We start from the raw sequence: 276,877 nt of genomic DNA on the forward strand, positions 1-276,877 counted from the left end.
TATCAAAGGAACATTTCATGCAAGGATGGGCACAATAAAGGACAGAAATGGTAAGAAGTAGCAAAAGAGATTAAGAAGAGGTGGCAAGAATACACAGAAGAACTATACAAAAAAGGTTTGATGACCAGGGTAACCATGATGGTGTGGTCACCCACCTAGAGCCAGACATCCTGGTGTGTGGAGTCAAGTGGGCCTTAGGAAGCATTACTATGAACAAAATTAGATACGATTCCAGTTGAGCTATTTAAAATACTAAAAAGATGATGCTCTTAAAGTGCTACACTCAGTATGCCAGCAAATTTGGAAAACTCAGCAGTGGCCACAGAACTGGAAAAGGTCAGTTTTGATTCCAATCCCAAAGAAGGACAATGCCAAAGAATGTTCAAACTATGGCACAAATGTACTCATTTCATATGCTACCAGGTTATACTCAAAATCCTTCAAGCTAGGCTTCAGCAGGACATGACCGAGCACTTCCACACATAGAAGTGGAGTTTAGAAAATGCTGAGGAACCAGAGATCAAATTGCCAACATCCACGGGATCACATAAAAAGAGAATTCCAGAAAAGCATCTGCTTCATTGACTACACTAAAGCCTTTGATTCTGTGGATTACAACAAACTGTGGAAAATTCTTAAAGAGATGGGAATACCAGACCACCTCACCTGTTTCCTGAGAAATCCGTACACGGGTCAAGAAGCAACAGTTAAAACTGAACATGGGAAAAAATGACTGGTTCAAAACTAGGAGAGAAGTAAGACAAGGTTGTATATTGTCATTCTGCATATGCAGAACACATCATGCGAAATGCCAGGCTGGTTGAATCACAAGCTGGAATCAAGATTACTGGGAGAAACATCAACAACTTCAGGTATGCTGATACTGCCATTCTAATGGCAGAAAGTGAAGAGGAACTAAAGAGCCTCTTGATGAAGATAAAAGAGGAGCTTGAAAAAGCTGGCTTGAAACTCAATGTTCAAAAAACTAAGATCATGCCATTTGGTCCCATCACTTCATGGCAAACAGAAAGGGAAGAAGTGAAAGCAGTGACAGATTTTATCTTCTTGGGTGCCAAAATCACTGCAGATGGTGACTGCAGCCATGAAATTAAAAGCCACTTGTTCCTTGGAAGGAAAGCTATGACAAACCTAGACAGCATATTAAAAAGCAGAGATAGCATTTTTCCAACAAAGGTCTGTGTAGTCAAAGCTATGGTTTTTCCAGTAGTCATGTATGGATGTTGAGAGTTGGACCATAAAGAAGGCTGAGCACCAAAGAATTGATGCTTTCAAATTGTGCTGCTGGAGAACACTCTTGAGTGTCCCTTGGACTGCAAGGAGATCAAACTAGTCCATCCTAAAGGAAATCAACACTGAATATCCATTGGAAGGACTGATGCTGAAGCTCCAATACTTTGGCCATATGATGCAAAGAGCCGACTCACTGGAAAACACTCTGATGCTGGGAAAGATTAAAGGCAACAGGAGAGAGGCAGCAGAGGATGAGATGGTTGGATGGCATCACCAGCTCAATGGACATAAATCTGAGCAAACTCTGGGAGATACTGGAGGACAGAGGAGCCTGACATATGCAGTCAATGGGGTCACAAAGAATAAGGCACAACTTAGCAACTGAACAACAGAAAAAACAAAATTAGGACACTCTTTAACACCATACACAAAAACAAACTCAAAATGGATTAAAGACCTAACTGTAAGATCAGATATTATAAAACTCTTAGAGGAAAACACAGGCAGAACACTCTCTTGACATAAATTGCAGCAATATCTTTTTTGACCTGTCTCACAGAATAATGAAAATAAAAACAAACAAATAAGACTTACTCAAACTCAAAAGTTTTTGGACAGCAAAGATAACCATAAACAAACAAAAAGACAACCCACAGAATGGTAAGGAAATATTTGCAAACTGCACAACTCACAAGGGATTACTATTCAAATTTTACAAACAGCTCAAGTGGATTAAATTAAAAAAAGCACACACAATCTAAAAATAGGCAGAAGACCTAAACAGACATTTCTCCAAAGACATACAGACTGCCAAGAGGCACATGAGAAGATGTTTAACATCACTAATTATTAAAGAAACGCAAATCACAGCTACCATATCACCTCACACCAGTCAGAATGACCATCATCCAAAAATCTACAAACAATAAATGCCAGAGAGAGTGTGGAAAGAAGGGAACCCTTCTACATTGCTGGTAGGAATGTAAACTGGTACAGTCACTGTGGAGAACAGTATGAAGATTCCTTAAAAAACTTAACATAGAGCTATCATATGTTCTTCCTACAATCCAACTTTCGCACATATATCCAATGAAAAACATGGCCCAAAACAGTACATGCACCCACCCCAGTGTTCACTGAAGCACTGTTTACAATAGCCAAGACATGGAAGCAACCTAAGTGTCCACTGGCAGGGGAATGAATAAAGAAGATGTGGCACATATACACAATGGAATATTAATCATTAAAAAGAATGAAATAATGCTCTTTGCAACAACAGGATGGACCTAGAGAGTGTCATACTGAGTGAAGTCAGACAGAGAAGGAAAAATATCATATGACATCCCTTTTATGTGGAACCTGGAATATGTGGAAATGCTACAAATGAGCTTACGACACAGACAGACACTCACAGACTTAGAGAACAACTTATGTTTGTAGGGCGGGGCAGGAGGGACAGTTAGGGAGTCTGAGATGGACATGTACACACTGCTATATTTAAAATGGATAACCAACAAGGCCCTGCTGCATAGCACATGGAACTTGCTCAATGTTATATGGCAGCCTAGATGGGAGGGGATTTGAGGGAGAGTGGATACATGCACATGTATGGCTAGGTCCCTTTACTGTTCATCTGAAATCATCACAACACTGTTAATCTACTATATCCCAACACAAAATAAAAAGTTTAAAAAAAGGAAAAATATGTGGTACATACATAAACGGAACATTACTCAATTATGGAAAAGAATGAAATAATGCCATGTGCAGCAAAATGGATGCACCTAGAGACTATCATACTGAGTGAAGTTAGTTAAAGACAATCATATGATATCACTTACATGCAGAATCTTTAAAAAACAGTGATACAAATCAACTTATTGACAAAATGGAAATGGACTCACAGACTTAAAGAATGAATTTATAGTTACCAGGGGTGAAAAATGAGGGGGAGCAATAGTTAGGGAGTTTGGGATTGACATGTACACACTGCTATATTTAAAGTGGATATTCAACAAGGACCTACTATATAGCACAGGGAACTCTGCACAAAATTATGTAACAACACAAATGGGAAAAAAATTTTTAAAGAATAGATATATGTATAACTGAATCACTTTGCTATACATCTAAACTAATACATATACATTAGAACTACTGTGTCTCTAAACATTCATAACCAAGTATTAGAAAGTGAAATTAAGAAAGCAGTCCTATATACAATTTACAATTGCATCAAAATGAATAAATATAAACTTAACCAAGGAGGTAAAAGCCCTGTACACAGAAAAGTGCTAGACACTAATAAAAGAAATTGAAAACATAAATAAATGGAAAGATATTCATGCTCAAGGATTGAAAGAATATTTCTTTTTAGAATAAATATTTTTAAATGTCCATACTACTCATACAAATCTACAGATTCAATGCAGTCCAGATCAAAATTCCAATGATACTTTTCACAAAAATAGAACAATTTTGAAATTAGTATAGAAGCACAAAAATCCCAGGTAGCCAAAACTATCTTAAGAAAGAAGAAAAAGCTGGAGGCATCATGCACCCTAGTTTCAAACTATATTACAGAGTTAGAATAATCAAAACAGTATGGCTGGGAGAGGGAATATACATAGACCAACGAAACCTACCCCTATAGAGTGCCCAGAAATAAATCCATACATATATGGCCAGTTAACACACAACAAAGGAGCCAAGAGCATACAATGACGGAAGGATAGTCTCTCTAATAAATGGTACTGGGAAAACTGGACAGCTACATGCAAAAGAAACTGGACCACTGTTTTATTCTATACACAAAAATTAACTCAAAATGGATTAAATTGAATGTAAAAGCTTAAACCATAAAAATTCTAGAAGAAAACAGGTTGTAAGTATCCTGACATCAGTCTTGGCTATGATTTTCTAGATTTGACACCAAAATCAAAGGCAATAAAAACAATTATAAACAAATGGAACTATATCAAATTAAACAGTTTCTGCACAGCAAAGGAAACCATCAACAAAATGGCAACCTAACAAATGGGAGAAAATATTTGCAAACTTATTTATATAAACAAACAGCAAAAAAAAAAAAAAAGCAATATGACCTAAAAATGGGCAGGGGAGCTGAAAAGACATTTTTCCAGAGAAGACATACATATAGCCAACAGTTATTGAAAAAGTGTTCAGCAACATTAATCATCAGGGAAATGCAAATTAAAATTAAAGAGAGATCACCTCACATCTGTTAAAATGGCTATCATCAAAATTTAAAAGGTATGAAATAACAAGCGTTAGCAAAGATGTAGAGAAAAAGAAAAACCCTTGTGCACTGTTGATGGAATTGTAATTTGGTCCAGCCACTATGGTAAACAGTATGGAGTTTCTTCAAATAGAATAGAACTATCATACGACCCACCAATTTTCCTTCTAGATATTTATTCAAAGGAAATGAAATCACTTTCTTGAAATGTGCATACGCCCATGTTCACTGCAGCATTATTTACAATAACCAAAAATGGAAATAACCTAATTGCCTACTGATGAATAAAGGAAATATGATATGTGTGGACATACATGTATGCATGTACATATGGTAGAATGTTAATCATAAAAAAGAAAATCCTGCCATTTGCACCTACATGAATGGACCTTAGAGTTATTATGCTAAGTGAAGTAAATCAAAGAAAGACAAATACTGTACAATATCACTTATATGTGGAAACTTAAAAACCGAATTCATAGATACATAGAACACATTGGTGATGGTAAGAGTTGGGGGATGGGGAGTAGACAAAATGGGTGAAGAGGGTCAAAAGGTAAAAACTTCCAGTTATAAAATAAGTAAGTCCTGGGGATATAAAGGAAAGCAATGGTGACTGTAGTTAACTGTAGTATACTGAGCACAATAAAGGAAGCAATAAACGAGAAGAAAAGACAGTCCACAGAATGGGAGAAAGTATTTGCAAACAAAGCAACCAACAAGGGATTAATCTCCAAAATAAACAAATAGCTCATGCAGCTCGATGTAAAAAAAAAAAACAAAAAATCTAAAAATGGGTAGATCTAAATAAGACATTTCTTCAAAGAAGACATACAGATGCCCAAAAAGCCCATGAAAAGATGCTCAAAATCACTAATTAGGAGAGAAATGCAAATCAAAACTACAATGAGGTATCACCTCACACCAATCAGAATGTCCATCATCCAAAAGTCTACAAACAGTAAATGCTGGAGAGAATATGGAGAAAAGAGAACCCTCCTACACTGTTGGTGGGAAGGTAAATTAATACAACCATTATGGAGAACAGAAGAGATGTTCCTTAAAAAAACTAAAAATAGAACTACCATATGATCCAGCTATCCCACTCCTGGGCATACATCTGGAGAAAACTCTTAATTCAAAAAGATACAAGTCACTCCCATGTTCATTGCAATGCTATTTACAATGGCCAAGACATGGAAGCAATCTAAATGTCCATCAACAGATAAATGGATAAGGAAAACGTGGTTCTCTCATCTAGAATGACTCTGGCCTGACTCCAGGAAAAAAAAAAAAAAAGGATGTGATACCTATATTCAATGGAACATTACTTAGTCATTTAAGAAAAGAATGAAATAATGCCACTACGTGTAACATGGGTGGATCTAGAGATTATCATACTAAGTGAAGTTAAGTCAGACGAAGACAAGTGGAATCACTTATATCCGGAATCTAAAAAAATGACACAAGTGAACTTATTTATAACACAGAATCACGAAGGTAGAAACAAATGTATGGTCAACCACGGCGGGGGTGGAGGGATCCGTTGGGAGGCCGAGGTTGGCACAGACACATTACTGTAAAATAGATAATAAGGACTGACTGTATAGCACAGAGAACTCTACTGAAGACTCAGTAATGACATGGGAAAGGAATCTAAAAACGAGTGGATATATGTATAACTGATTCACTTTGCTGCATAGCAGAAACTAACACAACAGTGTAGATCAACTACACTCCCCCCAAAATTAAAAAGAAAACAAGCGTACTGAATACTTGAAAGCCGCTAAGAGAATAAATCCTAAAAGTCCTCATCACAAGAAGAAAATTATGTAACTGTGTGGAGATAGATGTTAACTAGGCCTATTGTGATCATTTCACAGTATATACACATACCAAATCACTTCGTTGTACATCAAAAATTAATACAATGTTAAATGCCAGTGACGTCTCAACATCAATTAGTCAGAGTGCATTTATTTATGTTCATTTATAGGTATATATAAGATCCCCTGGAAAAGGGAACGGCTACCCACAACAGTATTCTGGCCTGCAGAATTCCATGGACAGAGGAGCCTGGCGGGCTACAGTCCACGGGATTGCAGAGTCAGACACGACTGAGCGACTTTCACACACACACACACACGTGTACAGAGGGCTTCCTGGTGGCTCAAACAGTGAAGAATCTGCCTGCATGCAGGAGACACTAGAGCCTTGGGTTCAATCCCCGGGTCGGGAAGATCCCCTGGAGGAGGAAATGGCAACCCACTCTAGTATTCTTGCCTGGAGAATTCCATGGACAGAGGAGCCTCACAGGCTACAGCCCGTGGGGTCGCAAAGAGTCGGACACAATTGAAGCGACTGAGCATACATACACAGGTATACACATAAACACATTTTTATGTTTGCACAGGTAAAATCTCTAGCAGGTGCACAAATAGAATAAGAATGGTTGTTTTAACAGGTCAAGGGTAAATAACATTTTACAGTTTACCTTTGTACTGTTTGATTTTATTACTATGCACACATATGGTCCATTAAAACAGCTCTTGCTGTTTCTCACTCTTTTGCTGCCGGTGGTCTCGTCATCTCAGCTGCTTGGTCAGGTCCAAGGAAGTCCGTCCCTTGTCTGGTGTCTGAGCAGTGGGCTCACCAGGCCTGCTGTGGCTCCCAGTCACATGTATTCTTACTGACTTACCAGGACAGCTAAGCATCCTGTGACCCATAACAACATTAGCTTAGTTAGGGTGTCCCACCTGGCCTTCCCAGCCACAACAGTTATGGAAAAAAAAAACAAACCTCATCATTTCCCTTTTGTTGCTTTTACTAATGAACATTATTTTCTTATTAAAATTCCCCACTGTGGTTGCTTTATTTTTTCTTTGGCTGTGTGGTTTGAGAATAATAATAGTAGTAGCAAATATTCATTGTATGCTTAACTGTGTTGGTTTGCTAGGGCTGCCATAAACACATACCATAAATGAGGTGGTTTAAACAACAGGAATCTTTCCCATTATTCTGGAGGCTCTGAGACCAAGGCATTGGGAGGGCTGGTTTCCTAGGTGGCCTCTCCTTGGCTTGTAGGTGGCTATCTTCTGTGTCTTCATCTGATCTTCCCTCTGTCTCTTCCCCTGATAAAGACACCTGTCATATTCGATTACTGTACACCCTAATAAACTCATTTCAGTTTGGTTGCCTCTCTAAAAGCCCTGTCTCCAGTCACAGTCTAGGATATTGTTGGGGGGTCAGACTTCAACATCTGCTTGCCTATGAATGCAACCCAAGGCACAAGAATAAGCAATGCATCCCAGGTTATAGGCAGCAGAATCAGAATTTGAATCCAGGCTCCAGATCATAAGACTCTTCAGCACTATACTGCACATGAATTTTTGTTTCATGTATTCTTCTGGATCCATTAAAGTTTCCCAAAGGAGAGAGAATTAAATGGCTGCGATAGTAAAACAACAGAAAAATTCTGCTCCTCCACCAAAAAAAAAAAAAAATTCCACTCCCCAATTATCATTTTCAGTGGAAGGTAGCAGAGGGGCCCTGCCAGTCCTCAAGTCAGTCCTTGTGAACCACAGTCTTTTACCCCATCTTTCCAGCCCAGGGAACCCTTAGGAGTGGGTGGTGTGGTCATTCGGTCCACTCTCATGCCTAGCCAAGCTCATGGAAGATGAAATGGGTGTGCAACGATCAACCAAGCCCCTGCTTCCTCATGAAAGCATTAGGGACCATGTGATGACTGGTGCTGGACCGTCACAGTCAGCTATGCTTAAAATCCTATCTGGCCCAATACTGAGGCTTCTAGAGGTTTTAATTTATCATGAGCCAGAAAAGGCCAAGCTTTGCCCACAGTCCCTGGCACGAGGCAAAGGTACAAGAGGATCCCCATGCAGAGTGAAGGGCATAGCTGTAAACTAGGCCACTGAAAGCAGAGACAGTAATGGTCATATAAGGACACCCAGAATGTCACCTACAACTGCTCCCACAAGACAAGGGAGAACGTGGTCACTGAGTTCCTTTCAGCTTAAATGTCCCACTTTAAAAAAATGTCCTTTTCTAAGACCCCCATAGTGTATGAAGGGGATAAGGAAGTTGCTGTATACCTGAGTCGCAATCCAAGTTAGAAGTATTTAGCCAAACAATCACCGCAGTTGTTTTAAACAAGTTAAGAAATAGGCAGTCTTTCCGCTGCTGGGCCCTGTACAAAAGGAAGCAAGGAGATGTGGCCCAGCTGCTGCCTGATGTGCAGTTTGAAAATCTCCTTTCCATTCTGAAACAAAGACACACCTGTCATCCTCTTAATTAGGGAAGCATTAATATCATTCAAGTAAAACATTAACTAAAATTTGCAGCTAGTAATAGCTTCTTTGGTGGACTTGTTAAGGTTAGCAATTAGGTCATAAACTTCTTAAGAGGAGCTGAAGGGCCAAAAATGTTAGCTGTCATCAGAGATTTCTAGATGTCATTTCTAAAATATCCATGTGAAGTGAAAATAAAATACTATTTCCATTTTATGAACCAATACACTATCGCACACATTTTGGAGCACTCATAAATCTAAAACCTGGAAATATTCTTGACTAATCTCTGGAGAGATACAAAACTCACTTTTAAAAATCCATGAAATGAGACACAAATCTTATCTTTAACCAGTACCAGTGTTTATTTACATCAATATTTTACTAAAGCAAGCTTTTACATTGTACAAAGCCATGTAAACAGTGAGCAGGCTTAAATCCAAATGTAATAAATCTACAAGTTTACCACTCTTCCTCCATTAAACCCCCCAAATCAAAAGTGACTAGCAAAAACCTGTCTAGAAAGGCAACTTCCAAAAGATCTGGGTTTGGTTTTGGGGGGGTACAGAATTTCAACCAGTATTGATTACTCCCTTTAACTGACCAAGCAGCAGTGGCAATAACACAAAGCATGAGAGTTCTTCCTCTCCATTTCTCCTTCAGAGAAAGTACACAGGATTTCAAGCATCCATAAAAGAAACATGATGTAACCAAGCTGTAAATCACCCTTTAAAAACCACTGCAACGAGTTTAGAAGTTTCAGTTCTCTGCATCGATAAAAGCAGCAGTTCTCAACCTCTACTGCACATTACTTTAGGGGGTACTTTAAAAAATATCAACATTCAGGCCCCACTTCACACCAATTAAATTCTTATTTAAGTGAAAAGGCTTGTATCAGTAGATTTTGAACACTGTTAGGTGATTCTAACAGCAGTTAGGGTTAAAAACCACTGGAGCAAAATGGCTGATCACTTGGCCAGGGGATAAGAATACATGCTGCAATCACGTTTTCCCTTCAGGCTGTTTTTCCTCCTGGAGTTTATGGGGTTTGGAGGGTGTAAAAGCAAAATGTCACTCTGCCCTGCTTCTGTATGACTAAGCTCTTTTCCTTATCACAGTCTGCAGACACTCCCCCTGCCCCTCACCAAGATAAAACCAAAAGTAACAGGGTCACCTAACTGGCTCTGATCTCAGAAACAATAAAACCACGAACATTTCCCATAAGCCTGGACTCCCTAACAAAGCAATTCTATCCCTGGCTTTTGCTGTACTGGTATCTGAAGACTTGTCACGATCTCTACAAATATGAATATGTCACGACCTCTTATGAATATGTGCGGGCTTCCCTGATAGCTCAGTTGCTAAAGAATCTGCCTGCAATGCAGGAGACCCCGGTTCAATTCCTGGGTCGAAAAGATCCCCTGGAGAAGGGAAAGGTGACCTACTCCAGTATCCTGGCCTGGAGAATTCCACGGACTGTATAGTCCATAGGGTCACAAAGAGTCGGACACAGATGAGTGACTTTCACTTTACTTTCTATGAATATGATAAACACGTAGGAGAGTTACTGCTTTTCCATATGAACAGACTAATGCAAACTTGTATTGCTTTTTTCCTTAAATGTGTTTCTACTTAGCAAGCCAGTCCTGATCTTGGAGGTAAACTTTTCCTTTCCGAAATGCTTCTGTCTCTGAGTTTATCTTCGCTAAGGGTAAAGGCCCAAAGAGCATGCGGACCCAGAACTCGGTAAACCCCACAAGGAAAGAAAATTCTCAGGTGAGTGAGAACCGGCTCAGCTAACCCATAGGTGTTTGAAGGTGCGACCCAAGATTCCAGTCCAACCAGAAACGTGTCCTTTGGCGCCTCTGAACAATCCCTGAGGTCTCAGACTACCTTGCTGCAGCTTTCCTCAGCAGGTTTCCACTGTATTAACCTCGACTGCACTGTGCTAAATCATTTCTTATAAAGCTCTAAATCAAGAATCACTTCAGAGATTACATGTAAAAATATTGGAAATGAACAGACACAAACCTACACCAAGGAAACAAGAGCCTGGCTCTTGTCAATACTTTACTGACTTTTCCGAACTGATAAAACCCTTTACAATAGGCTTTATTGATGCTTCAGCTAACAAAGACTGTCACAGCAAATCCTACTTGAAACAGTAAAGCATAAGCTTGATGCCAGCAAGCATCTCACCGGACTTGTCCTCCGCTATATTCCCGCGGCAGATTACTAAGCACAGTAAACGCTCAGTCGCTTCAGCCGTGTCCGACTCTTTGCGACCCTAAGGACCACAGCCCACCAGGCTCCTCTCTCCAAGGGATTCTCCAGGCAAGAATACTAGAGTGGGTTACTGTGCCCTCCTCCAGGGGATCTTCCCAACCCAGGGATCTAACCTGCATCTCTTACATCTCCTGCATTGGCAGGCAGGTTTATCATCACTAGTGCCACCTGGGAAGCCCAAATGCTCAGTAGATACCTGCTAAATAACTAAAATGTTTAGACTTGGAAATTTTTCTGGTTCACAGAGATTAGAGCTTTAATAAGATCTCTTGCAAACTGGAAATCCTCTTTTATCTCTCTTAAGTACACAGGCTACCCTATTAAGAGAGAGCTTTTGTCCTTGACAGAAATCATACAATTCACTACCAACCTTGTCTAATAAGCTCCTCAAAAAAGATCTACCATCGGATGTAACCGTTTTTCCAATTTTGATTCAAAACATGAACCAGACCATCTCCCTAGAGCCTGACAATTTGTATCACATTCGGGCATCTGCTAGCAAATATCCATTAAACCCAGCGCCACCCCAGGTACAGAGTAGACAGGGGTTGTAACAGCCCCTGTATCAGAGCAGTAGGGAGAGACGTGTTGAGATGGCCACTCTGGGTGGCAGCAACAGGCGCTGATCCGAGAGAGGTCAATTAATGGGCTGGTCACTAACTCCTGAGGCCAGGCTCTGCCCAGCAAGGAAAAGGGCAGCTACTCAAGTCAGGCAGACAGGTTTCCTCTGGAATTTGGACTAGAGGTATAGAGAGGATGGGCCTAAGGGAGGAGGAACAGGGAGAAGGTCCACAAACAGGCAGACAGCAGCCTGGCCCCAGCACCGGGCCCACTCCAGCCCGTGGTTCCCTGACCACACGCTATCTGTTCCAAGGTGGCCAGGGGAGTCTCGGTGTCTCCAGACAAAGGAGAACATGACATGAGACCAGCCATTTAGCAGAAAATGGGGATCAAAATTCCAAAATACATGATAATGATACTTGGTACTCCAAGGACAGGAGAGGAAGTTTCGTTAATACTTAGTCTATAGGGCCTAGCATAAAGTAAGCTCTCAGCATAAGCTTAGTGAACGAACAAAGATTGGGAGCAGAAATAACAAAACTGTGAGGCAAACACCTGACATTCAGGTTCATTTACTCAGGGTGTGAGTGATACTAAGCTAATTATAATGCACCAAAAGCCTGCCAAGAGTTTGAAGCGATACTGTTTCCCTCTTCCTAGTGGATTAGAATAATATCTAAGCAGAATAATAAAAATAAAGCACCCCTCAAAATTAAAACTAGAATCATCATATGATTCATCAATTTCACTTACGGGCTATACCTACAAGAATTAAAAGCAGAGACTCGAGGACGTACTGTATAGCACAGAGAACTATACTCAATATTTCATAATCATCTATAAGGGAAAAAGTCTAAAAAGAACACAGACACACGTATATGTTTATATATATCATATTTATATAATATACATACAACTGAATCACTATGCTGTACACTTGAAACACAACATTGCAAAATCAACTATACTTCAATATTTAAAAATTTAAAAAGCAGGTATTTGTACATCAATATTCATAGCAGCATTATTCACAACTGCCCCAGGTGGAAGCAAAGCATGTATCCATCAACATATAAATGGGGAAACAAAATAAGCACACAATAGAGTATTGTTTATTTTCACAAAGGAAATTCTGACACTTGTTGCAACAAGATGGACCTTGAGGATGCTACATTAAATAAAATAACCTGGTCATAAAAGGACAAATACTGTTTGCATCCACTTATATGAGGTACTTAAGAGCGGTCAAACACTCAGAGACAGAAAGTAGAATGATGGTTGTCAGGGGCTGAAAGGAGGGTGGAATTGGCGAGTTACTCAGTTTTGCAAGATAAAAAATGTTCTGCAGATGATGGCAATGACTATAGCACAATAAAGAGAATGCCCTTAATGCCACTGAACTGTACACTTAAAAATGGTTAAAATGATAAATTTTGTTATGCATATTTTATCACAACTAAAAAGGATTAAAAAAAAAAAAAGAAAGCATCTTATTAATCTCAACAAATTGTTCAGAAGCTAGAAAGCCCAACCCCTTAAGCTACTCATGTCATCTTACAACTTCAAAACATTTCTCCAGGCCATCCATTAACTAACATTACCAAATACATCAAAGGCAAGCTTCAATAACTTAGAGAAACTGAGGCATTCTGCAATTAAAAATGTAAGTCAAAAGGAAGACAGGAGACAATAATAAGAATCAATAGTCACAGTGCAAAAACCTAAGGGATCCTCCTCCTTGTTGTTGAAGAATTAAAAGAAATAAAAAGGGCAAAAATACAGGACAAGAAAAGACATAATTACAATCACCCCAAGAAAACGTTGGTAAATAAAGAACAATTCTGTTTCATTGTAAAAATTCAGTGCTACACAGTTTTAAATCATTAAATATGAAACTACTTAAATCTAAATAAAAATCCAACTCACGTTCAACCTAGCTCAAATGCCAACTGGCCAAAGTGCATTAAAGGAAAGAGCTTAAATATTCCTTCTAACAACCAAGTCACTAGCTTTGGTTTGCTTCTTTTATACCCAAGGAAACCAAAACCTTCTCTTTTAGATCACCAGGTCTTTCTTAAATGCCATAATTTATATTACGCCATTTGACAAGGTATCTATCACAACCTTCTGACCCCAGATAGTAGTTAATTAATCTCCAGAACAACAGGAAATAAGCCTTCCCGGAAATACCCTGTGTGATGACTTGTTTGACGCCTGGTTTCTCCCACTGGACCTGTGCTGTCTAAATATGGCAGCCACCGGCCAATGCAGATCCTGGAAAGTACTGCATTAGAGAAGTTCCATGAAGGCAGGAAATTTCGGATCTTTTCACCAGTGTACATCTCCCCTAGAAACTATCAAACAGGAGGCATTCGGTAACATGTGAAATAAATATTCAACAGCTAATGCAGCAGATGGAGAGGACTGAAGAGAACTCAGTCTTAGAATAGTGTATATAAATGGAGGGGGTTCCTTGGGACTGTAGACTCCCAGAGATTTAGGGTCAGATTTAGAAGAGCTAAAAGAAAACAAATGAAATTCCCAAAAGAAGTAGCAAAGAATTTAACATTCCCAAAAAGTGGACCTTGCTACCCAAAGTGTGGTCGACCCATGGGCCAACAGCACCTAGGAGCTTGTTAGAAATGAAGAATCTCAGTCCCTAACCCAGTCCAACTAATTTAGAATCTGCATTTTAAGAAGCAATTCTAATGTAAAGTATGAGAAGCACCAGTCTATTTCTCTATCTTTCCAGATTGAGCAAGTATTCTTCACTCAGCAAGTTTGGAAAAAAACACTGCACACAACTACATGTAAATCGACAATAACCTTCATAAAAATTTCAATTAAAAGAACAATTGTAACAAACTTTGAAATCACACAGTAAGCTTTTCTGTATCCCTTCCCTATCACCTCTACCACATCCCCATAAGAAAATATCAGACACACACAGCATCTGTGGGCTCCACATACAAACACACACACTCACAACAAAACATTACGGACACATAGTATGAACAAGGGCACTTAACAAACACAAGGGACCCCAGAAGAATATATCTACTTTCACTAAGAATTTTAAGCTCTATTTCAGTAATAATTTTTAAGTGGCAGGATTGAAAGCTACATTGCTATAACAAAACAAAAGTTCTGGTTATGAGAAAATTATCCTGATTATTCAATAAATCTACTTGAAACAAAATTACTTTACATGGAGTCTGGGTCTCACATTTTTCAGGAATGTGTTGATACTCTATTTTTGTTCTTAATAAATTACAACTATTCAAACTAAAAATGTGTACCAAATGTAGTATCAATATAACCTAGACATAAAATTCAAGTTGTTTCTGATACTTTATCTGGAAGAAGGAAATTTTTTTTACCCCTTTACCCTTGGTCTTGGGAAACTAAGCTGATTAGAAATGTAAGAACTTTCTAGGTATTTAGGATTATGATTACTTACATTTGTCCCTTAAAAATTTTAGGTACTTCCCTAATCTTCTACCATGACCTTTTTTAATACCTTCATATATAATAAAAAATGATTATTTTAAAAGATTTTTCTTTAAAAAATAATAGGGATTGAAAAATGCTCTCAAAGTCTTCTTGAACTTTACTATAAAAATACAATTAGACTGAAACTTACTAATTTCCCTCATATTAAGCTGCATTTGAACAGGTTAAAAAGCACAGTGGAAAAGGGCACAAAATAAAATCTCAAGGAAAAAAGCCGAATTCTGAGTTAGGTTTATTGGCCTGGTCTATTGGGGAGTTTTCCATTCCTGCGCTAGAACATACAACGGGTTGTATCTATTATCACTTTTGGTGACTGCAGAAGGATTTTTCCCCAGCTAAAGCTTTCTGGCTCCCCTGAGTTTTGCAGACACTTGAGTATAGCAGACACACCCTAAGGTGACCCCCAATAATCAGATACATCCATATACTAGCCTCTTCCCTTGAGTTTGGACAGACTCAGACTTCCTTCTAGTCTACAAAATCTGGCAAAGGGGACAGGCTGTCACTCCCATGATTACACGGTATCATTAAAAACCCCAGCTTAGTCGGCTCCAGTGAGATTCTCCTGCTGGCTTTGGAGAAATAAGCTGCCAGCTTCGGAAAGATCTATGAGAGGGCCACATGGGATGATCTAACAATCGAGACAGGTGCCTGCTAACAGCCAGGAAAAAAAAAAAAACACGGAGATCTCAGTCTACTACAAGGAACTGAATCACTGTCAGAAACCACGCGGCGCAGAAGGGAAGCCGAAGCTCCACAAAGCACAGCTCTTCCGACAGCCCGACTGCAGCCCATGAGATCCTGAGCAGGGAACCAACCCGGCGAAATCAGACCCAAACTCCTGACTCAAGAGAACCGTGCGGTTACAGAAATAGAACATCTGTTGTTCTAAGCTGTTAAATTTGTGATACAATAATTTGTTACTCAGAAATAGAAAACTTCAGTATTGGTTACTTGAGTACCGGCAGACACTTACTTAACTAAGAACTGATTATTAGGATGAAGGCTAATTCCTGGAATTGTACTGTCTTATCTTTCCAATATGGAAATACATTATCAAACTTTAACAATCCCTATAATCTCACATGGCCATTCACATTTTGGTTTGTGGGATTCCAATGCATTTTTTGTGGATTTCCAAGTTTTCTACCATGTTCTTATTACCTTCTTTCCCTGAGATGCACTTTTACCCTTTAAATGTAGATACCACAGGTTGAATCCCTATTCTGGCAAGCCACTCAGATGCCAAACAGTTGCTACTGTCTACATTCCAATAACCTGAGAAAGGGCAGCGAGTGGAGCAGAGCTAATCTCCAAGTTCTAGCTAAGAGAAAAGGACAGAATAAAGACAGCAAGAATAGGCTTTTCACTGTTAATTTCTCCACCAGCCCTCTCCAAAACTGTCAGATTGTTAAAATGAACCAATAATGGACAATGGTCAAGAAAGGTACTATTTTCCACTTACGAAAAAAACAAAGGCAAATTTACAGAAATTAGTTCAAAAGTAGACATACTGCAACCAAGTAGAAATTTGGTATTATTCAGCACAAAATGTGCTAAGAAGAAGTGAACAAAATCTGTCATCAATGCCAGTCATTTATCAAAGGATACCCCACACCAGATCTGCCATGCTCATGATCCCTCTTAGGCACCCAAGCCACTTTCAAATCCTTCCTTTGATTTCCCAGATATTTCAAACTCAGGAAAGAGGAGGTCCAGAGGGCTGACACAGGTATTCCAATCACTGGAAAAGACTGTGTCTCACGGTAAATTAAATTAGCAGCCTAATTTACAGTGCTTACAACGTGACTACCAACTAGTCTCTGTAAGGAGCAACTCCCAACAGCAGACTCATTCCCAGACTGTCATTGAGGTAAGCAAAAGGCCACAAGAGACCCCGTCCACAGCCCTACTAACACAGTAACTCTGAAACAGCTTTAAAAACTGCAACAAGGCATCTCCAAATCCTGTGTGAACACAGAGAAAATGAGCATATAAAAATAACTTCTCTTCTTAAAATGTCTGTAAAAACAGTACAGTCTCCATCATTAAATGAATCACTGTATTCACTGAAACTAAGACACTGTTTGTAAAATGCAACATTACTTTATAGAAGTATATGGGGAAAAACTCAATTTTGTCACATTAAATGATCACTGATTTTAACACATACTTTGATTTCAGAGATGTTAAAAAATGTGGAAAAAAAGGTGCACCTCAGAATCAATGACATACAATACTAAAAATGTATTCCTCAGAATTATTCAAATTAAGTATTAAATACTGAGTCTCTTAAATTGACATTATTCATAGTCAGTAGCACATTCTTAAAGCTATTCATTTTTCTTCACTTCTCATTTGAAATGACGAATGGAATGGCACTTATATTCATCTCTGACAGACATCTTGCACAAACTGTAAAAATGAGGGATTCCCAGTTGAAAGTCATCTCACTTTCATTAGAGACCCAGACCAGGAGATGAGATAAACAAGGCCTACCTAAGTCAGATGACTGAGTGCAGGGCCAGACAAGGAAGCAGAGTGGAGGTTTGAAGCCAGGTCTCTAGGACCTGTTCTGTGCTCTCTTCATAAAAATCTGAAAACATCAGTAATTACCATTTTTTGATCCAACACTACAGAGTAAAACAATTAATAGAAAACTCTGTCCATTTTCAAAGATGTCTTTTTATGAAACGATTCTCAACTTCCCTGGCAGAATACTGATGATGGATAATTTGTTTGGCTAACCGATTCACGTTACTAAACAGTTTTGCTTTATCCGAATGGCACACCCAACTTCTCAAAAACAAATGCCCTCTCTGCATGCTCTGAGGAGGGGTGAAGGCCATAAAATATTACCTAATCAGCCACATGCCACCAAACACTAGCCTCACAACAGGATCCTGCTGTATGAGATCACTGGTTCTCTACGGAAGGCTCTGGGGATTATAGAACATCTCAAAACTTTTTAGCATTTGCTATACTCGGACCTAGAAATTTTGATCCTCAAAGCTTGTTGCAAATATGTTATGCTTTGCTCTGACTGGCCTCTTTAGAACTGGTGATTATTTGAGGAGTCAGTAAATAATCCATCCTCTCAAAGCATTAGTCCCTTTTGTCCTGGTTTCTTGCAAGGTAATTCACAGAGGAGTTGCCAGTATTAACTGGAGAGGATTCAAACATTAACACATTTGAGTAGGAATGGTTGGGGACTTCAGCTGTAGGCTCCATCAAAATATCTCTAGATGTCTCTATTACAGAATTCCTCATTGTATCATTCATTTCAATCACTTCAAAGTCCATTTCATTCCATTTTTCTGCATCATCTTCTTCATTCTCTTCCTCATAGTCATTGAGCCCAGAGCTAGAAAGCAGAGCTTTCTGGTCCTCACTTTTCCTGTGTTCTCTTCGCTGACGATCAAGCGGCAAGGTGGCTAATTTGTACAGCACAGGAAATAAAATAGCAGTGGCTATTGATGACCCCAAAGAGGTGTACAAAACTACAGGCAAATCAGGGTATTTGCCTTGAATAATTCCAATTACTGCAGGAATAGCCATTTCTCCCAGGGCGGCACCGACTACAAAAAATGCTGCAGCTTTCCCATGGATGGTCGTGTACTGCTCAATCCAAGACACTCCACTGGGGAATGTGGTCGCCATTGAGGCCCCATACACTGAAGTTGCTATCCACAGACAAACTGGGCTCTTGTTGAAAAGCACCAGAAATAAAGATGAAGTCAGGCTGCCAATGTTGCTCAACACAATCATGGTTCCAGGTTGTAAACATGTAGCAAAAAAGATCGCCATGCCCCTGCAGGCTGCAAAGGTCCCCCAGAAGATGGAGTTCAACCCGGCCGCTTCGCTTTCCTTCATGCCGGCATGGGTGGTTGCGAATGAGAAAACGTAAGAGCCGTATGTTACCTCAGCTCCCACATAAAAGAAGAAGAACAGGAAAAGGAGGCAGAGAAGGGCGTTGTGATATTCGGCTCTTCGAAACCTCTGAGCAGATGCTCTTGCTTTTTCCTGCTTTGAGCTTTTCTTTAAAAACAGAGCAAAGAAAAAGACAGCAACTACGAAAATATAAGCACCGATGACAGCGTAAGCCCACAGTAAATTCATATCGTCAGGTATTCCAAATAGAGATTCTGAGTCAGCTTCATATGACTGGTTGAAGGCAGATTGGTTAAAGTCAGCCTCTGTGTGGTTTTCAGCAGACACCGTCGTGCCCAATGCCAATTTAGCCAGCAATGGAGCCAAAAAGGCACCGAGGGCAAAACTGAAGTGTAAGGCCTGCATGTGTGGGGCTCCTCTGTCCCCCCAAAGAGCCAAGATTAGGACGTTACCACCTATTAATGAGAGATGGAGAATGATTTCATTATAATAACTTGGCAAAAAAGAAAAAAGTTCATTACTATCAGAAAGAAATATTTTACATGGCACAAGAATTATAATATTCTAAGTTATAAACTGCGGCAACTAAGTCAATTCTATGATTAAGGAGCTCTAACTCACCAACACTACCAGGAAACTCAGCACTGGAACCTCGCACACTCACAAACGGAATTCTACAATTTAGTAAAGCACTAACACCTAGAGCCAAGTACATTAGCCCAAGGCTTTTTACAATACAGTTCCAATACCAGGCCTGAGTACTTTGGCCACCTGATGCGAAGAGCCGACTCATCAGAAGAGACTCTGATGCTGGGAAAGACTGAAGGCAAAAAGGAGAAAAGTGCGGCAGAGGACGAGGTGGTCAGAAAGCATCACCAACTCAACAGACATGAATTTGACAAACTCCAGGAGATACCGGAGGTCAGAGGAGCCTGGTGTGCTGCAGTCCACAGGGTCACAAAGAGGTGGACACAAGTCAGAAACTGAACAACAATAACACCGGGCATAGGAGGGGTGGGGGTAGGGAAGGATATTTGTATTTACTTACTCCTGAATATTTTAAACATATATTACATAGTAATACATATTATTATATGTTATTATAATGTATATATTACATATATTAATATATATGGTGTGTATTAATATATATATATTATATAGTCATATACTATCATCATATAGTAACATACTATCATCAGATAGTAGCCAAATGACCAAATTTTTCTATACTGGAAATCAGTAGCCACTTAAGAAAAATTATTTATGTATACAGCAGATGCAAAACATATATTCAGAAACCTGAACATGACAGGATTCTGCCCATTACAAGAAACAAGTAACAAGGATACCTTCTAACATCTGCAGTTATACTGTCTATGTATCTACAGGGTGAAGACGAGAAGCATCAAGTATTTTTTTTCTTTCTTTTTAATATATTTGCACATAAACATACAATGCTATCCTGTAATTTCACAACCAAATTAAGCCCAAAGTAAAAAATATTTCTCCAACCTATCAAATACCATGGAAGAGGCAGAGAAAGTTGGCTTTAGGGGTGAACGAATGTTACAAACGTTATTTAGTACATTTTAAAAGATAGACATGAGGGCAGAAACTTTTGAGAGAAAAGGAAAAGGGAAATAATACACAACACAGGTTTCTCTTAGTTCGAAAGGCAGAGTGCATTTTAAATTGGAGGACTGCTTCTATGTTTCCTCAGCCATGTAATGGTTCCAAACTTGGTCTCATCTATTAATTCATCAACTCCTGCCACATTACAATGACAAAGACCTATGGGGACTGAAAGCCTGCTGTCTGCACTGTAATCACCCACACCGGGGCCCCTCTCCTCTTTGGATACTGGAAATCAACAAACTCTCAAAGAACAAAACCCTCTGAATTCACTCTGTGGCTGGCTGCCCAAAAACAGGCACTCTACTTGGCAAGAAGGGTGGTACCGACTGGGAGCCCCCAAGAAAAACACAGTAGGTCAATGTCACTTTAGGGACACTGCAAGTGACAATCTAATATCATCTGCTCTTTTTCTAGTAGAAAGATGCTACTCCCAGAGATGATAATCAAGGGCTCACTGACCTGTATCCAGAATGCCAATGGAAACACCAAAGGTGGACATCATGACGATAAGTAACACTGCGGTCTTACAAAATGGAACAAGATAAAGACCAACTGTGGTAGCGAACATTGACACCCCTGAGAAGAAAGGTCAAAGACAGCTATGAAAAACACTATTTATTGCAAAGGGTCATGGATCAAGTCAATATCATAAAAACTCTCAAAATGCAAAATATGCAAAACAGGTCAAATTAAAATTGAGTAATAAGGAGTAGAGGAGAGGTTCTGCTTCTGTAAAGTTATTGCATTTAAAAGTTTTTATCATCTTTATGAACTATAAAGTATAAGCTATTCTAATATAAATACACTTCTAGTACTGCTAATAATCAAACCATACATTATACCAGAAGGCAAAATTTTATAGTGAAACAGCTCAAAAATTATTTATTTTTAACAACATAAAGAGATTTTTAGATAAAGGTAAAATATTAAATGCAATTACGATAGTAGTTCGTAGTAGAAATGTATTAAACAGTGGCACGAGTGGTAAAGAATCTGCCTGCCAATGCAGGAGACACAAGAGAAATGGGTTCAATCTGTGGATCAGGAAGATCACCTGGAGTAGGAAATGGCACCCCACTCCAGTATTCTTGCCAAGAAAACTCCATGGAGAGAGGAGCCTGGCGGACTATAGTCCATGGTAGCACACAGAGTCAGACACAACTGATCAACTGAGCACGCAGCACAAACAAATTCGTTTGAAGACTAGGGAAGGAAATGTAAGAAATACATTCAACCCACTATGGAAATCAGAGGGATTATTTACTCATTCATCAACAAGAGTAATTATCTCCTTACTTCCAAAGCAGTTTTGTCACAGTAATCCCAATTTTCTTTAATTATGTCAACTTATCCAAAAAAGAGTAAGTTAAAAGCTTTGCTATCTATTTTAAGAGTAGAAGTGGAGAGGCCTGGATTGATCAATCACAAGGAGCAGCTGGGACAAAAATTGAGCATTCATCATTTCACCCACCATCCCCTCCCACCTTTGTTCTCAGCCCAGGGTCTAGTCTGGGCAGGTCTGAGGAGTTTATTCTGATCTATGGCCCAGAAGATCTGCCCTAAACACTGACAGAGCTCTTTAAACGTGATCCAGCAGTGGTATCGAGACCACAGTGAAGGTCAGGATGGCTAAGGATCGCTAACACACTAGGACTAATCTAAATTTTCAGAGGCATCCAGCCCAGATTCCAAGCAACTGCCAAGATGAAAGCAGGCAGCAGAGAAATCTGGCTTCCAGTGAGGATGCCTAAACACTGCTTTTAAGCTGTCAACCATTCTGCAAGCCAGTATGTTTCATATTTAAAAACAAGCTGTAAATTCCTTGAAAGCCTCAAAGAAGCTGAAATTGTCTTTTACTTACCCAAAAGGAGAAAATGATTCATGCTGTCGAAAAGAACTCCACCAATCACAGAGCCACCCAGGTATCCAAAGGCACGGCCCACAAAAATCAGAGAAAGACTGCTGATGTTGCGGTTCACATTCGTTGCCAAGTCTTGAAACGTGGGTCCCAGTATAGCAACACTCATTCCCTAAAATTCAAACAGACAGAAGTTTTTATTTACAATCATTAAAATAATGTTTATGTATGTGGTAGCTTTTTTCAGTATTAAAAAGGGAGGAAGGGACTTCAGTGGAAGGTAGGAGATTAAGTCCCATAGTTAAGATAAATTCATAATGCACCTACTAATAGCACTACTACAGCTAAAGACTATTTCTGGTGTGCCAAATCCTACGGTTTTTCTCATCTTGACAACTCTCAAATTACAATTTTAAAAAATTAATTCTTTTAGCTTTTTGCTGCAATTGTTTCCTTTTTGAACAATACCAGAAAAGACTACAGTATTTCTATTAACAGTAAAATGTAACATTTAAAACGTTTTTGAAAGTTTTTAGTAGTCTGAGACACATTGCATGCACAAATAACACAAAAATTGTGATGCTAAAAATTTAAGTTTTCAAGCCATCAAAATATTATCCCATTTTTGATGCTGTTAAAACAGCAGAATTTCTGGATGTACATGGGGTCCTTCTTTTAAATTACATGTATAAAACAAGCAAGAGAGAAACAATTTGAACGTTTCTCAATCTACATTTTTCTTCAAAGAAAACCAAACCCTCAGAGTAGTCTGTAAGGCTTTCTTAGACAATATTACATACACCTGTATGCAACGGATTTAAAAATAAAATTTTATTGAAAGACATGTAATTTTAGCAAAAATTAGGGGCTGCAACGGGCTTTCACAGGAAATTCGTTGGACACTTAAAAAGATGTTTCCAATCGGTCTCCATCTCAAGAATAAGTGGTTCTAATTGCATAACTCTGCCCTAAACGCTTGGATGTAGCCCCTCCCCAGACGGAGGCACAGACGAGAGCGAGCGCCTAATACAGGAGAGAAGGCAGCGTCCCAGCTGTAACCAACTTAGTCCCACCTGCAACGCATCGTTTAACAGGACGAGGCACGGCGCTTGCATTAACTTTTCTTCAAATACAAATACTCTAAGAATCAACTCGGCCTCACAGAAAGACACCAAGTGGCCAGAAGTGACTGCTCAGAGAACTCACCCTCCCAACTCCCCAAGACCCCAATATTTAAGACAAGCGACTAAGGGAAGTTTTCTGGATTAAGGCAACCGCCAGACGGCCAAGACGTTTGGCAAAAGGCTAAACTAGCCTTGCAGTTGTTCGAGGAAAAACATTCAAGGATCAGAAAATTTGTTTTACATAAGATTGTAGTTAGACTACGAAACATTATTCCTGGCTCAACCACTTAACCAGCTGTGTGGTCCGAAAAAGTCACTCTCCCTGTCTGGGTCTATTTCCCCATTTGCAAAAATAAGGGGTCAATTCAGTCAAACGAGTAAGAGAACCCAATAGAGCAGCTTTGTGCAGTAATTTGGCGGTTGGGTGAGCGCAGGAGATGAGAGGTTGCGCGGCTATTGACCTGGCGACCCCTCTTGCATTCCCCCAACCCCACAGAGAGGTAGACAGGTTTGCTGTAACTGGATAACATTAAATATTACGAAAATCTATTTTACGCTTGACAATATTTCTCGAAAATCGTAATTGTGCCCATTTTACAGACTGCAAAACTGAGGCTCGGGCAGGTGGATGAGCCCAAGGTCACAGAGTCTGCAAGCGGCGGAGACAAGAGCTCTGGAGGCGCGTTCTCTGCAAGAACGTCTGCCCTCGTCTCGGTTTGGGAGGATTTCAGCCCCGGCTCTCACCAGCCCCAGGAAGGCGGCACACAGGAGGACGGTGATGAACCAGCGCAGCATACTGCCTGCCCGGCCGCTCCGCCGGGAGCCCACCACTGCCTCCGGTTCATTCTCCGCCGGGGCCTCGGCCTGGAGAAGCCGCTGCCCGGCAGCCGGGGCCCCGGCCCCACAGGGTTCCAGTTCCAGCTCCATCGTGGCGGCTCCCAAGCAGCGGTCTCGCTACCGCTCGGCTTCTCAGCGGAGCCTCGGAAACTCGGCACCCTGCCCCGGCCTCGTGCCTCCAGAGCCTGCGGTACCGGCTGGCGCCACCTCCCCAGGGGCGGCCCTAGTCCGGGCGGAGGAGTCGAACTTTGGGACGCGCCGGCCGTCGCAGGCTGCGGCCGCGCGCCCGCCCCCACGCAGGGCGCCCGCCCCCACGCAGGGCGCCCGCCCCCACGCAGGGCGCCCGCCCCCACGCAGGGCGCCCGCCCCCACGCAGGGCGCCCGCCCCCACGCAGGGCGCCCGCCCCCACGCAGGGCGCCTGCGCGCATCACGTGGCGGAAATGTGGCCTCTCGCCAACCGCGGCCTCTCCCCAAACCGGAAGTTGATGTGGTTGCCCCGGAGACCGGACGTCTCTCTCAGGCCTCAGCATCACACTTAGCTGAGCCCACAGAGGCCGTGCAGGCGGGCGCCCCGCGGCGGAGCGAGCTGAAGCTGCAGCTTGGGACGAGTCAGGAGGTAAGATGCCGCCGAGCCGTCACGAGGAATTGTTGGCCGAGAAACGCCAGGTATGGCTTCGCACCCGCTCCCCGGGTCTCCTTGTGGGGCGGGTGGGGCAAAGGAAACCTCAAGAACTCTCTCTTATACAAATTTACAACAGTTCTGCCCTAGTTCCTTTGAGTTCTGTCGACTATTGATCTGTCGTTCACCTGTCACTCCACATTTGTTGCGCCACTATGTAAACTTTCATGTATGATCTTAAGTGATCCCTTTAACAACACTCTAAATTCCATACTATCTTGGTTTTACAGATAGGAGGATGGAGTCATAGAAAGTAACAACTTGCCCAAGGTCAGTCATAGAATCAGTGGCTGTTCATAAACAGTGTAACAGTAGCTCAAAAAAGAAATCTGGAGCCAAAGCTGCGGTTTCCAGCACACACTCGCCCCAATCTCCACAAATATTTCCATTGTTGTAAGGAAGTGGAACAGGGCATGGATTTGTAGAATCCCCGAATTAACAGTAACTTCCCAGGTGGTGCTAATGGTAAAGAATCCACCTGCCAATGCAGGAGACGTAGAAGACGCAGTTTCCATCCCTGGGTTCAGTAGATCCCTTGGAGTAGGAATTGGCAACCCACTCCAGTATTCTTGCCTGGAAAGTTCCATGGACAGAGAAGTTCCTGGCCGGCTGCACCCCATGGGGTCGCAGGGAGTCGGAGACGACTGAGCATGAAGCACTGAACTGGATAATACTATACCAGTGGAAAAGGAAAAACCTTATATTCTGTATCCTACTTTAGCTTTTTGTCTCCTTTTGCTCCTTGACCAAACAGGCCAAATGTGTATTTCTCTTTGTCGTCTATCTGGAATATTCTTTTCCACCTAATTAATCCTTAGCTCATCCAGGTAAACTCCCAGATTATACACACCTGCTTGTCATCATTTCCCTTGCAGCCCAGCCCCATCAATTTGGTCATTAAGTACTTTCCCCATGTACATCAGAAAGTACAGGTGCTATGACTTTAAGAGAACCTGTTTTAGATTTCCGAGTCAGGGAATATGTCTCTAAGTTTAATGGGGTTGAAACAAAAGGCGTATACATATATTAAAGAGAATAAAATATGATATGGGAGAGGTAGGTTAGGTCCAAATTGCTAAGGACAAATCCAGATCGCCTCCATTTCTTTCTCTTCTCCTGAGACTCTGAATGACTTGTACATTAGATCTTTTGATATAGTCACAAAGGTCCTTGATGCTCATGTTCCTTTTTTTTTTCCTAGCCATTTTTTTCCACCTCTGCTCTTGAGTTTAGATAAGCACTGTTGATTTCTCTATCTTCAAGTATACTGCACCCATCCAGTGAATTTGTTTATTTCAGATATTGTACTTTTCAGTTCAAAATTTCCACCTGGTTCTTTTTCATAGTTTCTTTTTCCCTGCTAAAGATGCCTATCTTTACATTCATCTTTACCTCCTGGAGCATATAATAGCTGCTTTAGAGTCTTAGAAAATTCCAGCAACTGTGTTATCTCAGAGTTTGTGTCTGTTGCTTGTCATTTTCCCCTTGGAATTTGGTCACATTTTCCTAGTTTTTTTGTATGACAGGTAATTTTCTATTCTATCCTGGACATTGTGTCAGTTATACTGTGCAGACTCTGGGTCCTGTTAAAATCCTCTGGAGAATGTTTATTTAAGCAGGCCGTCAACCTGGTTATTAAGTTCAGGCTGCAAGTTTCCTATGGCCTTGTGTGGGTGAAGGTGCCAATGTCAGTTCAGTTGTCAAAGCCGGTACTGTGCTGCTCTGGGCCAGTCCCGAACATGCAGCGCTCCCGGGTTCATCTGAGACTTGGGCAGTGGTTTACCTCTCAGACCAGTCGTCTGAGCTGTTTCTGTGCTGCTTCGGGTCCCTCACATGCACAGGGGCAAACGCAAGGGGTTTAGATGGTTCATACGCAAGATTTTAGGGGTCACCTTTTCTAGCTCTCCCTTCTCCCCTCCCCACTCACTTTCCAGTCCACAGAGTCTCCATTTCTCAGTTCCTTGGACCAGAAAGATGGGGTTTCCATCAGTTTCAGTTACTCAGAACACAGCTACAAGAAAAAAAAGGCGGGGAAAGCCAGGCAGTTCATTGCCTTGCAGGTTTCTTTTCTCTAAGTCTTGATCCCCGCCCCCGCCCCTTTGTTGACTTTTAGCGGTCCTTGGGTGCTTTCTCTTTGTATTTCATCATGAGTGGAGATGGGCCGGAGTAGGCTTACGATGCCAGCGCTGAACCAGAACTCTCCCTCCCTGTCTTTGAAGAGTCAGCTGAGGTGTTACTTCCTCTAGGAAGTCTCTTCTGATGCTCCTCTTGGTCTCTGGTCTGTTTTAGTTTCCCTCTGACACATAAATAGGAAAATCCTGTGTGAAGTAGCCAGTGGCCTACTAGAATTATGCATAAATTCATAAATACAGAATTTTCCTATTTATGTGTCAACTTCCCTTTTATACTAGGAATGCCCAAAAGAAGGCTACTCTGTGTTATTTAGTCTTTAGCATAGTGCCTGGGACATAATGTGTCTTCAGTTAATGCTTGTTGAATGTAGTAGACTTTCTGAACAAGCTAACCAAAAATCTGAATTCCTGTGTAGCCATGCTACTCCTAAATGTTCTGAACATTCTAGCTTGTGTTACGGTTATTTCAACACTTATTTTTAGTTCCCTAGGAGATCGTAAGCTCAGTGAGATGGAAACTATGGACCTTAGGTCTCTCTCCCCACTGTGGCATTAAACATTGTATTATATACTTTATAAATGTTATATAATTGAGGTTTTTTGTTGTTCAGTCACTAAGTTGTGTCTGACTCTTGATGACCCCATGGACTGCATCACTCCAGGCTTTCCTGCATTGAGATTCAGTAAACTAATTTTAAAGTTAAATGTTTTAATTTCACCCTGATTAAACATCAAAATAATTTTTTTTCTCCAAGGAAGAGATCTGTTTTCTCATTCTACCCACTTCACTCCAGAAAGCAGCCAGATACTTTTCCCACTTGCCTCCAGAGGTCACTCACCACCTTTTTTTAAAAAGAGGTGATTAAAATAGGACATTGCTTCATGCGAGCTTCTCTTTAAACCATTACTGAGGATAATTTTTTTCTCATAAGACAATTCAAGAAAAATAAAAACACTGATGGGCCTTTCTTTATAAAAATAGTTTTGATTCCCTTGGGAAAAAATGGATATTTTACAACATCTATGACAATTTATGAAGAAAGTAAATATCTGGGTCTTAGTGGCTAGTAGGATCCTACCTTGGCATATTTGTGAAATAGCAACAGGGAGGCAGATTTTTCATCTTTCAACTTCAAGTTTTACTTTGGACAAGAATGAGAGGTTGGGATTATGTTTAGGGACTACATATGACTATTGCTGCTAAGTCACTTCAGCTATGTCCAACTCTGTGCGACCCCATGGACTGCAGCCCACCAGGCTCTCCCGTCTCTGGGATTCTCCAGGCAAGAACACTGGACTTTTAGGACCTATTTAATCTTTATTCTCTGGAAGGACCATCCTTTTTACTTATCAGATAAGTTTCATCAGTTCTTAAAGTGCATCATGAAAAACTAGGTGTCATCATAACTATTTCTATCAGTATACTAAATGATCTTTCTTTAAAAAGCCCAGCCTGTTAAAACCGACTCAAAGATTTAATTTCAGTAAGATAACTTTCATGTTTGTGCTATGTATTTTAAAAAGTTTGAAATAGCATTGAAAGGACCTAACATTGGTGTCTGTCTGATGGAATTAATTTATTAAAAATCAAAACTTACTGATTCTTAATTTCTCTTTAAAAATACAAACTTAAAATTTTCTTTAGCTGGATGCATTGTGACAGTTAGGGCTGCAGGATTCTCTGAATCTACTGTCTTAATGGTCTCCTAGACTGTACTGATAAAAATCTTTGCTGTATGTATTATTATTAGCCAAAATCAATATATCAGGAAAATAAAGCAACCAAAAGTGAGAGTGTGGCTACTGTGGACTCTGCAGAGGAAAACAGGCTAACATATGCACCACAACTGCTGAGCCCACAGTCTGGAGAGAGCCGCATCTCCTACGCCCCCGTGACACAACCACCGAAGCCCATGCTCCAGAGCAAGAGAAACTGGGGCAGCACAGCTGGAGCGTAGCCCCACTCACCACGATTAGAGAAAGCCCGCACACAGCAAGAGACCCAACACAACTAAATTTAACACTTAGTGAAAGAAAAAGAAAACTTAATTGGCAGTAAAACCTGACCCAAGCTGATATGAATGAGGCTGTTAATGATTTTTTATTTACTTGGTGAGAATGTGATATTAATGTTTTATTATGTATCCATTGAGAGTATTATAAAATCGACAATATATTGCTATAGTACCTTCCCATTAAAAAAAAAAAAAAAACTGGATTCTGAAACATGTGCAACCAAGGCTGCCAGAGAAGGGATTATAGACCTGTATATTCTTTTTAAAGGTGATTTTACTATTAAACATTTAGGAAAAAGCACATACACGCATACACATGCACACATACCAATTAAGCTACTACTTCTTGGAGAGTATAAAACCTTGAAGCACTTTCTATATAATTCTCAGCTGAAAAGTAGTTATTACTGGTCCCAGTTTACAAAATAAGGAAACTAAAACCAGTTAAAATGCTTAACTATTTCATCCAACCACTAAAACAGAATATCAAACAGTATTGTCATTTGTAAGGCTTTTTTAAATTTCAGGTTCTATCTGTAGATGATTGCAGATTCGTATAGAGTTGCTTTATTCCTCCTTTTAACAAATGTTTAAATGCACAGTACATTACTGTTAATGGCAGGTACCATAGGAGTTGTAGTTCTCATGTATTTTTGGAGATTGACCTTTTATCACATATATGGTTTGCAAATATTTTCTTCCATTCTGTAGGTTACCTTTTCACCTTGATTGTCTTCTTTGCTGTGCAGAAGTTTTTTACTTTAATGTAGTTGCACTTGTTTATTTTTGTTCTTCTTGCCTGTGCTTTTGGTGTCATATTCGTGGAATCACTGAATTCATGGAATTCAGTGACATTACCAAGACCAATGTCTTGAAGCTTGCATTTTGCAATCATTTGTGTTATTCTTAAAGAAATAATGAAACTGTCTTTCTGATTAGGAAAAATTTGTTATACCTTCCAGTAAATAGTAAGACAGTTTTCAAACTTCAGAGTGCCTTATGTCAGAAGAATGCTGTTATCTTTGCCAGCTTTTCACCATGCTTCCTTGTAAAGTGGTCACTTAATTTTGATGGTTTCATTGCTTCATTAAAGAAAAACATGTTAACAAAATGAGCATACAATAACTGTTCATTTGTGGGCAAAGATATAAAAGCCAACTTGAAATATTCAATTGAATATTGATACTTCTCTATAATTAATGAAATAAAGACTAAATAAGTATATTCTTATAGACAAATTGCTGTGAATGCCACATTATAGATGCAGACTTAAGTTGTTTTAGATAACTTGAGTACTGACTACTCAAATATCATGAGTGCTATTCCTTTGATGGTTTTCCAAAATGAAGACCCACTGTTGGGTTCTAACTAAAGCAAAACGTAGTGATCCCTTGAGTTACGTAATAGTTTATGCTCTTGGCAAATTTGGTGTTTTATTGAAACTATGCAAAAAATTTTGTTTTCATGTATAAGAGAGTTAGAATCTAAGCTCAGATACTTACAAAAAACCAGCTTTTTTCACGCAATATTTAGCAGGACATTCAAAAGTTGACAGTCTGTGGGACTACCCAACATTGTATCCAACCATATACATTGTAGGATGTCCAGCATCTCTGACAGCTGACCACTAAATGACACCCTCACAGATTTCCAGAGTACCCTCTGGGTACAATAAGACTTTAATTGAAAACTGCTCATGTCAGATGTCAGCCTCAAAGCTTGGCAAATAGTGTTCCTTCACTGGGGCAACAGAAGACAGTGACATTTCTATTGTATGCTATTAGGATTCCAGATAAGGTATTCTTTTACAAGATGCTTCATATTAAAAGTTCATACATGGTAAGAAATTCATGTATGAACTACCTTTGTTCTTAAGCTTCAAAACATTTATAGACATACTGTGATAAAGGATGGTCATTGTTAGGTGGCAGAACTTCCCTTACCAATAAAAGTTGCTTGCTGTCTAGTATCTAAAAGAGGTCAGTCTGTTTAATAGATGTGATAATGTCACCTGGGACAGGTGCCTTGAAAAAAACTTCCTTCTCCTTAAAACCCATGGCAGCCATTCTCTATTGTCACTAGGTCTATAACAAAGATCAAACCTCAACGTGATTCACAGGAACAGGTGTACACTGTGATCCAGGAGGACCTAGCTTGCACATCAAAATAATTGCAATGGGTGGGTTGCCATTCCCTCATACTTCAAAAAAAATCAGAGTTTAGAGATTTAATGTAAAAATGAAGCCATAAAGCTATTAAAAGGGATTTTTAAAATATAGTTACATAATAAGGGTAGGCCTTACTAAACATATAAACAATGATAGAGTCTCTAAAAGTGAAAACTTTAATTTGAAAAAAATGTAAAAAGACAAACTGGGGAAACTTTTACCAATGCTTATTAGAGTCTCACATAATATATGAAGAGCACTCACAAACCAATAGGCTTCCCTGATAGTTCAGTTGCTAAAGAATCCGCCTGCAATGCAGGAGATCTGGGTTTGACCCCTGGGTTGGTAAGATCCCCTGGAGAAGGGAAAGGCTATCCACTCCAGTATTCTGGCCTGGACAGTTCCATAGACTGTACAGTCTGTGGGGTTGCAAAGAGTCAGACATGACTGAGCGACTTTCACTTTCACTCACCAACCAATAAGAAAAAGAGAAACCCCTCAATAGAAAAATAGACAGCGGATTATAACATAACATGCCAAAGAAGAAATGCCGTGACTGAGAAGCTTATGAAAAAAGATTTACACTAATTAGTCACAAAAATGCAAATGTGGACAGATACCATGTATGTCCACTATATGAAGCACCTAGCATGATCAACAGTAAAGAATCTGCCTGCAGTGTGGGAGACCTGGGTTTGATCCCCGGGTTGGGAAGATCCACTGGAGGGGAGGGCATGGCAACCCACGCCAGTATTCTTGCCTGGAGATTCCCCTGGACAGAGGAGCCTGGCAGGCTACAGTCCATGAGGCCACAAAGAGTCAGACACAACTAAGCAACTCAACACAGCACAACACAACACAGCATGATGAAATTCATAGAGACAGAAATAGAATGGTGGTTGACAGGGATGGAGGGAGGGAGGGTTGGGGAATGGGTACAAAGTTTCCGTTTAGGATGATTGAAGCATTCAGGAGATGCCTGGTGACCATTACCCAACTGTGAATGTACTTAATGCCACAACACACTTTAAAGTGGTTCAAATGGTAAATTTTATGATAAGTAGATTTTATCATAGTTGGAAAATAAACAAAAATGCAAATTTACAATGAGTGGGTTTTTTTAACCTATAAATTTTTCGTGTTTTAGGATTTTTAAAAATAATCCTAAACATAATAATCATACCTAGTGTTATAAAGGTACAGAGAAAACATGTGGTAATGCAATTTGGTAAAACAGCAAAAATCACAAGTTCTTGTCCTTCCACCTAGAAATCCCACTACTAGGAATCCAGCCTAAAGGAAATAAAGATGAGCATAAAAATTTAACTATTAGTTTGTTCATAGCGGCAGTGTTTATTATTGTGGAACTGAAGCTACTCTAGGTAGCCAATAATAGCGTTACATCAAATTAATTGTTCATCTGTCTCATGAGATAATTGTGCATCTATCAAAAAAAAAAGATGTAGAATTTTATTAATTGATATATGTGGTAAACTTCTGTTGTTATGCCTTCCCAGAGCCCATTCATCCCTTTTTCAGACAACAGAACCCCAGTTTTCCTAGAAGGGAGCCTACTTCTCCTCTTGTTCCATGGAGTGGGTTGAGCACTAGCCAGCTTCAAGTAGCCCGAGGCTGAGGCCTGGCTGAATCAGCATATTCTGTCTTCCAGCCTCAGTGATGGGTTTAGAGCTGGGCTCCTGACCTGTGTTGGACCAGTATGTCTCAGTCCCAGGAATCTGTCCAAAATATTGGGTAAGAGAAGCCCTTTTTTTTCTCTGCTGGAGTTGATGAAAAGGATGGCTTAGAGTCATTGGGAAGAATTAAGTTTTTACCTGAATTAAGCCTACAGAAAAATAAGTAGTCGGGAGATGGCAAGGGTATAGCTCCCATGACGTCATTTGACCGTAGATCCTAGCTGTCTGATTTCACACTGCACCTGAATTTTTCACCCTTTGACTTAAGCCAGTTTGATTTTGTTTTTTTTTCACCTGACAACATCAGTAAAAAGTCAGGAAGTTAGGAAAGTGTGTTGGAAAATAGTATGTATATTTCCTCACTTTCACAAAATATTTTTACAGATAGAGTCTTAAGGGACACATTCTGTAATGATAAAGGCAATTATCTGTGGATCAGGGGATTGTCTGTGGTTTTTATTCTTGTTTAATGTCTGAAGACAAGCTTTTCTTCTATAAAATTAGAAGGCTTTCCATGAGTGTCATCTTTGACTCCATCATGCTAGCATTATAATTTAGATTTAAAATATATACAGGGGCCTATCTTTATTCAAATATCTATCATCTGAGTCTCTGCTGTTACAAGATTGAATATAGGGACACAGTCATTGCTTCTGGGGTGTCACTGTCCCTCCTCAGTGGGTGGAGGTGGGAAGCATAACTATGAACACAACATCTACACACACCTATGTATATGTGTTATGTATATACACTAGAATTTGCCAGTCCTAGTCCATCAGCACAGTGTTTATTCCAGCCTTCCACCTCTCCAGATATGTACCTCCCTTCTCCTGTGGTAGAAACCTGGTTCTTTTTATTTGCAATCTATTTACTTACCTGTTCAAGCCCCGTTGTTATTGTTTAATCACTAAGTTATGTCTGACTCTTTTGCGACCCCATGGACCAGCTCCTTTGTCCACAGGATTTCCCAGGCAAGAATACTGGAGTGAGGTTGCCGTTTCCTTCTCCAAAAGCCCCACATAGAGAATCAAAGTTCCCAACTCTGTGGGCCGCCTCCTCTATTTGGGGCCAGCCAGCCTATCCCCAGTCCTGATCGTGGTGTTGCCTCACTCCAGCTGCACTGGCTGAGTCCTCTAGTGAAATATTCCTAGGCAGAGGAAGTCGATATGCTAATGCTAACATGTTTGGAAACCATTCATTTATTCAACAATTGTTGAGTACTTATTCTATGCCAGGCTTTTTTTCTTTTCTTTTTTTTTTTCTTTTTTCAGTAGGTGGGGATAGTGAGAAGCGGGGAAAAAATTCTGGATATAGTTTGGAAGTAGAACCAGTAGGGTTTGATAGTAGGCTGGAAGTGGGTGAGAGACAAGGAGTTAAGGATAACTCCAAAGTTTTTTCTCTGAACAACTAGCAAAATGAAGTTGTCATTAACGGGAATGAAGAGAGCTGCAAAAAATGCAAGTACAGGAGAGCAAGCACATCAGGAGCTCAGTTTTGGATGCATTAAGTTGGGAGGTTCTTTGTAGTCATCCTTCTAGAGGTGTTAGGTTGGGTCTGTAGTCTTAAGAGAGAGGTATGTGCTCCATCTGCATTTAGATAGTAATTCAAGTCTTGAGAAAGGATGAGACCACCCAGGGAGTGAGCGGAGATAGAGTAGAGACAAGGTTCAGAAACTAAACTGTGATGGATTCCCAGCATTAGAGGTTAGAGGAGCAGGGCCCAGCAAACCCACCTGAGGAGTAGCTAGAAATGAGAGACAAACCAGGTAGGTGTGTTATACTGGAATGCTGATTCAGAGATCAGGAACTGATTCCCTGTAACACATGCTACTGATCATTCAAATAAAATCAGGGCTGAAAAATGACTATTTGATTTTGGGGTTTGGATGTCAGTGGTAACTTTGAGAAGGGCAGTTTCAGTGGAATGGTAGGGGCAAAATCCTGATGGAGCAGATTCAAAAGAAAATAGAGATAAAATTGGAGAGAGAGGGAATTATTTCAAGAATTTTTTGGTTTTTTTTTTTTTTTTTCTATTGTAAATGGAAAGAAATGAGGCAATAGCTGCAAGGGGCGTGTGAATTTAAAAGAAATCTTTCCTGCTCCACAACCCCCACCCCCACCCCGCACCACCACCACCAAAATGCAAGAAAGAATAGCATATATATGCATATGACCATGGAAATGATCCTGTAGAGGGGAAAAACTGATGATAGAAAAGAGGGAAGAGATAATTTGAGGAGGGAAGCTGGAAGTGTTTAATTTGGGGTTGGGAGAGAGACAGGGCAGCTAATGAACTGAATATTCAGGGAGATTATTGGAGCTTTGCCAGACCCAGGGTTAAGGGTTAGAAAAATGAAGTATAAGACTGAAGAGATCTGACTGGTCGAGAGAGGATGGGGGTTGGGAGGGGGGGAGTTAATGAGAAGAAGATCTCAAAGTTAAGGAGCAGGCCGGAGGGAAGTTAGCAAGCGGGAATGACGTGATCAGCTGTGATAAGAGACCAGGATATTGGTACTGAAGGTTCCAAAGATGAAGCAACTTCCCGAGAAGACAAGGTTTCAAGTGTCCCTGTTAAGTCTGAGTGAAATAAAGTTGCTCCATATGAATATTGAACATTGAACCAAAAGCCACGTGCTCGCGTGATGGGTGTGCAGGAGTGACCAGGGAGGCTGCAGGTGACTGAGACAAGGACAGGTGGTGGGGCTGGACCGTGAGCACGGAAGGCAAGACCTCTTAGAGTAGACCATCCTCTAGGGCAGTGAGTTTCCTGCTTCTGTAAGTTTCAAGAAAACACTGGTGACTCTTGAGGGTTTTAAAAAAGAACTTTTGAGTTTAGGTTCATTTGTAGACTACCCCATGGGGAAAGGAGCTGACAGGCTGCAGTCCACGGGGGTCACAAAAGAGTTGGACATGACTTAGCAACTAAACAACAAGAGAATTTTAAACCCTAGAAGTATGATACTATGATAATTCTTTGAGTTATATATACCTCTAGAAAATTTGTTTTCTATATACATTAGAATTCTGTTTTTTTCCTATAAAAATTATTTTCTCAAGAGGGTGACGTTTACCCTGCTTAGGATTGCCTGCACATCTGGTGCTTATTTGCAGGCATATAAATAATTAATAGATTCAATGACATACTGCAAATTTCACATTGATGTATAAAATATATTTAGCACCATTAAACATCAGTAGAGTGACTTGCTTTGTAGTTAGGTCTTATCAAATAATAAACATCCTCTGACTGCAATCAGTTTTTCTCCAAGTGGTAATCCATAATAGTAGGAAATTAAAAAAAAAAAAAAAAACTCCAGCCTGGTCTTGATCACCCCCTGAAATTGTCAGTGAAAATAGATCACTTAGTACCAGCTGAATTTAATAAGTTTATTCAGTGTAAGTAAAAGAAGCAGTAATTTAAGTCAACTGTAAAAAAATAAATAAAAGAATGTCAAATAGAAATAGTTTTTGGACTATCCAGTGCTTGTGGTTTATGTCTACCTACCCTAGAGAAATAACAATACCCAAAAACACTTGCAATACATATATGAAGCTTTAAAAGCATACAGCTTATTTCTTTTATTCAGTACACACTATTTCCTTCCCTTTAGTCATTTTTTTCTTGCCCCCCCCCCACCTCCCCAGGGAATTTGATAAATACAATCACAAAGCCTTATAGAAATTTGCTAAAAAATTTTTATTAACTGAGAATATTACATTGTTTCACAGTAAAATGATCTTAGCCTCCAAATGATTACAAAGCTTTTTTTTTTTCATTAAAAAGATTTTGGCTATCTATATTAAATTGAACATTATAAAAAATCAATTATAAATTATACTCTTTAAAAAGAAACATAAAATTTTTTAAAAGGCAAGTACTAAAATACTGCACACTGATCAAACCCAACATAATCATTTCACATAAGTGACCTATATTTAAATAACTACTGTGCCAAAAATGGCATCCTGTGTAGATACATAGAGCAGAGTCACTCTGCAGCATGCGCTCAGAATAATTTGGTTTTGATGTCTAAGGTCAAACATATTTTTCCTAACTCTGAAAATATGCAAAATAATTTAAAAATTAGTTTTCAGTTAAACATTAAAACAAGTTGACACAAAAAGTGTCTATTAGGAGATACTTAAAATATCCAAGCTCTCTCTCAGTAATACTGCAGGGTTCAGTCTGTGCTAGCTGTAACTTTCAAGCTAAAATAAACATGTAGGAGAACAGAATGACAAAATGCAAATTTATCAAGCATTGGGCAATGCCTTAATAATGTTACAGTCCTCAAACCACAATATTATTAACAATTACATGAGACGTCATTACTAAGGGGATATTTCATCTCACGCAACTGTAACCTTTTTTTTTGAGTGTAGTTGGTTTACAATGTTGTGTTGGTTTCCACTCTACAGCACAGTGAACCAGTTATACATAAATACACTCTTTTTTAGACCTTTCCCATACAGGTCGTTACAGTATTGAGTAGGGTCCCCTGTGCTATACAGTAGGTCCTTACTAGTTACCTGTGTTACAGATAGTAGTACGTATGGGTTAACCCAATCTCCTCCCTCTGGAACTTCTGATTAACAGGCCCCCATTCTCTTACATAAAATCATGTTAACAGTAGAATGGAATTATCATTCGTTAACAGTGAATCCAGTATATTCTAGTAGATTCTAAAGGTTTGGTTTTCCTAGTTAGAAATACGATAGTATTTTTCTAACTTATATTTTTAATATCTTCACAAAAATAGAGTTAAGGCAACATCTATAAAGACAACAAGGTTAAATACAAATCTGTGGCCCCCACTTCCTCTCAATCCTACTCCCAGGTACGTTAGGGACCCAGAGACCTGCATGGACTGGGGTAGAGTTTTAGGTGCATGTCACACAGTCAGCCATGACCATAATGCTCAGAGCCAGTTATAGGTCTGAGATTTGCCGACTCTGGCCCAGACACAATTGTCTCTAATCTAATTTCTTTATGTTAAATCTGAAAGATGGACAATGATACTTTATGTCAGGTTTGGTTTTTTTTTTTAAGTAACTCATTGTCCAGGTTTTAAGATTGATGGCTCCCAAAACTCTAATCTTAGCCTGAAAAATAGCTTAAATTATTTCCTTAAGCCCAACAGAAAGCTATTTTGTGTGTATGTGTGTATATAATACATACACACACACACACATATATAACTATATATATAATAAAATATGACATTTTTTCACATAAGAGTTACAGAATACTTTGAATAGCTAACTTCATGCTAGCAACATTGACCAGGGACTTTTTCTTTAGTCATTGCCTTTGGGGGCTGTGTTCATCATTAAGTTTTCATTTGGTGATCATTTTTTTGAGTTTTGTACCCTAACACCTTCTGTATTAACAAAAATTACATATCTTTTAGTAGATTTGAACTCAATAATTCCTTTATAGGGGGGGTTTTCCCTCAGATATATATACAGAATGTAACATGCATAATACTGCCAGACATATATATTTCCTATTGAATTATATATGTTTAAAAAGAAAAAAATAATTTTGCAAAGAACATGAAATTTAGCACCAATCCTGATCTAATCTTTCTCTGGTAGGAAAAAAAAGGCACCAAATACAGTCAGTTCATAGGCTGGGGTGAAAATACAGCACTTGATAACAAACCCTGGGTCCCTGACATAATATTCCAGTATAGGCTAAATTACGACAGATATGTTGACCTATCACTGTCTTGCTTTGTAGAACCTACTATGGAAGATCACATTTGGTGAAGATAACAGTAGAAAAGGTTTATGTGTTTACACACATATTTAACAGGTTCACTCTTAATGACCAACGGACACTGAAAATATTATCTGATATTGATTTCTAAATGTTGCTTTGTGTAGATGGTGATATCACATGCATGCTTAGTGACACTGAACTCCAAAATACTCTTCTTAGAGGCCACCATATCGAATGGCAAGAAGCCTCTTCCATTAGATTGGGAACTTGTGGATTAAGCCCTACACTATCGCCACACTCAGTGGTAGCATTTTCAAAAGCTCCCGTAAGACGAAAACTCATTGCCACAGTCCCTGATCCACTTGGAAAGGAGTGCTTCTTACAGGAGTTTAACATGGAAGCTGTAAGGCTAAGGCACAAGCATACAGTCTATTGTCAGTGATCATCCATCTTCCTGCCAAAGAAAACATGAAAACAAGACCTCATCGTCAAGCTGCTGGTGTAATTTGTACAACCACTCATGATGCATTTTAGTAACTGTTCATTATTGTTTATAGGTTATAAGGTTTGTCTCTCTCTCTTTTTTTCCTTTTTCAGATTATCCACAGGCCATATTAGTTAATATTCCATTTTTTTTCCTTTTAAATACTGTCTATCAGAACAAAACACATTTTATTTTACTGGTATTTCGACCCCTTTTAACAGCCTACACTCCCTTGCCTTTTGGTCTCCAGAATCACCATTCACTCACTGATTATGCAGGAATTAATTACGCTGGGTTTTTAGGTAGACCCCGAAAGCTGAGGTAGGTGGACTGCCATGACCAATCTGAGTGTCATGATCAAGCACTTGAAAAGGTTTTATTTCATTCTCACAGTCTTTCCAGCATACTAATAAAAAACAGAAACCTTGTTTCATAAATGAGGTAGCCTCCTGTTTTATATCTGTCAAAAAAAAAAAGTACCATGGGAAATTTCCTTGAATGTATAGAGGCCAAGGTAATTAATGTTTACTTTTAAAAATTATTAATTTTTAAAGCTAAAGCTAAAGTAGGCTACTATATCCCAAATATCAAGGTTTGAGTGATTCAAAGATGTGGCAATGAATTGTTTCATGGGTCCTAAGCAGTCATCTGATAAAAATCCCTATTTATGGTAGTTTGGTAATAATGAGTCTATGTTATATGCAGGCTTCACATTTAGCTATGGGGATTTGGCCCTTTATTCTTGAAAATTGTAACCTATCACTTGCAGTGTATTTTTAAAACGAAGCATGAGTCTCTGTCAACGAGTAAAGTGATAGAACATGGCTGTGACTATCAGACACTCAGTGAGCCTGGAAGCTGTGTGTTGCTGTTGTCTGCCTTATTATTTGCTCCCTCCTTGCAGCAACAGTGAAGTTTTCAGTTCGAAAACGTGTGAATAGTTTTAATAAATTATTCACATATTTTTAAATTTTGGAGCTAATTTGCTCATACTTTCCACCCATATCTCTAGACGCTGGGAACTTACTCTTAATACAATTCACCATAAATTGTAACCCAGGCCTAAAGCAGATGCATGAGAGACTGCATCCCAGAGGCCTACTAGATTCCCAGGCATCCTCCAGGGTGTGTTCTCGGGACTACAATTTAGCAAAACTTTAATGGAATATGAAAATTAAAGTAAAAAAAGTATGTTCTGAAAATATCTTAAGAACTTGACACACTTTCCTCTCAAAGCATTTACCTTAAATATTTAAAGTTTTATATGTTAACACAAAAGTTGACAATTACATGAAACTTATTACCCCCCCATTATAATTTTTTTCCCAGTGTACCATTAGTACTCTAAGTTGAAAGCTGAGAGCAAGCCATTCTCTAGGTTACACAAAATTGGATGGGGTTCCATCCTCTGAAATCACCAGGACTAGTAAGTACTGCAACTAAGCAACCAGTGGAACTAAGCAAGGATATTCATTGACTCTTCAGCAGGTTTTTGAAGGATGTAGGGCAGAAAAGGGAAAAGAATGATAAAGATAATACAAAAAGAGGTATGAAAGGGTGTGAAAGTTTGCCACCAGGAAGTCTTCAGGGCCACCCACGCTATAGGGTGCCTGCCTGTGATCTCATAGCACATTTTCTGTTCAGCCTTATTTGATTTATCATCAAGTTATCTGAACATGGGACAGCTTACAAATAACAGTGGCACATATTTAAATGTTAAGTGCAGTTAAAGGAGTATAATTACCAGAAGTAAACATATGTTTACTTTACAACCAAGTGTACATTTACTTTAAAAGTGTGGAAAGGTGAAGCTAATGGCAGCAATTTTTTTTCCCCATACTTGGGCAGAGTCCATGGGATCATCTGCAAACATTTATAAACAGATAATGTATGATCATGAAATGCAAATGAAGTCCTATTTCTATTTATGAATAGAATTGGAAGCTCAGTGCAAGTACTGTGCAGTTTTCAGGAGAAATTACAGGTCTGGTGGTAGGCTATAGACTAAGCATTGCAACTGTGATTAAAGAGATGAATTTTGAAAATAGTATCAGTAATCTGGGTGGTTTATTATTACTGAAATGGATGCATCCCAGCAACAGCCACTGCAGTAAACCTTAGCCAGAATGTTTCTGGAAGACCCTTGGGCATCCTGTTACAGTAACATCCCATCCAGACTGTGTGTGAAGAGGAATGATTGCTCCCCTTCCTTTATATTGCTGGCCTCAAATGCCAGAACCTTTTAAATTTGAGAATTTGCTGAGTTCTTTAAAGATTTTATCTATTCTTTAAAAAAAAGTGTCTTGGATTAAACAACAACAACAACAAAATGTGTGTCCATCAGGTCACTTTACCGCAATTAAGTAACAGTCTTTAGAAATTAGGCCTTAGTTTGAAAGATTAAAGTAACATTCCTTGGTCTAAAACAAATCTTTGTGAATACTGGTATTTTTTCTTAGGTTGTATATTTTAGACTTTTAGAGCTTTTTGTACCAAACAACGTATTACTAAATATGGATTTTATGTAATTCAGCATCTTATCTTCTATACTTTTAACTTTATATCACTACAGCACAGCACTCTCCGAAAGAGTCTATTTTAGTGGAGCCTTCTCCGTGTTATAGATCCTGTTTGATACATTCCATTGGAGTGAAAACTACATATATGTAATATTATACACAAACACAGTAGTCTGAGATCTAAGTTATGTTCTACTTGTCACGTTGCTTTTTTATTATGGAAAATAAACAAGATCAAGCCTGAGTTTCAGATAATTACTTTTTTCCCCTAGTATCAGCCAAATAATGAAAGGAAAAACATTCTGAAGGTCTTTACAGAATAAGCTTTTCAGATCTGTTCTTTCTGTAAAATCACGGGGTAGTCAGGAATTTGTGCTGAAACTATAGAAAAAAATAAGTATTTTATAGTGGCAGGTTTGATGATTGTCCCTGGCTGTTTGTATATGAAATACGGAAGTATTGGAAGTAGTAGGCTGCAGCTGTGTGTATCACGTAGTAAGCTGAATGAATCTGAATGTCTCTCAGATCAAAATTGTTTAGAGCTCTATTATAAATAAATTCCATATTTAGTGTTTATACTGAACCTTCAAGGTTGCAGGTTGAGAAAGCTGATACTGAAAAAGTTAGTGGGTTTCCTAGTTGTTTACTTACAGCCTCACTTTGCTCTTCCTCCTGAGTGCCCTCCTCCCCCAACAACAACTGCAAATCCATATGTTTTACTGGCATCTCCAGCCTCAGCTTGAGACAGGAATGGAAGGACTTTGCCCTTCACAAACGATCCAAGCTGAAAAGAAAAGTAGGGAGACTGCATTTCTCTCAGCACAAAGGATTTAAGAACAGGTGGGTCCTGAAGGAGTTTTATAAAAACATGGCACCTTCCCAGGTGAACGAGCCACATTTGAGGAGGATCTAATACACATACGTATTGGGGGTTTAAATATGAGTTTGCGTATTATTAACTTTTAAAGACCTAAATAAGAAACAAACATACTAAAATATAATTTCAGGATGAGGGACCCATTCCTGTTTCTTTCTTTTAGTTGAGTATAGGTCATGTCATGACTTTGGTTTTAACTTTAAATCTTTAAAACTTTAATTGCTTTCTTATATTTATATATAAATAGAAAAATACGGGCAGTGTTAAAGGGGAACACACTAGGGTAAATATATATGAATGCAAATTTTTGCCAGAAAGTTTTACCAACTTAAGCAATTCTTCCTATCAGAAATAGTTTCTTCACAAAGACCTTTTTTCCCCATTTATGCCTAAAACTGCAACTTGATAATATGCTTGTTTAAATATCAGGTCCTAGTGCAACAAATTCAGAAGTCAGAAAAAAATCTAAGCTAAAAATGCTAGAATATCTTTCAGTCATTCTATTTTACTGTTACAACTTAAACATTCAGAAATCCGGGGTGTTTCTCGCAACTTGAGTAAAACACACTGCAAATCCAAAGGGAGAAAATGTAAATGGAAGAAATGTCTGATTTCTGAACTGTTTTGCCCGTATGAACAGTATCCTGTTCATTTCACATATTGATTCTGAATACCTTGTCAGCCCCTGCTCCAAGACGGTCCCTTGACACGGGAGCAAGTCAGAATAACTTACTTTCATAGCTTATTTAACAGCAGGCAAACAATTTTTACATTGGCTTGAAATCTTAAGTCGATCTGATATTAGAATCCAGGCTTAAATTTTGTAAGAAGTTTCCAAATAGCAGAAGAAATTAAAACAGAGATACCAAAACTAAAAACACCAATGTGAGACAAATAATATTTCCAGTCCTAATCAAACCACAACCCTTTCAGTATAGCTTGAGGTATTTTTAAGTATTTGTACAAGCTAAATAGCATTCACAGTTTCCGAAGCTGCTTTTTTACTGAGATAGCCTCACATTCTCATGATAGTTGACTTTCAGACAGGTTTTCTCGTACATGAAAACTGAGTCTGAGTCTCCGCCCTCAGACTCACGGAAATATCAGACAGCTAGCTGTTCAGTGGCAGCGAATGGTTCTCGTAGTAATGAGGGTTCTACTTCCCAATTATTGTGCTACTCCTAGGATGTGATTAAAAAAATAAGAAATTTGCAATTCATATATAAAAGGAAAACTTGCTTCAGTTTCTGAAAGCAAGTCCAGTCTGGTGGAGGTATATAAGACATTAAATAACAGAGTCAGATTCCTTCTTAAAGATTGCAGCCGAGCTTGACACCGAGTTCTGGTTCTCCAGCATTTTCTCCATCTTTTCTCCTCCAGTGGCTTGAGTGACCTCCTTTTGCTTCTTACTGTGGACCCATGGGATAAAACAAAGGACAGCACCTCCAATAAGGGGCGGGATTCCAGCGAGGTAGAATGCCACGTCATAGGAGCCCAGCTTGTCATGGAGTAACCCTGGGAAGGGAAGAAACTGTCACCAAGAGAGAACAAGTATGACTGGAGGGCTGATTAGTCCCCCTAGTGGCCTACTGCCAACCTAGGATCTTCATCCCGCAGGCTAGTGCAGACACCTCAGATGCAGACACTTCTAAGGAAATGGGTTTGAAAGATAAACCTTTTCTGATAGGAGGAAAGAAAAGATGTCATTTCTTTAATCTTGTTGCAAATCTGTGACAGGCTTCTGAGTTTTCCTACCAAGACATTGCATGGACAGAACACTTGCAGTCGAGCTTTGGCTTTCTCAAAACCCTTCAGAGGCCATTCGGGTATTCTGACACATGGTGTTAAGGTCCTGTTTCGGCTCAAAGTGGACGGTCCACCAAGCTGAAACCTCTGTCATACACACAGGCTTCAAAATGTTTACATTTTCAGACCTTTCTTGGGCCTGTTTATGAAATAACATGAAACTACTTAAAATGATAATCCAATATCATGAAAACTTATAAATATAAGGGGATGAAAAAGTTACATTGTTAAATACATTTTGGAAAGATACTAAGGTTTCTCAGCACCTGAGGGGAAAATGTAATAATATAGGTGTGGTATTCTAATTAGATCCTAGGGCTGTGCTTCTGAAAACTGTCAGAGTTCTCTTTATTTCTATTTCTCTAACAAAATCCAGATTTTAAAAGTTATCTTAGTGTTTCAGACTTTTACTGTACAACCTATTACCAGAAATGTTCCAGGAACACATCACACTGAGTATCTGACTCTGCTAAATAAACAGCTGAGGATTTGTTCAGCTGTTAAATACCAACACATTGAAAAAAAAAAAAGTGTACAGTCATTCCAAATAGAAACCTAAAACATACAGTATATCTAAATATATGTTTTTCCTATCTGAATCAGAATATTCCATATATAACTGAACCTTGCATCTTTATGAACACAGATTATGTTTGGCTGTAATACTGTAATCCCTAGAACCTCCTGGTGTTTTTCTGCCCACTTTGGGAATTTCCTGTTTCCCCCTTCATTCTTGACCTGTTATAGTCACTTCCAGTGGCAAATAGAAACACCACTTCTACTAAAGTGCTTCCTATAACTTGCTGTGGACTTGGAACCATAACAAAGCATGTAAGATGTAAAAACAGGTTGTTACCTGGGGGAGAGGGGAAGGACTGGAGGATTCTCCCACAAGGATACTGTGATTTTTAGAATTTATATTTTACTTGGTCTGCTCAGTAGTGGTTCTGCTTGCTTGATTCATGACTAGGTTCCCAAGTGGCAAATTTGCTGATATGTGTGGTTCTGAATATGAGAATGAATTGAACTGAACTTTCACTGAGCCACTCACATACAAGACAGATGCCAGTACCTACATTTAAATTTCATAATATTTATATCAAATCTTATAATTTACAGTAGTACCCAGTTTATACTGAACATGAGACAACTTTATACTATTCATTCAGAAGATTTCTAAAGGTAAAATTCACATAACATAAAATTAACCATTTTAGTGGCATCTGGTATGTCTACAATGTTGTACAACCACCACTGTCTCTCTAGTTCCAAAATATTTTCATCACACCAAAAGAAAAGTCTGCACCCAATATGCAGTTACTCCCTAATCCCCCTTCCCTCCATCCCCTCACATCTGTTCTGTCTCTGAATTTATTATGGCTATTTCACATAAATGGAATAATATGTGACCTTTTGTATTTGGCTTCTTTCACACTTAGCATAATGTTTGAGGTTCATCTACCTGGTAGTGTGTACCAGTATGATACTTCATTCCTTTCTATGGCCAAAGAACTCCATTGTATGGATATAGCACATTTTGTTTACCGGTTCATCTACTGACGGACATTTGGGTTTTCCTGTTAAGTGTTACTTTTCATTTAACTATTTCTCAGGGAGGACTGTGATCTCTTACACAGTTCATACATATTTAGAAATCTTTCAGAATCTTCACCTCTTGATAGAAAGAAATCACATTTCCTATTCCTCCAAAACACTTACTAACATAGGAACTCTGAAGTCCTCAAGTCCAGAAGCTAACTGCTATACATTCAGTGGGTGTTTAAGATATCAATGAGAGTAAGAGGACTCATCGGCAAATTTTTCCAGCATGCCATCTGCTGGTCCTGGTAAAAACGTATAGATAAGACAACAGCAAGACACCAGAAACCAATAAATCATAATATATTTAACATGTGAGACTCAGGACCTACAGTAGACAATGCTAGGACAATATTATTTACCTGCGATGGGTGGGCCCACAGTCATGGGTATAGACATGAATCCAAGCAGAAATCCAATTGCTTGGGAGACATCCTGGGCACCAACCAACTCAAAGGCAATGGGGGCCATAATGGAAATGAAGCATCCATCGAAGAGACCCATGATGAGGCAGACAGCAATGAGGGCCGCAAAGACGCTGCACAGGGGAATCATCATGGACATCAGACCAATGAAGAGAAAGGACAGGACCTAGGACAGACACCACAGTGTCAGCTCCGCTCTCGGAACAAGGGAACATCACAATTACCAAGCAGCATGCTTAGGACTTTTAAGTGGTTACTGGTTAGTCACCTCCCCAGCCCACTTGGCCTTGATTTTATATACATAATCAACTCCCACAATCATATTCCCTGAATTCCCCTCCCACTTTCTCAGTATTTCCATTAAGGGACAAGAAAAAAGTAAGGGTTTTCATATACTTACTTTCCTTTCCCAGCTGTAAGCTCTTTGAGATCAGAATCTGTACAAAAGTCATCTTTGGCCCTACATATAATAAGGTTTAAGGATCTTGTACCTGGTCAGTGCTCATTACATATTTGTCCTTTGAATATCAGCCCAAATTCACTCATCCAACGTATGATTTAAAAATTTTACCTTTGAAATTATATGCACTTGACTGGTGTCAGTCCTGTGCATAATGAAGATACGCCAGCCAGATCCATCCTTCACCTCACAGAGCTTCCAGTTTGTTAGAATAACTAGTAAAATCAAACACTGGACTCTCCCTGTCGTTGGGCAGCTACTGTGCTCTATTCTATGTGAATAAAACCTGGTTCGTACCCTTGGGTTATGAAGAGTTGACTATGTAAATAAGTACACGTGAAATATCCTAGATGTTCTAGTTGTATATTCAAAGTACAGTGGGTACAAAAAAGGAAGGAGCGGATAATTCAATTTTTTAGGCAAATAACTAATTAAAATTGTGTCATTCACTCACTAGGTGGAATAGATGTTTTAAAAAGAATCAGCTTTTTTAAAAGTATGCATATAACAGAAACTATCATTTATTTAATGCTTATGAAATGCAGTCAATGTTCTAAGGACTTTAGATGGTGATTTTATGAGGTGAGCCCTAATATTTTCCCCATTTTACAGATGAAGTGAATGATGCTGGGAGGTTTAGTAAGCCCAGATGGAGCCAGCCTGGAACCCATGGTCTGCGGGGGGCAGTAAGTAGCAGGGGGCAATGGAACAGCTCCTAGAGGGTTCCCTCTGATGACAGTGGGGCAGGGACGGAAGGGAGCGGCCACAGACTGCAGTGCTGTGGATCACCACCTTCACCCGCTCTCTTTTCCCAGGGCTCACTGGCGGACACCAGGCTTGGCAGGGCCTCGGGGCAGCCCCACCACCTCAGTGCAGAGCAGGATCGCCTGAGGACAGGGACCGGCTCCCCAGGTGACTCTGACCCCACAATCAGAAACATTCTTTTAAACTCCAAGTTCGGGACTTCCCTGGCGGTCTAGTGGTTAAGGCTCTGCACTCCCAATGCAGGAGGCACAGGTTTGATTCCTGATCAGAGGATTAAGATCCTACATGTCGCTCAGGCCAGAAAAAAAAAATCCAGGTTGGTCTCTTTTCTGACACCATTGTATTATATAGCTGAGTAAATATGGCTTTACGGTAGAATTAGTTTAAGACTCAGAGTTGGTTATTTGAAAAAGAAGTCTGGCGCGTCACATTTTTTCCTAAAGAACATGATCTCCACATTCTGATCGTTTATGCTCTATTTAAACACCTTTTCCTCCAGCCCAATTTCCATTAAAATGGAAGCGGAATTCCTCAGTGCTCCTTAGTGCTTTGGGCTTCCTGGTGGCCCAGGTGATGAAGAATCCGCCTGCAATTCAGGAGACCTGGGTTCGATCCCTGGCTTGGAAAGACCCCCTGGAGGAGGAAATGGCAACTCACTCTAGTATTCTTGCCTGGAGAATCCCATGGATAGAGGAGCCTGGCAGGCTACATTCCATGGGCTTGCAAAGAGTCGGACACGACTGGGTGACTGACAGACAGACTGGCTAACTACTGGGTTTACAGCCTTAAGGCTGGAAAGAACTAAGGCCCAGAAGGACAGGCCAGGTTCCAGATCTCTGTGACCCTGATAGAAAGACTTCCTGATGCTTCCCATCTACCATCTGTATTTAAGGAGACCAATCCTAGCATTATTTACTAGATACCTTTTTACTCTATCTATAAACACAAAAGAGAGAAAACTCCAGCAAACCTGGAATAAAACGTTAGGCCATCACGGGGCCAGATTCAATGGGTTTAACGCCCGACCACACCACTGTACTACTACTAGGCCCGCTTAGAATGCGCCTCCTGTTCTTTTCATATTTTGTTCAGTACAAATCTCCTGCAAGATAAGACAACCAGAGTGAATGTTGACAGCTTATAGCACAAAGTCAGTTTTGCTGAATAAACAAATGTTTTCTTGGACCCAATTCATTTAACATGAGACCCAGACACATATAGTGCTCATCTTGACTTTTCTATTCATTTTGGTCCCTTCAAGTTTTTATTCTTTGTTCAGTTTTCTAAGAAATCATTCATATAAGAGTTTCAGGTTTATTAATATATATATTTTGAGCACATTATTACTTCTTAATACTTTACCTGACTGCAAGCTCTCCTTTAATTTATATTCTCTTTTTCAACTATTTGACAATTAGTATTTAAAACTGTTAAATTTTAACAATAATTGTTAAATAAAAATTATGAGTTGTTATTTAAAGTAAAATTTCTTGGTTTTTCTTTAAGAATTGAATTGATAGAAATTTACACACTTATTCTTCAGTATCTCTCAGAAAATACCTGGCTACTTCTGCCTCATTTGCAGCTAAATAGTAGTGAGAAATGCTGCTGTTTCTCAGCAGGTTTAACTACCCTAAATGTAGCTTAAGTTCAGAGGTAGCAGGCCAAGCTGACAAGGACATACTTGTTCCCCACACTCAGGAACACTCCACCCACAAGTAGCACAGACCAAGGTTTAGCACACTGTGCGTGTAGGAAGTTCATCACTTCCCCAAATATCTACTGATCTGTAAATACAAGCCCCCAGGGTGAAAGGTGAGTAATTTAGTATTACAATCTTTCTTTCCACCCCAAACACAGTAGCTCTGGTTAGATTTAAGAAAGAGATTTAAAGGTTCCTAACCCTTTTCTAGGCTCTGGCACTGCCATTTAATGAGACATTGACTGTTGAGATGTCTTTCTTGCTTCTGCTTCTTAAAACTATACAGGAAATATTTTCTGTCATAATATTACAGTCTCTAGAAGAATAACCCCTGCTTCAGTTAGTTTATGTACCTAAGAACAACAGCAAAAAAATTCCTTGCTATTACAGTCCCCATTTCTGTCACCAAGAACATTTTTGGAGGAAATGTCAGTGGAAGTTTTCTTCAGAAATTAAGCATAATGACGGAAGAGGAAAAAATGACGTGCACCTGAATAAAAGCAGAAGACACTTTCGAGGCAGATGCAAATTATATTAGTTTATATTCTCTTGGCCACAGTTAGAAACAAGGGTTGCTCCTATGAATTTGGCAGATGCAAATTATATTAGTTTATATTCTCTTGGCCACAGTTAGAAGTGTTGCTCCTATGAATTTATCCAGTATAAAGTTTGCAGACTTTCAGAGCCTCTGGCTAGGAACCCTCTACTTGGCAGCAGGGGTCTGGGGTCCATCACACCAAAGGGAAGTGTTCAGGGCACAGCTGAGCATCCGGCTTCTTCTAAAGCACGCAGTCCTGTGGAAGTGCTTCACCCGGAAAGTCTGTTCAGCTTTCCTGCTGCACATAAATACCACCATTTCTGCCTGGAGGAGCAACCAGCCCCAATGCCGCGTCCCAGGTGAGAAGAGGGAATCGTAGTCTGATTCCTCGTTCAGGCAGGGGAGCTGCTAAATACCTGGATACCATTGTAGAAGCAGCTCATGTTTGGTAAAGCATATACCTTTTATCCCAAGGTATCTTTCAGAAAACATAAAACACCAAAAGGGAACAAAAAACAGCAGCAGCAACAACAAACTGGGCAACGCAGCTCAGTTCGTTCTACTGCAAGCAGAAGTGACTTCCAGAGGAAGATGGATCTAAAAGTGATTCGTTTTCCTAAGTTACAAAAAACAATTCTGCATTTCAAAAGTAACTCATGCATTCCTGACAAAATTCAAACTGCAGAAAAATGTATTCAGTAATAAATGAAAGTCTTCCTTCAACCCCCTCCCACCCTCAACCCACACTCTCCTGGTCAGGAATAACCGCTCAATAATTTGATGGTCCTCCCAGACCTTTCCTGTGTGCACTCATCGGGGTTTGTCTGCTTACATACATGGATATGATGTCCACACTTTGGTATGTCCATGGGCACAGAGCAATCTGACACAGTGGGAAAGTGATCTTATCCAAAGCTTTCGATTCTTTCCTTAGAGTTACAACTTCCAAACTTTTGAAACACCCTCACACTGTTGAAAGAGGCACACAGTAAAGAGAAATCTGCAATAATGTACTGGTGACTAGAAACACAGGCCTGTGAAGTTAAGAAAGATGGCTCGGAATGTGCCAGGATATAGTCTTCCCTCTCCTAATGAAGTACTCCCGGAACTTCTGCAGAGATTCTCTTTACCCATATAATACATTTCAATCACCTCTTCGGTCAGTATTCAGAATTGTTAGGCTGAAAATACTCGGTTACCCAAAACCTTGCTGGAAGTTTAAATTCAGAACTCTTTAGTAAAAGTGTAAGATATATTCCTAAACTCTGTTACCTATAAGCAAAGATCCCCACATCAGAAAAACCAAGGTCTCCTTTTTCTTGAGACCTGTTCCAAATCAGGATCTGCCTCAGTATTTCACAGAATATTAAAATCTCACAAAAGCAAGGACTCATTAATGATCCCCTGGGCCAGCAGTTTACATAAGCTGTCACCATGAGTCCTCACACGGCCCTCGGCAGCCTCCCCAAACCCGAGAGGACTGTGCCCCCAAAGCAGACAACATGGAATGCTGCGAACTGTGTTCCGGGCCTGGAAGCTACTCAGAGCTGGTGTCACGGGCAGGGAGGGAGGAGAGCGGCGGTGCCCCCACAAGGCTGAGCTGTGACAGAAGCAAGGAGCAGATGTGCCTGAGAAAACCCAGCACCCACGAAAGGAAGGAGAGAAAGGTAAGCTGCGGCAACATCGCAGCACCTAACGGCTGGGCCAGAGGGCAAACAGCCAGGCGGGGAGACAGGGAGAGGAGGAGGACTAAGCCGACAGACAGAGCTGGGCTTGATCACAGCAGAGAAGAGCCAAGGATCAAAAACCACAGGAGATTCGGGAGTTGGGGCAGGGGAGAGACGGAGCGGGGAGGGGTGTCGGGGGCTCCCAGCCGCCGGGACACTGAAGGCCAGCCTTCTGCTGCACGGGCCCTCCTGGACTGCAGTCACCTCGCCTGTGACTCAGCACGTACAGGCGTGATACACACTGTACCACGTTTGGATGAGAGAAAAAACGATGCGACTTAAAAGAAGCCAGGCTGCGGCTAACCTTTCATCCAAAACGAAATTACTCATTCTTCACTCACTTCCGTGTGACTGTAGGCCACACGTGGGCCAAGTCAGAAAAGGCTGTTTTCTTTCCTCAGTTACATGAACTACTAACGCATCTGCCCCCTGTTACGTTGTAAAGGACCCGACTGCCCCACTGGTGGGGGGATCCTTTCTAAAGTCAAAGTTGTTTTGGGGTAAAGCGTTGATGTATAAAACACGCCATGCCTTCATCCATCGCGTCACTGCAGTCTGGCCTCCATCCTCTCTAACCTGGACGCTGTGTTATCTCCTCCCTGGTCTCCCTCTTGCGCTCCCGCCTCCCTCGCAGTCTTCAATCCTGCACACACCACAGCAGCCACGCAGACTTCAAAATGCAAGATCACGTCATTCTCCAACAAGGACCTACTAAGCTTAAAGTAAAATGTCTCCACGGTGTATGCCAAGGCCCTGGTTAGTCGGGCCCCTCCTGTCCCCATGTCCTGCTCTTTCCAGCCTCTTCCCAGGCCACTCTCCCTGTCTTCTCGACTTCCCAATCATGCCCAGCTTTTCCCTGCCTCAGGTCTCACTCAAGAAACTCAGGGACCATGTCTGTATCATGTTTTTATCACCCACCAGGGTCGGGGCTGGTGCTTGGGGCATAGTAGACACTCAATCTTCTTTTAATAAATGAAAGGAAGTCGAAAGTCTGTAAGGCAACAAATGTCCACTAGAGGGCTCCCTTGACGCTTGAGAACAAGGCTGTTCTGTTAAACGTTGGACAAGGATACCCGCAGTGAAGGTGTTAATAAAAGGGGAAATGATCGTAACACAGGAATACTTCTAAAGGTAGTACTCTCCCAGCCTTCCAGCTAGGTGACCAGACTCCTTACTGCGCTGACTGCCTAGATCCATAGAGACCCACAGTGAGGCAGCCCCTCTGCCCCTCCGTGTTCGCATCTGTAAGCGCAGCAGCACACACCTGGAAGGAAAGGCGCACTCGGTTCACTGACCATCACTGCTGTGTAGTTTTAGAATATTTACATCACCCAAAGGAAGCCCCACAGCCAGTAGCAGTCACTCCCCAGACCCTCCTTCGCTCAGCCACCAGCAACCACTGATCTACACTTCTGTCCCTGGACCCGCCACAATTCTGGACACTGCGTATAAAGGGAACCACACAACATGTAGCCTTTTGTGACTGTATGAACCCTGGCCCCTCCTCCTCTGTATTCACCCTTCACAGCTGTTAGGTTAAGCTTTATAAAATACGACTCTTGTCACTCCCTTGTATAAAAAAAAACCTTAATGTCTCCTGGTAGATTTCAGGATCGAGCTCAGCCTCTTCTGTGCTCACAAAGGTCCTTCCCAACCTGACTCCTGCCTATTCCCCAGCCAAACAACCTACTATTCTCTCTTAAAGTTCAGTTGCTCAGTCGTGTCCGACTCCCTGCGACCCCATGAACCGCAGCACACCAGGCCTCCCTGTCCATCACCAGCTCCCAGAGTCCATCCAAACACTGCTTCCCAGACACAGCACACAATGTCACGTCTCCGTCTCTTTGCCCACGCGGCTTCCTCTGCTTGTAACACTCTTCTCCATTTTCCTTATCTATCTAACTGTTACCTCTCAGCAGTCCGCCAGCCAAGGGAGCCTGCTCAGACCTCCTCTAGTGATTGAGCTCCTTCATGCCTGTGTTTCTGTGGCTCCACCTGGCCCGTTAGTCCACTGGTCAGTGCTGCAGCATGGCTTTATCTGTCTCGCCCAGAGACCATTCGTCCCAGAGCACACGGTGGTGTTTCATCTGTAGCATTTAGCACGGTAGCCAGCATGGAGGAGTCACTTCAATACTTGTGAAGTGAACATCAGTATGGTCTCGGGACAGCACAGCCCACAACACCCAGAAGGCAATCTGCAGCAAAGAAACTCAAAAGACACGCACATCCCTGAATTTCACAGGGTACTGCAAAAGGCACATGACCATGAGAACTACGTCAAAAATAAAGCATTCTTAGAAAAAAGCAAAAGACAGAAAACCATTCTGGTTTGGTGCAGTTCCATGACAGAATAAAGAATACTCTTTGTTCACCAATTTTTCATGTTGAAAACCCCAAACTCTGGACTACCCTGGCAGTCCAATGGTCAAGACTCTGAGCTCCCTCTGCAAACCAGAGCACCGGTTCAATCCCTGGTCAGGGAACTAAGATCCCACATGCCATGCAGCACAGCCAAAGAGAAAACCCAGACCTCATAACGGATTTTGCCCTTTAAAAGCTGTGTGTAAAAGGGTCTAGAAAATAGTTCTCATGTTTACGGAAGAATTTAAGTAAATAAGTACATATATGAGCCATTAGGTGACAAGGATAAATTTGCTGGAGGAATAAAGGCTTATTAAGGAATGAAGGCTTATTAAGGGCTTTCCTGGTGGCTCAGTGGTAGAGAATCCACTTGCCAATGCAGAGGGGACAGGAAGACCCCACATGCCGCAGAGCGACTTCTACTGAGCCCGCGCCTGGGAGCCTGGAAGCTCCACTGAGCCCACATTCTTCAACCACTGAGGCCCCACAGCCTAGAGCCTGTGCTCCGCGACGAGACATCGCCGCAAAGAGAAGCCTGCACACCTCAACAAAGAGCGGATCCCACACAACCAAGAAGACCCAGCACAGCAAAAATAGGAAAAAAAAAAGAATCAAAGCACCACCACAAGCCCATCTCCACTCACAGAGGCTGACCTGAAAGCATCTCCCTATACTTCTGAGTTCCCGTGGAAATACATGCCATAATGGTTGACACTCTGGGATGGGTACATGGGAGGTTCATCAATGAGGTTTAAAACTTTACATAGTAAAAGACATTTAAAAAAAAAAAAAGAAAGTACCTGGAGATAAATTTTCTTCACACCAGGCACGTAATCCACGATCCGGCCGAAAAGCAGCCGTCCGACTCCTGAAGTGATGCCGATGCACATGAGAACCACCTCTTTATTTTTCTCATCTTTAAACCTTTCATTCACATGTTTCATCTGTAGACCAAAGAGAAAGAAGCCACACTAAATGTGGTAGGAAAACTTGACAAGTTTTGAGGCTTTGTACAAATGCCTTTTTTTGTATATGTAACAGATTCTCCTTCCATAGTCAAATTTTTATAAAAATGTATTCTATGATAATTTTTCATGAGAACACATGAAGAAAAGCCAACATGGTTTAGCTTGTATAAATAACAATTTTTATAAGAGGGTTTTTAAAATATTTTTAATAAAAGGTAACCAGCACACCCTTTATCAGTTATCATTGGGCCACAAGCTAAAGCGAGAGAAGAGACCTTTGAACACACCACGCCACAAGGTCACCCAAGGACCCAGCCCATCATCTGCTCCCCTGAAAGGCAGTCTGAAGGCTCAATTCTGGAGTCTCATCTCTTCTAGGAGGACCTAAACCAAACTGAAATAAGTTACACTGGAGCTTCCGGGATAAAAGCATAAGGCTCTCTACCTGAGGATCTGCCTATTTGTGTGGCATTAGAACAGATAAAAATACAGAAGCGGTTTAACACAGTGGTTAAAGGAAAGGTAGTGGTTAAAGGAAAGGCGCAAGAGATTGTGTCTGCATTTAAGTCCTGCTTCCATCCCTTGTTAGCGCTATGACCTTAGTTAAATCCTTAACCTCTAGGGCCTCAGTTTCCTTGTCTGTAAAATGGAGACAGCACTAGTACTTCAAGAAGGTGCTTGTAAGGATTAAATATCTATGTAAAGAACTTAGGGCCTGACAAGAAGTTAAGAGTGATATTAATTTTAGCCTTCTTGCTAAAGGACCTTTTCCCTCCATGTATAGTCTACTTAGAACAGTGACTGCAGATCTACAACCCAACTGTTTCAAAGGGAGTGTGACCAGCAGGTGCTATACCGGGTGACAGAACCCGTGGCTCAGCACTCACGGTCTAATATAAGCTTTGCCTCCACAGCCCTGAAGTCCCGCGCTTTCCACTCCTTGCTCAGCACTACCACTTTCTCAGAGATCACCCGTCTGTGCTCGCAGCAAGAAGAAAAGGTGTGTCTGTGCTTCCACTGCTTTCTCTGCAATCACAGAGCTATTATACCAAGCAGTTGTTTCAAACAATCAGACTAACTGTCCCCTACACCAAACACTGGCCTGAATTCTGAAAGCCTGCAAAGCCAGTTTCCCAGAAAGCACGCTGGCCCAGACGATCGCTCGTGGCACTTGCAGCCTTTCTGGATGACATCGCCTTAGAAGACCTCCAGTTTGCAGTTTTAGGCCTACTTGGGTAACCAACACCATCACATCTCTCCTTTCCCTTTCAAAACTGGTTAACTGTTCTCCCTCACTTTTGTATTTTCACAGTGGTCCAGGATCTGTCTCCAAGGAGATGGTCCAGTGGCTAAGATGCTGTGGGGGCCCAGGTTCGATCCCTGGTCAGGGAATTAGATCCCACATGCTACACAGGAATCTATCCCACATGAAGATACTGCATGCCACAATTAAGACCTGGCGCAGCCAAATAAATAAATATCCAACAACCAGAACAGAATAACTCTCCTAAACATGGCTTTAATCTCATCAGTCCCTTATACATCAGCTGACTACATTTATACCCCTTACTTTGGTATTAAAAGCCCTCTATAATCTGTCACTGATCTACCTCTGTAACTTTATTACCTACCAGTCCTTGACTAAGAAAACTCAAATGTCTACAGGATTCAGGTAAACAGTGGGAAGGAGTAAAAGAGACTTGCAGGAGAGCGGCCGTGTACACTCAGTCCCATCATTACCGTACAGGACCACCTGCGCTGCCAAATCAACCTCATGGCTGCCTTTTATTTTAAAGAAAAGTCAGAAATCTGGCCTTTTGTGTGGAAATATTGGCATCTATCTTAAATTTAGAACACTGCATGATCCAACCCCACGTGTGCCAAACACACAGCTTTGATCTCAGCCCTAATCCCATCTGGCCCAGCAGGAAGGTTTAATCACAGTGTCACTTAGACATGTCCAACACCTTCTCATCTGTCTACATTTCTGCTGCCCCTTCTCCTGGTTCTCTAAGACTCTGCCCAAGTCCCACCTTTTCCATAAAGCTGTCCTTGATATCCTGACCCTCACATCCCCTTCGAGTTTCTGCCTAGCCTTTATGGGTACTTTAAGTACTAAGTGCCCTCCCCAGCCCTTCTGGCATCATAGGCGGCGCCAGTGGTTAAAGAACCTGTCTGCTAATGCTAAGAGACGTGGGTTCGACCCCTGGGTCAGAAAGATCCCCTGGAGGAGGGCACGGCAACCCACCCCAGTATTCTTGCCTGGAGAATCCCATGGACAGAGGAGCCTGGCGGGCTCACAACCTTCCTCCTTCCATTTCAGTCACCACCACTGCTGTGGACTCAACCACCCAGGTAAAAATGGGACAACCATCCTAGACTACCCCCCGCCCTTCAAATCCAGCAGCCACCATCCAATTCCAATGATCTTTCCTCCCAAACCTCTCAACACCCTCCCGTGGTCCACGCTCCCCACACTGTTTTCACTTTGGGCGATCACTCCTCCCCTGGATGCCCACACCCGCTTGAACGTGCTACGGGTTAGAGCCCTCACTCCTGAATCTCTAACCTGCGTTCCCTGAGACCACTAGATGAAGTTCAAAACTGTAAATAACACTGCTCCACCACTGTGGCCTTGCAGGCTTCAGGGTAAAGCTCAGACTCCTGGTTTGTCAGGTGAAGCTGACAGATGCTGCCGCCTCTTGCACACCACGTTGGTGCCGTGTGGTCCAGTACAGCGGGTGCTGGCCACGGTGGGCTGGGCTGTCCAGCACTTGAAATATAGCTAATTTGAGATGTGCTTTAAGTGTAAAACACACAGAAAATTTAGAAACCTTCGTGGAATAAAAAACCATGTAAAATATCTCAATAATTTCAAAATACCGATTCTTTGCTGGAATAATACTTTGGCTATATTGGCTAAATATATTATGAAAACATTTCATTTCTGAGGTCTTTTTTCTGTTTTTTTTAACTTTTAAAAATATGACAAGAAAATTTTAAATGACATGTGTCTTGCATTATATTTCTATTAAAGAGTGCTGGGTCTAAAAAATTCCCTTGTGGACACAAAGATAAAACAGCTGTTGATAAAAGTGACTTCAAACTGGCTCATTTCCTCCAGGTCCTTATGAGAGATGGATTCCAGCTCAATTCTGAAGAAAATGAATAACTTGATCTGAGGCAGGTGAGATATAATTACGTGAATTCATCAGCTTTATTTGGAATTTGAATTCAGGCTCTCATGTATTAATCCACTTTAGAAATCACTCGAAGGATCTAGTATAACTTTTTAAGAGACATTCTTTAGAATTCAAACCAGATTGAATATGCTAGTCATTGTTTTGATGAAACTAAGAACACATGCCTGCCGAACTATTATCCTTTATTAGTGGTTTATTTTTCTTCCCCCCACTCTACACTTTGTAATCCTTAAAAGGAATAATGAGGATAAATGTTTGGGGGTCTCTTGAAATAATGGTAAATTTGGTAAATTCAAAGTATGCTTAAGTGGAAACTTACTTCTTCAGCTATAACGGCCCTTATTTCATTGAATTTTGTTGTTGTTGAAATAAAGCAAGAACTTCAGCTTCTGATACCTCCTTTCCTACCCTCAGCCAAAATTTGCAAAGTTAAGTTGTGGTTTATTTTGTTTCTGTCTTTTGGTTTTGTTTGGGCAGGAAATAGGGAACTGGAAAACAGCATCTGGGGAGGCGGCATCTTTTGGTCCAAGAGACCCTTCCTCATTGAGGAAGCAGCCTGTGGGGGAGCTAGTGTATTCTCCCCGCAGCCTGGGCCCCCACTCCTGCTGCAGCTGTTCCCCAAACCCCACCCAGTCTTCACTCTCTGGAGACTGGCACATAGTTTAGTTTAGCAAAAGACACGAGTACTGGCAAAACTGGTATTTCCAATAAAAGTCACATGGGCAGGGACATGAAAATGTTGACCAGATGTTCCCATATTTAACCTCACTTATTTAAACCAATATAAAACTCTTATTAAAACCATTACCTACACGGGGATAGGTTTTGCCAGTGGCTTAGTCGGTAAAGAGTCTGCCTGCAATGCAAGAGACCTGAGTTTGATCCCTGAGTCGGGAAGATCCCCTGGAGGAGGGCATGGCAACCCACTCCAGTATTCTTGCCTGGAGAATTTCATGGACAGAGAAGCCTGGTGGGCTATAGTCCATGGGGTCGCAAAGAGTCGGACACGACCGAGTGACTAACACTTCACTTCAATAGGGGATAACATCATTTTTAGAACGGTGGTTTTAAAACAGACTTTATCCACATGTGGAAATGCCTTTACGGCAGGAACTAGTCTTTTGTTTCTATTCTAAACATGTGTTTACTCCAGGGCTGCACACCTCTCAGGGATGACCAGCGCCTGGGTGCTGCCTGCTCTGGAAACATTTTCCATCATTCCAACAACAACTTAACTTCATCAGTCACAGAAGCCGTTTTTGAACGGGGTGAAATCCTCTTTTGGTTGTGTTATCCAAAGATAACCAAGAACTTAAATCCCATCATAGCTTCTCACTCCTTATCCATGGGCGACAGAAGGAAGCAAGACGCGTGCTCACAGTTTACGCCCTTCCCTCCAGACCATCCCCACTTCAAGTCAATGGCGAGTCAGCCTCTCTCCATGGATGACAGGATTCTGACCAGCCAAGTGAAGGCAGAAGTTCCTTCCCACTCGCCAGAGCCCGGGCCTGAGAAAGGGAGCCTCTCACTGCGCGGCCTCAGCCCGGCTTCTCCCCCTCACCTCTCGCCTACAGGGGGAGCCGCAGGCGCAGAGGGGGAGCCGCAGGCGCAGAGGGGGAGCCGCAGGCGCAGAGGGGGAGCCGCAGGCGCAGAGGGGGAGCCGCAGGCGCAGAGGGGGAGCCGCCAGGCAGTGTTCTTCCGCGGAGAAGCCGGGCTGAGTCTTCAGACTCAGTCAGTCAACTGTGAAGGAAGCCCAGCAGCAGCCGTCGTGTGAAACCAGCTCCAACACAGCTTACGCAGTGCACTAGCAACCCAAGCTTCTCCCTGACGAATGGTCTCACCACAGACGACGGCCCACCAGAAGGGAACCTCAACTCACTTTATCTACGGAAGCCCCTGAAATCCCGTGACGCTACGCAGCAGCAAAACAAGGTGCCCGCTGGTCCAAAAGATGCAGTAACTATGGAACTCCCTGGCAGTCCAGTGATTAGGGCTGGGTGCTGAGCGCCTGGGTTCGATATATGGTTGGGGAACTGTTAATAAGATCCCACAAGGCTGGCAGTGTGGGGGGAAAAACAAAAAAGTCCAGTAATTACCTACAGTACGGCTTTCTAAGATTGCGTGTTATCTGGCCATGCCATAAATAGTCATTAGCCTCACCGTCCTCCCCTCCATCAGCACCATTTTAAGGGGGTGGGTGGTCTTCATTTAATATCTTTTACATAATTTATTACAAAAAAATATGATAAAACTCTGGTACATACAAGTTAAATTATGTATTAGGGGATAGCAGTTAAAGGAGGAAAACTACTGAAGATGTAAAACAAAAACAAGTTTGTTTCTGATAGCAGACTTGTAGTAACAGCTGACTGACTCAAGTAGCAAGTGCTAACAAAGGCAGTGTTTCAGGAAGGCCAGGAAAGCAGGGTAAAAACAGGCCCAGCAGGGCACTGCAGGCTATGGGACCAATGGAACAACTGCCTCTGCAGAACTGAGGAGAAAAAACAAAACCCTATTTATCATCCACTGTTGTTGCAGTTACTATGCCCTTTGGGAGCAAACAGATTCCAGGCAGCAGTCATTACCTGTCCTTACCTGTGAGCATCCCATTCCCCGATCCCCTGCCCTCCTCACCAGATCCACACCATCAAGCTGAGAAGGAGGTGGACAACAGATAGTCCTGTTGCACTGCTTTCAGTGGGGACAGGGGATCTGTATCATTTACATTTACACAGTACTTTCAAAAATGGGATGATAAATGCTGCACCATATTTTCAGGGGTTGTGGAATTCAGAATTTCTCCAGCTTCCTACTTCCCCACAGGGATGCTGAGTTCCGAGCACTTCTGTTCTCTTGCTCTTCATCCTGAGATTAGCAGGTTCAGCTTGTTGCCTCTTCCTTGCATGCAATTTAATTTCTAAGAACACATCCTTTCAACACCCGAAAAGCTACTCCATAACTCTTTTAAGATGGAGTATTTACATGTATTCTACTTAAATATACTTTTTTTAAAAAGGTAAACACAAAGAAAAGAGCCTGGTCCCTTTAAAAATTACATGTACATTTGAAAGGCAGTAGAAGGCTGCTAGAGTAGTTAATGGATAATCTCAGATTTTGTTGCAAATCAAAACTTTATACTACCCTTTGACTTCAAAGAAACGTGAACAGAAATCTGAATGGATTGAGGGTTTGGTTTGTTTTTTTCTTTCTTTTTTTTTTTTTTAACAATAATTGTGTTTTTTCCATCTTTGTTTTTGCTAAGAAAGTAAGTTAGCACTGCAGGGCATTCCCTGAGAAAGTTTTACATGAGCACTGTACATCAGCAAGTCCAGTGAAGTGACTAAAGCTAGCAGAAAACTAAGCCCACAGATTTGGGTACATAAAATTAACCCCTTTACATCATTTAATATTGAAATAGGACTTTACGGCCATTAAGACAGGTACTGATTAGATCAGCCTCAAAATATCATTTTAACATGTTAAATTTGATCAACTGTGCTTTGAAGTAAAACAGCTCTAAGATGTACTTGAAGTGAAAACACAGAATCTCCTTGCCTGCCAACATTTTTAAGGACTACTATCTTAGGCAGCCCACTGTCTCTTTACTACTAAGGTACCTGTTGTGATTAAAGCCGTGGTATGCGTACTGCCTGCCTCCCCAGCAGCTAACCCAGCGGAGGGCAGACCTTTGGCCTGGCAGGACTCTAGGAGGCATGGGCAGCTGGCTCTGTTTGTTTTTTTAAACGGCCAGTCTTTCCATTTCATTGAGATGGGTTTCCATGGTGCCGGCACTCACACACGGCACTATTAAGAGTGGGACTAGAAAAGAGACTGGGAAAGTCAAGACTGAGAAAAAAGAGGGAAGAGTTTCCAGGAACTTATTTAACAGCCACCAAGGGGTAGAAAAAAAAGAGTTCTAAAGGAAGGAAGGTAGCTGATGGTTTGGAAATCCCTGGTTTGATTTGGAAAACATTTTCTAACTCTCAAAATTCTTAAGACCTGATTATTTTTCTCTTTTTGTTTTTTCCAAAAATAATTTTCCTTTGATTAAAGCAAAGTTCATCCTTGACACAGAATTGTTTAGATGAGATTTGGCAAAATGTTTCAGAGGAATTATCTGTCAAAACCAATCTGGATTTAGATGCCAGTTCAAATAATCCTAAATTATAGAAGCTATGATGAACTTAATCTTAAAAAATAAATCACTAGGGTTTTTAGATAACTTGATGTCATTAGTGACCCTGACAATAATATCTGTACCAGGTAGTTCTCAAATTATCAAAAATTATTCTGGTCCTTCCTGAACTATGAAAGATGTTTAATCTGTTGGTTGATTTAATTTTTATTCATTCCACCCAAATCCAAATATGATTTGGAACAGCTTTCTTGGAGGCTCATTCTTGGCACAGCAGGGTCACCACTCCCTCAGACCTCTGGTTCCTGGCTAGGCTGGATGAACACAGTGGACTGTGAACTGCTAAGACAGGGCCCATCTGTGAAGGACATAGACTGCCTCTACTCTGGTCGGGATGGCTCGGGAAGGCTCCGATGTGGTCCCGAGCATGCCTGCATGACTGCCTAACGCTTCAGGACAGCACTTGGAAGGTACAAAGCGGTAGCAAGGTCTCCACAGATGCAGACCCCTGGTTGTGGTTAATGCTCTTCTGAGGCATCATTGAGTTTCCATGTTTTCATTTATTTTTTTTTAAAGGGAGGAGGTGATGTATGCTCTTCTAAATTACTCCTGGATTCACCTGGTGATAAAATCACCCATCAGCTAAATGTACATGCAGATAGACAGGTGTGGGTTATGGAGTTTCTAGTCAACAGCTGAATTGCATGAATTTAGAAAAATAGTCCAAAATGAACAAATGCACCCAGCAAAAGGCTAGTTTAATTAAGGCTGAATTTTTGAAGTTTAAGATAGACTTCGTCTTAAAATAGGAAGGGATAACTTCAGAAAGTATTATTTAAATCACTAGGACTCTGGGTAATTTGATAATGACCCTGGAGCATTATTAGTTCTTACTTAGCTTCTTAATTTTGTCCTTAATTTTAAAGTGATAAAAGACTGATCCTTCCATGAAAATTCTACCTTCTTCTAACTTCTCCTCACTAAGATTCTTTCAGGCTAGTGATGCTGGCTAGAGAACCCTTTTACCAAAAGCCTTCTGGCCTCCTTTCTCCTTCAGTCTTTCTAAGGCACACCATAGAGCTTGTCTTTTTTACTAATTCTAAGAGTTAGCTCTTAAATTCTCTCCCTAGGATCACATCACATTTTTAAAAAATTATCTGAATAAAGATTAAAAATCATTAGGATCACGGAATTCTTTGGCAGCCCAATGGGTAGGACTCCATACTTCCACTGCAGTGTGCATAAGTTTGATTCCTGGTCAGGGAACTAAGACCCTATATGCCTCATGGGATGGCCAAAAAAGAAAAAAGAAAAAAAAAAAAGGATTAAGCTCAGATCAGTCTCCCTTCCACTGTCGTCACTTTCACACACTTCTGAAATTGTCTATCCCAATTTTTTACCCGCTCTTTAAAAAATAAGACTACTTCAGATTCGGGGTGAGGTGGTGGTGACTAACATTATTTTAGACATGTTCAGTCCTGTCTTGTGATTTTAAAGCGTTTGGGAAGAAAAGGACCACACCTCTGTAGGATAGATAAGAAAGTAGAAAGCCTGAGTGGTCTGGATTAAGGCAGCTGGCATAGCACAGAGAAAAACTTTCATAGACTGAGAGTTGGAAGGCCTTGGCAGAGCAGGTAAAAAAAAGTCTTTGGAGTCAAATTGTGGGCTCTATTCCTTACAGAGTCTAAGATCATGGACATCAGTTCCTTGGTTTCAAGTTGACACTGCACACTGCTTCACTCCCTTGGAGGGATGTTCTGGAAATCTATGGAGGCTATTTTTATCTGATATAGTTGTGCCCAAACATTGCCTTTTTTCCAATTAATTTTTTATTTTAATAAATTTTTTAAATCACATAACATTTACCATTTAAGCCATTTTAAAGTGTATACAGTCAGTGTAATTAAGTACATTCACGTTCTTATGTAACTATCACCACCATCCATCTCCAGAACTTCTTCACTTTCTCAAACTGAAACTCCAAACCCATTAAATAATATCTCCCCCCTTCCCCACTTCTCAAAGTCCCTGGGAGACCTCATTGTACTTCCATCTCTGAATTTGACTCCCCTAGGTACCTCATCTAAGTGACATCATACACTTTGTATCTGGTTTATTTCATTTAGCATAATGTCTTCAAGGTTCCTCTATGTTGTCACATGTGTCCCAAACATTACCTTTTAAAATACATATTATTTTATCCAAAAATTACTTTTTATTTCTTTTTATGTTACAAGTGGGGCATTACTGATTTTTTTTTTTTTTTAATTATGTATACAGGTAGGTTTTATGACCTAGGGATTTGGTTCCGGGAGAGAAAAGGAGGCACCAGGTCTGACACACTATTCCAGATGTGTGACAGCGTAGCTGTGAAGGTGAATGTGACACTGAACTTAGAAAGCACCTCACAAGGAAGATGTGGGATGGGGACCCCAGGACAGGGCATCCCCAAAAGCTGGAGACCAGGAGCCAGGAGACACCGGCAGGTAACTGTGAGAAGTCCCTAGGACAGCTCCTGAGGAGTCAGAAACGTAAAAGGAAGCTGTGTGCTCACAGGAGCAGACCCAGGGATATCCGATTTATGTTGAGGTTTGTACAATGCCTCATAAATTAATCAACACACGGGAGCACTTTACATTCTACAGATGTGTGCGGGGGTCACGAGACCGGGGCAGAATCTGCTAGTCTATGTGGTGGTGGTCCACTCAGACACCCCATTCCTGGAAGCACATGGTACAAGGTATGAGAGAGGGTATTCCACCTTAGCAGGGCCGACTATATACTGACTGTGTACCACTAGCCACCCATTTCCGTGTTTTTAAATTACTCCACATGGACACTAGTCTAGATAAACATACTTTACTTCTATCATTTAAGCTTTAAATGACACCTTGTCATTAATTACACATGTGTGATCAGAGAAGGTCTCAAAACCAATTAACTCCTCTCCATGAGAGTTGAAGAACATAAAGCACAATTAGAATGGAAAAGTTGTCATGAGTAGGGAAATTACTAGACATCATACTCCAGCAACTCATCCAACCTATAAGCTCAGCCTCAAACTGGTCAAAAATATTTGCGTGCTGGGGGCTGGGATGCATCAGTGAAGAGGAGGCTGTGTCCCTACCCTTGTCCCATCTGCCTTACCTGGTTCTTCTTTATCATTTCGTGAGGTGTTAGGACCCTCCCCACACAAAACGCCCCAGTATATGTTGTAGATAAATCCATAGTCTTCACCAGCCTTTCCCATACTTACACTGAACACATCATACAGTACAAGTGCCTAACCAAAACACACTACTGCTGCATTCCAACTTAACGTAAAATCAGATACTCTTTAATGTTTGAGAATTTCTTTCTCCACCACAAATCTTAAATCTTTCAGCAGCATGGGGCCCACATTCTAGGGATAATTTTCATGCCTGAATAAACCACCTATCACTTCTAAAAACTAGCACTGAATTATCTTTAAATACATATTATTGCTTATAAATACATATTATTTTTGGCTAAATAAATATAATTTGGAAGACATGACAAGCTTACTCTACCTTACTAAAAGCAGCAGCTCTGTTTTCATTTATCTGTAAATGATTCATTTTCTAGATTTCTCATGTATTAATTATGTATTGTCTTCCTATCATGTTCCTATACATAGCTGCTGCTAAGTCGCTTCAGTCGTGTCCGACTCTGTGTGACCCCACAGACGGCAGCCCATGAGGCTCCCCCGTCCCTGGGATTCTCCAGGCAAGAACACTGGAGTGGGTTGCCATTTCCTTCTCCAATGCGTGAAAGTGAAAAGTGAAAGTGAAGTCGCTCAGTCGTATCCAACTCTTTGCAACCCCATGGATTATTGCAGCCCACCAGACTCCTCTGTCCATGGGATTTTCCAGGCAAGAGTACTGGAGTGGGGTGCCATTGCCTTCTCCGGCTCCTATACTAGTGTACTACAATTCAGAAGAAAAAAATACTTAAAAAACCAGCTAGCTTTTCTTGGATGAAACTGTTCTATAGATATGGAACTTCACCATTAATGAGTCACAAGTGGCCAGAGAAGTAAAGATCCTTATTCATCTCAAGTAGGAGAATGCTGGTGAATACTGCCTAAGGCACAAAACTGGTAAATGGGCAAGTTTTCACTAACCTGAGTAGTCAAATTGCAGCAGATGGTGAGATCTGCAGGGAAATAAATGCAAGGTTAGAAAAGCAAGAAAAGCACAGACACGACTGAAAAAAATCTGGAAAAAGTGGGGATAAAGTGATGGTGAGAGGACATCTACTCACTCATGTAACAACCACAGGAGAACTGAGGGACTGCAGTTAGAAGATGTAAGTAGTGAATGAAGTATCGAAGAAAAAGCAGATGCTTGGGTCCTGTACAAGAATTTTTCATTTCTACCATGCAGATTTTAATATAATGCATTGGATAAAAATAAGTTGAATAAAAAAATTCATTGGCTGGCCTTAAAGACAGAAACTAGAGAATTTCCAAGCCATAGGATTCCTGCAGGCAACAGGAAGCCATCTCATTTTTCTGTCTTCTAAATACCTACTGCTGCCCTTCACCCAGAGAATGCATCTACTAGCACCTCCTCAAAGAGGTTATCGCTGACTTTACAAACTGAGGTTACGTCCCACCATCACCTTCCATCTCATTTTACTGCCTTCAAAGAAAATATCACTATTTGAAAACTACCTTGTTTATTCACGTGGTTACTGTTTACTGAGCTCCCTGAGAGTAGAGACTACCCCCCTTCTCAGGACTGCAATCCCACATCTAAAGGCGCCGGCAGGGGCCCGGTGAGTATCTATCAGGTATGGACTTGAATCTGCACAACTGAGTCATAATTCCTGAGAGGAAGGTCACATACATGCAAGAAAATACAGCAGTGACAGGAAGGAATAACTCACCCTAATTCTATCCTGGTAACATCCCTGCCACTTACTGTGAAACTCTGAGCAAAAGAAAACCTCTCTTTTGGTCCAGGTTCTTATCTATTAGTAGGAGAGACCAGTATCGATGCTGCTTTCCTCATAGAAGGCTGCTGTGAGAGTTGAATCAGAAAATCTATCTGTGAAGTGAATTCCTTCATATTCCTTAGGGAAGTCCACTGGGATGGGAATGAATGAATGAAAATGAAATGGAAATAAATGAACATTTCCAGACCACGTAATAGGGAAAAAATGTAGCGGGTGTTTGTGTGTGTGTGTATGATCAGCACACAGTGAATCTTAATGGTTAATTCTGATATTTAAATCAATGCACTATACAAAGAAATATTCTTGTTGTCAAGGAAATTTTATAAGCACGCTTTTGAATGAAAAAACAAAATTACTTAAGTTAGAAAATCTTCGTGAAAAATCTTGATTAGATTACTTTTTATTCTGCAAAGTACCAAAACATTCTGCATAACTAGTAAAAGTCAAAGTAACAATAAAGATAATCAGAATAATAAACCAAAATCAAGAACAAAAAGGAGGGAGGGAGGGAAGGAAAAAATGAAATTTAACCCCTAGTATTTAGACTTTATTGTTTAGCATCCAGTCTAAAAACAAAATTAAAATGTCAACTCTGCCTCTCTTATCTGGTTATAGTGCCAGAGGACTGAGATAGGGCAACTCTTCAGATTATACAATCCCATTGGAAATCATTTTTAAAATGTTTCCAAAACTCTGCAATCACCATCCCAGGGCTGAGGACATGTATTGGGCCTCCAGGCCTTTCTCCTGTCAGAACCTTACAAGAAACAGATAAAGCAGGTGAGGTCAGCTCAGCTGCCCAGACCTGGCCCCATACACAGTAACCTTTGGTTTAGATGAATTCTGCTACGAACCCTGCGTTCTCGGGGCTCAGCCACACAATAACTATAACTTTGAGCTCTAAATATATACATGAAAGCAAGATGACAAAACCAGTACAATCGCTACTGGCAACTTGGAAGACCTGGACTGTGTCAAAATGGTGAAGCGACCTCCAGGTTGGGAAACGAACCCCATAATCTGACGAGGGTTATGTTAGATAAGCCAACTTCACTCCTCTAATGACTCAGTTTCCACTACATGCACATTTACATTTCAGGCTAGGATAAGCGTCCATTCATTTTCCATGGATATTCTTGCACCATATGGGTGCCAGGTTCTACCATTTTTACAACTATGTGACTTTTGGCAAGCAACTTAACCTTTTTGTGTCTTAATTACTTTACCAGTTGTTTTTCTAAAGTACAATTAGATGACCTGTACACTCTATTCAACTCCTAAATTACTATCATACTTTTTTTTAAAGGCATTTAAATATTTATATTTTACTTCAAAGCCACACATTTAAGAAGACCAGGCTCAAGCCTCAGCTGCACCAGGCACCAGCCTTACAACCCTGAGCAAGTTGTCTTAATAACCCCAAGTCCAGTTCCTCTCCTGCTAAATGGAATCTGATCCTGCCCATCTCATAGGGTGGCGGCTCTGAGGCTCCAGTGAGAGAGAATACTTGTGGGAGAGTCTTAGAAAGTAAATGTTAATGAAACTGTGGGAAACAAAAATACGTTTAAAAGAAACTTATAGTTTAAAATAAACCCTCGTGTGGCTATGATGAGTGGGCATACAGGATGCTAAATCATGCTCTGAAGATTGAATGCTGCAGTTGTTCTGGCCCTGTTACTTTGAGAATAAATCAGTTCAACTTGACATGGATGCAGACACAGCTGGATTACGTAACTGCACATCAGTTGTCGATGTTTGCAATTTTGCCTCCAAACTAGCTACCATTAAATGAGTTTTTCTCCAATTTGTTATGAGGGAATATAAACTTTCTGATGATAAGTGAGCTGCCAAAAGATACAGGAGTGAAAAAACTGATGTAGATAATGGGGCTGGAAAGCAGGGAAAGCAAAGGGGGAAAGGCACGGTGGCATCTGGGGGGGATACATAAGAGACATGCACCCCTCAAACTTTCTTTGGATCTAGAGACACTTCCCTACACCATGAACACGTAAGTGGCGGATCTAGAGACACTTCCCTACATCATGAATACCTAAGTGACCTTCTCCCCCGATACTCTGTAATCACTGGAGTTAGTCTCTGTGAGGGCTTTTCCAAAGAGATGTCCCAGAACCTAGAGAGAAGGTTAAACTAGCAGAAGGTACTCTCAATTGATCAGACAATTCTCTCCACCCACCAGAGCCACCTGGTAAATGCAGGGTGAGAGGCAATGTCCAGGTATACCCTCATACCTTTAAGAGTCTTCAAATTAAGATTTCTATTTGTGTTAATTCTCTATCATAACAATTTATTTTCTAGTTGACAGAAAAATCAGGATAGGACCCCTTATCAGCTAAATTTAGGTTCCTCAAACTTGAACAAATTTTTATATTAATCCGACGAGTTGAGGGATAAAGCAAATATCCCTACTACAGTTAAATTTTGAGATTATTCTAGAGAATATTATATTTTAACAAATAAAACATGAGACAATTAAATACAAAAGACCTGGTGAAATTTACATATTAACAAGACAGAAAAACAGATACAGAGGATAAACTAGTGGTTATCACTGGGGAGTGGGGAGGGGCAAAACAGGGCATAGTGTATGAAGAGGTACAAACTATTACACTTAAGTAAGCTACAAGGATATATTGTGCAATACGGGGGCTAAAGCCAGTATCTTAGAATAACCTTAAATATCTTATAATAAGTTTTATTATAGATTTATAAATTTATATATATTTATAATATATATAGATTTTTAAATCTATAAAAATATTGAATCACTATGTTGTATACCTGAAACTAATATAATATTGTAAATCAACTATACTTCAATTTTTAAAAAAAGAAAAAACATTATAGATATGGGGAGGGGACAACAGAAGGAACAATTTCTCCAATGCTTTTTGGGCCGCCTTAGGAAACTTTACAGGGCTTCCCAAGTGGCACTAGTAGAGAAAAAAAACCTGACTGCCAATGCAGGAGACATAAGAGACGCAGGTTTGATCCCTGGGTCACTTAAAGATCTATCAGGGTCTTCAGAGTTTATATGTAACTCTAAAATTCAAGCAATTTGTTTCTTCACATTTTCCTATAATAGTACTCTGTTTGTACATTTTACTATAAATTTGTAATTTGTCCATTTTTTCTTCTGCTATGCTTAATGTTTATTGTAGAAAACCAAACCGATCAAAAAACTATGCATATTTCATGTTCCGCTTGTCACAGAAAAGCAATTCGATTTTCTCATATTCACAACGTCCTGGAGACCAAAAGAGGAGACACAGGGGCTAGAGAACAGTTACACGTCACCCTGTCATTCACGTCAGCCCGTCTGCTCGGAGTCCTCTCCACGGCTGTGCGGCGTCCTCTGAGTGCCTGACGGTCCAGCCCTGCTTCTGTGCTTAGTTCTGAGAAAACAGAGGGGAAACATGCAAGCCAAAGGAAATCCTGGTCCCGGCCCAGTGTGGCTGATGGGAGGCAGCACTCCCCCTCTCAGGTGATCCAAAGAAGGAAAACTCTTTACGGAAAGAACACGAGGCTCAGAGTCTGAGGCCCATGGTTTAAATCCCAGCTCTGGGATTGACTAAGCATAGCTTATTGAGCAAAGTCGCTTCCTTGGCTCCAAGTATATAATTATTTCTGACATTTATTACCCTCACCCTTGTGATGGTTATGTGAGATTTGGTGGAAATGCTTGGCACATGGCAGATTCTTGACAAATGCCACCTGACTCTCCGTTTGAGGAAGCCACAGAGAGACAAGAGCATGTCTGCTGATCCTATTTACACGGCTCAGCACCCTGAGCTCTACCTTGGGGCGATATTCCTGCTGTGACTACAACGTGGCCAGTGGTAACCTGGCCGGTGAATTAGGTGAATTAGGCCGGTAACCTAACAGGTGCATTCCAGTACTGAGCCACAGAGCACCTGGCATTAATCAAAGCCATAAAATATCTCCTGAGGTTTTACATGCCCCATTGACTGGCTTGTTTGCCTACAGATTTCATTTCTAATTTAAAAACACAACTTGTTTGTTCCCAATTACAATTGGACTTGGTGTCCACTGAATTGCCCTGTCAGCAGGCAAATAATGGTGTCTTTAATCATAGTCTCAGATGAGTGGGATATTCATACCAGATCAGAGTTTCTTTTGAGGACAATTACTATCTGCCACAAAACTGACACATCTTACGGAGTTTTTTGAAAATGAGCTAATAAACACAAATTTCAACACATGAGTCAGTCATCTCTCTGATACAGAACTATGTGGGTCAAAGCCTAAAACCTAAAACTTCACTGCCGTATGTTCTGGAGTCAAAGAACACAAGTGCTGCTTTTCAAGGAGAGCAGTGGTGGAGAGATGTAAAAGCAATAAAAACTAAGTCATCATTCTCGTACTGAGGATGGGATGTTCTTGTACTGAGGATGCCACTGAGAAGAGTTGCATCACTGTTGTCATTTGCAGGCACTTATCAGGCATCTGACTGATGTGGCCCTGTGGTCAGTACTCTGGGCCTGTATCCCCATTCTGTTCTCACTCACACCACCCAAGGCTCTGCAACATTTTCAGCTGCTATGCAGGAGAGCAGACATCAACTGTCTAGCTTTCCTTGTTAATGGGGATGGCCATTCCATCCTTCCACACACTTAAAACCGTGACAGAGACACACAAATTTCTTCCATTTATAAATTTTCAATTTCAACATGTATATATAGCTATAGGTCAAAAGCAAAACACATCAACTCTTTTCTCCATCAATAGATGACATTAGTGGTACTTAAGTCTGAGGTCTGCTGAGCTTGAGCTTACTGATTAACTGTGGAGTGGATATGAATACCATCATTTCCTATAGGTATAACATGTGAAACATCATTTTAGTATCATAGTAGAGAATTTTAAAGATCAAAATGAAAAGAAGATGAACAATGCTTATACAGTGTCACTTTTGATGAATCCATAAGATACTTAGTCATTCAACAAATATTTGAGCACCCACTGCTATGTCAGGCACTGTGCTAGGTGCTCACTGAACAAGACAGAGAAGGACCCTTGGCTGGCCTCAACATTTACATTCTAGCAGAGGTATACATACAGAGAACAAACAATCACCATCACAATTAAGTTACGTAACACATCAGAAGGTACGACAAAGAAATAGCAGTGTGAGAGGGTTTGGGAGTGTGTGGAGGGGAAATGGATCAAGGGAGTTTTAACCAGGTGGTCAGGGCAAGCCTCATAAAAGGTCAACTGGAAAGAGAGCAGAGTGGGGACAGCTGTGTGTGAGGGGGATGGGCCAGATGAGATCGGAGGCAGGAGGGGCGACCGTGGAGGACTCCCAGGAAGGAAAGTTAGCGCTCAAAATAGCCTGGAGTTAAAACTCCCTGCTGGGTCCTCCCCACCATTCTATACAAAACAAAGAACTCTCCCACCCGAAGGAAAAAAATGGACATTCGGATTGATTACGCCCAGCTCCCAGTCGGTCCCAGCCTCTGGCAGACCTCCAGAATTCCTTGCCCCAGCCGTTTAAGAGATAACTAATCCAAACAACCTTGGAGAAGAACTAGAGCCCCTTAAGACAGTAGATTTCCACATATATGCCTGTATGTACTTACTCTTTTTCTTGAGTGAGTGCCACTGCTAAGTCACTTCAGTCGTGTCCAACTCTGTGCGACCCCAAGACGGCAGCCCACCAGGCTCCCCCGTCCCTGGTTAGTCAGCAGCTCACTAATCTGACTGCTGCCCCTTCTGGCCTTTGGAGCCACCAGAAGGACATTAGTTTTTACTCTCAGAGCAATGGGGAGCCACTAAAAGATTTTGAGAGACTTGTGTTGAAAGAACACCTGTGGTTTCTGCATACAGACTGCAGCAGGGCAAAGAAGGAAGTGGAGAGACCAGATAGGAGTCTGTTACAGTGACCCAGGCTAGGGATGATGCTGGCCCAGTCAGAGGTATAGTAATGATAATGTTGAGAAGGGGACAGATTCTAAATATATCTTGAAAGGAGAACCACCGAGATTTCTGGTCTGGATCAGGAGTATGGTGTGAAAGAAAGAGGCGCCAAGGATGCCTCCAAGGTTTGCGGCCTGATGGAATTGCCATCTCCTGAGATAAGGAAGGCTAAGGACAGAACAGGTTTGGAGGACATGGGATAACCTTCAGGGCTGGACATGTTAAATCTGAAACATCTAGCAGTCCTCCAAGTGGAGGTATTAAGTAAGCAGCTGGCTATAAAAGTTTGGTGAAGAATTTAGTAAAGGGGTTTGGACTAAATACAAATTTTGAGCCACTGGCATATACATGATATCTGAACTCAGGAAATTAGATGAAATCATCATTTGGGATTAATATAGGAAAAGATCAAGAGGCAAGTCCCTTGATATTCAGAGTTGGGGTGAAAAAGAAGGAACCAGAAGGAACTATTAATAAGAGGACTAATGGACAGGTAGGAGGAAAACTAAAAGCATGTTATGTTTCTGAAAGGTAGTGAAGAAAAACTGAAGAAGAAGCCATAAAAACTTAATCCAAGTGACCTACAAGGGATTAATCTCCAAAATACAAATAGCACATGCAACTCAAATGAAAAAAACAACAAATAACCCAAACTAAAAATGGGCAGAATATCCAAACAGACATTTCTCCAAAGAAATATTTAATATACAAATGGCCAAAAGGCACACAAACAATGCTGAACATCACTAATTATTAGAGAAATGCAAACCAAGACTACAATGACGCGTCACGTCACATCAATCAGAAAGGCCATTATCAAAAAGCTACAAACAATAAATGCTGGAGAGGGTGTGTGGAAAAGGGAACCCTCTGGCACTGTTTGCGGGAACATAAATTGGTACAGTCACTATGGAGAACAGTACGGAGGCTCCTTAAGAAACTAAAATAGAACTACCATATGATCCAGCAATCCCACTCCTGGGCATGTAACCAGAGAAAAACATCCTCCGAAAGGATACACGCACGCCAGTGTTCTTAGCAGCACTGTTTACAATAGCCAGGACACGGAAGCAACCCAAAAGTCCATCGACAGAGGAGTGAATAAAGGAGACGTGGGACATACATACAATGGAATGTTACTCAGTCAGTAAAAAGAATGAAATAATGCCATTGGCAGCAACAGGGATGGACCTAGAGTGTCATAATGAGTGAAGTGAGTCAGACAGAGAAAGACAAATATGATGTCACCAATCTAAAAAAATCACACAAACTTATTTACAAAACAAAAGCAGACTCACAGACTCACAGGAGTTGGGGATGGACAAGTACACACTGCTACAATTAAAATGGATAACCAACAAGGACCTACTAAATAGCAACATGGAATTCTGCTCAGTGTTAATGTGGCAGGCTGGATGGGAAAGGAGTTTGGGGGAGAATGGATACATGTATATGTATGGCCGAGTCCCTTTGCTGTCCACCTGAAACTACTGTAACATTGTTAAGCGGTTATGCTCCAAGACAAAATAAAAAGTTTTAAAAAAATAAGACAAAATGGATAACCAACAAGAACACAGGGAACTCTGCTCAATATTATGTAACAATCTAAATGGGAAAAGAATTTGAAAAAGAATAGATACATGTATAACTGAACCACTTGGCTGTACACCTAAAAAACCAACACAACACTGATAATCAACTATACTCCAATATAAAATAAAAAGTTTAAAAAAAAAACCTTAACCTAGAAAACAAAACAACTCTCAGGAAAAAAAGGGCAATTCAGAAAAACTAAAGCAGCTGCTAACGGGAATGGTTATTTGGAAAGTTATGTCTCATCAAAATTAATCTATAATATTTGTATCCTTACTCTATTTCTTTAATTTTCTATCTATGAGATATGGGATGTTTACTAAACTTGTTACGATATTCATTTCATGATGTATACAATTCAAATGATTATGCTGTATACCTTAAACTTAGAATGTGCTGTACAACAATCATATCTCAATAAAACTAGAAGAAAAAAGATTCATAACCTCACAATAGAGATTACAACTGGAAGGCTTAAAAGAGATCATTTGACCCCTTCTAGGAAGCAACAGGATTCTTCATTTTTAAAAGTCAACTACTAAAAGAAAACTTTCAACCTTGCTCTGAGAGTAAGAATGCCACAAAGCATACATATTTTCTCTCAAATCATCACACACAGTCCAATAAGCAAGTAACCTTAGAATTTTTAACATAACCATGAAAGCACTTCACTGTATTTCTGAATCCTTCAAAGGAGACCTAGATAGAGAAATTATTTCCCTAATTAAAGATGCAGTTTTAACAGCAAAGCTCATGATTAAGGACCAATTCCAATCCTATGAAGCTTTTACTAACCACTTTCCCAAAGAGATACCATCTTTCTCCTTTGACTCATCCACTAAAACCAGACAATTCACCATCACATCATCTTAAATTTGAGTAACTCTCATTTTTATACCAGAACTGGAGAGATGCTTTACATACATTTATTTTGTCATCCTTACAACAATTCTGCGAAATTGGATTTATCCCTATTTTATAGATGTTGAAACTGATGGTTAGAGTCTGTTACCTAAGGTTACACAAGTATAAAGGGACAAAACCAGCATCTGCTTTACTCACTATGCAATACTGCCTCTTGCATGAAAGTATTACACTAGTAACTACCAGTCGCTGTGTCCTGGAACCCTGGACGAGTTTTTACACCTGTCAGTGCCTCATTCATGAAATAAGGATGGTACACTACAGGTACTGCCCTGTGGTGAAGATGAAATAAGGTAATGTATGTAAAACTCCTTTATAAACTGTAATTGTCGATGTTACTACTCAGAGTAGATTTTATGCTCCTTCAGCACAGGTTCTCATGCCTTACAGGCGTTTTCCCTTCAACATTCAATGTGAATTGAACACCATCTTACCAGTCCTTGGAAAGATTTCAGACACCTTTTCCCCCAGGGGAGGGAGGTGTTGTCCCACTGCATGAAGTCTGGATTGAGTATCGAACATCCCTAATCCAAACCTTAAACTACAACACAGTGACAAATTCAGTGTGCTCATCAAACATGAGATTTAAAACCACCTGCCCGGCATTTAACTGGTGTTTCCTCTCCACCACGCCTTTAGTGCCATAAGAGTTCGAAAGGGAGAAAAATCCCAAATGAAAAAAATGTCACATTTTGTAAGAAAACATGCCTGGAAGGAGGGAGAACAGGATAAGGCCTGGTTTGTTATCCGAGTTAACAGAGACCTTGTTGTTCTGTGTACAATCTGATTTACAGCCTCCTGATGACAGCAGTAACTATAACACTGTCTAACTCATCACTCATTACGAAATTTCATTTACTTTAAGAAAAAGACCAATAACATATTTATGAAATTTCTGAGGTAACACTCACTCCCCCTTCAATACAATGGACGTATCCAGTGGTATATCTGGGGATGGGAGCTGGTATGCCCCAGAGGAAGACCCTGCCAGGCATGTTCTCCGGGACACAGCAGGAGGAAACCAGCCCCTGCTATGCCATGGTTCTGGGGAAGCTGCTCAAAATCTTTGTTAATGATGGATCTGTTTTCCAGCCTGTAAATCATGAGCTAATATATTTATTCTGCCTACCTCACAAGTTTACTGTGAAGGTCAAATGAAATAATATATGTAAGTTAATTTACAAATTACATTACTAGAAATTACCAGAAATAACCAGATAATCACCTACCACTTGTTCTTTAGTACATGTCAGGTACTAGCGACTTAGCAGCAGCAGCAAAGTTAAGATAATGATTTCGCTAAGTGTTTTCACATTATAGTAACAAAGAGAATTTTTTTTAAAAAATCTACTCATCTCTGAAAAGGACACAACAAATGTTTTCTTATCTACGGAAGCGATGGAAGAAGTAACTGGTAAGGTTGATCTTCCTACAATGGATCTATGTACATATATGTATATATTCTAAATTATTTTCAGATGGTTTAACTATGTCTTCCTAAAAGAGTGAAAATGGACTCTCAGATCAAGATGTAGCCACAGACTTCATATGTGATAGCTGTCACATACCAGGTCATTTTACCTAGGAACTTGGTCTCTGCAAAATGCCTCATGGTTCAGAGTCCTAAAAACTAGTCCCTCTCCTTGTCTCCCCATTGATCATTCAAGCTACCTCCTTAAAACCTCTGGCAAAAAGAGAATAGGAGAATTAAGGATTCAAATGATCTTAGATCCAAGATCATGTCATTTACTAGCTGACCCCTTGACCCCAGTAATTCTCTGAACTACACTGCCAAATTGCGCCAGAATTTTAACTAGAGAAAAATTGCACAAGCGTCCAAAAGTAGACTGAAAGCTAGAAAAACTCCAAATCACAAACACAGTATACACATAAAAGAAAAACTTATCCTAGTACCATTTTTGTTTATCATTTATCAACTATGTTGAACTATAAATACATTTTCAGTCATAACAATAAGGATAAAGGAAGAAACATAATAATAATCACTTTTGAGCAAATTTTGCCAGGGGCAAATACTTTAGACACTGCTTACTCTTATTATAAGAGGTTGAAATTTGCCTTTGCAATATAAATAAGCAATATAAAGTGCCCAAGCACTTGAAATCCTAATTTCCTATGAAACCCTTGCTCTCTCTTGTTATTTGGAACTTGCTAACATTTCTCAAATAATCTTCCAAATGGAATTCCCATTTTTTCAGAAGTATCTCACAAGTAGACAAAGTGCTTCTTTGTGTCAAAGCCACTGGCTTTTACTATTTACCTAATTTTTGCACCCTTTTGTTGAAAAATAATTTATTGGTGTTGCCAAAATCATTGCACCATCTTTGTCCCTGATTATGATTAATAAGCCATTTGAACAAAAAGTGACCTGTCAACCTTTTTGTATAGATGACATTTGTTCCAACATTTTAGTGTTCTTTTAAAAAAAAACAAAGTTGGTTTTGTTTGTGTAGGTTTGGCAATCTTTTAAATACCAAAGCATACCATGAAACATATTCTCTATTTAATGATTGGATGACTGTGCTGACCTTGTCTTAGGAGACCTTGACTTTCAAGAGTCCCTGAACTACAACCAGGATAACATTTAAGGCCAATGTCAATCTGAGCTCTCTTGCTCTTCTGAGAAGCTTCTCTGTATGAAATAATGATATCTGTTACCAGCAAAGCCAGAGAGGCGTACTCACCAAGTGAACATAAGGTACAAAGTAGCCGAAAAGTGCAAGAGGTATTCCAATGGCCCACACTGCATATGCTGTCACCTTGAAGATGGCAAAATTGAACATTTTTTTTGGAGGACTGAACTTTCTCCTGGAAAAGAGGGAGAGTCTGTGGCCTCCTTTGGCTGTACCATCTTTCTCTTTGGCACTGGAAGCAAGAGGTCGGTAAGTGAAGCCAGCCAGAAAGAGAACAAACATGAAGATGCACAGGACCCTGAGGGTGTGGAAGAGGCCCACGCTGTCGGTCAGAAACCGCAAAAGGAAAGGCAGCAAAATTGTGAAGATGCTGCTGCCAGCAGTGACGATGCCGTTCACCAGTCCAAGGCGCTTCTTGAAATAGTGTCCCAAAATGACCAAGGAAGGTTGGTAGGCGAAGGAGCAGCCACAGGCAAATATGATTCCGTAGGTCAGGTACAGAGGCTCAATGGAGCTGTGCGAGGATGAAAAAGATGCAGAGCGGCTTTCATTATTTTTATCATGTGCTTGGAAGAATAAAGCCTTATGGTCAAAGTGGGTTTCAGTTAATCAACATATTTTCTACAAATAAAAATTAACCAAAAAGAGGTTAAAATCGTAATAAGAATACAACACTACAATATTTTAATTTCATCTGAACAGATAATAAAAAATGCCTTAATATGTGAAAAATGATCAGTAAGGTCCTCAGCGATTTGATCCCTCCCCTTTCTATCGACTTTCAGGAGAATCATGCAGCACTGGGTAAAAACTGTGATGCTCTCCAACTCAGAAATAAAGAGTGGTGCCAGGAAGGGCCTCAGTGACATTGACAATGATTAAACTACCAAAAAAAGAAAAAAACTAGTCTCAATAAAAGCTTCTAAAAAGTAGAATTTAACTATGAAAACTCTTTTCCTTAATGGAATTTTCCCAGGGGCTTATTAATCAGCAATCTACTCAAAGAGAAGGCTGTGTTTGATATTTTCTCCCCCGGCTTATGCAAGGAACGGTTGCACGGACAAGCAGTTGTGCGTCTGTGCGTTTTGCTGGCCTGAGGGCTGCAGACCAACCTTCGCCCTGTGCTGCACTGTTCTCAGTGTTGGGCAAGATAATGAGAAGTCATATTCTGATTGCAGGACTACCAAATGAAGTGCATTCACTACCGATCCCAGTCTGTAAGCTTTAGGGCCAGGCAAGTCTCAACAAAAATAATCAAAGGTTAAGAATTCTGTATTTAACCAAATAACTTAATTACACACTTCCGATGAAAGTAAAGGAACAGAGGGAATTCCCTGGCAGTCCACTGGTTAGGACTCAGCACTCTCACTGCCAAGGGCCTGGGTTCAATCCCCGGTCAGGAAACTAAGATCCCACAAGCTGCACAGTGCAACAAAAAAAAAAAGAAAAAAGAAAATGAACAAAAGAAAAGAGAAGGCTGAAGCAAGAGGAGGCTGCAGAGTGGAGGAAATTTTTAAAAAAAGAAAGTAAACACAGCATTACATTCTTTGAAACAATTAAGGAGTAAAAGAATGCTGAAGTTTTTTTTCTTTTGAAAATTCAGAAGGCTGTGTATCAGTAGTAAAGGCAAGCTCTTTATTAGAAACTAAGATAGATAAAGTTGGTTAATAATTAAATTTTGAACAATAATTGTAGCCTAGCAATATGCTGAGGTAATCACAAGGAACTCTAGAATCTGATAAAATTAAGGCAGGCTGGCAGTCCTCTCACTCTGAGATGCCCTTTCCCCATCTATTAATCTACGTAAAAACCATCTTCAAATCAGGCTCAAGAGCCAGTCCCTAATTCTCCCAAATTAATCTTACCTAACTCTGATCACTCTTTACCAAAACCCCACTTTTATTCAATAAACATATTTAATAGCTACTATGTTCCAGATACTTGATGAAAAAAATAATTTAAGTGTGGTTATGCCCTATTTCTTCTAGTCTGCTCAGTGACACCTACCTGAAATAACAAGAATGTAAAACAAAACATAAATAATATTTCACTCATTCTGCATCAGTTTTTTTCACATAAGTATTTTTCCAGATAACTGCAACAAGTTTCTTAAGGTGCCAATTTACTTTTATTTAACAATTTTAAAGGAAAAATCTAAATACATTTTTCTCTGCCTTCTTCAAAGTGTATGTTAAAAATAGTATTGACAGCACCATATTTTCATAAACAATGACAATATGTACAGTTACACTACATTATTGTAAAGCTGTCAGTTGGAAAACCAGAGAGCCAAGGACATAAATCAAGACATTCTTTTGCACACCATTTAAATACGGAGTGCTGGGTAAGATTAGCTTTGTATCTCTCCTACAGAGTAAAATACATCAGCTTTGTGATGGCATTTTCACTGCTGCTGGAACCTTCTTCACTTCTAATTTTCACTTCAGTAGCAGATAGTTCAAATAGTTGAAGTTTGACAACTGAGTAAGTGCAGTGTAAATCAGTAAGATATCAAGTATGCGTGAGAAAAGTATTCAAAGAAGAGACACTGATGCAGCAACCTGTAATCGCTAGAGAAGGCTTTCTTCAGAAGGCAGGATTTGAACTAGAGGAAAAAAAGGTCAGTCCACTGTTCAACACTTGGAATCTATCCCACATCTCCCCTTGTTCCTCTGTATGCTCTGAAAGTTCAGCAGCTTCTGATCAGTGGGTTAAATAATGAAACTGAACAGAAGATATGAGAGCATTATATGTAGTAAGGTAAAGATCCCTTCAAGACAGTTTGTTTTAGGCAGCGGTGGGGATGGGGGACCAAGAGAGAGAAAAAGAACTAGGTCACCACGTAAAATACATTTTATAATTTTTATTTCTCACTGGTCAAAAAAGTTTGAGCAACATTGCTTGCTGTAAGTAGGTGTGTGTATATGAATTTTGTCTACCAAACTAGGTAATAAGTTACATGAGTTTTTTTTTATCTCTTAGTCTCTCTCTCCACCAAAGCCTGAGTGTTAATACTTCAGCAAACGCTAAGGTCACTGACTGCCAATGGGTACCTGGAGGCTTCTGGACCATGCAGGGATCTGATGAGGCAGTGAGAACACAATACCGTATCAGAGATAAAGGAACTAAAAGTAAATGATCTCACAGAATCACCTAAGTAGAATATTATCCCAAACAAAACTGGTTTTTTATTTCTTTAAAAAACAACTTTAGAAGACAAGAACAAAGACAACTTTAAAAGTGGAATATTTATTTTCAAATGAGAAATAAAAACAATTGTGTAGAATCCAAATGAAATGTCTAAGGTGAAAGAAAGAGACTCACTTTAGAGCTGAGGAAGGGGTATGTGTGGGGAGAGTGGGGGTAAAACCAAGGATTCTGTTGATTCTGAATATTTAAAAATAAACAGGGTGGGACTTCCTTGGTGGTCCAGTGACTAAGGACTCCGAGTTTTCACACAGGGGCCTGGGTTTAATCCCTGGTTGGGAAGCTAAGCTTCCTCATGCTGTGTGGTGTGGCCAAAATAAAGATTAAAGAAACAAAAAATAAATAAGTAAACAGGGCAATGGCCAATGAACACATGAAAAGATGCTCAAGATCATTAATTAACAGAGAAATGCAAATTAAAACTACTATGAGGTATCTCCTCACAGCAGTCAGGATGGCCAGCATCAGAAAATCTACCAATAATAAATGCTGGAGAGGATGTGGAGAAAAGGGAACCCTCCTATACTGTTGGTGGGAATGTGAACTTACACAGCCATTAGCGAGAATAATATGAAAAAACTAGGAATTAATCTACCATATGACCCAGCAACTCCACTACTGGGCATATACCCTGAGAAAATCATAATCAAAAATGACACATGGACCCCAATGTTCACAGCAGCACTGTTTATGATAGCCAGGACATGGGAACAACCTAGATGTCCACTGACAGATGAATGAATAAGGAAGATGTGGTATATATACACAGTGGAATATTACTCGGCCATAAAAAGAACAAATTCAAGTCAGTTCTAGTGAGGTAGATGAGCCTAGAGTTATACAGAGTGAATAAGTCAGAAAGAGAAAAACAAATAAAGTATATTAGCCATATATATGAATCTAGAAAAATGGTATCGATGAACCTATTTTCAGGGAAGGAATGGAGACACAAATGTAGAGAATGGACTTGTGGACACAGTGGGGGAGGGAGAGAGTGGGATGGATGGAGAAAGTAGCATCAGCGTACATAAACTGTTAGGTGTAAGATGGACAGCTGCTGAGAAGGGAGCTGCGTGCTACAGGGAGCCCAGTCTTGCGCTCTGTGATGACCTGGAGGGATGGGATGGGTTGGGGGTAGGGAGGCTAGAGAGGAAGGGGATCTAAGTATAATCATGGCTATTCTGCATTGTTGTGTAGCAGAAACCAATGCAACATTGCAAAAAAAAGCCCTTTTTTTAAATTAAAAAAAAAAAAGAACAAATAAACAGGGCAAGCAATGTAAGTTTGTTTTTTTTTCCCTAGTAACTACAATAATGCTTTTCAACTAGAGCTTGAAGATAGCTAGGGAAGAGAAAGGGACAGGAAATGAAGATAAACCACAAAAGTAGACAGAGGATGGAAATCATCTAAGGGTTTTCCTGTTACGTGCTGCCGGTTAGCCAGAGCTACCCATTTAACCAGTGTTTCTCTATCCGGGGATTAGCCTGACAATGAAAGAGGATTTACAGGTTAAATAGGAGCTGGAGGGAGAGGTGCTTCCAAGGTAACTGTGCCCATCAGCTCTCTGCAGTTAGCTCCTCTGCAGTGCTTCTAATAGACACACGGAACAATGTATTGATAGGAATTTTTATTTTAAGCTGCATTTGATCACTTCATTTTGTCATGATCTTTTTAAATTTCAGCACTGTTCTTTCCCCCTCCCCCACCCCCCAAAAAAGGGCAGGCAGGAATTCTCTACCTGGGTTGAAATAAACAGCAAAGTCTAGATCTCATTAGTAAAAATATTTCACATCAAGCATATGAACAACCATTTCAAAATATCATCTCTTGTATGCTTTGGAACTCAGAATGAGTTGAACTGAAATTAAGGCCATTGCTTTAGACAACTTCACTGCTAGAATTTGAGATCTTCGGGATTTTTTTGTGAATGGAAAAAAACAAAAGGAGAAATATTTTTTCTTGGCTCCAGGGAACACATGTACCCTGACTGGCATCTCACTCTGAGGCACTGCAAGCAAAAGCATTCAAATTTACAAGCTCTGATTTACAAGCTGTGGACAGTGCATAAGTCACATGGCTTCAAGTTTTAAGCACTGAAAAGGAGGACTTTTTTTCCTTGCAAACAGCAAACTTTCTGAAAGGAAATCTGGAAGAGAGCTCACAGATTTTGAAAAGCAACATGAAGAAACCAAGTCCTTACCTTACAAAAGAACTTGATAAGAGTCCAGCAAATCCAACAGCAGCGCCCATGACAGCTGTTTTCGAACAACCAAATATGTCTGTGAAGACGCTGACAATCGGGCAGCAGAAGAAAATCATCCCCATGGAGAGAGAACCAACCCATGCTGCAAGAGAGGGGGAGATGGGCGACATTATGACACGGGGAATTCTGGTTGTTCTTATCTCATAGAATGTAAGATATAGTGAGAAAAGTACCAGTGCAGGAAAGATACTACTCAGATGGACGAATGGGGGAAGTTAGAATAACTAACAAAGCTGAATCATAGATCAAAGTGTTGGCAAGTACTCATTATAATTAGCAAAGCAATTATTTGTGTTTAGTGGAACTTCTGAAAAAAGTTTGTATCCTTAAATAAATCAAACATTATCCTGGGACCTAATCTCTATTCTGATAACTATGGTTTTAAGCAACTTCTAATCTGTGGGAAGAAATCTGTCTTCAAAAATTGAAACATATTTAGGAACCAATGCCTAAGTGATAAAACTGCAAAGAAATGATGACCACCGACCTCAACAGTGGTGAAACTTGAAGAAAAGGAGTTATAATCATATGGACACAGTAGTTAAGAATCAAACATCTGCGTAGAATCTGGGCTCTGTGCTTTTGTTAAAAGGAATCAAATCCACACAGGCAATTTATTGACCTAGATAGAGGTTACTGTATATTCACTTTATTCATAAAACACACACGTTTATCTTCTTTTTTGAAAGTATGTCAAAATTCACAATAGAAAAGATTAAAGAATCAGGTCATAATTTCCTGTTCTGATACTGTAAAGACAAAAACAAAAGGAAAGCAAAAGAGAGACATACCGAGTACAAATGATCATAAATTTGTGCCAAAGAAATGAGTGATCTTGTAAGACACTGAGTCTGTAAATTCTTAAAAAGTATAATGAACTAGTGAGCCCTAAGTGAACATGAGCTATAAAACAAGGAAATCCCTCAAGTCCCCAGCTCTGGAACTATCCAACAAATTCTTGGGCAAATCATTTCCTCTGAGTCTGTTTTCTCACCTTGAGAGGGGATTGAACACAGATCTTTCCAGAATTATTAAAGATTAGAGAAAATGTGTCTAAACCTCCACATCTAGCAGAGTGCTTAATAATGCAGAGTTTTAACAACAACAACAAATTCGTCTTATAAAATGAAATGATCTCCAGCATTCCACCCAGCTCTGACAGTCTACTAGTAAACCACTCTATTTCCTTAGCAAAGGAAGTGAAGTCCAGACAGACCCTGTACAAATGACTATTTGCTAATAATGGTATCCAAATAGAGCTTCACCAGACTAACAATTCTTTGCCTTCTTACATTTTAAGTTATTTTTTAATTATGTATATTTTATCAGCCATAATTTCTTTCCTTTCTTTCCTTACCAGAAAGGAGACAAAACACAATGAAGAGACTGTACAAACAATGCAGGCTTAGCTTAGGTGTTGGTGGGAGGGATTCAGAAGGGAACAGGAGAGAGGTGATGGGCGAGATAGCACAACCACAGCCCCGGCTGCACCCACTCAAGAAGTATGACTTTTTCAGTCCATGTTATATAAAAATGTTACTGATTTTTAACCATTTAATCTCATTCCAAAAAGATTTACTCATCTATCATGTTGCTGAAACAATCTAAACCAGTCTAGTCAGACTAGAAGAACAGCATCCTAACCTTTATTTTTGGATGAAGGTACTTGACAAGTGAAACGCCAACACTAAACAGGAAATCACCTTAAGAAATTCAAGAGAAAATATTCATATTGCAATAATGTTCAAAGAAGTCAAGGTATGTTTCAAGAAGAAAAACAAGTCTTTATGTGTTATCTAGGTATTGGTCTACCGTAACACCAAATGTGAAAATTTTTACAGAATCTTATGTCCACTGAACAAACACTAAGTGCAGGAAATAATCAAATACAACTTTGCTTTTGTCTCAACTGTTGTCTTAAAATGCACGCGTGGAGAAAATGTTCCGATGCCACTCACTGCATGAGCGCTTCAGCAAGCCCGCCTGATCCTTGTAGCCAGGGCCGAGTAACAGAAAGGCCTCAGTTGCTTTAGGTTACAAGCTAACCTTCACTAGGAAATCAAATCTTTTTTCCTCCGGAGGAGAGGAAGATCAGCTTGGTCTCTTTTCCCTGGCCCTTCTTCCCCTCCCTAGCTACTGCTCTCTCCAAAGTGGGCGGGCGTGAGACAGAGGGCTGCTCGGAGACAAGGCAAGGAGACTCCTACTTAACAGGTCCTGCCAAAAGGCCCGAATGGTGATGCCCGAAGCGGACGCTTTCCCTCAGAGGCACTTCCATGGGTTCCTGCAAGTCTCACCTCAGAGTTCCTTCTGGCTATGGCTCCACAGACAAGGACAGTTCACTCTCCTCCTGGCTTTCTGGCTGGTACTTAAAAGACTCACTGTTGGAGCCTCGTTGCCCTTCTAGACAGTTTATTTGGGCAGGGATCAAAACAGCTCCTCTCTCCTCCACTCAGCCTGCCGCTGCTCTGCAGGAAATATTCATGTTTCCTCTGCCCTGACAAACACTGGAGTGTGGGCAAATTCCACACGGCCCCCCTCCTGCCGTGGGAGCAGTCGGCCAGCTGCAGTTCTCTCCTTGTTGGATTTCTCACGGGATTCAGACCGCAGTCCTCTGTATCCCCTAACTGAAGAGAATTCTTTAAACCTCTAAGTGGTCCCTCTAAAGCTCCTCTCACTAGGTTATCAAGTGCAAGAGTGTGTACCCCAACTTCTCCCATGAGGGGTGGGTGGAAGGAAGCCACAGCATAATTTCATAAAAGAATCTTCACAAAATGCTCTTCCTTGACCCATAAATATCCTTCTTCTGGGTTTTAGAGCCTCTAACTGGTCCTTGAACTATCCCACTCTTGAATTTCACACTTCTGTACCTTAATGCCTCAGCTAAATTCCCAACATCTTTTTTTTTTTTTTTTTTTTGGCCACACTGCACAGCTTGAGGGATCTTAGTTCCCCTGCAACGGAATCAGGGGAATCCTAACCACTGGACTAGCAGGGAACTCAAGAAATCCTCCTTTTAGAAAATTTTTATTGGAGTATAGTTGATTTATAATGTTGTGTTAGTTTTGGACATATAGCAAAGTGAATCAGTTATACATATACATATATTCACTTTTTTTTTAAGATTCTTTTCCCATATAGGCCATCAGAGAATATTGAGTAGAGGTCTCTGTGCTATGCAGATTCTTATTAGTTATCTATTTATATACAGCAGTGCATAAATGCCAATCCCAATCTTCCGATTTATCCCCCCCCTCGTAATAATGTTTGTTTTCTACATCCATGACTCTATTTCTGCTTCATACATAAGTTCATTTATACCCTTCTTTTATATTCCACATATAAGTGATATCATATGGTATTTGTCTCTCTGTGTATAACTTACTTCACTCAGGATAATAATCTCTAGGCAAATCCATGTCACTGCAAATGACATTATTTCATTCTTTTCATGGCTGAGTAACATTGCATTGTATATATGTACCATGTCTTCTTTAACCATTTCTCTGTTGATGGACATTTACGGTGCTTCCATGCCCTGGCTATTGTAAATAGTGCTGCAATGAATACTGTGGTGCATGTATCTTTTCTAATTATGGTTTTCTCTGGGTATATGCCCAGGAGTGCGATTGTTGGGTCATATGGTAGTTCTATTTTTAGCTTTTTAAGGAACCCCCTTACAACATACTGTTCTCCATAGTGAGTGTACCAATTTACCTTCCCACCAACAGTGTAGGAGAGCTCCCTTTTCTACACATGCTCTCCAGCATTTACTGTTTGTAGATTTTTGATGATGGCCATTCTGACTGGTGTGAGGTGATACCTCACTGTAGTTCTGATTTGCATTTCTCTAATAGTGATGTTGAGCATCTTTTCATGTACTTTCTGGTTATCCATATGTCTCTTTTGGAGAAATGTCTATTTAGATAGTCTGCCCATTTTTTAATTGGGTTGTTTTTTTGATACTCAGCTACATGAGCTGTTTGCATATTTTGGAGATGAATCCCTTGTCAGTTGCTTTGTTTGAAATATTTTCTCCCATTCTGAGGGCTGTCTTACTGTTTTGTTTATGGTTTCCTTTGCTATGTAAAAGCTTTTAAGTTTAATTAGATCCCACTTTGTTTATTTTTACTTTTATTTTCATTATTCTGGGAGGTAGATCAAAAAAGATCCTGTCAAAGAGTGTTCAATGTTCTTCTCTAAGAGTTCTATCGTGTCCGGGCTTACATGTAGGTCTTTAATCCATTTTGAGCTTATTTTTGTGTGTGGTATTAGGAAGTGTTTTAATTTCATTCTTTTACATGTAGCTGTCCTGTTTTCCCAGCACCACGTTCTGAAGAGACTGTCTTTTTTCCATTGTATATTCCTGCCTCTGTCATAGATTACGTGACCAAATATATGAATTCTTGAATTAATCTATTACTTGACACTGTTTCTGTAAAATTTTAACATGGCATAACGAAGAATCCAAGGTTTTACAGATTATGCTATACACCATAAAAATAAAAGAGCCTGTTGTTCTCTTCTGACCCTTCCAAGTCTGACTATGATCACTATTAATGATAGAAGCTGAGAAACTGAAAGACACAGTCACTCTATCCAGCATGGTAAATTTTGTTTAAAAAATGCAAACTAGCCCTAACCCCTCCATGTAATTTGATCAAACATCCACACAGGGCTTCCTAATACTGTTGAAGAACAAATATTTTCCAGTGGAAGAAATACTATTTAAAATGTGGAATAACAACATTCCAAGTAAAAGTGCCTATTATGTACACTCTCAGCACTATCATAGGCTCCTGAGAATATTAAAACAACTAAAATATTTTTCTACCTTCCAATAATTTCCATCTAGTAATATACATATGGAAATAGAGGTCCAACCAGAACACCATATAGAATGTGCTAAATGTCTTAGGAGATATAGATTTCAAAAAATGTATAATAAAGAAGGGATTAAAAATCTCCTGAAAATTTACCAGCGTAGAATCCCTAATCAGCAAAGCTTGTTACATACTACTGTATCTTCTTCTCATTTGCAATACTGTTTTTAAAATGTATGTAGATTATGTTAGTAATAAAATTCAGATATTTTAAAATGCTAATGACTTCATAGTAGACCTCTTTGGCATTAATAGTATTTCTCAATGAATTGTACTTTTATATATTTACTGTTGTTGTAGAGTGGCATACCTATGTATGTAATGAATTGATTTTGAGGTTGTTGGCACTTCTATAGGATTCAAGTTAGCTATTACATAAAGTCCATTTTCCCTTAAAAAAAATAAAATAAATAAAGAAAGACTTTAGAATGTGTTTGTATACTCTTATTTGAATATGTGTGTTTGATTTTAACAGAGAGAAACATCCAAAAAAGAGACCAGGTAGCAAAATCTTTTTTATAAAGTAACAATCAATGTGGTTAGCATAAATACATATTCAATTCAAATTCTGTGGAACTGTTAACAGTTATAGTAAGGCAACCATAAAAGTACAAATTAAATACAAATTTAAAAAAACAATAAATTATAAACTATATATATATATATATAACTATATATATAAAATATATAGTTATGCTGCTGCTGCTGCTAAGTCGCTTCAGTTGTGTCCGACTCTGTGCAACTCCATAGGCGACAGCCCACAGGCTCCCCCCATCCTTAGGATTCTCCAGGCAAGAACACTGGAGTGGGTTGCCATTTCCTTCTCCAATGCAGGAAAGTGAAAAGTGAAAGTGAAGTCGCTCTGTCATATCCAACTCTTCACAACCCCATGGACTGTAGCCTACCAGGCTCCTCCGTCCATGGGATTTTCCAAGCAAGAGTAATGGAGTGGGGTGCCATTGCCTTCTCCAATATATAATTATATTATATATTAAATATAATATATATTATAGTATATATTATAACTATTATATATATAACTTAATATTATATATATATATATATATATAAAAGTGACAATCAGCTTTCCAGTTTCCCCATCCAGACTCTCTTTGTTTACTATTCCATACTAAGAACAAATCCTCATCTCTCAGCATGGCCAAAGGAAAATACAAGTCACTCCAAAGAAGTGGTTAGGTTTAATATTTAAAAAGAGTTTCCTGCATATTAAGTAAAACAAAAATGTTATAATTATGTGGATGTAAATGACTACAAGGACAAAATGTTTACAATTGAAAACACCCAAAGGGAAGACTTACTGTAGTTAGTTGAAGGCTGATAAATACTCTTTCACCCTGTTTTGAGAGCTCCAACCCCCATTTCCACTTGATCTTTGCCTTTTTCATGACAGCTTTGCTCTATAATAGAACATTGGTCTAATAGCCTCAAATAAACATCTAAATACTATTTAACAAAGTTCCAATGACTTTTGGAGCGTGGTATTGTCTGGCAACTACACGAAACTCCAGAAACGAGTAAACTGTACTTGATTTGACCATTTTATTGCCAATCAAAAGGTTATTTGGGAGCTATATTTCACTTAGGAGTGGTTTTGAAGTTATTTGCTATCAACTTCTGTTAATGGCAGCAGAGTGAAATGGTCAAGTAAGTCCTCTTACAGATAATAACTGTGTTGAGGAAAAAACTTATTTAAACACGCTGGGAAATATTTTAAAACAGACAAAGTTGGAGAAGAGTTTTCTTCCCTGGTGGCTCAGACCGAAAAGAACTTGCTGCGATGTTGGGAGATCAGGTTCAATCCTTGGGTTGGGAAGATTCCCTAGAGAAGGAAATGAAAACCCACTCCGGTATTCTTGCCTGGAAAATCCCATGGACAGAGAAGTCTAGTGGGCTACAGTCCATGGCGTCTCAAAGAGTTGGACACGACTGAGTGACTAACACCTCCTTTTCCCTTTTACACTTGGAGAAGCTGAATCTGGAAGAAGTAAAAATTACCAGTTTGTGGGCCTTCTTGAAGATCAACAAACTATGCAGATGCTGGGTGGACTAGTAAGGGGCCAGACTAAAGAAAAGCAACAGCTGGAGGGGAAAGAAAAAAAAGCAACAGTTGGAAACTGTATGAACTGAACAGAGATATCAGCTGCTACATACCACAGATAGACAGACTTTGCAGTTTGAGTGCAGGCAAAGTAACTGCCTCCTAGGAATAAAAACTCAATAATACCTGGACAAACACAATGGAATGGAATTCATATATTATCTACAATGTTCAAGTATTCAACCTAAAATTACCAGACATGCAAAGAAACAGGTAATAAATATAAACTGACACTGAATGGACTCAGATGTTGAATTCAGAAAACAAAAACTATAAAATGTCTGTTATAATTATGTTAGAAGTATTGATATTAATGGATAATAATTTAAAAGTAAAATACAGAATTACTAAGTGAAGAGATAAGGAATCTCAACAGTGAAATGTAAACTACAAGAAAACAGAGATTTTAGGGGTGAAAAGTACAATAGCTGGAAAAAATGCATTATGATAGGCTCATACATAAGAACGAATCTGGGACTTTGAAGACAAAGATTACCTAATACAAGAAAAGAGAAAAATAATACTGAAGGAGAATGAACAAAGTCTCAGAGATCTTAGAATGGACATCTAGGAGATTTCCACTACAAGAAATCTTAGAGAAAGTTCCAGACTGAAGGGAAAAGACATCAGTTGACAACTTAGGTCCAAAGGAAGGACCGGAACATACAAACACATACAACACACTGCTTTCTCATATTTCTTTATAAGATACACTACTATTTAAAGCAAAAATTGTGACAATGTATGTGCAGCAGTGCTTAGCTGCTTCAGTTGTGTCCGACTCTGTGACCCCATAGACTGCAGCCCGCCAGGCTCCTCCGTCCACAGAATTTTCCAGACAAGAATACTGTGGGTTGCCATTTCCTCCTCCAGGGGAATCATCCTGACCCAGGGATCGAACCCACATCTCCAGTAGCTTCTGCATTGGCAGGCAGATTCTTTACCACTGAGCCACCTGGGATAGATGTATTATAATAGATCTATAATACATATATTATATCTGATAATATCACTAAAGATGGAAGTAAATGAAATTACACTACCACAAGATTCCTACATTTTATCTGAAGCAATTCCATATCAACTTAAAATACATTGAGATATATGTTGCAATCCCTAAAGAGAGCACTTTTTAAAAAATGCTGAAATACAGCTTGAAAGCAAATAGAGAAATTAAAACTGATTACTAAGAACTACTTGATTAATGTAAAGGAAGGCAGAAGAGAAAGAACAGAAGAACAAGAGCAGATGAGACAAATAAAACCAAATAGCAAAACGTCAGACCTAAATATGACTATATCAGTAATGATAGTAAAGAAAAATAAAGACTCCAAGCAAATGGCAAAGACTGTCTAACTGGATTAAAAAAAAATCAAGAATCACTTATATCCTGTTTAAAGAGATGCACTTTAAATACAAATACACAAATAACTTAGAAATAAAAAAGATGGGAAGAGATATGCCATGAATTAATAACCCTAAGAAGACTGGAATGGCTGTACTAATACCAGACAAAACAGACTTCAAGGCAAGTAGTTTTACTAGAAATAAAGAGGGATTCTAATGATAAAAGTCTCAACACAACAGGAAGATATAATAATGACAAACCTATATACACCTAATATAACAGAGCTTCAGAAACACAAGAAGGAAATTTGATCTCTATTTTACAACATATTTTTACTTACCTCAAAATGAATCATAAAAATGAAATTTGAAACTGAAAAGTATAAAACTTCTAGGAAAAAACATTGGAGAAAACCATTGTGACCTTGGGTTAGGCAAAAGTTTCTTAGACACAACATCAAAAACATAATCCATAGAGAAAACTTCACTTCAGCAAAATTAAGAATTACTATTTGAAAGGCACTTTTAAGAGAATGAAAAGGCAAGCCATAAACTGGGAGGAAAGACTGGCAAGTTATATATCTTACAAAAAAAAAAAACCTGCACCCAGATTATAACAAGAATTCTCAAAACTCAATAAAAACCAAGCAACCCAATTTAAAAATAGGTAAAAAAGATCTGAACAATCTCTTCATGAAAGATATACAAATGGAAAATATTCATTTTGGAAAAGATGCTCAACATCATTAGCCATGAGGAAAATATAAATTAGAACAATGAAAAAACCACACACACCTATTCAAATGGCTAAAATGGCTAATCATACCAAGCGTTGGTAAGGATGTTAGGATGTACGGATGTCATACACTGCTACTGGGAATTTAAAGTTGGACAACCATTTTGGAAAACTGAGTAGGAATTTTTTTTCAGCTGAATACATCCCTATTATATGATCCAGCCATTCCACTCCCAGGTATTTAACCTAAGAGAAACAAGAGCATATGTCCACACAAAACTTATGTACAGATGGTTATAGTTGTCTTATTTCTAATAGTGAAAAACTGCAGAGAGTCCAACTCTTCAGAAATAAAGTGACTGGATAAACAAATTATGGTATGTTCATATAATGGAACATGCATGCATGTGAGCTTAGTCACTGCAGTCACCCATGGACTGGAGCCCACCAGGCTCCTCTGTCCATGGAGATTCTCCAGGCAAGAATACTGGAGCAGGTTGCCACGCCCTCCTCCAGGGGATCTTCCCCACCCAGGGATCGAACCCTCATCTCTTATGTCTCCTGCATTGGCAGGCAGGTTCTTTACCACTAGTATCAGCTGAGAAGCCCACATAATGGAATACTACCCAGCAAAATACCAGGAGTGAACTACTGATAAATACAACAGGGATGAATACCAAAATACTCATACACAGTGGAAAAAAAAAGACAAAAAAGGAATATATAAAGCATGATTCCATTTATTAAAAATTTCCTAAAAATATAAGCCAATATACAGGACAAGAAGCATATCAGTGTTCACCTCGTTGTGGAGAGGGATACGGAGGGAGGGATTGTCAAAGACACAAAGAAAGCTGAGTGTGATGGACATGTTCATTATCTGGGCTGTGGTGGTTGTGTCTCACTGGTGTATACATATGACAAAACTCATCAAATTACCTACTTTATTTCATGTAATACAGCTTACTTCATGTCAATTATACGATAATGTTGCTTTTAAAAAAGTAAGAGAAACCCTGTATTTATATGAGATGGTAGACGTTCACTAAACTTAACTGTGATCATCAGTTCATGACTGTATGTAAGTCAAATCATTATTCTGTATAATCTTATAACTGACACACAACACTACATCTCAATAAAACTGGAAGGAAAAAATACAAACCTATATGGAGGTTTTCAACAACAATAACAAAAATAGATGTCATAAAAAGCAAACACACAAAACTGACAGAACTAAAGGGAGAACTAGACAAATCCATAGTCACAGTTGTATATTTAAGCACATCACTCTCAGTAATTAATAGAACAGGAAGACCAAAATATAAACGTCTGGATGACACCATCAAGCAGCTTAACTGACATTTACAGAACACTATATCCAACACCAACTGCAGAAAGCTGTTTGCTCTGCCAGCAAAATTTTTAATCACTGATGAGGGTAGAGTGGGGTGGGGAAAGATGGAAGGAGAACACACACACACAAAATGCCACTTAATCCATGGGTAGTGCCTGCGTAAAACTGTCATCAGATTCTCAGGCAACACTGTGAGGTATTATGTTCATTTTAAAGACAGGGAAAAAACAGATTAGAGGTATTCAGCAACTTGCCAAGGTTATTTATGCAACTCTGGTGAGATTCCAGGTGGAAAAGGGAATAAGAAAACATGCCCAAAGTTCTTCATTAAAAAACATCCACCAGACTTCCCTGGTGTGCAGTGCGTAAGAATCTGCCTGCCAATGCAGGGGACACAGGTTCGATCCCTGGTCTGGGAAGATTCCACATGCCGTGGAACAGCTAAGCTCACGCACAACTTCTGAGCCCACGCTGTAGAGCCCATAAGCTGCAACTACTGAAGCCTGCATGCTCTAGGGCCCAGGAGCCACAACTAATGAGCCCCTAGGCCGCAACTACAGAAGGCCACTTGCCGTGGAGCCAGCAAAGCCAACTACTGCACCTGCGTGCTGCAGCTACTGGAGCCTGTGGGCCTGGAGCCTGTGCTCCACGAGAGAAGCCACCACAGTGAGAAGCCCACCCGCCATAACAAAGAGCAGCCCCCCCAGCTAGAGCAAGCCCATGGTGCACAGTAACAAAGACCCAGTGCACCCAAAATAAATGTTAAAAAAAAATCCACCAGAGAAAAAGGAACCCTTCTACACTGTTGGTGGGCATGTAAATTCTTCCAGCCACGGTGGAGAACAGTATTGTTGCTGTTCAGTCGCTAAGTCGTCTCCGACTCTTTGCAACCCCATGGACTGCAGCACACCAGGCTTCCCTGTCCTTCAGTATCTCCCAGAGTTTGCTCCAACTCATGTCCATTGAGGTGGTGAGGCCATCCAACCATCTCATCCTGTCGCCCCGTTCTCCTCCTGCCCTCAACCAGAACAGTATGGAGGTTCCTTAACAAATGAGAAACAGAGTTGCCATATAACCCAGCAATCTCACTCCTGGCATACATCTGGAAAAACAAAAACTCTAATTGGAAAATGCACCCCAATGTCCACTACAGCACTGTTTACAATAGCCAAGACATGGACGCAATCTAAGTGTCCACTGACAGATGGGTAATTAGAAAGATGTGTTGTCTATACACACAATGGAATACTACTTGGCCATATAAAATGAAATAATGCCATTTGCAGCAACACGGATAGACCTAGAGATTATCATACTAAGTGAAGTAAGTCAGAAAGAAAAAGACAAATGTTAAATACCATAAGATATCACTTATGTGTGGAGTCTAAAATATGATACAAACAAATTTATTTACAAAACAGAAATACTCACAGACATAGAAAACAAACATGCCTATAAAACAGGAAATGGGGTAGGGGAGGGATAAATTAGGAATTTGGGATTATCAGGTAAAAACTACTATATATAAAATAAACCATAAGGTCCTACTATACAACCCAGAGAACTTTATTCAATATATCCTATAATAAACCATAATGAAAAACAATATGAGCTATATATACTTGAATATATATATATATATATCTGAATCACTTCACTGTACACCAGAAACTAACACCTTGTACACTTTGATTTTTAAAACTATTAATTAAATAGCAGAGAAATGAAATAATATGAAAGCAATATAAAAGATTAACAAAACTAAAAGCTGGTTCTTTGGAAAGATAAACATAATTGACAAAACTTTAGCTAGACTAACCAAAAAAAAAAGACAGGATTCAAATGAGTAATATTGTAAATATACATGTACAGCATGGTAAATATCAGTTAACAGTACTATATTATATACTTGGAAGTTGCTATGAGCATAAATCCTAAAATGTTTACCACAAAAATAAAGTTGCAACCATGTGAGGTGATAGATGTGTTAACCTATTTGTGGTAATCATTTCACACTATGTAGGTATATAAAATAAACACACTGTACACCTCAAAAAAAAAAAAACCCACCAGGTACCATACTTGATGCTGATAAAAACCTATCCCACTCTGGAGAAGCTCACAATCTAACTTAATTACATTATGGTTTTCTCCAGATACATGACCAGGAGTAGGACTGCAGGATCATATGGTAGCTCTATTTTTAGTTTTTTAAGGAACTGCCACACTGTTCTCCCTAGTTGCTGTGCTAATTTACATTCCCAGCAACAGTGTAGGAGCGTTCCCTTTTCTCCACACCCTCCCCAGCAATTATTCTTTGCAGACTTTTTGATGATGGCCATTCTGACTGGTGTGAAGTGATACCTCATTGTAGTTTGGATAAAAATCCTTCTCTCTTGCTCACAGCACTAAAGGAAAGAAAGAACTGTCTTAGCCAAATCAAAATTATCTCTGCCATTCTGTTTAATTTCAAAATCAGATGGCTACTGAAAGGACAACAGTGAAAAAAGTAGACAGGTAACCAAGTAAAGCCTAAAATGGGTGCGATGAGATGAGCTAGAGCCCCATAACAGGGACCCCTGCCCTGGTCCCCCCATCAAACAGCACTGATACAGTGAGACGCATAACCCTGAACAGTCTTCCTTGTTCAGGCTTCAGGGAAGCACATCTCCACGCCTGTTGTCCTAAGTCCAGGAAGCGAAAGGAGATTTCACCTAAACGTCATGAAGTAAGCTGTGGCTGTGCCAGTGCCAAACTCAGACTGGCACCAGAGAGGCCTTGGATGCGGGCAGAGTAGGGCCAGGGGAAGCACTCAGCTAAGAGGTAAGAGAAAAGCAAAATCCTTCCTCCTAGAGAACCCCAACACAATCGTTCTTTCATACTGAAGCTGTACTTCAAAGCAGTGTTGAGTGTTCATTTCCTGTGCCATTCATGGTTCTGGTGTACTAAGCATGGTTGTCATAACTATTGGTGAACACATACACACATCGGGGAATCTGTAATATGAATGACACATGACACTGCGTACGCTGGGAATTAACAGACACTGAACGCTAGAACATTTCTGATTTTATTAAACTATTTCATAAGATTTTAACAAATTTCAAAAATAAATCAAATTCAGCTATAAAGTTTGTATTTCAAAATTAAAATTCTTGATATTCTGTATTTTGCCTTTTTTTTTCTCTCGTGTAACAATTTTAAAGAGATATAATTCACACACCATAAAATTAGATCTCTTACAAAAGTCAGTGGTGTTCAGTATATTCACAACATTATGAAACCATTATCATCCAATTACAGACCATTTTCCTCACCCCAAACAGAAACCCTGTATCCACTAGTAGTCACTCTCATTCCTTCTTCCCCAGAGCCCCTGGTGACCATTAATCTGCTTTCCATCTTTATAGAATTGCCTATGCCATTATTCTTGCCTGCAGAATTCCACAGACAGAGGAGCCTTTTAAAGGGCCACAGTCCGTGGGGTTGCAAAGAGTCAGACACGACTGAGAAATTTTTCACCATTCTGGACATAAGGGATTACCAGGTGGCGCTAGTGGTAAAGGATCTGCCTGTCAATGCAGAGACTTAAGAGATGCAGGCTGGATCCCTGGGTCAAGAAGATTCCCTGGAGGAGGGCATGGCAATCCACTCCCGTGTTCTTGCCTGGAGAATTCCAGGGACAGAGGAGCCTGGCAGGCTATGGTCCATAGAGTCGCAGAGTCAGACACGATTCAAGCAACTTAGCACGCACACATTCTGGATGTAAAACATGTTTCCTTTTTATTTTATTTTTTAATTGAAGGATAATTGCTTTACAGAATTTTGTTGTTTTCTGTCAAACCTCAACCTGAACCAGTCATAAGTATACATATATCCCCTCCCTTTTGAACCTCCCTCCCATCTCCCTCCCCATCCCACCCCTCTAGGTTGATACATAGCCCTGTTTGAGTTTCCTGAGACATACACCAAATTCCCATTGGCTATCTATTTTACATATGGTAATGTAAGTTTCCATGTTACTCTCAACATACATCTCACCCTCTCCTCCCCTCTCCCCACGTCCATAAGCCTATTCTCTATGTCTCTTTCTCCATTCATGCTTTCATTTTTGTCTAGCTTCTTTCATTTAGTATGTTTTCAAAGTTCATCCAATTTGTAGAGTATGTTAGTACTTTGCTCCTTTTTGTGACGGAGTAATACTTCATTTACGAATATACCACATCATTTATCCATTCATTCACTGATGGACACTTAGATTGTTTCCTCTTTTCAGTTATAATGAACAGCACTACTGTGAATATTTGTGCACAAAGTTCTACAGGCACATATACTTTCTTTTATTTTTTCCTTTGATGCCTGTTCGTCTGATGTCATAGCTAAGAAATCACTGCCTTATCCAAGGTCATGAAGATTTATGCCTATGTGTTCTTCTGATAGTTTTACAGTTTCAGCTTCTTAAGTCCTTAATCCTTTTTTAACTAATTTGTGTACATGGTATGAGATAAAGAGTCCATATTCATTCCTAATGTGGCTGTCCAGTTGTTCCAACACCATTAGTTAAGAAGACTATCCAATCCCCCACTGAATTGTTTTGCCTTGCTTTGTCTTAATAATTTTTAATATTTAGGACAAAAATCATACCATTTTAAAAACAAAATTTTATTTGTTAGTTTTATATACATAACTGTTACACAATAAATTGCACATACAAAGTGTTCAGTGAGAAGCTCTGGCATGTGTATATGCTCATGCACCCACTTCTACCATCAAGACAATGAAAATTTCTATCACTCAAAAAGTTTCTTCATGCCCCTCTGTAATTCTTCCCTCCCGTCACTTCCCATGCAACACTGATTCATTTTCCGTCACTGTAGACTAGTTTTTAGGCTTTTACCTAACTGGAATCCTACAATATCTACTTTGGTTTATGCTTTTACATTTATTATTTATTTTTTTGGCCACGCCGTAAGGTATGTGGGATCTTAGTTCCGCAACCAGGGATCGAACCCGTGTTCCCTGCAGTCAAAGTGCTGAGTCCTAACCACTGGACAACCAGAGAATTCCTACATTTACTTTTCTTTTTGGTCGCACTTCGGTCTTTGTTGCTGCCCAAGGGCTTTCTCTAGTTGCGGTGAGCGGGGGCTACTCTTCACTGCTGTGTGTGGGCTGCTCACTGCAGCGGCCCCTCCTGTGGTACCGCACAGGTTCTAGGCACTCGGGCTTCAATAGTTGCGGCACTTGATTTCAGCAGTTGCGGCACATGGGCTTAGCTGCTCCTCAGCAATGTGGAATCTTCCCGAACCAGGGATGGAAGCCACGTCCCCTGCATCAGCAGGCGGACTCCCCACCACTCCACCACCCCTACATTTACTTTAATTTACATCTTTGTAGAAAATTATTCAAAGATGACAGTTTGAATACATTATTTTTTAATCCTTAAATCATCATAAGACTAGGTCTTGTTACTAGTACACCAAAATATCTTGATAACAGTGGTTTTGCTGAAATAAGGTAAATAATTTCATAGAATAATTACATAGTAAGTTTTGAATATGTCTTTATTTTACTTTATTACTCCTCTAAACATTAAAGGTCTATCAAAAGAAAACATTTTAAATAATAACTGAATTAATAACTAAATTGATTGAATTCAATTATCTTTGATATTTTGCTTTCAGTTATTTAAAGCCACAACTTCACATATTTCCTAGCTTTGTTGCTATGAAGGTTGTCAAGGTACAGAGCATATCTTAACCATTTTCAGACATATGGTATGTAGGACTCCATTTGTACTTTAGAAGCAGGCTGGGCTGGCAACATTCTGTTTCTTCATAAGAGTGTTTATAATTATCTTTCAAAATATACAGGCAAGCTTTTGCTCTTTTCTATACACAGGTTCCTTTGTGGCTCAGCTGGTAAAGAATCTGCCTGCAATGCAGGAGATCTGGGTACGATCCCTGGGTTGGGAAGATCCCCTGGAGAAGGGGAAAGGCTACCCACCCCAAGATTCTGGCTGGGAAAATTCCATGGACTGTATAGTGAAAGGGGTCGCAAAGAGTCGGACACGACTGAGCGACTTTCACTTATATATAGGTTATATTTCACAGTAAAAGAAAAGAGGAAAGGAAAAGGAAAAAGCATCGCAGAAGGTCACAACACTGATGAACACTATACATCCTCCAACTAAACTTAGTATAAAGAATGGTGAACTTCCCTGGATGGTTCAGTGGTTAAGATTCGGTGCTTCCACTGCAGGGCGCGAGGGTTCAAGCCTTGATCAGGGAACTGTGCAGCATAGCCAAAGGGGAAAAAAAAGAATGGGTGGAGTCACTGTGTTCACTTTGTTTACATACGAATTCAGCTTTTGGAGGATTTGAACCAAACCTACAGCTCTCCAGATGTCACTCGCTGAGGCAATCAGGGAGGGGAGGGACCTTCTATAGACCAACTCGAATTCTATCAGAAGGGCTGGGAGGGAAACCAAGCGAAAGAACATCCACGCGGCACCGCGACAGGCCAGGCACAGAGCCAAGAGCTTTCCACATACATATGTCATTTAAGCCTTGCAACAGCTCTGGCAGACGAGGATTACGGGCTCCATTTCACTGGGAGGAAAGCTAAAGCTCACAAAGATTACTTCTCCAAAAAGCCACAGAGCTGGTTAGTAGAGTGCTGGCTCAGGGCCAGCTTGCTGAGGATTCATTCACCAAATACACCAAATTGATTGACTCATCAATGAAGGGAGAAAGATCTAGGAATCGGAAAAACAAGCAAACCATCAAGATGAATATGATGACCAACCAAGGGGTTCAAAGACCAGATTCTAGTCTCAGCTCCTTGACATCACACACCTCCCTGCCTGAAATACACTCCTGCCATCCTGTACCCCATTTATTCATTCATTCCAACTCTTACTAGGTCATAATTATTTTTTAAAAATGCATCTGTTTCACTTTATGCTTGTATAATGTGTACTCAGCTGGTAAAGAATCCACCTGCAATGCAGGAGATCCCACTTCGATTCCTGGGTTGGAACGATCCCCTGGAGGAGGGCATGGCAACCCACCCCAGTATCCTTGCCTGGAGAATCCCATGGACAGAGGAGCCCAGCAGGCTACAGTCCACAGGGCTCGCAAAGAGTTAGACACGCCTGAACGACTAAGCACACAGTGTGTGCTATATGCCAGGTAGTTCTAGGTTTTTTTTTTAACTACTAATCCATTTAATCCTCATAACAACCCTATGAGGAAGGCACCATTAGGATCCCCCTTTTACCTAAGGAAACCAAGGAACAGAGAAATTAATTTGCCTCAGATTGTGTGTATCTGAAAGTCGCTCAGTCAAGTCCAACTCTTTGTGACCGCATGGACTATAACAGTCCATGGAATTCTCTAGGCCAGAACACTGGAGTGGGTAGTCGTTCCCTTCTCCAGGGGATCTTCCCAACCCAGGGATCGAATCCAGGTCTCCTGCATTGCAGGCAGATTCTTTACCATCTGACCCACCAGGGAAGCCCAAGAATACTGGAATGGGTAGCCTATCCCTTCTCCAGAGGATCTTCCCGACTCAGGAATGGAACTGGGGTCTCCTGCATTGCAGGTGGATTCTTTACCAGCTGAGCTACTAGGGAAGCCCTAAGATTACATAGCTAGTAAGTAACCTAGTCAGGATTCAAACACAAGCAGTTGGAACATGCTCTTAACCACTATACATTGCTACCGATTAAAAAACAGATTATCCTGAAAAACAAAACAAAAACAAGATTTTTGCACCAGATTATCCTGGCGGGAAAAAGCTACTCTATTATCCTAGAGGACTCAAAACAGAGATGGGCAGGTGGCAGCATGGATGATGGCTAAATGGAACTCAAGTCTGGAGTCGGTGGATAAGGGTGCACTGGCAGAAAGAGAGGTCAACAATAGCAGCAAACAAGAGCAGCCTCTCTGCCCAGTAAGGCTGCAGCCTCCCCGAGGGCAGATGTAACGCCTGTGTGTGTGTGTGTGTGCGTGCTGAGTCACGTCAGTCATGTCTGACTCTTTACAATCCCGTGGACTGTAGTCCACCAGGCTCCTCTGTCCATGGGATTCTCTAGGCAAGAGGAGAGGAGTGGGCTGCCCTACCAGACCACAAGGCAGCTCAACACACACAACAGGATGCCTGGTGCTGAGAGTCAATCAGCTGCGGCACCCGAAGAAAGGCAGACGCTTGGGGAAAAGTGCCTCTTTCCAGGCACTGTTCCTACGTAAACACAAAGGAAATGGCCACATCTCAGTGACAGGTTCACTGAAGACTTTCACACAAGCTTCCATACTATATTAGAAAACCTCTACGTGAATTTAACAGGAAGTTCTGCTCCCCCAGAAATCTCAGTGTGCTGACTCCACTGCACTGCAATTCATCTAGAACACATTCTCCCTGACCTACACACACACACACACACACACACACACACACACACACACACACACACACTCCAGTACCAACGTGCACCTCACGTTTTTGTTGTGACAAAATTAGAGCAGTTTCGTACACTCTATACAAAGAGGTGCTTTAAAGCAAACTAGATATTCTGATACTGTGATGTGTCTCATAATTAAATATTCCAGTTCATAACTCAAATGGAAGCTTCCATAATTTAAAGTGTGATGGTCTGAAATTAACATCAAACCTGATTTTGAAATTTTTCGTTAAGTAAATTATTTTCCCTCAAGCAGATGGAATCCAACGTGCCAAGGTCCCTCTCTCTACCTTCCTCCCCTCCAAAAAAGCAAAATTTCAAAGGAATGACGGAGAAATTAAGAAATAATCTATCAATTGTCTCAGACCTTCTCCAAACAGGTTTAACAGGATTTCTACTGATTACTTTGTCCCATTGCCTTTCACTTACCTCTTGCTACAGCCAAAAACCCAAGAGGAAAAGGCTAATTTGGATGGAGGAACTATCAGCAAACATCCTGAATATGGGATTCCATCCTCAGGGTGCTTGGCTTTACCTCATGGAAGACTTGAGTCCCAAGTGGCTAGTCTGTAGTCATTCAAATTTGAAACTGAAAAACCACTTTGAATTAAATTGAATTTAAATACAGAGTAACAGCTTTATCACTAAAATAGTATTTGTCAAGTATGTACTTTGTTCTTCCACTCTGATAAAACTGGTTTTATAAACAATAAGTAACTATTAAAGCCACTGAAAAAAGCAAAACATTGAGAATTCTGACGAACCCTGATACACTGTCTGCCCACTAAAGCTTTACCCTCAGTTAAAGTACCATATCAGGTAGGGATTATTTTTCCTCTTCTCCAACACTGAACTTAACCAGATTGTTAGTTTCACATGGCTCCAATCACTGTATTTTTCCATTTCCCCTTGGCTCTCTTGGAAGCCTGACAGACTGCATGGAAAGATGAAGACTTTCCAAGGTCCAAACACACAGCTGCTCCTTCCAAGGCCAGCTCTAAAACTGACGTGGCTGCCTGGTAGGCATCACCCCAATCAATTATTAATGCCCTGTAGCCTTTTCACATTCCACTCTTCTCACTGGAGAGGCTTATTACTTAACTTAAAAACCCTGATAACATAATGTTAAATGAAAAATAAATATGCTATAACTATGTACAAATTATACACAAATAAAGAACTGGAAATGAATGTGGAAAAAAATAAAAACAGCTAATTTACTAGGATAAAGATTTTTCTTGATTTATAAATTACTATTATTATATATATTGTTTCTGCAATAAAAACCACTAAAGAGGTAGTAATCACAATCTGTCATTAGTTAAGCCCCCTTCTGTAAGGGACAACATATACTCTTTTGAAGAAACAGAGGTACTGATTTTCTCCTCAATAAACGGCCTTTTATTTTTATTTTTTTATTTTTTTTAATTTTTTTTTTTTAATAAACGGCCTTTTAAAGATTTTTCTTTATTTTCGGCTATGCTGGGTCCTTGCTGCGGCACATGGCCTTTCTCGAGCTGCAGCGGCCGGGGGTTACTCTTTGTTGCAGTGTGTGAGCTTCTCTTGTTGCAGAGCACAGGCTCCAGGCGCTCAGCTTGCAAGCCTAGTTGCTCCACGGTATGTGGGATCTTCCCTGACCAGGGATCGAACTCATGTCCCCTGCACTGGCAGGTGATTTCCTAACCAGTAGACCACCAGGGAAGTGCCAGTAAACAGCCTTTCTTAATGGATTGCACTTCATATGCATACAGGCAGAACTCCTCAGAATAGAGAGGTTTATTATATGGTCCATGGAATGAACTTCTATATTCCTTCTTAAAACTAACTGGTATTCTCTTGATCAGCTAGTGCCACTCCCCCCACTTCTTATTAGACCACTAAATAACCAACTAATAACCGATAAATATATAAAAGTGTGAAGAAACGATTAAGAGCATAGTCTCTACTCCATAGAGTTAAGCATGGGTTTGAGCCCTGGCTTCACTGACCTGCTCCAGTAGAATAATGTAGGTACAGAAGTGTGTAACTAGCTTTCCGTAAGCACTCAGTAAATGTTAGCTACTGTAATAATTATATATGATTGCAACATTTACTGATAATCATCATAGCTAAACAGATGGAATAATTCAAAGGAACAAACTTCTCAGGGACTAGAACCCTGTTCTGAAAAGAAAACACAGGAGTACACCTGTTTCTGGCCTCGGCGGAGATGAGAAAATATACTGACGGAGCTTCAGACCACAGAGCCGAGGCGGCCGCGTCGGGGTTGTGCTGCCTGAATTCACAGGGAACCTGGGAGAGAAGAGGTCCATGCAGGCTCCCGCAGGTCACCTCAAGAGGCCACAGTTTAAACAGCATCCCTCATCTCTGTGCACAGAAGAATCTTGCTTTTCCTTCACTCCTGCACTTTTGAATCTCTATTTTATACCCAGTGTTCGGAAACAGCTTCTTTACCCTTTCCCTCCACTCTCTCTCCACCTGGAAGGAATGTCTTCCATTTTCTTTAGACAGCTTGTTAGAGAAACAGGTAACAGGAAACCGTGGCACTGGAGAGCTGACTCTGTGAGAATATGTGATAAACAGCACTCATTTTATCAGATGAAGTGTCGACCAGCCAAACACTGAAGTGCTCTAACTGCTTATCTGCTACATACTGGTCTTACAACACAGAAGATTGCCAGTTATAGGAAGAAAGAAATGTTTTATCCATACCTTTGTCTCTTTCACAGCACCTGGTTTTGGGCTTGCCCCCACGTGTACACATCCCTTCCCTGCTCAAGACCCCACACTTCAAAAAACACTCAAGCTCTTTACCCTGGCCTCTCCACCTCTCCACACTGGACAACGTCTTTCTACTCTGTGCCACTCCCGCCCTGCCTCTCAGCCTTGACACCTGTCTTCCTTCTCCTAGAAGAGGGCTTCCCTGGTCGCTCAGATGGTAAAGAATTTGCCTGCGATGCAAGAGACCTGGGTTCGAGCCACAGCTATTCCCACAGATTTTCACATGACCATGGCCACTCGGGACTCAGATCAAACGGCACTTTCTCCCACAGGACTTTCCAACTAAGAATGCCCCTTTCAAGCACTGTCCCTCCTGTTACTTTCCTCAAAGTCCCTGCCACTCGATCAACTTCATATTGACTCATTTGCCACTCCTACTTCTGTTAGAGTAAGGACCCTGTCTGTCTGGTTCATCGTCGTGTCCCTGATCCCTAGCCCAGCGACCAGCACAAAGAAAGGGCTCTTGATTTTTGTGGAGTTAACAAATAAATGAGTGACAACCTCTGAAGATGATAATGCTACCTAATAGTTACTGACTGTCTACTGCTTGCCTCCACCATTCTAAACACTTTGTACTCATTATCTCATTTAAACATTCCAACAATCTTATAAGGTCCCCCATTTTACATATAAGAATACCAAAGCTCAGAGAGATTAATTTATTAATCTCTGAGTGACTGTAAAATCACTCAGACAGTGACTGGCAGAGCCAGGATTCTGGTCTGATTCATAAAATAATATATAAAAACATATTCTTAGCCATAGTGCTGTACTATCTCCAAGTCAGAGTTCTTTGTCTGTAATATGATAATAATCATGTAATCTAACATGACTTAACACGTTTATTATGAGGAACAAATATATAAAAACAGATTGGAAAACCTTATAAAGTGGCTATGCAGATATATTACCATATCTTAAAATAGTCACAAACTGCATAGGATACATCTAACTAGGTCAAAAAAGAAACTCAATAAGCAATAAAATTCTTTAATCTCACACTTCATCTCTGGCACAGCTGTCAGCAGCGGCATGAATCTGACACTCCAAGATATATTTTAGCATAAGTCAATGCATGTTGTCTCCACCTACCCTTCAGCTGCAACTGCATAACTATGAAATACGAGGAAGAAAAAAAAAAGAAAAGAAATACGGGGAAGAAGCCAACCAAAGCATTAGTGTCCAAAAGAAGACCTATAAGTACCAAGAAAATACTCCTGGCGAAGTCAGCTTCACCTTTATAACCATAACCAAATACCAGCACACTGGTTCCTCATTCATCATGTGGAGTAAACGGGATAATTGGAGCAGTCTTCAAAATCTTAGTATCTCTGGTTCTAGGACTCTAAGATAATTTTCACTAAAACAGTAAGTGGTTCTCATCTGTAAATCTAAAACTAAGGCACTACTGATTATATCTCTTTAACATTTACAACAAACAGTATATACATATAAACATATGCCATAAAATGTGCATGTAACTGTGTTGGATTCAAGTCATAATTGCCATGCGTGTCTTCACTAAGAATGTGTGATATAAGTCAATCAATATGAAGCCAAAAAAGGAACAAGGAATTTGGAGTCCAAAAATACAGGTTTATGCCCTAGGTTCTCCAGGTACCTCCTTTTTGAGCTAATCAATCTGAGCCTCGGTTTCCTCAACTGTACAATGAGGATGAGGATACTGATGATAACAATAGTAACAATACCACCACCAGCCTACGTGTTGGTCAAGTTAGGACTGAGTGCGTTATTTATGCAAAAATACACCAGAAAACCTAAAGCAGTGAACACACTTTACACTTTTTGTATAGTAGCTGGCAATTCTAACAGCAAATATCCAGTAAAGATAAAAACTTTTATTGATACTCAGGAATGAAGAGAATTGTAGGAAATACTTATTTAGCCATAGAAATATCCAAAGAATTACACTCCCTAATTCAGACTGTCAAGAAAAACATAACAGAGGCAAAAAGATCTCAAGTACAATTTGATGAGACATGGAGTAGTTTTTTAGCGAACTCAAGTCAGTTTTTCAATGAGTCTTAATCCTAATATCTTCTTGTAAATGTATCCTGGTTATCCAGAACATACCTTTTTAGCAACTTCAAGGAAGGTAAGAGAGAACCACTCCATGCTCATACACATTTATCAAAACATACTTCAGTGTTCTCGCCTGGAGAATCCCCGTGGACAGAGGTGTCTGGCGGGCTACAGTCCGTGGGGTCGCAAAGAGTCGGACACAACCGAGTGACTAAGCAGAGCGCAGCACAGCACTACCACTTCTACAAAGGCTTGCCCCAAAGTACTTCCACTAGCCCTGGAGATGAACTAATACGCTGGAATCTAATAACACTGTTTAAGGTTGATAATGTGAGCTTTAATGTGGTTAGTTATAGAAACAGAAAGATCTTTGGATTAAAATATGTCTCTTCAGATTTCATGATCTATTTAGATCTAGTTGAGGAATTCAGATACAAAAGTAAAGACTCATTCAGGGTTAAAATTAACTTCATTAATAAAATCTAAGATACTGTAATAAGATACTTTTCGAGGGACTTGCCTGGTCATCCAGTGGCTAAGACTCCATGCTCCCAACGCAGGGAGCCTGAATCCTATCCCTGGTCAGGGAACCAGATCCCCCATGCCACAGCTGAAAGATCCTGCATGCTGCAACTAAAAACTGGTGTGGCCAAATAAAAAAAGAAAAAAAATGTTTTTTAAGATACTTTTCTAACTGTATTTCATCTTCCCCATATAGCAGTTCTAAGGTTAAAGAAGTACGACTATCTTTAATGAATTACACTATTTAGCCATTAGCACTTATGAAGCAAAGCACCCCTAAAACTGAGTTGCCTTACCAAATTTATGATTGATCTCTCTATTTCCAGCTGGCTCAGACCAGTAAAGAAGTTGCTTGCAATGCACAAGACCCAGATTTGATCCCTGGGTCAAGAAGATCCCCTTGAGAAGGGAATGGCAACCCACTCCAGTATTCTTGCCTGGAAAATTCCATGGACAGAGGAGCCTGGTGGGCTACAGTCTACGGGGTCACAAAGAGTCGGAAATGACTGAATGAGCAACACTTTCACTGTTCAAAACTTTATTCCCTTTGGTGCCCTGTCTGACCTCAGTCCTGTGCTAACTGAACATTAATCAACCAGAGTTTGATGACTAAGACTGCTGTCGTTGATAACATCGTTAATGTACTAAAATTGCTGTTGTAGATACTATCGTTAAAGTACAAACTCAGATTATCTCTCCAGGTCCAGATGAGCTCAAAATCTCCAGAGCCATGGACCACCTGGGCAGAGGATTGTAAACTGAGACATCCTGTCTCCTGAAATCACAATTAAGAAATGTCACAGAAATGTCAGAAGACGATGACTAACCCCAGATGCTTTGTTCCCCCCTTTTAAAACATCTCCAACTCAAAGACCTGCTGGAGCGGATCTGAGGCTTGTCTCCCACCACCACGCTTGGGGCCCTGCACTAAGCCCTTTTGTTGTTTGCTGTTGCAGTTGCTAAACTGTGTCCGACTCTTTCGCGACACCACGGACTGTAGCCCACCAGGCTCCTCTGTCCATGGGATTTCTCCAGCAAGAATACTGGAGTGGGTTGCCATTTTCTTCTCCAGGGGATTGTCCCAACCCAGGGATGGAATCTGCCTCTCTTGCATTGCAGGTGGATTCTTTACCGCTGAGCCACCGGGGAAGCCCCTGACTTTGCTGCAAATGCCTTCTGTGGAGTGTGGCTTTCAGTGCCATGGGCACACAGGCACACTTTTGATTCAAAATCTTACTAAATCAACAGAGGGGAAATTTTCCAGATAGTGCACAATGAACTGAATTCTGACAGTTATTAATGGATGAAATTGCAGAGGTAGGAAAAACAAACAACTGCTAAGCAGAGTTCATAAACATTTATTTTTCCTATAGATAGTTGGTAAAGAACATTTTCTACTATATGTCTTCAGAGACTTATTTTTACATCTTACTAAAGATCAAACTAAAAACTACCACCCTCTGCTACTCCCACTCAATAATTTAAGCCAGAATAAAGTTTTAGGGATTCAACAAAGGAAAAGCACCTATTGGGGAGAACGAAAATCTTTTTTTCAAGCAATGAGTACAAAAGTCAGTTTCTCAGCCATCAACCACTCCTGAATAATTAGGTTCAGAAAAAGCAGATAAAAGGCCCAAACTTAAGAGTTGAAAGCATAGGATCCTATTTATTTCTATGACCAATCCCAAGTCACCCAAAGTTTACTTGGGCTGCCCTTGTGGCTCAGCTGGTAAAGAATCCACCTGCAATGCGGGAGACCTGGGTTCTATCCCTGGGTTAGGTAAATCCTCTGGAGAGGGAAAGGTTATCCACTCCAGTATTCTGGCCTAAAGAATTCCATGGACTATATATAGTCCATGTGGTTGCAAAGAATCAGACACAACTGAGTGACTTTCATCTTCAAAGTTTACTTACTTCGTGGCAACTAGGAAGCCCACTGCTAATCAAGAATCCCTCCACCTATACCTGGGGCTGAGATAACCCTGACATAGAGCTCTAATTTTCTCTTAGGACTTCAGAGTGTGTGGTTTGCCCTAATGCTTCCTCTCACTGTGTCCTGGAGGAGAGCCCTGGAGCCCATGGGCTCCAGACTCAAAGTTGTCCTTTGAGCCCAAGTTATCCTCCAGCCCAAAGTTATCCTTTCCCACCTCCGACTGGATAACTTTCCTGCTTCTTCTCATCCAGCCCTGACCCCCAGCTCTGGGCCGTTTTGGAGATTTCAAAAGGAAAAGGGAAGAGGGGAGGTGGTATTTAAGCCAGAATCTCCCTGTCGATAACACAATGGAAATTGTATTGCTCTTTTTCTGATGAGTGAATACCGCAGCCTCCTTCAGGAGGGCATCGAGGTGAGAAAGTACCCTTTGAACTGAGGGTCACAGAAGTCTGTATGAAGTAGGACAAAGACAAATCCAGCACCCCAGGGAAACCACCTCTGATAAGGGGCTCCGATCCAGATTCCTGTTTGCCTCTTAGGCCTAACAGAACATTTAGGAATTTCTTCTAGTTGTTGGTCTACTGGAATACGGTAGAATCAGATGAGGTTACTAGCAGTTGCTAATTCTGGGGCTCAAACAGTGAACCAAGTAACTGATGGGGCAATAAGTCTCCCCAATTTAGTCCTCACTAGACATGGAGGGAGGAGGCTAAGGTCAGACACAGACCCTTCTTCAGCGGGAGCCACACCTGAGCACGCACATGAATTACACAAGTGAATAAATAATTGATCCACAGGCCGAAAGAGAAAGGATTGTTTTATGCTGTAGTAATCTGAAGAGACTTCTTTGACGAGAAGAAATAAAAATCCAAAAGCGAAGTCACTGTGGAAACCAGGCAGAGATCTGGCTGTTAGGATGACAGGTGGGAAGAACAGGCTAGAGTCTGAACAAATGCCTGATGATAAACACACACACAGTGGGAGTAATAAGATCCAGCTTGAACTGGCTCCAAGATCATGCTGATCTTTTCAGAAGGAAAGTTAATATGCAACATGTGAGTAAAAGGCAAATGTGAAAAATACTATGCTACGAACAGGTGAGGCAATGTTTATTTTCCGAATGAAATGGTTCTCAGCAATGATGAACCGGTAGTAAATAAAATACCAGCAGCAGCATCTAGTCATTATGCTCAGCATCCCTCTCCCAGGAGATGGGCAACAGTCGGCAACTGAGGGTGAACTCCAACCCAGCCAACAGCCTGTAAAGAGCCCTCCAGTTCTCTCCGGGAAACAGGAAGCAGAAGCAATGCTGAGTGTGCTAAGGACGTGATAAGAACCGGGCAACGAGAGCGCTCACCTAAACCAAATGTTAAGTCTGCGTAGAAGAGCTGCACCTGAAGGATGGCAATCGTTTCCTGGAAGCTTTCAAGAGCACAGTGAGATAAAAGGGCCAGATTTCCTCCCTAGCGAGCCGCTGTGGGTAAGAGTTCTCCCTGGTGTGCAGTCCAACGAGCACTGAAGTTTCTCTTGCTTGGAAAAGCAGTGACTGAGTCCAGCCAGAACTGGAACTCCTTCTGACAGCATATTGGGTTCCATCTTTAAAATCCCAAATCATCTCCTTTTTCTATGCAACTGAGGTGGGTTTCTAGGGAATGCCAAGAAGCAGACTAAAGGGGCAGAGTCAAGCCCAGGTTCAGGACATACAAGAACAAGACACAGGAGGCTGTCAGTGAGGGGAGTGCATGAACAAAGGGCCAAATCTATCGAGACCAAGAGACTCAAAAGCAACAGTAAGGGCAAGACGTGGTCGAAAAGTTCAGGGGCTCCGAAAGTCAGAAACTATGACACTGACAGGCACAGGGACAAGAAAGAAACTCATCTTGGAGCAGAATTCATTCCTGGCATTATGTGCTCATGGTATAGCCACTTGCTTAGTATAGTGAATATGTGTGCCTACAGAATTCACTGTGTATGGTAGGAATATAGTAAATTCAGGAGAATTCTTCTTCGGACCAAAGAGCTTCACAGGTCTGTTCTATTGTACATCAGATTTCATGCATATCTGTTTGATCCAGCTTGAAGACAGAGCTTCCCTAGTGGCTTCCCTGGAGGCCATCTGAAACACACCAGCAGAGGCCCCTGAAACCGTGCAGTTACAAGAAAAGAAAAATAAAAAATTTTTAATTAGTAGCATGAATTTTATCACTATCTTTGTGCTGTGCGATGCCAGTCTTAAATGCAAGTCTAAGGATGTTTAACTCATACACAGAATCACAAAGTTTCACAATTCACATTTCACAGCCCATCCCCAGAAAGAACCCGGAGCTAGCTAGAAGAGACAAATTCAAGCCAGATTCAGAAAGGCTGGTTGGTAGGAGGAAGAGAGGATGCCTTGGGCATGTAGCCAAACCACCAGAAGCAGTCCTCTGGGCACAAGGATACTCACGGAAAAGTGGGGACTCCTAAGGGGCGGGTGGGGAAGGGGGTGGTGCTCTAAGTATATGCTCAGGTCTGATGGCTGCTGGGTTTTCCCTTCTGATCACCGACCAGACCAAGGCTCTGGGGAAGCAGAGCCAGGCAACTCCCCTGCCCACTGCCCAGCCCCTGCAAACCGTGCTAAGCGATGCTCAAGCGTTGTTTAAACCTCCATACCTGGGCACAGTGGACACCTGGAGTGGGGATGAGCTAGAGGTTCACCCACCAAATGCGCCAGTGTGCTTCCAGCCTGGGGCAGGGTTAGCTCCCACCACTCCCCATGACACTGCAAGATGTAGGCACCCGACCCCCACCCTCCCTGAAACAGTACGCAGGCCTCAGCAGGAGGCGGAGGGTGATAGCAGAACGTGGGCCTCCTCCTCCCCAACTTGACCCAGTCACCAGCCCCAGGGGAAGGGTGGCAGCGGACATGGCTGGTGGCTGGGAAGGGGAAGCAGGGCAGGGCCTGCACATCAGCCAAGGCCCCAGGCCCCCAGCGCAGGTTCCACTGTCCCACTGGACCTCATTTACCAAACAAGATCAAATATAAAACTATCAAGAATTCGACACGCTGGCAGCAAAGCATTAAACGCAGCATGGAGCCCTTCTGAGCACAGAGCCCTGAGTAACTGCACAGGTCACAGGCCCGGGAGGCCAGCCCTGCCTGATTCTCTGCTGTAACATGAAGGAAAAAACTCGGAGAGGCCACTGGTCTGTAGCTTTTCACGAAGTTCCCTTAAAACTATGCTTTAAATGGAAATGGAAGAATAACGTAGAATTTCTCTAAAGACTATGTTCTTCCGAATACAATGAAATCTTGACAATGCTGCCAAAGAATTAAACTAATAAAGGCCTGGAGGGTAACTAGACTGCTTCAAGTCCTCCAACCGAGTGAGGGAAGCATGTCTGTAATTATACCTTCTTGTTTCTGTTCAATCGCTCAGTCGTATCTGACTCTTTTTAACTCCATGGTCTGCAGCACTCCAGGCTTCCCTGGCCTTCACTGTCTCCCAGAGTTTGCTCAGATTCATGTCCACTGAGTCGGTGACGCTATCCAACCATCTCATTCTCTGTTGTCCCATTCTCCTTTGGTCTTCAGTGTCTTTTCCAATGAGTTGGCTCTTTGCGCCAGGTGCCCAAAGTACTAGAGCTTTAGCTTCAGCATCAGTCCTTCCAGTGAATATTCAGGGTTGGTTTCCTTTTGGATTGACTGGTTTGATCTCCTTGCTGTCCAAGGGACTCTCAAGAGTCTTCTCTGGCACCACAATTCGAAAGCATCAGTTCTTTGGCACTCAGCCTTCTTTATGGTCCAACTCACATCTGTAAATGACTACTGGAAAAACCATAGCTTTGACTATACGGACCTTTGTCGGCAAAGCGATGGCTCAGCTTTTTAATACGCTGTCTAGGTTTGTCATGGCTTTCCTTCCAAGGAGCAAGTGTCTTTTAATTTCATGGCTGCAGTCACTGTCTCGATGATCCAATGAATGCTGGCAATTTGATCTCTGTCATCATATCTCACAGGTCATTATTTGACACATGACTCATTTAAACAGGAGGTTTAAGAAGATAGTTGTAACGCATACACAAAATCACTTGGCAATAAACATTTCAAATATATTTTGAATAAATAAATGAACAGAAATATTTGACAAAACACTTTATATTTTTTTCCATTAGGGAAATAAAATTTCTACTTGCTTCATATCCACACACACACTCACACACACATAATTCAAAAATTACTCCCCACAAAATAAGCTTTATTTCAGACAGGGTCAGATTATATCAGAAGTTCTGATGAGTAAAAATAACCCTGACACCTTAAGATAGATTTTTATCACATCAATTCTTCTTTTTTTGGGGCCACATTACACAACATGTTAGATCCCCTGACCAGGGATCTAACCCATGCCCCCTGCATTGGAAGCATGGAGTCTTAACCACTGGACTGCCAAGGAAGCCCCATCAAATCAAATTTTTACTAAAAAAAAAAAAAAAAACTAACCATTCTGCAGGGATTGCAATAACTCTAGTATCCTGTTCAAATAAATACTAATAATCATCACTATGACATGATGGTCATCCTCTTTTCAAAAGGATGTCAAGTAACCTACAGCCCCTGTTGGCACATAGCATAAGTTAAATTCACCACAACCAGTGCTTAAAATGGTCTATGGGTAAGTACTGGTCCATCAACTATTTATTAGAAACTCATAACAAGACAACCAAGGAAACAAAAGTATTTATAAGTGTTTATAACAGTTTTAACAGGGGATTTTATGTCCGATAGATTTATAAGATAAGATACAAATCCAACATTGTATGTCTGCTTTTCCTTTTTTTAGTAATTTTGGACTGGAGATACACACACAGTAACAGATTCCTGTTGGCATTTTACTCTACTTCCATTTAAGGTATGAAATTTACACTGTGTAGAAATTCAGCTGTAGAAAAACATATGGAAAATGCAAAGACTGCCAGAGTTATCTGGCCCTAAGTAAGTCCATAGTCTAAGTTAAATCTCTACAATAGTGACATGTTGGGAAACTGACATTTATCAACTTTAACCTCTGGTGTAGGGGTCCATTTTTGTGTACTTATGTATATTTTAAAACAATGTTAATGACCATTTTTCATGCTGGTGTTATGCCAATGATTATAAGTAGACCCAGAGGAAAACGTCTTGATTATTTTTCCAAGAATGTGAGAAAGTATTACACAGAGGAAAAAGAGAAATGGAAAAAATGCTTCATGAAACCCAAACTAGAGCCATTGGAAGAATAATGTCAGGGTGTTTCTCTGAATATCAGTGTGATTCTGCAATATGAAGACATGTACTGATCGCCTTTCACAGAAACAGATGCAAACAATACCGTTATGACCACGTTTTTAATATTTCTAAATATTTTGTTAGTTTTTATGACGGATGTTTCCATTAATACTACTTAATGGTTTAAACCAACTACATATTTAAAAACTGCCCCAATCAACTTTAAAGGAAATTCCTTCATTATGGAAACTATGAATGTGGATGCATAAAATATTTGAAGGAAGACATGCAAAATGATAAAAATAGAGACCAGAAGTCCAACCAGTGCCAGGGTTTCCAAACAAGTAAGGTTACAGCGTTCTTTTGCAGTGTTTTTTAATTTCTGAAATTCCAAGTCCTAGATAAGCCCTGGATATAATTAAGTTTCACACAACATTACATATATTCACCATAACTGTTTTTTTTTTTCCTGAGAGCCAGAGTTGTCAGTAACAGCCCATGGCACACTGTGGTTAACGCAAATTATTTCAATACAAAATAAATGCATCTTATTTTATTTAGTTTACTCAATTACACTAAGAGGTGAAACTCTGCCTCTTTTTTTCTTATATTAGGGTATATACCAATAGCCTAAGCACATTTGTATATTTGATTACAAAATGCTACACAAAATATTCAAAATTTGTCCTGCCAGTACATCATGGTTTCAAAATGTCCCAAATACAAACAGTAACAACAATTTTAAAAATACCATAAAGACAAAAACCAAATGACAAACTGGGAGAAATAGTTTGCAACTCACATCACTGACAAATGGCTGAGCTTTCCAATAAAGTAGAAATTCTTAAAAAATTGGCTTCCCTCGTGGCTCAGGTGGTAAAGAATCTGCCTGCAATGCAGGAGACCCAGGGTTCGATCCCTGGGTTAGGAAGATCCCCTGGAGAAGGAAATGGCAACCCACTCCATTATTCTTGCCTGGAGAATCCCATGGACAGAGGAGCCTGGCAGGCTACAGTCCATGGGGTCGCAAAGAGTTGGACACAACTAAACGATTAACACTTTCACTTCCTAAAAAAAATAAAAATAAAAAAACAAAAAAGCCAACACCCCAGTAGAAAAATAGACAAAGGATATAACAGGCAGCTCACAAAACGGAAATATAAATAAGTGACTCTCCATATACAGGAAAAGATCCTCAACCTTACCTATAATTATTATTAAAATTACCCACATAAGATACCATAATGATTACCTACAAGTGTCCATGATATAATTTTATCCAGAATAAGGAAAACATGTTATAATGAAATACCATTATTTCACTAACTTACTGTTAACTAACAGTGCTAGTGCAGTTAAGGATAAATTGTACATGCATTCTCATGGACTACTTTTGGGAATGTAAAGTGACACCACCTCTATGAAAACAATATGGTAATTTTTATTAAAATTAGAAATATATGCCAGAAGGCCTATTATTGGGTCAATGATGAAAATCAATTTGGAAATTAGAGAAATGTATCCATGTTCAATTTATTGAAGTTGGTAACTTATGGTTATGTAAGAGGATATCCTTATTTTGAGAAAACACACATTTAAGTATTTAAAGGAAAGGGGCAATAATATATTCAACTTATACTTAAACAGTTCAGAAAAATGTACTTATATCTATATGCACATGCATGCAAACACAGAGCAAGAGAGAGAAGAGAACAAATGATAAAGCAAATGGAATAAAATGTTAGGAAATGATAAAGGGTTTACAACTCTTCTTTATATTATTCTTATTCTTACAACTTTATTGCTAAATACAAAATTTTTAAATGTGTGAAAAAATGAAAAAACCTTTGACCCAGAACTTTCCCTTTTAGGATGTATCTACAAATTTACCAACATATGTTAATAATTTACATACACAAAAATATTTATTATAACATTGTTTGGAAAAAAAAAAGATTGGAAACCACCTATGGTCCATTAGAGGGGCCCAGTTAATTACGGGACATCCATACAATGGACTGCTGCTAAGAGGAATTGTATAAGAGTGGCCACTAGCCACATGTGGCTACTGAACACTGGAAAATTAAACTTACACCTGATATGCAGTTCACTTACTGGAAAACTTTTAGGTATGTCTGAAAATTTTTATTTATGTGAGTCTACTTTTTCCAACTATACATTTTAAGAACTCTAATTACAAGACCAGCACCAAGCATTCAAACTGAAATGTGCTATGAAATGTTCAACACGCAAATTTCAAAGACTTCATAAAGGAAAAAAAAGAATGCAAAATGGTCATCTTTTTACATTGATTACATAATTGAAATAAAGTATTAGGACCTTTCCTGGCGGTCGAGTGGCTGAGACTCCGCACTCCCAATGCAAAGATGTAGGTTCAATCCCTGGTTGGGGAACTAAGATGCCGCATGCCACACAGTGCGGCTTAAAAAAAAAGAAAAAGAAAGGCATTAAAATTAGTTTTACCTCTTTCTGTCTACTATGTAAAATACAGCTAGTAGAAGTTCTTGATTTACATACATGGCTGTGTTATATTTTTATTGGCAGTGCTGCTACAGAGCAGCCATCAACAAGCTATTGCCTGAAGGCCAAATCTGCCCACTGTTCTTGTACAGTCCACAAGCTATGGCCTTTTACATTTTTAAATGGCTAAAAAAAAAAAAAAATCAAAAGAAGAGTTGTTGTTATTCAGTCAAGTATGTCATAACAGATGAAAATTATATGAAACTCAAATGTCAGTGGCCAATAAAGTTTTACTGAAACACAGTGATACCCATCACTTACATGTTGTGTATGGCTGCTTTGCACAACAGCAGAGCTGAGTAGTTGTGAAAAACTCATTTGCCAACTCTTGCTACAAACGATGAAAGAGACCAAAGCATCTCTATGTTGTCAAAAGCAACACTTTTACCCTGTTTACTTTCAATTAGAATCTAAAGGGACCTATTGGCGGGTCCATAGAATTAAGTTCAATCCTCTTATCAGAACTCCTGGGCCCAGACAAGGTCTGTGCAGGTGTGGCCCTTGGTCACCAAGGACAGATAGCCCACTCATGCCCCTTAATCTTGGCTTCACTGAACCAAACTCGCCTTCAGAGTCACAGCAAAGTCCTGCCCCCATCTTCGTCAGCAGGACACCCTCCAGTTACTGTGCTTGCCTTCGGTCCCACTCCTGTTTTGACGACTTTTATTCCCTGGTTTCATCTTCCTGGGGCCCTGTAGTAACTTCTGGATGGGCACAAGGACGTTTCCTTAGTCAGATCTGAAGCAGCTTCTCTAACTGTGTGGGGCAGGGGAGGAACATGAAATTAGGTGCGGATACCTATTCTCAGGGGCTTCCCAGGTGGCACTAGTGGTTAAGAACCCATCTACAGGAGAGGTAAGAGATGTAGGTTCGATCCCTGGATCAGGAAGATCCCCCTGGAGAAGGGCAGTGCAATCCACTCCAGTATTCTTGCCTGGAGAATCCCAGGGACAGAGAAGCCTAGCAGGCTATAGTCTGTAGTGTCACAAAGAGTCAGATGCGACTTGGCGCACACACACACACACCCCTATTCTCAACTGCTTTGAGCGCTTCACAGCTTTCTCCCTAGTGGTCCACAGTCAGGCAACACCACCCGAGATAAATCAGCCATAGGGGCCAGGTAAGACTAAATGAATGAATAAAAAGAGGCATAAAGCTACCGGAACTTTCATGAAATTCACATTCCAGGTTGTATTTTGCCTTTGACTATTAGCATCAGTTCTTTCGATTATAATTACATTTCCTAAAAACAGAGCAGACTGTTAGCAAGAAGCCCTACAACGTCAATGGTCTGAATAATAAAGTTCATCTGTAAATGTTTCAGCCTGAGGCAACAAGATGCATTTATTATTTACATTTCTTCAACAAGGCTGCATTTCTTTTCACGTGATTGTATTTTTTCTTTGGTAAATTGTCTGCTGATGTCTTTTTACTGATGTCTGCTGATATCTGTTTTGAGGTGGCAGCCTTTGTAAAAACTAACTTAAGATGAGAATGACGTCATACCCAATGTTCTGTCCATCCTGAAAAAGTGGCCCCTAAAATGTCAATCATTCGGCTCTGCTCTCTCTCCCTTTTCCTCCGTCTCTCCTTGTGGAACAGCATAAAAGACACTAGATTTGGAGCCCTAAGACGTAGGTTCATCGCTAAGTCCTTGGGTCTTATCTACTGACATATAGAGGAACTGGATTAACTGGTCAGTAGGCCTTAGATGTCTAAAATTCTTTCAGTCTATTTCTAATCCTTCTCCGGTTATCACCAGCCTCAATCTACCTATGATGGCAAGATGATTTAACTGTGAGTTAATTATAGGACTCTTTTTTTGGTAGCCACAAATCAATCAGTGGTGATGTAAAAATCAAAACCAAGAAGTATAGAGAAAAAAGAAATGGTCTTTCATGCCCTCAGAAGTTTCAGTGTCTGTGTAAATGATAAAATTAGTTAAGATTCTACCATCTCAGGGTGAGACTTTGGTTCTGTTCAGGATGTTAATGGCATTATTGCAAACAAATAGCTTCAAAGCAAATAACCAAATACTGACCAACCAGAACACAGTCCAAAACTTTGGTTTATTTGGTAGTGCAGAGGAATAAGCTAGTAACATTAGCTCTGATCCTCCCACTTCTTGTACCAATCCTCAATAATCTGATTTCCACACAATTGCCCTCAGCCAACTTAATTCTAAAAGACAAAATCTAAATAATCAATTTGTGCTTTGCTAAAGCACTCTTGGTTTAGGTTTTAGTTTTATCATCAAAAGGGCCTCTACCTGCATTTTCTAATATCCCCTATCCTAACATCTGCCATTTTCTTAGAAATTCAAATTTTTCTTTAAAAGATCTGGCTCCCCAACCAAAACAAAACAGTACTTTTTTTTTTAAACAAATAGTGAGGGGAGAAATCCACTCAAAATTCTACTATTCTAATTTTTTTTCTTTTTTTTTCATTTATTTTTATTAGTTGAAGGCTAATTACTTTACAATATTGTAGTGGTATTTGTCATACATTGACATGAATCAGCCATAGATTTACATGTATTCCCCATCCCAATCCCCGCTCCCACCTCCCTCTCCACCCGATCCCTCTGGGTCTTCCCAGTGCACCAGGCCCGAGCACTTGTCTCATGCATCCAACCTGGGCTGGTGATCTGTTTCACCCTAGATAATACACATGTTTCAATGCTGTTCTGTTGAAACATCCCACCCTTGCCTTCTCCCACAGAGTCCAAAAGTCTGTTCTGTACATCTGTGTCTCTTTTTCTGTTTTGCATATAGGGTTATCGTTACCATCTTTCTAAATTCCATATTCTAATTTTTTTTGGGGGGGGGTCATCCTGTGCAGCATGCCAGATCCTAGTTCCCTGACTAGGGAACGAACACGCACCTGTTACGAACAAAGGAAGCAGTCTTAACCACTGCACCAAGAGGGAAGTCCCTACCATTCTAATACAACTACTGCTTGTTTTTCCCATATTTCCTACATCTTCATTCACATTCATGCAACTTTTTAGAGTCACATCATGTGATACATCCTGTTCTTCTCACCAAAAATTTTCCATGTTGCTACACAGAAGTCACTATCATTATCAGTTAGCCGCAACGTAACTCGTCAAGTAGATCAACATCACTTATTTAACCACTTCTATATTTGAGGGCATTTGATTCCAAAGTTTTACTTTTTTAACAGTAATGGTATGATGAAGATTTTCATACACAATGCTTTTTTCTTTCTTAGGAGACATTATGCCAAGATTCAAAGGAATGTGATTCTGGATCAAGTGATGTGACTATATTTGGCATTTTTTAATAGACCCTGCCAAATTGTTTTTCAGTCAAACAGTAAGGATTATTAAACATATAAGTATGATGCTAAAAATAATATGAGGACTTCCCTGGTGGTTCAGTGGTTAAGACTCCACGCTTCCACGGCATGGGGGGACAGGTTTTGATCCCTGGTTGGGAAACTAAGATCCCACATGTAGTGTGGTACAGCCAAAAAAATAAATAAAGCAAAAATGTTACGGGATATTAAAAATATTACCTTTTCATGTGTGTGGGAAGCAATGATCACTAAAGGTAGTATGATAAAACACATTACACTCCTTCAGCTCTTGATTCCTCAATGCTTAGGGCATAATAAACAAACATCCTACTACATCTGGTGGTAGAAGGGCAAAACACTCCTTTTGGGATAAAAGGACTTCCCTAGTGGTTCCGCAGTAAAGAATCCACCTGCCAGTGCAGGAGAAATAGATTTGAGCCCTGTGTTGGGAAGACCCCTTGGAGAAGGAAATGGCAACCCACTTCAGTATTCCTGCCTGGAAAATTCCATGGACAGAGAAGCCTGGTGGGGTACAGCCCATGGGGTCACAAAGAGTCAAACACAACCGAGCAACTGAACAATGATAAAAAAGCTTCATGATCTTATTTTAAAAGTACCTCTTTGTAAGATTTAAATGTGGTAGTACTTATTTTTGTTCAACTTGTATAATAATTTTTTCTTAAGACCTGACTCTTCACTAGACACCATGACTAAGAAAGAATAAGGGAAAATATTTTCAAACCAGAAAAATGTTTTCAAAGAAACAAATAATGGGAACACTTTCTTACTACTTATAAACAGTAAGAAACAATGCCAGCCAACTCTATTCATCCTATAACATCTTAATCATTTACAACTATCTCCTTTTTATCATTACTTAGACAACACATGATACACCTTTTAATTCATAAACAAAAATGGAGATGTAGAAAGCCCTTGGCTTTCCAACAGCAAAAAAAAAAAAACAAAAAACCCACTGCTGTGATACAACAGAAAGAACACAGACCCCACTGCTGTGATACAACAGAAAGAACACAGACCCCACTGCTGTGATACAACAGAAAGAACACAGAATCAAACACAGTCGTCCCTCAGCATCTTCACAGGACCGATTCCAGGATGCCTCCTGGATACCAAACTCAGGGATGCTTAAGTCCCTTGTAGAAAATGATGTAGTATTCACATATAACCTATGCTCACCCTCCCATTTACTTTAAATCATCTCTAGATTACTAATGTCTAATATAGGAATAGTTTCAGCTCAGTCACTCAGTCATGTCCGACTCTTTGTGACCCCCTGGACTGCAGCACACCAGGCCTCCCCGTCCATCACCAACTCCCAGAATTTACCCAAACTCATGTCCATTGAGTCGGTGATGCCATCCACCCATCTCATCCTCTGTCATCCCCATCTCCTCCTGCCCCCAATCCCTCCCAGCATCAGGGTCTTTTCCAATGAGTCAGCTCTTCAAAGCAGGTGGCCAAAGTATTGGAGTTTCAGCTTCAGCATCAGTCCTTCCAATGAACACCCAGGACTGATCTCCTTTAGGATGGACTGGTTGGATCTCCTTGCAGTCCAAGGGACTCTCAGGAGTCTTCTCCAACACCACAGTTCAAAAGCATTAATTCTATGGCACTCAGCTTTCTTTTGAGTCCAACTCTCACATCCATACATGACTTCTGGAAACACTATAGCCTTGACTAGACGGACCTTTGTTGGCAAAGTAATGTCTCTGCTTTTTAATATGCTATCTAGGTTGGTCATAACTTTCCTTCCAAGGAGTTAAGTGTCTTTCTATTTCATGGCTGCAGTTACCATCTGCAATGATTTTGGAGCCCGAAAAAATTAAGTTTGCCACTGTTTCTCCATCTATTTGCCTTCAAGTGATGGACCAGATGCCATGATCTTTGTTTTCTGAATGTTGAACTTTGAGCCAACTTTTTCACTCTCCTTTTTCACTTTCATCAAGAGGCTCTTTGGTTCTTCCTCACTTTCTGTCATAAGGGTGGTGTCATCTGCATATCTGAGGTTATTCATATTTCTCCCGGCAGTCTTGATTCCAGCTTGTGCTTCTTCCAGCCCAGCGTTTTTCATGATGTACTCTGCATAGAAGTTAAATAAGCAGGGTGACAATATACAGCCTTGACATACTCCTTTCCCAATTTGGAACTGGTCTGTTGTTTCACGTCCAGTTCTAACTGTTGCTTCCTGACCTGCATACAGGTTTCTCAAGAGGCAGGTCAGGTGGTCTGGTATTCCTATCTCATTCAGAATCTTCCACAGTTTATTGTGATCCACACAGTCAAAGGCTTTGGCATACTCAATAAAGCAGAAACAGATGTCGTTCTGGAACTCTCTTGCTTTTTCAATGATTCAGTGGATGTTGGCAATTTGATCTCTGGTTCTCTGCCTTTTCTAAAACCAGCTTGAACATCTGGAAGTTCATGGTTCATGTATTGCTGAAGCCTGGCTTGGAGAATTTTGAGCATTACTTTACTAGCATGTGAGATGAGTGCAACTGTGCAATAGTTTGAGCGTTCTTTGGCATTGCCTTTCTTTGGGATTGAAATGAAAACTGACCTTTTCTAGTCCTGTGGCCACTGCTGAGTTTTCCAAATTTGTTGGCATATTGAGTGCAGCACTTTCATAGCATCATCTTTTAGGATTGAAATAGCTCAACTGGAATTCCATCACCTCCACTAGCTTTGTTCATAGTGATGCTTGCTAAGGCCCACTTGACTTCACATTCCAGAATGTCTGGCTCTAGGTGAGTGATCATACCATCGTCATCATCTGGGTCATGAAGATCTTTTTTGTATGGTTCTTCTGTGTATTCTTGCCATCTCTTCTTAATATCTTCTGCTTCTGTTAGGTCCATACCATTTCTGTCCTTTATTGAGCCCATCTTTGCATGAAATGTTCCCTTGGTATCTCTAATTTTCTTGAAGAGGTCTCTAGTCTTTCCCAGTCTATTGTTTTCCTCTATTTCTTTGCACTGATCACTGAGGAAGGCTTTCTTATCTCTCCTTGTTATTCTTTGGAACTCTGCATTCAAATGGGTATATCGTTCCTTTTTTCCTTTGCTTTTTGCTTCTCTTCTTTTCACAGCTATTTGTAAGGCCTCCTCAGACAGCCATTTTGCTTTTTTGCATTTCTTTTTCTTAGGGATGGTCTTGCTCCCTGTCTCCTGTATAACAATGTCATGAACCTCCGTCCATAGTTCATCAGGTGCTCTATCAGATCTAGTCCCTTAAATCTATTTCTCACTTCCACTGTATAATCGTTAGAGATTTGATTTAGGTCATACCTGAATGGTCTAGTGGTTTTCCCTATTTTCTTCAATTTAAGACTGAATTTGGCAATAAGGAGTTCATGATCTGAGTCACAGTCAGCTCCCGGTCTTGTTTTTTGTACACAGCTTCTCCACCTTTGGCTGCAAAGAATATAATCAGTCTGATTTCTGTGTTGGCCATCTGGTGATGTCTATGTGTAGGGTTGTTGGAAGAGGGTGTTTGCTATGACCAATGCATTCTTTTAGCCTTTGCCCTGTTTCATTCCATACTCCAAGGCCAAATTTGCCTGTTATTCCAGGTGTTTCTTGACTTCCTACTTTTGCATTCCAGTCTCCTATAATGAAAAGGACATCTTTTTTGGGTGTTAATTCTAGAAGGTCTTGTAGGTCTTCAAAGAACCGTTCAACTTCAGCTTCTTCAGCCTTACTGGTCGGGGCATAGACTTGGATTACCGTAACATTGAATGGTTTGCCTTGGAAATGAACAGAGATCATTCTGTCGTTTTTGAGATTGCATCCAAGTACTGCATTTCAGACTCTGCTGACTATGAGGGCTACTCCGTTTCTTCTAGGGGATTCTTCCCCACAGTAGTAGATATAATGGTCATCTGAGTTAAATTCACCCATTCCAGTCCATTTTAGTTTGCCTATTCCTAAAATGTCGATGTTCTCTCTTGCCATGTCCTGTTTGATCACTTCATGGACCTAACATTCCAGGTTCCTATGCAATATTGCTCTTTACAGCATCAGACCTTACTTCCATCACCAGTCACATCCACAACTGGGTGTTGTTTTTCCTTTGGATCCTTCTCTTCATTCCTTCTGGAGTTATTTCTCCACTGATCTCCAGTAGCATACTGGGCACCTACCAATTTGGGGAGTTCATCTTTCAGTATCATATCTTTTTGCTTTTCATACTGCTCATGGGATTCTCAAGGCAAGAATATTGAAGTGGTTTGCCTTTCCCTTCTCCAGTGGACCACATTTTGTCAGAACTCTTCACCATGACCCATCCTTATCATAAGTCTCTTATCCTTCTCCATCAGAGGGCAGCCAGACTGAAAATCACAATCACAGTAATAGTTTAATACATGTAAATAACTTTTTACATGATTAATATGTAAATAGTTGTAAATACTATGTAAGGAGTTTCAGGAATGTGGTAGACTCAAGTTTTGCTTTTTAGAAATTATGGAGTTTTTTTTCTGAGTATTTTCAATCCACAGTTGGTTGAATTGGAGAATGCAGAACTGTCGACATGGAGGGCCAACTACACTATACTAGAAAGTAGAACAGAATCCACGATACATAGGCTTTTGCAACTTACTTTTTATGTAGCTTCTAAATATATACTTTTCATGATGAAATATACACAGCATACAGAAAATTATAGGAACTCACCAACCAGCTTTATCTAATCTTAATGTTTTGCAATATTTGCTTTAGATTTTAAAAAACAGAATTGAAGCCCCCTGTGTAGCCTTCTATTCTCCTCCCTCCCTTCATAGAGACAAACTGCATCCTAAATTGGCTATATATATTATTTCTATGTGTTTTTACATTTTTATTAGAAGTATGTTTCAGTAAAATACATTTACCTTACTTAATTCCAAAATGAAAGCCCTTTCATACTATAACATCTCTAAAATTGGAATGCATCCTACAATCCATACCAAAGCATTACATCACAATTTAATCTGCATATTTTCCTCTTTGTCAGTATACCTAAAATAGGGGTGTATCTCAGCATCAATAGTGTTTTAGACTCTATGAAACATGGTAGTATTTTTTTCCATTTTAATGAAACATAAATAGTATCAAATAAAACATTCTATAGTTTCATATTTCATCTAGCACTAAGATTTCCTAATGTTGCAACATGTATGCAGCATCTTTAAATGTTCTTAATTCATTGTTACACACCACAAAATTAAAAGTCCTTTAGGTAAGAATGGTAGCTAGTGGAAAATGGTAACCGTTATCATTCAAAAGTGTGTGCTTGCTGTTTATAATAGCCAGGACATGGAAGCAACCCAGATGCCCATCAGCAGACGAATGGATGAGGAAGCTGTGGTACATATACACCATGGAATATTACTCAGCCATTACAAAGAATTCATTTGAATCAGTTCTAATGAGATGGATGAAACTGGAGCCCATTATACAGAGCGAAGTAAGCCAGAAAGATAAAGACCATTACAGTATACTAACACATATATATGGACTTTAGAAAGATGGTAACGATGGCCCTATATGCAGAACAGAAAAAGAGACTCAGATGTATAGAACAGACTTGTGGACTCTGGGAGAAGGCGAGGGTGGGATGTTTCAAGAGAACAGCATTGAAACATGTATATTATCTAGGGTGAAACAGATAACAAGCCCAGGTTGGGTACATGAGACAAGTGCTCGGGCCTGGTGCACTGGGAAGACCCAGAGGGATCGGGTGGAGAGGGAGGTGGGAGGGGGGATTGGGATGGGGAATACATGTAAATCCATGGCTAATTCATTTCAATGTATGACAAAAACCACTACAATATTGTAAAGTAATTAGCCTCCAACTAATAAAAATTTAAAAAAAAAAAAAGAATTATAATTAAAAAAAAAAGTGTGTGCTTGGCTAAAAATCAGGGAGTGACAAGATGAAGACAAGAAGAAAAAAAGGGAAGGAAAGAAGATAAACAGAAGAGGCTTCCCTGATGCGTAAGTAGCTGGGGACAGCAGACAGCTGCATAACCAAACATGATGATGCAGAAATAAAAACGATGACGGGAGGAACTGTTCCCAGGAAACCTGTGCTGTTGCTACCTCAGAGCCCGATGGAGAAGCAGCCTGCTCATGCCAGCCAGGCAGCAGTAAGACCCCAGACCCTGCCTGTCCCCAGCAAACTCTCCTCCAGCATCGGGACAGGACAGGCCACAGGGACAGAGACAAACAAGAGGCGCTTACACAACAGGGACGGCAGCCCCGGTCTATTTCCTCTGCTTCTGCTCCTCCCTGCCCCTCCGTCCCACCTCCTCCCAGCTTCCCTCCCCGGCTCATCTGTGTTCCTCCTTTCAATTACTTACTTGAGGAAGTGCACTCGAAGACCTATCCACTGCCTGCTCTCCTACACACACACACACACACACACACACACACACACACACACACAATCACTCAGTGAAATGTCATAATAATCAATCAGGACTAAATTTTGCTGATGGGCCATAAGAAAATGTCCATTACTGGTTCCTAAAGCCAAACTCCAGTTCTAACTTATTCTGAGTTTTAAAAGGTAAGGGAATAATAAACCTAGAGTTCCTAATAACTTTTTTTTTTCTCTTTCCGTATGACACAAAAATACCTTGATGGAGGCAGATTTTATTCCCAATAAGAGCCTCAATGGCCAAATACACATACAGAGCCCTTACCTTTATCAGAAGACACACTACCATGATTCTTATACAGATGTATCATACTGCAAATTAACACTTACATGTGTGTTTTGCCCCTTTACTTCCATTTAGCCATGAACTTATGACACTACCTGATCTAAGAGGAGCTGACAAAGCCCATACTTACACATATTTCTTAAATAAAAGTATTACTGAATTCATTAATAAATGGAACTTTTAATGAAAAGTAAAATATATTTTTTTAACTTTAAGAAAGGTTATATTTTAAACTCTAGTGTATTATTTTTTCAGTTCAATGACGCTTTAATAAAATAGCACATAACAGAGAAATCATTGGGAATTACATGATAAGAGAATGGAGCCAAGCCTCTGTAATGGCAGAAGGGACATTAGAAAATTACCCCAAGCATTCACAAGTAAACCATCTGCTTCCTTCCCCCCATGAGACGCCTGAGAAAGATTCATTTTGCCGTGAGTCCATCTTTGTTGGGAGCCCATCTTTGTCAGCCCAGTGACTGGGGGACAATTTACAGTGAGCAACAGAGGCAAGCGCTTTGTCTCAAGTGGAAGAAGGCTATCATATGTCTCCATCCGGACACTGTGAACATGTGTGTTATGCCTTCTCCAAACTCTCAACCTTCCTCCCCTCACTACTGGCTTCCCTTCCCTGAGATCTGTCCCCCGAGTAGACCCCCAGGAGGGTCAGGAGACTCAGAAGCGGGGAGGATGGGGGGACAGCTGGATGCAGTGGATCAAAGCCCAGGCTTTGGAGAAAGACAATCCAGGAAAAAATCCCAGCTTCTCTCCCGGTCTTGAGCAAGGGGCTTCACCTCTGTGAGCCTCCCCTTCCTCATCTTAAAAACAGAGATATGTAAATGTAAGACCAGAAACTATCAAACTCCTAGAGGAGAACATAGGCAAAACACTCTCCGACATAAATCACAGCAGGATCCTCTATGACCCACATCCCAGAATTTTAGAAATAAAAGCAAAAATAAACAAATGGGACCTAATGAAACTTAAAAGCTTTTGCACAACAAAGGAAACTATAAGCAAGGTGAAAAGACAGCCCTCAGATTGGGAGAAAATAATAGCAAACAAAGCAACAGACAAAGGATTAATCTCAAAAATATACAAGCAACTCCTCCAGCTCAACTCCAGAAAAATAAATGACCCAATCAAAAAATGGGCCAAAGAACTCAACAGACATTTCTTCAAGGAAGACATACAGATGGCTAACAAACACATGAAAAGATGCTCAACATCACTCAGTATCAGAGAAATGCAAATCAAAACCACAATGAGGTACCATTATACGCCAGTCAGGATGGCTGCTATCCAAAAGTCTACAAGCAATAAATGCTGGAGAGGGTGTGGAGAAAAGGGAACCCTCTTACACTGTTGGTGGGAATGCAAATTAGTACAGCCACTATGGAAAACAGTGTGGAGATTTCTTAAAAAGCTGGAAATAGAACTGCCATATGACCCAGCAATCCCACTTCTGGGCATACACACCGAAGAAACCAGATCTGAAAGAGACACGTGCACCCCAATGTTCATCGCAGCACTGTTTATAATAGCCAGGACATGGAAGCAACCCAGATGCCCATCAGCAGACGAATGGATGAGGAAGCTGTGGTACATATACACCATGGAATATTACTCAGCCATTAAAAAGAATTCATTTGAATCAATTCTAATGAGATGGATGAAACTGGAGCCCATTATACAGAGCGAAGTAAGCCAGAAAGATAAAGACCATTACAGTATACTAACACATATATATGGACTTTAGAAAGATGGTAACGATGGCCCTATATGCAGAACAGAAAAAGAGACTTAGATGTATAGAACAGACTTGTGGACTCTGGGAGAAGGCGAGGGTGGGATGTTTCAAGAGAACAGCATTGAAACATGTATATTATCTAGGGTGAAACAGATCACCAGCCCAGGTTGGGTGCATGAGACAAGTGCTCGGGCCTGGTGCACTGGGAAGATCCAGAGGGATCGGGTGAAGAGGGAAGTGGGAGGGGGGACTGGGATGGGGAATACATGTAAATCCATGACTAATTCATTTCAGTGTATGACAAAAACTACTGTAATGATGTAAAGTAATTAGCCTCCAACTAATAAAAATAAATGGAAAAAAATAAAAATAAAAAAATTAAAAAATTAAAAAAAAAAAACAGAGATATGACTATCTGCCTCACATGTGGGAGCTTCATTCACTCAGTAAATACTTGCTGAAGAAAGAGACAGACTTAGAGAACAGACTTATGGTAGCCAGGGGAAAAGGGATAGTTAAGGAGTTTGGGGTGGGCATGTACACACTGTTGTATTTAAAATGGATAACCAACAAGGACCTACTGTATAGCACAGGGAAGTCTGCTCAATGTCATGTGGTAGCCTGCAAGGGAGGAGGGTTTGGGGAGAATGGATACATGTGTATGTTTGGCTGAGTCTCTTCCTTGTTCACCTGAAACTATCACAACATTGTTAATCACCTATTCAGTTCAGTTCAGTCGCTCAGGCGTGTCCGACTCTTTGCGACCCCATGAATTGCAGCACTCCAGACCTCCCTGTCCATCACCAACTCCCAGAGTCCACCCAAACCAATGTCCATTGAGTCGGTGATGCCATCCAACTATCTCATCCTCTGTCATCCCCATCTCATCCTGCTTTCAATCTTTCCCAGCATCAATGTCTTTTCAAATGAGTCAGCTCTTCGAAGCAGGTGGACAAAGTTTTGGAGTTTCAGCTTCAACACCAGTCCTTCCAATGAACACTCAGGACTGATCTCCTTTAGGATGGACTGGTTAGATCTCCTTGCAGTCCAAGGGACTCTCAAGAGTCTTCTCCAACACCACAGTTCAAAAGCGTCAATTTTTCGGCACTCAGCTTTCTTCACCATCCAACTCTCACATCCATACATGACTACTGGTACCCCAATACAAAGTTAAAAGTTCAAACAATAAATACTTGTTGAAGGCCAACCATGCTGGAGCAACAGAGCCAGAATGAGGATGAGGCAAGCAAGGCATTTGCTCTGAGTACAAATTTTAAGGGGGCACCAAAACAGTCCTCAAGACAACTTCCTTGTTTAATGTATTTATTTATTTTTGGCTCTGCGGGTCTTCGCCGCTGCACTCAGGCTTTCTCTGGTTGCGACGAGCAGGGCCTGCTCTCTAGTCGGGGCGCACAGGCTTCTTGCTGAGGTGGTTTTCCTTGTCACAGAGCACGGGCTCCAGAGCTCAGGCTCAGCAGCTGTGGGCACATGGGCTCCGGGGCCCCCCAGCATGTGGAGTCTTCCCAGATCAGGTACTGAACCTGTGTCTTCTGCAACGGCCCTCGTATTCTTAACCACTGGACCAGCAGTAGGGACCTCATCGTAACTTTTTTTTTAATTGGAATATTTTACTTTATTTTTAGTTAAAGGACAACTGTTTTACAGTATTGTGTTGGTTTCTACCAAACATCAACATGAATCAGCCATAGGTTTACCCATTAAACTCTCGTACATTTTATTTCATATAAGGTAATCGAACCAAACAGTCCCCAACCATTTTATTTTCTTTCTCCAAAACATTCTGTCAGCCATAGACTCCACATGTATTCTGGTATTTTAGAGCACTCTGCAACTAAAGTTCCTGTTACCTGCTGACATATTTGAAGTGTGTTTGAACATAAATTATCAGAACATTCTTTCAACTCTGATTAACTCATTTTCTGTCAAGTTATCCTAATTAACCTACAATCTTCAAGCTTTGGGATTACTGCTGCCAATTCTGTACAACCATTTGTTTAATGCATGGTCTGCTCCAATACCCTCCAAGGTGAAACCGCAAATATAAACCCTTTTTAATTTTTACTCATTAACTAGACATTGGAATGTGCCGTGCCGTGTAATCTGTATTAATGTGTGAATACAAGTTTTGCCTGCTTCATATGAAGCATTCAGAAAGAACTTATTAAACTGTCTCAGTGAAGAAGGACTTTCATTTGTTCAAAAACTTCACTTAACACCTAGTATGTGCCAAGAACTGTGCTGGGCAACGCAGATATAACTGTGAACAAGGCAGACACAGATAGCCCCTGCTCTCATGGGCCTTACACTCTAGCAAAGAAGACAAACATTAACAAATAATTACAGTCAAATAGCGAGAAAGCGAATGTCTCAACTGGTGCCTTGCATAGTACCTGCCAGGGTTAAGCTCAGTAAACGCTGTTATCAATACCTCAACCACAAATAGTCTACCCAGTAAAGTTTCCCTATGTTATGTTTATACATCCGAGGGAAGAGAGAGATGACAAAGTCGTGCTTCAGATTAAAACTGTGGTCTAGTGGTGGTGCCCAGAGCACTATGAATGTACTTAATGCCGCTGATGTGTACACTTAAAAATGGATAAAGGACTTAGAATCCACCTGCCAATGCAGGGGACATGGGTTCGATCCCTGGTTCAGGAAGATTCCACAGACTGCGGAGCAACTAAGCCCGTGGAGCACAACTACTGAGCCCATGAGCTCTAGAGCCCATGCTCTGTAACGAGAGAAAACACCTCAGGAAGCCTGCGCATCACAGCTAGAGAGCAGCCCCCATTCACCGCAACCAGAGAAAGTCCATGGGCAGCAACGAAGACCGGGCACAGCCAAAAATAAAAGTAAAAACAACTTTATCCATATTTTAATGGATAAAATGGTAGATTTTATGTTATATATATTTTACTACAATTAAAAAAAAACAGCATTTTAAAATCGTATTAGACTGATCAGGTAAAGCGGATTCAACATTTAAACAAAGACTCAGAACACATGAGTACTCTGGCCTCTCAGAACGGGGCATAAAAGCTGGAGAGAAGAGGAAGCCATATGCACACAGCTGAAAGCAGATAGAAAATGTGAAACCGTTCGGCTTCGATTCTCTTCCAGCTTCACTGAATTCTTCAGTTCACCTGCTCTGCTCACCCAGCCTGGAGGACACAGCTGAGGGGTGGGGCGGTGGGGAGCCGCAAACTTAGATACGGGTTTCACTACAAATTCACAATTTCTAATTTTGGTTCAGTTCTCAGAACTGTTCTCAATCCTTTTCCTTATCAGTAATCAGTTCCCCAACCTTTCTCGCTCTTAAATCTGCTGCTCAATCCCACAGACCATACTTAACACACGACTTCTCCTCAGAGGAAGCACAGGTTGGTGCCTGTCACCCACCCTACCTCCTTCGCTTCCGTTCTCACTTTCCTCTCTCCAGGCTCTCCAGGTCCTGCAGAGATGGCACCTCTCGCAAATGCGCGGCCCACCCCCGACACCAGCTGTGCTCTGGATTCCCCCGTCTGAGACCTGCTCGTGAACTTATTCTATCAGCTAGCCACTTGGTCACTTTGACCTTCTCCCTCTCTACAGGTTCTTTCTCCTCCAGCTACTCCATGTTTTAAAAATTGTTATCCCTCCAACCCCCGACCCTAACTCTCTTCCAGTGACCACCCTATTTCTCCCCTCCCTCCTTTCTTAGCCTGAACCCGCACCCCTATCTCCCATTCACTGCTCCACAGACTACAGTCAACCCCTGCTCCCTGCACATCCAGGCCAAGGAGTGTCTGCTAGCTGAAGTCATCAGTCATTTCCCACTGACTCATTTCAATGGACCTCCTTTAAAAAAAAAAAAGAAAATCTCAGCCATATTTGACTCACTTGATTGGCAGTATCCCCACTTACCCAAAATCACCCAAGTGAAAAACCTGCCTTTCCAAAGTCCTTGTATGCTATTTCACCTCCTCATTCAGTCACACATAAATACATATAAACACATAAATACATAGTATTATCTTCCTGTTAAATTTTAAAATACAGATAAGCATATAAAATAAAATTAAGTAAAATAAGGTGCACAAGAGGCAAAAACATATGCCCATACAAAGACTTGCACACAAATGCTTACAGCAACTATTCAGAGCAGACATAACCTGAAAATAACCCAAATGTCCACCGATATGTGAATGGATACAGGCAAACAATGGAGTACTACCCAGCAATAAAAAGGACTGGCCTTTTTATTGCCAGTACAGTCGTCCCTCAGTATGTGAGAAGAGTTGGCTCCAGGACCCCAGCAGATACCAAAATCTACAGATGCTCAAGTCCCTTATATAAATAAAAAAGCATCTACATATAACCTATGCACATCATCCTATATACATGCATTAAACCATCTCTAGGCTACAGCCCTGCGGGACCTTATGGGCCTTCCTGGGACAGACTCCTCCTGCATATCCTCTGCTTTAGCTCCACTCTGGAGTGCATAGATAATAGCATCTGATGCACATCTCCTGAGTTATTTTACAGATCTAAAACCACTACCAAATGGAAGGAGTTAACTACTTGATGACCATAAGCACATAGCCTCCAGATCTAACTGGATGGAGCCTGAGGAATGAAAATATTAACCTCTATGACCCTACCCTTCACCATCAACCAATCAGAGAGCTGATCACACACCCTGGACCATCCCCCTTTCACCTAGCCTTTAAAAATGCTTTGCTGAAACCCACGGGGACTTCAGGTGCTTTGAGCACTAGCTCTCCTGGACTCCTTGCTCAGCAATAAATGCTGCACTTCCCTTCACCATAGCCTAGTATCAGTACCTTGGCTTCATGGCCTGAGGCAGGCAGACCCAATCTGGTCCAGTAACAGGTTATTTATAATACCTAATGTAAATCGTATGAAAATAGTTGCTGGCATGGGGCAAATTCCAGTTTTGTTTTTTGGAGCTTTCTGGAATTTTTTTTCTGAATATTTTTTACATGTGGTTGGTTGAACCCAGGATACCAAAACCAGGGAAATGGAGGGCCAACTGCACATGCAATAATATGGTTGAATCTCAAGAGCATCATGTTGAGTGAAAACTAGACACAAATGAAAACACTGTGGGATTCCATTTATAGAAAATTTTAGAAAAATCGGACTACAGTGACAGAAAGGAGATCAACGGTTGTCAAAGGCAGAGGTGCAGGGGAAGACTGACAGAAAGGAGGCCGGCAGGAACATCCTGGGGTGATGGAAGGCTCTGCATCATCACTGCAGTGGTGGTCACCTTATTGTCAGAACTCAAATTGTAGACTTAAAACTGGTGAATTTTACCACATATAAATTACCCCTTAATCAGTTCAGTTACTCAGTCGTGTCTGACTCTTTGCAACCCCATGAATCGCAGCACGCCAGGCCTCCCTGTCCATCACCAACTCCCAGAGTTTACTCAAACTCACGCCCATCGAGTCGGTGATGACGTCCAGCCATCTCATCCTCTGTCGTCCCCTTCTCTCCTCCTGCCCCCAATCCCTCCCAGCATCAAGGTCTTTTCCAACAAGTCAACTCTTCACATGAGGTGGCCAAAGTATTGGAGTTTCAGCTTCAACATCAGTCCTTCCAATGAACACCCAGGACTGATCTCCTTTAGGATGGACTGGTTGGATCTCCTTGCAGTCCAAGGGACTCTCAAGAGTCTTCTCCAACACCATAATTCAAAAGCATCAATGTTTTGGCGCTCAGCTTTCTTCACAGTCCAATTCTCACATCCATACATGACCACTGGAAAAACCATAGCCTTCCCCCTTAATACTGCCTTCTAAAAATTAAAATGAGTCTTCTAAAATACACCCTAGTTAAAATCTCTGTGTCTACATTTATTTTCCATAGTCCTAATTCATATTTTAGTTCTATAGTAATTCAGTCCTATATAGAGCCCTGTGTTTCTTATAATAATACAAATCCTCTGACTGGAAACAAAACAATTCTGTTTTATTTCCAGAAACCTTATTTGTTAGGCAACAATTTGCTACAATGTGTGTGAACTTTGTTATCAAAATGGTAGTATGTTGATCATGGTAAATAAGTAGTATGTCTCTGATTCCACCAGAATAGCAATTTCATGTACTCAGATAACAAGGCTCTTTGGGAACCTCTTAAATGAAGACCACAAACTCCAAAAGGTAAATACTGGCCTGCCTTTCAGACACTGTACCCATGTGGAAAACACAAAACAAGGACTTCCTCCTTAACCTTACTCACTTGGGACTGAAATATCTACTTTATTTTATGCCCACCCCAACCCGAGTATCTAATATATATGATACTTTTATGTTGACTCCTTCAAAAAGTATTTAGTGCATAAATGGAATTGCTGTCACCAAAATGCTCACTTCCTAAACAATCTATATTCAAACCAATTTTATAATGTTATTACAATTTCCCTAATCCTAGTAACCAGAAATATATACACAAGTTGCAAGCCTTAACCTGTTAAGGCAACCCTATTAATCCTCAGCTGGGGTAAGCCTATGAATGTCTACTTGAAAACCACAAGATCATGTATTAATACACATTCCCTGTGGTTCCACATAGTTTCCTGAGTTTCAGAATGATCATGCTATAATGCAAGGGAGAAAAGGTTGAAGGCAACTAATTTCCATTCACTTATTATTAGTCTTAGAAAAGCTGATTAACTATGACAGTTTTACTAACTCACCGACTTGCTTTCCAAAAAATTAAGGATACTTCCAGCTAAATAGAGTAATTATCCAAAGATTAGTGGCCAGTGATTAATTTATCTTCTTAAGTGACCATAAATAATAGGGATTACATTGACTTGACATTTTTCCATAACCCATTCTCAGTTGCCACCAGACACCCAAAGTCATCATGATGAACTGGAGGAAGAAGACAAATTAATTGGATTAAGCATTACTTTCACCCGATTTTTTTCCCCAAAAAGAGTGAGAGTCTGCCTTTTGCTTTAAGTGTCTCAATATTTGTTTCCTAATCAAAGCTACAAAAAATAACTACCACTAATTATACACCAACTCATTATAATTTTGTTAGCATACACATAACAAATGAACACTAAGTTACAGAAACCAGTGTATTTTGAAGTCAATACCAAAAAACATACACTGTTCTTTTGCAATTCCTAACCTTTGGTATTAGCAAATCTCTCTTGTGTGTTGGCATGAGATTTAAAAGACCATATGGCTTCTGTTTCTCAAACTGAGGAAAAAACTGTACTACCGCGGTGGTACAGTCGGCAAGAATCCAGCTGCCAATGCAGGGGTCATGGGTTCAATCCCTGATCCAGGAAGATCCTACATGCCACAAGCAACTAAAACCTCTGCATCATAACTACTGGAGCCTTCGCTCTATGGCCTGAGAGCTGTGACTACTGAAGCTCATGCTCCCAGAGCCTGTGCTCACAATGAGAGAAACCACAGCGAGAAGTCCACACACAGCAAAGAAGAGTAGCCCCCACTCGCTGCAACTCGAGAAAGCCCACATGCAGCAACGAAGACACAGTACAACCAAAACAAATAATTAATTAAAAAAAAAAAAAATACTTGAGCTGGACTCCCTTTTACCTCCCCCGCACCATGATTCCTGGATATCAAACTGACTTGTCAGCAGACCAGGACTTCAGTTCACGCCAGTAAGCATTAACAGCAGGCAAGCAAGGTCAAAATACTGCCTGAAATCCTGACACGTGCTTTAATACAGACCTTGTAAATGAAGTCAAAACGTACTAAAGATGAAACAATTACTGGAAGGAAGGATAGGGGGTAGGGGTTTCTTGGCTTACAAAACAGGCAGATACGGTCTTCTTGCACAACCATCAATTAATTCATCCACCCCTGCTTTTACTGGTTCTTCCTCCAGGGTCACTGTGCTTCCAGTACCTTCAGCTGGGATTCCATCACAAGAGGGCAATTCAGGACCTGAATTCTGAGAGATCACAGCACAGCAGTGAGCCAACACACATGCCCACACACAGGGACTGAACCAACCTACTCAGTAACAAGAGTGTCTGACCTATCGCAAGTGTGCTGTGCATCGAAGCACTTTGACATTATCTCACCTAAGTCTCACTGCTAGGCTGCGCGACAGGAAACCAAGGTGAAAACAGACCAGCGTGTAGCCAGGTGTTCTTTTCCCTAAAAGCAAACTAACTCCATTTCTGGCCAGCAAGCACCACAAGACATATCCTCCTTGCAATCAAACCTCAGACGTCTGGCATGAACATGCCACAGAAAAGTCCTGTTTCTTAAGAAACTGTATAATATATTCCACCCTAGTCCTAGTCAACAGAAAACTTAATTTCATTTATACTGCTTTTCTAGTAGCTTTCCTAGACAAATCTTTTAAAAAGTGAGCCTACACTGTTTTCATTATGAATTGTGAGAGAGGTAGCTGACTCAGTTCCTAGGCTCAGAAGGCTGATCTACAAGATAACACCTTCCTGTTGAACAAGTTTTCCATCACTATCAATACTTTACAATTAGAATTATATAATTTAATGGAAATGATTCTAAGCTACTCTCACCACAGGCTCTTGGTCTACAACATCTGGAAAGTAAGCCTTAGAGCGCAGCTTAATTCACTGTATCATTAATGCAGAAACAGCAAACGCCAATAGTCTCAGAAGACATATAAAACAGAAGGCAAGGGAGAAACCAAGTCTTAGGACTAAGTTTTTAAAATACTTAAAACAATGATAATAAAGAATACAATCTAAACTTTCAAAAGTTCCAAGTCTTAGAGAAGTCTAAATGCTGAAAAGATTTTAAGGATGAAGTTCTGTTACTTTTAAATAAGATGATTTCAATGGAAACCAACTAAGCTACCTAGCAGCAGCCTCTGAGGCTTCTTGAGACAGAATTTCTAAGTTTCTATTATTACATCACATTCCTCTTAAAGACCAGGCCCTTTCCAAAGATCTATCTCTGGCCTCAGCTTTGCTCTGAGGCTCCAGGTTCACATTTCCAGTTACCTGCTTGACATCATCCCTGACGCCCTCTGGCATTTCACAATCATGTCTAACAACTTGAGGCAGCCTTTCCCTATCAACTCCTCCCTTGCACGCTCCTGGTCCTGTCAGTGGCACCATCCAGCACTGCCTGCACCATTTGTAGGGCCAAGTACAAAACAAAAATGTGGGGCTCCCAGCTCAAAATTCAGACCCAGTCCCCAAGCAAAGGCATCATCTCAGTTTCCATGACGCTGTCCACACCCATCACTTGCCAGACTTTCCTCGATCTGTCTTTTCAAGTGTCTCGCATCTACCCCTCCCTGTCTACTTCCATCACTGCGCTGGCTCCCAGCCAAGACCTCTGTAATTAATGTTCCTCTTTCTTTCCCTCAGAAACCCAGTCATGATTCTCAAGGCACACTTTTCAGAAATCCTTGGTATCTCCTCACTGCCTATTAAATCACATCGAAACTTCTTAACTCGGCACTCAAATCTTCCCCTCCGCATTCTTTCCAGGCCTGATCTTCTGGGGGCTTTCCTCTACAAATCCTGGGCTCCAGCCAAACCAAATTCTTTGTCATTTATTTAAAGAGCCCAGTGTGTTGCTGACTATAATGAACCTGGGTCCTGATCCCAGAGACTGAATTCAAATCCACCTTCAGTTGCCCATCTGAAACATGAGACTCATAGCACCAATTATCCCACAGGATCAATAAAGCAGTAAAAAACATACAGTAAGACATTTACTATTAGTGTGTACCCATCCCAGGCATATCTTTTCTGCTAAATATGCTGAAGAAAGTTACCAATCCTCTGAAGGTTTAACTCAAAAGCTACCTCCCAAATGCCTTCCCTGATCATCTCAGTCAGAAATCATTTTGCCTTCCCCTAAAATCCAATACCGTGTTTATGCCACATTTAACATGGGTGGCATACTCTCTCCAAGTTACTGATATACATAGCATTTTGTCTTTCCTCATAAGACATGAGTATGGAATATGCCAAGTTCCTTTCTGTTTCTTGCATGGCCCTAATACATAGTTTGTGCTCAAATGACTTCTACATCACTTTTAAAAATAAGTCATTTTAAACATACACCCAAATTAATGAATTAAAGCTAATTCCATAGAGTTGGCTGGGTCTGGAAGAGACTGGGGCCAGGCTACAGCAGACGTGGAGAATGAGACAGGGCTGCTCGTGCAGACTCGAGCCTCTCAAGGACACCATGTCACCTAAAGAAGTCACTGAGTCCTCATGGCCAAGCCTCCCAGACGGTTATTTCCATCCTCACTCCCACCCCCACAAAAGGCCTTGATCAACACCTAGGCTGGGCTCACCGCATGGAGGAAAGGGAACAAGGGCATGCCTCACCTGCCAAGGTGTGTCAGGTGAGAATCTCAGGGCCAGGATAAGCTCAGGCCTTTCTAGTGTTCCCACCTGTGGTAAGAAAGCTTCAATATTTTCACTGGTAGGTGTCCTCTTGTATTTCCAGATGCCATTTACTGCTTCTAAAGGGCTCAAAAACTGGGAAAATACACTGCCCCAAAAGCAAGGAAATATGATCAACTAATTTTTAAAAATACCATTAGCAATTATCAAAGTAGCAAATATTAATAAAAATGAAACCTAACATCGGTAGGGTTTTCAAGAAGTCAGTATACCGCTGGTGCACAGTAAATGGATTCAAGTTCTCGAAAAGAAAGTTTGACAATGGTAGGGCATGGCAACCCACTCCAGTACTCTTGCCTGGAGAATACCCATGGACAGAGTCAATGGGTTCACAAAGAGTCGGACACGACTGAACGACTAAGCAAAACAAACGTTATAAAGTTGTTCTTGCCCTTTGAACACGTAATCTCACTTTTGTACATATATGCTATGGAAGCAATTCGAAAAAGGGGGAAAGAATTTGTTCAAAGATGTATATAGATATGCTATTTCCATTGCATAACACAGTCTGCACTTCAAACACCCCGCCCTTTAGGCTCAGCTGAGTAATCTAGGGTAGATCAGTATGATAGCCGAATGTCACATTTACTGAAAATATAAAGGTTTCACTATCTGATAAAGAAAATTACACCTTAAAAGGAATGTCCGCTGAGAAACAGAAAACAAAATACTCACATATAAATCTACAAATCCTTATTTCCAATTCTGAAATTCCAAACCCAAAGTTTTTTGTAAGATAGCATCAATACTCACTTGGAAGTAAAACAGGACCTGAATTGACATGAAGCTACTATGGTCTCTATTTGTCCCAATTACTCCGAACAGTCATACATTTGCTGCAAAAACATCTAATGATTACAGGGTGCTGCCTCAGACTCCCGGAGGGGGAGAGGTGTGTTTTTCAAAAAAAAAAAAAAAAAAAAACATGTCTATGAACCTGGTTATTTTTTTAAAATCCAAAAAATTCTGACCCCAAAACACACATGGCCCCAAGAGTTCCAGATAAGGGATTGTGGCTCCGTACTAATGACATCACTTGTAAATTTAAAGAGTTCAGGTTTGGTATTCCTTGACTTTGTTGAAAAAAGTGTTTGAAAGGAGTGCATTCTCTCAGGAAGATTCCTTATAGTGCTATATCTGCAGAAGTGTATGAAAAGACAAACCATATCCCTCTCCAAATAATTACAAATTCCAACCAATCAAACTGAACTCATCATAATTTCTTTTTGCTTAGATTCAAGAAGATTTCACATTTCTGGAAAAGGGTCAGTCTTCTGTTCTACTGAGCATTCACTTACAGACACAAGTTTGTTGAAAGAAATGATAAACACATATTTTATAAAGAACACTGAGCTAAAATTGAAGTCATTTGAAAGCATTACTTTAAAGCTTTTAGTTTAAATAATCATTTAATAGGTAACCATTTTTTCCAAGGTTTTTTTTTTTTTCTGAAGGCAACACATGTGTCTTTGACTTTTTTTTCTGGTGGCTAGCAACAAAATGTGGGGAAATGCTCTATTTGCCTTTGTCCCCATATAAGCAGCCTGTGTACCAGATGTACATAAGAACCACCAAACAAGAGGATTTTAGATTAGTAATTATATAATATTCTGGATACAATTATAAATATAAACACAAACATTCATCTATTATATCTTCTGATTCTCCAAGTCCCTCTACACCCCCCCAAAAAAAGAGATACATTAATAAGAATTCCATGTCATGTCTGTGGGGGATCAGGTGTGATTAGCATTAATCACATAACCTAGCTCTTAGCAACTGTCCATCTGACATTAAATATCTCCATTTTGATCCAAAACAAAACGTGGTCAAATAATGTTGTGGTTGTTTAGTCACTCAGTCGTATCCCACTCCTTGCGACCCCATGGACTGTAGCCCGCCAGGCTCCTCTGTCCATGGGATTTTCCAGACAAGAATACTGGAATGGATTCCCATTTCCTTGATGTGATTTAAAATCAGTTCTCTGGGACTTATCTGGTGGTCCAACGGTTAAGACTCTGAGCTTCCAATGCAGGGGGCATGGGTTTGATACCTGGTCAGGGAACGAAGATACCCCAGTCTGCAGGGTGTAACCAAAAAAAAAAAACCTTTCCTCCTAATCTGTTCATATACAATTAACAAAAGATTTTCATTATAAAAATAAAGTCAGTTCCTTGGAGGAATCAACCTGCCTAACTTCAGGCTCTACTACAAAACCACAGTCATCAAGAGAGTATGGTACTGGCGCGAAGACAGAAATAGACCAACGGAACAAAACAGAAAGCCCAGAGATAAATCCATGTACCTATGGACACCTTATCTTCAACAAAGGAGGCAAGAATATACAATGGAAAAAAGACAACCTCTTTAACAAGTGGTGCTGGGAAAACTGGTCAACCACTTGTAAAAGAATGAAACTAGAACACTTTCTAACACCATACACAAAAATAAACTCAAAATGGATTAAAGATCTAAATGTAAGACCAGAAACTATAAAACTCCTAGAGGAGAACATAGGCAAAACACTCTCTGACATAAATCACAGCACCCTCCTCCCAGAATATTGGAAATAAAAGCAAAAATAAACAAATGGGACCTAATGAAACTTAAAAGCTTTTGCACAACAAAGGAAACTATAAGCAAGGTGAAAACACAGCCTTCAGAATGGGAGAAAATAATAGCAAATGAAGCAACAAAGGATTAATCTAAAAAATATACAAGCAACTCCTGAAGCTCAATTCCAGAAAAATAAATGACCCAATCAAAAAAATGGGCCAAAGAACTAAACAGACATTTCTCCAAAGAAGACATACAGATGGCTAACAAACACATGAAAAGATGCTCAACATCACTCATTATCAGAGAAATGCAAATCAAAACCACAATGAGGTACCATTACACGCCAGTCAGGATGGCTGCTATCCAAAAGTCTACAAGCAATAAATGCTGGAGAGGGTGTGGAGAAAAGGGAACCCTTTTACACCGTTGGTGGGAATGTAAACTAGAACAGTCACTATGGAGAACAGTGTGGAGATTTCTTAAAAAACTGGAAATAGAACTGCCATATGACCCAGCAATCCCACTCCTGGGCACACACACTGAGGAAACCAGAACTGAAAGAGACACGTGCACCCCAGTGTTCATCACAGCACTATGTATAATGGCCAGGACATGGAAGCAACCTAGATGCCCATCAGCAGACGAATGGATAAGGAAGCTGTGGTACATATACACCATGGAATATTACTCACCCATTAAAAATAATATATTTGAATCAGTTCTATCAGTTCTAATGAGATGGACAAAACTGGAGCCCATTATACAGAGTGAAGTAAGCCAGAAAGATAAACCAATACAGTATACTAACACATATATATGGAATTTAGGAAGATGGTAACGATAACCCTATATGCAAGACAGAAAAAGAGACACAGATGTATAGAACAGAGTTTTGGACTCTATGGGAGAAGGCGAGGGTGGGATGATCTGATAGAATAGCATCGAAACATGTATATTATCAAGTGTGAAAAAGATCGACAGTCCAGGTTGGATGCATGAGACAAGTGCTCGGGGCTGGTACACTTGGGATGACCCAGACGGATGGGATAGAGAGGGAGGTGGGAGGGGGGGTTCAGGATGGGGAACACATGTAAATCCATGGCTGATTCATGTCAATGTATGGCAAAAACCACTACAATACTGTAAAATAATTAGCCTCCAACTAATAAAAATAAACAAAAGAAAAAATCAGTTCCATTTACCAGTTCTAGACTATTTCATAATTAACATTTTTCTCTTGAGAAGAGACAAAACCTAACAATTACAATGAAAACTCCATATATCTATCATTTATTCCTATAAAACCACTTAATCTTAGGGCAAGTTTACTATTACAGTCATTAAAGTTAATATTCAAATGCTAAGTTATTTTTAATATTAATATTTTTTACTATTATAAGAGCAACACTTGTTCAACAAAGCAAAACTAAAAGCTACAGATAAAACAGAAAGAAACCTAAAAGCCTGGCAGCAGGCAATAACTTCGGAGTTGGAGAATTGCTGCCAAAATTAAAGTATTACACTACTATACAACAACGGCAACTTTCTGCCCCCATCTGCGCTAAAACATCAATTAACTTTGTGGAATGCCGTTGTTTAAACAACCATTGACAAATGTGAATCCTTTGAGATGCTGCCATTTGAAATTGGAACGTAAACTCAAAACTAATAAAAAAGGATAATTAAACAAGATGAAAAGGTTTTCAGTATTAAAACCAGCACCAGACTAACCCACTTGACTCTGGCATTAATACCTATCTACCCAGAAAAGTCAATAAATACATCTGTTTAATGAGTAGTGGTTTTCTGCTCTCATGAAATGTATTTCAGAACTGGTTTTTGGATTGAGTCTAAGTTGGTCACAAGACTAACTAAATTTTTTACTTTCTTAACACATGCTGAGCACTGTTGATGCAATTTACTCCTCAGCCAAAAAAAATGGGTAATAGCTGAACCACAGATCAATGCACCTTTCCCTGAGTTTTATACACTAATTTAACCACTGACCTTTCATTTGGATTTAACTAATGATAGAAAAGCATGCCTTGAACTCAACTCAAAACTCCAGTTACTGATTCTCAAGTTGGGAGGCTGTAGGAGCAATGCAGACTGGTTCCCCCTTACTAATAAGAGCAGATCTAAGAGGCACACTTAGTTTCAAAAAGCATATTCACTATTATAACTTTGTCTTTAAAAACAAACAAACAAAAAAGAATCCTAGGGAATTCCCTGGTAGTCCAGTGGTTAGGACTGGGCGCTTTCACAGAGCTGGCCCAGGAACTAAGATCCTGCATGCCTCGAGGTGCAACTCAAAAAAAAAAAAAAAAAGGATCCTAATTATAATAATGCCAGTAAAAGTAATGTGACAAAATCTTAGCCAGTGGAAAAACACAGAGCGTGGCTTTATCTTCTGGGTATTAGGGAATCTTAAAAGGTAAAATACCCTTGGAGTTGTGTATCAAAATTTTCAAGGGCTATGAGAAGACTTTTACATTTGGGAACAAAAGGGTTAGAAACACTGCTTTAGTCCACATACATTATTCCAAATATTTATTTCATCTGTTTCCCCATAATTAAAAATTAGTGAAATGCAATAGCCAAGAAATGGAAACAATCTATCAATAAATATCCCTGACAGATAAATGGGTAATGGAGATGTGGTACATAAACATAATGGAGTACTACTCAACCATTAAAAAGAATGAAATAATGCCGTTTGCACCAACATGGACACAACCAGAGGTTATCATACTAAGTGACATAAGTCAGAATGAGAAAGACAAATGCCATGTGACATCACTCACGTGTGGAATCTAAAATATGACACAAATGAGCCTACCTATGCTGAAGCTCCAATACTGTGGCCACCTGGTGTGAAGAGCTGACTCATTAGGAAAGACCCTGATGCTGGGAAGGACTGAAGGCAGGAGAAGGGGATGACAGAGGATGAGACGGCTGATGGCATCACCAGCTCAACGGACATGAGTGTGAGCAGGCTCCAGCAGACGGTGAAGGACAAGGAGGTCTGGCATGCAGCAGTCCCTGGGGTCCCAGAGTCGGACACGACTAAGTGACTAAACAACAACGATATGAAATAGAAACACGGACAGAAAGAATAGACTGGTGGTTGCCAAGGGGGAGTGGGCTGAAGGAGGGGTGGAGTGAAAGGCTGAGGTGAGCAGATGTAAGCTTTTATATACAGAACGAATAAACAGCAAAGTCCTATACAACACAGCAAACTATATTCAATATCCTATGAGAAACCACAATGAAAAGGAATACTTCATATAAATGTATAATGGAATCACTGGGTTATACAGCAGTAATTAACACAACATTGCAAATCAAATATACTTCAATTTTTTTTTTTAATTAGTGAAATGAAAAAAAGACTTCCAATTAGGAATAAGGCAAGCCACCTCCTCAGGTCCCTAGCTCTAGTTCTAAGGTGGGATGTAGGCATTTTGCTGTTAATGAAGATGGCTTAGCTAAGAAGGTTGCTCACACACGTGTGGTACAGAGATGACTAACAGCACTGCTGTCCTCCATTAACCCAGTCCTGGGCGGCGCTGCTGCACAGTTCCCAGGAGGGCTGGAGTTGCTCCTTCTAAAACACTGCCAATAAAAACACCCACAGTTCCTGCCTGGGTGGCAACCGGCTAGGTGGGTGCTCAGAGCTGGGGTGAGCCGATTGTTGAGCAGGGTCTGGGGTTTAGCTTGTTTTCGTTAAGGTTTATTTGTTTCACTTCCAAATGAGACCAGATCTCTAGCTGGGTTATGATAACTCTGATGGACTGGATGACTTCACAGGATTTCTGGCAGCCTGGGTAAGAAACACTACCCAGGTCCTAGAGAACATTTAGGTAAATATGCAGAAAATAGTTTCAAGGGGATAAAAGGCCAGGATTCCACATCTCAAGACAACTTTAACAGGAGGACACATTTTTGTCCAGCTAAAAAGATGCTCTTAAATTCAACTTAATGAATGTAAATACTGATATCACGTGGCCCAACCTTAAGCTGTGCAAGTTGTGACTTTATTATCTATAAATGAGGTAACAACAGACTACAAGGCTACTCTAAAAAATAAAATCAAGTAATGTATATGAAAACCCTTCCTTTATGGTAAAGGACTACACAAATTATCACTTGAACAAATATGGGTTATTTTAAACAGAACACTAGATTAGGATGGGTTGGAATTAGGTTCTCTGTCTTCCACTCTAAGCTGAATTCACCATTCACGTTAATTCATGCTACCCCCCAAAACATTCCATGTGCATCAAAAACAAAACAACAGTTGCAAAAAAGCATTTTTTATCCCACAGCTGTGATCAAAGAAATAAAACAGCCAAGCCATTTCATCAAAACCTCATAAGGACCAACAACCACACGAAAGAGAGGAAGTGGTACACACAGAGGCAAAGAAGCAAGACAGACGGGGAAAATGCAAGACCTCCTCCGTCTAGACTGGAGTATAAAACCCAAGAAGGGAGTGTCTGCCCTGGTGGTCCAGTGGTTAGGACTCAGTGCTCCCACTGCAGGGGGTCTGGAATCGACCCCTGGTCGGGGAACTAAGATCCCACATGCTATGCAAGAAGGGAGAGCAGTGAGAAGCAAGGCTACAGGGTCAGGCAAGGGCCAGTGCTCAAACGACTCTGGTTTTCCCAGGATTAATGGGTATCACTGATGGCTTTTAAACAGAAAAATGATATGGTCTAATGTTATAGAAAAATCATTCATGTGTCTAAACTGAGGAGTAGACCCGTTAATGGGTTATGACAGTAATTGAGGCCAAAAGTAATGAAGGCACAAATTAATGCACGGCACTAAAGGATAAGATGGGGATTGACTTATGAGGCATTGAGGAGGTAAACACAAAAGGACCTTGTCTGATTTCACAAAATAGGAAAGAGAAAAAATAAGAAATTAAGATGGAGTCCAGGTGTTTGACGTGAGCAACCAGAGGTGTTATACACTAAGAGAATTCAGAAGCAAGGCTACATCCACCCACAGGTGACCTGTTGTTTTTGATGGACGTGAAAACACTATATGGGGTGGCTAAAAAATGAGTTCATTTGAGTATGATATACTTGGGGCTTCCTGGTGGCTCAGCGGTAAAGAATCCACCTGCCGAGGCAAGAGACTTGGGGTTCAATCCCTGGGTCAGGAAGATCCCCTGGAGAAGGAAATGGCAGCTCACTCCCGTATTCTTGCCTGGGAAATCCCATGGACAGAGAGCCTGGCAGGCTGCAGTCCATGGGGTTGCAAAAGAGTTGGTCACAACTTAACAACTAAACAACAATATACCTGTGCATCCAAATGGAATTTTCCAGAAATAGGTAACATGGGTCTTGCACACAAAAGAAATTTGGAAATAACAACCCCAAGATAGCGGTTTGAGCCACAGGGCATACGAGACACCCAGGGAAGGCAGGGAAAGTAAAGCAGGTAGATGGCCTTGGACTAAGTCTCAAGGAACTGCAACATGGATTCAATAAGAACCATATAAAATGATATAACAAATCACATCAAGAGTACAGCATACAATTCCTTATAAAAGACACCTCAAATCTCTCCTGAAATAATCCCTACACTATTTCTAGTTGAGTTGGTTCTTTTGGCAGTTAATTCTACTGATAAAAATCCCATGATAAAACACCACAGGAATACTCATATTGTTGTACTTAAGCACGATTCACTACACACTATTTACACTTTTCATGTTTTACACTTTTATGCTAAGGGCTTTATTTTGGTGGAAAAACCTATCTGCATAACCAACCATTTCTGTGTTATAGGAAAGTTTCTAAATTCAGAAACATTCTGGAAATGGAGTATGAAATGCTCATACGATGCTCATTTCTTTCCAAAATTCTGAACTATTTTTGTGGTCTAACAACTTATTTTAACAAGCAGTTCAGATTAATTCATGGAATATAAAGTTAAATGTTTTATGATGGAAAAGAATGAAGCAAATTCAAGCCTCATAACATCTGCCATAAGAGAGTTTTCTTGGCTTTTCAACCTCTCTTTGAATGCAATTAAGAGTCAGGCCTTTTCCTTACAGTGAAAGATGTGTACAGTATGGAACCATGAATCAGATCATTTGTTCACTGTAACCATCTTAACAAAGCATCACTACTAAAAAACTTTCCTATAACACAGAAATGGTTAGTTATGCAGACAGGTTTTTCCACCAAAAACAAAAGTCCTTAGCATAAAAACCAGACATAGAAATTCAGTTCTGAACTATGGCCAAAACCTCCTGTAAGTTCAGGTATAGCACACAACTACAGTATATATTTAAATATCAGCATAATATCAGTATGTAAATGCAAAAACTTTAAAAAAAAGAAAGCTTTAGGAAAAACTGACTGACTTAAAAATTTCAGAGGTGCCAGTAAGAGTATGTTGAGGGCTTCCCTGGTGGCACAGTGGATAAAAATCTGCCTGCCAATGTGCAGGGCACACGGGTGTGATCCCTGGTCCAGGAAGATTCCACATGCTGCAACCACTGAAGCCCATGAGCCCTAGGGCCCGCGCTCTGCACCAAGACAAGCCCCACAACGAGAAGACCTCGTACCACAGCAAAGAGTAGCCCCCGCCTGCCACAACCAGAAAAAGCCCGTGCCAAAGCCACGCCAAAGCCACAGAGACCCAGGGCAGTCAAAAATAAAGAAATGAATAAAGACAAAAAAAAAAAAGACTAAGTTGAGAGGTGCTGCAAGATGCATCCGTCCCTCAATGCTACTAAAAATCCTACTTTGTGATTACGACTATCTAAAGAGCAATCTCCTTCCATACGGGGAAGGCAGAGTTGTTTTAAAGATGATAACCAAAGACCTTTTTGATAGCCCATTTTCCTTTAAAACTACTGAATTTTTTTTAATACCTTGATTTGTACTTGGCATATCCAAAAGAAGACGATAATGTGCAGCGTTTCCCAAACTTATTTAACCACAGGCTTCTAGGTTAAAGAACGGCTATTAAAGAACACATTCTCGGAATTACTGCAAATAGTAGGGGTCGTCTTGACTCAGCCTCTGGAGCAGAGTAACGTAATTTCTTCAAAAGAATATCGTTAGTGACCTTAAATACTGATTCTGAAAACATACTTGTCTTAAATAGATGTTTTTAAATATGAACATACCACTAAAGTATTTTTTCTTTTTCCAAGAAGAAAGCAGGTAAGTAAACTAGACTAATACCTTAGTAAGATCCCAGAGAGTGTCCACAGCACTAAAAGAACCCTAGAATCTTTTTCAGTTTCACAAAAAAACTAAAAATAGGTTTTCCAATAATTATAATTTCTAAATTGTAAGTTGTAATTTCTAAGGGAAAACAATGTTCCAGTTAACTGTAGTTATCTGTTTCAGTTTTCCCAAAAGTGTCTGATTCCCGCCCACCTGGGCAAGAAGCAGGCACATACGAACAGATTAAAAACTTAGTTGAAGAGAGACAACTCAAGCTCAGCTTGCTCCCTCTGATGGACCTTCCTAACACAGCAGTAAGTGCAGGGCATATCTCTGAGTGCCATGTCATCAGCAGCCAGGATAACGTCATGGGGCTGTGATGCACTCCACCCGAGTTCAGCTTTCTTCCCCTTTCCAAAGTCTTAATTTCACTGCCACAGGGAACGAGGCCATCAGATGTTTTTCCCAGCCTCCACCATTCGTGGGAATTTCCTTAGACTTTCAGCCTCTTAATCTCCCTAAGCCTGTGTCCTGGTATATTGCAAAGAGAAATACTCTATTTACTTTTGTATCCCACAGCAGATCAAAAGCTCCTTGGGGACAGTTGACCTTGTCTATCTCAATTACCTCCTTCTATGCCCAGCACACAGGGTGTCAAATACTGGGTAAACATTTGTAGAATGAATGAGGAGTAACATTAAGATGTGTAAACTCACTTATATCTTAGTATGAATGAATTTCTCCATGTCTGTTCCTGAGAAATTGTGGGAGGATCATCAGTGGCGCAGAAAGAGATAAGAGAGCCTTGAGGAGCAGAAGGAAAGCCTGAGGAAGTCTCCTCTTCACTTAACATCTGGAAATACTGTCCTGTTATGGATCAGTCTAAAGGAGTCTGGTTCTTCACAGGAAACTCCAGACTCTGGCTTGAACACTGTAACAAATTATCTTGCTTTCCCATGAATATCTCCCTATACTTCAAAAATCTTTTTTTTTTTTAAATTTTGGCCGCACCCCTCAACTTTCAGGATCTCAGTTCCCCAACCAGGGATTGAACCTGGAGCCACTGCAGTGAAAGCACTGAATCCTAATCACTAGATCACCAGGGAACCCCCCAAAATCTATTTCAATGAGACATTAACAACTGGCAATTGCTTACTGACAGCCAAGTGAGATCAAGAAACAGGGATCCTGATCTTTCAGACTTCTTTTCTAACTCCAGAATTCCTATATAGTTATCAATTTCTAAAACTTGAATTAATCAAACATAAAGAACGACGCATTACCAGAATGTTATCCAACCCATATAATATGATCAGTCATTAAAAACCTAGCTTCTGGAGTCAGATAAACCTGAGGTTGAACCCTGGGCTCCACTGCTTACTTAATCTCCATAAGCCTGAGTTTCCATATCAGAAAAGGAAGATTAAATAAAGCCTATCTCATGCAGTCACACTAAGGTTTAAAATAGGAAAGCATGGAACGTGCTTAGCACTGGGCCTGGCACATGGGAGGTTCTCAAGCAATACAAACCATTGTTTGGAAACCGAGGTTCCCATTCCACCACCACCTCCCTGGGCACCCTTGAGCTTTTAACTATGACGAAGCTAATGAGCACGTGGAGACAGAATGAACTGTCTAACACAGACCTCTAACACCAGAATTATCAATCATCAACAAGGTAATAGAAAATGGACCAAAACTTTGAAAAATTAAGTCTTAAATAATTCCAGATTATGTTTTACATTGTACCTGAAGCTAGCATACATTTGATCACAGAAGACTCAGCATTAGAATATCAAAACAAAAAACCTGAAGAGTCAAACTTCAAAGCAAGCATTCTCAAACCCTTCAGTACCTGTTGTTGATACAGACTTTACATGAAACACCTGTACGTATGTGTGTGAGCGAGAGCGCATGCGCAGAGGGAGATGCAAATGGACACGGGGAAGAAGAGGAGGGAGGAAGGAAGCAAAAGAGACACTAAATGAGGGAAGAGACAGAGAAAGGGGAGAAGCGAGGGACAGACAGAAAGTGGGGGGGAGAGAAAGAGAAAGGAGGGAGAGCTGGCAGAAGGGAGGGAAAAAAGGAGGGAGAGGCAGAAAGGTGGGGGGCGGGGGGGTAGGAATCTAAACATTCATTGGCTTAAAGGCTATCCAGTCTCCATTTTTTCACCGAAGAGGTGACCTCAGACCTTAAAGTTTATCTGCTGTACATGTTTCACGTATCAACCAAGTACAAGTACAGGCCATCTCGCTGGGGTGTTCCACGGGGCCCCCCTGCAGGAATGAGATAAAGAGCACCCAGAGCGCAGGCTGGTTCTCAGGCAGCACTGACCTTGCGCTGGGCCCCTTGGCGCAAGGCTGCAACCAACCACATGCGGCAGTCAGGCAGACAAAGTCTTCACTATTCGACGTGCACACCTGTGTACCTGTTTGTGGAGTACACACCCACACACACACGAACAAGCCTGAAAGGCTGTCAAGGCTGAGTAAATGAAGATACTCATCAAAACGGAAAATACAGAGTTTCCAAAACGTTGAAGAGAATGGGTCCCTGTGGCCTCCCTACCCCTCAGCTACCCAGAATTGGGCTATCGTTGTCACTGGGAATCTTTGGGACCAAAGAGACAGAGGCTTCGACATCACGAAACTCTGGATTGCTGATGAAGCTATGGTCTCTCCAGCAGCTGCTCGCTCACTTGCTCACCACTCGCTTGCTCTCAAAAAAAAAAAAGTTAGGAAGGAGAAAAAAATAAGACATTTCACAAACAATGGATCTACTCACCTGAGTTTGCAAAACCTGTGGTAAACAAATGAGTATTTTGTTTTGGTGTTCCGACTGCAATAAAAGTGTGATCCCAGGCAAGAATATACTAAATTCTGAAAGAACTAGTCTTAAAATGTTGACTCTGAATTCTGCCTGAGTGCACTTTTCTCTCGCAGATGCTGGCTACTCATAGAGAAAATCCAGTTATTTTTGTTTACTACTGTATATGCATATCTATCCTGCCAAGCAAGTACATGATATTATATTTTGAACACTTCTGTACCTAGCTGTGTGACCTGAAGAACACAACAGCTTCAAAGCTCTTTAAGGAACAGAAATTCCAGGTTAAATATGATACCTGATTCACATGTGCAAGGAAACAATGTACAACAATATGCATGGCAGCATTGTCTATAGTAATTTTGAAAGTAACCTAAATGTTTATTAAATAAAGAATGCATATAAAGTATAATACATTCATACAATGGAAAACTAAGCATTAAAATGTAAGGAATTTAAGTTATCAGCTCATACTGAGAAGTTATGGGGATAAACTGCAAACACAACGCAAAGTAGAAGAAAAGCTGCAGAACAGTATAATACTCTTTAATATCAGTCTTTAAAACTCCCAACATTACCTCTCCCTTAGAATTTTTCATAACAGACTAGCATATTTTTTTTGTATGCACACTAAAGAGCTAAGGAAAACACACTCTAAAAATAATTGAAAATTAAGGTTAAAAAAAAAGGACCATATGTCGCTGTTGTTTGGTCACTAAGTCATGGTCGACTCCTGTGGACTGTAGCCCACCAGGCTTCTCTCTCTGTTCATAGGATTTCCCAGGCAAGAACACTGGAGTGGGTTGCCATTTCCTTCTCCAGCGGATCTTCCCAACCCAGGGATGGAACCCAGGTCTCCTGCATTGGCATGTGGGTTCTTTACCACTGAGCCACCTGGGAAGCCCTCATTAACCACATAGAGTTGCCCAAATGGCAAGGAGGGAGCATGTTTTACTAATGAAAATCACTTGGCCCTTTAAATAAGATATGTTTCATCACCATTCTGGACTCATTAAAACACTTGATTTCAACAAGCTTCACTTTTCTCGCCTAAAAGGGGTTGATAACGCCTGCCTCGCAGGATGACATGAAATAATGCATGTAAAAGAGTTATACAGAAGGTCTTGGACTTAGTAGATCAGGTAATAATCATTTACAGGAGAAAAAAAATGTTGAGTCTGCACCTTTTTCATCTAATTGGGTATATGATTAAAAACGACAAAGAATACAACAGGAAAGGGCAACCCTTCACCTTCCTCTTCCCGGTCCCAGATCTGGCCGCCTCCTATGCTTTCTATATTTAGCAGAGTGACACCCCCCTTCCCCCACCAAAAAAAAAAAAAAAAACCCCAGCACGAAACCGTGTTTCCTTCAGGGCTCCCTTCAGAACTCCCGAGTCCCTGCAATACAGATCTTTCATCTCGCCAACTCCGCCTCCCCCCAACACACACAGTCCTCTGCAACGCCGGGGGCAGAACAAAAACCCAACCGTCACGGTCACGAAAGAGATTGTAAAAATAACGGAGCGGTGTAACTAACTGGCTCTGGAAGGGTCTGTTTGTTTTCAAAAATTAAGAGAAAGTCTACCAAAGACTCAGCCTCTATCCTGCAGAAGGGGAAGCAGGAAGATCTAGGCAAATAAGTTTTGTGACTTGTATCCAAATACAGTCCGTACATCTGGATTCTACACAAAGAGAGGCGCACGGAGGCCCCGGGAGCCTCAGGCTGCTTTTGCAATTGGACAGACCCAACCCCTCACACCCTCCACACACAGGGACCCGCAGGGGCGCACCAGGCGGCGCAGAAGCTCGCGCCACACGCGGGATGCATCCCGCGCCCATCCCCCGGGGCTGGCCGCGGCGGGCGCTGTGCCTCACCTGTCTTGAAGACCATCTTGTCATCGTCCTTGGACCCGAAGGTCTTCAGCATGGACACGAAGAGCACCCCGCAGGAGTTCTGGATGCCGAACACCGACCCGTTGCACCACATGGCTGCTAGCATCACCAACCAACCCCAGCCGCCCTCAGGGGGTTCAAGGGGCTCGGCGCCCACCGACCCACTCAGCTCTACTTCCACCTTCTCGGCCGCCGCCGCCTCCGGGCCGTCTAAGGGTCCCGCGCCGGGCAGCGGAGCGGCCCCCGGAGGCGCGGAGCCCAGCTGCTGCGCTTCGCTTGTCCCCCGCGCGGCGGCGGGCTCCTCCTGGGAGGGCACCATGGCCCGGGGCGGCCCCCTCGGGCGCCGGGGAGCGCGAGGGGCGCGAGTTCCCGGCGGGCTCGCGGAGGAGCCGCCGAGTTGGGCTGGCTGGCTAGCGAGGCCGAGGCGAAAGTGGTGGAGGCCCCCGTGGGCGGGCGGCGCCGGGTTCACACTCGAACCTCCGGGTCCACAGCCCCGCACCCGGACTCAGCAGGAGGCCAGACCGCCAGCTCTTAAAGACGCCCCCCCCCCCGCCGCCCCACCTCCTGGGGGCGTGGTCGGCGGCGGGACCTGCCCCGGAATCTCCCGGTGATTGGGCTTCGGGAGAACGCGGGGGGCCCACCCCCCTCCCGAGGCGCGCGACCCAGGTGCCTGCGGGTGGCGATGTCTGCGCGCGCGCCTGCCGCCGAGCCTCCTCCTCTCCAGCGGGGGTCACAGATGTGTAGGTCACTCCGCCAGAAAGTGTTAACGGAAGGGGCACGTCTGCTCCTAGGTGCAGGCTACACTGGGTCATCGGGACCACAGAATGGGACCTTCTTTAGCCTCAGTCCGCTGACAGCCTCACCAGCAAACATTGTCCCTTTGTTTTCTTTTTGTTGTTGTTTTCTGGCGTTCACCTCTAATTACTAATTATAATACATAAGATATGTTATGCCAACTGCTGACTTAAAAGGGGAGTCAGAAAGATCAGAGGCCCTATTTAATATCTCCTGCATTCATATGTGATTTCCTATGAATACTTGGCATATTGAACAGGCTCATTTTGGAAGACACAGACTGTTATATCAAAGTCTTCAAGTAACAAACGTTTTTGACAGAGAGCTAGAAAACGTTACTTTTAAACTACAGCACCATTGTTTGCACTTCAGACAAAAACTAGCACCTATATTCAACTTCTCTGTCTCCTTAAAGCATGGAGCAACCATGTATGTAAAAGAAATGAAGAGTAACTAATTGTATAATATTGGGCACAATTCTTAATTTCTCAGTCACTCAAATTCTTAACTTCAAAGTCAAAATACGCTAATTACTTTATGATGGAGTCCATAAATGAGTGTGATTGATCACATTTCTGCCTCTACCAGTTCAAAAACTAGTAGGAAGAAGTCCTGGGATAGAATAGGAGTGTCACATAGTAAGTGTTACAATACATATACAACAAGGAGAAGTGAAATGGAGCCATTAAATTATCTTCAAAACATTAGAGAAAAACTTCTACAGCAAACAGCCTTTGAGCTGAGCCCTGAATCATACTAGGGAGCTTTCCTGGGCAAAGATAGAGGAAGAGTGTTCTAGGTAGAGAAGATAGCGGAAGCTAAAGGGAAGCAGGGTATGCTTGAGGAGCAGGGAACAAAAATCAAGCATAATATGTCTTGAGGATGGGATTAGAATAGTAAACTAAAGAATAGTCACACAAGTGCACAAAAATGAATGTACAAAGATGTTATTCCAGCGCTACTGGAAATAAAAAGTGGAAGCAAAAGCATGCATCTGTACCACACAACCACTAAAAGTTTTGATATTCACCTCTGTTGACTTTGAAAGTTATAACATTTTATTGAGCAAAGAAAGCACATCCACACACACAAAAAAAGTATGGGTTATAGCACAAAATATAAATAGCCATGATCTATATTGATATAAGCAAATGATTAAGTACATAAGTAAAAGGGGGAATAAATACCTCCATGCCTGATTGTCTTTCACCTTTTTGGAATGATGAATTCTCACTCTTATCCTCAAAACTTAACTCTAAAATGAAGTTACCTTTATCAGTTCTTCCTCCAGACTTTCATACTTTATTTAAACAGTTTTTACAATCAGCTGCAGAGTGGTTTTCTGTCTCCTTAACTAGAGTAAGAATTTTCAGACAGGTCAGATGATGTCCCATGGAGATTTAAACCATAGTACAACGCACAGTGTAGGGGCACAACAAATAACTGTTGAACCAAATTGAATTGAATTTTTTTAAAAAAATTAAAAGAATCACAAAGCATGCAATTGAGCACACCAACTTGGTCCCATATTTTCAGGTGGAATATTTTCAATAATTTTTAAACAACATGTAAAAGTGATACATGCTGGCTTTAGCAGTTACCATAAAAAATAAAAAAAAATTTTTTAATGTATTATTGCACCACTCAAATAACCTCTTTAACATTTAATAGTTTTTAATTATTCACATATTTATTGAAGATAGAGCATCCATTTTGTAACTACCATTATCGCATATCTCCCCTATAAAATATAGTATGGCATCATCCAAAAAATTGAGTCTTTTTACCGTTAATGAAAATTGCTTCATCCAAAGTAATGAATAAAGAAGCCCAATGAGATGAGACTTTGCCATAGGCCATCTTCAAAGATCCATTTGACTTAGATTTGTACATCTGCGAAGTTATTTACCAGTTACAGCTCAGGAGTTATGGCTCCCAGGCCCCAGAGCATACGGGCTTCAGTAGTTTAGGCTCAAGAGCTCTATAGCGCGGGTGCAGTAGTTGTGGCTCCTGGGCTTAGTTGCTCCTAGTCATGTGGGATCTTCCAGGACTGGGATGTTCTTACCCACTTTACCACCAGGGAAGTGCCCTCTATTTTTAAATAAAATCAGAATTACAATGTTATGGACTGACTCTTTACCTCCCTGCCCCCAAAAAATCACATTGAAGCCCTAATCCCCAGTACCTGGGAACATGACTGTATTTGGAGATGTGGCCAATAATAAAGATAATTAAGTTAGAATGAGGCCATTTGAGTGGGCCCTAAACCAATCTGACTGATGTCCTTATATGAAGAGGAGATTAGGACACAGAAAGTCACCAGTGAAAGGCCATGTGAGGTCACAGGAGGAAGGCAACCATCTGCAAGTCAAGGAGAGAGGCCTCAGAAGAAACAACAAAAAAACACTGCTGACACATTGATCTTAGACTTCTAGCCTCTCCCATTATATGGCAAGTGTACTTATACGACCAATGACAATGGACTTAAGCCATCGTGTCATGAACAACTCCCTGTGTTATTAAATATTTTTCAAAAATATATTTAGTGGCTAAATAGGATTCAAGTATAGAAATGGACCATAATTTATTTAATCATTTCCTATCATTTCCTATCATACCTATACATATATAATGTATTTCAGGTTTTTCATCATTAAAAATAACACTGCAATAAACATCCTCACACACAAATCTTTATCAGCATCTGTGATAATTTTTTAGAATACATTTCTAGATATGAGAAGCATATCAATATTTTAAGACACTAAACATGTTGATAAATTTGAAAGCAACTTTGCCAATTTATACTCCCACAAGCATTGTATGAGAATGCCATATTAGTGTCCCTCAGGAAATGTGGAATAATAGGATTATTTTCATTTTTTAAATTTTTTATGTAATTATTTTTAAAACCTGCCAATTTAAAATTAAAATGAAATCTCAGTTTATTTTTCAAATCTTTGGTTATAAGTGACAAATATCATATTTACTAATCATCTGTATATCCTTTTTTATAAATGGTATCTTGATAATCAATCTCCACATTTTCCAACAGGAAAATTGATGCTTTTTCTTATTCATGTTTACTAATGTTTCTTGTACAGGTCCCATGCCTATCTCATTTGGATTATTTTCAGACATTTTACTTTTGTGTTTTTGTTGCTGGTGATGTTGTCACTGATATTGTGAATGGACTTTTTTCATGAGAACTTCTAACTGGTTGTTGCTAATACAGTTCAGTTCAGTTCAGTCACTCAGTTGTGTCCGACTCTTTGTGACCCCATGGACTGCAGCACACTAAGCTTCCCTATCCATCACCAACTCCTAATACAATAAAAAGTAATTAAGTTTTTGTTTTTACTCTGATCTAACTTTGACAATAAAGCATTATCTACTGGATTAAGATAATGTATACCAGCCTAATTTTTTTTAAAATCCTTATGATTTTATAGCTAATTTAGATGCAGTCCTACACCTTAAATGGATACACTTTAATTATGTGTACACATTTACCCATTTTGTATTCCTAATCGAAAGTAACTTCAACATTTCCTTTTTTCTGATGCAACAACTTCTAATACAATGACTTCTTTCTTCAAGTATTTTATTTTTATACAAAATGTCTTTAAAAGCAAACTACTGTGCATCAGTGTTTATGCTGTTGATTGTTCCATAAGCCTTCTCAAACCCCTATTAGGGAATCCAAAACCATGTTAAGAAGGTTGAATAATCTTCAGAGAAGATGTCTATAAACTACGCTATCCTGATATCCTCCAACAGAAGACACAGGCTATCTTGGAATATCTTGGAATCAGAAGATGAATTTCTGTCACTTCACCATCTGTGTGACCTTGGCCCAGACACTTGCCTATCTGCAGGTCAATGTTTGAGACTTAAACACAATTCCTCAGGGTCTAACCCAATCCATGCCCCACACACTCCATCTTTCCATCAAGACAGCACTACCTTAGTCATACTGCAATTCATCTCAGATGTTTCAGTTCAGTTCAGTTCAGTCGCTCAGTTGTGTCCAACTCTTTGTGATCCCATGGACCGCAGCACTCCAGGCTTCCCTGTCCATCACCAACTCCCGGAGTCCACCCAAACCCATGTCCATTAAGTTGGTGATGTCATCCAACCATCTCATCCTCTGTCGTCCCCTTCTTCTCCTGCCCTCGATCTTTCCCAGCATCAGGGTCTTTTCCAATGAGTCAGCTCTTCGCATCAGGTGGCCAAAGTATTGGAGTTTCAGCTTCAACATCAGTCCTTCCAATGAACACCCAAGACTGATCTCGTTTAGGATGGACTGGTTGGATCTGCTTGCAGTCCAAGGGACTCTCAAGAGCCTTCTCCAACACCACAATTCAAAAGCATCGATTCTTCGGCGCTCAGCTTTCTTTACCGTCCAACTCTCACATCTATACATGACCACTGGAAAAACCATAGCCTCGACTAAACGGACCTTTGTTGACAAAGTAATGTCTCTGCTTTTTAATATGCTGTCTAGGTTGATCATAACTTTCCTTCCAAGGAGTAAGCGTCTTTTAATTTCATGGCTGCAATCACAATTTGCAGTGATTTTGGAGCCCAGAAAAGTAAAGTCAGCCACTGTTTCCACTGTTTCCCCATCTATTTGCCATGAAGTGATGGGACCGGTTGCCATGATCTTAGTTTTCTGAATGTTGATATGTTTTAGTATCACTAAAGAGGTTTGGGGAAACCCATTCTTTAGCAGCAATGTCTTTGCAAATATTTTGGAATGAGAACTGTGGATCTGACACTTAATCAGCTTCTTTTACAGAGGTTAACATTGTCCAACTCTATCCCAAATTGTAGGAGTGTGTCCTCTTGGTGGCCTCTGGTTCTGCATGCTTTGTCCATCTACACCAAGTGTCCCCAGAGCATGACTGTCCAACACAGATCTGCTGACTTCAGCATCCCACCATTCACACCTTGCTAATGTTGAAGCATACTAAAAATGAAATTTACTGTCATGAGAAGGGAAAACATTGATAATTTAAATTTGGCAATGGTAGTTCTTCACCCTGTGGTACAATGGAATTTAAAAAGGATTTTGAGGAAGGAGATTTGAAATCCAGTCCTGACTCCACCCTTCACAAGCTGCCGACCCACAGCCCCAAGACTGTTGAGATGAAGTGGGAAAATGACGAGGAGTTGTCTGTGACCTGTGCCTCCCTGTGAAGGGGCTGTGGCATTCTTGTTGCTGAAAGAATGTCCTTAGTTGTAAATGTTTCTTGAAATTTTGTATTCTTGGAATCATACGATATTTCTTGTAGAGAAGGGATCTTATTATTTTGTTAAACTGTCTGCTTAAAGCAAGACTCTGTTCTGAAGCATCACAGCAGAAGCAAAGAGTATACAACCTGTGAGAAACTGTGTCCACGTACAGAAAAGCCCACATGATGTCATGGAGTCCGCTGTGTAACGATGGGGCTCACGGTCGCACCGCAGCCCCTCCCCTCATTCTTAGTGGCTGTGCTCTGCATGGGCTCAGTACAAAGACTGGCTGCCTGGGTTGAGAGTGTGGGATGGCGTCATGGAAACTTGTTCTCCGAAATCACCATGGAGGTAAATCCCTATGGAGTGCCTTCCGCAAACACAGGGAAACCTAAAACACCAGGCAGAAGGAACCTCAGGAATCATGATATTTTTTAACCATAATCCATAGTTAGAAACACATATGATATCATAAGCCAGCACATACACTCACAGACACACACACACATTGGAACAAAAATTTAACAAAGCAATTTTTTACAGTAGTAAGTACAACCTTTCATTCTGATCTATTTTATTTCATTGAAATAATCTACTGACAATCTACTGACAAAAACTCTAAATTGATTTTACAACCCACTAATGACTTTTGATTTGAGGTTTGAAAAACACTGATGCTGTCCAATGCTCCCATCTTACATATGAAGAAATCTGAGTCTCAGAAAAAGGAAATGACTGACTATTCCAGAAAGACATACATTTCCAACATGACAGCGACAAGGCACCAGGTCTCCTGATCATGGTCTTCCCTCAGAATCTCCTATTACTGCTCCTGGCTTCATGGATAGAGATATAATGTCGCCTAACTCTATGTTAGGCATATAATGTTGTCCTCTATCAGAGAGGGGATGAAGGGGCCTCCTTTCCCTCCCATCTTCCCTGGATGTCCCCCAATGTTCTGGCTGCAACAGGGGTCCCTACAAGCTCTTTTCCCAAAGACCTAACACACCAGTGACCCCAGAAGAGAGATCCTTCTAAGGTCTCTATGTCCCCTCTAGTCATGCTTGTGGGGATTTTTTCTTTGAATTAGCTAACAGCTGGAAAGGGTCATCTGAGAGCCCGTCCTTAGAAAGTTAAAATAAAGGATAGTTCCTTTCCTTGAGAAAAGATGGAATGTGGGGAGAATCCAGCAGAGAACCGGTCAGTAACTGACTCTGATTGATCAAAAGTTGTATGGGGCAATTTGACGCTGTTTATGGAGAATCCATACCCCAAAGCACTTAGAGAAGAAAGACTGCCCTGATTTACCCTTGAGCAATAGCTTCCTCTGCCCTCTTGCCCTAAGGCCATTCTGTCTTTTTCTCTACTCCCTTTTGCCTATCCTGCCAGAGGCGCCTTGAAAGGGGATATATTTTTCAACCAATAATTCCTGATGAGATGCACACTATCTTGTCCGTGTGTGTGTGTGTGTGTGTGTGTGTGTGTGTGTGTTTGTGTGTTAGTTGCTCACTCGTGTCCAACTCTTTGTGACCCCATGGACTATAGCCCACCAGGCTCCTCTGTCCATGGGACTTCCCAAGCAAGAATACTGGAGTGGGTTGCCATTTCCTTCTCCAGGGGGGAATCTCCCCGACCCAAGATCAAACCCAGGTCTCCCCCATAGCAGGCAGATTCTTTACCATGTGAGCCACCAGGGAAGCCCGAACTCTATCTTAAATATGACTATTTAAAGGAGTCAAGAAAACAGAAACAAAATCCAGAGCCTCTTTGTTATATTGGATTTTCCACAGGCAATACTTTTGAACATGAGGAACAAGGCTGTGGAGATATAAAGACGGAGGAAACAGTTAAAGACAGACAAATTGACTACCGGTCATGAAAAGCTTTTTTTTTTTGCCAAGCCCCAAGGCATGTGGAATCTTCCCCAAGCAGTGATCCATCCCCTGTAGTGGAAGGGTAAAGTCTTAACCACTGGCCCACCAGGGAAGTCCATGAAAAGTTTATGATTGGGAGGTTTTTATTTATCTTTTACTAGCAAAAGACTGTGTAAACTCTAGGAAGTTTGATGTGGTTTTGTGTTTGTTTTTTTTCCCCCTAGAGTATCAAAATACTTCTCTCAGTTCTTCTTTCTTCTCCCCAACCATCTTCCCAGCCCATCTCCACCCCACTTTCAAACAATAAGACCAAGATACAGTTTGAGATAAGAAGTCAGCAACAGGAAGCAAAACTGCAGACTTGGAAGATTAGAGCCAGAGACCAGTTAATGCTTAAGTACTGTCTCTCTCTGCACAGAACCAATGCAGCTCCTGCCTGGCACTCCGGAGGTGTTTCGTACATGCTGATAGAACAACTAATTAACACATACTGTATGAGAACAAGCAGAAGGTCTATGGAAGATCAGCTCAGAAACTGGATTCCAGACTCCAGGAATGCAGTCAGGAGACCAGGAAGTACAATCAGCAGAGAAGACTGAGCTAGACTCGAAATTCATAGTCACAAGTTAGAATCAAGAACGGCAGAGAGCAGGCTTCCCTGTTAACATAAAACGAATTTCTCCCATTATATGGCAAGTGTACTTATACGACCAATGACAATGGACTGGCTCAGCCTCAGTTGGGGAATGGTCCAAAGAACTAGAGATATTTACTATGGAAAAGAGGAAAACCCAGAATAAATAAGAAAATTTTCTTCAAATATTGAAGAACTGTCATATTGTTCCATGTGACTTAAGGGATAGAATTAAGCCCATGAGTCAGAGTTAGAAAAGATTCTCGCTCAAGAGAAGGAAAAACTTCTCCCTCAGAGCTATCCAGAGGTGGAATGGACTGCCTCATTAAAGAATGAGCTCTCCATTTTGTGGGTGTTCAAACAAAGGCTGAGCACATGCCTTAAACAGACAGTAAAAAGCAAAAGAAGGAGGAAGAAAGGAGGTTTCTTCCTGTGAAAGAAAGGAGGTTATTTGTCAAATGTATCAGGAAGGAGGTATGAATTCAAATATGAATGAGCAGTTAGACATGATGATCTTTTGAATCCCTTGAAATTTGAAGGATCTCTAACACCTCGGACTGGTTTTCAGTCACTGGGTAAGAAATTCAGAAGAGCATGGGGAGTAGGGAAAGTGTACTATTTTGAGCAAGATCGGGTGGAAACTCATAAAGGGACATGGTGAAAGACTGCTCCAGAGAAAAAACGAGGAAGCAAGTGGATGATTAAGCAATTTAACTGGAATTTAATGGAGCAGAGGCACAGGGGGGAAAAAAAAGGCGCCGGAGGAAAGGGGAATCTTGAGAAAAAGAAAGTCAAAGAGAAGAAAGAATTGGTTTTGGGAGAAAGAATGATATGTGAGTGGGAACTTTGTGATAAAAGGCACAAATAGAAGCCTCAATTTTTATTCTCCCTAACTCAACAAATGACCTAATAAGCACTTTTTTAAGACAAGTCTGCTTAAATAGGAGTAGAAAAATAGAAAATGGATATATAACTAGGAGCTTGATAAAAGGAGAGACAAAAACAGATGAATGTGATGAATTCAAAACATTACAAAGTTTTTTAAAATTTATTTATTTTTTAATTGAAGGATAATTGCTTTACAGAATTTTGTTTTCTGTCAAACCTCAACACGAATCAGCCATAGGTATACATATATCCCCTACCTTTTGAACCTCCCTCCCTATTCCATCCCTTATTACAAAACTTTTGAAATAGCAAAGCAGGAACTATTTGACCACTCACAGAGTAAAAAGTGTTTCTTCTTCTACCACCTATTCAACCTCCATCCTTCAATAGTCTAATGAAAATAATAGAACTATTTTGAAATAAAGATTGTATTATTCTCCTCTTAGCTGCTTTAACAAGTTACCACAAATTTACTGATCTAAAACAACACAAATTAGTTCTCATACAATTTTGGAGGTTGGAAGTCTGACAGGAGTCTTCTGGGCTAAAAGCAAGATGTTGTCAGAATTGATTCCTTCTGGAGACTCCAAGGGAAGATGCGTTCTTTGTCTCATTCAGCTTCTAGAAACTGCTAGCGTTCCTTGGCTCACAGCTACATCACTTCAAATTTTGGCTTGTATGATCATCTCTCCTTTTCTGGAGAAATACAAAACATTACAGATTTCTCTCATAAAGACCCTTGTGATTATTTTGGGCCCATTCAGGTAATCCAGGATAATCTCACATTCTCAAAGTCCCTTTTACTATTTACGGTAACATATTCACAAGGACTTCTTCGGGAATCCATTGTCTACCATAAGGATGGTAAGCATCTGGTTTTCACAGTTAGAAATGTCATGTGAGCTTTTGAAATTGAGACCACTGATCCAGCATTTTTAGGGCATGTTATTATTAGGGAGCCTGGTGGTAGAAAAAGCAATAATTAGGATTCCAGAAGACTGGGTTCTAGTTCTATCACTGCCATTAGCTGGTTTTATGATCTTGAACAAGTCACTACCTCGTGTCTGGAATTCTCCTTGTCTATGAAATAAACTCTATCATTCTCCAGTGGGAAATTGTTGAACCAATGTCCTTGGCCCATTCTTTCCTCCTTGTGATAAAGGGCATAAATCTTCCCTAAAAGTGAACAGTTCATTCATTGTTGCTAGGAAGCAAACCTTTCTCTTAGTAGCCAAGTGGCAAGATCTCCAGACTAACTCTGGGGCACTCTGTGAAGTATGTCACCTGGTCTTTGTGACAGTATCAGTCTACACCTTGTGCACGTCAGTCAAGCCTCTTAAGAAAACAATGTTCTGAAGTTTGTTAAGATAAGACCTCTGAACTCATGTGAGTACAACATCCTGGGCTTGTTCTCTCAAATAATATCTAAAACTATGGCCAAATATATATATATATTCATTTATTCAACGAACAGTCATGGAGAACCTACCAGGTGCAAAGCACTGTGCAAGGCTGATTCCTAGCAAACTCGGTTCTTGAGTATAATAAAGACTATTCTACCTAATAGATTAAGTTGAACACTTGAACATTACCAGTCAGCAAACCATTCAATAATGTCTGTGAGAACTAAACACAGGAAATAAGAACTCAAGTGCTCTCACCTGAAGTAATACCATACAAATATAACACATATGAACATGCCTTAAGATCAGGTTGCTTTTTTTTTTTAAGTCTTCATTTTCCTTTGTATTTATAATTTTTAAAACAAGTGTCAGCCTCTACCCTTCTGCCTTTCCAGCTGCTGCTTTTTCTAGCACAGCAATATAAAAGTAGAAAATTTGATCTTAGGTTCTGAGTATGCTTTCTGTTACAAATAGTATACTCCTACTTTTAATTTTAAAAGTCTATGTGTGATTTTCCCTTATATGATGGAATTTGTTTTTTTTTTCTCTTTTTCAAGTATATACATTTTCTAAATTTTCAATAATGAACACTTATTTATCATATAAGAAAATACATCAAACTGTTTTGATACAAAATAAATAGATCCTTGCCGCTTGTGACAAATTAACCTTCAGTGTAATTTTTCTGTTGGAAAACTTGGATGGATACTACTTGGTATCCACAGTGGTAGTACATGTCTATACAATTTGACAGCTTTGAATAATAATTATAGTCACAAAGCATTTATGAGATTGTAAAGATTAAGTTTTGACTTCTCTCCAGCTCATTCTGTAACTTGGGGAATTGTTAAACTTCTCTGTACCGTGGTTTCTGGCCACATTTCACTCTGGGATTTTTTTCCCTGACCTGGCAAAAATTAAGAGGCATACGGGCTTTGAGGGTCAAATAGCCTTTGAAAAGTTTCTATTTATTGCATTTATATTTACTAATGGTCACTTTATGATATGTAAAAAACTGAGGGACTTAATTTGGCACAATCATTGTAAATCTCTTGAAACTAGCAAGTTTCAAAACCTGACAAGCTAATTGATTCCCAAATTAGATACTAAATCCTCGCTGCCACTTCCTGAAGGTCAACCAGGAAAGACAGAACTAACGTAAGCACCCGCGTAAGGTTATAATTTAACCAGTGGTTCCCATTTGAGATGACCACATTCTTACACAGAAAAGGAAATGTTTGTTCAACAGTTTTATCTGTTTTCTTTCATGGGATCTGAAGGAATTGACAATGTATTATTTTAACTTCAGCTGCTTTCTTGAACAAACTGGAGGATCAGCCCAATTCACAAAGCATATCAAAGGCAGTAGTTTGAGGATAGGGTTGTACTCCTTTACTTGGTCCCAAAGAGATCACATCACTCAAAATCACATGGTTATTAGAAAAGGACACTTGAGAACAACAAATTTCCAGTATCTGGAATAATCAAGAAGCCCTTTTTGGTGTTTAACTGAAACACACAGATCTCCTCTGTAGTTTTCAGCCCCGACAGTCTCCTGTTCCCACATATTATAACTTGTTGTTCAGACCCCCTCCTTATTTTTTCATTCCACAGCCATTTTTGAACACTTGCCCATGCCAGTCACTGTATTAAATGTTGGAAGAATAACCGACACATTGCAGCTCTGGGCCATTCACAAGCCCCTTTTACCATCATCGTATCATTTGGCCAGGCAATGTGAGCTATGAGAACCGAGACTCAGTCATCCTTACATCACCTCAGACTTAGTTTGGTGCCTGCTCAGTACACCTAATGTTTGTTGAACGGATGCATAAATGTACACAAGGATGAGGAGTGAATATATAAAACCTTATAATCCTGGTTTATGCATTTTTTTCATTGGCTATCAAGCATTCATTCACTTCTCTCCTTAACTCTTTTTTCCCTTGGAAATGTTTTCTGATCCCTCTCATCCCCTTCTCCCTTGTAGAGCATCTCCTAATGGTGCTCAGAAGCAACACTTCAACTCCCCAGAAGTCCCTCAACCTTCTGCCTCTGTCCCCTGGCTGAGATCTTTGTTATCCTAACACGCTCTGGGTGAGGGGACCCTGTGGGTCAGACCCACTCTGGCCTCTTTTTGAAATCGATCAACTCTTCTTGTGATGGGGGATGCTGCAACACATGTGACTTGCAAGACCTTAGTTCCCTGACCAGGGATTAAACCCAGGCCCTGGCAGTGAAAGTTCTGAGTCCTAACCACTGTACTGTTAGGGAGTTCCCAGAACTGACCAACTCTTTATGAAGGTTTGGCAATTGGACTAAGATGCAAATTTTGTATTCTTATTACTGTTGTAGAATAATTTTATTTGGGATAAAAATCTGTATATATTTTCTTTGTTAGATTAGAAATCAAGATAGCCACATGTAAGAAACCTAGAAAACTGTGGTGGAAACCATAAGCTAAGCTCATGTACATTTAGCACTCAGGGTAAGAGCACAGGCAAAATCAGGAAATGGATGGTGTTTAGAGATTGCTAAAAATATTTCAAGCAGTTATCTACTAGCCTCACAAACAGAAGGGGGTGTGTATGTGTGTTTAAGTACCTTTTATATCCACCTTACCTGCCTCCTGAGAAACCTGTATGCAGGTCAAGAAACAATGGTTAAAACTGGGCATGTAACAACAGACTGGTTCCAAATTGGGAAAGGAGTACGTTAAGGCTGTATATTGTCACTCAGTTTATTTAACTTATATGCAGAGTACATCATGTGAAATGCTGGGCTGGATGAAGCATAAGCTGGAGTCAAGATTGCCAGGAGAAATATCTATAACCTCAGATATGCAGATGACACCACATTTATGGCAGAAAGCAAAGAGGAACTAAAAAGCATCTTGATGAAGATGAAAGAGGAGAGTGAAAATGTTGGCCTAAAATTCAACATTGAAAAAAATGAAGATCATGGCATCTGGTCCCATCACTTTATGGCAAATAGATGGGAAAACAATGGAAACAGAGAAAGACTTTATTTTCTTGGGCTCCAAAATCACTGCAGATGGTGACTCCAGCCATGAAATTAAAAGACACATGCTCCTCAGAAGAAAAGCTATGTCAAACCTAAACAGCATATTAAAAAGCAGAGACATTACTTTGCCTGCAAAGGTCCATCTAGTCAAAGCTATTTCTTCCAGTAGTCATGTATGGATAGAAAAGTGGGGCCATAAAAAAGGCCGAGCACCAAAGAACTGATGCTTTTGAACTGTGGTGCTGGAGAAGACTCTTGAGAGTCCCTTGGACAGCAACGAGATCAAACCAGTCAATCCTAAAGGAAATCAATTCTGAATATTCATTGGAAGGACTGATACTGAAGCTGAAGCTCCAATACTTTGGCCACTTGATGCAAAGAGCTGATTCATTGGAAAAGACCCTGATGCTGGGAAAGATTGAAGGTGGGAGGAGAAGGGGACGACAGAGGATGAGATGACTGGATAGCATCAGTGACTCAACAGACATGAGTTTGACCAAGCTCTGGGAAATGGTGAAGGACAGGAAATCCTGGCATGCTTAGTCCATGGGGTCGCAAAGAGTTGGACATGACTGAGCAACTGAACCACAACAACGATATCCATCAAAATTTTAAAACAGATAAGACTCCAAGAAAACAAGACCCACCTTTCCCACCTAAAGTGGCAATGATTCAGTTTCTTCCTGCACTCAACAAGTATTTATTGAACATCTATTTTCTAGGCATTCTTGAGGATATGGTGGTTTAAAAAAAGAAAGACAAAGACACAACAGGGCGATCAGGGAAGGAGACGCACTTTAACTCAGCCCCAAAGGACAAGATACAACAGCACAGGCAGAGCCACTATATCAAAAGGCTCTGGGCTGCTCCCCCAGCTGAGACCGGAGAGGGAGAGGGTGTGAGGTGAGATCCCAGAAGCAGGAGGCAGAGAGAGAAAGGCCTAAAGTCAGAGGAGGCAGTGGGGTTTACCCTGAGCATGAAGGAGAGCCAGAAGAGCAGTGGAACAGCAGGCCTGATAAGTTTTTACCTGTGCCACATACCAGGGCTGGAACAAAGTTAAGGTGAAACAGCCATCTCAAAAGGCACTAGAGTAAATAGCCAGCCGCTTTGTCTCATTTATCTGGACACTACTGTAGAGGATTAGCTTTGTCATCTCATGTTTTGTTATTAATACTTTACTAGCCACTTTCCTGTTGGTAAAGATTGTGCCAGGGTTTCCCTAAATTACCACATTAAATCATCATGAAAACTGAACCATCTGTAAGACTTCAAAGGCCTGCCTCCCTCAGCGCATCTACAGGATTGTGTCTTGTTGAGATGACACTCCCATAATGGGTCAGGAAGAGGGTTAGGATGAGGGTCTTCCACAACAACTTCCACCACGAGGCAAACAAATGTGCCTGTAGATTTAGATCAGGAGGAAACGTGTATTCCTTCTCTCAGCATGTATTTATGGGCGTTAGAGATGTGAAAACTGGTAGAATGCAGTCCCAGTCCTTGTGCTTAGTCACATGGGAGGGGATCTAATATATTAGATTCCAGTTCATATCTGCTGCCCCCTTTTTAATCCCTCATCTCCATCCACAACCGTCATGCGTTTCTGTGATAGAGAATGGAAGAGAGAGCTGGAGCGAGACACACGGGAAGGGGGAGAATTGCTCACGCCTTGTAAACACACCCCAGCACCATTGTGCATGAAATCAGGTGCAAATTAAGATCCAGGTTGACCTCTGGAGACAAGAAGGCAGCCTGGGGCAGTGGCTACAAGCATGGGCTCTGGCATCACCCCGGCCAGGGCTTCCACACATGTGTCCTGCCACTGGCCCACAGTGTGACTCCAGGCAAAGTACTCACCCTCTTTTAGGTCTTAATGTCTCATCTTAAAATGGGGGAGAATAGTATCTCCCTTACTGGATTGCTGTAAGAAAGTGGTATGTAAAGCATCTGTCTCGGAGCCTGACTACAGTGTTTAATAATTGGTGGCTTTTCCCAGAGATAAATCCACGAAACTATGGTCACCTTATCTTCGACAAAGGAGGCAAGGATATACAATGGAAAAAAGATAACCTCTTTAACAAGTGGTGCTGGGAAAACTGGTCAACCACCTGTAAAAGAATGAAACTAGAACACTTTCTAACACCATACACAAAAATAAACTCAAAATGGATTAAAGATCTAAATGTAAGACCAGAAACTAGAAAACTCCTAGAGGAGAACATAGGCAAAACACTCTCCGACATAAATCACAGCAGGATCCTCTATGACCCACCTCCCAGAATTTCAGAAATAAAAGCAAAAATAAACAAATGGGACCTAATGAAACTTAAAAGCTTTTGCACAACAAAGGACACTATAAGCAAGGTGAAAAGACAGCCCTCAGATTGGGAGAAAATAATAGCAAACGAAGCAACAGACAAAGGATTAATCTCAAAAATATACAAGCAACTCCTCCAGCTCAACTCCAGAAAAATAAATGACCCAATCAAAAAATGGGCCAAAGAACTCAACAGACATTTCTCCAAGGACGACATACAGATGGCTAACAAACACATGAAAAGATGCTCAACATCACTCATTATCAGAGAAATGCAAATCAAAACCACAATGAGGTACCATTATACGCCAGTCAGGATGGCTGCTATCCAAAAGTCTACAAGCAGTAAATGCTGGAGAGGGTGTAGAGAAAAGGGGACCCTCTTACACTGTTGGTGGGAATGCAAATTAGTACAGCCACTATGGAAAACAGTGTGGAGATTTCTTAAAAAGCTGGAAATAGAACTGCCATATGACCCAGCAATCCCACTTCTGGGCATACACACCAAGGAAACCAGATCTGAAAGAGACACATGCACCCCAATGTTCATCGCAGCACTGTTTATAATAGCCAGGACATGGAAGCAACCCAGATGCCCATCAGCAGACGAATGGATGAGGAAGCTGTGGTACATATACACCATGGAATATTACTCAGCCATTAAAAAGAATTCATTTGAATCAGTTCTAATGAGATGGATGAAACTGGAACCCATTATACAGAGCGAAGTAAGCCAGAAAGATAAAGACCATTACAGTATACTAACACATATATATGGACTTTAGAAAGATGATAACAATAACCCTATATGCAAAACAGAAAAAGAGACTCAGATGTATAGAACAGACTTGTGGACTCTGGGAGAAGGCGAGGGTGGGATGTTTCAAAAGAACAGCATTGAAACATGTATATTATCTAGGTTGAAACAGATAACCAGCTCAGGTTGGGTACATGAGACAAGTGCTCGGGCCTGGTGCACTGGGAAGACCCAGAGGGATCGGGTGGAGAGGGAGGTGGGAGGGGGGACGGGATGGGGAATACATGTAAATCCATGGCTAATTCATTTCAATGTATAACAAAAACTACTGTAATGATGTAAAGTAATTAGCCTCCAACTAATAAAAAAAAAAAAAAGCAAAACAAATTAAAAAAAAAAAAAATAATAATTGGTGGCTTTTCTCACCCCAGAAAATAAGAGAGGAGACCTGGATGTGGAGGCAAGGAGAGGTGGTTACCCTGGAGGTGTGGGAGAGGGGGTGGGCTGGCAAAGAGTAGGCCCACCAGGGCGCGCATGAACTGAAAATTCAGGCTTCCTCTGCCATGCTGTGCACATGTAAAGCCTCAGGTCAGAAGGGAGTTAAGCAGGGCATTGGCACCAGGGAAAAGCCACCCTTCCCGTCCCCTCCCCACCTTTCCCTGCCCAAACTGCCACTAGCTGCTGCTCATTGAAGGCGGTGGCAGCACAGCTTCCACAGGGAGGAGACCCTGGGAGATGGATCTGTTTACTTGTCCTGTTAAGTTGCTGTCTTGTCTCCTTCAGCAGTTGTGGCCCACTTCATTCATCCAGTCACACCGAGGAAAACAGATACCTTAACTGGGCCAGAAGAACACAGTGTGGCCCAGAACCTGCTGACTTTGCAGTCTTTACATGCACCACAAACAGTTATCAAATGTCTGCAAGTGTAAATCTGGAAGATACAATGACACCTAACAGGACATGTAAGAAGGAGCATTGGTGATTAGAGCAAGGGGCGTGGAGAGCAGTGACTGCATCCCATGAGTATGCTGCGTGGAGCAAGTGACTCCTGAGTCAATGGAAAGGGAAGGCATGTTTACCACAGAGTCCATTTTTTCAAGCAGCTCTTACTGAGAGAGATTGAGAATTAGCTAGGAGAAAACAGGATCAGAGAAAGGTGTGTTTTAATACCAGAGTGACTTGGGCATGGGTGTGGACTGAGACAGCAGAAGTGGCTGGACTGGTAAGTTCTCCCAGGTACTGAGAGGGAGCTGGGCGAGACTCAGCAGAGGAGCAGTGCACCCACGATGGGGAGAGGAGGGGAGGTGAGCTGTGAATGTAGGTAAAACGGAGGGGGAGCAGGTTTTTCACACTTTTGAAGGTTCTTGGCTTAGTTTTCTCAGTGAAGCAGGGAGTCAACTCCTGAGACTGAATGAAAGAGGGTCGGTTGGCTGGGGCCTGGAGAGAGAGGTGAAGCTATGCAAGAATCCCTGAAGACTGTTGATTGGGATGGAGAACCCGGCTGCTGTGCTGGAAGCAGAGGTTTTGTTAGGGTCCTAGACCTCAGGGGTGTAAAGTTTCTTTTAGCAAATGGCAGTCTCTGCATCCCATAGAGAGAAGCGGGCCATAGAGTAAGATGGTAAGGGGTGGTTAAGTTTCAGGTCATCCACTGTGTATCAAGGCTAGACAGGAAAGTTGGAGGACATCAGAAGACTGGCACACTCAGACAAAGCCAGGAGACAGTGAGACTGGAGGGCCCCCTGAGGGGAAAGAGGAAATAACGGGAAGGGAAGGACTTCGATGAAAACTGAGGAATAGGAGAAACTCTGTGCTGGTTTGAATAGTGTCCTCCAAAAGTCCATGCCCACCCAGAACTTCAGAATGTCACCTAATTTGGACATGGGGTTCTTTGCAGACTTAATTAGTCAAGATGAAGTCGTAATGCATTAGGATGGATCGTAAATTCAACGACTAGTGTCTTCATAAGAAAACAGAGAAACAATAATACACACAGAGAGAGGAGAATGTCACATAAAGACAGAGGCAGAGGCTGAAGTGACACGGGTCTAGGAACCAATGACAAGGATTGTCAGCAACGACCAGAAGCTAGGAGAGTGATATGAAACAGGTTTTCCTTCAGGGCCTCTAGAAGGAACCCACCTGCCACACCTTGATTTTGGACTTACTTATTCTCCAGAACTATGAGAGAATAAAAATTTCTGTTGTGATATTTGTTACGGTAGCCCTAGGAAAAGAATACAAAGAGGAAGAAGGTCATGGTTATAGAGTTGGGATTGACAGTGGCCACATCCCCTTTCCCACTTTTGTGCTTTGCCATGACAGTGAGGAAGAAAAGGGTTGGCAGACATTAGAGAGAGCCAGTGAGGTGGATTTGATGGGTCCTGGGAACTCATCAGATGATGGCTGGGGAGGGGAAGGAGACATGGACAAAAGGGGCAAAGAGGACTTGAAGGTGTCACAGCCAGTAAATGAGTGACCACCGACCTCCTTGTCCTGTGACTGGCACAGCCCTTCTCCCCTGGAAGAAGAGCATGTGATCTGAGAAGATTCAGGAGGCTGGGTGGAGGCTCAGGAAAGAAGTGGAGAAGGGGCCGTGCTGCTAAGTGACGAGTGAGTCTGTGGTGAGGAAGTGGAGATGATCAGAAGAGATGACGTCTTCCACAGCTGAGGAATGAACGAGAGGAGGCTCAGGTAGAAAAGCTGCGCTCTTTGGACATCAGTGTGGTTTGTCTTCTAAAGGGTTACCTTGGACCCAGAAAAATTAGTATCACTGTCATTTTTTTCTCTCCCACCCCATGTATGTATATTACATAAATATTAAATTGAACCACATCTCTGCATCATAATCCTGGCTATTCTAACCTTCTACCTGTGTTGGTCACAATGAAACAGAATTGGAAGAAAGCTCAAAGGAAAGAGCACATCACTGTGCCCATGTGTGTGCATGCACACGCATGTATGCATGTGGTGAGGAGACGGGAAGTACTTAGAAACTGGGTGTCTCATCCCAACAATGTCCTTCGGGACACCGGTGTGGCTCATTTCTGGGAGGGTGGCTCCCACTTCTACCTGCCGCCACTCTGCCCACGTGATCATCTCTCTCTGGAGGAGTGGCCATAGCACCCAGGAAGTCCTGGGTCTGGGTCTCCTCTGGTTAGCAGGGGCTCACGTTCCCTTGGAGGGGATCACCTCCTCCCCTGTGTTTCTAGATCATGGCCAAGGCTGCTCCTGCTTCTTGTCTCTGCTGGGTAAGGACTCATCCCTAATGTTGTGTTTTGTCTTACTCTAACAGCAATTTGTTGTTCATCTTCATTATTTCTAAGTACAACCCCTTGGTCTACATTCCTGGCATAGAAACAAAGAACTGGTTAAAGCTAATACCTTGTTCCAATGGAACCTGGAGAGCAAACCCAGAGGATCAGGGTAGGCAACTCTTCCAAGAGCCCGAAAGCCATTTTCCTTCCAGCACAATCTTGATGCTCTCCTTGCCTCTGTTTGGTCAGATGGTTCTTAGATGTAATAGAATCCTCTTACTCCACTTGCAGCCTGCTGCCAAGAAAGGATTTATGCTTATTTATCAAACCTTCACAAAGAAAAGAGTTAAGTAGGATGAAAATTAAGTACAGAAGCAAATCAAAGCTTAGGTGTTTTATTATGCATACCGCCACCCACAGAGCCCAGGTCTGCTGATCAAGAGATAAAGCAGAAAAGGCTGGAGGGAAGAACCAGGTAAAGCAATGAAACAGAAGTTTCCTTTGCTCCTGTTGTCAAATTTCACAACATTTGAAGGCCAGTATAACAGAGGAGGGCTTCCATAGTGGTTCAGCGGTAAAGAATCTGTCTGCAATGCAGGAGATGCGAGTTTGATCTCCAGGTTGGAAAAACCCCCTGGAGAATGAAACGTCAATCCACTCCAGTATTCTTGCCTGGAAAATCCCATGGACAGAGGAGCCTGGAGGTCTAGTCAATGGGGTTGCAAGGACTCCGACACAACTTGGCAATTAAACAACAATAGCAAAAACATAATACAGGAGGAATACTGAAGAAGTGCCAGCTTTTTATTAATTCATTCAGTATTTTGAGCATCTACTGTGCACTGGGCATTGAGCAAGGAGAGCGTTGGGAATATAAAAAAGAATACAATCTCTGTCTTGTGATAGGGATTAAGATCCATACAAAGCACATAGGAGGGAGCTGCAGTTATTGTCTGGAGAAGTTGGGAAGGCTTCAGGGAGGAGGTGATAATTCAGGTAATTCTGCAAAATGAGTAGGAGACTGCTAAGTATTAGAAATAGCATGCACCAAAGTACAGAGCTGTAAAGAACATCTTTTGTTCAAGGGACATTAAGAAGTTGAAGGCTGTAATAATTCAGGTAGTGCTAGGGGATGTGGCCAGAGACACAGGCTGGGAATATACTATTAAGAACCTTTTCTACCAAACAAGAAATTAGGATTTTATTCTGTGAAGGGAGCTCTGCTGGGAGTCTTTTAAGTCGGAGAGCTGCTTGGTGATAGACTGGACTAAACACTGGAAGACTAAATATGAAGGGTGACACGTGAGGGTATGGAGGGAAAAGAAGAACTGGCAAAACAAAGGGAAAGAAAAGAGTCAAGGTGAACTGCCAAGATTCCTGGCTGGGCGACTGGGTGGGTGGTAATGATATTAACAGAGCCGGGGAGTACAAGATAGCCAGCAGGTTTTGCAGGGAATCATCACGTTCACTCCAAACCTGTTTAATGCACCTTGGAGCAGTCTGCAAAACACTCAGAGGGAGTGGACAATACAAGACTACTGAGTGGGAGGTTGTGACTTGTAGTGCAGGCAAGGACAGACCTACAAAGAGGAGGTCCACCTGCAAGTTGAGAATCAAGACAGGCACTACTGGGGACTTTCAGGGTGGGCCAGTGGTAAGGATTCTGCCCTTGCAGTGCAGGAGGTATTGGTTCAATCCCTGGTCAGGGAACTGAGATCCCTGCATGCCACACAGTGAGGAAAAAAGCAAGCAAACAAACAAACATGGGCACAGGATAGGAATTAAGTATGACATCCTGAGCTACAAACTAGAAAGAACCTAGGAGGGTTGGTGATCCAGGAGGCTGCAGCACAGTCGTTGGAAACTGCTTCAGGGAGCAGCTATATCCAGCCAGGAACACCTGACCCCCATACCCCCACACGAGTCTGTGATGAAGTGAAGAAAAATCCATCAGGCAGAAGGCACCTGACATCCTTCCTTTGTCTTTCTTTCTCTGACTCTGCCCAGTGCCCCTCAGGGCTCACCTCTGGTTCAAGTTTACCTTTGCAGCCAGAAGGGGCGTCAAGACCACAAGTCATGGGGAATGGACAGTTGAGTCTTTTGCTGGATAGCTCAGTTGGAACCTGGAAGGGACAGCAATTTACTCTCTTTGTTAAAAGATTTTTTTTTTAACCATTATGCAATAAAAGATATAATAAGGGAAAATTTGGAAATAATGGGGAAAAAAAGGAGTGAATACTTAGTTTCAGAAATCACCATTACCCTTGTGGAACATTTCCTTCCAATCTTTTTCTATATACATAAAGTGAAGAAGAACTAAAGAGCCTCTTGATTTAAGTAAAAGAGGAAAGTGAAAAAGTTGGCTTAAAGCTCAACATTCAGAAAACTAAGATCATGGCATCCAGTCCCATCACTTCATGGCAAATAGATGGGAAAACAGTGGAAACAGTGGCTGACTTTATTTTTTTGGGCTCCAAAATCACTGCAGATGGTGATTGCAGCCATGAAATTAAAAGATGCTTACTCCTTGGAAGGAAAGTTATGACCAACCTAGACAGCATATTAGGAGAAGGCAATGGCAACCCACTCCAGTGCTCTTGCCTGGAAAATCCCATGGACGGAGGAACCCAGTAGGTTGCAGTCCATGGGGTCTCGAAGAGTCGGACACGAGTGAGTGACTTCACTTTCACTTTTCACTTTCATGCATTGGAGAAGGAAATGGCAACCCACTCCAGTGTTCTTGCCTGGAGAATCCCAGGGATGGGGGAGCCTGGTGGGCTGCCAACTATGAGGTCTCACAGAGTCAGACACGACCAAAGTGACTTAACAGCAGCAGCAGCAGACAGCATATTAAAAAGCAGAGACATTACTTTGCCAACAAAGGTCCATCTAGTCAAGGCTATAGTTTTTCCAGTAGTCATGTATGGATGTGACAGTTGGACTATAAAGAAAGCTGAGTGCCGAAAAACTGATGCTTTTGAACTGTGGTGTTGGAGAAGACTCTTGAGAGTCCCTTGGACTGCAAGGAGATCCAACCAGTCCATCCTAAAGGAGATCAGTCCTGGGTGTTCATTGGAAGGACTGATGCTGAAGCTGAAACTCCAATAATTTGGCCACCTGCTTCGAAGAGCTGACTCATTGGAAAAGACCCTGATACTGGGAAAGATTGAAGGCAGGAGGAGAAGGGGACGACAGAGGATGAGATGGCTGGATGGCATCACCGACTCGATGGACATGAGTTTGGGTAAATTCTGGGAGTTGGTGATGGATGGGCAGGCCTGGCGTGCTGCGGTCCATGGGGTCACAAAGAGTTGGACATGACTGAGCAACTGAACTGAACTGAAATGAAGAGTTTTGCTTATTTTTTTGGTTATTGCTAGCATATGATAATGTTGTTAGGTTTAATTTAGTGTTAGCATATGTATATAATGGTTCGTTAAAAATATTATAAGCTATGTTATTGCACATATTTCATAAATACCACTTTTAATGATTGCATAAATTGCTCTGATTGAAACAATAATCTATTTGAGTCTTATAATATATACATGGTAAAAATTCAAAATGCAGAAAGGGTATACACGAAAGATAAGTCTCTCCCATCCCTATCTCCCAGCCCTTCAGTTCTCCTTAAACATAAAACGAGTTCCACTCTGTTGTGTGTTCTTCCAGGGATATTCTACATATTTCCAAATGTGCATTTATAAATAAATATAAGTAGTCTTTCTTCTCACCCTAATGGCAGTATATCATATAAAATGTCTGCAGTTTGCTTTTTTCACTTATCAGTGTATCTTGGAGTCTGTTCCAAATTGCCAAATTAAAGCTGCCTTGTTCTTTTTAGAAAAGCAATTTCTTAGTAGGCAACAAAGGGTGGCTCTCCTAGGAGCAGCGGGACCCTCCCTTGAGCCAAGGTGCCTGTCGGCCAGGTTTGCTCCTATAAGCCAGGAATGTCAAGTCTGATATCTCCATCTCCCATCCACAGGATAGAGGGACCCAGAAGCCCAGGAGGCAGGAATGTTTCTTGTTAATGAATGGAGGCTGACTGGAAGACTGAACCTTGCTCCAGAAATGAGGCTGTTTTCTGTTTCATGTTCACTGGCTTGTGAAAGCCCACATGTTCCAGGAAACCTCCCCAGGCCACTCTAGCCATCAGTTTCTCCAGTAGATCAAAGGTAGATCTCTCCAGTAGATCTCCGGGGATGGCGTGACAACCTTGCCACAGACATCCCTCCATCTCCTGGCCATGGCTCTTTTCTCATAGTCTTCTTGAAATTTCCCAGTTAGAGGGACAGCCTTCAGCACTAGATCTATCCTGCTAGTATTTTAAGGAGTCTTACTTTACTAACTCACTTAGTTCATGCATTTAATACTCAGAAAGATAATAAAAAATCTGAGAGGTTTGATATAATAATAATATTAAAGGTCCTAAAAAAGAGGGAGATTATTGAAGAGAAATGTGTACAGTGGGTCAAAGTATTTGTTGGAAACAAGATTTTCCTGTTTTCCTGAACTTCTAAGACCACCCTCTACTCAACCCCAGATAAACAGGAAGGGTGGATTTCTCATGTTCATAGTGACGAGGGGACCCAAAGGGTCACACACTCATGATCTCAAGGAACCTATAATCCTCTGTGTGCCAGGCATAGTGCCAGGCACTATGAATAGATACAATGAGGTGAGGAGGAGATCATGGTCCAGATGGTAAGATAGATATCAGTGCAGCAGATATCACTAGTGAGTGAAGAGTGGAGGCCCAAAAAATGATAGAGATTGAGTTCTCAAACTGTGGTCCTTGACTTGCTGGTAGATCATGAAAGCAAACTTAGCAAATGATGGATGTGATCAGGATCTTTTTTTTTTTTTGGCTGAGCCGGGTCTTTGTCACGACATGTGGGATTTTTAGTTGCCGTGTGTGGGATCTAGTTGTCTGACCAGGGATCGAACCCAGGCCCCCTGCACTGGGAGCATGGAGCCTTCGGACTTGGACCACCGGGGAAGTCCCCAGGATCTTTTTTTTAAATAGTAGAATAGAATGAAAAATCCTAAAGCCTGTGGCATATATTTTGAACACTACTTTGTGAAACTTTTCTTTTCCAGTTACATATCAACTTACACGTGCTTCAGTCATGCTTAAAAATGTATTTATTTTAAAAAGTTTTAAAAATGTATTTATTACTGTGGATTATGGGCATAAAGTTGAAAACAACTGACTTCACAGGAAAGAGTGATTTATGTACCTGTGAGTAGCCAGGGGAAAATACCTCCAAAGTACAGGACCCAGCACTGAGTATGTGCTCAAAAATGTTTATTGAAGCTGTGCATGCTACAGGACTTTAAGGGAAGGCCAAATAAAGCAGAGTGGGCTCACTGACCCTAATCCTTGGGATCAAATGTGGGGGCTACTCAGGCAATATTTCTTATTTCTTACATCTGGGACCCTTCCACTTTGTTCCAAGACCATTGCTGCCATTCTAATGCAAGTCATCATCATCTCTGGGCTAGCTGGTGTTCCTTCTCCTCCAGCCCTCTGTACCAGACAGTAGTGTATTCAGGTATAACAGGAATCCCTACCTCAGTGGTTTAAACAAGTAGGGATTTATTATCCACATGTAACAAAAAGTCTGGATACAGATTAACCAGAGTTTATATAAATAGTAGGTCAAGGGTGTGATCTGAAAATCAAGCTCCTTCTATCTGCCTGCTCTATATATCTCCAGCATGAAACCTTCATCCTCGTGGTTGCAAGATGTCTGCTGTACCTCCAGGCATTATATTCTTTTCCCAGATAGGAAAAAAAAAAAGAATGTAGAATAAAGAAACATACCTTTTCATCAGTAAAACAATAGCCTTCCCTGAGACTACTGATGCCCACTCAGTAGACTTCCAAATTATATCTCATTAACCACTTATACTGTCAAATATCCTCCCAAGGCTTCCCTGTGCCAAAGGAACCAGTGAGTTTGCATTTTTGATTGAATACATTGAAACCTTGAAAGAAAAAACAGGGTTTTGTTAGTTAAAAAAAAAAAAAAAGATGTCTAGAATCATCAGCTACATCCCTTTTATCATAATCCTTGCTTTTATCTTTCAATGGTTTTCCATTGCTCTTAAGAGCAAATCTGAAAGCCTTAATGTTGCTGTTAGGGACTGATCATGTCCCACCAACCCCCCAAATTCATGTGCTCATGTGACTAAAAGATAAACTAAGGCATATTAAAAATGTTAAGAGTTTATTTGAGTAAAACTCACTTAGAATTGAGCAGCAGCCAATATAGCAGACCAAAAGGAGCTCTAAGAAGCTGTACAAAATGAGAGACTTTTATAGCCAGAAGGGAGTAGGACCAAGGAAATTATACTAGGCACAAAACCGTGTTGGTTATTTAAGGTTACTTTACTTTAGGGGATGACAGGGGTCTCTCATGTAGATTATCTAACTAGTGCTGATCAGGCAATTCCTGACTGACTGGTTTAAGATTCCATTTCTAGGAGAGATGAAACTGTAATTAAGTCTCAGTTTGACAACATGGGGTTTAGTACAAGCAACTCCACTTGGGGCCTGTTATTTTTTAATATCCCAGTAGACAGGGGCTTCCCAGGTGGCTCAGTGGCAAAACACCCACCTGCCAATGCAGGAGGCAAAGGAGACTCGGGTTCGATCCCTGGGTCAGGAAGATCCCCTGGAGAAGGGATGGCAACTCACTCCAGTATTCTCGTCTGGAAAATCCCATGGACAGAGGAGCCTGATGGGTTACAGTCCATGGGGTTGCAAAGAGTTGGACACGACTTAGTGATTGAACAACAGTGTCCTTAGTAGAAGAGATGAATACATACAGAGACCCCAGGGATGCATTGACACAGAGGAAAAGCCACGTGAGGACACAGTGAGAAGGCAGCCACCTGCAAACCAAGGAGAGAGGCTGCAGGAGAAACCAAACTACCAACAACTCGATCTTGGAGGTGTTCCAGCTTCCATTTCTCCACTGTGAGAAAATAAATTTCTGCTGTTTAAGCCACCTAGTCTGTGCTATTTTGTTATGGTAGCCTGTGATATTGTGATTTATAATAAGAAATACATATTTGGTTTTCCTCCCCTTAATGGCACAGAGCTCCTAAAACCCTTGGAATTTTCAAAGTGATGAGTGCAATAAAGGTGTCTTTTGTTATGTTAATGAGGTGATTTGGGGAAGACTCCTAGGTAACCTAAGGATCTGGGCTAGTTGCCAGGGGAACCAACCAAGGGATTAGAGGATTGGAAACTTCAGTCCTCTAAAGAGGAGAGAGGGATTGGAGATTGAGCTCCATCACCAAAGGCCGATGATTTAATCAATCTTGCCTTTGTAATGAAGCCTCCACTAAAACCCAAAAGAACTGAGTTCGGAGAACTTCTTGATTGGTCAACATGTGGAGATGCAGTGACTGTTTCTCTCACAGAGCTTGGAAGCTCCTCACCCCTTTCCACACACCTTGATCTAAGTATCTCTTCCACCTAAGTGTTCTTGAGTTATATCCTTTCATGCTGCTGCTGCTGCTAAGTCACTTCAGTCGTGTCTGACTCTGTGTGACCCCATAGACAGTAGCCCACCAGGCGCCCCCGTCCCTGGGATTCTCCAGGCAAGAACACTGGAGTGGGTTGCCATTTCCTTCTCCAATGCATAAAAGTGAAAAGTGAAAGTGAAATCGATCAGTCACGCCCCACTCTTAGCGACCCCATGGACTGCAGCCTACCAGGCTCCTCCATCCCTGGGATTCTCCAGGCAAGAACACTGGAGTGGGTTGCCATTTCCTTCTCCAATGCATGAAAGTGAAAAGTGAAAGTGAAGTTAATCAGTCATGATCAATGGGTTGCCATTGCCTTCTCCATATCCTTTCATAGTAAGCCAGTAATCTAGTAAGTAAAATATTTCTCAGTGTTCTGTGATTGATCTAACAAATTAATCAAACCCAAAAGTGGTGTGTATGAGGGGTTATACCTTGTAGGACTAAGCTCTTAACCTGTGGGATCTGAGCCTATCTCCAAGCAGATGGTGTCAGCATTGAGCTAATTGTTTCACGGTACAGAAAAAAACAAAAACAAAACAAAACCCACAAACCTTTAGAAAAGGGAATGGCAACCTACTCCAGTATTCCTGCCTGGGAAATCCCACGGACAGAGGAGTCTGTCAGGCCCAGTTGGACATGAGTTAGCAACTAAACGACAACAACAGAAAAAAACCAAAGCAAAATCCACAAATCCTAGGCCCTAACAAACTAATATGGGTGCTTAAAAGAGCTGAGCATGATCTGGATCTCCAACAACCTTGGACTCCCTTACTGTCTACCTTCCAGACGAGCTGGCCTTCTGTACTTACTAGAACAGGTGAGCCCTGCTCCAGGCTCTGGACCTTTGCATGCACTGTTCCTTCTCCCTGGAGCTCTGTTCCACTGCTTTTTACATGACCAACCTCTTGTCCCACAGGTGTCCACTAACATTTCACTTCCCTGAACAGTCCATGTGACAGAGGTGGCTTCCTGATGTTCTCCATCTCAGGCCATGATGTGTTTCTCTCATAAATCTTATGAAAAGTATTATTACAATTTATAATAATTTTTTTGTTTACTTTTGAAGGTTCTTTGTCTTTTCCAGTAGAGGACCTCAAGCTCCATCAGGGTGGAAAGATGTCTAGTTCCTACTTGCGTCCCTATGGCCTAGCACATCCCTATATCTTCCATAAATAATTTCTGAAAGAGTGAATAGGACATAAGTTATCTGGAATTATCTGGTTGGTTAAATTGATCTTTAACTATGTGTCGAATGACAGGAGGAAGAGCAAGCCTGGCCTTCCTGGATGGAGGATGGATAGCAGTTGTATATAATCACCACCCACAGATAAGGTTTTGGGGTTTTGAAGAGAATGGCACTCTCCTGCTTCCTTTAAGTCATTTAACACCTTTTACTGACCTTGCTGGCATGGAATGAAGATGATCTTCCAAGCAGTTTGTTTGTTAGTGGTTCTAGTAACAGCTTGGTAAAGGAGGTTAGAGGTAATCCCAAGGCCTAAGTTGGTCAGAATCTCATCAACGGCAGTGCACCCTCTTCCAACTCTGTGCCAAACTCAATATAGTTCATTAAATGAAGATATATAAGTGTGTTCCCTTTCAAACAACTGAGTAACAAAAAACAAAACCCAAGCTATTTTAAAAGCTTTGTAGAAGGGAAGGTTATTCCAATATCACACATCACAAAGGCTGAACATCACAGAGGACTGTCAAATGGAAACTGGAACCTGCTCCAAGTCTCTGAAACTGAGCCAGAAGTAGAAAGAGTCTGGTACAGTCTGCATCTAAGGTGAAATCTTAAGATGCAGAGCGGCAATTACCTTGACATACCTGGCCATAAATCTCCTTGTCTGAAAAATTCATGCCTAAAAGATTGTTGAAACAATGCAATATTACTTCAAAACATCCAAGGTTATGCAAAAGCAGTGAGACTAGCTAATCAAAAGCAAGGATATAATAAGAGTTACTGGAGTTCCATTAATAAAATTTACCTCAAAAGGTATTCTGTACCAAAGGTTCTGGGCCTCTGAACATGTTGAAAAGCAGAAAAATATTATGCTTGCATGTTTTTGCTAAAATGAATAAAATGTGGACTAATCCACATTAGAGTTGGCTGATCCTCTCAATAATTAGATCAGGACTTTGAATCTAAAAGAGGACTTCCCTGGTAGCACAGATAGTAAAGAATCTGACTGCAATGCAGGAGACCTGGGTTTGATTCCTGGGTCGGGAAGACCTGCTGGAGAAGAGAATGGCAACCCACTCCAGTATTCCTGTCTGGAGAATTCCATGGACAGAGAAGCCTGGCAGGTTACAGTCCACGGGATCACAAAAGAGTCAGACATGACTGAGCAACCAACATTTTACTTTTAAAAGAAACCCAAACATTAGCTTTCCCCTTTTCTCATTTTATAAACATAGGTGAACCTTATTTTAAAATACATTGTGCTCCTGGAAGAATGTATGCAAACAATATTTTTGGAACTAGAACCATATAATATCTAAAGATTCCAACTATTTTAGGGCTCCTTACTCTGAATTTTTTTTAAAAATTAGTAAATGTGTTTGTAATGAAAATACTCACTTTCTAATTCTTCCATCTTTGTAAAAGCAGAATTTAGAGGTTCACATTTGTATGTCTTGTAGAGTATAAACAGGATTATACACCATGATCAAATAGGATTTATCCTAGGAATGCAAGATTGGCTTAACATTCAAAAGCCAATTAATGTAATATGTCACATTAATAGAATAAAGGCCAAACCCTACAGGATCATCATAACAGATGCAGAAAAAGCATTTAACAAAATTCAAGACCACTTCATGATAAAAACACTCAACAAACTAGGAATAGAAGGAAATGTCTTCAACCTGATTTAAAACATTTATTAAATAAAACAAAACCCACAGTTAACATCAAATCAGTGGTGAAAGACTAGCTATTTCCCCCTAAGATGAGAAGTAAGATGAAGATGTCTGCTGTCCTCATTTCTATTTAACATTGTGCAGGACATGCTAGCCAGGCAATTAGGCAACAATAAGAAATAGAAGGTATTCAGATTGGAAAAGAGAAAATGAAATAAATAAAATAGTTCCATTTATAATAGCATCAGAAAGAATAAATACTTGGTACTAATTTTAATAAAAGAAGCAAAAGGCTTTTACACTAAAAAGAAGGAAAGAAAGAAAGAAACTACACTACAAAACAGCATTGAAAGAAATTAAAGAAGACCTACATAAATGGAAAGATATCTCATGTTCATGGTTTGCAAAAATCCCTGTCAAAATCACATTTGACTTCTTTGCAGAAATTAACAACTGATTCTAAAATTCATGTGAAAATTTAAGAGACCAGAAAAGCCAAAACAATCTTGAAAAAGAACAAAGTTTGAAGACATATTTCTCTATTTCAAAACTCACTACAAGGCTATAGTGTTCAAGACAGCATGGACTGGCATTATGACAAGCATATAGGTCAATAGAATAAAATTGAGAGTCCAGAAATAAACTCTTATATTTACTGCAAACTGACCTTTGACTAGGATGCAAAACTATTCAGTTGGGAAAGAACAGTCTTTTCAACAAATGGTGCAAGGCCGCTGGATATCCATATGCAAAAGAATGAATTTGAGTTCCCTATCTCACACAATACAAAAATTAACTCAAAATCACAGACCTAAATGTAAGAGCCAAAACTCTAAAACCCTCCAGAGAAAATACAGGAGTCTTTGTGACACTGGAATAGGCAATGGTTTCTCAGATATGACACCAAAACACAATCAACAAAAGAAAAAATTAGTAAATGGGACTTAATCAAAATTCAAAATTCTCATGCTTCAAAGGACATCATCAAGAAAACAAAAAGAAAACTCACAGGATAGGAGAAAATATTTATAAGTCATATATCTAACAGGGGACTTGATTCTAGAATGTACGAAGAGCCCATGCATGTATGCATGCTAAGTTCCTTCAGTCGTATCTGACTCTTTGTGACCCTATGGACTGTAGCCTGCCAGGCTCCTCTGTCCATGCAATTCTCCAGGAAAGAATATTGGAGTGGGTTGCCATGCCCTCCTCCAGGGGATCTTCCCAACCCAGCGATTGAACCCACACCCCTTGCAGCTCTTGCATTGCAGGCAGATTCTTTACTGCTGAGCCACTGGGGAAGTCCATAAAGAGCTCATTGCTGTTGTTGTTCAGTCACCCAGTCATGTCCCACTCTCTGCAGGCCCACAAACTGCAACACACCAGACCTCCCTGTCTCTCACCATCTCCCGGAGTTTGCCCAAGTTCATGTTCAAGTTCATGTTCATTGCATCGGTGATGCTGTCCAGACATCTCATCCTCTGACGCCCACTTCTCCTTCTGCCCTCAATCTTTCCCAGCATCAGGGACTTTTCCAATGAATTGTCTGCTCACATAAGATGACCAAAATACTGAAACTTCAGCTTCAGCATCAGTCCTTCCAGTGAATATTCAGGGTTCATCTCCCTTAAGATTGACTGGTTTGATCTCCTTGCAGTCCAAGGGACTTTCAGGACTTTCAGGACTTCTCTAGCACCACAGTTCGAAGGCATCAATTCTTTGGCCTTCGGCCTTCTTTACGGTCCAGCTCTCACAACCGTACTATAGCCTTGATTATACAGACATTTACAAGACTATAGCCTTGATTATACAGACATTTGTCAGCAGAGTTAATATCTCTGCTTTTCAACACACTGTCTAGGTATGTCATCACTTTCCTGACTGTGGGTCAAAAAGCAACAGTTAGGACCCTGTATGGAATAACTGATTGGTTCAAGATGACGAAAGGAGTAGGACAGGGCTATCTGCTGTCATCCTGCTTGTTTAACCTATACTCTGAGCACATCATGAGAAATGCTGAGCTGGATGAGTTACAAGCTGGAATTAAAATAGGTGGGAGAAACATCAACAACCTCAGATACCTGGATGATGCCACTTTAATGGCAGAAAGTGAAGAGGAACTAAAGAGCCTCTTGATGAGGGTGAAGGAGGAGAGTGAAAGAGCCAGCTTAAGACTAAATATTGGAGAAAAAAAAAAAACTAAGATCATGGCATCTGGCCCCATTACTGCAGGGCAAATAGAAGGAGAAAAGGTGGAAGTAGGGACAGATTTCCTCTTCTTGGGCTCCAGAATCACTGCAGACAGTGACTGCAGCCATGAAATCAAAACAGGATTGCTTCTTGGCAGGAAAATGATGACAAAGAGCCCATACAACTTAGTAATTAAAAGACAAACAAAAAGTGGAAGTGTTAGTTGCTCTTAGTTGTGTCCGACTCTTTGTGACCCCATGGACTGTAGCCTGCCAGGCTCCTCTGTCCATGGAGTTCTCCAGGCAAGAATACTGGAGTGGGTAGCCAGTCCCTTCTCCAGGGCATCTTCCTGACCCAGGGACCAAACCCAGATCTCCCACATTGCAAGCAGATTCCTTACCATCTGAGCCACCAGGGAAGTCCCCGAAGACAAAAAAACCCTATTGTAACACGAGGAAAGAATCCAACAGACCCTTCTCCAAGGAAGATTTACGAATAGCCAATAAGCACACAAAAAGATATTTAACATCACTGGTCATCAGGGTAATGGAAATCAAAACTGCAATACAAAGTAACTGTCTGAAAACAGCTTAAGGTAACCTGTTATTTACTGCCAAAGAAGTATCTCCTTTTGTGGACAAATGAAATAAATAGCAGGGAAAAATAAAAAACGCAAAACACTAAATGAGACAACATTTAGTGTCCTTTAGAAAAACAAAAAACTACAAGTTTTGGTAAGAATGTGGAGAAATCAGAACATAGGATTAACACATAATTCACTTATACCTTAATATATCCAAAAGAATTAAAAACAGGTATTCATGCAAATACATGTACACAAACAATCATAGCAGCATTATTTACAATAGCTAAATGGTGAAAATGATCCAAATGGCCATCAATAGAAGAATGAATAAATAGAAAGGGGCATATCCATACAGTGAAATATTACTTGACAATAAAAAAAACAATGAAGTACTGATACAATGTACAAAATGGATGAGCCTTGAAAACATCATGCTAAGGGAAAAAGGCAGTCACAAAGGATCCCATTTCATATGGTTCCAATTAAATGAAACATCCAAATTAGGCAAATCCATAGAGCAAACAGATTAGTAGTTATCTTGGCCTGGGGAAGAAGAGAGCAAATGGAGGCTAAGGAGTAGAAGGTTTCCTTTGGGATAATGTAAATGTTATAAAATTGACTGTAGTGATAGTTGTGCCACTCTCCAAATAGCCGAAAAGCCATTGAATCATACATTTTATGATTGAATCAAACATTTGAATCATACATTTAAAATGAATGAGTTTACAGTGTATGAGTTATATCTCCATATATCTATTGGAAAAATAAACACTAAGAATTTTTTTGAAAAAGCAAACTACTTCCTTGGAAGAAGCATTACTATTTCTAGTACTGAGACTGAAGAGACTAAGACAGGTATTCAGAGAATATCCTACAAGATGTGGTGAATGACAGTCCCGGTGACATCCTTCAACGCAATAACATAAGGATGTTCTTAGAAGCCTCTTTAACACAGGATAGGACACTAAAGAGAATGCAATTCAGTGCCCTCAGGCTTAATAATCCAGTGATGTACTCTGGAGAAACAGTCTGCGCATCCTTCAGGAGAACTTACATAACTTTTTTTTCAGCCTTTTCCCCCCCCTTCTTTCTCATATTATCAATATTTACAAATATAATGATGCTCACTGAGAAAATTAGAGACAAGCGAAAAGAGAAAATAAAAATCACCCATAAGTTTACCACCTAGAAATGATCACTGTTAGCTTTTGAAGTTGGAGATAACCAGTACTGCAAAATAGTTGTTTAAAAGAAATTCATTTAAAACAAGAGACAACATTTCATAGTAAATCGTATGTGGGATGGGGAGGAAAAGATCTGATATGAATATTATCTTAAAAACAAACCAAAAAATTATAAAGATTTATGCAATTTATATTGCTTCTGCAAGTATGAGTGAATCAAATTTCCATTTTGGAGATGTGTAATTTTATGAACATACTTGTTTAGTAACTCGATTGGACAATCTTCATTTCATCATTTGACATTTACAGCACAATTCCATACAGAGAATTGCTGTCCATATATATATTTGGGTAATTCACTCATTTTTCTAACAGCTTAACTGTTGAATACTGAGTGATAGTGAGTTCAAGCTTATGCTCTCTAGTATATCATGCAATGGAACACTATTAAGCCATAAAATGGAGTAAAGTATTTATACATGCTACAACATGGATGAACTTTGAAAACATTATGCTAAGTGAAAGTTAATCACAAAAAAACACATATTGTACCATTCCATTTACATGAGATGTCCAGAATAGGCAAATCCATGGAGATAGAAAGTAGATTACTCAGAGGAGGGAAGAATGGAGAGTGACTCCTAATGGATATGGGACTTTTTCTTGAGGTGATAAAAATTTTCTGAAATTAGTAGTGATTGTTGTACAACTCTGTGAATACCCTAAAACTACTGATATGTACATTTTAAAAGGGTGAATCTAAACCACTACAATATTGTAAAATAATTAGCCTCTAACTAATAAAAATAATTGAGGGGGGGAACTTAACCCAGAGTCCCCAGCTGCTAAAATTTTATGATAATTATATAATTAGAATTTCAAATTTTACAATACATAAATAAATAAAAGGGTGAATCTTACAATACATGCTGCTGCTGCTGCTAAGTTGCTTCAGTTGTGTCCGACCCTGTGTGACCCCATAGATGGCAGCCCACCAGGCTCCGCCATCCCTGGGATTCTCCAGGCGAGAACATTGGAGTGGGTTGCCATTTCCTTCTCCAATGCACGAGAGTGAAAAGTGAAAGTGAAGTCGCTCAGTCGTGTCCAACTCTTCACAACCCCATGGACTGTAGCCTACCAGGCTCCTCTGTCCATGGGATTTTCCAGGCAAGAGTACTGGAGTGGGTTGCCATTTCTTGCTCCACTCAATACATGAATATATCCCTAAAAAGACTGTACTCTCTCGCAAGTTCTTGGAGAACAGCTGTCCTCTGCTACTGGTAAATGAGGTGGCTTCTTGCACAAATTGAGGACCCTGAGGATGACCAGGGTTGGAAAAGTAGGCTATACCACATTCCCTAAAAGTGATAGGACCACAGCTTGAGGAGCCTGCTTGGAGAATTTTCTCTTACTCCTATTCTTTACGTACTCTTCTCACAGCAAAGAAACTGCCAAGGAATTCTCCTGCTGATGACCCTAAATATACTGCTCATTCAATAAGGAATTGATAATTGATGATATGCCTCATTGAGTTGATATGACACAAAGCCATACAGCACTAAAAACATGCCTCATTCTTACCTGATTATTATAGAAACATCTAGGCAAGGACTCAGGATGTGGTGGAAGGATGGAAGTAGCAAGTTTCTTATGGTGAGATGGTTTTCTCTTCCTCCCTGTCTTTCTCTTCTTTCTTTCCCTCCTTTCTCCTCCTTTTTCCTGTTCCTTTATTGTTCTTGAGTTTGCACAATAGTAATTATATAATAGTTATGAGTAATTTATATAATTATATAATTATAGTATTATAAGTAATGTCTAATACATTTCCCAAAAGACAGTATCTTTTATCTGCATTAATACTTTCATAGATATCATTTAATTTCAAACCATTATTACTATTTCTAAAAGGACAGATGTAGGTAAATGCTGAAAGATTATCCTGACTTTTATTAATGTGTCCTCACTCTTCCTTGTACACTAACCATAGAAGGTGTCATTTAACTGAAAGAAGATAATGCATCCTTCCCCTCCTGGCCTCTCAAGGAATACTTGAATATTTTCTAAGTGCCTATTGTTAAGTCCCAAATGAGTAGAAAAATGGAATTTTTTCTATCAATTGCCTTACAGATGGGTACAAATTTCTGCAGCTACTTTTTGCTTTTTCATTTTTCTTAACACTTGGCTGCCACAAGCCAGTTCAATTAGTTTTAAGTTAGATTTATATCTGCTCAATAATTCACTTTATTTTTTTTAATATTTCTATTTATATATTTGGCTGCCCTGGGCCTTAATTTTGGGCTGTTCCCTGACCAGGAATGGAACCAAGAACCCCTGCGTTAGGAGCTCAGAGTCTTAGCCACTGGACTACCAGGGAATTCCCAATAACTCACTTTTTGAGAGATCAAAGTCACAAGTTAGTTCTAGGTCTATCTAGTTGTGGTTATTATTCAAATTAGTAGCAAAGGACTTAATAAAAACAACAAAAAGAAATAAAGAGAGGAAGCAAACCATCAACAACAACAAAAAGAACTTAAAACTTGATCCTTTTCCTATCCCCAATGTCCTACTATGAAAAGTTTTGACTGAATTCAAACTTTTCTCCATATAAAGTCTGCTCACTGGTCACATTTATGCCTCTAAAATTTCATAGAATAAATGTAATCCTCTTTCCTCGTGATTGTTGTTTGAACACCTGAAGGCAACTATTACATCCTTCTTAAGTCCTTTCTCAAGTACTTTGCTCTTTTCCTGATTCCTGGAAAGTGCTTTCTCAAATCTTCATATGTTGCCTCCTCCACATTTACAACTCAACTTAAAAGTCACCTCTCCAGAGAAATCTTCCCTAGTGGCTTCCCTGGTGGTTCAGTTGGTAAAGAGTCCACCCACAACGTGAGAGACCTGGGTTCAGTTCCTGGGTTGGGAAGATCCCCTGGAGAAGGAAATAGCAATCCACTCCAGTATTCCTGCCTGGAGAATTCCATGGACAGAGGAGCCTGGTGGGCTACAGTCCATGGATTCACAAATAGTCAGACATGACTGACTTTCTTTTCTTCCCTTGTCATTCTAAAATAACCCTTCTTAGTCATTTCATCAACTCTTTTATCATCCTTATATCATTTATCACTTTCTTATCTATTTTTGTAAACACATTTTACTGCCTGCCTCTTTCCCTCCTAAAATGTGAGTCTGGTAATCTGCCTCTCTTGTTCACACAGTTCACACAGTTCCTAGTAGAACTGAGTGTTCAACAGGACCCAGCCATTCCATTCCTAGATATCGACCCAAATGAAACGAAAGTATTTGTCCACACAAAAACTTGTAACATGAATGTACATAGCAGCTTTTCCCATAATGGCCCCAGACTGGAAACATCACAAATGTCCATAATCAGATAAATAGATAAGCAAAATGAGGTACATCCATATGATGACATACCATTCAGTAATAAATTATAGACAGATGAAGCAAGATGTGCAAACCTCAAAATCTTCAGGCTGAGTGCAAGAATCTAGTCATAGGAGTTCTGCTCTTCTATTTCTATAAAATTCTAGAAAATAATAATTATAGTAACAGAAAGCAGAGACATTACTTTGCTAACAAAGGTCCGTCTAGTCAAAGCTGTGGTTTTTCTAGTAGTCATGTATGGATGTGAGAGTTGAAATACATAAACTGAGCGCTGAAGAACAGATGCTTTTGAATTGTGGTGTTGGTAAAGACTCTTGAGAATCCCTTGGACAGCAAGGAGATCCAACCAGTCCATCCTAAAGGAAATCAGTCCTGAATATTCATTGGAAGGACTGATGCTGAAGCTGAAACTCCAATTTTGGCCACCAGATGTGAAGAACTGACTCATTTGAAAAGACCCTGATACTGGGAAAGATCGAAGGCAGGAGAATGGGATGACAGAGGATGAGAGGGTTGAATGGCATCACTGACTCAATGGACATGAGTTTAAGCAAGCTTCAGGAGCTGGAGAGGGACAAGGAAGCCTGGTGTACTGCAGTCCACGGGGTCGCAGAGTCGGACACAACTGAGCGACTGAACTGCACTGACTGACAGAAAGCAGATCAATGGTTGCCTGGGGCTTGAGGCAGAGGGAGAATGGACTAGAGAGAGGCATAAGGAATTTTTTGGAGTAATGAAAATGTTCCCACCTTTATTGTGCTAGTGTTTTCATGGGTTTATACAAATGTCAAAACTCACCAAATCATACACTTTAAAGGAATTACTTTATTGTACAAAAATTATATTCCAATTAAGTTGATTAAAAAAAGATTTGTTTAGTGACTGCCTTTTTCCCCCTGGCAAATCATCTCCACCTGATCTGGCAAAGTTTGGAGATTTTTCATTGCTCTTGTCACCATCTTCTGAACACAGTCCAGGTAGCTCAAATTCCTCCAAGGGTGTGCCCAGAATTGGAACCAATGCAGCAAATGTGGTCTGAGCAGATTAGAGTACAATGGGTCTCTGTTCCTCCACTTTTTATTACTGTGTATCAGGCTTTGCTGTTTTCAGACTTTCTTGTCTGTCTCAGGTATTCTATTTCAGTCAACCTGAATGTTGTACTTCTGTCAGTGCAGCTTAAATTTCTGTGGATCTTTCTGGAAGTCTGCTCACACTGATGACTGACATAGGGTTTGTCCCCTGGGTCATTTCTTAACTGTAGAACCACATCTCTCTTATCCTAAAAATGTTCATATATATTTCCCCTCTAGGTACTGAACTTTTCATTTCTCAAACTAAATTTGTCTTTTTGGCTTCAGGCCATATTCCAAGGCTGCCAAGATATCTTACATTTATATCTTCTAATAGTCTCACTGCTTTGTCATCCACAAATGTGCCCTGTCTTCATTCAAGTGGAAGATAAGCTTGTTTGAGGAGCGAAAGTCAACGACAGAGCCCCGAGGCTTGCCAACAAAGATTTCCTTTGTAGATATCACAGACTATTCATCATTCATCAATAGTCTTTGGGTACACTTAGTCCTTCCAATTGCTTTGAATCGGCCTAAATGCTTTTTCAGTTATATCACTTTTCAAAAAAAACTAGTGACAGGAAAACATTTTCAATTTGATACTGATTTTAAGAGCAGGGTACCTAGTAGTTAACCCTACTACTATTGGCTCATGACTGAAGGGGGTATAAAGGGCTTCTGAAGGGCTTGACAATATTTCTATTTCTTTATCTGGATAATGGTTAGAACAGTACATTCATTTTATAAAAATTCATTGCATTTACTTATCTGCATAATACCCCATTCCCATTTGATGTACTAATGGGAAATTAATGTGGTATTAGTTAAAATTTTTTAACTTTAAAAAGTTTGCTTTTTGTAAAAAGCAGAACTCCAAATAATACAGTAAGATCATGTTCTTATTTTAAGAACCTGTATTTTTAAAGTGATAAGATGCAGCAGAATGTTAACAGTATTCTGGGTGGTGAAATTACATAACTTTTATTTTCTTCTCTACAAATTTCTCTTCAATAATCAGAAAAATGATGTTTCTTATAATCAAGAAAAAAAATAAAAGTTTTATTTTATTATGACTGATTGATTTCTGGGCTTTTGGGAGCCTAGTTCTTCAATCAAGGATCAAACCCAGACCCCTGCAGTGGAAGCTTAGAATCCTAACCACTGGACCACTAGGGAATTCCCAAAATTGTATTTTAAAGAAAATGCTTTCTAAATTGAAAACATATACAGTGTAAGGCATTGTTCTAGCATGATGCCTAAAACATAATGTTGTTGTTTAGTAAGTTGTGTTCAACTCTTTTGCTACCCCACGGACTGTAGCCTGCCAGATTCCTCTGTCCATGGCACTTCCCAGGCAAGAATACTAGAATGGGTTGCCATTTCCTTCTCCAGTGAATTTTTTGGACCCAGAGATCAAATCCTTGTCTGCTGTATTGGCAGGTGGGTTCTATACCACTGAGCCACCAGAGAAGCTCCTGAAACATAATAATGCTTGATAAATGAGTGAATGACCACTTCTCTATCTTCCAGGCAAGGACTCCTTTCAAAAAAGCAATGCCATCAGTTAACACTCCCAGCTCCCAGGGAATCCATGCTGGCTTCTCACAATGACTACCTTCTTGTCTGAGTAAGAGCTCTCAAGCCACCTGTGTAATCATTCTTCCCAAAATGTTGCCAGGACCAAATCTGCCTCACTCAGCTTCCTCATAATTCCTTCAAGATTAGCTAATGGTCCTTTTCTGGGATCAAGACTCCAGGTTCTTTCAATCAGCCTGGTGTTTTCCATACTACATCTCATCCACCTTGAGGTGAGGACTATGGAGCCCCACTTTGCAACCATGATGGCGCTGCTCCTCTCCCTTCCTAAGCATGGAAATCACGTAAGAACTCTGCCAGCTAGTACGGTACTTGCTTTGTCGGGGCCTCTAAAAACACTACTTGCCTTTCTACTGCTACGAGCACAAAACAAAGCCTCATTTATTTTCTTTGCATTTCTTGAAAAACTAACACTTCTAACATTACTTAGGAAACCATGCCACTAATTGGTATTGCCAATGGTTTTGACTGTCTTTAATTGGATCCTTGTCTTTTTAAATCTTAGCTGAGGGCTCAGAGAGCATCAGGAGATGTCACTTTCTTTTAAGGCCACAACTCTTGTCCCTAACACTTCTCTGCCTGCAGTGTTAGGCACTGCCTCCCACATATTCCACTCTTGAGGAGCTCTTTGCCATGTTAGCATTTTTTTATTAATTTTTATCTTTTACTCATTTAATTTTTGGTTGCACTGGCTCTTCACTGCTGCACACGTGCTTTATCTAGTTGCAGTGAGTAGCTGCTACTCTTTGTCAGGTGCTCAGGCTTCTGATTTTGTTGGCTTCTCTGTTGCGCAGCAGGGGCTCTAGGCACATGGATTCAGTACTTGCAGGCTCTACAGAGCAGGCTCAGAAGCTGTGGCGCATAGGCTTAATTGCTCTGTAGTATGTGGGATCTTCCCAGACCAGGACCAGGGATTAGATTCATGTCCCCCTGCCTTAGCAGGCAGACACTGTGCCACCAGGGTAGTCCATGACTGATTTTTCAAAATTCAGTTTAATCCTTCCCCGAGGTCTCCCTATGCAGAGGAAGGTGCTGGGCATAAAACTCGAACTTGTGACCAAACTATGAGTCAACTGGATGGAAAGAGGCCTAAGGGGACAGTAGGATTCTCATGCTCTTTCCCCCAGTGCCATAAACCCTAAGACTGCCTCTTAGCTCAGAGCCAGAGGCAATCAGATTGTCTTCTGAAGTGATGTCTCAATCCAGGTCTCTTTGCCACCTGCTTTGTCAGCTGACTCTGAGGAACTAGCTTCTAGCTGAGGGGTTGGGAAAATAAACTTCTCTAGTTGATGTATGTGAATCTTCCAAGTCCATTTTAAATGCACCTGCTAACACTGAACAGGTAGTGCTGTGCCCTCCAGAAACCCCTTTCTGAGCTTGCTTGCAGTGTTTCAGAGGGACAGAGGGGACCCCTGAACACAGCCTCTGCTTAAGCTCAACTCTGGCTCTGGCTGCAGCTCCCTTCCCCTGACCTGGCATCCGGAGCCAAGCCTCTGCAGCCCTGGTTCCAGCTTAGCGGAAGGGCATGCCTCATAGAGCCAATGCTTGCCACTCTGTTCCTAGCTGAGCCTGTCTGAGCTTGAGGAATCAATTCCGATCCTGTAAAAGACTTAAAAGCTCAGGGGCCTTGCTTGGCAAAAGCCTTAACTGCTTTCCCATCACCACCACCCCTTTTTTGTTTTAACCTTCTCTAATACAGACTCCAGCCCCACAAACGAGCAGGGGCCGGCGTGTCAGCCCTTTCTTCCTGTGTTTAGAACCTACTTTCTGGTGCTTGGAGTGTGACAGTCAAGGTGGGAGGTGAGAATGGATTGGGGGAGGAAGGGAAGTTGTTTCAAGGAAGCACCAGATCAAGAAAATTAAATATGCTGAAAGGCTTACCTTAGGTTTATGCCTTATTCTAAAACTTTTCCCTAAGAATTTTGAACTGGAAAAGGTGCGAAATGACTCCAATTCAAGCAAGGCAGTTAAAATTTTCAAACACGGCGTAATATGGTCCACTCTGGGTAGTATAGGAAAAAGTGTTATCTTTGCTGTTTTTAAACTTGAACCATTCAAGCTGTTGGTATGAGAGGAAAACAATATACATATAAAAGCAAGTTGACTTTCTTCTCACAGCTGGCATTAAGCCTTGAGCCAACAAGTCCAATTAAACTTTTTATTCACAGTAGCTTATTTTTTTTTAGTAGGTTAGGTATTTTTGTAAATATTTGGCTGTGCCAGAACTTAGTTGCAGCATATGGGAACCATTTCCCAACCAGGGATCAAAGACAGGTCCCCTGCATTGGAAAGGCAGTCTTAGCCTCTGGATTACCAAGGAAGACCCAAGAGAAGCATATTTAAATAGATGTGAATAATATTCTACACAATTTCATAATGTATATGTATATATACTAGAATATATATATGTATATACACTAGAATATATCTGCCTTTCATGCAGTTATGTTTTGACGATTTCTATGATCCATTAAAAGTTCATTAGGATAATAATAAATACTGTGTATTTTTGTAGGCTCTTAATTTCATAAAGGACAAAGTATTGATATTGAAAGTCCATTAAAAAACAAACCTTCTCTTCTTGGTCAAATTTAGCAGTGGTTTGTGATTTTTAACTTCTTCCGTTTTAAAACCTCTGTGAATCCTTTCCTGGCCTCATCTTTGGGTGGGGGAGAGGAGAAATGGGTAAAAATATAAATGAAAGGAAGAAGAGATCAGAAGAAGCTAGATAATTGAAAACTGACTTGGTCCAAGTTCCCCTCCACCCGCTTCCTTTATTGATTTGGGTAATAACACCTCTACTTTGGATTACGTTCAATACCAAGAAAATAAATGGCATTTAAGTTATAAGAAGGAATCAAACTTCATGAAATTGTATATACCTTGATATTAATATTAATATCCTATAAAAAATACAAGTTTTGTATTAAAAAATAATAATCTGCTTTTCTCATCTATCAATATCCAAATTTAAGCAAAACTTAGGACAGGCAACTTACCATCTTTACTGAAATGAATACATATTCTCCAATTAATGTATGTTGTGTTCTAAAGTTCAAGAACAAATGGAAATTAAAATGCATTTCCCGAGCCGGAAGGAGGGAGGGAGGTGCGGCTCAGGTTTCTCCGGGAGGCGGCGGCGGCGACGACGGTTACGCGGCCAGCGCTGGCACCATGTACCCGCTGTAACGCGCAGACCGCGCTGCGCGGGGGGGCGGGGGGAGAGGAGGAGGACGCCGCGGTGAGTTCTCCGCCATGAACCTGAGGGGCCTCTTCCAGGACTTCAACCCGAGACGCGGGCGTGTTCGCAGCTATGGCCGACGCTGAGGCGAGCGCCGCGAAGGTGGGCGAAGCCAAACCTGACGCGAAGACTTTGCAGATTCTGCGGGACATGGCCAATCGCCTGCGCATCCATTCCATCAGGGCCACCTGCGCCTCGAGCTCTTCTGGCCACCCCACATCATGCAGCAGTGCTGCTGAGATCATGTCTGTGCTGTTCTTCCACGTGATGAGGTATAAAAAAAGGGACCCAGAGAACCCAGACAATGACCGTTTCGTCTTCTCTAAGAGACTCTCATTTGTTGATGTGACAGCAGGATGGCTGGGGCAAGGACTGGGGGCTGCATGTGGGATGGCGTATACTGGCAAGTACTTTGACAAGGCCAGCTACCGGGTGTTCTGCCTCGTGGGAGATGGCGAGTCCTCAGGAGGCTCCGTCTGGGAGGCCCTGGCCTTTGCATCCCACTACAGTCTGGACAATCTTGTGGCCATCTTTAATGTGAATCGCCTGACCCACAGCACCGCTTTGCCTCTCGAGCACTCCATAGATGTCTATCAGAAGCGCTGCGAAGCCTTTGGGTGGAACACTTTGGTGGTGGATGGCCATGACGTGGAGGCACTGTGCCAGGTGTTCTGGCAGGCAGCTCAAATGAAGAACAAGCCCACTGCTGTGGTTGCCAAGACCTTCAAGGGCTGGGGCGTTCCAAGTGTTGAAGATGAAGAAAATTGGCATGGAAAGCCAATGCCCAAAGAAAGAGCGGATGCAATTATCAAACTAATTGAGAGCCGGATAGAGACCAATAAGAGTCTCGAACCAAAAGCCCCTGTTGAAGACTCGCCTCAAGTCAACATCTCAGCTATAGAAATGACGTCTCCACCTGATTATGAAGCCAGTGATATGATAGCTACTCGGAAAGCATGTGGTTTGGCTCTGGCCAAGCTGGGCCATGCAAATGACAGAGTTATTGTGCTGGATGGTGATACCAAGAACTCCACCTTTTCTGACACATTCAAGAGAGAACACCCTGAGCGCTTCATCGAGTGTTTTACTGCTGAGCAAAACATGGTGAGCGTGGCACTGGGATGTGTCACCCGTGGTCGCACTGTGGCTTTTGCTTGCACCTTCGCTGCCTTTTGGATCCGAGCATTTGATCAGATCCGGATGGGAGCCATCTCGCAAACCAACATCAATCTTATTGGGTCCCACTGTGGGGTATCCGTAGGTGAAGACGGCCCCTCCCAGATGGCCCTAGAGGACCTAGCCATGTTCCGAGCCATTCCGAACTGCATGATTTTCTATCCAAGTGATGCCATCTCAACAGAGCATGCCGTTTTCCTGGCAGCCAATACCAAGGGGATGTGCTACATTCGAACCAGTCGGCCAGAAACTGCAATTATTTACACCCCACGAGAAAGCTTTGAGATTGGACAGGCCAAGATATTTCTATCCGTGTCATTGACCTGTTTACTATTAAACCTCTGGATGCTGCCACCATCATCTCCAATGCAAAAGCCACAGGTGGCCAGATTATCACAGTGGAGGATCACTACTCAGAAGGTGGCATCGGGGAGGCCGTCTGTGCAGCCGTCTCCGTGGAGCCTGACATCGTGGTCCATCAGCTGGCAGTGTCAGGGGTCCCTCGGAGCGGGAAGCCCAGTGATCTGCTGGATATGTTTGGAATCAGTTCCAAACACATCATATTGGCTGTGGAACGTATTTTAATGCAATAGCTTAGCTGTTGGCTTTGACCAACAGACTGGCCTGTTTACCTTACCTTATGTTTATGCTTGTTGCCAGATGATCACTTAAATCTGTGCTATTGTGCTTTATTCTTTTTAAAAACAATGCAAGTTAACTGCTTTCTTGTTAAGCCATAACTACATATACATGTATAACTCTTACCTTTGAATCATTAAAGTGGATTATAAGAGAAAGTTTGAAGTGACAGAATAGCTAACAAAACAACCATCTAATAGCAAGTTTTCTGATGAGACTAGAGATAATGGGGTAGAGACCAACATAAGGTAACAGTTTCTTAAATGTGTGCATTTTCCTCATAAGTTAAAAAAATGTGAATTGAATTGTAGACTGCAGTCACCCAAGTTGGGCAGCATTATACCACCATGCTGCCCACTGATGGCCCGTGCATGAGGTCAGGTGCTGCTATCCTACCTGTAGCCTTCCAGGTACTGTGTGACTGCAGTTGGTGTGGAATTTCCTCTGGTGTTTGCCTTCATCCCTCCTCTCCCGTGCAGAGGCTGTGGAGCAGCGGTGAAAGTTCTTAGGATGTCCTGTGCTGTTTGAATTGACTGTTCTGTGAAGAGAGGACACGACTAGGTCTGACCTCCACACTGTGCTCTCTGCTGAGATCTCAGGAGTGTCTTATTTACCCAGTGACCAAACCAAACTGTTAGCTCAATTGTACTCATCTACTGACGATACTAAAGTTGATGTTAATAAAGCAATGAAGAACCGAAAAAAAAAAAATAATAAAATGCATTTCCCACAAAAATGATACAAATGGTGAATCAAGAGTTCCAGATAGTTGACAACTACAACAAAAAAGTCCTTGAGTTAGATTTCAATAATACTATGTGATATTCTTTTATGAAGAAGATTCAAAGACTAAAAAGCTGCACAGGAAACAAAAACTTGTACTGTTTGTTGCTGTTCAGTAGCTAAATTGTATCCAACTCTTTATAACCCCATGGACTGCAGCAGGCCAGGCTTCCCTGTCCTTCACTACCTCTGAAGGTTGCTGATTAAAACAACAAAATACTTTAAGACGTCACATCTGCAGAAAATGTGGCGATCTTTACATTAAGATTGGTTGAAATGCTAAGGTAGGTCTTCCTGATGGAGGGGGGTCAAGGTGTTATTGGACAGAAGGTACAAAAGATGCCCACCAAACTAAGTATCTAGAGACCAAAAAATGAGGCAGGATACTTCATACAACCAAGCAATCAGATTATAGGGTAGTTTACTTAAGAGGGTAGGATGGGATGGATGACATCCGGAAACATTCGCAGCTGCCACTGGAGATTTTTATAGTTAACCTAGGGTATAAGCGTACGTGCTTGGAAAACAGGAAGTGCGTTCCAAAGTCAAGATTTATGAATGGGTAACTAGCCTCTTGGGTACTGGGAATACGTCAGCAAAGGTCTTCATTATTGTTTGGAGCCTAACAATAATAGAGTGCAGAGGCCACCTGGACCTAATGATCACTAAATAGTATCTATTCACTACAAAGCCCTTGACAATAGGGATTTACTACACAATACAGCCCTTGGTAGGGTCAGTTGAAGGACAGGAGGCACTGAACAGGCCCAAGATGGCATCAGTTATACTAACAGCCATTCAATATGGCAGAGGGTCCCTCTTGTAAGTGACCGGTGAAAAGGGCCCATTGCTTTCCCTCCTGAATCACTATCTTCATCAGTGTTAGTTGGACCTGTCAGGGGTCAAGCACTGGGCAAGGACTATGTGCTTATCATTACTGATGCTCCTTTCATGACTCTCTTTCTCCCCAACTATTGTCCACTTACTTGCAGATAGCAGGACATGAATCATTTTAATTTAACCCTCTCTCCCCATTTAGACATAATCTGCCTACTTCAGGTCTACATCCCCTGGAGAAGGGAAAGGCTACTCACTCCAGTATTCTGACCTGGAGAATTTCATGGACTGTATAGTCCATGGGGTTGCAGAGTCGGACACAACTGAGTGACTTTCACTTTTCTTTTTTCAGGTCTAAAATTATGTAGTCTTGGTTAAATTTATAATCAAGGACTTCCCTGATGGCACAGTGGATAAGAATCCACCTGCCAACGTAGGGGACACAGGTTTGATCCCTGGTCTGGGAAGATTCCACAGGCCTCGGAGCAACCAAGCTCATGTGCCACAACTATTAAGCCCGAGTGTTGCAACTACTGAAGCCTGTGCGCCTAGAAACTATGTTCTGCAAAGAGAAGCCAAAAAAAAAAAAAAAGAAAGAAAGAAAAACAATGTACAATCAAGCAACAAGTGCACCTAAGTGATACTAGTGTCCTCCTTTTTAAGAGCAGAGTATCAGCCATCTGGAAAAGGATGGGGAGAGGGAAGGCTGAGCAATGGGTTTACAAACGAAAAAGGATAAAGGAAGTAAAATTGAAGTTCCAGCTTCTGCTTAGTGTCAGCAAACTCACACAAATGCATGCACATACACAGACATGGAGGAGCTCTGACATGGAATTGAAAACAAAAGCATTTCCCCTTCATGTAACACACCATGGTTTGTGTATGTCTGATCTTGTACGGCGTAACTGGCTTGTGTAAAGGAGCCTCTTGGCCAGGGACTCAATCAAGGAATTTACATTTAGGGAAAACAAGTTTGCAATACTAGGAATAGGAAGTAGAAAGCCTTTTGCCATTTTTCTAGGCACAGGGCCAGTCTTCAAGAAAATTTCGAAACAAGCTGTTTGGCTTTGACTTACTCCTACTCAGTATGTAAACACCCAGGGCCTTCGTGTGCCCTTTACCTAGGGCTACCAGCACCCTCAAATGTCCTGTGCCTTAACTTACCATTCCTATTTTCTCACTTCGACCCTTAGCAAAACTTCTTCTCTCTGAGAAGATGGATAAGGCTCCATTTAGTAGCAGAATCTCTTGAAATTAAAATAATCAATAGCAAGGTAATATGTCAGGTAGTGGACATCTCAGAGATTTATGTTCTAAGACATAAAACTTAAAATCTCAAAATGAATCTCTGGTAGAATTTTAGGCAGAACAACAGGAAAGTCAGGTTGTAGGTATATGCTGGGAGATGGGGTCAAGTTTCCAGGCAGCTCACACTGAGCATGTATACAGTTACTTTGGAACATTTACACTTTCCATGACTTCCTCCCTTTATCTAAGGCTTAGCTCAAAATTCTGTAAAATACCACTGGTTGTTCTGGAGATCCTTCCTCACTTATCCACCCAATGAGACAGGGCACATTGTAGGGGGTGGGCAGAGGGTAATGTCACATCACAGAAAGAAAACAGCATACCTGGGTATAATATCTCCAGTAAGAGTGTAACTTTCAACCTAATACTAGTATGTTACTGCTCATAATGTATATAATATATATAGTTTAGGTAAATTATCAAGTTATAAAAATATACAATAAAATTTTATAAGAAACTCTTAAACAATGGATGCTTCATAATTCTCTTAAGACTACAATAAAAATGCAGCTATTGGCTAAATTCCATCAATCCTTTTTAATTCTCTTTGATTTGTTCTCCTCATCTTCTGCTTTCCTTTCTGCAGGTCGCTTCTTCAGCCCCTTCATTTTCCTGGTTTGTAGTTTGCTTAGGTCTTGCTTTTGCATATGAATTCTTCCATAAGTTGTACCAAAAGTATCATGAGAGACATTTTTCTTCTTCTTTGGCTATGAAACAGTAATATATGAAAATACAGTTGAGTCTACTATTATGAACTGATAAAAATCTAGTGTACAACAACTAACATTTAACAACTTCCATTAGTGAGCACCCTTTCAATGATATGGAATCTATAGCCCTATAGGTTCTTTCTTCTCAAACTCAGGTACATGCAGATCACTTGAAGATCTTGTTAAAAATGCAAATTATAATTCAGTAGAACTAGGGCAGAATCTCAGATCCTGCATTTCTACAGTCCCCAGGGCAGTTACCAGATCAGACTGAGAAGCAACCCAAGAGACCACTCTAGCCACTGCCATGCACTGAGAAGGCCTTATGTCCAGCTTAAGGATCGGGACTACCATCTCAAATCTTTACTGGCATTCCAGAGATGCCATTTCTACTTGCTTTTTAAAGCCATTCAAACGTCAAAACACATTTTATGGAAGTATAGGTTATACATCCTATGCTTGAAATTACATTTTCACAATGCCCAAAATGAGACCTATTTTTGCTGAAAACTGGCAGTCTTGGCTACCAGGAAGCACTCAGCAATATTTGATGCTTGGTTTCTACAATTTTATTATCCTTTATGATTGGCTTATTTGGTTCTTCCTTCTTTCTTTGGCGCTGAAAGTCTAATTTTATCTATTATATTGATCTGTTTATATATGTCCTTTAATATAATATGCTACAGATCCCTTTTGGAAATGAGAGAGGAATATACAAATAAACATAGCACCAATCTGCAAGTCATGTACCTTCAGGGCTTTGGGCATTTTCATAGATAATTTATAAAGGTCATCTGATGCTAGGTGTGTCCGCCTCAGAACCAAATCCAATGAGGGTCCCATCTCTTCCAATTCAATCCGCGGTGTTCTACAGCCAGATTTCTTCAACAGCAACCTTTATGAAATAGCAAAAAGAAATGTTGCTTTGAATTTGATAATCAAAGTCCCACTCCTCCAAATATTTTTGTTCTAGAGAATTATAGTTCCATAAAATAACAAAATGTTTGGAAAGCCTAATTTTAATATTTTATATACAGATAGTCCTCCTAAGAAGTGGAATCTTTTATTTGATTTATTTAAGGTTTACATAATTATATAAAAAATTTTAAGTGGATCTTTAAGATATTATATTTACATAATTAACAAATTCTTATTTCTCTAAGACCCATTCAGAATCAACTTTTCTCCAAAGCACAGACACCAATCTCTATAGATTGGAATGAATGTAACAAAACCATGACTTTCTGGATACCATATGTATAAATAACCTTGGATCCAAAAGCTTATGAGGAATACAGTGGGGGGAAGAAGGGAGATTCATTTAATTCTTTTTTTGGGAGTGATATCACAAGAACTGCTCAAAGACTTAAAGGTTATTTGTGCTGTAAGACTCAAATTTGTTACGGTGACCAGATCTCTACACAGAAAAGGACTAAATAATAATGTTCAGAAAAGATGAGCTTTTTCACATAAAAGTCAGAATGAGAAAGAAGTAACAAGTGACATAGAGAAAAGAAAGAACAGAAGAGAAAAGCAGAGTAAGTAATACCCAGGAATGAACAAACACCAGGAAGCAGGAGTGAAATATGTAAAACCCTATTAAAAGCCCTGCATAACATGAAGACAAACAACCAATACAGTCCACTTACAGGAAGTGCTTTTACTGGCTTCTGGAAGAGTCACAGTGATAGGTACGCTGTATCAGACACAGTAGTTCACACTCAATTAACAAGGCAAAAAGGAAAAACAAAACAAAAAACCCCAGAGCCTAGGATATATAAAGAGCAGAAATGTTAAACAAACAAAAACATACAAACATTAAAAGATAAAATAAATGTTAGTATGGGGCTTGAAGGGAGCAAGCAGAGGGGAAAAAAGAGCTTAAATAAGGGCCCTTAAGCCACTCTCCTCACGGGGGTTCTGGGAGATGAGACCTGAGAGAAGGCCTGTCTCTGGACTACTGTAGGGGAAAACATTTTTAGGAGCTGAAGATGGCTGACATCATGCCATTGTCCTTAATATTTCACTCAAAGCATACAGGGGCAGTGACCATGTGACTCTTTTATCTCTCAGGTTTTTATCTTTTATTCTGCAATCGCCTCTACATCTTTCATATCTCAAATAAATTGTATTTATCATGCTGAACTCATATCAAGATTAAATCTTTGGAATTCCCTGGTGGACCAGTGGTTAGCACTCCTCACTTCCACTGCAGGGAGCATGAGTTCACTCTCTGGTTGGGGAACTAAGATCCCAGGCATGCCGAGTGGAACAGCCAACAACAAAAGAAATGAAAAAAAAAAAAAAAAGGACTAAACCTTGATTAATATCTTGTGTTCAGTAGATTAACTTAAGAAATCAAGGAAATCACATACATAAAATTTCAATGAAAAAAATTTCTGCCACTTAAAATGCTGCTGCTGCTGCTAAGTTGCTTCAGTCGTGTCCAACTCTGTGCGACCCCATAGACAGCAGCCCACCAAGCTCCTCCGATTCTCCAGGCAAGAATACTGGAATGGGTTGCCATTTCCTTCTCCACTTAAAACGCTAATTTCAGCTAAACGGAAAACTTGTCCATCCAGAACAGTTCAGGGCACGCCTGACGGAGTCAGATTACCCAAGGACCTTTTCATTTATGCAAGTGTCCTCCCAACAGAGCAATCTTTTGAGCAGTATAGAAAGTTAGTAAGATTGTTTCCATGTAACTACATATGTTGCTACCTACTGATGAATTAATTATACTGCCATACAAGACAGTATGTGTGGATGATCTTAATCACTTCATTGAGTATGCTTATTATTCTATTTCTACTTGATAGAAGGAAACTTACTCCAGCTTTCAGTTCTCTGCATATGTTTTCTCGTGACAGAGCTATCATCTTTTCATTAACAGAATTTAATCATGAAATCTAGAATCTAAAATCATTAAATGTTAATCTTTAAAAAAAAAACAAACAACCATCTATTTACTCTTTCTCAGAGGAAATGTATTAAGAGAATTTATAAAGGATTTTTGTGATCATACTAAGGAAAATACATGAAGACTACTAAATATCAACTCTTAAAAAATTAAAACCATTTCCTTTACCCTCAATGCCATCATAAACACTGCACTTCTTTTTAAAGCAGACATTTTGATTCCAGGCTTTTGCATCTCCAGTCAAATACCTACTACTGCCCAGAATGTTTACACCCCATGTAAATCTCCATCTCAGATCCTAACCTCAAGCTCCGTTTTTTGTTTCCCTATAAGCTCTAAATCAAATGTGACATTCAGTTCTAGGAGACTACATGGTACACGACGCAGGGACACAAAGACAAACAGAACCCAGTTCCTTCCCTCTAGGATGGGTTTAGGCTATTAGATATGTTAATTGGTAATTTCTATATATATTTATGCATGATTTGCCTATTTCTTGAGAAAGACTGGCATCACCCTCTTGTTTAAATTGTAATTTCCTTATTTTTCTCCCTTTCACATCCCTCTCTTCTGTTTACATTGTTTTCAGTATTTAAACTCCCTGCCCAGAATGTTGTTTGCTTTTTAAGGTATGCTAATACTTCCTGTTCTGCCTATTTCTCCCCATAAAACCTACCCGATGCCATGGCAAAGGCATACATGGCAGTTATTAAAGATCTCTGTCTCATATTAATAGTTCTGGCCCTATAGTGAACAAAATTCTCCAAGGGATTAATTATTATAGGATATACAGGAAGATGCCAGTAACACTATTATTTATTTCCCCAAAAGGTCAGGTCAAAATTTTTATTAATGTAATTTCATACTCACAGTTCTTTTCATCCAAAAAGCACAAAACCATTTTATAATCCTTACTCAACTTCACAAATTAACAAGTGTCAATATTAACTATTGAGGCTCCCCCCGTGGTGCAGTGGTAAAAAATCCGCCTGCTAACACAGGAGACTCAGGTTTGATCCCAGGGTTGGGAAGTCCCCTGGAGTAGGAAATGGCAACCCACTCTAGTATTCCTATCTGGAAAATTCCATGGACAGAGTCGTCTGGCAAGCTACAGTCAATGGGGTCGGATATGACCGAGTCACTGCGTACATACATTAACTCTAACCTTAACTTTGCCTAAGGGCTGGCTGGAAGAGGGCAGGACACCCAGGCGCAGCCTGTGAGAATCCTGAGAAACCACACGAGGACAGAAACTCTTTTCTGGCACATGCCTACCTCTGTCTGCACCTCTCTCCCTCTGAACAAAGGAGAATTATCCATCTCAGAGGTACCTTAGAATTACCTAAATGGTATTACTACACTTTGCCAAAGAAAAACAGAGGCCCTGAGAGGTGACCTGACCGTGTTCTGTGGTGAAGCCTGGCACAGAGCCAGGTCACTAGGCTCAGAGCTGATGCTCATTCCAGGGACCACCTCTTCCTCTCCCAAGCAGAGCACAGCCCTCGGAGGCTAAGCTAATCAACATGGAGGGATTCTCCCACTAGCAGCTTGCTCTCAATCACACTGTCATTTTCTATTTCAAGTCAACAGCTAACAGGTTTTAAGGGGATACAGATATGAAAACCTGGGATTAAAATTTTACAGCAGGGTTTCTAATTTTAAAAATTCAAATCTTTTTTTTTTTCTTTATGGGAGATGCCATACTAACAGTGATTTCAACAATAAGATACTTGTTAAAGAAAGTGGATGGATGGTTATTTATAGTTACACTGTCAATTTATCCCTATTCTTAAATCTGATTTGCTAATTTTCAGTCCATTTTGCTTTGTTTTCTTTATGTTTCTTTCTCTCTCTTTTTTCTTTTTAACAAATTAATCTCTCCTTTCACTAAATACAATTAAAAAAAAAAAAAAAACAACACTTTTGGTTGTGCCATGCAGCATGTGAGATCTTATTTCCCCAACCAGGGATTGAACCTAAGTACCCAGCATTGGAAGCACAGTCTTAACCACTGAACTGCCAGGAAAATCTCACTAAATATAAGTTCCAACACAAGAGAATACTTTTTTTGAAACTGTTCACCATGAAAGAGTTTTAGATTATTGTTACTATCCATTTCTCTTTCTCAAAGATTTTTACCTTTACATTTTTAGTTCCACTGTATCCCCAGGGTCTCCCTGTTTAACATAAGTTTTCAAAAAGATTTTATGTTAGTGATTTTTCATCTTTCATTTCTTGCTCTATAAATAGGAGTCACCTATTTTATATACGTTCTTTTTCTTTATATACATATATACTTTATTGAAGTATAGTTGACTTACAATGTCTCAGGTGCACAGCAAGGTGATTCAGTTATACATATACACGTATATTGTCTTTGAAATTATTTTCTATTATAGGTTATCACAAGATATTGACTATAGTTTTCTGTGCTATACAGTAAACCTTCATTGCTTGTTGCATATCTATTCTTTTTACTCAAAAATCTAGCATTCTATTCACACTAGGTCAAATAAGTGGAACCAAAATAACATAAACAGTTTAGTTAGGCTTTTAGTTCTTAGAAGTCCCAAAACCAAGTTTGGAAGTTCAAACAACAGACTGTAGGGGCTTTCAATCTCAACTAATTATAAGAAAAAAAAACAGAAATAGGGATACCATTCACGGGGTGAAAAGAACTGAATACCTCTGACTCCATACACACTTGAGAAAAAGATGGAAATTACTGACCAAAAAAAAAAAAACCACAGGAGAACATTTAGTTCATTTGGATGTTCACTGGACACCAGCTGGTCAATCACGTATTCCATTATGACAAAAACAAAAATAAAACCATGGATGAAATGCTGAAGTCCACAGACAGTTGCACAAACAGCACACACGCACAGAAGACAGTGCCAACACCCGGCTGTCAGCACTCAGGCTGCGCTGCCAGGGCAGTGTGAAACAGACACCACGCGGACGCCCGTGCACAGGCGGCTTCTGGGACTCAGTGCATTCTTCAGGAGAGCGTGGGCTCCAACAGCGCTAGAACTTCATTTTAAATACGTGGAGTGGGGGGGAGGTCATGCTTATCTCAAAAGGCTCAGCTGTAACATGTCATTAGATTTTTAATGAAAACAAAATCAGCTTTTCAGATTTATATTTATATTGTGGTGGGGGTAAGGTAGAAGGCCTGAGCTGGAGAATGAAGGTAAAATGAAATCTAGTCACTGAATGTTCTTATTCCTTTCAGACTCCATTTTTTAGACTCAGGGTTTTGAGACATGCTTTAGCTGGCTTAAGACTTGTAGTTTGGGGCTCTAAGTCCAGTCAAGAAAAATAAGGAAATACTGCATAAAAGTAGGGCAAGTCAAGACTGAATACGTGTTTTGAGCTCAGAGAAAGTGTCTGAGGTTCCAGAGCCCTGGTAAACAGGGTTTTTAGAGGCAGAAGTCAGCAGGGGAGTGACAGACCTGAGGATTAGCACAGAGCTATTTGTCACTGCTATTTTGCAAACTCTCCAAATAAACTTCTGGTCAGACACCAATTCTCAGTTTGAACTCTATTAAATAGTCACACTAAAATGCTAACCTTGATGATTAATAAAAACATGTAAATGCACTTACTTATAGCTTCGAAAATAAATCTTCCCATTCAGTGCAGTGAAGTGCAGAACATACTCTAAACCAGCCAGGCGGATATTTGATACTGTGGGGCCTCTGAAGAAATCTAAAAGCACACATTAGGTTGTTAAAAAGAAAATTCAGTTACAAATTAGCTGCATTCTAAATAAATGCAACTCTTTAATGTCTTATCTAAAAAAGGTAAGTAGCACAAAAACTGATCCCTGAAAAAATGTGATGGTCCCATCCTTCTATCATTTAATCTCATGATTATATTTCCGTGTTTAATTCACTGAGCCATGCCATTAGGTTGGTGCAAAAGTAACTGCAGTTTTTGTATTGTTGAAACTTGGTGTTTGATATTGGAATACATTCTAAATAAATGTGCTTATACTATATATCATTTTAATGTTAATTTCCTGCTTTACGGTTTTCTGCTTATGATTTATTATTGCTGTTTATTTTATATTTATCCTAGACTATGGAGATAATGTTAGACAAAAAGCAAATTTGAGGGATTTTCTTATTCGAGTTCAAAATGGGTCATAATGCAGCAGCGACAACTCAAAACATCAACAATGTATTTGGCCCAGGAACTGCTAACCAATGTACAGTGTAGTGGTGGTTCAAGAAATTTTGCAAAGGAGACAATAACCTTGAAGGTGAGGAGCATAGTGGCTGGCAATCAGAAGCTGACAACGACCAGTTGAGAGCATCACTGAAGCCGATCCTCTTACAACTACACGAGAAGTTGCCAAAAAACTCAACATCAACCATTCTACAGTCATTTGGCATTTGGAGCAAATTGGAAAGGTGAAAAAGCTCTATAAGTGTGTGCCTCATGAAGTGACAGGAAATAAAAAAAATTGTCATTTTGAAGTGTCATTTTCTCCTACTCTACGCAACAAATGAAACATTTCTCAATCGGATTGTGACCTGCAACAAAAAGTCGATTTTACATGACAACTGGTGACGACCAGCTCAATGGCTGGACGAGAAACTCTGAAGCATTTCCCAAAGCCAAACTTGCACCAAAAAAGGTCATGGTCACTGTTTGGTGCTGCCAGTCTGCTCCACTACAGCTTTCTGAGTTCTGGTGAAACCATTACATCTGAGAAGCATGCTCAGCAAATCAATGAGGTACACTGAAAACTGCAGTGCCGGCAGCTGGCACGGGTCAACAGAAAGGACCCAATTCTTCTCCAGACAACGCCTAACTACATGTCGCCAATCAATGTTTCAAAAGTTGCACAAACTGCGCTGCAAAGTTTTGCCTCATCCAGCATATTCATGACCTCTTGCCAACCGAATACTACTTTGCGGGGAGCCAGCCTGACTGCTCAGGCTCCTTCTTGGCTCTGAGAGAGATCAAGAGGTCCCTCTCTGTCCCGCCACCCCTGATTTATTAAAGCACAGGTTGGCCTTTCTCACCTCCCTCAAGGAAATTGCTGTAGCGATCTTTCACCTGTTTTCCTGGTGCTGATAAACTCATCATGATTGAAGCCTGTTTTCTATCTAGTTAATGTTCTATTGATTTCAGTTGGGTGCTAAGGTGATGCTTTACTGTCCTTAACTGGAGGAATTGAAAACATCTGTGCCTGTAGCTCTGCACATATGCAAACCTTTGATCTATTAGCAACTCCTGTTAGCATATATATAGGTGTGGTATTCTTCAATAAAGTTGGCAGAGTCAGACGCAAGCTGACTCTGTCCCTCTCAACCCCATTTTTCTAAGTCTGTCTAAGTCTTTCTAAGTCTGTCTAAGTCTTATTTTTCTCAGGTACTCTGGTAATTGCGTTCTCGACCAGTTCGTTTGCCGGCAGGCTCCGGCACTACTTCTTCAAGCATCTTGACAACTTTTTGCAGGAAAAATGCTTCTACAACCAGAACAATGCAAAAAATGCTTTCCAAGAGTTCACTGACTCCTGAAGCACAGATTTTTATGCTATAAGAATAAACAAACTTATTTTTTGATGGCAAAAATGTATTGATTGTAATGGTTCTTATTTTGATTAATAAAGATGTGTTTGAGCCTACTTAAAATGATTTAAAATTCACGGGCTGAAACCACAATTTTGTACCAACCTAATAATTTTTCAGTTTTGAAGTTCTCCCTCTAAACCAATGCTCACCACAAGAGTATATCATGTTTACTGTGATAATTAATTTTTCAGAAAATGTAAAACAAGATATAAAATTTTAATCTACTAAGACAGGTACGTTAATATAGCAAAGGTCTATAAAAATGGCTGTTCAAACTTTGACTATTAAATTGAACTAGTGTTTGTTATATGGTGGAGGCCAACAAGAAAACGTCAACAAAGAATCTCAACTATATAAGCAAAGAAAAGCAATCTAAAGTGTTCAAGACAGAGAAGAACCACCAAGATAAGAGAGTAGGCTGTTTTCTCAGAGTGGTAGTAACACCCAAGTGGCACATGAGACAATTTTAAATTATATATACAGACAGATATAACCTACAATGCATTATATATGTTATTATATACCATTTTCCATTTAGAGTAGGAACATACGATTTCTTTTTAAAAAGAGAAATCAATTTAAAGAAAAATCTCCAGTGAACAACACTATGGATACTACATGGACATGGCTAAAGTTATAAAGATGACACGTGAATGAATAAAGTTTGGAGAATACATTAGTGAAGTTTGGTCACCTCATTCTACAGATAAGAAGACTGAACCTGAAGGAGGCTAAATGGAAACACGAATAACATTCAGCTGAGACAAGGTTATGCATGAAAAGTCATCCAACTTAATTACTTAGGAAGAGCTACCACAAGACAGATGATGTCATGAGTAGGAAATATCTCATATTCTGTCCCAATCGCACTACCCAGCACTTTCCTTCCGTCTTCCCATTAGCTCATAAGATGGGAATAATCTCCATGTACATGGACATATACATCTTTTGTAGTTTGCCTTTTCCTCCTTATGGATAATTAAGAGAAAATCACATTGCTAATGTATATAAAAGACATAAGCATGCCAACACATGTACATACCACCTTTCCTTACTACTCCAAACAAATATTCCTCAGGGATACTTTTATAAACCAAATATACTTTTCAAATTCTGATCTCAGATTTGATTATAATAAAGACAAACTTTCACATAATTTTACCAAACCCCGGCTCTTTCAGTGGCCAAGTTAATAAAGCCCCGCTCAACTGCTGTGGCAGCATTACTGAAGTCAGAGTCATTCTGGAGAACAAGATATGTAAATTCCAGTCTCCCCGAAACAGCTTTTGCAATGCAAACCATACAGGCATGTGTTTATCCATAAGATTTTAAGAAAGAAAGAAAAAAAAAAATGAAATGAGGTAGTAAGTTTTAAGAATACTACCCTTAGCTCACACCATACACAAAAATTAACTCAAAATGGATCATAAATCTAAACGTAAGATATATGGCTTCAACAATTTATAACATATAAATTATTACAAATTATATATATGCACATATATATATATGAAAAAAATCTTTGCAACCTTGAGATAAGCAAAGGTTTCTTAAACAAAACACTGCATAAACGTACCATTAAAGGAAAAAATGGCTAAAGTAGATCTCACAAAAATTTAAAACTTCTGCTCTTTAAAAGACATCACTGTTTGCAGATGACAGGATACTATACAAAGAAAATCATAAAGATGCCACCAAAAATCTACTAGAGCTTATCAATGAATACAGTAAAGTTGTAGGATACAAAATTAATACACAGAAATCTGTGCATTTCTATACACTAATAGCACACTAGCAGAGAAATAAAGGAAACAATCCCATTAACAATCATGTCAAAAAGAATAAAATACCTAGGAGAAAACCTACTTAGGAAGGTAAAAGATCTATACTCGGAAAACTGTAAGACACGGATGAAAGAAACTGAAGATGACACAAACACATGGAAAGATGTACTGTGTTCATGAGCTGGAAAAATAACATTAAAATGACCATAATACCCTATAGAGTCCAATGCAATTGGATTCCTATCAAATTACCAATGGCACAGAACTGAAACAAACGATTTTTAAATGTGTGTGGAAACACAAAAGATACAAATAGGCAAACAGTTATTTCATGCCAGGTTCTAACTGTTGCTTCTTGACATGAATACAGGTTTCTCACAAGACCAGTAAGGTGGTTTGGTAGTCCCATTTCTTTTAAGAATTTTCCACAGTGCGTTGTGATCCACCCAGTCAAAGGCTTTCACACAGTCAATGAAGCAGAAGTAGATGTTCTTCTGGAATTCCCTTGCTTTCTCTATGGTCCAACAAATGTTGGCAATTTGATCTTTGCCTTTTCTAAATCCAGCATGTACATCTGGAAGTTCTCGGTTCATGTACTGCTGAAGCCTACCTAGATTGAAGGATTGAGCATAACCTTGCTAGGATTGAAATGAGCACAACTGCACGGTAGTTTGAATATTCTTTGGCATTGCCCTTCTTTGAGAGTGGAATGAAAGCTGACCTCTTCCAGTCCCATGGCCCCTGCTGAGTTTCCCAAAGTGAAAGGTGTTACTTGCTCAGTCGTGTCCGACTCTTTGCGACCACATGCACAGTAGCCCACCAGGCTCCTTTGTCCATGGGATTCCCCAGTCAAGAATACTGGAGTGGGTTGCCATTTCCTTCTCCAGGGATCAAACCCAGGTCTCCTGCATTGTGGGCAAATTCTTTACCGTCTGAGCCACCAATTTGTCATCTACCCCCAATAAGGGGGTAGAAGACAAATCGGTTAAAGTCAGAAGGAAAGCCCCAGTTCGAAAATTTTTTCAATGGGTCAATTCTAAGCAAAAGTAACGCCTTAAGCGTGACTGTGTCCATGAGTAAAAACCCTGGAAAAGGGCACAGTAGGCTGACCACGCTACTGTTGAGATATACCAGATTTACAGTCAGAGATCAGATCAGATCCTGATTCTGCCACTTACTACCTCTTCACTCTGGACAAAAGTAAACTGGTCTCAATTTCTTCATCCACAACATGGGAATAATATCACCATAATGAACCGAGTGTTTGCTTAATTTCTAGTGTGGTTACATTTGGAAATGAGGCCTCTATCTAATAATTCAGGTGAAATGAGATATGTCATAAGGATGGGGTCTGATCCCATAGGATTAGTGTTTTGATAAAAGGAGACACTAGAAAACTTCAACCCCTCTTTCCTCTTCTCTCTCCTTCCCTTCCTCCCCAAGGAAAAGCCTTGTGAGCACATAGCAAAAAGCCATCAAGAGAATCCTCAGCAGAAACCTGGACTCTTAGAACTTTGAGAAAATAAATTTCTATTGTTTATAAGCCACCCAGTCGGTCTATGATATTTTGTTATGGCAGCCGGAGAAGACTCAGAATTACCTTTGTAAAAGCTGTAGAAAGGATTACATTTAATAAACTACTTGACCTAATCTATGGTAGTTATTTTCATTATTATATATACAATAAAGTGGAATAAAAATTAAGAAATGAGAAAGGTTAAAATAATTAAAACAACAACCAAAGATGTAGATATGGCCACTAACACAGACAAAGGCAAAGAAGAAAAAAAGTAACTGATGTAATTTAGATTTATGATAGACACAAAGAGTCGGACATGACTGAGCAACTTTCACTCACTCACACTTATATATTACTTAAGGAAGCAAAAGAGAAGCAAAATTTAGAATGAGCAAAATAGATACCTGGCGTGAAAATACTGAAGTTAACTTTTCTTTCTGGCCAATTACAAACAAAAACACATCTTCCTAACAGGACAAAAGCCCCTGATAAAATTCCCTTTACCTACTGCTCTACATTTTTCATTTGAACACACAACACCAACCAAGTTGCAAATCTGCAACTTTCTTACTTCCTATTTATATTAACAACTCAACTCTAAGTGCCAGACAATCTTACTCCATCCCTCTATCGGTTATTTCTTCTTTCCCTATGCCTTTGTGGTTTTTAACTCCCTACTGCTCATCACTGCATTATGTGGTTATTCCTGCCATCTAGTGGAAGCACAAAATAGTAAGATAAACATTTAAACAAAAGCAACAGAACTGTTTCTAACAAATTATAAGTACTTCCCTCATTAATAGTAATTAAACCTAAGAACAAGGAGAGAAAAGCTGGAAATCTGGGCCAATGTAGTACAAGTACTAGAAATCTTGGCTAAAAAAACCTCCCCTGATGTTCTCAAATATGTAATATTCAAAGAAATATTGGTCCTTGTCTTCCATGTATCGTTGGTTTTTTTTGAAATCCATGGAAAACAGAGGTAAGAACCTAAAGTAAAGACTCTGCAAAGGAATTATTTACCATGGGCAGTATGAAGAGCAGAAGTAGAAAGCACAAGCTTTGGGTTTTGATTCTGCCTCACCTACCTAATAACACTTAACCTCTGTTAGCCTCCATCTTCCCATCTGTAAACTGAAATGTTACCAAACTCAAGAGCTTTAGTAAGGGTTAAGGAGGTAAGAGAAATACTTAGTTTTTCAAAAACAGCCATTATTAATAAGAGAAATGAGAAGCCCTGAAAATTATATTCCCAACAGGACCATAAATAATTCCAATAAGGTAACATGAAAGCGATGTGTCCGCCCACAAACCTTCTTCAGTTGGCTCAGATTTGTAAAGAGCATATGTTTAATTTATTTATAAAATATATCCAAGCAACTTTTCAAAGTGATCTAGGGCAAAGTATGTAAAAACCCAAAAGAAGGGCAACCAGAAAAGTTAAGGCATAGCTTGTAACAACAGTGCAAGAAAAGCTCAAATGGAACACATTATTTAAACTTAAGAAAATTCCACTGAGTATCAGAAGAGTTAATACCTCTAGGGATAAACTAAACTACTTTCCAGAGTTAAAAACAGCTGTGGAGATGTGGTCACAGAGTATTAACTACTAGTAACCTTTAAGAAATCATAGTGAACAATAATGCCAGCTTTTCAACAAAGAAGAGAAAAAGTGGTTTAAAACTGATATATCTAACAGCAATCTCAGGCAATAACTACACTGTATACTGGAATTTAAGAAAGTGACCTGTGGACACACAGACAGGGATGTTGTCATTAGATAAAACATTAGGAATGAGTGTTGTTCACTAAGAATCAGTCATCTATAAAACCACCTTAGGAGGTTTTGTTTTTGTTTTTAAATGGAAAAGGGAGGAAGGAAATTGGTGGAGATCAAAAAAGCAAATTATATGGGGTTATAGTGTGAAAAGTCTTGTATATCAGACTAAGAAAAACTAATAGAGGTTTTTGAATTGGGAGTAGATGATGTATAATACTTTTTAAAATAGAACTTTTCAATTTTATAAATTTTATAATGCCAATAATGACAGCATATGGGTGCTGTAAGGTGTAAAATGCAGTATAAATAGGTTGGTACCAAAGTTACTACACCATCAGAAAGAAATAGTAAACTATATAGTATAATATCCCTTTAACTCTCTGTGTCTAGTAGGGAAAACAAAATAATTAAAAGGAAAAAGAGAGATCAAAAGAAAAAAGCTGCTTATCCACAGTGAAGCTGCAAACTGCCACCACCAATGACAACTCTTAGAATGCCTACTTGAGGTATCCTGCAGATAAGAATTAAAATACTTACCAATAAAAAGACTTTTTAGTCTTCTGTAGTCTTCTGTTACATCAAAATCATCACCTGCAAATATTAACATGGGTTTTGTTCCCTCAGGACATTTACTATTCTAGGAAATAAAAAAATGTGATTATATAATTATCAAGTCTAAACTGTTTATATGCTGATTTTCAAGTAGTCAATATTTATAGCGACCCATTTTCGTATTTTCTTAGCTGTCCTAAAACTATATCTATGAATAATGATTTTACTTATCTTTCTTGGCCCCATTGCAAGGCATGCGGGATCTTAGTTCCCCAATCAGGAATTGAACCTGTGACCCCTGCAGTGGAAGCACGGTTTTAACTATCGGAATGCCAGGAAGTCCCTATGAATACTGATTTTAGACTTAAAACTAGAGTGGGGATTCTTTCATTTACAGATTTTTTTAAACTAAAAAACAATTTTTTCATTCTGCACTCTTAGTATCAAGTTAATAAGTGATTAAAGAATGAGGTAAGCTACTTTCTATGCAAAGAATAAAATAAAAAGCTAAGCTGCAAAACAAACACATCTGTCTAACGGGCAACATTTCAGAGCTGAAATAAATTTAATTTCTTTGAATTATTTGTAACAATGTGCTTTTACTACTATGTCATTTGTAGTATTTTAAAATGAAAACTAAATAAGCTACCAGCTAAACATTCACATGGGAAGCAATATGTTATACAAGCTACAGAAAATATGGGCAGTCCTCACTCAACAGAATGAAAGCTCTTACTACAAAAAGTATTTTGTCTAATTCTGGCTTTTCTTTTTTTTTGGTTGCACTGCATGGTTTGTGGGATCTTAGTTCCCAAACCTGGGATTGAACTCTAGGCCCTCGGTAGTGAAAGCTCAGAGTCCTAATTGGACCTCCAGGGAACTCTCTAATTCGAGATTTTCAACACCAAAAGGAATTGTGAATTTTTGTTTTACCAAAGTGGGGGAAAAAAAAATCAAAGAGAAAAATTTCTTTTTAACTAAAGGATTAATTTAGGGAAGAAGAGTGATTGTTGGTCTGAGCTTTCCATTGATTCTAATATGTCTACTGTGACACTAACCAAGGATTTTCCAAATTGGGGGATGAGGAGATGATAAGACAACAAACAAACAAACAAACATCCTCTGCCGTTGGACCAGAGGTCATTTGTTGCTTCCCTGTTCACCATGACCACTCTTGTTGACATTTTCTGCTTTCAACCTGAACCTTAACTGTCTACTTAGGAGATGGGCTAAGTCTGACTGAGGGCCTGAATAGACCTTCCAGACCCACTGACTCTTCCGTGTTCATCTGTGCCTAACTAACCTTAAATTTTAAATCATCTCATTCCTTACACTATTCTATGCAGAATAACCATCCCTAGAATTTTGATCATCTTAGAAAACAAGTTTCTAGAATAATCACTCTATTTCCTGGTAGTGTCTAATCACTTGTTGCTTAAGTGTTAACAAAAGGATAAAGCTTGGCAATAAAAGTGGGCAAGTCAGAAAAGAAATGCCTGGTAAAGATGTCTTTAAAATGAGGAGGTGGAAATAAAGAGGAAATAAATCTGGAGAGAAAGTGCAACAAGACATGCAACTTCAAAACAAACTAAAAGTATAAGCTTGTATGATAACCAAATAACAGGTCATAGTGAAGGGGACTGGCTAATAGCCTATGTAGGGATTGCCAATGTAAGCACATTCTCATCAGTTAATGAATTTTATAGTTATGGATATGTTCCATGAGTGAAAATTTAGTACTCAATTTAAATGGTTCTTGTTAAGAACAAGCCTGCCAAACAGTAATGATGTTGTGGTCCAGTTTAGAAGCTACAACAGTGAGAGGGTATTTCTTTGCTCTGGAAGGGAAGTATAAAGAGCAGAGGGGCTGGCATGTAGGCATCAGCCAGCGCTCACATCCACTAACTGGTGACCATGCCAGCAGCCGTGGCACTGCTCATCTCCAGAGATTCATGCACAGCCCCAAAGAGAACCTGTAATACACTGTAATAAAATGATGGCATCTACAGTAAAGCATCACAGTTTACATATTTTTCAGAATACTTTTCAACATATTATTTTCACTGATAAACATTTTCACATATATTATCTCAACTGACATTGTTACACCTATGTAACACTTGACTGCCAATTGTGGGTCAGGGAAATAACTGACTTGTCAGGTCACAAATGTCACCTAAGTGACCAACAAAGGCTTCAAACCCAAGTGTTCTGTCTCTAAGCCCAATCTCACTGTTCTACCCTGTACCTGCGGAGGCTCATGTAGCTGATTAAGTGGGGATCTGATAAAAGCTCTTTTTCAAATCTACAGGAAATCTAGACAGCATGTCCTTTTCTTAGGGGAGGCTGGGAAAAGGAGTGATTATGTATTTGCTATAATTCTTTCAACTATACCAAGATCCTCAAAGATCCATAAACTGAGAACAATTACATAACCTTCCATTAAAGACTTTGGTATCCTTTCTTTCAAAATTCTTGAGTCCTAATGCTCCCCGGCCTTTTGGCTAAGATCAAGTATAGAACCAAAGTCCTTGAGTCCTAATCCAAGTTGTACAATTTGCTTTATGTATGACCCTAGGTCATCAACAGAATTCCTCTGGGTCTCTGTCACCAAATCTATACAACAGGGAAAATAATTTTGGCCGCAGAGGGCAGCTAAAAGGTCATAAGTGAAATGTTGTGTTTGTTGGACTAGATTAAGCCAGGAGCAGAGGTCAGAGGGAGCAGAAACCCAATTTGGATCCAGGAGCTGCATTGAGACAGTTTTCTTGCCTTTCTAAAACTATTTACTACTTTCTATTTCATAATCCCAAACAAAGGAGACACAAAGGTGCCAGTCCTCAAGGGAGGAGTGAGCTAGCAATTTGACGGCTAGCAGCCAAAATACTCTAGGATCACCTAGAGCTTCCCATGTTTAGAACAGGGCTCACTTTGAAAACTGAAATTTCTGAGGTTCCCCAAAATAGGTGCAGAGGGAGAGGATAGTACTTCTACTATGGGCCTAAAGGAGAGTTAGTAACAACTCTGAATTCTAACTGCCTACATATGTGTTATACACTATAAACATCTTTCTCTTTTTAAAGATAAAATGAAATTGTACTTTTTAGAGCACACTAGAATAAAAACCAAGTTCTTTCTCATTTAAGCTACAAAACTGTATCCTTTTCACCACAAGATGTCACTATTGCCCAAGAGCAACATAAAATGCTTATTTTTTAAAAATCAATTATCTTACCTTAATATCTTTAAGGGAGACAAACTTCTCAATACCTAATTCAATCATATCTAGCACATGGTAGTCATACATACGACCTAGAAAAAAAATAAATTCTCTTTTAATCATTTATTTTTCCAAAAGAGCCGCCTTATATTCACCTACTTATCTGCTTCTTTTTTTTGGTCCTTTTATCTCCCAGACATGTTCCTTCTTTCTTAAATTTTCAACTCGACCTAGAATGAACTGTTACAACCTTGGTCCTGGAAAGGATCTTAAAAGATCACTTAGCCAAACTTCCTTATTTTACAGAAGAGCAAATGAAAGTCCATGGAGGGTAATGAACTTGCCACTGAGTCAGTGACTGTGTCAACCCAAGTCTCAATACAGAGCAACGGCTTATTTTCAAATATGTTTACGGCACAGGTATTTATTAGGAAGGGATCACTTTATGTGAGAAAGTATGATACTTTTTTTTCCTAACTCTAATATTGATTTTAGGATATATGTTTTATAGTCAAAAAACCTCTACAACTTGATCGAAGGTGATATTAACATGCCCATCCTTTACCTGCAGACTGGTAGATAAATAAAAAACTAGCTTAGTGTTTACTGGTTACTCCTGAATACCATCAATCTGAGCCACAAAACTGACTATAAAATAAAAGTATTAGAAAGTAAATGATATTTACCTATTACTAGATTATTTGGCCGCTTCTTATTATGGGAGCCAAACATGAATAAAGAACAATCTGACTTCTTTGAAAAAAATTCCTGTAAAACCAAAGAAATTCCATTAAATCAATGCATAAATATAAGAACTTTAAGAATTGTACTTCTCTGAAATAAAAGGTACTCAGACTGGAAGGGAAGAGGTAAAACTGTCATTATATGCGGAAGACATGATACTAAATACAGAAAATCCTACATTCCACACAAAAACTATTAGAACTGATTGATGAATTCAGCAAAGTAGCAGGATACAAGATTAACATACAGAAGTATGCTGCATTTCTTTATACTAACAAGGAAATACCAGAAAGGGAAAGTAAAAGAAAAAAAAAAAAAATCCCTTTTTAAATCACATCAAAAAAAAAAAAACAAAAAAAAAAAAACACCACCTAGGAAAAAACCTGCCCTAGCAAGTGAAAGACTTAAACGCTGAGAACCATTAAGACAGTGACAAGGGAAACTGAAGATGATTTAAAGAAATGAAAAGACACCCCACACTCTGGATTGGAGGAATTAATATGGTTAAAATGGCCATACTATCCAAAGCAATCTACAGATTTAATGTGATCCCTATCAAATTATCCACGATATTTTTCACAGAACCAAAACAAATAATCCTAAAATTTACATGGGACCTATATATAAAATTTAGGTCCCTATATGGGACCTAAAGATCCAGAACTGCCAAAGCAATCCTGAAGAAAAAGAATAAATAAAGCAGGAGGCATAACCCTCCCAACATTCCAGACAGTACTACAAAGCTACAGTAATCAAAACAGCATGGTATTGGCACAAAAGCAGACTACGCATCAGTGGAACAGAAGACAGAGCCCAGAAATAAAGCCACACACCCATGGTCAATAATCTTCAATAAAGAAGGCAAAAATATACAAGGGAGACAAGACAAGTGGTGCTGGGAAAGCCAGACAGCTGATGTAAATCAGTGAAGTTAGAACACACCTCACACCACACATAAAAATAAACTCAAAATGGCTTAAAGACTCAAATAAAAGCAAAAATTAATAAGATCTAATCAAACTTACAAGCTTCTGCACAACAAAGGAAACCATAAACAAAATGAAAAAAGACAACGGAATGGGAGAAAATATCTGCAAACAATGAGGCAAATGAGGGCTTAATTTCCAAAATATACAAATAGTTCATACTACTCAATAAAAACAAAAAACCAACCCAAACAATGGACCCAAGACCTAAATATTCATTTCTCCAAAGAAGACATACAGATGGCCAATAAGCACATGAAAAGATGCTCAACATAGCTAATTATTAAAGAAATGCAAATCAAAACTACAGTGAGGTACCACCTCACACAAGTCAGAATGGTGGTGGTGTTGGTTTAGTTGCTAAGTCATGTCAGACTCTTGCAACCCCATGGACTACAGCCCACCAGGCTCCTCTGTTCATGAAATTCTCCAGGCAAGAATCCTGGAGTGGGTGGCCATTTCCTTCTCCAGGGGATCTTCCCAACTCAGGGATTGAACTTGAGTCTCCTGCATTGTAGGCAGATTCTTTACCAACTGAGCCACCAGGCAAAATGACTATTATAAAAAAGTCCAGGGGACCTCCCTGGCAGTCTGGTGGTTTAGACTGCGCCTCCACTGCAGGGGGCATGGGCTCCATCCCTGGCTGGGGAACTAAGATTCCACATGCCACACGATGTGACCTGCAAAAATAAAAAAGTCTATGAATAAAAAATGCTGGAGAGAGTGTAGAGAAAAAGGAACCCTCCTACACCATTGGGAATATAAGTTGGGTGAAGCTACTATGCAAAATAGTATGAAGACTCCTTGAAAAACTAAAAACAAGGGCTTCCCTGATGGCTCAGTGGTAAGGAATCCACCTGCCAATGTAGGAGACAGAGTTCAATCCCTGGTCTGGGAAGATCCCACATGTCACAGACCAACTTAGCCCGTGTACCCCCAGTACTGAGCCTGTGCTCTAGAGCCTGGGAACTGCAACTACTAAGCCCACATGCCTGAAGTCTGTGCTCCACAAAAGAAGCCACTGCAAACAGAAGCCCGAGCACTGCAACCAGAGCAGCCCCTGCTCACCACAACTAGAGAAAGCTTGTGCAGCCACAAAGACCTAGCACAGTCAACAATAAACTAATTTAAAAAACCACCAGCAATAACTGAAAACTGAGCTACCACATAATCCAGCAATCCCACTGCTGGGCACATATCTTGGAGAAAACTCTAATTCAAAAAGATGCATGCACCCCAAAATTCATAGCAGCACTATTTACAACAACCAAGACATGGGAGCAACCTAAATGTCCATCAACAGATGAATGGATAAAGATGTGGCGAGAGTGCGCACGCGCACACACACACACAGTGCAATACTACTCAGCAATAAAGAATGAAATAATGTCATTTGCAGCAATACTGATGAACCTAGAGGTGACCATAATAACTGAAGGCAGAGACAACAGCATATAACTTGTATGTATAGCCTAAAATATGACACAAATGAACTTATTTACAAGACAGACACACACACAGAAAACAAATTTACAGTCACCAAAAGGGAAAGAGGGTGGGGAAAGGATAATTTAGGAGTTTGGATTAGCAGATTCAAACTATCATACATAAACAACAAAGTCCTACTATACGGCACAGGGAACTATATTTGATATCCTGTAATAAACCATAATGAAAAAGAATATGAAGAAGAACATATATATGTATAAATGAATCACTTTGAGGTATACGAGAAACTAACTCAACATTGTAAATCAACTATACTTCAATTAAAAAGAAAAAAAAAATTGTATCTCTAAATTAAAAGCAAAATGTCCATGAGTCTTTTCAGCAGAAATTTAAAAAGACATAATAAACTAGACAGGAATAAACAAAGGAAAAGGTCTTTATTTGCAGCTTTTTATTTAAACTTTTTAAAATTTGAGGTACTTAGGGAAAATATGTAAGTTAAAGACTAAATATAAATGAAAACTACTAGGTTAATAAATTTTAAAAGGCCATTTATTTTCAGTTATGTGGTTATTTTGGAATAGCATATGAAGTATTCCATTACAGACACACATGAATATACTACAGACTTACGTGAATTAATCAATATGGTGTTTTTGGATATCTATAAATGTACTCATGAGTTTACAAGGCATTTAACTACTTTTCACTGCAAACTTCATCCATGCAGGAATCTTGCCCTAGAATCTCCGCACCATTCCAGCTGTGACTAGTTCCACTTTGTACCAAGCAAGGACTAACTGACAGATCTATGATGTTCCTACCAGTAAGAGATTTTCCTCCATTTGGCTCGAAAAAGTATTGACTTCCATTACAGATTTGAGAGAAGTGGAAATATAGTTATGGGGTATCCTAGACAGTTTCTTCTACATTAGTACCTATACTTTACATCCCACATATTGATACTTTGATTCAGTTTACAGAGAGTCCCAATATCAGCACAAAAATTAGACTGAATATGTTCCAGTTTAGTTCCAGTACAGTAAAAATTTATTTATTCATTTATTTTTGGCTTCATTAGGTCCTTGTTGTGGCACATGGACTTAGTTGCACCACAGCACATGGGACCTTAGTTCTCTGACCAGGAATGGAACCCACATCCCCTGCATCTGAAGGTAGATTCTTAGCCACTGGATCATCACAGAAGTCCAAGCTTCCTAAATTAATGGCAAATAATTAAAGAACATGTGAAGCAACCATCATCCTCAACTTCTTTACTGAGTCCAAGACCTGAGGTGTGGACCCCTAGTTTTGCATTCACTCCAGTGTTGAAAGAAGTAAATGGGACAAACAACTACCTACTTGTCTTTCTACTCCCTATGTAGAGGATAGAGTCAGAAAGTCTAAGAATTCAGGCTTTGCCATTTACTCGGGATTGGTCAACCTTTCTGAGTATCAGTTTTAAGGTGTAAATCAAAGACAGTAACACCTGCAAAAATCTGCAAGAACCACATGAGATGTCATATGTGAAAGCAATTTACACTGGGTCTGGCACCAAACAGGTGTTCAAAAAACACTTTTTAAATGTCCAAATTGGTGAAAATCCTTTCTTAAAAAAATTTTGTTTTTATATTCTCATGTTAACATCCCAAAGGTTTCCATAAACTGCCTTTCACATATATGTATATATGTGGTGTGTGTGCTAAGTCGCTCAGTTGTGTCCGATTCTTTGAGATTCCATGGACTGTAGCCCCCCAGGCTCCTCTGTCCATTGGGATTCTCCAGGTTGCCATGCCCTCCTCCAGGGGATCTTCCCAATCCAGGTCTTCCGCATTGCAAGCAGATTCTTGACTGTCTTGAGTCACCACGGAGGCCTATATATAGTACTTATCTGTCATCCTTCTCCATAAAGTCCACTTTTTATTAAAATTCTAGAGCAATTCCGCCCCGCCCGCGCGGCGATCGGTGCCCTGTCACTGCCTGCTCCGTCCATGGCTAGGGCTCTTGTGTTGTAAACTGACCACCAAAGCTCCAGACGCGTCCCTGGTCCTGATGGCAGCGGCGGCGGCGGCGGCGGCGGCCCTGGCAGCCGCCGAGCCACCTCCCGCGATGCCGCAGGCGGCAGGAACCTGAGGGCCCGCCGCCCGCCGAGACTTCTACTGGCTGCGCTCCTTCCTGGCTGGAGGTATTGCCGGATGCTGTGCCAAAACAACAGTTGCTCCCTTGGATCGAGTAAAGGTTTTGTTACAAGCTCACAACCACCATTATAGACATTTGGCTAATTACTACAAAACTGGGAGTTTCTGGTCATGTGCACAGATTAATGGCTGGATCCATGGCAGGTATGACAGCAGTTATCTGTACTTACCCTCTTGACATGGTTCGAGTACGCCTAGCATTCCAGGTGAAAGGGGAACACACTTATACAGGAATTATTCATGCATTCAAAACAATTTATGCAAAGGAAGGTGGTTTCCTTGGATTTTACAGAGGCTTGATGCCTACTATATTAGGAATGGCTCCATATGCAGCTACCCATTTGATGTAACACGTCGGCGAATGCAGTTAGGAACTGTTCTTCCAGAATTTGAAAAGTGCCTTACCATGCGGGAGACTATGAAGTATGTCTATGGACACCATGGAATTCGAAAACGATTATATCGTAGTTTATCTCTTAATTACATTTGCTGTGTTCCTTCTCAGGCAGTGGCTTTTACAACATATGAACTTATGAAGCAGTTTTTTCACCTCAATTAAAGAAAATCATGATTTCTTTTCCTTAATAACCTCTCAGAGGGAAAAATAAAATGTTAATTTAATTTGGGGGAGAACATTACTTGAAGGGGGATATTTACCCTGTCACAGGAACCACTGGTATTTTAGTACTTGATTTTTCTATTCATCACAAATCAAAAGTGCTTACTATACTTTTTGATGCCAGTAGTTATATTTTAGAACATTGCAAAAAAAAATTCCTAAGCTGATGCTGGTTAATCAGTAAGGTTACTGGAAACCATTTTAAAGTGTTATTTGAAAGTAGAACTAACTTGAATTTAAGAGGTTGCCGTTAGTTTTATTATGCTATTCCAAGATTTTAATTTTAATCATGATTTTCAAAGGCTGTAACATTGGTTTTTGTTATTATAATAAACATGCTTGGTTATATTACAGCAGAATGATGAGAACTGAAATTTTAAGTTATATGAAACACAGGTTAGAAGCCAGCATTGAAGTATTATTTATAATATGTCTCTTCTCATCATTCTGCTCCACTGGATAAAAGGACAAACACTTTTTCTTTTCATTTTTGATAAATACTGTATTAAAAAAGTAGCCATGTAGGCATTCATCAGTAAGTCACAAATTTTCAGGTCTTGCTTAAATGTTATTACCAGTTTCTGAGTGATTTAAGTATGTTTTTAAATTTCACTGTGTTTCCCAAGAGCAGTAATAAATATTGAATATCTTTGCTCTCAAAACAAATTAGCATTATAGATTTGTTTTTGTTAGATGATTTGGTGTATGTTAGAAAATTTATTTAAGTGGACTGTGAAATATCCATTAATATAGATGTGAATGTTGAAGAATGTTTCCAAGGTATTATGTTATGACACATCAACTAGTTCTTCCACATAAAATAATTTTAGTGCAATATAAACTTAAGTAGAAATGTAAAACATGATCTGAATTGCTATCCTTTATAGTAAAATGGTTTAAAATGTAAGAATTCCATTTATTATGTTCAGAGTACTTTTTTATGTTTTATTCTAAGCATGACAAAAAATGAGACGGTAACAGTTATAGTTATGTCCTCCAAAATAGCAATTTGTAGAATTAATATGATTTTTAAGGCATTAGAAAACTAAGTTGAAAGTGTTATTTCTGTTTCAATTTTTATTTTTTTGCATAAAGATCTCTTGTCATATCTTGGTGAAATTATATGAACTGGTTTCATTTTCAAAGTCTTTATTTTACAATAAATGTTTATCTTTGTATGATATATAAGTATACCCACAGGTGTACATGTGTTCCTAAAACTATTTTGTATATTTTCATTTGTGGGCTACACTGTAGCTAAATACTGCTATCAAATCTCAAGATAATTTAAATGTATAAAATAAGTATCTCAGTTATGTAATAAAGGAGGACTGCAAATATTTTTTTAAATAAAAATTTGCATTCTAAAAAATAAATAAATAAAATTCTAGAGCAAGAGAAGTCAAATTATCTCCAAAAGGCCAGATAATAAACGTTTTAGACTCTCTATATACTTTTTTTAAAAAAAGCTTTAAAATTGTAAAAACCATCTTAGCTCGTGAGCCTCAAAGAAACAGGGATTCAGCCCACAGGAAGTATATTCCCCAGCTCCTGTGCACAATTCCAAGACGGCAGTATAAGAAGTGTGCTACTGGGGGATGCCCAGTCAGGAGTTAATCAACCCAATTTCTAACAGGACTGCTGTTTCCACAACCATTCGGAGCTCTAGCAGTATGAAATTTATTACAGCCAATGAAATATCTCCTGTTTCTGGAAGAAGATCAAAGGGGAAAAGCCACAATGTCAAGTATAAGAAAAACTGTCGTTATCAACACTAGATTAAAAGAAAATACAAAATGCTAAAGATTCTACAACATAATACTTCTACACAGTGGTCACTCAACTAAAAGCACCATGGTATGACAAAATAAAACCAGCCCTGGATAAGTCATGTATGGAAGAGAGAGAATTCTGGGCTAGACTCTATATACATTTTTACTTTCACGATCTCTTCAACAAATGCCTGTGAAAAATTCAAGACTGTGATAAAAGCAACTTAATTAAAAAATGACGTTTATTTTGACAATATTTTTCTTATTATAATTTTCACTGCAGCTAGATGCCACGTTAGGATAAGACGCTCAATTTCAGTTTTTTAAGTAATTATTCAGATTCTATTCAAAAACTTTTCTTATTAAATTCACTAAGTAAAAGAACAAACTACAGGACTTCCCTGGCAGTTCAGGGGTTAAGACTCCAAACTTCCAAAACAGGGGGTGCACAGTGGGTTCAGCCCCTGGTTGGAGGAAACAAAGATTCCACATGCCATGCAGCAAACAAACAAATAAGACAAGCAATGGTATTCTTGTCAAGAGAACATAATCATGTTCTCATGTTTAGCAATAAGTCAGGCAGTGTTCCCTGTTTTAAAAATATTCGAAAAAAGAAAAGCAAAATTTTTAAAAATCAAATTTGCATTATAAAAACAGATCCATAACAAACTTCCTTTGGACAATCCATTATACAATTATACACTTAAAAGTATAATTAACTCTTTAAAATTCTATCAATATACACGCAGGTAATGAACACATACTATCCATAGTGAAGCATAAGATCTATAGTAGTATTTTTGGAAATAAAAAAGTTTTATGTCCCCTGTATGCTGCATCAAAATTTTGTAACACAGGATGATTTCTAATTCAAAATCATAAGTTAGGACTACTATTAAATTAAATGAATTAGGCTGAATAATCACTTGTATGCCCTCTTAAATCAGAGATTCTTGTACTTACCAATGATGTCTGATCCTCAAATGGCCTTGTAATATTTTTCCTAATGTTAAAAGAAAAGTGACTGTAATTTTAATAATTTTAATAAGCAATTAACCCATAACAATAAGGTAATAATATTAAATAAAGATAATTATATATTGAGATGATCAAAAAAAGAAGCTGGAAGATATTTATTCATTCAAAGATTTATTTAGTGCCAGGCACTGTTCTAGGAGCTAGGGATACCATAATACCATGTCAAACAAGATCCCTGCTTTCATGGAGCTTATATTCTAGAGGAAAAATAAACAATTTCAAAAAGTTCTAACTGTTGTGACAAAAATAAAACAAGGCATTGTGTTAGTGTGAAGAATGGAAAATGATTATTTGAGCTGAGACCTAATAAATGAGGAGTTAGCGATGAAAAAGTTTTGAGGTTAAGAGTACTCTAGGAAGAGGAAACCAAGTAAGAAAAGATTCTGAGATGGAAACAGGTTTAGACTAGTCAAGAAACAGAAAGACAACAAACATCACTGGAGCTTAATGAACAAAGAGTTACTGGTGGGATATGAGGTCAAAGATGAAGACACGGTCCAGAAAATGTAGGGTCATGGTTGGTTCAGGTAAGGAATGTAAGTTATTAAAAGAGTAACAGGAAGCACAGGGGGATTTTAGACAAGAGAGCGATATGACTGGATTCAAATGTTCTCTTTAAAGGGTTGCTCTGTCTACTATGTGAGGATGCAATGTAATACAGCAAGAGTGAAGAGGCCAGTCAGCAGCTATCACAGGAATCCAGGAGAGAAAGAAAACGGTGGGCGGGACCGGCAGTGGGAGCAGTGGAGATGGACAAACAGTGGAGAGAGAAATGTAGAACGCTATCTTCCCATGCAAAAGGTTTGTTCAAATATGCATGAAGAAACTCTGCTAAGAGACACAAAAAACTAATGATGCTGGTTGTTCTAAGGAGAGTGTGTATTTATATTTTCACTGTGTATTTTTGAATTTTTAGTCACGTAAATATAATACAGTTCATAATTTTTACCCATTTAAAGAGAAATAAAATCATATATACATGATCTCAATTTTGTTTAAAGAAAAAAAATAGATGTACAGACACAAAACTACATGAGGAGAAAATATACACAGTGTTTATCTATGAGTGATTATTTACTCTTTTCCCAATTATTTAAGATAAATATATATTACTTTTATAATCAATATAAAAGTTATTTAGAAAAATGATGCAAGACAAATCAGGAAAAATTACTGCAGCATTTATGATTAACAGCTAAAAGCAATTTACAAGTAAACAGAAGACAGAAATTACAAAGAAGAAAAGGAGAAAGGCTGAAATGAAGTCTCTGGTATTGGAGTGGAATTGGAATCAATAGTATGAACTCATGAATTATCAGGAAATACCAGGAAATATCAGTATCACCTCAGGGCTTTTTAAATATATAGATAAACATAAAATATAAACAAATACAGACATGCATACATGCATAGGTTAATGTACCTATGTACATTTTCAAACTCTGGTCTGCTAGAGGACTCCAGTAGCAACTGAGCCTACTTAACGCCCAGATCTCTGTTTCTAAGTTATCGTCCTCCAGTGTCTGGAACCAGGACTGATTCCAGGGCCCTGGCAATGAAACCGCAAGATGAGCACAGAGCATCTTGTGATGCCAGAAAGGAAGAGCTCAAACCCAGGGGCATTTTGAAAGGGCACACAAGCCAACCTGCCAGAAATTCCAATGGCCAAAGGGAGAACAATTTAGCAACAAAATAAATCATGACAGCACTGAACCCCAAGGAACATAATAAATATATAGTCCACACAGACATAAATAAGTAATTTAAACAAATGGAGAAGGAACTGATTTTCCTTACAGAATCCCAATTAATAAATATAGAGGGAATGAAGGGAAATAGAAAACCACTACACCACCACATTAAGCACTGTTGTAGACAGGATTCACCGATGGATGCTAAAATGAATAAGCAAAAGTTTGAGGAGAACTAGGATTACTTAAAAACTTGTAAGTATCTCCTCTAAACATCTGTTAATTACAAAGGGGAAAATATCAATAACAACTTTATAGTGGGGAAATCTAGGCAGACACCACTTTAACCAAACTTAACAACACGAGTATAAAGATATCAAGTATTCCTTGGTAAAAATATACTGAAAAGGCACATCACTTTTGTGATATTATTGCCAAAAATGCACAATCTCAATCTATTCATAATATGACAAGTCCAAACTGAAGGATATTTTACAAAATAACTGACAAGTACTCATCAAAAGTGTCAAGGTCATCAAAGATGAGGAAAGGCTGAGGAACTGTCATAAATTGGAGGAGACTAAGAAGACATGACAACTAAACACAATGTGGGATCCTAGAAGAGGAAAAGGATATTAATGAAAAAACTGGCATGAACAAAATCAAGCCTGTGATTAAAAAGTAAGTGTGTACAAATTACTGTCCCAATGTTCATTTCTTACTTGTGATAACTGTGCTGTGGTTACAGAAGTTATAACATTAAGAGATATAGGAGAAGCGTATATGGGAACTCTACTATTTTTGCAACTTTTCTGTAAGTCTATTACTATTTCAAAGTAATACATACATCCTATGATTACAGCTTTGTAAGAATGTTCAGTACAAATGAATACACAGATGGTAAAGAAAGAAATTTTGAAATACTCATAGCAATGTATGTAAGGAAATGTACTATCTTTTAAATAAAATATTTTTCTAAGTCTCCTATAAAGTGATTGGTTGTTACTTTTATAATGAAACAATGTAATTAAATAGGTAAAAGAAATCACACTTACTTTTTATACAGAATGCCATATGGTTTCTTCAATGCATACTGTAAAACATAATTTATAGCTTTCAAAACAAAACATATTCTGAAAAGCAGAGATAAAAGTGAAGCACTGTAACAGTCATTATGCAAGATTATCCTAGCTCCTGAATCCTATTCTGATATCTTCTGCATGGCTCCCCTTTGATCACATATAACTTGTAACACAAGCTTAATATTCTTAGGACTTTCCTAATTAAAAATTTCTATGCCCTTTCAATATTCTATCCAATTTAAATGATTCCCATCACTTCCTTAAATTCTAGCTTCATTTAACCTGCTCTCCTTTAACCATCCCCAATTATCTGCAATTCCCCAAATGTGTCATGCTCCTTCACACTCCCTTTGTGTACAAGCTTTTGCCTCAGCCTTGGAAGCCATTCTCTTCCTCTTCTTCAACTCCTTCAAAAATGAAGCTTAACTGTCATCTCTAGGAGGCCCACCCTGTGTGACAACACTCATGGGATTTTAACTCAGCCTCCCATCCTACTCCGTGACAGAGGATGAGATGGTTGGATGGCATCACCGACTCGATGGGCATGAGTCTGAGTTAAGCTCCGGGAGTTGGTGATGGACAAGGAAGCCTGGCGTGCTGCAGTCCACGGGATCGCAGAGAGTCAGACACAACCGAGAGACTGAACTATCTGACTGACTCCCATCCTACTCCATGCATGCCTCCAGCACAGCACATCATTCACAATGCTGTAACTTCTACTTGTCTGTCTCTCACTAGGCTCACTGAAGGGAGAGATTGTGTCTTATATAAATATTAATTCCCAGTATCCAGCACAGTAGTTGGTATTGTTGAAAAAATAAATAGATATAATATGCAGTTAGCTCATTTTACAAATTAGATATGTTCTTGAAATGTGAGGAAATCAAATTCCAGTCACTGAAATCAGGTGAAATTTACTAAGGGAAATGTAAGGAAAACCAGTAGTCAGTGCTTTGGCAAGGCAAACAACCTCCAACTTTAGCTTTTTTCTAAGGTTAGCATTTCTTGAGGCAAGGCAAAGTTACCTATATATTTTTCAGCAGCCCAATTCGTATGCTAAGAACTTTCTAAAATGATTTCAATGCCATTTAAAAAGTATGTATATATGCATAAATATACTTACCACATCTCTAAGCACTTGTGTTACTGTTAAATTTGCATTTCCCCCTTTAATCAACATAGCATTTTTAATATTTTCACTGAGTTTCGGTTCTCTCTTCTCAAGGAATCTCTTGGCTCTTTTTGTTTTGGGTTTTCTGTTGCGAAAAATCACAATTTACAACAACTTAAGACATTTTCCTCATATTACAAAACCAAGACTTATATGCAAATTCTGAAATATCAAAGAGACATTATATAACATTTATTAGTTTGGATTCCACAAAATCTCATTTTTTGGGGAAATATTAACAAAATATATTCAGTTATTACTATTAAATGCATTAATTTCATTACATTCGGTCTTTAAAAAGACTTCCATTTTTATATTCCCAGCATCCTATTACTGTTTTCTAAATCTTTTATTAAAAAAACAAGGACTCAAGTGAGTACTGTTGCTATTTTTACCCTATTATTTTTTCTTTAAACTTAAAGCAATCAAACCAGTACTCTGCACCCTAACACAACGAAGTGCACAGCAACCGCTAGTCAACCTGTGGGCACAGGGAGGCTAATTATTGCTTATCTTTCCTCCAGGTATAAGACCACAATGCCTGCCAGGAAGTAGCCAATGTCCCACTCCAATATCACCGCTGATAAAGTCAAAGCCTGTTGCCACCAACTGAGAATAATAACAACTGACGCTTTATTACAGAGTTAGTCTATTAAGGCCTAATCTTTTACAGATGAGTCAGCTGAGGTAATCTGTCCAAAGTCACACAGGTTGGCATGTAGGCCAATCTTCAAAATGAGCTACATTTAAGAACTCACCTAGACCAATCATCCTGTGAAATATGAAAGGAAAACAGGGGCTTCCCTGGTGGCTCAGAGGTAAAGAATCCGCCTGCAATGCAGGAGACACAGCTTCGATCCCTGATCCGGGCAGATCCCACATGCTGCAGAGAAAGTAAGCCTGGGCACCATAACTATTGAGCCCAGGAACCGCAACTACTGAAGTCGTGTGCCCTAGAGCCTGTACTCCACAATGAGAAACCAATACAATGAGGTACCAGAGCACCATAACTAGAGAGCAGCCCTTGCAGCAACAAAGACCTAGCACAGCCAAACATGTATACACGCCCATACACATTTATACCTTATATGGAAAACAAACTCATTATTCTGATTATATTCTGTCACATCGAGTAGAAGGCTTTTATACATTATGTTGTTCACCTCCACTTACACTACAGTGAGAATCTTGATTTTCCATCTGCCACCTACAGAAATACTTTCTCCTCTCTTAAATAACTATGACCTGCCCTTCTTCCGGTTCCATGTACACTTCGGGAAGGAAAAGAAAAACAGAATACACACACACATACTTTACCATACAGACTTTAAAAAACTCTCCTCCAGATAAAATATCAAGCACATATAAAGCTTCTAATCATTTACTGGTTGATAAAGATACATATTATTTTTTAAGTCAAACCAAGAGAGATTTAGTGCATCCATAACCCAATAAAAGTGCTGTATGTTGCATATTCCATGTGGTTTATTACTTCTGATTAACCAGCAACTTCACGGCAAATAGATGGGGAAACTGTGGAACAGTGGCTGACTATTTTGGGGGGCTCCAAAATCACTGCAGATTGATGACTGCAGCCATGAAATTAAAAGGCTCTTACTACTTGGAAGGAAAGTTATGACCAACCTAGACAGCATATTAAAAAGCAGAGACATTACTCTGCCAACAAAGGTCCACCTGGTCAAGGTTATGGTTTTTCCAGTAGTCATGTATGGATGTGAGAGTTGGACCATAAAGAAAGCTGAGCACCAAAGAACTGATGCTTTTGAACTGTGGTGTTGGAGAAGACTCTTGAGAATCCCTTGGACTGCAAGGAGATCCAACCAGTCCATCCTAAAGGAGATCAGTCCTGAGTGTTCATTGGAAGGACTGATGTTGAAGCTGAAACTCCAATACTTTGGCCACTTGACGGGAAGAGCTGACTCATTTGAAAACACCCTGCTACTGGGAAAGATTGAAGGCAGGAGGAGAAGGGGACCACAGAGGATGAGATGGTTGGATGGGATCACCGACTCAATGGACATGAGTTTGGGTGGACTCCGGGAATTGGTGATGGACAGGGAGGCCCGGCGTGCTGCGATTCAGGGAGTAGCAAAGAGCCGGACACGACTGAGCGACTGAACTGAACGAACCAGCAACTAATGCAAACACCTTGTACGTTTTATTAGCTGTTTATCCCCCAATGAGACAATAAACTAGTCTTCCTCATCTTCGCAGCCCCCAGACCTACAGAGCGTACAGCAAATGTGCAAAAACCCCTGAATTAATGACCAAACGAATAATTTGTCCTTTTGATTATACGTTAACCCCGGTAAACCGCAAAAAAAAAAAAAAAAAAAAAGCAAATCACATAACTATTTAGGAGATCGAGAAACAATTTCTGGACGAATTTAAAGCAGCGATTACCCAAGGATAACTCAAGAAACATGTACAACTTTTGAAAAAGAGGAAATGAGCATCTCTCTGCGCTGAAACAAAGCCTTTACCTACATTCTCGCAAATAATCCTCACACTTCTATGAAGAATGACTATTATAAACGCTACTTTATACAGCAAACTGAAATTTAGGGACGCTAAATGACCCAACCACAAAGCTCTAAGCGGTCTGTCACCTAAATCTGTCAGCTTCGAGGCCAGTGCTCAGAGCCCCTCACTCTAACGCCTTTCTCACACATCTGCGGAAACCGAGACATTCCCAATTGTCTAGGACAAAGGCTTCCAAAGCCTTGGTGCCACCTCCACCTCCGGGCTCCCACACGCGGACTTCCCCGCTCTCCGTTTCCCCTCAGGCGGCACGAACAGAGACCCAAACCAGCTGCTCCATCCACCCGGACTGGCAACGGGTGTGAGGAAGCAGCGTGGGCGGCAGAAGCGCTGACACTCCGTCCCGCTACAGGAGCCCGTTTTGCGCCAACGTTACCCGGGGAAAGAACCCAGTGCACTTACACAACTCTATCCAAAGCGTCCATCGCTACCTCAGTGGGAACCCGGTGAACGCACGTGTACCGCCCGCTTTCGCGATAGGGCTGTGTGTTGCCGGAGGCGGAACCGAACTTCCGGAAACGGAAGTTTCGTGTGACGCCACTTCCTGGGGCCAAAGTGGGTCCGTGGAGACGCTATCGGTTGCGGAGGAGGGACTGTGTTCCCTTGGTTACAGGTTTTTGCGTGGGTTCTTTTCAGAGTTAACGCTCGCTTCTAGGAACTTGATGTGCACACCTGTGTATGATACTGGTCAAGGTTCTTGGCATTCCCTCAGTCAATAGAAATTAGAGAGGCCAGCCAAGAAATTAAGGCTAGGTTTTTGGGAGGCTGCTGCGCTTGCAGGAGGGACTAAAACCAAGTAACAGGTTCCCTTGCCTGCTGGGAAGGGGGCGGGGCAGGTGAGCTGGTTCCTTATATGGCGTGAGGACAGGGGTGGCCTGGAGGGGTGGCTCACCTCTCCAGTTGAGTTTTGTGTGTGTGGGTCTGTGGTTCTTTTAAATCTTTTCCATAAGTTGCTCCAACTGCCCATGCACAGTTATTTTTAGTCTCTTACGGCTTCTGTGTATGTTATTACTGGAGGAAAGGAGACTTTTGTCCAGGTGCAAGCATTGCAGCACTGCAGGAAAAGGTCCCAGGTCTGAGCCTCTATCATGTCTGTATCTGGAACCAGCTATTCAAGGAACAGGTGTTATTCATCTGGGAATCCCCCAGGATGCTAGAAAGGTTGATGGCATGGTAGGTACTCACATAGTCACTAAAATGATCAATGTGCAATATGCACCGTTGAGAAAACTGAGAGATCAGTGAGGTAGAGTTTATAACTGCCATGGTGCCCGGCACATAACAGGTATGGAGAAAATAACACTAAGATTGTTACTTCCCCCCATGTTTCAATTGTATATTTTGGGCACCATGTTAGTCCTGTAAAGTGTACAATTTTTGTGGTTTTTAGTGTATTTGCAAAGATGTACATCCACCACCACTAATTTCAAAACATTTTTATCACCCTTCTCATAACTCAGTAGCACTCCCCACTTTGCACTCTTGCTGATCCCTGGTAACCTCTATGTCTCCATAGATCTGCCTATTGAGAAAATACCATATAAATGGATTCATACAATATGTGGCCTTTTTTGTCTGGCTTATTTCACTTACTATGTTCCCACGTGCTCATGTTTATGGTTCACATATGTTGTAACATGTATCAGTACTTCATTCTCAGTACATTCATTTATTTAGAACTGGGTAATGATCCATTCTGTGGATATACCATGTTTGCTTATCCATTCAAAAATTTATGTACATTTGTGTTTCCACTTTTTTAAAGATTATACCTTATGATGCTTTGAACATCCATGTTCAAGTTTTTGGGTAGACTTCTGTTTTTAATTCTCTAGAAGTAGAATTGCATATGGCCACCCTGTTTGATGTTTGATGTTTGAGGAACTGTAAAACTTTTCTGCCTGCACCATTTTACATTTCTATTAACAATGTAAGAGGGCCTGGAATTGGTTTTTCTATTGCTACTATAACAAATTACCACAAATTTACTATCATAACACAAATTTATTATGTTAGAGTTCTAGAGATGGTTGCTCCTTGGAAGAAAAGCTGTGACAAACCTAGACAGCATATTAAAAAGCAGAGAAATTACTTTGCCAACAAAGGTCCATCTAGTCAAAAGCTATGGTTTTTCCAGTAGTCATGTATGAATGTGAGAGGTGGACTATAAAGAAAGCTGAGCACCAAAAAATGATGCTTTTGAACTGTGGGGTTGGAGAAGACTCTTGAGAGTCCCTTGGACAGCAAGGAAATCAAACCAGTCAATCCTAAAGGAAATCAGTCCTGAATATTCATTGGAAGGACTGATGCTGAAGCTGACCGCACTCAATGCTTTGGCCACCTGATGCAAAGAACTGACTCACTGGAAAAGACCCTGGTGCTGAGAAAGACTGAAGGTGGGAAGAGAAATGGATGACAGAGGATGGGATGGCTGGATGGCATCACCAACTTGATGGATATGAGTTTGAGCAAGTTCCGGGAGTTGGTGATGGACAGGGAAGCCTGGCATGCTGCAGTCCATGGGGTGGCAAAGAGTCAGACACTACCAAGCGACTGAACTGAACTGAGACCTCTAGAAACAAGAAGCCTAATTTTACAGGTCTAAAATTGTCAGTAGGGCTCCATTCTCCCTGAAAACTGGAGGGAAAATCTTTGCCTTTCCAGGTTATATAAGCTGTTTGCATTTCTTGGTATTCCTGTATCTAAAGAAGGCATTACCCAAACTTGTTTCTACTGGCATAACTTCTTTTTCTGTTACTTGTTTGACTCCCTCTTATAAAACTCTTGCAATTACATGTGGCCCACTTGGATAATCCACAGTTATATCCCCCAATCTCAAAATCCTTAACCTAATCATATAGCAAATTCCCTTTAGCCAAGTACAGTAACATATTCACAGATCCGTGTGTAGAGCGTGGACATGTTTTGTGGAGAGCATTATTCTATTAACCACAGGTTCCAGCTTCTCCACTTATCTCCAAAATTTGCTATTGTCCACCTTTTTTCTTCAAGCCATCCTACCTAGTGGGTATAAAGTGGTAGCTCACTGTGGTTTTCATTTGTATTACCCTGATGACAAGTGATTTTGAGCATATTTTTATAGGTGGATTAACCATATCTTCTTCCAGAAAAATGTCTGCTCAGAACCTTTGTCTTTTTATTGAGTTGCAATAGTTTCTCATATATACTAGATACAAGTCCCTTATCTGATGGATAATTTGCAAATATTTTCTCCAGTTGAATAGATGTCTTTTTTCCTAGATAGTGTCCTTTGAATTGAAAAAGTTCAATTTTGATGAAGTCCAGTGTGTCATTTTTTTTCTTGTGTTGCTTCCACTTTTCATGTTTTATCTAAAAGGCCATTTCCTAATCCAATGTAATAAAAGATTTATACCTATTATTTTCTCCAAAGAGTTTTATAACTTTAGCCCTTACACTTATGTAAGCCATTAATCCATTAAAAAAAAATTATATATATGTAAAAATACTTTTATAATATTTGGCTGCACCAGGTCTTAACTGCCACACTTGGGATCTTTGATTGCAGCATATGGGATCCGTGGCATGTGGGATCTAGCTCCCCAATCTGGGATCAAACCTGGGCCCCCTGCATTGGGAGCAGGGAGTCTCAACCATTGGACCACTAGGGAAGTCCCCGTTGGTCCATTTTGAGTAAGTCTTTGTATATAATACAAGACTGGGGAGGGGTCCCACTTCATTCTTTTGCATGTGGATGTCCAGTTGTCCCAGCACCATTTATTGAAAAGATTCTCTTTGCTTCACTGTATTGCCTTTGTTCCTTATGTAAGATCACTTGACTATGTCTACTTCTGGGCTCTCTTCTGTTCCATTGACATATTTGTCTATTCTTTCAGCAATTCCCACTGTCTCTATTACTACAGTTTTTACAGTAAGTCTTGAAGTCCTCCTACTATATTCTTTAACATTGTATTGGCTATTCTGAGGTTGGCCTCTCATATAAACTTTAGAGTCAGTTTGACAATATCCATAGAAAACTTGCTGTAATTTTGTTGGGACTGCATTGAATCTATAGATCAAGCTTGGAAGAACTAATATCTAGAAAATAGGACCACTTTCACATACACAAGCTGGGCACACTGCTGCTGCTGCTGCTAAGTCACTTCAGTCGTGTCTGACTCTGTATGACCCCATAGACAGCAGCCCACTAGGCTCCCCCATCTCTGGGATTTTCCAGGTAACAACACTGGAGTGGATTGCCATTTCCTTCTCCAATGCATGAAAGTGAAAAGTGAAAGTGAAGCCGCTCAGTCGTGTCCGACTCTTAGTGACCCCATGGACTGCAGCCTACCAGGCTCCTCCCATGGGATTTTCCAGGTAAGAGTACTGGAGTGGGTTGCCATTGCCTTCTCCCAGGCACACTGCTAACTGGAATAAATTCTGAGATTCTGTTACAAAGAGAAAAAAGGAAGACCAGATATTGGGTCAGGTAATTAGCAGTCTCTCCACATATACATGGTAGAAAAAATGTTTCTGATTAAAGGAAAGCTGAGACTAAAGTCATATAAAAATTGGGAGGATATACATGCTTATGATTTGGAAAGGCTTTTAATCAGGGTATGTTGTTTTCCAATTAAATAGGAAAAAGATACAGAACTTACTGAAGAAAAAAATTTCTCATTCTAAAACATTAATTTTCTAATCTGTCAAAACAAAGTTATACCTCCAACAGTTGAGAGAGATAATTTTTTAACACTTTTAATTGGAGGATAATTGCTTTACAACACTGCTGGACAACGTGAACCAGCCATAAGTATACATTATCTCCCTCCGTCTTGAGCCTCCCTCCCACTCTCCCATCCCACATCTCTAGGTCACCACAGAGCACTATGAGATATAATCAATGTGAGGTGTGTTTTATACCAGCATAAACCATATAAAATGACTGGGTTTTATAGTCAGAAGCAAATATTGGTAATTTCATATAGATCAACCTGTATCAAAGTTTGTGAATAATTTACTTAAAAAAATACTAGTTAGAGCAGATCCAGCTTATCACTGTAATACTTAATTTTTAATTGGAGGATAATGGTTTTACAATGTGATATCACTGTAGTAAACTGACTGTTACAGCTGAATTCTAATCATCTTTCTTCAGTAGGAAAGGAATGAAATTACAGCTGAAATATCAGGAACTGTACCTTCACCCTTAAGCACTTCTGAATTCTTCTGTTCTCAGAATTATAATATTGACTTTGGTAGACTGGAAGATGCCCCCCCCCCCCCCGCAAATATTTTCATGCCATAATTTTCAGTGTTATGCCTGTTTACATTACATGGCAAAATGGACTTTGCAGATGGAATTAAAGTTACAGACCTTAAAATAGGGAAGTCAGCCAGATGTGCCCAATGATATCAAATAAAAGAAGGGTCTAACATCAATAGGATGACAGAAGTAGCAGGGGAGAGTCAAGGACTGAGAGGAACTTGACCATGGTTGGCTCTGAAGAGAAGGGGCTATGAGTCAAGGAATGCAGGCAGCCTCTGGAATATGGGAATGGCTCTTGGCCAACAGCAAGGAAATGGGACCGTGATCCTTCAATTGCAAACAATTGAATTCTGTAAACAACTGAATGAACAAGGAAATGGAGTCCCCCATCCTACCTCCAGAAGAGAAGTTCTACAAATACCTTGATTTTAGCCCAGGTGAGACCCATCTCAAACAGCTGACCTACAAAACCGTAAAAGACAATACACTTCTGTAGCTGAATACACATAAGCCATTAAATGTGGTAATTTGCAATGGCTGCAATAGAAACATATACTTACCTTAGTAAAACCTCCATTTTAAAGGACTCATCACAGAATGGTCCCTATAGTCCTTGAAACCATATTTTTAAAAACTCAATATTTGGTCCTTAATGATTCTAGTATATTAAACTACATTATAACTGGAAATGTGCATACAGCTAACAAAAATAAAAATTGTGAACAACTACAAAGTCAATTATTTTATATAAAAATTGTATAAAAAGTTCATGACTAGTTATTATGAGAAACATTTCATCTAGGAGTGATTTCTAAGGCGGTTTCTTGAGTATCCATAAAAACAGACCCTTCTGTCTCAAAAGAAGGGAGATCAATAAGAGGACCAGAATCCTCTATTTCCAAGTTCGGTGGTTTCTCCTGTTCATAAGCCAGGTTTGAATTATCTTTCATTTGAATCTCGTGCTCGTCCAACTCCAAAGATTTATCTGGGTCTGGAGCTACCGCTTCATCCTCTTCATGCTGATGCAGAAAATTACAAATCATGTTGGGCCTATAGGAAAAATCATTCTCCTTGATTTGCAGCCATTCCACACCACCTAATAGGGGAGGGTGTGGGTGGGGTGAGAAACCAAGAGATATGAAAAAGGAATTTTAGTTACTTCCAAATATTTTTCATTTAAATGCTCATATGAATATTTATCAATATAAAACCCCAACTTAAAGAAAGGAACAAGGTGCCTGAACCAACTGATAAACATGTAATTTTCATCTTACATGGAGACCTTGGAAAGCCTATAAGGTATGCATTATCAAAATCACTACTATTCTAAGCCCTTTTTCCAGAGTCCAGTTCCCAGCTCATTCTGAGAGATAACTGATCTTCCACTGCCATCTCTTGTCTTGAAGAAAATTGTCACTTCCCTACAATTTTCTTCTTACTCACCCAGCTTTCATAATACGGTGGATGATACCACTCTGTCATCTTCCAAGTCAACATTTATGTTTCATTTTTTTTTAAATTTTTTATGTGTCATTTTAAATTGAAGAATCCAATTGTGAAATAAGACACCTCTCCAAAAAAAATCCTTGAAAAAAATTTTTGTCCCTTTTCATACCTACAGTCAAAAGCCCTAATCCCTCAATGAACTCCCATAATCAAGAATTGCTTCAATAGTACTAGCCATTTTTTTCTCTTATCCTTCTGACCCTTTCAGAAAGCCAAGTATTTTCATAGATACTTAATTCCTATAACCCAAGCTGTTTACTGTCATTGTCAAAATTCCATTAGGTATCTGTAAGATATCCCAACTTATCTTGTCACCCTGTTTGAGCATCCATCTGTCTTCTACCCCACCATAAACTAACTCTTCTGCAGATGTTTGTTGAAACATCCTGTTGATCCCATGTTTTCTCTATAAAGTCTCCCTCTTTCAAAACTTGATTAGTCCTTTCCCTCCAGCTCAGCTTCAACTATTGACTTCTATTTTAAAAAAAAAAAAAACAACTATATTTTTTTGCTTGCAATAACATTATTCTCTTAGTCACCAAGTTCAAAACCTTAAAGTCACCCTAAAGCCTACTCCATTATTTAGCATAATACTTGGCACATACTGCTAAGTCACTTCAGTCGTATCCGACTCTGTGTGACCCCATCCCTGGGATTCTCCAGGCAAGAACACTGGAGTGGGTTGCCATTTCCTTCTCCAGTGCATGAAAGTGAAAAGTGAAAGTGAAGTCGCTCAGTCATGTCTTACTCTTCCCGACCCCATAGACTGCAGCCTACCAGGCTCCTCTGTCCATGGGATTTTCCAGGCAAGAGTACTGGAGTGGGGTGCCATTGCCTTCTCCGACTTGGCACATAACAGATACTTAAAATAAATTGAGTGAAATGGGTGTCGAATCGTAGACATCCATGTCTGTCTCAATGTGATTTAGAGTACAAGCTCCTAGAAAATAAGGACCACACCTCCTGTCTACTTTGTTCTGCTGGCATCCAAGATGGTCCCCAATGATCCCCACCTACCTGACATGCATGCCCTGTGTTGTCCCCTCCCACACAGAAGAGGATATCAAAGACATGACAGAATGTGACTTCTAAGGCTAGTTCATAAAAGACACTGTGGCTTCTACTTTCTTCTTAAAAGTCACTTGGTCTGGCAAAGCCAGCTGCTGTGTCAAAAGGGCACTCAACACAGTAGTGTGAGGAGGGCAAGGCAGTGACACTTCCAGCACAAACTCACCAGCCATGTGAGTGAGCCATCCTACAGTTAGATTTCCCAGCCCTACTCAAGTCTTCAGATGACTATAGCCCAGTCAACAAAATGACTGCAACCTCATAAGAGACCCAAGCCCGACTACCTAGCTAATACACTGTTTCCCAATTCCTGATTCATAGAAACCATGGGAGATGGTGCTTCTGTTGCTGTTGTTTTAAGTCATTAAGTTTAGGGGCCATTTTTCATGCCACAATAGATAACCAGTACAGCCTTGAAGAGTTGGTCGCTAATTTATTTGATTAAAATACACCCAAATTTTGCACTTCCCTGGTGGCACAGTGGGTAAGAATCTGCCTGCCGCTGCAGGGGACACAGGTTTGATCCCTGGTTTGGGAAGATTCCATATGCCGTGGGAGCAACTAAGCCCATGAGCCACAACTACTGAGTCTGTGTGCTGCAACTACTGAAGCCCATGCACCTGGAGCCTGTGCTCAGCAACAAGAGAAGCCGCAGTGGTGAAAAGCCCGTGTATTGCAAAAAAGAGCAGCCCTGCTTGATGCAACTACAGAAAACCCGTACAAAGCTAATAAATAAACAAAAAGATGCATCCAGATTCTCCCCAAGAGCTATTAGATTATTAAAAGACTAGAGCAAATTCTCTAACTTCCTTTAAGAAGAATATTTAAATGACAGTTAAGCCATTTGATATGTATCTGCTTTTCAAGTTCATTCTAGAACTTCAAGTGCCTCCTTCCTATTATTTTCAAAGTGCCTAAAAAAAACAGATAGTTGTGGAATATGTAAGAACAAAGATTTGTTATATAGTTATGTGTAGCTGGTATAAATTTCTAGATGATGAATGTACCTTCAAATATTTATTCTTTAAAATACAATAAATCAAGCCATGAGTCGTCATCATTAGGGTCTTATTTACTAGTGTTTCAAATGTGTCTTTGAGCAATAAGCCTTGCTTTTGGTGGACAAACACATTTATTTTGACCGTGTCCCAAATTCCCTAGGGCAACAAGAGGTTGGTGTGGTGAGCAATGGGCTTTTAAACCATCAAGTGGTTATTTGTCCATCTCCGCAAACATGTGCCTGCTACAGCTGCAAGAAACACCCATAAAGTCTCTAGCATTGGATGACTAGCAACTGGAGAAGGCTAACTGGGCGTTGATTAACAACTGTGGTCTTAGAGTCCCTCCCTCACATATAAAGCCAGCTTCTTCCAGTAGTAAGCATCTTGGGGAAGGCTACTGGATCTCCCCAAAGCTCAGGAGATCCTGTGGGGATCTAGAACTGCTACCATCATATCTTCTGCTCTTACAAAAAAGTTTTAGTGGTGGGAAGAGGAGTGACTGCTGAATTCCTTGGGATTGAAATCATGTCAAATTGCTTGACAAACTCCTCACAATCATTTCCAATGCAAAGCAGATAAACATTTCTCAGTGCCCCCAGCTGTATGAGAATTCAACTAAATTTAAAAATCTATCTTTGGTCCTTTTTATGGAAAGCTCTCAATTTTCACATACTCAACCTATCACACATAGTTATTATCATGAAGTACAGAGAACATCCTGGCAACAATGTGTCATAAAGCCAATAATGAATCGTCTATTTTCAGAGAAATAAGTGAACTAACCTATGTTTTCTTCTCCTTCCTTCTTTTCTGTCAGGAGAGTCCTTGTCATGCTGAGCTTCTTCATTGTGTGGCATTTATATTTTAGCACTGTTTTATTACTGCCTTCTGCATCCACTAAAATAGAAAATGAACACTATTATACTGCTTGATGCCATCAAATAATCATGTTAAGCCTCAATGGTTCCAGTTTAGAGAAAACGACTTTCTGTCAAGATAGTGGTTAAGTTCAAGACTTAACTCATTCCTCCTGCTCCAGCCACAGGGAAGTAACAGATTAAATACGTAAGAGCTGAAGATACAAGTGAACTCAAAGACAACACACATCTACAGGGGACAGAAACCCAAAGTTAAGAGTAAAGCTACAGGCCTATTAGGTGCCAGCCCTGAAGTGGGAAAGAGGGGCTTGGAATTTGGTTTTACTGGGTAATGAGGTCTAAAATTCTGTCGCTCAAAATGAAGGACCAAAGTCAGACACTACTTGAAGCCAGACTGGAGTGAGAACATCCCCAATTAGGAGAGAAAGCTGAGAAAAAAAAATTGCTGTCCACCTGCTGCTTGGGGTCACAGCTTTATAAAAACTGTGTGTGTAGGCGGGAATGACAGATGAGACTCTGCGCTAAGGACGTGAAGCACATTGAAAGCTTGCAGAGCCTGCCACTGTGTGGCTGGCTGATACTACACTTCACAGAGCAACACAGTGCTATCTGTTAAGTTGAACCATGTGAAACTGGCAATAGTCAGCCCAAATTGTTGATTTCATATGGTTGAATCTAGTACACACACTCATCAATCTAACAGTTCCGTTTCTAAGTGTATAGCCAAGAGACATTTTTACATATATGCACAAGACATTTTTGTGGTGAGTAAATAAGCATAATTAAGAAAACAGGCTCTGGAGCAGACCATCTTGGTTCCAATCCTAGCTCTGCTTCTATCCTGGCTCTGCTTCTAGGTCTATAACCTTGAGAATGTTTTTATCTCTCTGTGCTTCAGTTTCTTCAAATATAAAATGAAGATAACAATGCCATCTACCTCTCAGACTTGTGGTGAGGATTCAGTACATTGATACATGGAACACTTAGAACAGTGCCTGACATACATAAAGCACTCAATAAATTTTAGTAGTTGTTAATAAAAATGGAAGCAACCAACATGTCCATTAATTGGAGAAAAAACTGCGGTACAGTCACAATAGCAACAGGGAAATCAGTTATATATATATATATATATATATATATACACATATATATATATAAAAATACATAATATATATATATAAAAGCATGTAAAAAATCTCCAAACATATCTCTAATCAAAAAAAAGATATAGAATGATATATTTATCATATGCTACAATTTATATTGTGTGAAAGTATCCAGAAAGTGCTATTTATTGTCTGCTGATACATACATATGTAATATAAAATCAGGTGTAAGAAAGATAAACATCAAATTCAAGAGAGTGATCACCTCTGAAGACAGAAGGGAGTAATTCTGGAGAGGGATATAGAAGGGGCTTCAAATGCATCTGGAATGTTTTTTAACTACCTAGCCAAAAGGGAGGATTTGACACAGGTAGACAGTGGGTACAAGAGATGTTTAACTTTAATATCCATCATACACAAGTATGTTTGAAATATTTCATAACAAAAAGAGTTGAGTCAGCATAGCAATCACTTACCATATTCAACATTTTCTTCAAATATAACACAGGTCCCAACAGTGTCTGCAGAAAAACATTAAGGCAAATTGTTGAAATAGTTACTTTTTCCAAAAGGCATATAGAAAAGGGAATTTCATCTCTCTGACATCCTCCTACCTTCATACTCTCCAGCAAAGACATAGTTGTCCACTTGCAGGATGGGCCTTTCAGTATCAATTCCCTACAACAGAATATAGGACCATTAAAAAAATCATTAGTAAAAACAGCCTTGGAGTGGGGGAAATGGGTGAAGAGGGGCTCAAATGATACCAACTTCCAGTCATTAAAAAAAATAAGTCCTGGGATGTTTAAGAACAACATGGAGACTATAGTTAGTACTGTACTTTATATATGAAAGTTGCTAAGACAGTAAATCTTCAAAGTTATTACCAGAAGAAAAAAAATTTCGTAATTATATGTGTAGTAATGGGGGTTAATTAGACATTGTGGTGATCATTTCACAATACAGACAAATACTGAAAACACTGTACAGCTGAAACTAGTGTAATTAAAAAAAAATTGTTCAATCCTTCAGTCATGTCTGACTCTTTGCGATCCCATAGACTGCAGCACGCCAGGTTTTCCCATCTTTCAGCATCTCCCTGAGTTTATTTACACTTATGTCCATTGAGTCAGTGATGCCATCCAATCATCTCGTCCTCTGTCGTCCCCTTCTCCTCCTGCCTTCAATCTTTCCCAGCATGAGGGTCTTTCCCAATAAGTCAGCTCTTCACTTCGGGTGGCCAAAGTATCGGAGCTTCAGCATCAGTCCTTCCAGTGAATATTCAGGGTTGATTTCTTTTAGGTTCAACTGGTTTGATCTCATTGCTGTCCAAGAGACTTTCAAGAATCTTCTCCAGCACCACAGTTTAAAGGCTCAATTCTTCGGTGCTCAGCCTTTTTTTATTGTCCATCTCTCACATCCATACATGACTACTGGAAAAACCATAGCTTTGACTAGATGGACCTTGGTAGGCAAAGTAATGTCTCTGCTTTTTAATATGCTGTCTAGGTTGATCATAGCTTTTCTTCCAAGGAGCAAGTGTCTTTTAATTTCATGGCTGCAGTCACCATCTTCAGTGATTTTGGAGCCACCCCACAATAAAATCTGTCACCATTTTCATTGTTTTCCCATCTATTTGCCATGAAGTGATGGGGCCAGATGCCATGATCTTAGTTTTTTGAATGTTGAGTTTTAAGCCAGCCTTTTCACTCTGCTCTTTCCCTTTCATCAAGAGGCTTTTTAGGGGGAAAAAAAAAAGAGGCTTTTTAGTTCTTCGCTTTCTGCCATAAGGGTGGTGTCATCTGCCTATCTGAGGGCATTGATATTGCTCGCAGCAATCTTGATTCCAGCTTCTGCTTTATCCAGCCTAGCATTTCAAATGATATACTCTGCATGTAAGTTAAATAAACAAGGTGACAATATACAACCTTGACATACTCCTTTCCCAATTTGGAACCAGTCTGTCGTTCCATGTCCGGTTCTAATTGTTGCTTCTTGACCTGCATACAGGTTTCTAAGGAGGCAGGTAAGGTGGTCTGGTATTCCCATCTCTTGAAGAATGTTACATAGCTTGTTGTGATCCATACAGTCAAAGGCTTTAGCATAGTCAATGAAGCAGAAGTAGATGCTTTTCTGGAATTCTCTCGCTTTTCCGATGATCCAACAGATGCTGGCAATTTGATCTCTGATTCCTCTTCCTTTTTTAGATCCAGCTTGTACATCTGGAAGTTTGTGGTTCACGCACGTACAGTTGAAGCCTAGCTTGAAGGATTTTGAGCATTACTTTGTTAGCATATGAAATGAATGCAACTGTGCGGCAGTTTGCACATTCTTTGGCACTGCCTTTCTTTGGGATTGAAATGATAGCTGACCTTTTCCAGGTCAGTTTTATAAAAAATATTTTATTTTTTATAAAAAATATATATTATTATAAAAATAATTATTTGTTTATTTTTGGCTGTGCTGGGTCTTCGTTGCTGTGAGGGCTTTTCTCTATGGCAGCGAGCTGGGGCTACTTTCTCATCACAGTGCTCTGGCCTCTCGCAGCAGCGGCTTCTCTCGTTGCACAGGATGGGCTTTATGGCACTCGCGCGTCAGGAGCTGTGGCTGGAGGGCTCTAGAGCGCTGGGCTCAGTAGTTGTGGCGCAGGGGGCTTAGTTGCTCTGGGGCATGTAGGATCTTCCTGGATCAAGGATCCAGGCTTCCCGCATTGGCAGGTGGATTCTTTACCACTGAGCCACCAGGGAAGTCTAGTATAATATTATATGTCAATTATTTCTCAGTTTAAAAAAGAAAAGAGGGACTTCCCTGGTGGTCCAGTGGTTAAAACTCCATTGCAGGGGGCACAGGTTAGATCCCTGGTCAGGAAACGAAGATCCCACCTGCCTGGAGTGGGCACAGTGGTTGCAGCCCAGAGGCTCTTTAGTTGTGTCCTGTGAGCATCAGTGGTTGTGGCAGTGAGACTTAGCTGTCCCAGGGCATGTGGGATCTTAGTCCCCTCACCGAGATTTGTACCCCTGTCCTCTGCATTGCAAGGCAGATTCTTAACCAGGGAGGTCCAAAAACAGTGTATTGTTTTTCAGAATTTAATCTTCCATTTCAAAATGCCACCCTCCCCCCCGCCAAATCTTTAACTCTCTCCAGCCACACATGCAGACATTCAGGCATAGTTGTTGATGCTGTCAACTACAAATTGGCACTTGCCAAGAGCACTGCCAATGACTGAACTACAAGGGCATCTGTCACCTGCGCTACTGCAGCTGTTGACCTTCAACATCCCCTGGGAGAGTTCAGGGTGAAGTGAGGCACTGTGTGTTCCAGGGAATCTGGTGGGACTGATCTTTAGACAGATATTTTAAGGAACTGATTTTATGATCCAAATCCTTGCATCTCCTCATACCTAGGAAAGCACTAAATCCCTTCATGGTGACATCAGATCCCTGTGACTAGCAGAAAACCTTTTGTAACATGAGTGCTTAATGGGACTGAACACCCCCTCACCAAAATCTCACATATTGACCTTCCCCACTGTCTCTCTGGAGCATCTCTCAGAACTATCAGAGGCGCTGCCTCCCTGGCCGCAGCTCTCATTTTGCCCCAAAAAAGCTTCACTGGCAGCTCTCAAGTTGTGCATCTTTTTTTGGTCAACAGTGCTGTAGAAGTTGGGCATTAGTTTTCTCCCAGCTGCTCCCTGTTCTGTGACTGTCTCCAACAGGTCACTGCTTTGTATACCCGGAATTAATCTATTTTAAAGGGATGCTTTTGAACTGTGGTGTTGTTGAAGACTCTGGAGAGTCCCTCAGACAGCAAGAAGACCCAACCAGTCCATCCTAAAGGAACTCAGTCCTGAATATTCATTGGAAGGACTGGTGCTGAAGCTGAAAGTCCAATACTCTGGCCACCTGAGGCGAAGAACTGACTCATCTGAAAAGACCCTGATGCTGGGAAAGATTGAAGGCGGGAGAAGGGGATGACAGAGGATGAGATGGCTGGATGCCATCACCGACTCAATGGACATGAGTTTGAGTAAGGTTCGGGAGCTGGTGATGGACAAGGAAGCCTGGCGTGCTGCAGTCCATAGGGTCACAAAAAGACAGACTGAGCCATTTAACTGAACTGACTGAACTAAAGGGGATGGGTATATGTCACCATTCATTCTTGTTTTAGATTTAAGAAAACCTACAACAACCCACCAATTCTACAAGACTCACCAAAATCTTGCATTTATTCTCACATTTTGAGAGCAAGTCTGAATCAAGAATTCCTGATAATTCCACCATAACCAGCTGCTCCTGGTGGAAGAAAGAAGGGTTAACGCGTTAGCCTGTGAGAGCGCAGCGTTAGCCTGTGAGAGCGCAGGAAGAGGCAGGCAGTTATGGAGAAAAGCCAAACAAATACCCCCAGTGAAACGACGCCTCTTTTGTGAAAACTAGGTCCTGCTTTCAAGGGGAGGAAGCGCGCTCCGTTAACAAGGTAACCTCCCTCCTTCCCCCTCGAACTTCCGTGTGGCCCGTAGGGCTGTGGGCAGCTGCCTGCCGCCCCGCGCGCTCAGGGGCACAATCCTGCCAGGCGCCCGCGGGCCGCGCCCCGACTCCCTGCCCCGCACACAGCCACTTCCACCCCCGCCACCACCGCGCGGGCTTCCGCCGTGGCACTCACTGTTTCCTCCTCCTCCTCTTCCTCCTCTTCGTCCCAGTCCACCCAACTCGGCTCCTTGGCCGCTGCCGCCATGCCGCCGCTCCTCTGCGCCGCCTGCGAGCCGCGGGCCCCGCCCGCCGGGGCCGCCATCTTAAGTAAGGGCAGCCGCTCCTGCCAGCACGCGAGATGGCGGCTCCCGGGCGCACGCGGAGCTCCTTGTTCCTCTCCGAGAGCTGAAGCCAGGACCCTGGCCTTGGCCGGGCGGCTTCGGCGACCTGGGAAACCCTCGGACTCCCGTCGCTGGTGGAACGAGCCCACTGGCGAGCGAGGCAGAGGAGATCAAGAAGGTGCAGGCAAAGAGGCCACCGTGCGCGAGGGAAATGGAGAGGCCTAGAGTATCTCCATCCTACATTGCTTTGAAAGAAATTCTTAATGTTGTGTAAACACTCATCCTCAATTCAAGTTCTCCCCTAGCCAAGCTAAGGGCACACTTCACTGCGCTAGGAAGTGAGCTTGGGTTTCAGGACCCTGCAAAAGCTGCAGGCCTCGCAGGTGGCGCTAGTGGTCAAGCCTGCCAGTGCGGGAGACGGGGGTCGATCCCTGGGTTGGGAAGATCCTCTGGAGGTGAGCATGGCAAGCCATTCGTGGTGAGGAGCCTGGCGGGCTGCAGTCCGTAGGGTCCCATAGAGAGGGACACGATTGAAGCGACTTAGCACGCAAAAAAGATGCAGGAATGGCAGATGGAGATCAGATTGCCCTAAGCGCTGTAAGAGACAGAAATTGGGGAGTACTAGAGACTAAGTAGGAAATGGCAGCCCACTCCAGTGTTCTTGCCTGGAGAAACCCAGGGACGGCAGAGCCTGGTGGGCTGCCCTCTGTGGGGTTGCACAGAGTCGGACATGACTGAAGCGACTTAGCAGCAGCAGCAGAGACTAAGTGAAGTTTTGAACATGATTTTTCTAAAAGTAACAACGGATTTTTCTGATTATAAAACAAATTATCTTTGTAGAGAAACAGGATGATCTACTTCCACAGAGCATGAGATTTGGGGTCTGATACTTGTCTGATTTGCTGCATTATTAACTGCAAGGCTTTAGGCAAGTTGGTTTTTGTGAGGATTAAAAGAGATTATACATGTAAAACAGATTGTCTGGCACATATTAAGCACTTAATTTGCATTTAGCCTAGTAATAGTAATACTTTGTAAAAATTTAGAGTATTATAACTTTTAAAAAACATTTTCGGGGAATTTTCTGGTGGTTCAGTGGTTAGGACTATGCTTTGTCTGCGGTGGCCTTGGTGGGGGAAATATGATCCCACAGGCCATGCTGTGTGGCTGAAGAAAATGAAAACCAAAAACATTTTCCTACACAGTTTAGCTTTCCAGCTTCTTTCTACATACACAAACACAATTTTTATTACAAAAATGTGTTCCAACTATACATCTGTTTTAAACTTGCTTTTCTCACTAAATGTAGTATCATGGATGTTTTCCACGATAAATATAAATCTATGTGATTGTATTTATTGATACTGCACAACCCTTTAGTAAACATTTTTGTGCATTTTTACCCATTCCTTCATTAAATGAATGGGATTTCATCGCTTTAAAAAAGTGGGAAAAGTACTGGACCTCTTAGAAGTTGTAGAACTTAGAAGTTCTGGATCTGAAATATAGTAATTGTGATCTGGCACAAGCTGCTGTGCTTTCTTATCCCCTGTGTTCTTATTTTTAAATGAAGATAAAATTATTCATCCTTACTGTATATTTTTTGTTTGAAGATTATATCGTGTCTCTAACAGTGGTTTATAAGTTGAGAAATTAAATTGTCAGATATTATTGGGGTTCAGGGAGAATAAAAAGAAGAACAATCCAAGCTGAGGGAGCAGCAGAAGTGAAAGCTTGAGGGAAAGCTGAAAATACATTTTATGAGGTCAGTGTAATGCCTTAGGATGTCCCTTTCAAATAAACAAGGCTCATACTTCTAGTCAAGGTTATTATTGTTTACTATTTAAGACATAATTGTTAATTTTATTTATTTTGAATGGTTTCTGAAATGATACAGACAGAGAAGTAAGCCTTCTATGCCTGTTCGCCAGCTCCCCTTTCCATTACGGTTGTTGATCAGTCATGTCCGACTCTTTGTGGCCCCATGGACTGCAGCACGCCAAGCTTCCCTGTCCTTCACTATCTCCCGGAGTTTGCTCCAATTCATGTCTGTTGGGTTGGTGACGCCATCCAGCCATTTGATCCTCTGTCGCCTTCTTCTCCTGCCCTCAGTCTCTCCCAGCATAAAGGTCTTTTCCAAGGAATCAGTTTTTCGCGTCAGGTGGCCAAAGTATTGGAGCTTCAATTTCAGCATCAGTCCTTCCAGTGATTGATTGGATTGATCAGGATTGATTTCCTTTAGGAGGGCTTCCCTGCTGGCTGAGATGGTAAAAATTCATCTGCAATGCAGGAGACCCAGATTCAGGAAGACCTCCTGGACAAGGGAAGGGCTACCCACTCCAGTATTCTTGCCTGGAGAATTCCATGGTCAGAGGAGCCAGGTGGGCTACAGTCCATGGGGTCCCAAAGAATCGGAAACAACTGAGTGAATTTCAGTTTTCCTTTAGGACTGACTGATTTGATCTAATTGCAGTCCAAGGAATTCTCGAGTCTTCTCCAGCACCACAGTTTGAAAGCATCAATTCTTTGGCGTTCAGCCTTTTTTATGGTCCAAATCACACACCTGTACGTGACTATTGAAAAAACCATAACTTTCACTGTGGACCTTTGTTGGCAAAGTGATGCCTCTGCTTTTGAATATGAATATGCTGTCTAGATTTGTGATAGCTTCCCTTCCAAGGAATATGAGTCTTTTATTTTCATGGCTGCAGTCACTGTCTGCAGTGATTTTGGAGCCCAAGAAAAGAAAATATGTCACTGTTTCCACTTTTTCCCTTTCTATTTGTCATGAAGTGATGGGACCAGATGCCATGATCTTGGTTTTTTGTTTTTGTTTTTTTAATATATTTATTTATTTAAGCTGGGCTGTCTTAGTTGCAACATGTGGGGGATCTTTGGTCTTCATTGTAGCATGCAGGATATTTACTTGTGGCATTCAGTTCAGTTCAGTTCAGTTCAGTCACTCACTTGTGTCTGACTCTTTGCAACCCCATGGACTGCAGCATGCCAGGCTTCCCTGTCCATCACCAGCTCCGAGACCATGTTCAAACTCATGTCCATTGAGTCAGTAATGGTATCCAACCATCTTATCCTCTGTTGTCCCCTTCTCCTCTTGCCTTCACTCTTTTCCAGCATCAGGGTCTTTTCAAATGAGTCAGATCTTCCTATCAGATGGCCAAAGAAGTGGAGCTTCAGCTTTAGCATCAGTCCTTTCAGTGAATCCTCAGGGTTGATTTCTTTTAGGATTGACTGTTTTGATCTCCTTGCAGTCCAAGGGGTTTTCTCAAGAGTCTTTTCCAACACCACAGTTCAAAAACATCAGTTCTTCGGTGCTCGGCTTTCTTCATGGTCCAGCTCTCACATCCATACATAACTACCGGGAAAGCCATAGCTTTGACTATACGGACCTTTGTTGGCAAAGTAACGTCTCTGCTTTTTAATATGCTGTCTAGGTTTGTCATAGCTTTTCTTCCAAGGAGCATGCAGACTCTTAGTTGTGGCATGTGGGATTTAGTTCCCTGACCAGGGATCATACCCAGGCCCCCTGCATTGGGAGCTCAGAGTCTTATGCACTGGAACACCAGGGTAGTCCTCATCGTAGTTTTTTAATCTTGAGTTTATGCTAGCTTTTTCACTCTCCTCTTTCACTCTCATCAAGAGGCTCTTTAGTTCTTCTTCAGTTTCTGCCACTAGAGTGGTATTATCTTCATATCTGAGGTTGTTGATATTTCTCCCGGCAATCTTGATTCCAGCTTGTGATTCATTCAGCTGGACATTTTGCATGATATACTCTGCACATAAGTTAAATAAGCAAGGTGACAATATACAACCTTGTCATACTCCTTTCCCAATTTTGAACCAATCAGTATTTCCATGTCTGGTTCTAATTGTTGCTTCTTGACCTGCATGGAAGTTTCTCAGGAGACAGATAAAGTGATCTGGTATTCCCATTTCTTTAAGAATTTTCCACAGTTTTTGTGATCCACACAGTCAATGAAGCAGAAGTAGAATTTTTTTAGATTTCCCTTGCTTTCTCTATAATCCACAGATGTTGGCAATTTTATCTCTGGTTCCTCTCCCTTTTCTAAACCCAAGTTGTACATCTGAAAGTTCTTGGTTCATGTACTGCTGAAGCCTAGCTTGAAGAATTTTGAGCAAAACCTTGCTAGCATGTGAAATGAGCGCAGTTGTATGGCAGATAGAACATTCTTTGGCATTGCCCTTCTTTGGGATTGAAATGAAAACTGACATTTTCCAGTCCTGTGGCCACTGCTGAGTTTTCCAAATTTGCTGACACATTGAGTGCAGCACTTTAACAGCATCATCTTTTAGGATTTTAAACAGCTCAGCTGGAATTTCATCACCTCCATTAGCTTTGTCTGTAGTAATGCTTCCTAAGGCCCACTTGATTTCACACTCCAGGATGTCTGACTATGTGAGTGACCACACCAACATGGTTATCCAGGTCATTAAGACTTTTTGTATAGTTCTTCTGGCTTCTGTATATTCTTGCCACCTCTTGGTCTCTGCTTCTGTTAGGTCCTTCTGTCCTTTATTGTGCCCATCCTTTCAAGAAATAGTCCCTTGATAGCTCCAGTTTTCTTGAAGAGATTTCTAGTCTTTCCCATTCTATTGTTTTCCTCCATTTTCTTTGCATTGTTCACATAAGAAGGCTTTCTTATTTCTCCTTGCTGTTCTCTGGAACTCTGCATTCATTTGGGTATATCTTTCCCTTTCTCCCTTGCCTTTCACTTCTCTTTTCTCAGCTATTTGTAAAGCCTCCTCAGACAACCACTTTGCCTTCTTGCATTTCTTTTGTCTTTGGGATGGTTTTGGTCACTGCCTCCTGTACAATGTTATGAACCTCTGTCCATAGTTCTTCAGGTACTCTGTCTACCAGATCTAATCCCTTGAATCTATTCATCACCTCCACATGTATAATCATAAGGGATTTAAGTCATACCTGAATGACCTAGTGGTTTTCCCTACTTTCTTCAATTAGAGCCTGAATTTTGCGATAAGGAGCTGATGATCTGAGCAACAGTCAGCTCCAGGTCTTGTTTTTGCTGACTGTATAGAGCTTCTCCATCTTCGGCAGCAAAAATATAATAAATCTGATTTCAGTATTGACCATCTGGTGATGTCCATGTGTAGAGTGTCTCTTATGTTGTTGGAATAGGGTGTTTGCTCTGACTAGTATTTCTCTTGACAAAACTTTCATTTTGTACTCCAAGTCCAAACTTGCCTGTTACTCAAGGTATCTCTTGACTTACTATTTTTGCACTCCAGTCCCCTATGATGAAAAGGACATCTTTTTTGGTGTTAGTTCTAGAAGGTGTTGTAGGTCTTCGTAGAACTGTTCAACTTCAACTTCTTTGGCATTAGTGGTTGGGGCATAGACTTGGATTACTGTGATGTTGAGTGGTTTGCCTTGGAAACGAACCGAAATCATTCTGTCATTTTTGAAGCTGCACCCGCGTCCTTACTGCGTTTTGATCTCTTTTGTTGACTATGAGGGCTACTCCATTTCTTCTAAGGGATTCTTGTCCACGGTAGTAGATATAAAGGTCATCTGAATTAAAGTCACCCATTCTGATATGTTTTTGTTCACTGATTCCTAAAATGTTCACTCTTGCCATCTCCTTCTTGACCACGTCTAATTTACTTGATTCCTGGACTTAACATTCCAGGTTCCTATACAATATTGTTCTCTATAGCATCAGACTTTTACCACCAGACACATCCACAACTGAGCGTTGTTTCTGCTTTGGCCCTGCTGCTTTTTCATTTTGGAGCTATTAGTAATTGCCCTCTGCTTTTCCCCAGTACCTTATTGGACCCCTTCTGAACTGGCGGCTCATCATCTGATCTCATATTTTTTATCTTTACATTCTGTCCATGGGGTTCTCATGGCAAGAATATTGGAGTGGTTTGCCATTCCCTCCTCCAGTGAACCACGTGTTGTCAGAACTCTCCATTACAGCCTGTTTGTCTTGGGTTGCCCGGCACAGCACGGCTCATAGCTTCACTGAGTTAGCCAAGCCCCTTTGCCGAGGGGGGGCGAGGCTGTGATCCATGAAGGGATCACCTTTCCATAGGTAGCTGGTTTTTTTGTTTTTTTTTTTTACCAGCTTCTTATGTATCCTTTCGGAAATACTCTATGTATTTTCAAAAACACACATGTATGCAAAATCTGTAAGTTTTAATACTATAACATAGCACATAGACTAAAAAACCATTCCCTTGGGAGGAAACAAGACCTTTCAGTATTGTCTCCATTGCCTAAAGCTTTGAAAATTAACTTAAAGATTGAAACATCTCTCAGACAGAAAAAAAACTTATTGAGCAGAATAACCCATCAGCGTCGGCTTTGAAAGAAGCCTTCTGGTGACTGGAATTTCCGTGACTTGTAACTAGAGTGCATTCTTAATACCTTCTCCTCTCAGTTGAAAGAGATCATAAGACCCAGGTGCCAGCTTTAAGAAACTAAATTACCTTTGCTTAAAAACAGACAAAAGGAGAAGAGGGCTGTGGAGGATGAGATGGTTAGATAGCTTCACCAACTCAATGAACATTAACCTGAGCAGACTCCGGGAGATCATGAAGGACAGGGAAGCCTGGCTTGCTGCAGTCCATGGGGTCACAAAGAATCGGACAAGACAGCAACTGAACAACACCAGAAAATAGAATTAATAAACAATACATGTTACATGTATATAATGTAATCTTATTTAGCAATAAAAATGAAGTACAGATACATGCTACAACATGGATAAACTTGAAAAGTACTCTAAGAATCCAGAAGGCCACATATTGAATGATTCCATTTATATGAGATGTCCAGTATTGGCAAACCTATAGAGAGAGGAAATAGATCAGTGGTTGCCAGGGCCTGAGGGGGAGAGGAATTGGAAATGCCTTCTTTTGGGATGATGAAAATGTTCAGGAATCAGTGGCTATTGTTGCATGTTGCTGCGTGTACTAAACACCACTGAATTGTATACAATTGAACAAACTTTATGGTATGTGAATTATATTTTAATAAAGCTGGTTTTTTTTTTTTTAAAAAAAAGACAACGATAATAGAAGCACTAGTTTAAAACTGAACAGGGAAGAAAAAATTGCTTGTGGCAATTGCTTTCTACTGACTAATATGGAAGAGTTTCAGTGATTTAACACTGGATATGGTTTGTCAGCGGCTTCCCTTGTGGCTCAGCTGGAAAGAATCCGCCTGCAATGTGGGAGACCTGGGTTTGATCCCTGGGTTGGGAAGATCCCCTGGAGAAGGGAAAGGCTACCTGCTCCAGTGTTCTGGCCTAGAAAATTCCATGATCTATACAGTCAGTGGGGTTGTAAAGAGTCGGACCCAACTGGGTGACTTTCACTGACTTACTCCTTGATGGCTCAACAGTAAAAGAATGTACCCACAATGCAGGAGATGCGAGTTCCATCCCTAGGCTGGGAAGATCCCCTGGAGAAGGAAATGGCAACCTACTCTAGTATTCTTGCCTGGAAAATCCCATGGACAGAGGAGCCTGGTGGGCTACAGTCCATGGGGTTGCACACAACTGAACACACATACATATACATGGTTTACCAGTGCACCCAAGCTAAATATGAGCCTTCAGCAGTCTAACATCCATGTTATACATTAGGAAACTGAGTGTTAGAAAATCAGGAAACTTTACTTGTCTGACTTAGTCCTCTGCAGTCTGTTATCTTTTCTGAGAAATTGGGAAGTGTAACAGACCTGATAGAGCTGTCAGCCCTTGAATCAGGCCAGCTGGGGTGGAGGAATGACATGGAGTATCGAACCTTAACAGAGTTGAAATGGGAGGCAAAGAACTCGGGACGTCACACCTAATCGTGCCCTGTCATCTGTCCAGCAAGGTTTGAGTGACATCAGTGTCCCTTGTTCTGTGAACTTGTCCTTTACTGTGTTCCCCAGCTCTTTTTGCTTTGTTCTTTCTTATATTGAATATTTCCTAGTATGTGAGTTGCCGTTGCAAACTTGGATATATATTATTTAAAAAATGTTTCTTTATTTTCTTTAAGTAAAATTGAACTTAACTAAACCCCTGTCACATCAGGATGGCAGGAAAACCTGATCTCCATCAGTTTCTTCCTTTTACACCCCTTTCCCCCTCATCCCCAGATCACACATAGTATTTGAAGAGATTGCCCCAGCCTTCAGCCCACAGTGGTTATTCTGAGCTGCCCGAAGCTGCAGCCTCACAGATCCTTGAAATGCAGGGACTCTGTTTCCGCAGAGCACACCACCACTGTGTTCTGGATGCTTAGTGGTCTAGCCTTTCTCAGCAGCCCATTGGCCTCAACACCTCTCCAGGGTGCTGCTAGGGCAACGAGGACCCTCCAGTTTACACTCCTTTCTGGCTTAAAGAAATCTCCATTTATTTCCTCCAGTTTAGAATAAAGGCATCTCTTCCCTTTTTCCTCTCAGACATCTAGCATAATTTCTTCAGGGAGCTCAGACTCTAACAATAGATGGGAAAAGCCACGGTCTTCAAGCAGCTTCAGCTTTCTATCCTTTAGACATCCAAGACAAAGGAATGCAAATGGCCCGGCTGCCGCTTGGAAGGGACCAAGTAGAAAAATGCAGTGTACTAGGATCTCCATAAGTTATCCTGCCATATTAATAAAACCTTTTGGAAGAAGTCAAACCTTGTCTTGTTGATTTTAAGAGTCAAAGGAGTCTGTTCACACCCTAAGTCAATATAGCCTAGGAGTTTGGGGGCTCAGAGTGCTCATTGAATAGGGATTTGGCGGCTGTGGCAATCCCAGTACCCTGGAGATCTTGTGTGGCTTCTGGGGCATCTCCAGAAAGTGCGAGCTAGTGAGAGGAATAAAGGTAAACACCTGAATGTTGTTGACATTCTACAAAGGAAGAAAGCTCAAAGTGTTCTAAGAAATGAAGTTTTGCTGCTAAACAGTTACGGATAATAAAATGAGGGAAGAATTTACAAGTCATATTAAGAAGAGCCACAGAAGAGACAAATTACATGGTTTTCTTTAACTACAGTTGGAGCTAATAGAGAAAAAGCTATGTAATTTGGTAGGAGGGCCAATTGATCTTTAAAAAATGTGTATCTATGCATCATGCATGGACTCCAGTTATGGTGTGCAGGCTTAGTTGCTCCATAGCATGTGGGGTCATAGTTTCCTTAACAGGGATCAAACCTGCATCCCCTGCATTGCAAGGCATACTGTTAATCACTGGACACCCAGAGGAGTCCCCAGGATCAGTTGATTTTAATTGTAGTTAGTAAGAGGAACGTACGAAAAAAGTTTAGAAATATAATTTCTGAGAAACATACATGAGGTGTCATGGTCAGTATTTAAAACCTGCCACTAGGAGGAGACAAATGAACTAAAAATTGGTACTCTGCTCTTCTTCCCTTAGAACACATTTTCTAAATTAAGAAGAGCTTGTATGAAAATTATATTTAGCAGCAGAATTCTAGTGAAAGAGTCTTTAGTGAGTAGTAACATTTTGTCTTAAAAATGAACATTTTACTTAAATAATAGTTTATATTCCATTAGATTCTTTTTTTTTAATTCATCTCTTACTCTTTTTTAAAAAGATATTTGAAAGAATTTTTAAATTAATAAATCAATTTATTTATTTTATTTTTGGTTGCACTGAGGCTTCATTGCTATGTAAGGAATCTCTCTAGTTGAGGTGTGCAGGCTTCTCGTTGTGATAGCTTCTCGTTGCGGAGCACAAACTCTAGGCACATAGGCTTCAGTGATGGCAGCTCGCAGGCACAGTAGTTGAGGCTCACAGGCTCTGGGACACAGGCTCAGTAGTTGTGGCGCACAGGTTTAGTTGCTCAGCAGCATGTGGAATCTTCCTGGACCAGGGACCGAACCAGTGTTCCCTGCATTGGCAGGCAGATTCTTATCCATTGGGCCACCAGGGACGTCTTCTTACTCTGTCTTAAATTACAAAAACTAAACCCTAGACCAGTGGCCCTCAAACTTCAGCTGCATCAGAATCACGGCAGAGGACTTGTTAGGGTGCAGATTGCTCAGCTAGAGTTTCTGACTCAGCAGGTCTGAGAAATATAGCACAGGTCATAAAATATGCATTTCTAGCAAGTTCCCAGGTGATACTGATGGCTGCTGGTCTAGTGAACACACTTTGAGAACGACTGTGCTAGCTAGATGACTATGGAAAGTAAGCGACTTCCCAGTAACCAGATTCAGTTACATATTGAGAACACAGTAATCAAAGCATTTCAGCTTGCAAAAAAAAAAGGAACTTGGTATCAGAAATAAGATTGGAATGATCATTTTTGGAGAGTTTTTGAATCAAAAAAGCTGTATATACTTAATTTGGTAGCGGTATGGCACTACTGGAAGCTATTGGAATGTGTGTTAGGCAGTGCTGAAGCAAAATGGCACTTGCATGTGCAAAGACAGAGGCCAGAGAGACTAGGTGGGGTCTATAGGGATTCTTCTCAAACCAGGAAACAGGTACTCTATATAAAGTCCCCAGTAAATGTAGAAAACGTACTCAAGGCATCACCATGGCTCACTGACAACTAACTAGAAGCTTCCTATAATGTTAAAGCAAAAATAGGTGGATTTTGCAAAATCTGCCTAATTTTTTTAAAGATAACAGGGTACTTCCCTGGAAGTCCAGTGGTTAAGACTCCACCTTCCCATGCAGGAGGCATGGGTTGGATCCCTGGTTGGAGAACTAGGGTCCCACATGCTATGAGTTGCAGCCAAAAGTTTAAAAATAAAATAATAGGAGTCTACCAAGAAATTTCTCCGAAGTGGGTAAAGAAAGATTTAAAAGCTGCTAAGAGTTACGTTCCCTAAGGGTACTCTCCTCCCCACCACTTGTTTTTTTTTTTTTTTTTTTTTTTTGCTGTTAGATGTATTGTGTAGAAACATTTCAGAAATACTGGGGTAGATCAGAAGTGGTCGATGGTTTAGACCATCATGATGACGTTCGTAGTTGGAGAAGTGACAGGTTTCAGCAAAGCCTGTGATACGTGGCATCACGGACTTGATGGACATGAGTTTGCGTAAGCTCTGGGAGTTGGTGATGGACAGGGAAGCCTGGCATGCTGCAGTCCATGGGCTCACAAAGAGTTGGACATGACTGAGCAACCGAACTGTGGTATGTGGTAGAATCTGTAGAACTTGGTTTCTAATTAGATGGAGTAGGGTGAGGGGCGGGCTTCCCTGATGGCCAGTGGTAAAGAATCTGCCTGCAATGCAGTAGCTGCGGAAGACATGAGTTCAATTCCTGGGTGGGTATGGAAACCTAGTCCAGTATTTTTGCCTGGAGAATCCCATGGAGAGAGGAACCTGGCAGGCTACAGTTCAGGGGGTCCCAAAGAGTCAGACATGAACGAAGCAATTTAGCACACACACACGCAGGGTGAGGGGAAGAGAAATAACAGGAGCAGATAGAAAAATTGAAACTACTATGATTAGGAGCCAGGATGACTGGTAAAATGGGAATGTGTGTATTTTACCTGTTTATATTGTTTTGTTTTTAAAAGAAGAAAAACCTAAGGAGGAACTTGTATGAGGAGATAAATGTTGAGATTGGCTTGGGACACCAAGTTTAACTTTCTTAGAGTATGGTTAGGTGGAGCTAGCAGTCAGTAAATTGTGGTCATGGAACTTGAGGAGGTTTAGAGATTAAATTCTAGTCATCTTTATAAAAAAAGGAAGTTGAAGCTTTTCCCTAAAATCTGATCCTTTTATTCAGTCGCTAAGTCGTGTCTCTTTTCGAACTCATGGACTGTAGCACGCCCTGCAGCCTGGCATTCTGCATAATGTACCCTGCATAGAAGTGAAATAAGCAGGGTAACAATATACAGCCTTATCATACTCCTTTCCTAATTTTGAACCAGTCTGTTGTTCCATGTCTGGTACTAACTGTTGCTTCTTGACCTGCTTACAGGTTTCTCAGGAGACAGGTAAAGTGGTCTGATATTCCCATCTCTTTAAGAATTTTCCACAGTTTGTTGTGATGCACACAGTCAAAGGCTTTAGTGTAGTCAGTGAAGCAGAAGTGGATGTTTTTCTGGAATTCCCTTGCTTTCTCTATGATCCAACAGATGTTGGCAATTTGATCTCTGGTTCCTCTGCCTTTTCTAAATCCAGCTTGTTCATCTGAAATTTCTCGGTTCATGTACTGCTGAAGCCTAACTTGAAGGATTTTGAGCATTACCTTGCTCAGCATGTGAAATGAGTGTAATTGTATGATAGTTTGAACATTCTTTGGCATTGACCTTTTTTGGGATTGGAATGAAAACTGACCTTTTCCAGCCCTGCGGAAATGAAGAGGCCGTTAAGAGAAGGAAGTTTAAAAAAAAACTCTCCAATTATGAGCCTGAGAGTCAGCTCAGAAGTATGGTATTTACAACATGAAGTAGAGCCCCATTTGCTGTGTCCAGACAGATAAAAGTGTGACTAACCAGACCAATGGTTCTCAAATGTGGTCCCCAGACCTGTGTGGTGAGCTTTACTCGGGATTCAAATGCAAATTCTCAGACGTACCCTAGACTACTAAATCAGAAAGGCTTGGGAATGAAGCCCAGCAATTAGTGGTTTAACACCTTCTCCAGGTGATTCTGATGCATACTTAAGGTGAAAATTGAGCTAGGTCAGAGTTTTCTTCCTTTTAAGAATTTGAAATGGGATCTACAGAGAGGATCAGTCTGTTGGTTGTAGGGAGAGAAGCTGAAAGTTGGTCTTAGAGACTATGAGTAAGCTGGAATTATGAGTAAGCAGAGCTATAACTAGCTAAATGAGGTGGTAGGCTGGTAGTCATTGAGACAGTGGAATGGTGACACCCTGTTTGGGGAATACTGCATTCCTGCTGCAGCCAAGAGTGACAAGTTAACCCAGTCTCTAGGCACGCATGGAATTTGTCCAGTTTCATGTTCATTTCAGTTCCCAATTGAAGCCCAATCATACTGCTATTCTTAGGTACCCATGATATTCTTATCTCTTTTTATTGTCATGTGCATCCTTAAAATAGATGGGCTTCCCATTACTTGAGATTTCCTGAGTGAGTCTGTGCTTCTAAAACATAAAAAGCTGATACAGCTCCAAAACAGATGGAGAATAAGTTTAATAGAAATAATTCCTTTAATTAAACTTATGCATTTATTATTTTTTTCTTTTTTAAAGTAAAATTTACCATCTTAACTATTGTTAAGCATATATGCTTAACTATTTTTATGCATATATGTCCAGTGGTTAAGTATATTCACATTGTTGTGCAACCAATCTCTAGGACTTTTTCTTTCCTTATTTTTAAATTCTTTCATTTTTGGACTTGCTATGTGGCTTGCGGGATCTTAGTTCCCTGACTACGGATTGAACCCAGACCACAGCAGTGAAAGCACCAAGTCCTAACCACTGGACCACCAGGGAACTCCCAGAACTTCTTCATCTTGCAAAGAATTGCTTTTTAAAGAACTAATTTTGGGGACTTGCTGATGGTTCAGTGGCTAAGACTTCATGCTCCCAGTGCAGAGGACCCAGGTTTGACCCCTGGTCAAGGAACTAGATCCCACATGCCACAACTAAGAGTTCGAATACTACGATTAAGACCCGGCACAGCCAAGTAAATAACTCTTTTTAAAATAAAGAACTAATTTTGTATGAAATCTATTTTAATGCTATCTCCTTTCCACCTGAACCACTTCCTAACTTAACCATCAAGTCTGATGCTCAGGTTCATATTTACAGTTTTTGGTTTGTTTTTACTTCTCTTATTGGCCTCTTTATTCAGGCAATCACTCAGAAAAAAATACTATTACTTTTAGTACTTTTAGCAGGAATATCTCTTGATCTCTCTTCTCATTTCCCTCAGCTACTGCCTTAATCCAGATCTAAATTTTCCACATTCATTTTCAACGTCTTCTGTGTATGATGTATTTATCTTTTCTAATTGTTTATGTGCTTCACATTTTCCATATTGATCTTCAAATAATAACAGTTATGAAATTCAAATAGAGTTCTAAACATTAAAGATTCTATCAACTGTTGGTAAATAGGGTAGCAGCCAAATTGGCACTGTCAATACCTTAGGACCTAATTTGCCTGGATCCTTGACCCTTCAGATTGTAAAAGATAGGTTGAATTAGAAGAGACAATCTCTAAATTTTCTCCATCCATGACATTGCCTAGACCATTTATATTTTTGCTTTACCATCTTGATGGCATTTAGTCTATTTACAGAATGTTACTTATTTAAAGAGCTTGGTCTTACAGAATTAGCATTTTATTATCAATACATTTCACAAAGGAAGTCAAAGTGCTAAGAACAAAATTGTTAGGGTGTTACAAATGCTTTCATTTGTTATAACAGTTTGACTTGTATCAGAATGTACTGTACCTTATCAGACCTCACACTCTACTTTTTCACCCACTAACCTTTTTGTTCCAACAAAGTCAAACTGTTGAAACTCTATATCCTGCTTTTTTTTTCCTGCTGTTTGCCACTGGGTCTTTGCTTATGTCATTTTTTCTGGTAGGCTAACCTTTGCTCCTTAGTCTCTGCCTATTACTTCTGTTACTCCAGGAAATTTGTCCTGACTAGCCTACTCTAATCTATATTCATTCATTCAACTCACATTTACTGAACACTTAATATGTGCCAGGCCCTCCTTCCACTTTCCTTATCAATTTCTCTGTGCAGCTCTTAAATTAACTAAAGGAAAAGGACATTAACCTGAGGTGCTTCTAATTCTGTGGCAGTCTAAGTAAACAATCAGAGATCTAAGCCTGGTGCCGTGCCTCAAGGTTATGAAATTGAAACCTCAGGACAACCAGTCACAAACGACCAGCGAGGCTTTAAGCTGTAGCCAGCCAATGAATGCCGTGGTTTGCTCCCTGTCTTCTGTAGATAGAGCACTCCTGACCAATTCCACTTTGGCACTGCCTAATTGGAATCGATTTTTGTTCAAATAAACTCTTCGCATTTTTAATATGCCTCACTTTATCTTTTAAGACAATTTAAAATTATATTTCTCACATCTGCTTTGTATTTGTTAGTTCATGCGTGTGTGTCTCAACTTGATTTTAAGTGCCTTGAGTTAATTTTTGACTTCTTTGCACATTGTTGTGGCATTAAGGTTGTTGAATGGATGGATGAATGGATGAATTACATGATGTGAAAACTTGTTTAACTCAGAGGAATTTGAAGGGAACAACTAGAATTTAAAAGTTTTAACTAGGTAAAAGTCATTCTAAATGCAAACAGCTTTGAGGGTTATGTTGTAGGTGATTTGACCAAGTGACCTGTCTCTATACTGGGACTCCTCCATAAACATATGCACTACTCCATAAACATTTGTTACTGAAATCACTCAGTTCTGACCCTTACTTATTCACTGTTAACTATTTTTTTTCTCTAAGGAAGTGACTTGACTCAGTGACTGACACATGTTCTGTTCAGAAAATGTTTATGTATTATTAAAAGGAATTAATATGTGTTGTATTTAGTGTTGCTTATATAAGGGTACAAGTTCTTTCATTGCAGGGCCCCAGTATTTGAAGTAATTTCACACACATAGATTTTATAATTAACACAATTCTAAATTTATAGTGAATACTTAATACATGTTTCTGAAGAGGATGAATAAATTGCAAAAAAAAAAAAATGTTTTATCCTTTGAAAAAAAGAGTCTTCTTTTCCTAAGTCTGTGTTTCTCAGTATGATACTGGACCACCTATTTTAGAATCACTTGGGATTCTTGTTAAAAATAGAGATTCTTGGGATTTCCCTGGTGGTCCAGTGGCTAAGACTCTGTACTCCCAATGCATGGGGCCCGTGTTTGACCCCTGATCAGGGACCTAGATCCCACATGCTGCAATGAAGATCAAAGATCCCAGTGCAGCCAAATAAATAAATAAATGAATAACCTTAAAAATAGAAATTCTTCAGCCATAGACCTAACAGAATCTTGTAGGGGTGAGGTTGGGTGGGTAGATGGAATGACCAGAAATACACACTTTGAACAGGTGCCTCACATAATTCTGACGCTCCCGTAAGTCTGAGCACCATTGCCCTAAGTACTGGGGTGCTCAAAAAGTTCGTTTGGATTTTTCCATTAAGTTGTTACTGAAAAACCTAAATGAACTTTTGGTCAACCCAATAAAGACCCATGAAGACCCATGAAGGTACCTGCTCAGCAGTCAAGAGCATAAACCTTGAAGCCAGATTGCCTGAGCTATCACTAAACGTATGTTCTATGCATACTAGTTAACTTCCCCGTGTCTCAACTTCCTCATCTACAAAATGGGAAGAACAGTATAATTATCGCTGAAAGTTATCATGAGGGTTAAATGAGTCCATATAGGTAAGGTGCTTGGAACAGAGCCTGGCTGTATAAACGCTGTGTTTATCACTTTCCAACAAAGTGGTACATTTCTGTATATAGCCTGTCTTATTGTAAGAAGACCTGAACCTCAGAGTTTGTTCTTTCTATCCCCTCTCCTTTCCTGTTTCAGAGGAGTAGACACTTCAGGCTGGGATATTGCCTTGTGCTGTGTTATGCCTGATCGCTCAGTCATGTCCAACTCTTTGTGACCCCAAGGACTGTAGCCCGCCAGGCTCCTCTGTCCATGGGGACTCTTCAGGCAAGAATACTTGAGTGGGTTGCCATGCCCTCCTCCAGGGGATCTTCCCAACCCAGGGATCGAACCCAGGTCTCCCGCACTGCAGGTGGATTCTTTACCTTCTGAGCCACCAGGGAAGTTCAAAAATACTGGGGCAGGTAGCCTATCCCTTCTCTAGGGGCTCTTCTCGACCCAGGAATCAAACCGGGATCTCCTGCATTTCAGGCGGATTCTTTACCAGCTGAGCTACCAGGGAAGCCTGGATATCACCTTATTGCAGGGCAGACCTGCACAAAGAAAGCTTACATCTTTTACCACATGCTGCTGAGCCAGAGATCAGTATTCAGTCTTTTGTACAGCTTACCTGTAATTAAAATCAAATAAAAAGGGCAGAGATTCAAATGAGTCTAACATATTTTCTCACCAGAAAGTGTTTGGGTAGCTGCAAGGGGTTACAAAACAGCCGATCGTAGCCACAGCCCTACAGCCAAGTCATCTCCTATCCCAAGTCCCTGTGGAGAGCACCTTGATGGTGGGGTCTCCTCTTCCTTCCTACTCTTGTCTCAGAGACATTTGCTAGTCTCTGGTGGGTGGGAAAGCATTCCCAAGACCAAACCAGAGTTTGTAACTCTCCCTCAGAGAGTTAAGATGAGCTTTGGCAACTGATCACTTGAGGATGAATCCTTGACAGTAGGTGTGCCTGGGAAGTTTAGGACGGTTTTTCGACAATGGGCTTTTTGTTAGCCCGTGACTCCAGACTGGATATGATTAATGAGCTCTTTTATTTATTTATTTAATTTTTAATTTTTGCCCGCGAGGCATGTGGGATTCTCATTCCCCCAACCAGGGATGGAACCCACATACCCTGCACTGGAATTGCAGAGTCCCAACCTCTGTGCTGGCAGGGAAATCCCTGGACTCAAAATTTTCTCTTATCATGTGACTTCTAGAAAGTTACTTAAAATTTCTATTTCCCTAATTTGTAAAAAGGAACTTAGAATGTTAGTGCTTAGAAGAAACATCTAAGAATTGAATACAACTCATTAAATTTTTATAAAGAAGCTAACTCCACAGAAGTCGAGGGACTTACTTAAGCATATAAGTGATTGGATCAGGAATAAACATGTGAAGTTTAGTTAATTTTTCTATTAAGAAAGGGATAGAATTGAGGAAATAGTGAAATTTTTGCTTGAAGTCCAAACATTTTAAAGTATTGATATTTTACCTTTTTGATGTTCATTATTTCTAACAATCTAGCTAATGAATCAAAGATTATTTTCTAGTATCTCATCTAGTGAGACTATAATAGAAGTTTTGCTGTTAAACATAATATATAGAATTTTATGGTTTCTGTGAATATATGTTTTTCATAATAATTTGGGGTCATAATTTTAATTTTTTTGGAGTATTTTTTTTCTTTTGTTTATTAATTTTTGGCTACACTGAATCTTCGTCGTTGTACTTGAACTTTCTCTAATTGTGGAGGGCAGGGGTTACTCTGTTGCAGTGAAGAGGCTTCTCATTGAGGAGGCCTCTCTTGTGAAATATGGGCTCGAGGGCACGCAGGCTTCAGTAGCTGTGGCATAGGGCTCAGTAGTTGTGGCTCGTGGGTTCTAGAGTACAGGCTCAGTCCTTGCAGCACACGGGCTTAGTTGCCCTGCAGCATGTGGCCTCTTCCAGGACCAGGGACTGAATCCGTGTCCCCTGCTTTGCAAGGTGGATTCAACCACTGCAGCACCAGGGAAACAATTGATGATTTAATGAATCAGTTCTTTTAAAAAATTATTTCATTATGGTATGTGATTATATCTCAATTAAAAATTATTCTACATTTCTATCCCTCATCAAAAGTATACTTCACTTCCATGAACTTCAATTATACTTTTAAATATAATTTCAGATATGTAGAAAAGTTGCAAGAAAAGTTGCAGGAATCATATGAAGAATCTCCAGGATAGTCTTCACTTTAAAATATTACATATATATAGTATATTTCTTTACTTCTATTTATATATACACTTTTTTTTTCCTGAGACATTTAAGAGTGAGTTGCAGGCATGATGCCCTTCTAACCTTAATTCTTAACTGGAAATAGTGTACCGCACCCAGCAACTCTAGAGTAATCCAGTATCGGTCTTTTCAGCAACACCCACTCAGGCAGATAATAATCATTGTTGATAGCATCATTTTCAAATTGTAGCATCTTCTGACTTGAACAATGGTAGATAAAAATCTAGAATAAGAATAATTAATATAGCTTTTTCCCTCAATAGATATTTACTGAAGAGTATGTTGGTGCCCTAATGAGTGAAAGAATAAAACCTGTCTTTATTTTGCTCATTTGAAAGTTGCTGAGCTCAACAAAGATTTCTCTTCCTCCCTCTCCATTTTCCCCTAACACAGTGAAGCATTTTCTTTCAGAGTGAGAAGAGAATTGAAAATAAAATTGCATTTGCTTATGGATGAAGGAGGATCAAAGGATCAAATCAGACATCTAAAAAGACCAATTCTGAACTCTCTAAGGATGTAGTTTTGCTTTCTGCAGTTTGATTATTGTGTCAGCTGTTTCTTTTTTGCTGAAGTTGGAGTGAAATTGGAGAGTGTCAAACAAATCTTTAAGAAGTTTCTCTTTCTTGCTTCTATTGCATTGCCTTCCAAATTATGTTAATTTTCAGTGGATGCTTGCAGTGCTTAAGGAAAACCCTTTCCCTTGTCACCTTGAAGGGCTCATTCAGCCCAGATCTCCAGTTGAATCCTGATTGCCTTGGCATTAATAGCAACAGAATTTGTGAGATCCTATAAGGATATAGTGGACAGTTAACACAAGTGCCCTTGGATTAAAACAACCACAGGAGCTGTGAGTGGCAAAAGAGGACAGGGGGTCAGCAATAATACATGGCGTTTATTTAAGCTTTTAAATTTCCAGTGCTGCCTTTTCCAAACAAAGCACCTTTGGGTAGAAAGTTAGTCATCATGACTATATAGTTCAGTATCACAATCAGAGTGCAAAGTGGCCTGTTGTAAGCCCAACTCATCCCTATAAAAAGAGGGTTTGTAGCAACAAATTGTTGGCAACAATTAGACCCTTATTCCTGGTTTTAAGTAAAACCTTTAGACATAATTGTTAATGTTTAAGAGGACAAACTTGTGAAATGTGTCTAAACCTTAATTATAACCTTATCCTTCTCTGTTCCCTGATGTGAAACTGGCTTCTTACCAGATGAATAGAACATGATCCACTGTTTTAGTAGCATCAGATATTGTGAGGGTACTGCCATCTTTTCAGTGCCAATGTGTCTTGGTTTAATTAAGGTCTGAAGAAAAATATAATATGAACACAAGTAAAATGCACTTTATTTTTATTGCGCTGATAGTCCAAAGACTACTACTAGAAAAGAAAAATCCCAGGTAAACTTACTGCCTTTTGTAGAAATGTAGTGTCAGTGAATATTTATCAAGCTCCCTTGCTACGTGATACTCTTTTACATATTCATGAATGTGGAAATAAGTTTAAGAGTTGATGCAATTTGATCAGTCTGCACTATGATTTATGAGGCTGTGATTTTTCTACAAAGATAATATTTCTTTTCATACTTTGAGTGATACAGGATAGCAACTAGTTAAGGGTAAGAGCTTCCAACATTAAATAAAAATTTTCCAGTGTTTTAAAAAAAGAATATGACTAAGTCGTTGTTATTGGGATCTTCCTCTTGTTTTATTTCACCTCATTCTTTGTTTAAAATGACGTGTTGACTGTAAGCAATGAGCACTACTAAGTATCATCTTGACTGGATTCTCCCATGTTTTGTTTTTTAGTTTATATTTATTTTCTCAGGTATTAATTCATACACCTGCTTTTTTGCAGGAAGAGACTTTTAATTTTATTTTAAGGAGAGAGGTTCTTGCTTCACTGACACAGATCTCCTCTAATGATTCATTGCAAAATTTTCTATTTTTTTTTTTTGATTCATTGAAAAATTTTCTGTATGGAAGTCTAGTAGGTAGAGAACACAAATGGGCATCACTGATGGCTTTTCATAAACCTCTGATAATTTTAGATAATATTTTACTCACATTATGCTTAAAATTAACAGCATCTATTTATGTCTCATGAACTTGTGTTCCATGAAACATTGCCCAGTATCTGATAAGCAATTGGATAGTAGAGGACTGTGTGTTATTTATTACTGTGTCCTTCGGTGTCAAGGCAAAAACAGTACACATTGTAGAAAATTAATTCATATATATGAACACATATATTTCTGTTCAAAAGTATATGACCAGATTCATTTATTTATTTAAAAAAATTTTATTAGAGTATAGTCGATTTGCAAAGTTGTGTTAGATTCGCGTGTGCAATAAACTGAATATGATATATATATATATGTATATATATATATATATCCACTCTTTTTTATTTTTGGGGTGTTGTTTAAAGTTGAAGTTGGGAAAAATATGTACTAATAAAAAATAATTTTATATTTCTTATGCATTACTATTGTGTTACTTTGGAGAAGTAACAAATGTTCTTTTTTAACTGTAATGGAAAGAAAGTGGCACACCACTAATGGGGATATGGGGATGGGCAACCAAAACTTCCCAGAGCACTTAATTATATTAGTCTAACTTTCCATCACCAGTGTCACATCCTGGATTAGTCATGAGACAGAGAGTTTAAGAAATGTCTAAAAATGGCAAATTATAACAAAACTTAACTATAAGTGCCATTATCATTAAAGAAATGAATGAAAGTAAAAGCCATGACCTTTAAGCAAGTTCTGTAACAGACATCAGCTGTCTCGTTTATAAAATGAGAAAAATGCATCAGGTAATACCAGGATCCTTTCCACACAGCTTGCTTAATGCTTTTTCAGGAATAGAAAGGTCTCTTGACTGAGACAAGGAATGGACAAAAATCAGTTCCTATGAAAATAATGATAAGATAGAAAAATACATAGCCTCACCATTCAGTGATGCAAATGCGTGGGCTTCTATAGCTCTGTACCAGACACTCTGTTACTCACCTGATGTCAGCCACAACAGATATGCATTTTTTGCCAGAGTTTGCCCTTACAGGGGTTTACTATGTTCTGGAAATGGACTGTCCAGCAGTGTAGCAGTTGGGAGATTTTTGCTTCAGTGTGGAGTTCCAGCTTTCTGAGCTTCTTCTGTTCTGCAAGCTGTTCATCCAGTGTTTCTATGTTGGTGCTATCCATTATTTTGTAACCTCTCATGGGTCAGGGGTCACACCCCATGCAAGTCTGTATCCCCTTCTACCCTGCCGAGTGCTTTGCAGATAGTAGCTACTCAGTAAATACCATTGGAATGATCTCTTTGTCTAGGGAATAATAATGAAACTGAACTCTTACATGGCAGTTCACATTAAAAAATATTCATATGGTATCTATCACCTAAAATATTTGCTTTTTCTTACGTTCATGAAACATTTGACGCTTTCTTCAGAGGCAGATCAGGTTCAGCATTCTTCATGAAGCACTAATTGGTTGTCACAGCCTTTGATGATGGCTTCTTTTATATATATATATAATTTTCTCTACTAAGTCACTTCAGTTGTGTCCTACTCTGTGTGACCCCATAGACAGCAGCCCACCAGGCTCCCGCATCCCTGGGATTCTCCAGGCAAGAACACTGGAGTGGGTTGCCATTTCCTTCTGAAATGCATGAAAGTGAAAAGGGAAAGTGAAGTCACTCAGTCGTGTCCGACCCTCGGCGACCCCATGGACCGCAGCCTTCCAGGCTCCTCCGTCCATGGGATTTTTCAGGCAAGAGTATTGGAGTGGGGTGCCATTGCCTTCTCCGATATATAATTTTATTTATCTTTATTTTTGACTACGCTGGGTCTTCACTGCTCTTCACAGGCTTTCTCTAGTTGTGGCGAGCGGGAACTTCTCTTCGCTGGTGCACGGGCTTCTCATTGCACTGGCCTCTCTTGTGGCACAGCACAGGCTTTAGGCGCGTGGGCTTCATTAGTTGCAGCATGTGAGCTCGGCAGTTGCGGCTCCAGGGCTCCAGAGCACGGGCTCAGGAGCTGGGAACCATGGGCTCAGTTGCTCTGCGACATGTGGAACCTTCCCAGATCAGGGGGCGAACCCATGCCCCCTACATTGGCAGGCAGGTTCTTATCCACTGTGCCACCAGGGAAGTCCCAAGCTTCTTATTTTTTTGTCCCTCTTAGGTGGCCGAACATATTGGGTCTCTATCACATTAAATTTTCAGTTTATCACAGGAAAGAAGAGTTCAGTGTTTCCTTGTATCCTGTAGGCTTGGTGCCTTCACAGTATAGGTACTAAATAAACATTTGATGATGATCTTGGTGAACATAATGATCAATAATAAGTGGTTTGCTCGTAAGGGTTCAGATCAGTTTCTTGTAGCAAACTCCAAATACTTCATTTACATGTTTTCTAGGAGGCCAGTGCTTTGAGAGTGAAAACTTTGATTCTGTGTTACTCCATACAGGCCTTCCTGCCAGACTTCTGCAGCCTGGCTCAGCTTGCACCCAACAGTAGCCTTTTCTAGATCTTATTGTCTTAGTTTTTCTGGAAGCCAAGGGATTTGAAGGAAGATCAAATGTTTAAAAAAAAAAGAAAGTCAAAATACATTTCCATGAGTTAATTTTGAACATACTGTACAAAGGGTAACAAAAGAATAGACATTAATAAACACTGCAGGTTGTTATTATCTAAAAGGGTGCTCTGGATACACACAATTGAAAATATGTAAGAATGTATAATATATAAATGCAAATATAATGCATCATATATGAACAATTGTATCTCTATACTCAGAGCCAAAAGTAGTCAAAGAAGGCCTGATGGGGACTTCCCTGAATCCACCTTCCAATGAAGGGGACGCAAGTTCGATCCCTGGTCAGGGAACTAAGATCCCATATACCGCTGGGCAACTAAGCCCCCATGCCATATCTAGAGAGCCTATGCACAGTGATGACCCAGTGCAGCCAAAACAAGAAGAAGGTCTGATGGAAGGAGAGAGGCAGGAAGAGGGGAGAGGAAGGAAGCGAGGGAGGCAGGAAGGAAGGATGGAAGGAAGGAAGGAAAGGCGACATGAGAACAGGTCCCAGGAAGGAGGGATGGTGCTGTCTGAAGCTTTCGGGTAAGTGGGATGACATCTGTGTAGTATAGTTAGCTGATCGGGTCACTAGAGTGGCTTTCCCACGCCACAGCAGGTTAAGAGACTGGTAGCAGGAGGAGGAAGAGGTCAACTGAAAAGGGGCCGGGAGGCTTAGTGTAAATAGTGGACAGTGTCTATGAGGAGCTGCATACAGATTTATGATGTATTCAAAGCAGCGTTGAGGGACTTCCCTGGTGGTCCAGGGCTTAAGACTCTGCTTCCACTGAAGGGGGCGCAGGTTCCATCCCTGATCAGGGAAGTAAGATCTCACATGCCTTGCCGCATGGCCAAAAAACAAACAAACAAACAAAAATCAAAGCAGCGCTTGAGGAAGATGAATTGTGCTATACTAATAATAATAGCTAACATTTATTGAACGCTTACTATATGCCAGATGCATATATGTAAGCGCTTTATCTATTTGCCCATTTTATCTTACAGCATCCCTATCAAGGAGACACTGACATTTCTATTGTACAGGCAAGGAAACTGAGGCAAAGATCTGTGAAAGTGCTTCTCAATAGCAGATTTAGAATGTGCACTTGGGCTGTCTAAGTCTAAAAGTGGTGTTCCCATCCACTGTGTGATGTGGCCTCTCTTTCCATAGAGCTGTTTACATACTTGGCAGAGAGCTTGGAGATTCCTAGGAAGTTGTAATAGTCCGAGGCATATAGTGACTGGACTCTGAGCATGGACTGCGATCACAGAAAAAGTGAGAAAGGGATGAAACTGAGAAAAAT

At 40.3% G+C, this 276,877-nt stretch overlaps 4 protein-coding genes, 1 long non-coding RNA gene and 2 pseudogenes across 10 annotated transcripts; 3 read left to right on the plus strand and 4 right to left on the minus strand.

Annotated features, from left to right (window-relative positions):
• Positions 1-9,155: 9,155 nt before the first annotated feature.
• On the minus strand, positions 9,156-24,812 carry MFSD4B (major facilitator superfamily domain containing 4B). Its single transcript, XM_020890387.2, is given in 5 exon segments — positions 9,156-18,308; positions 18,310-19,520; positions 21,163-21,279; positions 22,565-22,733; positions 24,430-24,812. Coding segments are annotated over 5 exon segments (1,737 nt in total). The 5' UTR covers positions 24,613-24,812; the 3' UTR covers positions 9,156-18,251.
• A 192-nt stretch (positions 24,813-25,004) lies between these two features.
• LOC110135373 (uncharacterized) lies at positions 25,005-73,368 on the plus strand. Of its 4 annotated transcripts, none has more exons than XR_011481901.1 (5): positions 25,005-25,189; positions 58,291-58,353; positions 59,523-64,990; positions 66,163-67,304; positions 70,716-73,368. It is a non-coding gene; the product is annotated as an uncharacterized lncRNA (long non-coding RNA). The 4 variants fall into 4 exon arrangements; XR_011481902.1 differs by having other exon boundaries at positions 59,523-60,301; positions 64,785-67,304; XR_011481900.1 differs by having other exon boundaries at positions 59,523-67,304.
• Positions 36,884-155,282, minus strand: SLC16A10 (solute carrier family 16 member 10). Of its 2 annotated transcripts, XM_020890380.2 has the most exons (6): positions 154,749-155,280; positions 84,018-84,162; positions 78,662-79,124; positions 54,999-55,142; positions 46,583-46,811; positions 36,884-44,330 (listed from the first exon to the last, which is right to left on the minus strand). In XM_020890380.2, exons 1-6 carry the CDS (start codon positions 155,083-155,085, stop codon positions 44,101-44,103), a joined length of 1,548 nt encoding a protein of 515 aa, XP_020746039.1. In that variant the 5' UTR covers positions 155,086-155,280; the 3' UTR covers positions 36,884-44,100. The 2 variants fall into 2 exon arrangements, with proteins under 2 accessions (XP_020746039.1, XP_070306056.1); XM_070449955.1 differs by lacking the exons at positions 36,884-44,330; positions 46,583-46,811 and adding an exon at positions 48,301-48,972 and having other exon boundaries at positions 154,749-155,282.
• Positions 155,283-198,477: 43,195 nt separating this feature from the next.
• LOC110135369 (transketolase-like protein 1 pseudogene) lies at positions 198,478-203,557 on the plus strand (annotated as a pseudogene).
• A 324-nt stretch (positions 203,558-203,881) lies between these two features.
• RPF2 (ribosome production factor 2 homolog) lies at positions 203,882-237,267 on the minus strand. Its single transcript, XM_020890378.2, has 10 exons — positions 237,151-237,267; positions 234,139-234,271; positions 232,989-233,026; positions 230,168-230,207; positions 222,123-222,204; positions 221,452-221,528; positions 218,202-218,301; positions 210,602-210,704; positions 204,824-204,968; positions 203,882-204,070 (listed from the first exon to the last, which is right to left on the minus strand). Exons 1-10 carry the CDS (start codon positions 237,171-237,173, stop codon positions 203,891-203,893), a joined length of 921 nt encoding a protein of 306 aa, XP_020746037.1. The 5' UTR covers positions 237,174-237,267; the 3' UTR covers positions 203,882-203,890.
• On the plus strand, positions 226,561-227,669 carry LOC110135387 (solute carrier family 25 member 16 pseudogene; annotated as a pseudogene).
• A 4,049-nt stretch (positions 237,268-241,316) lies between the features above and the next one.
• GTF3C6 (general transcription factor IIIC subunit 6) lies at positions 241,317-252,349 on the minus strand. Of its 2 annotated transcripts, XR_011481903.1 has the most exons (7): positions 252,218-252,349; positions 251,770-251,850; positions 248,173-248,236; positions 248,035-248,079; positions 246,355-246,468; positions 242,557-243,092; positions 241,317-242,458 (listed from the first exon to the last, which is right to left on the minus strand). XR_011481903.1 is itself a non-coding variant. In XM_020890377.2 (6 exons), the coding sequence occupies exons 1-6, from the start codon at positions 252,344-252,346 to the stop codon at positions 242,791-242,793; spliced, it is 735 nt and encodes a 244-aa protein (XP_020746036.2). In that variant the 5' UTR covers positions 252,347-252,349; the 3' UTR covers positions 241,317-242,790. The 2 variants fall into 2 exon arrangements, 1 of the variants encoding a protein (XP_020746036.2); XM_020890377.2 differs by having other exon boundaries at positions 241,317-243,092.
• Between the last annotated feature and the right edge of the window lie 24,528 nt (positions 252,350-276,877).

This window comes from Odocoileus virginianus, chromosome 19 (genome assembly GCF_023699985.2).
Source record: "Odocoileus virginianus isolate 20LAN1187 ecotype Illinois chromosome 19, Ovbor_1.2, whole genome shotgun sequence".
Taxonomy (NCBI): domain Eukaryota; kingdom Metazoa; phylum Chordata; class Mammalia; order Artiodactyla; family Cervidae; genus Odocoileus; species Odocoileus virginianus.

What these genes read in the sequence shown, in the direction of transcription:
- SLC16A10 (XM_020890380.2), bottom strand. Translation starts at nt 155,085, where the DNA reads ATGGTGCCCTCCCAGGAGGAGCCCGCCGCCGCGCGGGGGACAAGCGAA. An exon ending in TTATCAAGTTCTTTTGTAAG is followed by an intron (nt 79,125 to 84,017) that starts GTAAGGACTTGG and finishes ATCCTCGCACAG; the next exon opens with CTCCATTGAGCCTCTGTACC. An exon ending in TTGTACCTTATGTTCACTTG is followed by an intron (nt 55,143 to 78,661) that starts GTGAGTACGCCT and finishes TTTGGTCTACAG; the next exon opens with ATGAAACATGTGAATGAAAG.
- RPF2 (XM_020890378.2), bottom strand. Translation starts at nt 237,173, where the DNA reads ATGGACGCTTTGGATAGAGTTGT. An exon ending in GACGCTTTGGATAGAGTTGT is followed by an intron (nt 234,272 to 237,150) that starts GTAAGTGCACTG and finishes TTTTCGCAACAG; the next exon opens with AAAACCCAAAACAAAAAGAG. An exon ending in TATGGCATTCTGTATAAAAA is followed by an intron (nt 230,208 to 232,988) that starts GTAAGTGTGATT and finishes TTTTAACATTAG; the next exon opens with GAAAAATATTACAAGGCCAT.
- GTF3C6 (XM_020890377.2), bottom strand. Translation starts at nt 252,346, where the DNA reads ATGGCGGCCCCGGCGGGCGGGGCCCGCGGCTCGCAGGCGGCGCAGAGG. An exon ending in AGAATAAATGCAAGATTTTG is followed by an intron (nt 248,237 to 251,769) that starts GTGAGTCTTGTA and finishes ATTCTGTTGTAG; the next exon opens with GGAATTGATACTGAAAGGCC. An exon ending in GGAAGGAGAAGAAAACATAG is followed by an intron (nt 243,093 to 246,354) that starts GTTAGTTCACTT and finishes CTCCCCTATTAG; the next exon opens with GTGGTGTGGAATGGCTGCAA.